Source organism: Diadema setosum, chromosome 16 (assembly GCF_964275005.1).
Source record: "Diadema setosum chromosome 16, eeDiaSeto1, whole genome shotgun sequence".
NCBI lineage: Eukaryota > Metazoa > Echinodermata > Echinoidea > Diadematoida > Diadematidae > Diadema > Diadema setosum.
Window position 1 is genome coordinate 11753549 of NC_092700.1, and position 244878 is coordinate 11998426.

General features: G+C 38.5%; 4 protein-coding genes across 5 annotated transcripts; 3 read left to right on the top strand and 1 right to left on the bottom strand.

Annotated features, from left to right (window-relative positions):
• The first annotated feature begins 36710 nt into the window (after positions 1-36710).
• Positions 36711-53994, top strand: LOC140239499 (androgen-induced gene 1 protein-like). The gene is made up of 6 exons (XM_072319331.1): positions 36711-36882; positions 40105-40242; positions 42010-42111; positions 45341-45456; positions 50247-50398; positions 51307-53994. Exons 1-6 carry the CDS (start codon positions 36730-36732, stop codon positions 51348-51350), a joined length of 705 nt encoding a protein of 234 aa, XP_072175432.1. The 5' UTR covers positions 36711-36729; the 3' UTR covers positions 51351-53994.
• Positions 53995-88364: 34370 nt separating this feature from the next.
• Positions 88365-151601, top strand: LOC140239563 (intermembrane lipid transfer protein VPS13B-like). Its single transcript, XM_072319395.1, has 50 exons — positions 88365-89310; positions 90291-90499; positions 91174-91392; positions 92090-92324; positions 93132-93326; positions 93866-94023; positions 94406-94582; positions 96389-96516; positions 97978-98156; positions 98508-98624; positions 98864-99034; positions 100026-100214; positions 101116-101282; positions 102057-102294; positions 103228-103451; positions 103931-104348; positions 105206-105317; positions 105750-106547; positions 107230-107439; positions 107998-108112; positions 108637-109084; positions 109815-109994; positions 112667-112801; positions 114164-114358; positions 115203-115427; positions 116602-116912; positions 117258-117462; positions 118470-118651; positions 118947-119128; positions 119624-119808; positions 120519-120655; positions 121972-122175; positions 123077-123241; positions 124565-124726; positions 126875-127135; positions 127671-127751; positions 129267-129442; positions 130379-130543; positions 131506-131755; positions 132140-132325; positions 133139-133273; positions 135691-135918; positions 136456-136645; positions 137655-138842; positions 139731-139907; positions 140849-141019; positions 141935-142117; positions 143077-143179; positions 150271-150520; positions 151050-151601. The coding sequence occupies exons 1-50, from the start codon at positions 88365-88367 to the stop codon at positions 151356-151358; spliced, it is 12174 nt and encodes a 4057-aa protein (XP_072175496.1). The 3' UTR covers positions 151359-151601.
• Positions 151602-157720: 6119 nt separating this feature from the next.
• LOC140239530 (ras-related protein Ral-A-like) lies at positions 157721-208452 on the top strand. 2 transcript variants are annotated; one of them, XM_072319365.1, is made up of 5 exons: positions 157721-157846; positions 176227-176407; positions 200405-200613; positions 205267-205450; positions 206905-208452. In XM_072319365.1, exons 2-5 carry the CDS (start codon positions 176303-176305, stop codon positions 207028-207030), a joined length of 624 nt encoding a protein of 207 aa, XP_072175466.1. In that variant the 5' UTR covers positions 157721-157846; positions 176227-176302; the 3' UTR covers positions 207031-208452. The 2 variants fall into 2 exon arrangements, with proteins under 2 accessions (XP_072175466.1, XP_072175465.1); XM_072319364.1 differs by lacking the exon at positions 157721-157846 and adding an exon at positions 170432-170475.
• An 11224-nt stretch (positions 208453-219676) lies between these two features.
• LOC140240057 (uncharacterized) lies at positions 219677-239407 on the bottom strand. The gene is made up of 5 exons (XM_072319866.1): positions 239310-239407; positions 224188-224415; positions 223200-223324; positions 220934-221001; positions 219677-220225 (listed from the first exon to the last, which is right to left on the bottom strand). The coding sequence occupies exons 1-5, from the start codon at positions 239380-239382 to the stop codon at positions 220039-220041; spliced, it is 681 nt and encodes a 226-aa protein (XP_072175967.1). The 5' UTR covers positions 239383-239407; the 3' UTR covers positions 219677-220038.
• Between the last annotated feature and the right edge of the window lie 5471 nt (positions 239408-244878).

Consider the following 244878-nt stretch of genomic DNA (forward strand, 5'->3'; position numbering starts at 1 on the left):
TACACAGAATTTTGACCTTTGACTTCTTTGACCTTTGACCTTGATTTTTTTTACCTATATTGTACATTGGCTACAAAATGCTACTCCTTCGCCATTTCTAACCCAATTTCGATTCCGTTTGCTTTATGTGATGGCACTAGGTGAGGGCTTCAAAACTTCTACATAGAATTTTGACCTTTGACTTCTTTGACCTTTGACCTTCATCTTTTTACCTATATTGTACATTTTGCTACTAAATGCTACTTCCGGCGGGGACATATATTACGCACCGCGTAATTTCTACTTTTCCTTGTTATTTCTGTTATGGTTGGGATTTTTTGTGTGTGTGTTTGTTTTTTAATAGATTTAAAGAATTTTGATATGGTACAGATCAAGTCATAAAATGACCCATAAAATTGAATGAAACCCAAATATATATATATATATATATTCATAAATGTGTACGCATCAGTGAAGTTTGAAGAAAATAGGACAATCCCCTCAAAAGTTATGAATTTTTAAAAGTTTCGGTGATGCCATGGCTGGATGAGATAAGACTACAACACTTCCTGACTTCACACATAAACAATGATATAAAGAAAATGTTAAGAGAATTCAACATACGTTTCATTTTCAATTTTGTAGTACAATGAAAAAGCACTTGACTTGCCTCTTTCAGAGAAAAACGGGGGAATTATAGTACATTTACTAAATGTCAGTATCAAGAGGAGGGATTGTGTACCTTTCATAAAAATATAAATTTTGTAGGATTCTTATATTTTCTCTATATCGTCAATGCGTGGCGTCACAAACTGTTGTTGTCTTCTTATCACACTGATGTGTCGTCCCCTTTAAGCAGTGAAAAATAATGCGCCTCGAAAATGTTACCGTGATCTTATCCATTTAAAGCAGTAGTCCCACTTACCAGAATATAGATTGAATGGCAATTATCTAATGTTAACATTATAAAGTCATCTTCACATAACGTGTTATGATGTTATATGGAGACATAGGGGTGAGTCATGGTCGTCCAGACATGCAGTTTGAAGGAAGTTTGTGTTGCTGATCTGGTAGTTGTCTAACTCTATAGAACACAATGTTACAACATGTCCAAATTGACTGTAATTCGTACATTTAGACCAGATGAAATCAAAGTCTAAAATGATACAAGTATAAGGAACATATGGACCTTTAAAGTTTAGCATGACTTCATCTTATAGTAATATCATTCTCAAACAACTTATATGAAAATTAAAAGAGACCATGAAGATGTCACCTCACAACTTTTGTTTGTGTCCAAAAACATATCGTAAATGTGCTGTTTTGGTCGACAATGTCACAACTATGCACCCCTTTGTGTGTGTAGTCAGGTTGTTCCGTGAATAGCTACTCCTGAGACTATTGTTTGACGCAAAGTAAACAACATCATCTTGACTGCATGTAAAAAAAAAAAAAAAAAAAAAAAAAAAATGAATGTAGCCCTACATGTAGGCCTACAGTTCAGTGGTAGACAACATGGAGTGTTGACGACGTCATCACCTCCGATTTGCATCATATGATATCGGAACTGATATCATTCTTCCATGAAAACATGTGAAACTTCAAAACAACTTTAGCTTCATTGGAATTGCTGTCAAATGCAGTGAGACCTCTATACCATCCTCTTGTGACTCTTTATTAAAGTCAGCTTGAACAGGTGCACGTCACGAGACCGACACCCACGAGTCATACAGCCCACGAGTCATACAGCCCAAGAGTCATACAGCCCATGAGTCATACAGCCCATGAGTCATACAGCCCATGAGTCATACAGCCCACGAGTCATACAGCCCACGAGTCATACAGCCCACGAGTCATACAGCCCACGAGTCATACAGCCCATGAGTCATACAGCCCACGAGTCATACAGCCCAAGAGTTATACAGCCCAAGAGTTATACAACCCAAGAGTCATACAGCCCACAAGTTATACAGCCCTAGAGTCATACAGCCCACAAGTTATACAGCCCATTGGTTCAACACTAAGCAAACAAGGCCCACTAGACCGACGCATTAAGCCCCGTGTTGTAATGTCGAACTCGTCGGCTGCTTTTACCTACCGTCGAACCTCATGGGCCTTATTTATTTAGTGTCTAACTAATGGGTTGTATGACTCATGGACCTTTTTTTCCAACGTCGAACTCGTGGGCTGTGTGACTCGTGGGTGGTGGTCTCGTGGGATGACCCCGCTTGAACCTGGTGTGGGATAGCACTTCAAGTATATACTGAGACGTAGCACTCCTTTGCTTCGTTTGCCTCGAATGGCTTTCCTGTCATTGCTGCCTTATGTGTCATATCTCCGTGTATTATTATGTCCTTTGATACTGAGTCTTGTTTTAAGAGTTGGTGAGGGGTGTGCATAATACTTGATCATATTACGCCCATGATACACTGTATATTGATTGGAGTACAAATGTAGATAATGTTCCTGACATCCATCTAAGATAATGTTTACGTGGGAGAGAGGGATGGGAAAGGGAGAAGAGTAGAGGGAGTGGGAAAGAGGGAGGGAGAGAGAGAAGGAGAGAATTAGTGTATCGTATTTTTTTTCAGAATACAAGCTGACCGAATCACCCATTTGACAAAATAAGTATTTCTCATCCACTGAAGGGAATGAACAGCAATCTCTCCGACATATGTCCGACTCAATGATCCGTGACGCCCCACCCTTGTCCTATACTGAGTAGCTCAATGTCATTGCTCAGACGACAATTGGCCACGAGTCTAAGACCAGACAAAAGAGGAAGAAGAATAATCAAACATTTCGCCATATTTCACCCTACAGGTGGGTGAAAAGATTTTTTTCCTGTGAAGATACAATAGCAGGCATATCGAGCGCTGTGCTGAGCGGCCCAATGCCTTTCCCCAGTGGTCTACGCTGTATAATATAGCGCAACAACTCTCCTCAAAAGTTACAGCACTGACATAGGGTTCACTCGCAAGTCATTTGATTTAATTCGTTCGTCTGGTGTGTTTTCAAAGTGTGTACTTCAACAAAATTCCATGTTTATCATCCTATATGAGATATTTAATGTGCCACTTGGTATTGCGCGGGGAAAAATCTTCGAGCTTTGGATTCGTAGCTGAGGAGTATTAAAAGTTATGGCGTTCATCGGATACCACAGCCCGTCTGGATTGGTATTATATTGGCTGCCATACGTCATCCTGATGGCATTCTTGTGTGGGGTCGACGGTCAAAGTAAGTGAAATTCTCTCTTTTTTATCTCTTCATCCTTTCTTTGTGCATGCGACTTCATGACATTGGCTACAGTGATATTTTTAATGCGACATAGGCATTAAATAATAGAATAGAAATAATTGAAAGAAAACAGCAATTTTTAGGATAGTTTTTATCATAATCATCCTATTTTGTGTTATTTTGAATTTTCTCACACAAGTTTTGTCTGTAGTATCATATCATCAGTTTGTAAACTCAAAATTCCGGGGCTTGGGAAGGGTCAAAGTAGCAAGTAGGCTATAGGGGTTAAAGAAATGATAGTGTATGACTGTGTAATAGATTTGTAGGGTGCTGTTTGTGTTCGTTGTATTTTTCACCGAGATATGTAATTGTTATGGGTGATTATTGTCATGATTATTCTGGTACAATTTAATGTCAATGAAAACAAAATTTCATGTCTGACATAGACCAATAAAAAAATGAATGAATGATGATCAATATTTATATGATTGTAGATGATTAGCGAAAATCGAAATTTAAGAACATGATCATCTGTTTAATCTGGCAACCACTGTTGAAACACTGAACATGTCTTCTGTCAAGTTGAGTAACTGAGAGAAGATAACTTGAAAATATAATATCTAAAGTGTAACATGCCACGTAGTTTCCCAAAGTTTCATAATTTCGACTTCCTTCTTGATGCCTTGTCAAGCAAAAGGGGAGTGAAAACACCCATTAATGTAATATTCCTTGAAAGTATACACAAGTATAACGTGCGAGCGAAGATAGTTTGACCCAAACTTGTTGGCTGAAACGTGATCAAAGGTGTCTGTTATATGACATCTTGATGGGGTGGTAATCCAAGTGATTTTGCATCTACTCCAAGACTACCAATCCCGTCTAAGTTGACGTGAAGATACAAATTGATTATATAGAACAAACAAACAAACATACAAACGCGCATGTCATTTTAAGTTGTAATTACGTATGTAACTAGTTTTTGATGTAAAATTGTATTTTGAAAGAGAGATGTATTTGTAAATGTAAGAAGGCTGACTTTTTTTGTTTAACACGAAGATTTACTGTATTATATTGTATCGTATTATTGTATTGTATTGTATTGTATTGTATTGTATTATATTATATTGTATTGTATTGTATTGTATTGTATTGTATTGTATTGTATAGTTTGTACATTTACACCAAGGACACGCAATTCAGCCTCTGTGCTGCTATGTAGGGCCTACCTTTCTTTTGCTGAAATAAACCAGTATCTATCTGTCTATATCTATCTGTCTATAAAAATGTCTCAGATTTAAACAAAAACTACAGAAATATATTTCGCTGAAATCTGAATGGTCACGATGGTCCCATGATTTCTTTTTTTTTTTTTTCTTCAATGTTTTTATCTTGGGGGGAAAAGGATGACACGTGCATGACACGCTTAAATACAATTAGAATGCAGGTACTGATTTAATACAATTGCCTGGATGAGTATCAACAGCGCGTGAAATACTAATATGCCTCAGAACAGTGCATGATGATGACGTCACGTTTTTGAATACTTAACAAAAGAATAGAATTCACTTTTGTTCAAAACCACGGGAGACTAGTCATGGATCTATTGTGCTCAAAGGAAACACACCGCTGTCTGAGTTTATTTACCTTTAAAATGTTCTCTCATGACTTCTGTCCTGATCATTGATAGCATGTTTCTGAGGCGGATCTAGCTTTTTGCTAAGGGGTTGGGTTCAATTCAATTCAATAATTAATTGTTTATTTAGTTAAAAGAATGCATGATACAAAACGATACATTGTGTCAATTTGACTTTCATCCAGTTGAGAAGGATAGATAATTGAAGACAATATAAAATGATATATGCACAAATTGTATTATAACGAAACAAAGGAACAACGCACACTTTGGCATTGTAAACAAAAAAAAAAAAAGAAGAAGAAGACCAGTAATCACAATGATGGAAAAGAGTGTTCCATTAAAAACCTGACGCCACACCTCTTGGTACTAGAGTCATCCTGAGAATGCTTGTCCATTTCAGACGTGTAATCCGAAGGGTGTTTGAGATCGCCTTGTTTGGATCCAAGCGCGGCATTGTCTCCTTAAGCATAAAAGTCAATGAGAGTGAATAGATGTAACATGCAGGATTGGAAATCATTTACTCGAAGATCGAGGGGGTTCAAAAGAAGAATAAACACATGCGAGAGATTAAAGACAGCGTACAAATTTTCCTTCAATTCAACGAAGTCGCAAACACGATCAGTTTGAAATTCGAACAAGTCAAAGGTTTTCTCACCAAACAATTAGCCACGTCTTTTCTGTGTCATCAAATAGGCCTATCTAAACTACAGACTGTGTGGGTGTTAAAAAGACCAATTGATTCTACTATTATTTGTAGCTTGGTGAAATAGCTAGTCATTTCCAAATATGAAATCAAAATGTTAATCAATTTATGGATTGTACATATGATTTGTTCTAGATAAGCCGTTAGCGTATGAAGTTTTGGTTTTGATATATCACGCCAGTTTGTATTATTCATAGAGAGTAAATTACTCTTGTATACGTAGTCATGCTCTCAATAATTCGGGCAGTTTGATTAAGAAACTCATTGGTTCAATTTTTATATAAACTGAGGCAGATTTTCATTTCAAAGCGACTGTGTAACAGAAGAGTTTGTTACGGCTGTCAGATATTGTATCCGTGTTTGAAAAATGTGATTATATTCTGCTCACTTTCAATTTTATTTCTTCCAATGTTGTATTCACACAACATATATTATAGGAAAATATAAGAGGAGAAATCTTATCCTGTAATAGGATTCTGACAGTACTAAGTGTGTGTGTGTGTGTGTGTGTGTGTGTGTGCCTCTGTGTGTGTGTGTGTCTGTGTGCATACAATGTGTGTGTGTGTGGGTGTCTGTGTGTGTGTGTGTGTGTGTGTGTGTGTGTTTACATTAGATGTGCACGCAATGCAATTATATTTCTCTCTTTTAATGAACACATCCACTACTGATTATATGAATTGATGACACATTTAGCATTGTAATATCTTATGAAGTAAATCTGTGGTTCTCTTGTGCAAACCATCATGAGGAATGGTGTGTGTAGTTTCGAACAGGAGAGCAGAAAGCGCGGCTACAAACATTGACGGTGTAATTAAGAGAGCAAACATCTCATTACAAATTCCTGATAGATGTTATGTGATAATTACTATACAGTGGTTTTGGCTTGACCTCGAACTTGTTGGGTGTATGGGGGGGGGGGAGTGTTTGGTGTGTTTATATATGAAATTATGCATCCATCTTCTTCAAATAGAGATTTGTAAGACCAACCATTGTTAGTGCGTTCAAGGTAACATTGCCAATATTGCAATGTATCATTGGTTTGTAAATTCTTTATCATAGGCACGTGTTATATAACATTCTCTATTGCTTCATTTTTTTCCTTGCAAGGTATGATTTTAAGAATAAAACGGAAACAAACTGACAAACAAAATTTGACTAAGGTTGTGGACAATAACATTCTAAGGAAATACACTCCAGGATATTATAATTTTGACGAATTTCATTCTTCAGAGGGATGTAAGACTAAATGCACTTACAGCATATCGATGTGTGTCCTTGAAAATTCTGATAAAACATATTGTTTTGTTCTTTTTTGATGTGTAAGTCCTTCACGAATTGCAAGATAACATGTGTGGAGATAACAATCAGAGGGAGATATTGGTTTTGAAGAAGAAATTAACTTTAAAAAAAATCATATTTTCTACCCTGATATTATATTCAAATTCAAATTAAATATTATTTCCAGTATTAAATTCATCAGTTGATACAATGATATATATATACATACATGTGGGCCTTATATACTCTATAATGACTCGTACATTTTGTGCCATCGTGTCGTTCCTATATTCGATCGTTTACATTCTTGGGTTGTTGGCCAGTTCGGCCTTTGCCAAGAAATGGTTTTATGTGCCTTGATTATGTCATGTTCCGATGGTGTGTATTCTGTATCTATCTATACGAAGAGTTTGTTTGCAAAAACCGATAAGTCCATATTTGTCAAATGGAGATATTTGCGATTAAAGGTCAAGAAAAATAAAGAGAATAATAAGAAAATTGTTGCTTCTTTTGACCATAACTTCAAAAATATACCTTTATATGTAGTGACCAATATATCACTTAAAAGGCATTATTTTGTACTTTTATGACAGAGACCGTACTTCAAAATCTTCAAAAACAGACTTATCGGTTTTTGCAAACAAATTCTTCATATGTATACATGATACTGATTAAATGTCGTCGGTTCTGATAACGGAAGTAAAAAAAAAAAAAAAAGTGAATTAACAGTGTGCCGTGTGTATACTTATAATAGCATGTCTCTATTATGACAGTCAAAACAAAAATGAAAAAAAAAAACACCAGAAGAAAAGGAATTCATATTCCTGATCGGATCATGAGGTCTTTATTCTGAAAAAGCACAAAATGCTCGTTAGTTTCTTTTCAATTACAAATTTCGAAACACACACACACACACACACACACACATATATATATATATATATATATATATACATTGTATATATATATATATATATATATATATATATATAACAACAACAACAACAACAAATATATCGGCTACATACACTGATAGATAGATACGTATTATGTTAAGGCAGAACCACGAAGGAATGCCTTCACTTCATAGCTATGATATTGCTTCTTTATTGAGACCAAGATCTAGTGACACCACACCACTGGGGCGCTGCAGCAAATACTCCATCTTCATTGCCAGCCAAACATTATTATCCACGGCTAGAACGAAACGGCAAATATTTAATTTCTCAAATTCTCTCGCGGGTTGTTGGCCAAAGAATCATCTCTATTGTCAGCCATTTATACCGCCAGGGAAAAAAATATATATATAATGATTATAAAGTGTCTAGCTTCACTGTACAGGACTCTTTTCCTGGTAACTTTGATGGGAAAACGGAAGAATGAAAATGAAAGAACGAAAGAAGGGAGAGAGAGAGAACAGGGGAATAAAAAAAGAGGACTAAGGGAGGGGTTGAGGTCAAGGGCTTGTGACAAACTCACACAATACCGTGCATAAACACGCACACACATACCGAATAATTCTCTTTCGCTTGTATCTCTTGACATACCTCTCACCCTTTAAAATATATATATATATATATATATAAACGTACAATTTACGTGTCAAATTTTGCTTTAGCTTCAAAGTATCAAAATGCATTGCAGTTTTTTTGACGTGCAGCGTGATTTTTGTTTCTGTTCTGCTGGTCTTTTTTAACAGCGTTAACTTGCGAGTCGACGCAGTCTGAAACAACCAACACTTTCTCAAACTACTCGGTGAACGTTATGGGATCAGACAATTACACCTTGAGTTATTATCCTGAAAGCTTCGCTCCCGGAGAGAGATTGCCAGTTGGAACCAGCGAAATCAACGTCACAGCCACTTATGCTTCCGGGTCGTCACCAATGACGCAAAGCTGCGTTTTTAATGTGACAGTAAATAGTAAGTAATACAAATCATTCATCGAATATGCTCTCAGCTGTATGTTTTTTAGCACTAATCCTGGTGAGCGTTGGTAATAGGTTTTTAAAGGGCTCGTATAGTTTTGGTTGAGACCTAACTTCAGGTTTTTAACATTTTTGGGTGAGATAATGAGAAACCTCTTATGAAATATGAAAGAGCATGTAATTACAAGAGGAATTCAACATTTATTTGATAGAAATTGCTAAACTAGCTACGGCATAGCAGTTATAGCTTGAAGGGATGGTACAGTATTGGTGGAGCTGAGGATTTGGCTTTTAACTTTTTGCAAGATACCAAGAAACCACTTAAAATGGTACAGAGCATGCCATTCTAAGAGGAATTCAAAGTTTATTTAATGAAAATCGGTTTTGGAATGGCTGAGACACCAAAAAACAAAGTAAAACAAAGCAATCGTAATAAAATGTGGGTCCCACATTTTGTTATCAAAAAATGGCTGAGATACCCAAAGCAGTGCAATGCTAACAAAATGTGGGACCCACATTTTATTACGATTGCTTTGTTTTACTTTGTTTTTTGATGTCTCAGCCATTCCAAAACCGATTTTCATTAAATAAACTTTGAATTCCTCTTAGAATGGCATGCTCTGTCTGTACCATTTTAAGTGGTTTCTTGGTATCTTGCAAAAAGTTAAAAGCCAAATCCTCAGCTCCACCAATACTGTACCATCCCTTCAAGCTATAACTGCTATGCCGTAGCTAGTTTAGCAATTTCTAAAAGGAAGTAGTTGCACTGGTAAAAAGAAAATTAACGCTTTGCAATAATTAATGAATGTAATTCTTGCACTCTTTAAACTAGTGTATACTACATTGCTTTTAATGTAAAACATGCGCACATTTTTTATGCTTTGGCAAGGCGCTTTTTAATCATTCTTAAACCATGGATCGAGTAGTTCTGGTATCGTTTCAATTGTGCATGACTGGGTGTGTGTTACTTCCTGGATCAGTATTTGTCGGGAAGGGTCGGTAAATACAATGTCACAGTATGAGTGTTTGTAAAGCATTTATGAAAATGCATCGTGGCACAATTTTCACAGTTTCGAGCAATAGTATTTCATCGTTGTCTCATTAAAAAAATAATAAAAAAATACACACACAGTGAAAAATGTAGCAGCATGCACATGCTATTGCACTATTCCTGAGTTGCCCAGAAGTTTCACAAACATGATAAAATAGCGAGGAGGTGAAAACTTGTAAGAATAATGTGACTTTTCAAAAGCAAATTTCCATCATCTTAGCTTGAAGCGCATCTACGATTTAACCCTCTGCATGCCACAGTAATTTCTTGTCCAAATTAATTCAATTGTGAATTCATTTCTATTCAAATCAACTTATTTTCATATTTCTCAATGAAATAATGTACATCAAATATAATAAAATGAAGTGAATCATAACATTCGGCTTTGATGCACAGTAAATTAATGTAAACATAATTATAAAACATGGCCGTCAATCTTTGTAGGTTTGGCTCTACGTGTAAACGCTAAAGAAATGTGATGGAACTTAAACACAAGCTTGTTAAGCGTAGGTCCCAAATTCTGAATAGAGTGTAAAAAACAGATGAGGATCGAGCACGGGTGCAACGTAGAGGACCAAAATAAAGAGAACAAAAAAGAAAGGCAAGGATACCCGGGGCAATAAAAGAATCTTCTCAATACAGATAATCATAAACAGACAACCACATTCTGCAGACGTAAGATCGGTCGGTATGTGACATTTTGTGCACACTGGTTGACTCATTGGCACTCGAAAGGTTCAGCAACCATTATTGTCTCTATATTACGAATAATCCACCTTATCGAATAATTGTTACTCTCAAAGAAACAACAGATGAAAGTATCATGCAGTCCGCTCTATGATTACTGTAAATTACTAGAACATCATCAAACAAACTCGAATATTGACGTTCCGTCATAATTAGGACTTGAAGTTAGAGGTGCCATTAAATCCTTAAAATTTCTACTCACACACACAAGAATGGCGACCTCAGTGATCAATCACATGGAACAATGCACGATAAGGACAACGTCCTGTCATGGGCCTCATGGCTTCACATGTCTAGTCGCTCGTTCCTTCCTTCATGCGAATGTTGTTACTACAAGTGTATTTGTTTGCAATGATGCAATGGTATGTCCTTCCGTGTCTTACCTAGGCAGGGGCGGATCCAGGAATTCCGTAAAGAGGGGCGCCTTTACAAAATAAAACGGGCGCACGTACCCCCTTTTTTCTTTTTATGTCTTTTGTTTTAAAAAGAATGAAGGGCGGCGCCCGGTGCGTTCCCCTGGTTCCGCCACTTTTAGATGTTGTATTGTTGTTATACCAAGTGTTCTATTAACGGTGTTGCTTGAGAAGTAGAGCGTTCATTTGGTATAGTAGGGGAAGATCAATGAATTTGTCGTCATTGTAGTCACCGAACTACCGATCGAGTGTCCGGCAAACAACGACGTCGAGTCCACGACACCCGGAGAGTCCACATTTCATTACCAGCCTGTGGCCATCACCGTTCTACCCGGCTACGACTACCAAAACGGGTTTCTCACATACGTTATCACTAGCAACACTTCGGAAGAGACGGGCAACTTCTTTCCGGTCGGTACCCACGCCCTCAGCGTTCGCTACAGCGACAACCAGCTCGAGAAAACGTGCAACTTTACTCTTATCGTGGTTGGTAAGGGCATTTTCACACAGAAAGATATTAATCTACGTCTGTGTCACGTAGAAGAGTTGATGCATGTCATTAGACAGGGCTCTGGGTGGATGTCTGATACATAATTTTACAAATCATTAAACGTCATGTAATCAACATCAAAGCAATAAATATGATGATAATGGTGATGATAATTGATGCTGATGATAACAGATAATGATGCCAACCTGCCTCTGCTGACAACACTCTTCCACCTATCATGTTATTGATCCAAAATCACTCTGCATTTACAATAGTTTGGTCCTAGGAAAGAGCACCGTAATATTATAAACCTGTATATCATTGTACATAATTATGATAATCTGTAATTGCATTAAGATGCAGTGTGATGCATATGGATCGCACTGAGTACTGCCTTTGAAGGAGAAAAGAAGTTTCACCACGTTAAAGGACAGCTCCTTTCTAAGTCATGGCGGTTAATTCTTCTTCTTTTCTTTTTTTTTTTTTTTTGATAGAAAGAAGTGGAATCAACTGAAGAGCAAGCGTTTGCATTGACATTTCATTCCCTTTTGTAGATACTGAAGCACCGATCATAACATGCCCTGAAGACATTGAGAGCAACTTTACAAACGTCGTTCAGTATATGTTTTCCTTCACGGACAACATTCCCGATCCCGCCATAGCGAACCTAATATCCTATAGTCCCGCCTCCTTGGTGTCTGGTGCCCGATTCCCGACGGGACTCTCCACTATAACACTGTCCCTTCGCGACCTTGCCGGAAACGAAGGGTCGTGCAGTTTTAATGTGACTATTTCGTGTAAGTATGCACGTGTCGGCGTGAACGGCTATAGTGGGCCTTTCACTTAACGAAGATCATCAAAAGCGAATCAAAGTAGGCCTATTTCAGGCGATCAGAGTTACTCTACATTCCATATTGTTTCTATCTTTTAAATCATTCCCTCTCATTTCGTATGTGTTGTTATCGAGATGATGTTCCTATTATTGGCTATCTTCCGTGAACCCAAACACGCCGCGCCTGGTCTTGTTCAGCTCATTTACTCATTATATTTCTTTACATGATAAGGAGAACCTATAAGAGGGATGAAAATCCAAACATACATGTGGACTGAATGTTTGCAGCACTATTAGTAGAATACATCAGTGAAAGTTTTGAGGAAAATCGGACAAACCGTTCGAAAGTTATGAATTTGTAAAGTTGTGATGACGAGACGCTGAATCAAAAGACCGCTTCATAGATCATGACATCCATTAGCATGCAATATAAAAAAATAAAGAAAATTCCACAAAATATTATTTCATATGACAAGTACATATTCCCTGGACTTGTTATGTAAAGGCAATATTGTTCCCCCTGCTGTCTGAAAGAGGTAAGTCTAGCGCTCTTTCACCGTGCTAGAAAAGTAAAAATATGTTGATTTCTCTTTACATCGTGATAGTGCATTGTGATGCTATGATCTATGGTCTATAACAGTCTTCTGATCCAGCGGTCTAGTCACCAAAATTTCAAAATTTTATAACTTACATGGCAGAGACTCCAACTCTCCCGTTATCGACGGGAGATCTCCCGCCGAAAACCCATCTTTGCAAAATATCCAGTTCTCCCGCTTGAAATTTAATTTCTCCCTCCCTGGCTCTCTGTCTCCCGTTGGATAGGATTTCTTTCTTATTTCTATCGTATGTTGAAAAAAAAAAATAAGCCTTAGATAGCACCACAGAGCATCTAGAACCCTGGGAATTTCGCGCTTCGCACACATCAACTTTGAGTCTCCCGTTTGCTAGGGGTTTCAGGTGGTAGAATCTCCAGATCAGAAGGTGCTTTGGGTTGGAGTCTCTGACATGGTGTATGTGTGTGTGTGTGTGTGTGTGTGTGTGTGTGTGTGTGTGTGTGTGTGTGTGTGTGTATGTATGTATGTATGTGTTCCCTGTAATAGTGGTGTAAAATACTTTTGACGAGCATGCTCAGAAATTTAAAAAAAAAACATATTTTCATATGATATTTATTCACTTCCACATGCACGAACCACAGATTTGCTATTAAGCTGACATGCGCTTTGTTTTTTGGTATTAGGCAATAAATCCCTGCGATATAACGTCACACTCGCACATTATTGCTGCACTTACATATATACATAGCAAAGAAAACGATTTTCGATGTCGAACCAGTGCAGAGAAACAAATGAAAATCACCTTTGCCCTTGACCATGTTGGCGTATTATGTGTGGATGCATGTGTACTTTTCTTAATCATTTCTCATCCACAGCTTTTCTTTTCTTTTCTTTTCTTTTCAATCAATATGATCCCTCTTTCTTCATTACCCACCCCCCTTTTCATGAAATCATATAACTTGCCTTCATCGTAGAAAAATCGCAATCCAGAAATTTCACTGACATCATTTAACTTGCTTTCATTGCTAGAACTCTATGATTTTTTTATTCATTATAATTTTTTTTCTTCTGCATTGCTCTTTTCAGTCACTCTATATACCTGCCGTAGCTCGCTTCCATTTGCATCTCCTTGAAAGGTATAGCTCTTATATCCCGTAGATTAAAGGGGGAATCCAGTCCAAAAATAAGTTACTGTAGTCTGATAAAAAAGAATAAAATCCCAAGAGTTCAACGGTAAAAATTTGACTGAAATCGGATGAAAAAATAAGGAAGGTATGAAATTTTGAAGTTTTTGCTAACTTCTGCAAAACAGTTCTTGTACAGTGGATATGAATATGCAAATGAGTGAGCTGACCATGTCATAACCTTGCAATCTTCCATTGATCGTGTACAAAAACATGACGAAAATTCAATGTTTCTGTCATTGAAATCTGAAACATGGTGTCATTCCTGATTGAATAACTTCACAATAGTGATCAGTTAGATATATCAGGATTTGAGTCTCGGACATAATTGCGTTTAAATAGAAAGCTGGAAATTTCAAAATTTTATGTTCAAACTGTATGGCAAGTTGTGAGGGAATGACATGCTCACTTTGCCGTTTGCATATTCATATTGACTGTTCAAGAACTGTTTCCCCCAGAAAACAGCGAAACTTCAAAATGTCGTAACTTTCTTATTTTTCATCCGATTTCGATCAAAATTTTACTGTTGAACTCGGAATATTTTACTCTTTCGTATCAGACTAACTTATATTTATTTTGGACTGGCCTTTTTCCCTTTAATCGGGTAATAAAAAATAATGTACCCCGTAGAAAGATGAAAGCGTACTGCGTTAATCAAATGCCTCAGTATAATCGTTACCCCTTGTTTGATTTCCAAGGTGCTACAATTTTTAATTGCTAATTATGTTGCACAGCAAGCGGACTGACGTAGCGTTTTACGATCTAAGTATGATACTCAGCCTCTTTTGTTCTTTTCGAGTCTTTTTAATGTAGTATATATTTCCAGTGAACAGCGTGTGAGTATATGAAGTGTTTGTGACTCAGTGCAATAATTTGGAACTTTGGACCAAAGTTCAGTTTAATATCTTCGGAATATTTTTAGGGGAATGTCGACTTAAAACCGTGAGTGTCCACGCACGAGATGTGTTAAAGTGTTACATGCTAATCTCGAAAGCAAGATTAGTTCAGCAACTGACTTACAACTTCGACGTATTTAGAGAAACAAAACTTGTCGGGAACTAAGTGCTAAACTTTTAAATTTACACTAACTTCGATTGGAGCCATGTGTGATATATACATAAATGATGATGTAGTAAGATAAAACGAGGCTCTTGGACCATTGAGAATGGACCTTTCCGCAAGGGTCAAATTCTGTCTGGCATTTACTTTCTTTAATTGTGGACAATATCTAGATGTCTCCTCTATATGTTCGTGTTGGTCAAGGTGTACAAACCGGGACTTATAGCAATGCTCAGGGGTAGGCCTAATGTAATGGCATTGAAGATCGTGCCCGACAGAAGATTGTTGTTTGAACTGAAGACATTGTATTGGCTATAAAAACGTTGATTTCATTCGAAGTATAGACAGCAATTACGATATCAATGATAGCTGTACGTCAATTACTGCAAGTGGAGATCACAGCTGCATCAATTTACTCTGCCTACCCCCCCCCCCCCCCCCATCTTTCTCTATCCCTATCTCTGTGTGTATAAATATCTAGTACAAGAACTCCCTATAGTGTGTCCACCACCGTCTGGTATGGAAGAGACTACCGACCCAGGGCAGGCGACATACACGTACCAGCCGTTTGCCATCGAATTTGAAACAGAGTCATCAACGTACCAAACTTACTCCAACATTACGAGGACGACGACTTTTAACGGAGGCCAAGGGGATGCCAAACTATCAGTGGGAATCAACACCATTCGGTCCATGGTGACAGATTCAGTTCTTTCAAGAGAGTGTCCCTTCCAGGTGGACGTCATAGGTATTTTGCATCCATTTATCTTTATTTAATTTTGCACAGTCGATAAGTGCACTCAACTGATATCCCATTGGTCTGAAGAATATACAGTACTGTAGGTGGCAGACTCCGCAACGTCCCCATCAGTTAGGCCACGTTGCGGAGGCTAATTTTGTCCCCAACATCTCCGAGACGCCGCTGCAGCCATGCGGAGACCCATGGCGACTTACGGGCAAACGATGTGGAGACGTCGCGGAGGCATTTCCGCAACTGAGAAGACGTCTTGGAGAAGTCCAAGCGACTGCCAGAGAGGTAGTGAGACGCTGCGGGGACGTCCCCGCGACTTTCGAGTCGCACGAGTCACCGCGACTAACCAGTTGCGGCAGTGACGCGGGGATGTCTCTTCCAGTGAGATAAGCCCTAATTAATTACAGCTACTTACAAATGTTATGAGTGTCCTTTGTTTGTTTGCTTGTTGTCGTCTGTAATTGTTCCATTTTACCTATATTTATTGACTAACTCAAATAAAGGTAATTAAGAAAGTGTTATCGAAATCTAACGCCAAATATGAAAATTACGAAATTTTTAAATTTAACTTGTTTTACGAAACTTTGCTATTTTCTGCAACAGCATACGCAATTAAAAATAAAGAATAATCAGTGTTGATCATTGGTTTGTACTCTGAAATGCTATAAAATCACGTTTTAGTCGATGATTTTGTATAACAAAGGTTACTTCAAGTCCTATACCCTTGCACAAACTACTTCAAATTACAATGAAATACTTTAATAAACCTGGCATAAATAGAAAGAAAATATAAGGCACACCCACTAAGTAGGTGGGGTTGAAAAGGGTGTACATCCCCTTTCAAATACACCTTATTTGGAGACTGGGCATGTTTTCTTTCACAACAAGGGGGAATACAGTGAACATTATTTTGTTTTGGCGTAGATTCATGTAACACGTGAAAGTTTTTAGTGAAGAAACCGTCAATAGTTACATATATTTTTCATGTTACACATTTCTAATTATATTCTATTCATTGTTACTCTGTTTGTAAACACACGCTTTGTACAAAATGTTTCACGGCCTTGCTGAAAACCACCTAACAGCTGAAAGCAGGCTTTAATCCGTGATGAAATAAAGTCAATCAATCAATAATTAATATCGGTCTTGAAGGACCTCTCAGAGGAGAGTGGAGTTTTAGCACACAAAAGGGAAGCCCCCTTTGCAAATTGGTCTAACTTATATATTAGACAAAAGATACAGAAATTTCTGTGTATATTATATAAATAAATATGTTGAGATTTCACGTATTGGCTCCACCAAGAAATGAAGAAACAAACTGGTAATGCATTTTTGGCCAATAAAAAATGAGTTTATTCGACTCGAATTTTCGGCGTCCTGTTTTGTTTGGCTTTGTTTTGATACCATCATTTTCAAGACTCCGGAAGAAGGCGAAGGATGCCGAAAATTCGAGTCGAATAAACTCATTCTTTATTTGGCCAAAAATGCATTACCAGTTTGTTTCTTCGTATAAATAAATAGATAGAGAAATAGCAGTGCACATCATGGACACCGTCACTTTTGCCCTTATATATATATGTATATATATATATATATATATTTAAATATATATATATACATTATATGCAAAGTGTATCTGTAGGTTTTTTCTCCTTTTACTTTTATCTATAAGACATGGAGCCTCCAGTTATTGTGTGCCCAGACGACATCTTCGAAAACACCACCAACATCGTCACTTTTGCCGTGAGCGCCGCCGATAACGCGCACGTAAACGGAAGTGGTGTGAGCATTCAAGCATCGAGCTTGCCAGGTTCCCCTTTTCCACAGGGAACCACGGTTGTTGTCGCGGTAGCCACGGATGACAGCGATAACATTGCGTCGTGTTCCTTTAATGTCACCATAGATTTCCAACCAGGTAGTAGACATATTCTTATGTCCAAGTTTTCTTTAAGAATGTGTCTATCATCATGACTATAGCACATTTTACACATAGTTATATGTATGTATATAATATGTATACCATACACATCAAATAATATTATGCATAATAATTCATTCATAAGCCTATAGCCTAAATTACTGAAATTTCACCCGCACCCAAATCATAATTACTTGTCTTCATCCCTAAGGGTAACATAATCCATAAGTGAGAGGCAAAAGGTTTTGCGCACACAAAAAAAAAGAAAAAAAAGGAAAACCCCCGAAACAAAAACCAACAGAACAAAACAAACCAAAAACAAAAACAAACGAAACAAACAAACGAAACAAGGTTAAATTATAAGGAAATTTCGATTGATGTTGTTATTACCCAATTTACTTTCCACATAGGCTTCATGCAGTTGTTATCATTATTTTTTGCGCATCGACACATTCCATGCACAAGGATTATAAAATTGACATTGAGTTCCACATTATTACTGGAATCTAATGCTTTCATCGTCATATGAAGGGCTGTTTTCACTGAGCAAGCGAATGTCAAGAAAATGACAATGTGTAATATTCGGAAAAGTTTTCTCCAGATGTGTCCCGACAATCGGAGCTGAAAACCATTCTTGCGCAGTTTGTGCGTATAGTTCTCATGACGAATGTCGTGCTGAACAACGACCAGTCACATACACGAAGAACACCTGACTTCTAAATGAATGCGAACTTACGCAGATGTTCGCTAATCACTGGCAAACTGTTTCCAAGGAGAGTTGAAAGCTGTTTTGAGTTGAAGTCAAATTTGTTCTGTTCTCTTTCTTTCTCTTTCATTTCTCTCTGTTTATTGGTTTGTACACACACGCTTGTTGTGTGTGTGTTTTTTCTTTTCTTTTTTTATCAACATTGTTGATTGTATATTGTGTTTATACATTCAAGATGAACGTTTTTGTCATTTAAAATTATAGAAATCAAATAAAGACTATTGAAAAACAAAAAAAAAGTGTGTGTGTGTGTGTGTCTGTCTGTCTGTCTGTCTGTCTGTCTGTCTGTGTGTGTGTACTTCTTCCCTGAGGACCTACCCTAGAAGCATTTGCTTTTCAAACATACTCCAAACGTTGCTGAGAATGTCTCAGGAAGTAAGCGAATAGTTCGCAGATAATCATGTCGAGAAACAATCGGACGAACTTCGCTGCTTTCGCGGGACAAACGCGAGGTATTCTCGAAAATGTCGGGATCTCTTTATGATCTCACGAAGACTGTACGAACATCGTGCACGTCTTGAGTAGGTTTTGTGTATATGACGAAGCTAGAACAAATCACGAGAAAGTCACCACCCGAGATTCAGAAAACGTTCGCGAGAAATTGATTAAAAAAAAGAAAATAAGATTGTCAAACTAAAAACGACACCCGCAAACGTTTGACGACGTTTCCGAACCCCCGCGCCAGTTTGGCGATCTTTTGCAGACTAAAATACGAATGTTGGACGTTGCCAATTTTGTTTTTCTTTTGACATTCGCATCCTTCACAAAAAATTCGCGTGCTTCGTAAAAAATGCCCGTACAACAGTACAACATCAAACTCCCTTAGCCATCTCTGTAGCAGAGCTTGTGATCACAACAGATTACAGTGTACTACAATATACAAGGCAGCCTATTTTAAAAAAAAATCGTTGAAGGTGAGAAGAAGTTGATTTTCGAAGATATACAATGTTGGGTGTGTAAAAAAAAAGACCAAGAGGAAGTCATAATGCTCTATAATGCACGCTTACATTTTCTACCCCGCATATCATTTTCGTATTCCGATCAGGTGTCAACAATTGCAGGCAATTTCAGAGAACTTGCCACAAAATATAACTCAAGATCAATACTCTTGTTTGAGAAGACTGGTAACTTGGACGAAACTATCCTTGTTCAAAATAAACTTTGGGAATATTTATGATAGTGTGAAGAATTATAAAAAAAAAAACCCGTCACATTATGACAATGTTTACATTCTCTCGTTACAGTCGCAGTCAAGTTGGTAGCGATGTCATCTCATCAGCATCTTTTCAAAAAATTACTTTAATTACTTCATATATGAATTTGATTCCTGTCCTTGCATGTCTGTCGGACTGATTTTATGATGTCCTTTGTTCCAACTGATATGTCAACAGTCAACTCGTCAACGGAGACAGCGACCACGATCTCATCGACAGAGAGCGCGACCACGATTTCGACAACAGAAGGTGCATCTACAATTTCGACAACACAACGCGCGTCTACGATTTCGACAACACAAGGCGCGTCTACGATTTCGACAACAGAAGACGCGAGCACAATGAATCCTGTCACAACAAGACAAGGAGAACCTACACAGATTTCCACCAGTGGTATGCCAGAAAAAATAAAGTCTTTTTTTCCGCGGGCTGTTTACTATCCTCCAAAATGACATCACAGTCAAGATTTTGATCATGAGTCGATTGTTGAAAACGAAACTTAGAAAAGAGTTTTCAGACGCATTATGTTCTAAAATGTAATGTATAGTTTCCATTACGGATTCTTATAGTTAGACATGTACTCCACTTTTATTCCTATTCAGGGTTGTGCACTTTTTTGTATTCGTCTTCTTGTTTGCTTATTAACGCACATGCTTTCCTCTTACATAATGCAATGTAATCATTATAGTGTGAAATAGTTTGCCCAAGACTCTGAGTACACAATACATGTTAGCTTTGACGAAATAGTAAATCCTAGCCTCTTGACGACGCCCCTGGCGCTGTTGGGAGTACTCCCAACAGCGCAAGGACCGTCGAAGTAAATCATGTCCGGTATCGGAGATGGGGCACACATGTGACAAAAATTACTAGTACTATGGTCAATGGTTTGTCTTGACAATGACATTGTAAGCAAGGGGGCGGGCATTGATATCCCAATTTCACAGCTGTTACGTTGATATATTCAGTGCAATGTTCGTAACAAGTTTCTTTTCTTTGTCAATCAGTTGAGACCACCATGCCTTTGGTCACAGCTACGGACAGAAATAATCCTCAAAATACACCAACCGTTTCCTCAGGTATCGAGTGATGACGTCATTTGGGGAAACTAGTCAAATCGTTTCTGTGGAGTGAAAACATTAACGTAAAAGAAATTGCAGTTATAAATTCGTGCAGGTTTTGCGTCTAGCTTGCTTCTCTATTTTCCAGTGCAGTAATTCGTTAATATGTTTGATTTTACATTGGAGCTCCATGATTTCATATTCGCAAGAATGACAAAACATAAGTCTTCTGTATATAAACGGACTTGATGAGGGATTGAATGTGACGGTCAAAAGATATTATATTTCAGGCATTTCGGGTTTTTTCGGCATTTTCGGCATTTCGAAAGCAAGGATTTAGTATATAATATTTAGGGGCCGTATTACACTGGAAGCTGATTATCCAATAATTGGCCTCATTCAGGCAGTAACAGTTCTCAACCACTTTTCCTCTCTAAAACTAATGGGGTGTACCAGTTCATGTCATGGAAGTTATAGGAAAAACTTAGTGACTATAATTTTGAAGTGACCTCTTTCAAATTTTCTTGATTCACCGGATTCATGTTTTGTTGCAGATAAAACGACGAGACCCGAACCCATTGTAACATCCCAGGAAGCGACCGTCTCTGTTACAAAGGGTAAGTCGCTAATGGTTACTTAATAGAACATGAGATACGACCGTTATGAAATAACTGCAATAAAACTAAAACGCCTCCTTGTTATGACATGAGACCCCTGCAGTTACTGTACTATACAGATACGCGGCTCTTTAATCGATATGACATATTATTCATATTACAAAAATACAAATGTTCTTTTCACTTTTATCGTTTGTGAACATGCATGAGAATGTTAGCCAAAATGTACAGCCGGTATTGTGTGACAAAATGAAATGAACTGAAAATTGAAAAGTTTAAATAGCCTTCATTATAACGTGCAGACAAAAGTGAACTAAAAAACAAAAACATTAGAAACAAATCATACACAAGATACAAATCTCTCCTAACACACTGACACACGCACATACAATTTGATCATGAAGCTTACCGAGGAGAGGGCGTGATATTGACCACCTAGTAATCTCATACATTACCATTCAATTTTACAATAGTCGTGTCGAAAAAGGAGCGTACGCCTGGGACTTTGTCGGTATTGTCAATTACATCCTATTATGACTTCAAATAAAAATGGGTTTCTTCAAGACGAGACTGAAAACGCTTATTAGTCTAGTGTTACAGTGAGATACTCAGATTTTCTGATAAGAACAAAGACAAAAACCCCCTATACTGACGAATGGTCGAAATGGGGAAAAAGAAAGAAAAGGAAAATAGTTCTGAGGATCGGAGTCATGTAGTCCTACAAGGTATAATCGGTTCACAATTGGATCGTAGAAGTTTTTTTGAATTAGTATTATTATCACATGTAAAATGTTACACTGTTTGTATGTAAATCTCGATAATTAATAAGATTATAGATAAAAAAAAAGAAAATGTATCTTAAAGAAGTATTTATTTTAACCGTACTTAACATACACTGATCATGATATATCCCATGTAACTTTTCCTAAACTGTCCAGCGCCCGTCACCGGAAGCAACAACCTACCGCTCATTCTTGGTGTGACGATACCAGTCGTCCTCATCATCCTCATAATCATCATCGTGATCATCTGCTGTAATCCACGTAGTCGAAGTATCTTTGGCATTGGTCCCAAGGAGCCAGTAAAACGAAGAGTTGTAGGAGCAAGTCGTCACGTGAGTATCAGGCTCGTGATCACGTGAGATTCATGAGACAAGGTCTGTGGAGAAAGCTCATAATTCTTTTTTTCTTAAAGGTTTTATGACATACAAATGCATAGTCGATTTGTGTTGATTATGATAACCTCAACATCACTTTTGCGGTGAAACGAATATCTAGAAACATTCCATATATTTTTTAAATCATTTTCTTCTATTTTTCTTCAGATTACTTGGATACACCTACAAAAAAAAAAAAAAACGACAACAAAAAACTTTCAAACCAAGATTCTGGTTGTTACCTCATCTGTCAATCATTGCTAAAGTACAAATATGATTAACAAAAGACATTGGAATGCACCCTCCCCGAGACCGAGCATCGCTCTCGCCATGTCTTTTGTTAGTCACACCCAGAAATATGCAAGTTATGCTGAGTCGAGGGGAATGTTCATTCCACAAAATTCCAATTTTGTGGGCGTATCCAAGTAATCTGAAGAAAAATAGAAGAAAAATTATTTTAAAATGTATGGATTGTTTGTAGATATTCGTTTCACCGCAAAAGTGATGTTGAGGGTACCATGAATCAACACAAATCTACATGCATTTGTATGTCATAAAATCTTTAAAGGCGGATATGAGCTACAATCAGTGAGTTCGTAATGGTGATTTCAAGAATAAGTCACCTTCTACTTTATATTAGCGAGTCTTAGATCTGCAACGCTAATCGTACAGCGCAGCTATCAAACAAATAGTGAAGATAAAGTCTAAATTAAATTGAATTGAACTGAATTGAAAGTGGAGACGTACAGCTCAATGGCTAAGGTCTCGGTCTCTGGCGCCAGAGACGTAAGCTTGGACGCGTGCAGGTTCGAACCCCACAGGATGCAGAACATAAACTTGGGCGAGATATGTTCCCATTGTACAACCCGTCATAACCATTACCGTTGCCGATCAATAATTCATTTCAATTCACTTCGATTCAATTCAATTCAATAGTTTATTTATTTCCATTAAAGAAAAAAATAACCTCTTAAGGTATTATACAAATAATACACATCAGTGAGGGCATTAGTATGAGAATCACCAACACATCACCTTTGGAATATTATACGGTCGCGGAGATAGCCGAGGGTGCTTGGACTGTGTCGAAGGTGCCGATCGGAGTGTGGGCCATTATGTGTCGTGATATTTGATTTATAAATGATGAAGCAGATCCTTGTAGTTTTGAAAAATCATCCTTATCAAGATTGAATGAAATATAAAATCTCTAAAGTGGTCACCATCGCTACTTGAAAGTACTTATGATCGGCCATTTAGGCCTACTTTACTGAGTGATTGGTCATAAGCATAATTACGTGTCAGCAATTATTATGATAGGCTATTATGCCTGGTCAGGTGTACGCTCTCAAGTAATCATTTTGATTAGGATATGCTCTATCATTTTATATGACTAAATTAACGATGAAACTTCAGAAACAACTTATCTATAGTAGGTGATATTTAGCAGAATTCCGTTTGCAGCAGATACGAAGACAATGCAGCATTCTCTTTGCTTGTTGGCGTATCTTATTTGACTCTTTTATGTATGCTTGTATATAGATTCCTAATGATAATCATTTAAAGCTTTTGGCAGCAATGATGGCCGTGATTTCATGCTGTTCTTCCTCCAGGGTGTAGCGACAGATGCCATCAAGTTAAGTGAGAAGCAGGAGCGACACGCCAGCCTTTACTACGGTGCATCACCCACGGATATGGTTGAGAACCCCTACTACGCTGAAAACCCGGGTTACGATCCAGACGACCCAATTTCGGCTCCTCTTTAAACCATTTACAGAAGACCTATACAGATGACTTGCAAACTTTTGAATTTAAACATCTATATAGATTGGTTATTCTGGGTACAGAGTTTCGGAATTTATAGTGATTGTCATGATGAATAAGAATGTTTTGAAAATCCATCACAAATGTCAATGAACGAGGATGGTGACATAATTAGGAGCTTCACATAAAATAAGAATGTATGATGGGTGCTCAAGGAAAGGAGGCAAAACGAAAGGAGAAAGGTGAAGGTATTATAATGGAAAGACAATATCAGTACTGGAATATGTGAGCCTCCTTTATGCCATCAAGCTTGTTCAGTGTATTATGTTTTGAATTTTTCAAAGTATTGGTTTATCTGCTTAAGACCACAATAAATTCCGCAAAATCTTTACATGGTACTATAATATCGATATATGAATTACATATAAATCGTCTGGAATGCTCTTTTTAAAGGAGATGCAATGTCTATGTACAGATGCGGACGTTATCTAGACGTATCAAGCCAAGAAATAGAGAGAGAGTTTAACATATTGTTTGACACAGATTTAAATACATCGATGATTAATCTTCCAGTAACCTCACTTTTATATCCTTGTTTCTTATACGTCGTAACATCGTGCCATAATGATATCTGTCAATGTCTGTATAATCTCCTTCTTTCGTATGAGACGACCATACAGTATCCCCAAGCCGCTGCAGCCAGCACGGTGTGTCAGGGTTTGGGTTTTCGAAATCTGGGTTGATGGGTGGGGCAAAGGTGGGGCACTCGTTGATGATGTGGTGGGCTGTCTCTTGTGCGGCACCACACGGCCAAGCTGCGGAAGGGCGCAGGCCCCAACGGTGCATGTTGTATAATGATTGAACCATCTTTTAGAATGAACATGAAGTTATAACGGAATGTCAAGAAGGATTTCATAATCAAAGATTGATCAGAAAATGTGTATTGCACCTTCGGGGAAGGCCGATCCTTGCTTCTGGTTGAAAATGGAAATAAGCGACGAAGAAAGTTCTATAGAAAAGAACAGATGGCAGAAGTGGTTTAAGTATCATGTACAGCTGTGCTATAATGTATGTGACGAAGTTGATAAAGAGACTTTGATAATGGGGTCGTTAGCCTGCCCAATGGGCTTTAGAGCCACCAGGAGTAGAATTAAAAAGCCATGTTCTATACTGACATGATCGCCATCCCTATCATACAAGGAACTGCAAACCCCGTGAAAAGAGACGAGACTACACAACGCGTCGCTGGAACTAGCGGGCACGCCGCGGACACCGATTGTAAATCTTGCAGGTTCGAATCACCGCCGAATTCAGTTTCGTGGCCAACATACTGTGGATCACATGACAAAGACAGTTGCAAATTTCAATTAATTTCAGGGAATCCGTTTGACAACAGCCAATCAGTTACATTTTGTTACTAAGAAAAATACTATGATATTGCTCATTTTCTGTATGAACTGGACCCCACGTATTATACCAGACTCTGCTCTTCCCCATCTACTATCCTCTCTCGTGATAGGCCATGCTATGTGCTTTGTTTAAACCTTGTATACACTTTTCCCGAATATCTCAACACCAGACTCGAAAATACAAATATGCTCTTTGACTTTGTATGATCTAGGCCTATATCAAGGTAGTTGTAGAAGAAGTGTTCACGAAGACAGTGATATGAAGTGTTGAAAGATCGTCATCATCTTGGAGTTATATACTGGAAAGAGAATTAAAACATTGCGTTCTCATGTAGTGCCATGGTTTTTGCATTTATTTGTTGTATTTCACAAAATGATTCAGACTTCCATTATGACGCTAAGCCACTGTCTTTATTTTCTCGGCTGACTACGTATCTTCTGATGTTCTTCAGACAACCGTTAGGGACTGCATTTACTTCGAAGGCGTGTTTCATCTTAAAGATAATGTGTTTGACGGAGAGCGAAGATAGAAATTAAGGGAAGGAAGAAAACAAAGAAGTATTATTGAAATAGGAAAGGGAATCTTGTCATGTATTATCATTTAGATTCATTAATATCGCTGCCTATATGCGTCCTTAAATTTTTCACATATATACTGTATGATTGTGTCGTTGAGTATACATTGACACTTTTTAGTGCTTTACGAAAATAAACACAATCCATTATCATTTCTGCTTTGTTTCAATGATATATGTGACTGTTAGTGTTTCTAAATTAACAGCTGTATTTACTGTTAATTTGAAATTATTGACTTTTCACAAAATGGCTCCTATTATTTTTTTTTTTTTGATCAGATAATCATGGAGGATAAATATCTCCTTTATTTCCACTCATTCGATATTTCCACCAAGAAATTGTCTCCAGACTACTCTTCAAACTCAAACACTCTTCATACTCAGTGCTCGAGTTTGGCATTCTCCAATCAAACTACTTCCGATCAGTGGCGTATCTGGGGGGGGGGGGCAAGGGGGGCACGTGCCCCGGGCGCCACTCCTTGGGGGCGCAAAAAAAAACGAAAAAAAAAAACGAAGAAAAAAAAGAAAAAAAAGAAAAGAAGAAGAAGAAGGAAAAAACAAACAAACAAACAAACAAACCTCGCCCGGAAGGGGGGAGGGAGAAAGGTGGGGGGGGGGCAGAAAACCAAATCAAACGAGATAAAAACAAAACATAATGATGACGCGGACAAAATGACAATGTTTATTGTGTTCACACAAAAATTCCATGTTCTGTGAGCTGAAAATTTTTCGGCTCGCTCGCTGCGCTCGCTCGCCAAAATTTATATAAAAAAGAAGGTAAGAACAAAACGTGATGATGACAAAATGACAGCGTCTATTGTGTTCACACATGTCATTTCATATTTAGCAGGTAAAATGTTATACGGAGCAGCGGCTGCAATTTCTTTCGTTCTGAAGCGATCGCCAATTGGATCAAAAAAAAAAAAAAGGCGCCAACGGTTTCGAACATACGGGGGGGGGGGGGGGGGTTGCGCAAAAAACCCCGAATCAAACAAGATAATAACAAAACGTAATGATGACGCGGAAATATACAAATTTTGGCTCACTCGCTCGTACTAATTTAGAGTATTTTTTCAAGTCCTCAGTTTGTTGGTATAAATCGTTATCTATAAGGCCGTCACTATATCTTGATTAGAATTGTAAGATTTAGTAAGCAAAAAATGACAAGAGTTTCATGATTTGTAAGCTGAAATACAAAAATTTTCTGCTCGCTCGCTGCGCTCGCTCGCCAAAATTTGCGTAAAAAAAAGAGAAGATAAGAACAAAACGTGACGATGACGCGGACAAAATGATAATGTCTATTGTGTTCACTCATGGCATTTTATATTTAGCAGGAAAAATGTTACACGGAGCAGCGACTGCAATTTCATTCGTTCTGCAGCGATCGCCGATTGGATCAAAAGAGGACGCCAACGGTTTCGAACATACGGGGGGGGGGGGGGGGTGCGCAAAAAACCCCGAATCAAACAAGATAATAACAAAACGTAATGATGACGCGGAAATATACAAATTTTGGCTCACTCGCTCGTACTAATTTAGAGTATTTTTTCAAGTCCTCAGTTTGTTAGTATAAATCGTTATCTATAAGGCCGTCACTATATCTTGATTAGAATTGTAAGATTTAATAAGCAAAAAATGACAAGAGTTTCATGATTTGTAAGCTGAAATACAAAAATTTTCTGCTCGCTCGCTGCGCTCGCTCGCCAAAAAAAAAAAAATGTGTAAAAAAAAAGAGAAGAAGATAAGAACAAAACGTGACGATGACGCGGACAAAATGATAATGTCTATTGTGTTCACTCATGTCATTTTATATTTAGCAGGAAAAATGTTACACGGAGCAGCGACTGCAATTTCATTCGTTCTGAAGCGATCGCCGATTGGATCAAAAGAGGACGCCAACGGTTTCGAACATAGGGGGGAGGGGGCGCAAAAAAAAATCAAAAAAGATAAGAAAAAAACGTAATGATGACACAGAAATATACAAATTTCGGCTCACTCGCTCGTACTAATTTAGAGTATTTTTTCAAGTCCTCAGTTTGTTGGTATAAATCGTTATCTATAAGGTCATCACTATAATTGTGAGATTTAATTAGCAAAAAATGACAAGAATTCCATGTTTTGTAAGCTGAAATACAAAAATTTTCGGCTCGCTCGCTGCGCTCGCTCGCCAAAATTTATATATAAAACTAGAAATGTCGCTAAGGCGACTGGTATGCCTCCGCCATAATGCACGATTCTCCTAATAGGTCTAAAGTACATGTAGACAATGTGTGATTACATTTTCACAAAACTGGCAAAATATTAAAATGACAAGTTTGTCACAAATGTGTTGAATGTTCACCTTCCTTGACCTAGGTTTAATTGGATGAATAGGAGAGCATGTACTGAGGGATTTAAGGACTTTAACTTGACTTTGACCCATTCATAAGTTTATGCATTGAGTAATGTTCAAGGTATGGAGAAAAAGTGCAATTTCTATAATGAAAAGTTCATTGTTACCATTTTCATCTGGCCTTTGACCCTAAAATTCATCGGATAATCACTGTCAGGCACAACATGCATAAATACGTAGTAAGTTTCAAGATAACTTGAGCCACTTCTGAGATATGGAGGAAAAAGTTAGTTCAGCACGTTCCCTTGATCTTTGACCTTTTGACCTTTGAGGCAAACAAAAAAAAAAAGAAAAAAGAAAGCTTCCAGAGAATCTCTATTAGGTTATACATGCATACACCAAGTGTAAAAAAAAAAGATAATCCTGCTGGCATTGCATAAATATGAGGGAAATAGTAAAATTTTGAAGTGTTGCCCTTGACCTTTGACCCCTGACCTTTGAACCATAAACCCTAAATTCTCTAGATATTCACTGCCAGTCAGTACATGTATATATACTATGTTCCATGAAGATACCTTGAACAATTTCCAAGATACAGAGAAAAAAAGTTGTTTTAATTTTTTTACTTGACCTTTTGACCTTTGACCTTTGACCTCATGACCCCAAACTATCACCAAAGAATCTTAATTGGGTAATACATGTATACACTAAGTTTCAAGAAAATATCTTCAGGCATTGCATAGATATGGTGGAAATAGTGAAATTTTACGTATTTGACCTTGACCTTTTGACCTTTGACCTTGAGCATGTGCACCCAAAAGTTGATAGGCACAATTTCACCCCCTAATACACATACATGCCAAGTTTCATTAGGATACCTCAAAAGGTTTTTTAGTTACGCCTACCGGGATGGTGTTGGGGTTGAACACTTTTTCAGAAATTAGGGGCGCAATTTTCGTGCTTGCCCAGGGCGCCGTTTTCCCTAGATACGCCACTGCTTCCGATGAATATTATTTGATTTCGTGCATTGCATAAAGCATTTTGTAGTATTCAATTTGCTCTTTAGGTATGTGTGCATGTGTATATAGGTCTACATAATAGATGGTTTCCTCGTGTAATACTTATATAACAATGTCAGCGGCATTGGTGATCTATTATGGATAAGCTGCAGTAAATCTCTCGGGTATTAGAGAAGATCACATCAGGCGACAGGTTGCTACTGCGATGTACAGGAGAGAGCTCACCGAAATGAATGTAAACGATCAATGGAAGCTGAGCAGGAATTAGACCGCAACTTTTTTTTTTTTTAAATATCAGCATTTAGTTTGTAGTTCATTTATCCAATGCAAATGCTTCCTTTCGAATTCTTATAAAAAGGACCGCAAATGATCAAGATGGCTCTAAGGTCAGTTTGACATTTTTTTTTTAATGTTTTATGTTCTGCTGACACACTGTAAGTTTAGGTGGTTTATTTTCATTTATATTATATGCATAATTATATATATATACAAATATATATATATATATATACATATAAAATAATAAAAGCTGGTGAAAGACAAATCAGTTTTGTATGTGTTCATTCACTTTTAGTAAAGCAACTAGCTTTTATACGTTTATGATTTTATTATGTATCTTGGCCAGAGATCCAAGTTATGTTTCGCCGAAGTGATGTTCGTTATTCCGAGGGTTTGTTAATCCGAAAATGAAATAAGTTTTGTTATTCCGAAACACACAAATTTCTTGTCCTTAATGGTTCATTCATCCGAAAATGAAAAAGGATTAGTTAATCCGAACATTAAAAACGGCGTCATTTCGAAGGTTTCTTATTCCGAAGGTTTGTTAATTAAAAAATGAAAGAAGATTCGTTACTCCGAAAATGAAAAGAAGGTGCGTACTATAAAGAACCTTTTAGTATTCAAGAACCTTATTCCGTTTTCGGATTATCGAACCTTCGAAATGACAAACCTTCATTTTCGGAATTATACGAAACTTCAGCATAACGAACCTCATTCATTTTCGGACTAACGAAACCTCGGAATAGCGAATTGTAACCGTTTCGCTGAACACACTTGGTTCAAATATAGAACACGAGTGTTTTGATTCGTCCAGAAGGACATGGTGCTAAGTGAAGCGAATTTGTGATAAATTTGCATAGAAGATATAATTGTGCCAGAGAAGGGGTTTATGTTGCAAGTTACTTGGATCCAGCTATAATGACTTAAATATGAGTGCGAATACAAGTCATTGCTAATAATGCATGGGAGATGGTATATGGTGATGAAATCATAACTTCGCCCTTTCTGAACTTCATTTCATGAAGAAAAAAAAAAATGGTATGGAAGCAACTCTTGTTACAAAGGTGAGTGCAGTGAAGAGAATCCTGCTTCATGATTAGCTCTTGCTAGTAGAAGTTGCCATTCTAGCAGAAACTGCTAGAATGTCCGTAAAAAGAGACTCGGCTGATTTACTATCGATGTTCCGTGATACACTATGAGATTTTAAAACTTCGTGAGATTCATAAAAGCATGCTCGTCTATTCAAGAAACCTTTACCATTTTCTTTGTCTGGTTATTGATTATAAATGGAGTGGTATTAAACTCTAAATGGTCTATGAAATGCAAATGCACGTTGACTTGTGTTGATTCATGATGCCCTCAACATTATACGGATGTAAGACATTGTATGGAATCCTTGCAAGTTGTGCTCAATCTGTGGGGAGGTACATTGCAATGACTTTGCTCATCATTAGTACTTCAGGATGAGGTCATAGTCTTGAGAGAAGAGGATTAGGAGGCGTATCCAAGTAATCTAAAAAGAAGTAGTAGCAAATTATTAGAAAATATACGACACGTATTTAGATGTTCATTTGGCCATACATAAAAGATTAAAATTGATGATCAGGGTATTGAAGTCACATAAGACTTGTAAACTTTTAATTTCATAGGTCTTTCAAGGAAGAATTCACTTCAAGAGAATGTTGCCTGCCGAATATCATAATTCTGATGAGTACTAAAGGTGTCCTATACAAAAATCTAAAGTTGCAAGAGAGGAATGTATGTCACATCGCAGGGTTTGAACCACTGGGTCTGTTAAAGAAGTTACATACAGTAGTTTGATTTTAGAGATCAGTATACATCGTCATAAATACAGTATTCGTCGTGAAATTTATTATGGCTGACTTTGTTCAAAACCGCAGAGAGTAGATCGCCAGAAGAGACACGTTGGTTATCGTTCAGTAACAGCTTGTAGAAATATATGTTTGCAATATTTTCTGTAAAATTGATTACATTATCTTTCATAATATCATAGTCTATTATCTTTCATTCATTATTGTCTGTTCATGAAAGCTTTCGCTGTCATTATACTATAAATGAAAGATTTATATCATTCTCATGTCGATGCGTACTTTATACGTTTCCTTTTCAACGGCGTGTTAGCATGTCATTTCTAATAAACAGACGGTACAAAATTGAAACAAACCACGAATTTTTCATTTCATTTTTGTTTCATTTAATTCATTTTTCATTTCCAGCAAATATGCAATCGCAAGCACAGTATAATTTCATGAATACAAAATATATTCTCAAATATTTACACCTTTTAGTGAATTACCACGTGATAAAGAAAGCGAATGAAAGTTTAATGTAACGGAATTTATTGGGGAAAGGATATAAGCTGTGGAAATGGAGGGAACTACTCAAAAGCTTAGATAGCTCGTACGTGGCAGTCCCCTATAGAGGAAATAAACAAGTATACAAATCTAAGCAACTGTTGCTATTGATACTCTTGAAAAAATTTCCTGCATAAGCATCATACAAAATAAATCACTTAACGGGAGTAAAGTGCTGATTACATACTTTCATTAAGTAAAAGACTATACGTTTGCACTGCGTCCGAACCTCTAAAATACGAAAACTGGAACATTATACACACGCATGCACGCATCTTAATTCTTACCGCGATAGGCCTATATATGGGCACATCACACAGTAAAAGGATACTTTTCAGGGATGTCACTTAATTTTCTGTTTCCAGTGTGTATTACCCCCATACAATAAGATCTTCTATATTTGCCCCAAATTTGCTTCAAACAAGCAATCTATATTGGAATTTATGCCCAGATGAAAAGTTTGTTTTGAAATAGTATGATTTCATTAAGTATACCTCAAGATAATTAATTCTGTAATTTGCTTTTTCATGTTATGTTCTGTCGAAGAAGAAATGAAAATAAATTGAATTGAACTGAATTGGGTTTGAACAAAAGAATCAACTGCATTCTTCGAGTTCTAAACCGAATGTAAACAAGAAGCGTGCAGGATGACTCAGTCTGAAAGCGACTCTCCACTGTCCAAAAGCTCTTCTTATCATAATAGCAACGGTAATTTGGTAAACTATGTAGATTTGCAAGCATTATTTCAAATCATGAATTAAAAACAATAAATGGACGACTTTGCGATGGTCTTTCTTTTCCACGCCGACCGATGCAGTGCATGATAAGTAACTATGTTTGTGTGTGTCTGTGAGAGGGGGCTGGAGGGTCAGGGTCCCCGTCTCCCCCTCCCCCACCCCTTCTCCCTCTCCCACCCCTTTCTACGGGAAGAATCTCCTGACGACACCTTCGCAGGGGCGGATCCAGGAATTCTGTAAAGGGGGGGGGGGGGTGGCGTGACTAATATTTCTGGTGCCACTTCCGGGTTTCATTTCATTTTTTTCTTTTTATTTCTTTTGTTTTTAACGAAAAATAAAGGAGGGCGTGCGCCGGTTGCGCCCCCCTCTGGATCCGCCACTGCCTTCGGAATGTTTGAACGGAGGGTTTTGTTGACATTTCATTCAGGTTTTCTTTTCTCATTTTTTATTTTATTTATTTATTTTATTCATTTATTTATTCATTTATTTATTCATTCATTTTTTACATAAGGGCCAAAAGTGTTGGGCTGCAGCCGTTTCCCCGGGCCCCACCCCGGTTCCATGCACCACATTACATAACCTGTTGTCTCTTAAAAAAGTGTCTTCACCGTGCAGGATGAAGTCTATGCAGGTGGATAGAGCCCAGTCGTTTTACTAAGTGAATGGGAGAGGAAACAGAGTTAGGCCTAGTATGTTATCTGTTTATTCTCATACTATAGGATAAAAAGAAGTCTAATTATCAAACACAAAAACTAAACGAAATGCAAACGAAATCCTTGAATTGTTCCACGTTTTTCTTATTTACTGATGAAATGATTAAAAATGTTGATGTTCGAGTAGGAAGTAAGCTTTTTTTCCGGAAGGAGGGGGGGGGGGGGGATCTCGACGGGGGCACATTATGTGACGCTGTAAAATCCTCGGCGAGGAAGCGAAGCGACCGAGCAGGGGTACCACGGTAGGGACTTTTTGTAAAAACAGAGTGCAAAAGTCGCATTTATAGAGCATTTAAAAGCAAATTTCTAGCGGAAATTGCACACAATGGAAAAATTCAGTGCGAAGGACTATGATTATAACATATACTGGGGTACATAATTATGTGACGGTGTAAGATCCTCGGCGAGGGAGCGAAGCGACCGAGCAGGGGGAGGATGTGGGAGGGGGAATACCCCCCCCCCCCCCCCACACACCCACAGTAGGAACTTTTTGTAAAAAAAAAAAAAAAAAAAAAAAAAAAAATACCAGAGTACAAAAGACGCGTTTATAGAGCATTTACAAGTAAATTTCTAGGAAATTAAACTTAGGTAAAAAAAAAGTGCGAAGGACTATGATTATAACATGGGGGGAGGGGGTACATTTTGATTTGACGGTGTGAGATCCTCGCCGAGGGAGCGAAGCGACCGAGCAGGGGGAGGATGTGGGAGGGGGATATACCCCCCTCCCACAGTAGGGACTTTTTGTAAAAACAGCGGGAGTACAAAAGTCGCGCTTATAGAGCATTTAAAAGCAAATTTCTAGGAAATATTAAACATAGTGGAAAAAATAGTGCGAAGGACTATGATTATAACATACGGGGGTACATTTATGTGAACGTGTGAGATCCTCTGCGAGGGAGCGAAGCGACCCAGCGGGGGGAGGGTGTGGGAGGGGGATACCCACGGTAGGGATTTTTGTAAAAACAGAGTAGGGCCTACAAAAGTCGCGTTTATAGAGCATTTAAAAGCAAATTTCAAGGGAATTAAACATGAAAAAAAATATGAAGGACTACGATTATAACATACAGGGGTACATTATGTGACGGTGTGAGATTCTTGGCGAGGGTGTAGGAGGGGGGTAAAACAAACATCACTGCGAAGGACTATCATCATAACTATATGAAAACTGTTCATTTTTACTATAGATGTACGGGCAAAGCCAGCGAGTCACTTTCACTTTGCCATTCGTCTGAAATGTATTCATTAAAAGTTTAAACGTGATCGCATTGTTCGAGCAAGACTATTCTCTCATTGCTAAAAGGCATAGAAGAAAAGGACCTAAGGTTTACTAAATGACAATGTTTCAGGGGGGCACACTCGAGGACGCGAGGCTACCATCTATACACTAAATTTACTCATAAGTAAATATTAGTGTCTATAGATATCATATAAGTGTATATTGATAATGAATTATGAGAAAATTTTGCATTTTCGGTTATGAAATTGACACCTTTTAGACAAGAAAAGTGAATTTATTGTTCATATTGGTCTTCAGATAATTGATTTGTTACAGGGGGCGCGCTTGTTCTTTATCATCTATAACAATACCAAGTTCAGCATCATCCTTCTTGGATTTGTGTTGCTGAAGATATCAACCATAGCATACCTCTTCCTGGTTGATCACTTCGTGGTAGTGAATATGGAGAAGCGCAAGAGACGTTAGTCGAGTTTGGGTCTTGCTGGCTTTTTGTTTTTGTTTTTGTTTTATTTTGGTTGTTATGTTGTTGTTGTTGTTGTTTTATCTTTAAAAATTATTCTTCTGTCGTAATTGGAGCTTTAGGAAGAAGTTTATATCTTTTCATTTATTATTATTTTTCATTCAAGCGGACCCTGTTCGCTAGCGGGGGTCGTTCGAACTCCCTGAACACCCCCCCCCCCCCCCTAGTTACGGGCCTGCAGTTCTAAAGAAAAAAGTCAGGGGCGCTGTACAATTTGTATGTATTACCAGGGAGGTGCCCAGTTATCACAGCATCCCTACCATAGAGCTGTAGAGCTCTGTGATCCCTACTGTAATGTATATTTAGGATATTTTGGGGATAACTTCCTGTTCATTAACAACTCAACTTAAATTCCCTTGTTTTTGTAAACTCACCTCAGAATATAACACCAAGATTATTTATTATTAATTTCCTGTCGTTAATTACCCTTGTTTGATGTTTACATCAAGAAGTCATTTAATCACCCTTGTAACAACCCTTCTTTGTCCCTGGTTTAATTACCCAAAGATTATATACACACACCTTGTGAACCACCAGACTCTTTGTCTTCCCCTTATCTTATAATACTTCCTCCTCCACAAAAGAATCCCACTCCTTTAATTGGTCAAACATCACCCCTTAGGACAACCCCTTTGGTCACTCTTTTAGTTATCCCTTTTTGATTGGTTGTCTTGCCAAAATTCTCACCCATCACCCATTGAACATTTCCAAGTTTGGTGTTCTTTCCAGGGCCCCAAGAGAGATCATGATTTCGACATCAGAGAGTCAACCTCTACTTGATATTGCTCTCTCTCTCCTGCATCTTGATACTTCTATATTTTACTCTGATGTACATACTCGTCGTTTAACTTGTCATTGAACTTCATCATGATATTTCTGAACGATTGTGAATAAACACTTTGCATCGATGAAATGTACCAAAACTGTACCTGAGCTCCTTCATTTCTGCTTCATAATAACATTCCAAATGTAACACCACCCGTTACATTACACTACACAGCTCCCAGGGGCGCGACTCGACTGCATGCTTCGGCGGCGGCGCGGCGCCAGGCGACACTACCCACTAGCCGAGGTGAGAACTGACCACAGAATTCTGTGGAACTGACCGGCGCGCTGCGCTTCTGATCCGATCCTCTGATCCTTGATCCTAGTGTCACTCACCAAGTCAGTCCATTACCGTTCAAGAAACGCGGAAAGAGGAAGATGGCCTCGCAAGTACTTGCCACGATATTCCATTTTGTAATATTTTCGTATTACTCATACGTGTACGCCTACTTCAAAATGGAGGTAGACGAAAAGCTGCCCAACCACACAAATTATGGGAAAGATCTGAAGTTTCTGACGATTTGGTCAATGGTAAGTGAACTTGCAGTTGTAACAGTAGGCTCTGCATCTCCACGACTGCCCCGAGCATTGCATTCGGTGTAGGCACTGGAGTGGCGCCCGGGCCCGGGCGGCGACCGGTGCCCAGTTCGTTCCTCTTCTCCTCCGGTACGGCAATACGTTGACCCACATATCCATTTATATGTTATTTATAATCTTCTTACGATTTTTTCAAAAATCATTCTCCTCTTTCTTCCTTTCTTGTTCTTTCTCATTCTGTCTTTCTTTCTCGCTTACAAATGACAGATAAACATTATCGATTCTCCATAATTTACTTGAATTGTAGAACCTTAACGTGTTTTAAGTCACAGAAAGTGTCAATCTTGTTCTAATACTAAGATCAATCTTAGAATTTTTGAAACTTTGACGTCTTTCTTGAAACGGTATAAGAAATTGCTCGGCGAATGGTGAAGGCAAGCAAAGGGGGTTTGAGCAGGGACAAAAGATATACATACAGATTTCTAAAAAGAAATTGCTCGAACTTGATCGTTTGCTTGACATGCTTTGCATGAGTTGTGCTTGTTGGAGCAATTGAGTATCTGAATATAAGAACGACCCAAGTCCATGGAAGACCATTTCGAGTAAATTAAAAAAAAAATTCATATCTTCTTTATATGTCCAATAATATGCTATTATTAACTGTGATGGGAAGGCAATATTGTATACAAATCAGAACATATAATTATTATTATGACAATTAACATTTACATTAATTGTGGAGAGGCCATTTTGTGTGATGCCTGATGGACTTGGGTCGTTCTTTCAATCGTTTGGACTTCGGTCGTTCTTTGATTCATATACATGAATAGCATGATATTCTGCTATAGAGATGAGAGAAGGATGAGAGAGGGCGCTATGATATGAATGTAAAAATGACCCAAGTCCTTCATTCTTTCATTCATATAATATTTAACTCATTCATTTCAGGCACATCCGGGGGGTAATTAGGATTTATCATTTATACACAAGATGAGTCCATGCATAAGCTACAATATCCCTAACCCTGTCGCGGGGCGCGGTACGTATTTGTCCGTATGGGGTCGCTGTTGCGGTTACAATATCCCATGTCCAACTGAATTTGGCGAAAAATTCGACTTGCGTCGTTCTTATATTCAGGTCTTCAATTGCAAAGGGCTGCTTTTTATTTTATGCCATATAGGGCCTATGTCATCATGTGTGCATGGCCCATTGCTTGTTGAAACAAAATAGTTTCAATATGTCTTCTTTCTACTCCTATTCAACTTTGGCTTTTCTCTGAATACGAACATGAAGATGATGCTTAAGTTAGATGTGTGCATCCTATCAAGCAAAAGCTGTTCCACTTCACGCTAAGTAATTGCGTACATTTTTAAGCAAAGGCTCCATCTCTTTAAAGCAATTACCACACTTGTGTTTGCTTGCATTAGCAATTGCTTTTGCTTGCAAACGATAGCTACTTTTCATGCAAACAGATTCAAGCTAAAGGACATGGGATAACACAAGCATTCAGTTTCTTCTATTTACGCATACAACTCATTCTATCTGCAGCTTCACTCCTGTTGATAAAGGCAATTCACCCCATAATAGTTAAGTCCTGAGAAGACTTTTTAAAAACAGTTGGTCCCATAGAAGGCTTGCTGCCATTGTAAGCATGTAAATCCTTCTGCAATGGCTATTTAAATCAGTAAAATAAATCTAAACAAACAAACAAACAAACAAACTTACCTCTACAGTATGTCCCCCCCCCCCCAAAAAAAAAAAAAAAAAAAATATACAATTGAATTTTCACATTGATAACACCCATGATTAAACTGTCTAAATGCTACTTCAGGGTCTTAGAATATTTACTCCTCAAAAAAAAGTTCTGCAAGTCCAATTTGACATATCATATTTCTCTCAAAACTATATCATTTCATTCAAATGTGACATCATAAGAAAGCCTGATTACTTATCTTTAAAATGACACCTCACTTGCTATGATTGGGTGTTCTTGGAATGGGCAAGACAGCCGAGTATGGGGACAGATCAAAAGTGAAAAGTCGCGACAATTCTGCTATTGATAATGTACAGTTTTGATGAAAAAAAGGCCACTGGAATAAGCAATGCTGAAATGACAGCACTTTCAAAAACTCCCATTTCCTAGACATTATAGGTGACTGTTTGGTCAATCTTTGTGTTTGATTTTAATCTGCAGATACTACTTCATTTTTTAATTCATGGATGAAGCCTGGAATCTAATGATGATCTCACAATGCATTCTTGTCATCCACGTTCCTTCCCTGAAACGACAAAGCAAATGGGAATGACACTGTTTGACATAACTTGTTTGCTCTATTTTGCAACATTTCACATTTGGCCTTTCCTCATACTCAGTCATACTGCGCATTCCAAGAATATCCAATCATAGCAAGTGAGGTGTCATTTTAAAGATAAGTAATCAGGCTTTCTTATGATGTCACATTTGAATGAAATGATATTTTGAGAGAAATGTGATACGTCAAATTGCACTTGCAGAACTTTTTTTTGAGAAGTTTATATCATCTTAGCTCTATTTTGCAGAAAACCCCATTCAATTTGGTTTTAGCTGTCACAGAGAAATGTGAAAAGTTGTTAAGCGTATCATGAGTCTGATTCTTCCAAGTTTAGCACTTCAAGTTCAATGCTTTTTTGTGTGAATACAATAGACAGAACTTGGAGGGAAGAGATTCTTGACATCCTCTACAAAATTCCTCATTTCTCTCTGACCACTGAAGCAAATCGAATGGGGTTTTCTGTAAGATGTGGGCAATGAGTTATAGTTTCATACCCTGAATTTGTATTTGGATTGATTCACTATTTTTAAAGATATCATTGCAGAGGGTCCCGTTGTAATTTTTATTTATTTATTTATTTATTTATTTATTTATTTATTTATTTTTTTTTTTTTGGGGGGGGGGGGGGGGGACATACGGTACATTGGCCATTGCCATGGTAGTATATTGTGCTTTTGTTACCTTCATAAAACCATATTATATTTGCATATTAATACTGTACATGTATACAGTGTGACATGTATATTGACTGATCATGAGGACATAAGCGTCTTGAGGATGTTGATTACCCAGTAAGACAAAGGCAAGATAAAGTGACCTTTAATATCAATATGAAGTCTTCATGCTTGTCTTCATTTTTCTTGATTCTAAAGTATGATTTAATTATGACTTGGTTTGTTTGCAGCTTTTTCAGATATTCTACTTCTTCATATGTTGTGTGACTGATCTGATCATGACATCCGGAAGTAGGAGTCCGATTGGTCGACGTCTCCTGGCTTTCAGAGACTGGTTTCTCTGCTCTTTGGCGTTCCCCATAGGAGCTGTAAGTTTTGTTGCTTCCTTCTTTGTTGTGGGTTTGCAAAATATAATCACTGAAAATTCATAAGCACTTTCATCTCTGGTGAAGATGGAGGCCCCCCCCCCCCCCCCCAAAAAAAAAAGAAAAGAAAAGAAAAGAAAATAATAATAATAATAAAAATTGGATTTTGAATAAATACCAATTGACTGCTTTCTTCTATTATCTTCTATTATGACTTTACTATTCATTATGTGTCCATAATCTATGTATTGTATAAATTACATATTATTTTGTTATTATATTTTGCAATGTGCAAAAATACATATCATCAAATTGCTAATGAAGAAAGCTAGTGAGGTGATATGAAGTTTTTATGTTTTGATATTTTAGATCACAGCAATATGAAAGAGGTTAATCAAGTACTATTTACTACAAAGTGTGAAAGAAATCTCTCAAAGAGGATTGGGCATTTGAAAGATTTCTGGCAATCCTGATATATCCACCTGAATAAATTGTGATAATTTTTTTTTATTCACTCTCGCAAAAGATTAGGCATTTCTTACATTTCTTCTTCAGTCTACTAATTGGTCTGGTTTTTCTTGGAGGTGTTGTTATGCCTCCTCCATGAAGTGTCGCCGGAGGCATAATGCTTCCATGTTGTCCGTCCGTCCTTCTGTCTGTCTGTAAGCAACTTTGTGGACAATGTAACTTAAAAACTGTTTGAGGTATCCTAATGAAACTTGGCATAAGTATGTATGAGTGCTCAAGGTCAAAGGTCAAGGTCAAATTGCCGAAATTTTGGTATTTCTCCCTTATCTTTGCAATGCCCATAGGTTTCCTAGTTAGTGATTTTTTTTTTTTTTTTGGAAGAATTGTTTGCCATGGGCTCAAAGGGCAAGGTTCAAAGGTAAAAAATACCTGAATACCTACTCCCTTAAACAATTGAGCCATCCATCCAAATGGAAGCCTAGTTCAAGGAAAGTAAACTCTGCCTCAGCACATTTTTGACAAATGTGTCATAATGCAAATTTTTGCCAATTATGTGAAACTGTTCCACATTGTCAAGACATACTCTAGACCTAGTGGGAGAACCATGCATTGTGGCACCAGTCGCCATAACAACATTACTACTAGTGTAAATGATGGATTAATGTGAAGTGTGGATCCATTAAAGCCACGATTTTTGCCTCTCTTAGATTGTTTACATTTTAAGTGTGACATCTTCCCCATTCCTCCTCTCAATCATGAATGTTTTTGTCTTATAACCCATAGATAATGGCATGCCAGAAATTCAAGATTTTGAATTCATTCATATTCAAGATAAGCATTTGAGGAATGTATTCAAAATTGATGTAAAGATTAAAACTCTACACTACAAATTTTCTGTTGCTGTTCAAAAACTTATGATTTGATCGTTTGATACAATACGGGTAGTTGTATTCTTCTTTGTAATATCTGCATTTTATTTTGTTACCATCCCATTTTTGTGTGCAATGGCAGATTTTGCATCTTTCCCTGAAATCATGCTTTGATCCATTGCAGAACTTTGTATTTGATCTTTAGTAGGTTTATTACGTTGTTTTAAAAATTTGGCTTTGCATAGGAATCATTCTGAAATAGTGGTATAACAAATAGTGGTGAATCACAATGTAGGAAGAATTTTAAAAATGTACATATTTCCATTGAAAGTGTAAATGTGAACAACATAAACGCATTGAATGGTCACATCATAAGATTTACTATTGATTCTAATTCTCCGTAATGCGTCATTGCTTCTGTTATTTTGACCAGCTGGTAGTGGTGATGTTCTGGGCAATCTTCGCTGTCGATAGAGAACTCATCTTTCCCAAGAAACAGGAAGCTGTGTACCCTTCTTGGATCAACCACGCCATGGTATGTACATGTAGTCACAGTGCTCAAATTACACTAAGACTGCTGTAAGAGTGGATATTTTCATGTGACTATTTTTTTTTTTTGCGCTTGGCCAGGTAAGAAGAGGCTCGCATGTTTTTAATTCCGTGGAATCAACACATTAAGTATAGAAACATTATATGGTAAGCAAAAATATTTGTCTATTGTTTTCACGCTAGTTTCTGGTTGTGCGAAATGTGTGAAAATTTCAACACCGCAAAAGTTTCCACTTTTACAGTATGAGGCCAATGGATGAGATGCCCCTCCAAAATTCAAAGGGTTTAAAGCCACTATTGGCCATGCCCCTTTTTCGTGTGAAAGTAATTAGAATATCTAATAAGTAAAAGGACAAAAACATTCATTTCTCCATTTCGTAGATCTGCATTGATGCACACACAGTACACTTCCTAAAACAACAGTGGTAACTTTTGTTCCCAGGCAAAGAAACACTTGTCATATAGATATTGTGAAAGTCGAAGCATTTTTAGGTAAATCAATATTAGCCTTCATGCCCCACAAAATGTTTGAGAGTCATACCCCAAAGTGGCCAAGACTATAAAAATCAAATGGCATTCAAGGCCTGACATATTAGTTTTCAGCCATGACAGAAATATAAAGACTGTATGGTTTAGGAATATTTGCATAACCTTATTGAATTTGACTTTCAGAGACAACTGGCGGCCAGAAAAACTGTCAGGAAAGCAATGTGTATCAATTATCAATCACATGAACATTAACTCCCAGGGCCATGTGGAACGTGTTGGCTGAAGTCACTTTAGAATGCAGTTACGTGCAATCAAAAATATGAAGTGAAAGACAGGATGTGGATTAACAGGATGTGTAAAAGGATGCTGTAGTCCACTTACAGAGATGTATAGATGACACATTCAAATGCATAAAACAGACGGTGGGATAGGAAACATATCAGAATGAAAGGAGGAAGTAATACCGCAAGGACAAGATTTGATGATCAGGGGCAAAAAATTGAGCAACTGCCAATTTGCAATTTATCACAGCCATTTGAATATACATGTATTGCATTAATGTGAAATGTGCAAATTCTACATTAATTTTGTGCACACATAGTATTAAAAGAAATTGTAGTCAGGTTTATAGTAGTATATGCCAAATGAAAAGGTCCCCATTTTCAAGTGGATGTGAATTAATGTAAATGAATTGTTCATCAAAATCAGTTGGAGTGTAAGAAATATATGACATGATTAAATGTCATGAAAAAGTTCTGTAAAAAAGACATTTTTGTACGATATCTACTGAGTCAAAAGGGTGTATATTCAAAGGCAAACCCATGGAGGTGCCAAAGTCTCCCCCCCCCCCCAAGCTCAGTAGAAAACATGCAATAAACGCAGACAGCCATTCTGATGTGTACAGGGCTTTTATAAGTTGTTCAAGCCATATAGCAAAGAAACTTAAATTTTCATGAAATGTCATGAGAAAAATAGAGGAGACATTCCTTCTACAATATCTAAACTGTCAACAAAATGACAAAGTAATTTCTGTACATATTTGATAATCCAATACCTCATTCATCTAAACCCTAAAAGGGTTGGGGGGGGGGGGGGAGTGGAAATCCGCCCCCTCAACATTTTGCACAATAATTCTGCAACACGAGAAGGCCTCATTACAAGACTTCTTGACTTTTTTTATTCAAGTCTCGCGCAACTTTTGAGACCAAATTTGCAACATCTATGCGTACTGTTACGAAGCTATGCCCATTTCTGTAACTGCATGTCATGCCCAAATGGGCGTAATTTTGGGATTTTGTATACATTTCCTATGGAAACAGTGCTATGTCATAAAATTCATGAAAACCTTACTATTTGTACTATTTGTCACTTTGATTGATTTTAAGCTGATTATGGTAAAAAAAGTGGTCAGTGTCACTTTGCAATGAAGAAAACACTGAAAAAAAAAACAAAAGTAAAGAACAAGGAATTACACAAGAAACTAAAAAAACAATAAAATACATAAGGAATTGAAATAAATTACTTTGGGGAGTTTTTATAATGTATATGTATATGTAATTGTTGAATTTGTTTAAACAGATATATGTATACAAATCAAAAAGTAGACTCTCAATGCTTTTAGTTAGGCTAAATTATGATCGTGGGCTTAATTTGCATAATTAATTAATTGAAATTAGAAATTCGTAATTTCAAAAAAATCCAAGATACAATCATGTGCTAAATTTCATTGTGATCATGCCCAGATGGCTGAGATTTTTTTTTTTTTTTTTTTTTGGGGGGGGGGGTGTCTGATTTTCCTCAAACTTTCACTGAAGTGTTCTTCTAATATTGAGCACTGCATTCACTAAACCCACATGTATATGAAGGTGAACTTGTCCTTTTAAGGGATGATATAGATTTGGTTGAGATCGGGCTTCAGGTTTCCACTTTTTTTTTTCGTGGCGTAATGAGAAACCTCGTATGAAATATAAAAGTGCATATAATTCTAAGAAGAATTTCACAGTTTATTCGATGAAAATTGGTTTTGAAATGGCTGAGATTCTATGCAAAACAAAGCAATCCTAATAAAAGGCACAACCCACCTTTTACCAGGATTGCTTTGTTTTACTTTGTTTTTGGATACCTCAGCCATTTCTCAACAGATTTCAGTGAATAAACCTGGAATTTCTTTTAGAATTGTATGCTCTTTATCATTTCATAAGTGGTTTCTAAGTACAATTGTATCTCACAAAAAGTTAAAAGCTGAATCCTCTTCCCAATCCATACTATACCAATGATGGAGACTTTTTGTTGGGTTTTGTGATGCAAGGTCATTTATGATGAAAATGGTTAGAGCTTTAATGCTACTCTTTGAATGTGATGGCACAAAATCAAGTGTGCCTAATTCTGTGAATTCAATCAATGGAGATGATGAAACGCTTTATGTCAACTTGAGGTAGAGAAAAACTTTGCTCTTTTGTTGGCATTTTTGTGTATTTCCTTTGGAGAGGAGCGTGGCAGTTATGAGAAGCAGAGGTATTTTACAAAAATATGCTCATACTTGTACTTTGTGCATGTATACTGGAAAAAAAAAAAGTTGTTTGGAACAAGATCATGCATGTGTTCTGCCAATACCATACCATTTTAAAAGTCAAATAAGTGGTCTGTTTAATATTTTCAGTTGTGTTCATATGATGTTCATCATCTTTGCTCCTGCAATACCATTTCCACATTGTTTGTTTTCCCAGCATACAAATTTGCTGTTCATCCTCTTGATAGAGATGTATCTTGTGAAGCATAACCAGCCAAGGAGAAAGACCGGAATACTCAGCAGTTTATTTGTTGGGCTGGTGTACATCATTTGGTAATTATGTCCATTTTCTTTCTCTCATTTTCCTTTTACATGTGTGAAATCCTTCCTTACCTGTGTCATTTACTGATTCTTGAAAACAGCATGTCTCCCCACGCACTTCTCAAAAAGCAGGATTGAAAATGGAACAAATTTATAAATTTCTTAACATTTACAATCATCACATACGATGCATAAACAGATGATATGACAACTTGGACACTTTCGCTCTCAATCACTTTTGTGGTTTTGTAAGAAATCTGAAAGCCAGCACTATGTATCAGAGGGAAACCAGTTAATGGAGCAAGCCAGACCTGCTTGGGCGAAACCAGCCTGAGCAGAACCGGTATGAACAGACAGGAGACGACTTCTTTTTCAAGCAAGCCCTCAAACCTCCTCATGGAGGCTCTGAAACGTGCCGGCATTATAAACAGGGTAGTACACTGTAGTCTCCTCTCTTTTCATTGCTCTTCATATTTAAGCTCCTTGCTCAGGCCAGGTTCAGTTCTCAGTCATGTTTTATCTCCTCAGCCTGGTGCTCCTTTTTGGTCATGCAAACAAGTTGCTTCCTTTTCACATCTTTAACCAACATTCTAGTCTGCCTTACAGCAAGGGATGACTCGTTAGGGGCGCTAAAGTCTTTGAATTAAAAATTTTGGTGACTCAAAAAAAAACACCCAGAAATGAAGTGGCTTGAAATAAAACAAAATGTACAAATTTATTTTGAATTTAGGCTGCCCAGTAGGGCCACCAAAATATTGTGACTTTTTTTTTTCCAAATTTGGTTGCCTGACAAATTTTAAGTGGCCCGGGCCACCGGGCCATCGCTATCGTTGAACCCTGCATACAGTATCTTGCCTAGTCCTTTTCTGGCAGGCTCATGTTCATTCTGTACTGCCAGTCTCACTGTCCTCCTTGTTGTGTGAGTTTGATATTATGCATGTTCAGAGTAGTGATACAATGACACAAAATTGCTGCAAAATCTTCCGTATACTGAATATTACCTGAAACTGTAAATTGAAATTTGATGTTCTCACACAGCCTGCACAAAAACATTTTGACTTGTTGACTCTTGTAGGTTAAAACAAAACTAAAGTATACCCCACCTATACTTGAATAATATTATTCCCACATACTTTTCAAGATAATCATATGTTCTGGACTTTCCTAATAAATCAATTCAATATGTTTTATAAAAAATATTAGGATAACACTTTTTATTTAATTCAACTTTACATTTATAACTGATTGCTAGCAGCTGTACGAAGCTTACAGAAACTTTGATGTGCACTTCCTTCATTGTAAAGTCCCAGAAGCTAAACTTACTGGCCCAAATTCACGAAGGTGGTACAATTGAAACCATGGTTTAAAGCATGGACAAAGACCGTAGTTTTGTATGGGGCGCCAAGTGTCACATGGCCTATTTCGTTATGAAATCAGTCATTTTTCATTTCGTCAACTACGAAATGTTAGCATTTCGTCGACGAAATGACTGATTTCGTAATGAAATAGGCCATGCAACACTTGGTGCCCCAAACAAAAGTACAGTCTTTGTCCACGGTTTAAACCATGGTTTCAATTGTGCCACCTTCGTGAATTCGGGCCATAATGTGTGGTGCTGTATCTTTACCTCCGCCAAGGGAGGAGGTTATGTTTTTGTTACCGTATGGTTTGTTTGTTTGTTCGTCCCTGTGCAAAATAACTCAAAAAGTGGTTAACGGATTGGGATGAAACTTGCAGGAAAAGTTGAGAATCACACAAGTAGCAAACAATTAACTTTGGTAGTGATCCGAGAATTTTGGGGGAATTTATAAAGGATTTTTGATATTTTGGCAGGTAGGGTCAATGAACTTGGGAGTTCAGGCTGTGCATATTTGAGGTTTGCATGCGCGCACTAAAGTGCATGCTCTAGTTTCTGCTGGGGTGAGGCGCGCCGTGCAGCTGAGGGTTTATGACGTAACAAAGGCTTCTGTATTAGGAAATTTTTCAGCATGTATACCTATGGGTAGAAATCACTGATCTCTATGGAAGAGCCCAAAGAGCTTTTCCCCAGTGGTGGAGAGGAGAAAAATCTCTTGGGGAAGATTAAGATCATCGGTGGAAAGTAGCTGCTTGGCGGAGGTCTGCGCTCTCAAGAGTGCTTTTCTAGTTTTATTATAGGTTTTGTTTTGTTTTGTTTTGTTTTGTTTTTAATCAAGATAGAGGGATAAAAACCCTGATCATTTTCATTCAAGCCCTTTGCTTTCATAAGGGTGTTGATATGGCTTAGTCGGTAGCGCGTCTACTTTCATATCCAAGGGCACCGGGTTCAATTCCCCAGTCTCACTGAGCAATGTTATGTGTAAGCATTCTGTCCCCTCTAGTAAGAGGCAAAACACACTGTCCCTCGGATAGGACATAAAATAGAGGGCCCATGTGTGTGTTAGCCATGACTCACGCTCGTAAAAAATCTCACTTCATTCATTCATCACAAAGAGCAGGATGCTAACCCAGTGAAGTGGTCCCCCCACCAACCCGCACAAGAAAACGGGCGAATGATGCCGACCCCTCATGCTTCGCCCCAGGTGGCCAGCAATAGTCAGCAAACGGTCCTTAACCAGGCACATTGTGCCATACGCTTGAATGAATGAATGCCTTTCATAAGTTTGGCTTTGGTTGCAGAATTTTCAAAAGCATTCATAACTGATTCTTACTTTGACAGCAAACTTTAGACGATAAAACTTCCTGTTTCTCTTTCAGAATTGGCAAATATTTTCTAATTTCTCTCTCGTTTCCACTACTTTGTGAAAATTTACTGAATATGACCAGATCCATGAAGTTTATCCAATATATATGAGATATGTGAAATAAAAATGCAGAGTAGCTAATTCAGTGACAAGATCATAATTTCTTTTACATAAGTTTCTTTTTCTCTCTCAATTTGGCAATCTTTGTGATCAGTTTCTTTTTGATTTCATGCAGATTCACTAAAATTGAACCAGTTTCATGTCTTTCTCAACAAACAAACCAACAGCAGCAAACAACACACAAACAAAGATATGAATTAAAATCAGACGTGTCAATTTAAAGGACAAGTTCACCTTTAATATACATGTGAATTGAGTGAATGTAGCAATATTAGTAGAACACATCAGTGAAAGTTGGAGGAAAATCAGAAAATCTGTTTGAAAGTTATGAATTTTTGAAAATTCAGTGCTGTCATAGCTGGATGAGAAGACTACCACAGCTTGTGATATCACATTCATTGAATGATATAAGGAAAATATGAAGAGAATTCGACATATTTTTGTTTTTCTCGCATGATAAAAGAGTACTTGACTTGCCTCTTTTAGAAAGCTGGGAGAATGATATTGCATCAGTGACAAGCAGAGGTAATGTGTGCTCTTTAAACAAAAAAATTGTGGAATTCTGTTTATATTTTCCTCATATTCTACATAATAATATGGCATCACAAGCTTTAGTACTCTTCTCATCCAGCAGTCACTGTGCAGAAATTTGAAAATGGATTGACTGATTGTCCTCAAACTTTCACTGTGTTTAACTGATAGTGCAGCTGCACTCACGCAATCCACATGAACTTGTCCTTTATGGTGCAATGATTTCAACTGAAGAAGGTGAACCATATTTAGTGTCAACTGCTAAAACAAAGAAAAAAACAAAGGTTGAAGAACAGGATCATATTTTTTGTATCAACATCTACAAACAAGCAAATAGGTCAGAGTTTTCATTAAATCAGAGTCTGCTCAAAGAACTTCAAAAGTGCCATATTTTGTTCCTGCATTGTGTCCAGATGTCCACTGCATTCTTTTTGAGCAGATCATAAAAAGTTTGTGCAATATCCTGTGAATATGTTCTATGTAATCACATTCTAACTTTGCAAAGTGAAAAAAGAAGTGTCATTTAGACCTATCCTTTTACAAAACTGTTTTTATCTAAGGTGTCAAAGACAATATATTATGTTCATTCTTTCAAAATAGATGTTTTTTACATAGCTGCATTTGAAGGTTGTAGATTTAATAGTTTTCCTTTGATTATGATGATAGACATGGTATATTAGCCTAATGAAACTATAATGATTATTCATGAAGCAGTGATTATATGCATGTCACATTGAGTCTGTTGATAAAAAAGTTGTAATTTGTTGACTTATTATGATGCATACTCCAGGTTATTCCAAAATATCCTTTCTTGTCTATCAAAAGAAATCCTTTGCATATAAAAAAAACCCAGCAACAAGGATAGAAAGAGTCAGTACACACTCTTTGTTTGATTGTCTATGTTGCTCTAAAACATGGGAGGATATTGTGTACAGAAATCTCCTCATCTTTGTCAATATGACTACTACTCGAGACTAGCTTCCCAGAAGTTGTTCTCAACTGTATGTGTTTTGACAGTTTTATCAGTTCAGAGATTGCTTGTTGAAACTTTTTTTAATGATGCTGAGGCAAAGCTCAGTCTGTTACTTCTGATAAGGCGGTTGGTTGATTAAATCTGGTGTACCGGTAATCAAATAGCATCAAATATAGCATCGATACAGTTGACATTCCATCATCCTACTTACGTGCCAAGGAGTTTTTATATAGAGTTGATTAATATGTTTATTGGTATCCAAGATGGTGATCAATTATTTGTGTTCAGTCTCGACACATTGCAAACTGATACTGAATGGGTGAAGGTCGCAAGCAGGTCGAAATAAATCGGTCACGCCAGATGGCAGAGAGCCAAGACATGGCTGTCGATGTTCATCAAAATGTTTATGCCAGCGTGTTGCGGTTTACTCTCCTCTTGTTACTTTTCATCTGCAGGTTGATGTTTCTTGGGTTCAACAAGGGTATCTGGGTCTATCCTGTCCTCGAGGTTCTCAACGGGGTCCAATTTGTGCTGTTTTTCGTCGTAGCATTTGCCCTGTTTGTCGCAGCCTACTTTGTGGGGGAAAGATGCAACCTGGCACTTGGCCGTAAGTACTCTATACGCCATATTATATTTAGCGAGTCTAATTTTTCACAAATCAGGACTTCCCGACAATTTCCAAGTAGTTGAATTTGCGATTGTGGAGTACAGCACTGAACGGAGAAATGTATGCGTGCACGTCACATTTATGTCCGGATGAGAGTTGATATTTTCATGTGTTTCTAAATTCGCGAATAGCATCCGACTAGCAAACTGTGCGAAAAAAATGAAAACCTTGCAAAATATTCCTCATTTACAGTACTTGAAGAGAAAGGAAACCCCCAAGTATGAATATGGATTGAGTGAATGTGGCAGTATGAGTAGAGTGCATAAGTAAAAGTTTGGGAAAAATCAAACAATTGATCCAAAAGTTATGAATTCTAAAATTTTGGTGCAGCCATTGCTGGATGAAAAGACGACTGCAGTTGTGATGCCACATATGGAAAATGATCTAAAGAAAATGTAAGAATTACACAAAATTCCTATTTTTGATGTATGAAAAGTACACACACCCTGCACTTGTCACTGACATATGCTAAGGGCAATACTATTCTGGAATCCCTGCTTTCTAAAAGAGAAATTCAAGTGCTCTTTCATTACATGCACTAAAAGTGAAAAGATGCTGAATTTCCTAATCATGTAGATGATAATTCTGACAGTCACTGCTTGTGGATAAAGCAATTTAAACCTTGAGATGTCTTGTGGTTCTAATCATTGATTTATTGCTAACTTCTGAGTGCGTCTGCCTGGGGCTAAACTACAAGCTAATTACTGCGGTAGTGAAGATTGAAACTTTGGGTTCTAGGTTGTCTTTAAGGTTAGGAACATAAGTCCTCACGAACGTTAGTCCTCAGGACTTCCCTTTGTCCAGCTCTCAGTTCTTATTGTTTTTAAAACTTTTGTCTATTTCTATAGGTAACCTTCCAGATCCAGATCTGATGTATGCCAAGATAGACTGACTGACAGGAAGACTTTCTGCTGCATCAAACTCTGAAATGTGGAAGACTTACCAGTGGCATTGTTTCACTATGAAATTGTGCACTATGGTGTTAGGCAAAATAAGATAATAAATACTTTGGAAAGAAAAGCTATGCATTTTCCAACAACAACAAAAAAGAAAAGAAAAGAGAAAATTGGAAGACGTTATATGATTTGTTATAAACTATGACAATCTGGTGGATTATTAGATGTTACATATTTAGTAGACAATGCTCTTCTTTCTTTAAATTTTTTATATATTTGTGGTGCAAAATATGTGTACAGTGTTGATAATGAACCGGATGATATGCCCCATAATTGCTATTGGAGTACACGTCATGAAAATGTAATATATGCATGTACTGAGATGTAGAGCCATTTGTAGTCATTCTTAGATGTATTCATTATGAAATAATGAGAATCTGACAGATCATAACTGTGAGGGGGATGCCAATAGTGCTGCGTTTACACCATGTTCACGGCGGCCATGGCAGTCCCGTTTCAGGCCACTGGACAAAAGGGGATGGACGTGAGACAATGCGGGGGAACGTGGTGAGCAAATATGACAGGCCGTGATTGCCGTGGATGCCATGTCAGATTTTTAAACTGTCAAAGAATTTACCACAGCAGTCACCATGCTGATGGGAAACCTAGTAGGCTATAATAAAATGGGGTGACTTGAGCAAAGCAAAAAGTGACAGCTCGTCATAGGCCGTAAAAAAATGTGGAGGCGATCCGTGGTGGGATGTGATACGAAATGTGTGTAGTCTGGCCTGATCAGATGCCGTGGGAACGGTGTCTGATAGCTAAAACGTTCACTGGAGCAAGGACTGAAATGAGTAAGACTATATTATGAAGGGGAAAAAAGAAAATCTCTCCTACCCATGGTGCACTATGATTCAGGCAAACGGGACTGCCATGGCCGCTGGGATCATGGTATGAAAACAAAGCATTAAGCAAATATAGTCTTTCTCTCACCAAAAAATATGGTTCAGATGTGCAATTGCAACTGGTTGTCCAGGTGGCATCTGTTCTCTGATATGACTAGTGCATACACTGTACAGGGATTAATTTTCCAACTCGAAGTTGATTAGCAATTTCAGCTAATGAATAATATTTCAAGTGGTGTCCTGTACACTTCTATGGAAGAAGGCTGCTACAGAAGAGATTCTGTATAAGCTGTTATTTTTGCGAGGGTTTAATTTTCACAAATTTCGTGAATCTCAGTACTGCAAATTTCGTGAATCTCAGTTGGACCGCGAATTTAACAACACGCGAAAATGTCACTATACGCTATAAGGTAGTACAGTAGTGCGCTTATGTAGGCCTCTGTGTCAATTCGCGAAAACAAATATCGCAAAAATATCCGTGACCTCCTCATTCGCGAAAATAACAGCGTATACAGTAATTTGTGTGGCAGTGGTATGAAAACTTATTGTGATGCGATACCAGGAAGATCATTCCCTGATGTATAACCTGAAATTTTCACGTGCTTGAAACTTTTGCAAATTTCGCGCAAGTAAAATGCATGTGAAAGGTTTTGTCTGCACAATGTTTTGAATGCCAGCGGCAATTCACAAAAGTTTCATGCAGCGAAAGAGGCTGCCAGCTCCAGTTCGTGAAATTTTCATATACGTGTATATACATTACCCATGTAAAGGGAGGGATAAAGACTAAGAAATAGCACATATTCATCTTCAAACCCATCTTTGTTACCTAAATATGAAAGTGCCTTTGTGAATAAAAGATACTCATTAGTCCTTGTGTGATCCTACTTATTCCAACAGGCAGTTGCTCAGTAGCAAATATTTAGCTTTCAGATACTGGTACTTTACTTTTTCTTTGCTTTTCTGAAACAGCGGTGTTGGTCAGAGCCTGTTCATCGATCAGGATTGTATCCTCCTCGGCCGCTCTTGAATTCTTCCAATGTATATCTTGGGCTATTATCATTCATCTTAAAGTGATATTATAATATCTACATGTATGTGACATACACATGGCAGGGAGGGGTGAAAACTGCTTTAGAGCAAGGACCCAATGTAGTAGTTACTCATAGTCAAATACACAATTTGTATGCTTGTCCAGCTTATTCCAAAAGGCATTCACAGAGCATGCCGAGAAAGTTGATATATATGGCAACATAAATGTTATAACCTATGATGCTCTTTTTCCATTGACAAAATGACTTATCACTGGTGAAAGTCTAAATATTGTTCCCAGACTTTTCATGTTAAGACTCAGAAATTAGTTGTGATGCGAAAGACAACATTCCACATGTGTAATTCAGCAGTGTGTGCATTCCTTGTTTCAGTATAAATGGTCGTGTATTACGTGTACATTGTTTTTATAAAGTATATTATGATTTGTACTATAACGTCTTGCTAAAAGTATCTTCATCAGCAATTGTGGAAGGAAATTTATGTTATCAGATTTGCCAAGTCTCCCTTTTTCTGCTTGCCGTTCAAATGATTGCTGTCGTACAACAAAGGCAGATGATTCCAGTTTTTCATAACAAAGGTGTTATGAACAAAGTCACAACTGCAGTCACTATGATGATCATGTTGAGTACTTCCAGATGTTGAAACCTATGTTGTTTAATAAAATTTTTATACAGCTGTACACAAATTTCATGATTGCTTAATCTGGTGATTTCTACAATTTGTTCACTTTATCCAGAGTGAAACAATTTTGATTTTGATCCTTTCTTTGTCTTCCGATGCCTCATATTGCCACTGCGTGGCATTTTGTTAGTACAAATTTGTATAGGGCCTATTGGCACTCCATCTGGGGAGGGGGGGGGGGGGGGTCAGTCCTTACAGTGCTTGTTGAATAATAATGATGATGCAATAGTAATACTGGTAATTTGCACCTGTTTAGTGCACAATACTGTAGTAGTCTAGAAACAACGTGCTTTACAAAGCTTCCTAAACATCATAGAAAAAGATGATAAAAAAAAAAAAGATTTTGCATTGTTCAGGGTTATGAATGGATCATAATTTTCATGGATGTTGAAGCATAATCTCAGTTAAGCAGTTGTTTTTGCTTCTATATGACATGCAATATTTTTTTTTTCCTTGAATGATATAATTATGGATGCCATAATTGTGTCTTACCCTTGAAATTTTTGTGAATGTGTGCTGAGTATATCACATGCACAAATACAGTATATTAAAGGGTGTATACAGTTCTGGTCGAGGTGAGGATTTAGCTTTTAACGTTTTGCAAGATATTCAGAAACCACTCATTGAGATGTCAAAGAGCATGCAATTCTAAGGGGTATCAAAAGTTTATTTGATGAAAATCGGTTTTGAAGTGGCCGAGATATCCAAAAACAAGGTGAAACCAAGAGATCCTAATAAAGTTGTGGCCTGTAGTCTTTTATTATTATCACTTTTTTTGATATCTCAGCCATTTGAAAACCAATTTTCATCAAATAAATGTTGAATCCTTCTTAAAATTACAGTACATGCTCTTTCATATTTCATAAGAGGTTTCTCATTATCTCACTTAGGAATGTAAAAAAAATTAATCCCTACCTCAACCAGTACTGTACAGCCCCTTTAAACTAGTATAGCATGTATTAACATACAATGTATATACACTGTATGTTACTTGTGCATTATGTAGGGCCTATTAGATGTGTGTGAACATACAGCATCATATTAAAGACCCAGAAGTGTGGGGAAACATGGGTAGTTTGATTTAAAGGACAAGTTCACCTTCATAGACATGTGGGTTGAGTGAATGCAGCAATAATAGTAGAGCACACCAGTGAGTTTGAGGAAAATCTGACAATCCGTTCAAAAGTTATGAATTTTTGAAGTTTCTGCTCAGTCACGGCTGGATGAGAAGACTACTATAGCTTGTGATGTCACATGAGTACAACGATATAGAGAAAGTATAAAGAAAATTCAACATATTTTCACTTTTCTCGCATAACAAAAGAACACTCGACTTCTCTCTTTCAGAAGGCAAGGGGAATAATATTTCCCTTAAAGGGCGGGTCTTTTAATTTTATAATGCATGATCATATGAAAATACTGTGTCAATACTATTAGAAATCGCATATACTTTTCTTCAAAGAGATCTGTGAACTTCAAAAAACTCAGTTGAAATCGCCTAAATCGCTCATTTTTCGGGTAGTCGGGAACGCCCCCAGAAAAAGCAAGGACCGGTCACGTGCCTTGTCAGGTGACACTGTGACGCACCAACAGGAACTCATAGTGCGACTGTCTCGCCTAAACTGTACTTCACAGTGCAGGGATCTTGTGTACCGGGGTATTTGTAGGAAAGTTGGAGAAAGTATTTCAAGAAAATGCCGAGGAAGTGTGCCGTCATCACCGCAGCAAAGACACAAAAGATGGGGTGTAAGTCTGCACAACTTCCCTAAAGATGACGCTACTCGAAAAAATTGGGTTCGTTGAGAATCATTTGCTGACGCGAGCCCAGAGGGATAGATGGTCCCTTCTACTACGATGTACATTACTACGCACTAGGTTGTACAGCCTCGTATGGAGTGATCGCTTGTAGTGGAGCTAAGTAGTGCTGTATACTCGGCTAGGATTTGCGCCCAAAAAGAGGATCCTGCAGCCCATCCAAGCTGGGAAATGGAAGCCAAACTCATCGTCAGAGAGCTGAAAAACAAAGCGGATCAGCAGTTCTGAAGCTGGATCAGAGAAAGCGGGTATGTTTTGCCACTGTGTAGACGACTCTTATTATACAGTAGCTATCGTACATGTACCGTAACTATACACAGCCCAGTCGCTGCAATAATCGCGACAGGGTTCGCACGGCGTCTGGTCGGCCTATAATTGTTGTATCACTACTAACAGTTTCACGGTTTCGATAGGTTGATAAGCTTCGTCTGTAGCGTTTTGAGTGGAACATCACTCAATGTCAGTAAAATTAAGATCATGGAGGGATTTTAATGTACTAGTAGTCAAGTTGTGTGCTCATTAAATCGTAAAATACTATGAAGTGAACACCTCTAACGTTCAATACTAGACCTAAAATTTATCGAAGATTAGTAAGACATTCACTACAACACAGTTACATCGGTACCTGCGTGTAGCTATCGATTCTAGATACCACGTAGTACTTGTATGGGCATATGGGGTCAACAGTCACCAACTGAGACCGCGTACCAGCCAGCCAGCCGGGCTGGCTGGCTCTGTATATTTTCATCGCTGCTACATTAGAAGGCTTATCAATCATACATATTCAGTAACAGTTAATTCTATGACTCTGACTTCTGCTATGACAGCCTTGCTTCCCCATTGAGCTCTAAAACTTGTAGCCGAATGGTTGGATGGTGTGTTCCAAAACATTTTAGATTGAATTGATCCAGGACTGGCCATTATTGTTTGTCTTCACTTGCCCATGAGGCAAGTGAAATCTTCAATGTCCATTTTTTTTTCTTGCCCCAAAATGTTGCTTATATTAGTTGACTAATGTAATGCGATTTCATATTTTACATGTGGAAAAAAAAGTCACTTTCCTATCAGACAAGGAACTGTCTGCAGTCAGTTATTTTCAGTTGTCATCATTACAATTTCACTTGCCCTGGTTATGTGGGGAAGTACCGGTACTAATGGCAGTCATTATTTGTGATTAGCGGTATTTGTTTTTCCCAAGAGTTCCTACATGCATCTAGTTAACCACATTCTTGCAGGCCTACATAGACAATTGAAAAAAATTCAATTCCTCTCTGTGCCATTATTACATGTACTTACAGGGTTCATCTGGCAGCATTACACTACAGTGTACTACACAAATTCTGACAGGCAGTGAGCTCGATAAGAGGTGCAACAGGAGATCTGCTCTACCGGATTGTGAAGACGAACAATCCTGGCTCTTCTAGCGTGAAGGTTCGTAAAGAACAGCGTAGATATTTTATGCAATATTGGAAGAAAATGAATTCACATTACTCAGAGGAAAATATTAGAATGGCACAATTTGTCAACTACACATTTTATTATTTGTTTGTCTCTGTAGAAGCATGGCTTTCTTGACCACTGAGTACACATAAAATGATCAATTTTAAAAGGTCTAGATATACATTTTCTCTTTTTGGGGGGTGGGGGGGGGGGGCAGGTCTTATGCCTGTTCCACTAATCAGAAGTCATAGAAGGGAGGCAGTCAGTTGTCCATTCTGAAGACCAACACTCCACCTGCCATGACCAATGGCTACTTATGGGTAATTCCATGAAGTTGGGGCACAAAGTGTTACATTTTAGCATAACTCAATACTGATTATGCTATACATATATTGTTTATAGGCTTTACATTTGTATTGAGACCATACATTTTCCTGGAAATTTTGTGCCATTCAGACTCAATTTTGATGAAGTTATTTTAAAAAAATGTAACGGTGTCCTGTAGCATCGTGACGTGTCCATGTAGCATCGTGATAGTTAAAATCTGGTCCTAAAAGACAAATTAATGCAATTAGCTTTACCAAAATTTGATATAATATGCATAATTACTCAATTAGTCAGATAGCTAAATATCTTTACTCTCCTTTCCACAGTCTTGCTTTTACAAGAAAATTACAAAATGTGTCACTATGCTACGCGGTGTCCACCAAATGTAACAAAAAAGGACACCGCGTAGCATCGTGATACATTTTGTAATTTTCTTTTAGAATTAAAACTGTGTACAGGAAATTTGAGATATTTAGCTATCTGACTAATCTAGTAAATATGCATATTGCATCAAATTTTGGTCAAGCTAATTGCCATAATTTGTCTCTTAAGACCAAATTTTAAAATATCACGATGCTACATGGACACGTCACGATGCTACAGGACACCGTTACATATTGTTTAATAACTTCAAAATTGAGTCTGAATGGCACAAAGTTTCCAAGAAAATGTGTGGCCTCAATGCAAATGTAAAGCCTACAAACAATAAATGTATAGCATAATTAATATTGAGTTATGCTGAAATGTATTTTTCAAATATCACGATGCTACATGGACACTGCCCCAACTTCATGGAATTACCCTTATGCATTCTCAAGTCAAGTCTTTGCATTGAGGAGGGCAAACCCCAATTTTTATATGAATTTGCAAAGATTTTTGATGTCATTATCAAAGTGGTGGTGTCTGTTCATGACACCTCAAGAAATGTGTTGCTAAAAACCAGTGCAAACAACTTAATTCCATATCTATTTTGTGTGTCCCTTTGTTTCTTTCTGTTGAATTATCTACAGCACAGGTTGATGATGTCCTTTCTGCTGTTGTGGAGTACAATGACAAAACTCCTGCACCCTGCCAGCCTTCAACGCCTCCCCTTGTGAATGCCTTTGAGTATCATCCAAGGGAGGAAGTTATTGAACATCAAAGGAGACAATTTGCACCGTCTGGCAAATGATCTGATGGGTTCAGGAATCCTTGCAATTGAGATTGAAGTTCATACAATGTATTCAATACATGATACTGTGCAAATAGTGTTTAATTGTTGCAGAATGATGTTTCAGAAGACTATTTTCATCTGTTCTTCTGTCAGATGGTAGATACAAACACTCAAAATTTTGTTACACATACCCTGCATTCTTATACCTTCTATTCATGAGTGATCATTTAAAGACAAGATAAGATCACTGTTGTATTGTGTCTGTATAACGTGTATGTTGCATTTCATCACAAACAATATGATGCCAACTTGATATAGTGTTTCAAAGATCATTTATTTGCCAGTTGAATATTGTCCTTTTAATAGCAAAATCACAATTCATTTACAATACAACAGTCATGTGGATACAAAAGGAAAACTGTATTTTTTTTTTATGTTTGAAGCGTACATGGCCATTTTTATGGACAGATGAGCTTGCATGCTAACACAATTCTCTAGAGATATTCAGTGTAGTAATGGCAAGTTTAGAAGATTTCTACATGAATGCTGTCCCACACTATGATTTTACCATTGAATGTTTGCTGTTAAGATTAGAGCTCACTCTTATGATCAAATATTAATATCTCTGACAAGGTAATTTAGAATAAAATGTGTATGCATTATAGAACACAACACACTCAAAAAGAGATGGAGAAAAAAATTGTAGTTTTGGGAAGGAATGCAATAATTTACTCTTGGTATATGATTCACAAATTTATGAAAAAGGAGCACAAGATGTGTGTCTGTAAGGCATTAGCATTTTATATAGGCCCTAATCTTCATCTGACATGTTGAAGCAGACTGGGGCCCTGTTACTCAAGTTCTGAGACTTGGAATGCCTCCACGGGGGGGGGGACCAAATTCATAATGCAATGCTAAGTCTAGTTGGGGAATTATTCTGTTGATTTCTATAATGGTTCTCCATACATAATCATTGAAGTCAAGCATTAAAAGTTAAATAAGCATTGTTTTTTTTATGAATATGGTGTAAGGTCTCTTTATGAAAGAACAGTTGCAAGGTCACTCAGTTTAAGAAAATTTGGTATGAATTGATCTTGCTATGACTGGGACTCAGACATTCATAATCATTCATATCACATCTGCATGCAGAGGTACTTTTGAAAACGTGCACACAAGCAAACACCCACATGCACATAGATTATGCTCACATACATTCACACATTTTTACACATTTTAAAATATTGTGTGAAAGATTGAATAACATCACTCACCTGTACTGTTTTGTATATTTACATGTGCAATACATGTATTATGTTATCCTGAATATGAGTTCTGTAATTTCACTGATAGATTTATGTATGAGGAATAAAATCACAAAGCTTTTGATTTAATGTTACATGAGAATGTCTCATAGTATTGATATGAAATATACAGTATGTACATATATGTGCAAAAGATAACTCTTCTGGGCTGATTTGATTTCAAATGTGGATGTCACTCATGCATGCTTGACTGACCAGCTGCCATTGTTCCAGTGGAATAAATCCCATTTTGTTCCAACATTAGGATATGGAGATAACACACTGGTAGGGTTTTACAATCTCATTCCTGTAAGTACACTCCCCCATCTTTTCCTCATTCCCTGTGACTAATTTTCTTTAGTCTCCTATCTATACACACATCAACACACACACACACACACACCCACCCTTTGCCATACTACATACATACCCACAAATACTTTCAATCGGGCATCATTGGAACACTCCCACCAATATGCAAATTACATACAGCCAGATGTACAATTTCAGAGAAATCTTATGCAAATACATTGTATGTGCATATCTATGAGGGGATATCCATTCCATGAAGGGGGCATCAGACAAACATAGGGCAAATATATCAATGATATATTAGTCCTATGTGTGTCTGATGTTGGTGTGTGCTTGTGCATGTTTGTATCTGATATGCCAGGCCTGGATATGCATGAGTGTACTGAGGGTGTGTGTATATGTGTATGTTTTTGCATTTTCATGGGTCTGTATGAAGCTAATCTATTTCTTTTTGTATATAAGGATAAATTTACACTACCGGTACATGTACTGTATTACTACAACTACAAATGTATGTATAGAAAACACAACACACTTTTTTTTTCCATTTGCTCACAAAATATAATTAGTGTAATCAGCTGGAAGGAATGTTTGACAAATTATATGTATACTGGTTCATGACAGAACATTACTATATGAGCCAGTTACATTCCAGTTCAATGAGTTTGTAACTAGACTTGGTCCTGTTCTCTAAATAGAGGCTGTGAAGCTATTGCCGGAAAGGCCACAGCATCTTAATTGTATCAGATCATTATCTATTTCTTCTGACCATGACTGACAACATAGCTGTTCAACGTGTCAATTCTAAACAATCAAAATTATCTTCACTTGTATCAATGTATGGTTGTGAAAGTGTGATTTTCCAATTGCTAAAACATGCAGTCGGTCTACATTACAAAAGAGAGAGGGAGAGCATAGCAAGAGTAAGAATTGAGACAAGAGTGCATTTGACATGCAGTCGAACCTTGTTATAATGAGGTCAATGGGACCAGAGATATCACCCCCATATATATTAAGATCTTGTTATTACTACAGTTTGTCATATCAGTGCTTATAATATTGAGGTTCCACTGAACATGCATCAATAAATTACAACAAAATAATACATGATCATTTGTACAGAGAGGCTGAAGTCCAACAGCATGTTTCCCAGTTGTGTGCCTTGATGAGTGGGTGTTGGAAGCTACATATCATCAGTATGATGACATAATGGACAAGGTGTCTGACAAAGTATGCATGTGACTTTCGCAATGTACAAACTTATCTGATGCATTTCTACAACCACGTTCCCGTTAAGCAGATCGCAATGTGACAAGTCACATTCTACACCCAATATCAGTGCTGCATATACAGTCTTATTACAGCCTATGCAAAATGAAAACATGTCACTCTTTCTGATAGATAAGTTTATCACATTTTCCTCACAGCAGACGATGGCAGTAGGACTCTCACATTTTGGCCCACAAATTTCCAGCATCATCTCACCAGTTGCCGGTGTATGCAACATGTCTTGATCACCTGATATAGAAACAAAAGTGAAACGAAATGGAATGCAAAAGGAGTAAAATTTGATAATCCTTTTATATGACATCATGTGTTCATCTAGAAATTTATCTTGAGAATAGGATTTAAATTAGACAATGTGAATGGGACCCATGGAGTATGGTAGTCATTATTTTGGGTACCTGGTACAACTGTATAATGGCAGCATGAAATAATAATAATAATAATAATAATAATAATAATAATAATAATAATAATAGTGTAATAATTGACAGTGCTTATACAGCGCATAACACAAAGTGATAATGTCCCTATGCACTCAAGAAATAAAAAATGAAAAGATTATACAAATATATCCTACAAGGCTACATGTACTTTTGCATTATCTACGAAGACAGGTCCAATATATTTGAATAAATTACTGGAGTGCAGGACTGAAATCACACATGGTGAATTAGATATTGCATTCTTTTGATGGGTGCAAATGCAAATTGGCAGTATAAACAGCATATTGTCAAGGGAATATATATAAAATGTCAAATTTGCATTATTTCAGAAGAAAAATTGAAAAATTTGACAAACAAACTCACTCATTATCTGTGGCATCCGTTCTGGCACCTTCTCCATACTGTTGAGCATATTGGTGATAAGCAGCTTCCAACACCCATTCACCAAGGCAAATGGTGGAAAATCCTGGGTGTGCTGTTATACAGTTTATTTGAGCATCTGCATGTCGGCCGGTCGTTGGACTGCTCGACCTCCTCTAAGACCGGGTCAGCCTTGTGACAGCACAATGACTCCCGTGTTGTAGGCATTGGCACACAGTTCCCACATTGGCACCTGAAGAAAGAAATACAGGTAAATTCAGGTTTACTTGTTGTGTAACTTAATTAGTTTTAGTCATGTACACGTAGTACTGAGCTGCCACACAATGATAAATTGAGACCAATCCTTCAAGTTCAACATGCCAACTATTGCCACAGAGATTTACATCTACATGATCTACACCAGCCTCTTCAGTACTTTAGTCTTTAGTGACTTTACTGTCTTGTCCACACATTCCAAATACGTAGCAGTAAGTCAATAAGCAGTCACTAACTGTGGCATTGGTAAAAACTTGTACGTTGTAGAGAGTCTAGAGTATTATTACAACTTACAAGCAGCAGTTTTGTACTTCCAACATTTGTGACTTATACTTTTTTTTTTCTGGCCTATAGATATACTACTAAAATAAGTGAGTTACTAAGGTTATATAGAATAATATAGACTCTCAAGTAGATAATTACCAATTGTTATTCCCCAATCTTGCGGGCTCGTTGTCATCACCCCGTCCCCTGAGCTTCCTCACCGCCGACTACTCCGGGGGCGGGAGATGCAGCGTCTGGTTCATGCTATACGGGAGTAAACCCAATCGCTGTTGAGGCCGACCAACGCCAACAGCTGCTTCTCCTGCTTGATCGGGGATCTTCGTCCTCACCATCTCGCTCGACATCCGACTCTGACTCCCTCCCTGACTCACTCGAAACGGTAGCGGGGCATGAAATGGGCGACTCGATCTCGTCGTCTGAATCCATCATTTATTCACACGTATCTTAGAACTAGTAAGCTACACAGGTCAGCGACAGAGCTGCTAGCTAGAGCTAGCTCAGCTGAGGCGAGCGCTAGCGCTATAAGATACTCACGATCGATATAACATTCTAACATCTACCTACCTTTTGGATAGAGATATCGATATAAATTTAGACTGTTAACCAGTCTATCGTAACAATATGCCGTTACGACCTGCACACGCACTCACCAGTTGCAATGTACATTCAGCAGTTAAGAGGCTGTCACACACGCCTACTTGTCTTGTTTCTTGAAGGAAATGTTTAGTTTTTCCCAAAATGTAAACATGATCCGAAATGACAAATTATTATAGGTAAAATACTCGAAAAATGTCCGAGTCGCCATTAAGTCGCTTCTGGAATATATAAACAGCAAATTTAAATCCTTTCTTGGGATGTGCTACTTGCAAAAATTGTGTATTTTGTGATTCAAAAGTAGAAAATCTATCTATCATTGACACGCTAGGGCAATGGTGAGAACTTCTTGCCTTCGCGGGGGGCTTCCTGTTGGTACGTCAAATCGCACTAGCCAATCAGCGGACAATTTTAGGGGGCGTTCCCACATTTGGGTGGTTTTAGAGCGATTTCTGACTACTGGTTACTTTTTAAAATCTAAAAATGTCGAAATCGTGTTAGTGGACCTGTATAGAGTCTTTGTAGCCCCAATGTTCAGCCTAAAAGACCCGCCCTTTAACATACGTCAGTAACGAGTCGAAGAAATGTGCACTTTATTAAAAAAACAAAGTTTTGTGAAATTCTCTTTTCATTTTCCTTATACCGTTGTATGCATGTGACATCATACACTGTATTAGTCTCCTCATTCAGCAGTGATTGCGCAGATGCTTTAAAACTTCATAACTTCTGAACGGATTGTCAGATTTTCCCCAAACTTTCACTGATGTGTTCTACTAATATTGTTGCATTCACTCAATCCTTATGTACACCTGTATATGAAGGTGGACTTGTCCTTTAATTGATCTTCATTTGCTGCTCACAGGAGTACTAGCCCCTCTTTATTCTTTGTTAAAACAAAAGAAATTTAAAAAAAAAAAAATGGGGGGGGGGGGGCTCTTGCGTCCCCCTTTAATTTTGTAAAGGCGCCTCCCTTTACGGGAATCCGAGATTCGCCCCTCTGTTTGGCTCCTGCCAGCCACGCATCAGCAAATAGCAGTGATGATCATCTCCTGTTGAGATTTTTTTAGGTGTGTATGCTATAACATAGAGATGAGTGACAAAGCTGTACACAATATGTTGCAGGGTTTTTGTAATGTATGTGATTCAGGCCAGCTTTCCCTGGCTTCATGGTATCCCCACACTACCAGGGCCCCGTTTTATCAAAAGATAAAATAGATTTTAAAATCCTTACCACACAGGCTGGCATAGACTAACAGTTGAAATCAACTATACAGTGGACTCCCGTAATAACGAAGTCCTCGGGACTGGTAGTTTTCTTTCGTTATAACCGAACAAATAAACAATAGAAATACATAGAATGGATAATGTTGCGGCCTGATTTTTTACTTCGTTGTAACAGGAATTTCGTTATAACCATGTTCGTTATAACGGGAGTGTACAGTATAATCAATTATAACTCTTCATAAAACAGGGCCCTGGGTTTTGTAATTTGTAGTGAATTGAGGCATGCGCGACTCCTGTGGGACCTTTAAAAACATGGATATACGAAATGCATACTAAGATTCAAACGCAATAAAATACACAACAGCTTTGAACTCTGGGGAAAGAAAATCATTTTGCGGCAAGAAGAGTTTGTGATGTAAGTGTTATATTTCATAACAAGGGTTCCACAGCATATGTGTGTGTGTGTGTGTGTGTGTGTGTGTTTGTGTGTCGAATGAAATCTCTGAGGCTTATTGGAGATCTAAGAAAATTTCAATTCAAATTACTTTATAGGCAGTTTATACTTGTACTGAGGGGTTTATTTGGTTTTGTTTCTTATACATGTAATTATATCTACTAGTCAATGTACCCGTGGAGTGCCAGAAATCCTCTATGGGGATTCCCCCAGAAATGGTCAAGGTCACTGGGTCAACGGAGGTCAAATATTTGTTTTGCGCTACTCCTTGGTCCGATCTTGGCCAAACTTGCTGGAAGCATAAGTAGGCCTACACCTGGGAAATCCCCATTCAGGATATTTCTGGGGGAATCCCATTTAAGTAGGCCTACATAGCGCCCTCTATCGGGTGTCTGATTATTGCAGTTGACGAAGATTAGAAGTTATTTGACCTTTGACCCCAGTGACCTTGACCTTTCCAAAAATGAACCCCTCAAGGGCAATTTTGCGGTCAACCTGCATCCACCCACTAAGTTTGGTGGAGATCGAACCAAGGACCTTGGAGAAGTAGAGGAACAAACAGACAGACAAACGTTGCTCGAATTATAGTATGATGATGAGCTTTTTGTAGTCAAAGGGATGACAGCCTATCTATGAATGGTGCATGAAAGACCATGTAGGCCTATACCATTTCTTACAGTAAGACGACCACATGTCGACTCATTTGTGGCAAAAAGTTCCCCGTGTAAGAAGTTACAAGTAGGGCTATACTTTTTATCAAAAGTTCGATTGAAAGAGCTTCATGCCCGACCTCACGCCGCGTGATTCATTATGAGTATCCGTATGGACGTTTGACACTCCATTATCATTCAAATTTTCACTTTGATCATCTGTCCTATAGTTCTATATACCTCGTATATATGCTTATATTTCCTCCGTCCCATAATTTTCGATCGGTGCGAGATTGTTTCTTTTCATCCACAATTTCGACTTCTTTTACAGTCTATTTTACTCACGACTCCTTCCTCCCCCATCCACCTTGTGAGACATTTCACAACAATACAATCGCTTGACCGAAAGATCGGTCTGGAGTGTCTTTTTTTTTTTTTTTTTTTTTTTTTTTTTTTGTCGTCGGGGATACTATCACAGTAGGCCTATGTTCCGCGGAGAGTACGTCTGGCTTCATGGAATCCCCTCCCAATACGGAGGAGAGCCGTAAAAGTATTAAAAACCAAAACAAAAAACAAGAATGATAAAAACTCCTCCGGAAAAGCTGATTTTTAATGTATGCCCTTGGAATGAAATATCTATCATACAAAATCATTTTGGATTTTTGTTTTCGAAATGGATATTGAAAGGGGATGATCACCTTCCCATTATGAGTGAACTTTTGTGTTTTGCAAATGACAGATCTGGTGCACACTTTTTGATGAAATATTCGGAAATTTGACAATCTCAAAGTACAAAGTCTGTATGGAATTAGGGGACCGCGCACGCGAGGATGGTGTTTGGGGCCGGTATATTCCCCTATTCCTCGTGCGAGCTAGGTTTATCGGAACTTCTGCATTATGCCCTATGGACCCAGGTTACCTTTATGACAACAATTCAACGCGAGCTGGCGAACACTTTTCGGGTTGAATGAATGTAAACAATTTTCCATCAGAAAATGAAAAAATTTTCCCGATCTCGGGAACCATTAGTATTGGGGGATGTTTGCCCCCCTTGTTCTCCCCTACATTTCAAACTTACATTTCAAATTCCTGGTTTACAAACAAAGTTAATGAGTTCTTGCAAATAATTGCAATTTGATGTATTTGACTGATGAAAGAAAAAGTTGAGGGAGCGCGTGCACCACTCGTAAATGCTCTTATTAGACCACTGTACCTCCAATATTAGACCTATAGGCCTATACACCTTTTGGGAGTGGTAATTTGGTTTTAACACCTGAATTTGTTTCGTTGTGAGCGAGCAGCTCTGTTTATGGGCCATTCTCCCTAAAAGTGTGCAAAACTGCGATTTTCGTGTCGCCAGCATGTTTATACAGTTTAAATCGATATTTTGTCCCTCAGAAATTTTTTTAGTTCAATTCATCCGAGAGGTTAGACCTGTAAAATATAAGTCAATAAAGCTACTGGGACCCCCAGGAAAATATTAGAAATACAATCCGAAGTTTGATGTATGTATACAACCCTAAAAACCCCATGTCGCCAGAAGAGGCCGTGCTCATATCTATCATGAACAAGTTCTTACTCATAAATAACGTATCATTTAAATCAAATCTTTTGTGCTTCATTCCATTGCCCCCAAGTGCCTGAATGAAAAATAATATCACATAACAATTAGAGATGTTTTGCTATTTCTCTATAGGAGATCATTAATATCATGTCGCCAAATCGCAGTCAGATAGTTAGCTTTTTTAGACCCAGTGATAAGAGAAGATCAAGGTAATGGCGCATATAGCACTGTAATTTAATGTGTTAAGCAAAGTCAACCTCACGCATACATGGAACCATAATCTATTCATGGAATCTCTTGTTACAATATATATATATATATATATATATATATATATATATATATATATATATACATATATCCGTCGGGAATATGTAGTTTGTTGAGGATTGAAAAGTGCTCAATGCTGTAAAGCAGAGCATATTCTGTCTGCCTGAGGATCGCGACAGCGTGAAACCGCCGGTAGCAGACAAGGCACCAAAACACAGGTACGCGTATATATATATGTATATATATATGTATATATATATATATATATATATATATATATATATATATATATATATATAATATATATATATAAATATATATATATATATATATATATATTTATATATATATATATATATATATATATATATATATATGCTGCATCGCTTCGGCGATCCCTCACATTTATTCCAAAGTTGATTTACATCATTTGGGTTTATGTCAGGTTAATGTGTGTGAGTGTGGCACACATACACACACTATAGCTTCTGACCACACTAGCAAAGAGAGTTAAGGGTTTGGGACGAACACCGATCTAGGGCTTTCAATAGCTCAGTCGGTAGAGCACCGGTCTAGTAATCCGGAGGTATCGGGTTCGAATCCCGATGAAAACCCATTTTCTTTGCTCAAAGTTTTCGCTATATATATATATATATATATATATATATATATATATATGTGTGTGTGTGTGTGTGTGTGTGTGTGTGTGTGTGTGTGTGTATTATATAATATAATATAATATGCTCTGCTTTACAGCATCGAGCACTTTTCAATCCTCAACAAACTATATTCCCGACGGATAAACCCAACGGTCATCCGAAGCCGTGGAAACCTAATGTCAGGGCCGGCGCACTGTTTTCAAAAGTGTGGGGGCCCACTTCCGGGTTTCATGAGCTAACAAGCAAAAAAAAAAAAAGGTCCTCAGCTCATTCTCTCCCCTCACATTGTAGTGCCTCTTACGTACTTCCGGGTTGAAAAAAGTGTGGGGGCCCAAAGTGATGACACCTTATGTATTCCTTTGTATGGTGCATGCACAAAAAGTAATCACGGCCCCCACGGGTGCGCCGCCCCTGAATGTTACGATGAGCTGATAGCAGATACGTTTTTTAATATACTCACTTAATGGCTTCATTTAGAAAAAAAAAAGTATGCTGTTATATGAAAGCAAAGCTCCGGTACTTATGAATACTTAAGTTTTAAGGTAATGATTAATCACACAACACAAATTGCTCAAGAAAATTAATATTTTGTAAGTAGTAGTGAGAGAACGGTAACGGCACATCAGATCCATTATACCATCAAACATTTTCATGTCAGATACATTACCAATAAAATGTTATATCGTGCAGCAAAGTTAATTGCGAAGCGCTTTTGTGTGCGGATTTAACCGGTTGAAATCGTGCTCTATTATACGACTTGCTAAGAAAACATGCAGTTCTAAAAGGAATTAAAGATTTTTAAAATGAAAAATCGGTTTTGAAGTGGCCGAGATATTCAAAATGAAGTAAAAGAAATAGGTCATAACAAAATGTGATGGCTGATGTGCTTTCATTTGAACATCTTCCTTTTATTTTATAATGGACATCTCAGCCATTTCTAAACCGATTTTCATCAAATAAAATGTTCTTAAGTATAAGTAGATTTCGACTATCTTGCAAAAGGTTAGAAACCGAATCCTCATCTAAACCAGAACTATATTATCCCTAAGAATTATGGCATTTACAAAAAGTGCCATCAGGTATACGTCACAAATCCATTTTATTTCTGCTTTGTAGAGGGTTTTTATTTTGTGAGTGTGTGTGCAGTGAGCGTTTTGTACCACAATAAAATTTTGTCTGTAAAAATCAACTTATAGGACTTTTAAAGAAGAAATTCGGGACTATACATAAAGTCAGGCTCAAATGAAAGACAAAAATATGAAACGCTCAGAATGGCTATGCTCTTGATTTCACAAATATTTGACGGAAAATGTTTTTAATCATTTTGTTTATCATTTTGCGAGACGCACTAAAAGTGAGCGAGACTGTCTGGTACCCAGCACCTTATGTTGTCAACTTCACAGCAAACGAGGCTACATGAATCATAATGACCTTTGCTCATTATGATTTCAACATCATAAAATGCGCTCAGTATTATCAAGAGCACTTTCTAGTTGCATGTTTATGCTCTGAAAATAACTATAGGATTTGACGTCTAACGTTTTGCATCAGTTTTTTTTTTAATCACAGCATGATTGAGTGATCTGGGTTTCATGTAAATCGGTATACAAACATAAATGCTTTATCAGATATAAGTTACCATCGTTTCTCGATTTGTTCGACCTAATTTATTACAGATAGGAAGAAAGGAAAATTGAATCTACGCGCGTATCATGTGCATAGAAATCTTTTCAAAGTTAATTTTTACAGTCTTCCTTGTAATTACAAAATTTCGGAACTATCCTCAGGAAAAAAAAAAAGTATATTGTGGATTTGTGTTTGTGATGGGTTCTCGCATTTCACGTAATATATCGAAGAGTTATCTAATCTTCTACCTATATGACGAAATCATTCTTTACGTTTAGAAGTGCGGTGTTTTAACGAAAATAGTCACATTGTGATGTTCTTACAAGTTAAAATGAATTTATTGGCATGCATTATGATGGTTGTTATGGTAACGAGACTTTTGATGCGTCCAAGTACGTTACCACACACCGTTCTTGAATGTATTTAATCTGGCAGCCTATATACCTGGCATTTGGTATTTATGAAAAGTGTATAGTACTTATTCATAATGTTTGATACATAATCAATGAGATTGTATATATAACTCAAATGCATGCAGGTATAGGCCTACAAAGTTAAACAAGGGTAACATATTTTAAGTCGAAATATATATATTTTCTTGCTTTTTATTTAGCTTTCACTTTATAAATCAGGATCATTTTCATTACACAATTAGATCACGGCTGACTCCAAAATGTTTCCATGTTTGAATATGTTTAAGCTTGTAGTTTTACATAAGCATTGTCATTTTAAAGCGAGAAATAAGCAGACAATCAACGACTTTCTAAGATGTTACATCTGGTAATATAGCTGATTGTGGTATTAAAAACATGTAAAAAAAAAAGGACTCTGCGTTTGGAAATGTTTCTAGAAAAAATTATGAGCTTTCAAAAATCACCCATTCATTGTTTTGTATTCCTAAGGGATCAAAGTTTCTGAATTGATTAAACATGAATGAAATCTTTGATGTCGAATTTTTGCCATTACATTGTAGTAGTACAACAGTAATTGCACACTTTTTCGGAGAATGCAGATCGAGCTACTAAGTCTCACGCATATAGGGTCCGTCTCACGATCTCACGCATGGCACCCATTTTTTCTCACTCATTGGGTGAAATCTGCAACTTGGGCCTATTAACAATGAGCATACATACTTGTAGTTGCAATTGAAGGTATATTTCCCTTTTGTCTTTCAAATTAAGTAAAAATATATAGTCATTTAACGGGTAAGTATGCACCTGATCGCACCATTACGAGCTAAAATTTGAAAAAGCTCCGTACTAACCCCTCCCACACCCTCGCTCGCGCGCACATGCGCACGCCGAGACGTTGAGTCATGAAAATCTCACTCATAAAAATGTTTACGGAACTTGGCATCCCTGAGAATGGCCCTTATAACTCTCACTAGGCCGGCGTGCAAACGTCACGCATTATAACATTAGGCCTATGCTGAACATTTCTCTGTTTCTTCTTTTCCCATTTTTTTTTTTTTTTGTGTGTGTGTGTTTTTTTTTATCTGAGGATCCCCCACCCCCATCTTTAATAATTAAAAAAAAAAAGCTTCTCAATTTTCAGTATTGTTGAAATAATGGGAAAATATTCTCAACGGACATCATGAGCAGTGAGATGTGTAGTATCACAACGGCTTTACGCGTTCGTTTTCGAACAATAACATCAGACGGGCCAATGAACTGCTCCGAACGCCGATGACGAAGCTGTTCAGTCATCGTAGCACGTGGAGTTCACGTACTTGTTTTTATCGTACCACCGCGACGTGCTGGAAAATAACAACAAACCAAATTACGATTCTACGCCTCTGCTGACTACGCGACAATTCATATAGTTCTTGTTTACATCTAGCAGTTAACTTCATAAAGAGATATAACTTGTACCATCATGATAATTGCTCACATGCAGTGGTGATTTGAGGATATATGCCCTATTTTTACGGAAAACGGCTGAATAAATTAAATTTGGTGGTTTGTGCACTGCGCAGACTGTTTGCTAGCGGAATGATATGGACTGTTATTCACTGTGACTGTTTTTCTTTTATCACAACAATAACAGGGAGAGGCCACACTTAGCACGGTCGTTTGTTTGTGGATCCCATGCAGATATAAACTGCACCCATGCACGGCGTATCCGCGTACGATAACTACGTTGCATGCACCGTACCGTACACGTACGCGCAAGCACTCATGTTATGTTGTGCATGCACTTGCCTGCGTTCGGTGTAGACTGCTGGTTCAATCTACCGACACTCAACGATCAGTACTAATTTTTGGCAAATTATTGTCCAATCTAACCAAATATTGGATCGCCAAAATGCCGTCGGTGAGTAGTTCTACTTCGGAATGTCCAGTGCAGGGCCGAGAAAGCAGTTTTGGAGGCGGAGAGATGGACGATTTGATGAGGAGAATATCGGACTCGTTGCGACTGAAAGCGACTGGTAAACAAAGCAGAGTTTCTGCTCACAGCAGGGGCTTGCACCGTTCGATGCCTTACACCTTGCCGACGCCAAAGAAATGCTTGAATGTGCTGAAATGCCAGGAGCAGTGCAAATACAAACAGAAACGTTCTTGTGAGAAATCATGTTGCGATGATCCTCGAGAACTTCTACAGGAATTACTCAGGGACCGATCTCTGATCGCGGAAGCTGTGAAACGGTTGCATTACAAATTAGAGACATTGACAGACCGACTAGCACCCAGTCCCAGCCACGCCACTTGAGTCATTTCTTTCTTGAGTTGAGACGTAGCCATCGCCATAATCAGGAATGAATATGCAGATATGGGGTTTATCTGTGTGTATCACTATCAAGAACTGTAACGTTAGACAGATCCATCTCATATAGGCCTAGGGGAAAGCGGGAAAAAACCTGACCACATCGCGAACATTGGAAAGCTGAATGTGATCCCGGGTGGCCTCTCAGAATCCCTCACATATTCTAACAAATGTTTTGGAGAAGAACTGTCAAAGTAAAAAATTGATCAAAAGATCCATCAGTAGGATCTACAAAGTAGAACCTTTTTTATTGTCAGGGTACAGGGATGTGTTCCGCGAAGACTACGTCCAGCTTCACGGAATCCCCTCCTATTAAGTCCTAGATCTAGAATCTATGATTATCTCCAGAATACTCCTGTATTGGACAGATGGATTTTTTGTTTAAGTCAAAAATATATTGCAAAACTCCTCTGAATAGACGGATTTTTCTGACCTATCCCGAGCCTGTCATGATGCCATTCCACTGCCACTACACCGGCACTACCAGTGACGGTTTCTACAAAGTTTTGCAATGACACTGGGGCCTGATGCAAGTAGACCGAAAAATTAGTCTGTATTCATCATCGGGGATATGTTCCACAGAGGCCACATCTGGGACTGGGTTCATGGAATCGATCCCTTTTGTAGGAGAACCCTCGAGTCAGGAAATGTCTGAAAACAGATTTTCCATCTAGATCTGGGCCTGATGATGCAACTCTCAAAGGAAGCAGCCGCATAGCCTTCCTTCAGTTTTGTTCTGCTGATCTGTGACTGAGGAACATCAACCATCTGATAAACTCTGACAGACATATTTGCATTCTCTTGTAACAATATGAATGATATTGCCCTCATGAGTCGTGTTACTTTGATTTAAGGGCCAATGCAGTTTGTACGTAGTTGCGATGTACGTATTTACTACTCTGAATGTACTCGGTATTTTACACCTCCCTCTACATTTCTGTAGTAATGTGATCAAAACTGTGGTATGAAATGGTCTGCATAGCTTCCCTCTGCTGCTCGTCTGAAGTTGGATGAAAAACATACAAGTGTATCAAAGGGGAATATACAATTTATTGTACCTGTGTGCTGTACGTGTATGTATCACAGCACATGCACTACCACCCTGTATTTTTTTTTTTTTTTTTTTGTTCTGACTAGAAACGGAAGTAACAGCCAGCATTTGTGTTCTTCAGACAGAGTACAATTTGTAATTGTATGATGATAGGCTAAGCTGATTATGTTTAACAGTTGGGATTTGGGGACTGGCAGGCTTGCCACATGCATTGTACACTCCCTCTATCAAATTATATGCATTTATATAAAGTTCAGTGTCTCAACAATGAACCTGCAACCAATATACTATGTGCATACATACAACCTGTAACTGTAGGTTGCGGACTCACTTGAACAGCTGTATGACTTGTATTGATGTGTGATATACTAAGGAACACAGTGTCAATGTTTGATTGTTGTTTTGTACAGTATTGTATCAAGATCAAGTGAGAGTGTGGCCAAGTGCCATTATAGAAAGTGTACAATGTGTGTATATAGGGCAAGATATGGTTTCTTGTTGAAATGCCAGAAAAAGACTGAAGAGAGATTGATTCTTATGATACATTTACAGTCGTTGCAATAGTATGAAAAGTTGATAAAGGGAGGGTCAACAACCAACAGCAAAATTGTCTGGGGGGGGGGGGGGGGGGGTCTGCAGGTGAATGGCATTTGTGGGGAATAAAGTCTTTCAGTGAACAAAGTGTACTGGTTAATTAAATGTATGTGGAACATCTTGCTAGACCCTCTTCGATGATAATGTCTTACCAGTTACAACAAAGGAGATATTTCGGCAGATGAGGATGATTGTTTGTAATTTTCCTAACCAAATTTCAGGTTTATTATGTACACTTAGTTAGTGTTATCCTTGATGGCAAGTGTACCTCTAGGCTTGTTTTCTCAGTGTCCCTTTGATGAGCAGTGTATTATATGTGCCAGAAGAAAATATGTGCCAACATGTGAATGGGCAAAATAAGTTTGAAGGATGATGGGGAAACTCTGTCAAGATTCTAGTTCTGTGTAAAATGTACAGAGTGGTCAACAATATGCACATCTAGATGTACACAAGTTCCACTTTTATTCATTGGCAGCTAATTTGTTTTCTCTTTTGTTTTGTTTTTGTTTTGTTTTTTTTTTAGGGTCCAATATAATGGTCATCAAAATCTATGCAGGGATAGTGATGTGCTGTACAGCAATTTGTTTGTTCAACATCTTGTCTTACGAGTGTAATACATTGTATGTAGGGTACATGTAGGGTTTTGTCAATTTTGTTTGTACATGTGCAATTACGGCATTGAATTGACATGCCATAAGTCATGATGTACAGTACTCAGATATCACAACTTGGAAGTAGGGTTGCTATGAAATACAAAAATAATTATACTGGAATATATTGTACATGTATGTGTACATGTCATCTCTTACGCAGGCATTCTATGTCTTTGCCTTGTTTTGTCTCTAGAGGCTTTGTGTCAGAAGTGCATTGTGTCAAAGTTCAGCTCAGGCTACCTCTGGGTGTTTACAGCAATGCATTTTCTCAAGATGCTTTGTTTTCCACGTTTACTGGTTGCTCTCACATGTGACAGTATGTATTGTGTCTGTGACTACTTCTTCTTCTTCTGTGGAAGTGTGTCCTTCATAGTTGAAGATCAGCACACTGCAGCATAACATTATTGACTAAATGTCTGTCATATTTGTACCCCTTTGAAACCTCCCAGCAATTCAAGGTGTATTTTAAGCCCATATGATACATTTACATACAGTTGCATAAGAAAATGTGTACATGGTGTACATATTTGTACACACTGTAGGTGTACCTCCATCAAGTGAAACTGTTGATTGTGAATAACTACGGTATTAAAATGGGAAGTACAGATTGTATTGTATGAAAGTCTATAGATGCTGTACATCTGTACGTATGGTTATTATACTCTGATACATGTATTTGCGTGTACAAAACATAATGTTTGCCCTGAGTGGAGGAGCTTCATCTCCTCTATATGTGAGGTGCATTACAAAGGTATATTGCGTAACTTGTGCCCAGAATATGGCATTGAGATATATCGACCATACTGTGCAAGAGAGTGTCTCACCTGCATGCTGGGTGGTGGGGTTAAGGTCATAAATTTGTCTGAACACTTTATTTCAGGTTTGTTTGTTTGATGGTCGTACAATGTATTTATAGAAGTTAGGATTCCTGCCAACAGTTTAACGTTTACAAAACTTGTGCAAACATGTGTACATGGGCAAAGGGCTGTTTTCATTTGGCTGGCTCGACTTGTTATTGACTACACAGTATTTGTAATCAAGTGTTCCAAGGGACAGGAAGCTCTAATCTTGCTTTGAAGCCTGTTTTTGCCAGACAGGATTGTAAACACATGCACTGTACATGTACAGTATGTCCCTGACCTTGGGGGTAATGTTCCATTTCCAGGGTACACATCAATAACAGGATGTTTTGGTGTACATTCCTTTTCTTACCAGTCAAGTTTATGTCATTGCACAATCTGAGAAGTCGTACTTACAGTGCATTTGGATGTTGCTCCATGGACATGTGTCACATCATTTGCCTAACAAAAGTTGTGTCAGCAATTTTTTTCTCAAGTTCTAACACTTGATTCAAATTTTTTGAAACCTCAGTCATACATACTCTTCTTTAGATGCACATGTAGACAACTTTCTTCAAAATTTCAGAATTGCTTTGCCCAGTGTTATACAGGTTGTACATTGTACAGTATTGTACATACAGTGTAGTAAAGCAAATAGACTGTACACTATTCCTGACACTGGCTTCGGTGGGCAATTATAGGTGGCACTTTGATGCACATCATGGGTACATACAAATTGTACATCTGTACACTTTAAAAATATTTGTATGTACAATCAACGTACACAATATCCTACGATGCCATACTTACTTGTATAACTGTACAACTGTATGCAACGACAGTTTGGCCTGTTAGTGTAATGTACAGATTTGTACAAGTATATTATGTTGCCTTCAAAATAGAGGTTGGTGATTGTGCTCTGCAGTGTACATTTACGTGTACGTATTCAGAAATATTGGCAGTGATAGTGCTGGAAACCACATACCGGTACATTTGTACGTGCTTGATGAGAATGTGATAGTGAATTCAGTTGCACCTTGATTAGTGGAACATTATGTTATAAATACCAATACAGTTTACCTGTTTGTATACATTATACAGTAAGTATCGAGTTTTCTTTTCTACTGTTGAGATCATGCTAATGTGTTTTGTATGCTCCCTTTTATTGATGATATTTGTCAAGTGGGAGTTTAATTGTAACTGGGAGTGAGACTACAGTTGAGGTTGCAAGATATTCAAGGCATTGCCAAGATTTGGTATGATTTGTTTGTGGACTCACCTTCCATTTGATCAATGTGATTACATGTATGTGAAGCATGAATTAAACACTGGAGAAGCTGTAGTACAGTATACTGTAAATTCCATGGTAAAATGGTCATCTTTGGTGAGAAAACCATCTCACTGTTAGCCACATTCACACATAGGAAAATAATGTTTTTTGTTTTTGTTTTTGTTTTGTTTTTCTGCATTGCGATGCAAAACTTGAGTTTACATTTGTCATTGTTCACACACACATCTCTCAGGGCAAATTTTTGCATGTTTCCAAAGGAAAACAAAAATCAAGTGAGATGAATTTCTGAGTTTACGAAGTGGATCACAATAATTCACAGGTATTTTGTGTCCATACACACAAGTTTAAAGGTTTTTGCATTGTGATGCAGAACTAGAGTTTCAAAAAGCATTAATCCAGGTACAGTTTCATGTTTGTGTGTGTGTGTGAATGACACCATAGTGTGAAGTCAATACCTGGTAAAATTGTGGAAAGTCGGCCACAATACATTACTCAGAAAGCTACATCTCCTGTTTGGTTTTGTATCAATGTTTTTTACAGTTACCGTGATGCAAGATACAATGTACATCTGTTACAGTGTATATCGCACAATGTACTGTGTCTCCTATTCTGTTCATCACGACTTTGGGATAAAATGTAGGTCCATCAGCTGAGAAAAGTAGCTTTTGGTAGTCATTACTCAAGTACTTGTGTAAGATCAAAAGCAAATCATGCTCATATTTTGATTCATACAAACTGTATTGTACGATTTGTAGTTACTGAACTTGTGAAAGCTAATCTCTGAAAGGAAATGGATTCATTCTGCTTACCCTGTGTTATACAGTTGTATTGCATGTAAAGCTGCAGTATACACATACAGTGTACAAAGTATAAAAACGACAATGTAGAAATGCTGTACACTGTACATGTGAATTTAAGCCATATACATTACAGTGTACAGTTCTGCACAGTTTGGCAAAGAGCCAATGTGGGTAGTTTGCGAATGGATTTTGTCTGAGTAGTTTTCTTGTTCAGAGATGTAAACAACATATCACATGGCAGATACGTGCTGGACTTTGTCAGGAGTCTAGACACAGGCCATTGTGCCCCACATTGTACAGTCTGTATTGTACATGAGAACATGTTTTGTTTTTGTTGTTAAATGTTGCTGTTTTTCCAGGCTCTTGTGTCCAGAGCACTCTGTGAGACATGTGACAGGTGAACACTTGTTATGGTTACATGCAGACTGTATCAGCCAAGAACAGGAATGTTAGAACTTGGAAGAAATCTAATTGGGCACATCACTTGGCCAAGTACATTATGTTAAGCTTACTACATGTACATGTACATGTGCTTCTGCTGTTTTACAAAATGACAACAAGCAGGGGGTGTTCACCTGTCCTCGAGAGTCTGGCAACAAGCCAAACTTATGTGGGTTATGGGAAGCTGGGTATTTTGTTTTTGACATGGCGTACTTCACAATTCACGAATGTGTTTACTTTTTTGCATGTGTCTATTGGAAGTTTCAAGGGGGTGGACTGAGTAATCAAAAGGCCTTTGGTGGTGCATATTTATGGAACGCTTTCAACAAAGTCCGGAAGTCTTGGTAGTCAGCCAAGTTCTAATTCTTGTTTTTGTACACTTTGTACTTTTGCCCTCAATCTGGAAGCCTTTTAGTGTTTTTTTTTTCTAATTTGTTTTACGAGTATTTGTACAGTCTTGTATATGGGATATGTGCAGTGCAGCTGAATACATGTACAATGGGGGAGTGTCTGAAAACAAATTCCACTTTTCTATTACATTTCTTCATTTCTGGAAGATGGATTGTTTTAGCAACATCATGTACAATATTTATTTGTTTGCCAACTTGACTGGTACAGTGTACATTTATACATACACACTGTATGTACATGATAATAGGCAACGTGGTCCACAGCATGGACGTCATTTACAATGTACATGAAGTCCAATTGTACTATGTACACCTTACTTGCATCTTGCTACAGCTAATGCTAAAAGAGCAGGTCGAATTTTCCTTTGTTTTCCTGTCTCAAAGGGTAAGCTAAGGGTTAAAGAAAGAAGTTTTACTGCGTGATGTGGCAATGTACATGTATAATTTTGTACGTTACAGTCGTACATTGTAGGAGGAAACAATTTAAGGATGTGCTTTGAGTAGAAGTTAAACATACAACATGTACATGTAGCAAGTCTCTGAAGTAATGTTTCATACAACGTACTGTATCTATGCATGTAATTCTGTCAACATGTGGCAGAAATGTCTCATTGTTCCATAATGCATGTTTACTGTTTGTGCACCTTGTGATGTAGAGAAATTTCTCACTCTATACAGAACATGCAAGAAGAATTTTATACCAGGTACATTCATTTTAACTCACTACAGTATAAAGTGGTTTGTATGCATATCAGTATTGTTTGAAGAAAAAAAAAGTGTAATTTGAGACAACTACAGATTCAGATGTATGTTTTGTACTTCATGTTTGAAGTAGACGTAAAGTAAAGCATACATGTCAGGACTCAAAGAAGAGTCAAATAAAGACTGAACTCTGAATTTGGACCTGTTCTGCCTATTCTTGATTGGTTGTCATCATTGATAAAGGAGAGTAAAGCTTACATGTACAATACACATCACTCACTCTCTCTCCCTGCCCCCCCCCCCCAATACACACACATCCACACACATACAACTGTACACTGTACTCATGCATTACTATCCTGAGTAAGGAAGCAGTGTTCTTCTGTTACATACAATACCCAAACTAACCAAAGTACACTTGAAGAGTTTGTTTGCAAAAACCGATAAGTCCATATTTGCCAAATGAAGATATTTGCGATTAAAGGTCAAGAAAAATAAAGAGAATAATAAGAATTTTTTTGCCTTTTTTGACCATAACTTTGAAAATATACCTTTATATGTAGTGACCAATATATCATTTAAAAGGTATTATTTTGTACTTTATGACAGAGATCGTACTTCAAAATCTTCAAAAATGGACTTATCGGCTTTTGCAAACAAACCCTTCACTTGCATAGTTTTTAACCATTATATGAATTTAAGGTGTTTTTTTTTTTTTCTTCTGTGAAATGGACAACAAACTATAAATTGTTATTTTTTGCAACTTTTCGACAAATTGCACCTTATTATAGGCCTATATATGTGCGTGTGTGTGTGTGTGAGTGTATATATATATATACGTACTGTATATATATATATATATATATATATATATATATATATATATATATATATATATACATATATATACATATATGTATTGAGTAAATTGTCAACGTGTTGGCATGATAATATACTTGGTAATCAAAAACAAAACTAAAAGTTCATGCTGTATTCACCAACAATTTATTATTTCAGCACACAAATTTTCGATTCGCTCCTACAAGTGTTGTATCCAACACTTGAGAAAGAAACAATCACACAAAAATTTGTGTGGCAAAATAAAATGTTACTGTTATTGAATACAGCATGAACTTTGTTTCAGTTTTGTTTTTGAGGATAGATATACATGTATATATAGTCCTATATACAATGTATAAACTGTGTGCATACGCGAGATGAAAGGGAAGAGAACGTGGTGCGTAGCTTTGAGTAATTTGTATTACCGTCAATCTTGCCAAAGTTGAATCTACACTTTTGACTAACAGAAAATGCAACTTATGAGGGATTAAAATCAGTAGAATATAAAAGAGAAGAGGACAAGAGAAGATCTTTGAATTTATTTGACCTATGCTAGGTTGATTGTATTCCTCTTGCTGTTTGAAAAAGCACACACACACACACACACACACACACACCTCTTCCCCCAGATTAACCCTATAAAGCCCAAGCTATTTTGACCCTTCCCATATACGCCCAAGGGGGCACATTGTGCCCCCAATACAACTTTGTTATTGTTTGATGTTTCATCGTCATAGTTGGCACATGGGTAGAGCAACTCATACTCTACATGACCGTACATTTGATTTTTCTCAAGGTCACCCATAGAGGGTGCTATTCACCAAAATATAAAGAAAAACGTAGGAAATATGCTAAAAACATGATTTTTCTGCATAACTTCTTTATCCCAAGTATGTTTACTAGTAATTACAGATCAATCATCTTCATATTTGCCATAAATGATGCGCAAGTTGAAGCTCATTATTTTGTTATGGTTGAAATTTCTCAAGGTCACCACATGGGGGCGCTATTCATAACAACGTAAAGAAATACATTATGAGACCTGTGATGTATTGTTTTGGATAAGTACATGCATAGTTATCACATTTCATATTTCCATGATATTGGAATTTTAAGTTTGCAGATTGATAATGTGATAAACAAATGATATTAGAGTTATAACTTGGGTGAAGGAATCAAAATGACATAAAATAAAACGGCAATCTTTGGAAAATACTGAATCTATTGTTAAATCTATTGTTTTATGCCATTGTCACATAAAAACAAAGGAAATAATAGGAAAAACATTTCAGGGCCATAATAACTTCACATTTTGCTTCTTCAGCAATTTTCAGCCAAATTTCAACCAGCAATAGGCCTATCGAATACAGCTAAATTATGTATCAAAATGTTGAGAATAAGATTTTAGGAAAAGTCACCAAATTTGGTTGAAACTGGATTAACGAAGGAGTGGCGAATGAAAGTCTGGTAAGGTGGGCACTGTGTGTGCCCCCCCCCCCCCCAACCCTTGGGCTTTATAGGGAAAAAGATGTGACATAATAGGCTACAGGAACAATGCATTTATAAGCTTGCCCGACTTACGAATTTATAGAATTCATTTTCAAACAAAGAATGAACTTATATGCAGACCAGCTAGGTGACCGGTATATAGAGCACAATAATAGGTTTATTTTGCATTGCATGCTTTAACCCTAACCAGGCCGGGCTTTTTGGCCTGTGTAGCCGGGGGAAGGGTTGATTCAACGCCTACCCCCCTCCCCCCCGGCCCCGAGATCTCGGCCGTCGAGCGCGCAATCGCCCTGAAAATTGGCACATACTAATACCTGTCGCGTAATCTACCTTAATGCTTAATATAAAAGAAAACAAATGGAATTTTTTTCATTTCTTATATTTTATATTAATTAATATGCGTAAAATCATAATTTTTTTCACTAATTCAGAAAATAAAGGTAATGGCATCCTAATTTGGGATGACATTATTCCTTGTAGCATTCCTAACAATGTACTTGAAAAACATCTGGTATCAAAATTAATTTCTTATGTACTAGTATTCTATTGTTTTATGAATTTCTTATCTATTTCTTTGTTTTTCGACCTTTTGTTTTTTCGTCTTTTTTTCCACAAAATTTATTACACAACCTATTTCAAGCATAATCACGCTAAAATTAATTGATTTCAGCCACTAAAAATGAAAATAATCATATCTTTTTGAATAATGTGAGAAAACTGTGACAGACTTTGGAGACAAAATCACGTTTTTGAGCTATTTTCGGTCTGACAAGCATGTATAAAAGGTCATGCAGCGTCGTAACGGCAACAATGTCCGATTTTCGCAAAAATGGTGTCATAAGATGTGCGAGACTTGAAAGTAAAAAGTCAGCGAGCGGCGCGGTCAAAAAAAAAAAAAAAAATCGCGCGGCAGAATGGTCGCGGAAAATGTCGGGGGAGGATGGAATAGTGTTGGTGAAGATGAGGATTGGGCTTTTAACTTTTTGCGAGATACCAAGAAACCACTTATGAAATGATACAGAACATGCCATTCTAAGATGAATCCAAAGTTTATTTGATGAAAATCGATTTTTGAATGACTGAGACATCCAAAAACAAAGTAAAACAACGTGATTGTAATAAGAGTTGGGCCCATGACGATCGCTCTGTTTTGGAAATCTCGACCAATTTTCATCAAATAAAATAATGTTGGATTCCTCTTAGAATTACATGCTCTTCCATATTTCATAAGAAGTTTTTCATTATCTCACAAAAAGAAGTTGTTAGAAAAGAGAAGTTTGGTCTGAACCAAAACATATCCCTTTAACAATTTTTTTTTTTTTTTCTGTTTAATCTTACCAAAATAACAGGCCTGCCACAGGTGGATGAGCTGGCAAGAAACATATAAACATGAATAATCATTGCATCATATTAGATGCGATATAGTGAATCAATTTAAAAACCATCATGCATGCCTGTTGGTATACAAATGGCCTTTTTCGGGTTACTCGTGCATGTGCAAAGTGGAACTACAAACTGGCGTATATATTACATGTATATTATCATAATACACACTGTAATCAAAGATCCTATGTACAGTCAAACCTCATTTTAACGAGTTCGGTTAACGAGGAACCGCTTTTACGAGGTGATCGCGTCGGTCCCGCATATTTTTCAAGAACGGATGTCCAAAGCGAGAAGAGATTTTCGGAAGAAAAGAACGCGCCATCTTTAATTCCTTCGGGCGCAAACATCATGCATGAGATGTAAGATTACAGCCGAAATGATTCATGAAATCACAGCATTCCCGCTGGCCACCAACAGGGTAAAACAACGCATGTATTATGTTACTCTATTTGCGCTGGTGTTGAGAAAAACTTAAGAAACGCATTTTATACAATCTGACTTTGTTCATTGTCACACTGTATTTCACACAAAAAAAAATCTTTCAGAATGGTTCAATGCAAGAGGAAGAGATAGGTGTAGAAAGAATCACGAATATGATCCTGCCGAGCAGGTCTACTTCTCAGCGCAACTACTGGAGTATCATGCGAAGAGATTTTCCTCCTATAACTTCTCTGATATTTAGAATGGGGCTCTCATGTCCCCGGACCCGAAGACTACTGATGTTAGGCCACATGATAGCTAGTTACTTCATATTCCTAAAAGTCTCATATTTGTGGTCATCAATTAAAAAAAAAAAAGGCTTCTGATCGGGGTGAAGTGGACCACCCCCTGGCATTAGTGGGACATTGGTTGGGGTGAAGTGGGACAAACATAAGCTAGACAATATTAGCATATCATAATCATATAATAATGTGATGTGTGTGTGTGTGTGTGTGCGCGTGCGTATATAGGCCCTGTGTGTGTGTTTAAGAGTTCCATCACAAAACGTGATATACCCATTATGGTCCATCAGAGACGGTTGCATTAAAAGCATCCAGAATTTAAAGAAAATAATAAGAAAATCTTTGATTCTTTTTTTATCATAACTGTGAATACATGAAGAAGAATATCCTACGAGACAAATGATTCTTTTCATCTTTCTCCTACGGATTGCATCTGCTCTAAAAACAATAACTGCTATACAGGACCTATACATTTTGGAATGATTTGGATAGAGAAATTTTCTGAATTCATACTTACAGTTATTTTTCGCTACTCTCTAGAAGTTTTGTACCGCGGACATTTGTTTTCTTTGTCTTCTCTTTTTTCTTTCTTTTTTATTCGTTGACGTTTATATTTCCCCAATTCATAAATTGTAATTCCTTTCAATTGTAAATATCAAGTAAAAATTAATCTCATATCAGCATCTGTTAATCTACACCCTTCAAACGGTGTTTTTATATAGATTCCCGGCAGATTTCACACGTTGATTGTCTAAATGCTGTAGCTGACAATTTACCCATGCATTTTTTTTTTTTTTTTGTGATGTATAAGGACCTATATGGTTTATTTGTTGAAACGTGGAATATGGAACAATAAAGACAAACAAAGTGGGACAGTGAGTGATGCTGTCCCAGTTCACCCCAACACCCCAAAAATTCAGAATGGTGACTGACATCACAATATAGCTACTCAGTAATTTTTGCAAAACCTTTTAATGCACTTTTTATTGGAACTCATGATATAGCGTACAAATAAGTGCCTGCTAAAGCAGTACGATGCATTCAGAAAGGACTTCACACTGAATGCAAAAAAAAGGCAAATACTCAAAAAAGTGTCAAAAACTTTAAAATTCAACATTAAACTTTCCCGCAGAGTTGTTGCAGAGCAGTAGTACTATATTATGCTTGCACTTTGATGCCAAATGCTAACAGGTGATCAGACTTGAAAGCTGATTAGTTCAAAACTTTTTGAGTTATGAGAAGTGTCCCACTTCTTCTCGCGTCCCAGTTTACCCCACTCTCCCCTAAAGAACTCATTTCAACCCCTAGATTTTTTTTCGTCTTTTTTGTGTCAATTCACAAATAATTCCCCGTTATTCTCTCAATAATAATGATCCATACTTGCAGTACTTGTGTAATCCGTATACAACGCAAAGACTGAATGATGGGTACATTATGACTTCGTGCATGCTTATGTTTTGATCGGGCTGTCAATTTTTAGCCTCTAGTCAAAGCGCTATATTCAAAGTACTGGTACGGTGTAAGCGCTGATTCTGAGGTAAATCAATGAGAACAGTGTCTACATGTACACAGAGCACGCCGATAGTTTTGTCAAAAACGACTTCACTACAGCCTAGATTCATACGTGTTTACACTGTATGAGTGTACGTGGACTACCACCGGTGTGATCATGTTCCTGTTTGTGAGTTTGAAAACGTTTTGCTCAACTTTCTGTTTTGCAAGTAAAATGCACCCTGTCGGTAGTGAGACTCTGCTTCGACCTAGACCTCTTCAAATGATATGAGGAGCTTAGATAAACCAGGCTAGAGGCAAGCAAGCGCAAGACAGGTTCACCTCGTCTGCTAGCCTGACCAGACACTGTGAACAGGGTCTGACATGTGTTAGTGTTTCAACGTTGTAACCGACCGTCACTATTGACGGCAAAATCACATAAAATACCTTTTATTTTGTATGATTTTAAGAGTAATATAATTGCAACACTTACCTACAGCATATTTTCCTGATTGTTGAGTTGAATTCGGCGTTTTGTTGGTATCCAGACCTTATTGTTGAATTTTTCGGAGTATAGATCGTGCGGTGGCATCTTTTCCTTCGAGAGCTTCAAAAAATCAACAAACTACCACGCATGCGCATTCAGAAGTGGTTGCTTTTTACCTACGCCCGTGCGCCCGTGCGTTTCATGTGTTACGTAAAACTTGTAGTAGATCCGCGCGTGCTGCACCGGCAATGATTTGACCTTTTTGAGTCGGGGTCATCCGACTATCTCCGACTACCTACGTTGTAGTATACGAGAGTGAATGCTATTCATATAACACGCAGATGAGGAGTGAAGCAGTAAGGACGTTTACAGACCTGATTTCAGCCATAGATTTCGGTAAGTCTTAGACGTAATTAAACAAAAAATCGCATACCGGTTATTGAATGATGATCATAGATTACGATAGTTCCTTATATTTCAGTTTTCCACGATTAATAAAGATATTCATGAAGGAAACAGTGAACGATATAAGCGCGATAACAACGTCCGCGAAGGAAAAGGGGTGCAGCGCTGTCGCGATTCGCGACAGCGCTGCGTGTAGTTACTCGTCTGCATGCATTTTGTGCAATTGTCAGTGCGGTATGATGTGGGAATCGAAGGTCCGTGGCACCGTATGAGTACTGTACTGTAGCGCGTAGAACTTTACTAGTGTTGTCTATGCGTAGGTAGGCCTACAGTAAAGAGCCACGTAGGAACCCTACTATCAGCTGACTATAGTACTACTTGCCAATAGATAATCAATACATTCAATTTCCATTTGCCTAAGATCTGTACCAATAATATATTATGTATCATGCAGAATCCAAACTTCAGTAAATATACTCTTTACTGTGTACTGTAGCTGTAATTATGCTAGAGCCAAGTACAACATTTGTAGGTTGCTTTATTTTAGTTTAATTTTAGGCTAACAGTAAAACACACACAAAGTTCAATTTCAATACATGACATGTGCAATGTCAGTGCCAGTTAGACAACTAGTAGGCCCTAATAGTAATACAACTTTTTAATGAAAATTTGAGGTACTGCAAGTTACTGGGAAAATCTTTTCCATTTGCAAGATCCTTCCAGAAATTCCAGTTCCATTTAAAGGGACTGTACAGTACTGCTCCTGGTTTAGGTGGGGATTAATGTTTTGAATATTCCTAAGTGAGATAATGAAAAGTCTCTTATGAAATATGAAAGAGCATGTAATTTTAAGAAGGATTCAATGTTTATTTGATGAAAATTGGTTGTCAAATGGCTGAGATATCCAAAAAAAGTGGCAAGTGCTAATAATAAAAGGCGACATGCCACAACTTTCTTAGGATCTCTTTGTTTCACCTTGTTTTTGGATATCTCAGCCATTTCAAAACTAATTTTCATCGAATAAACTTTTGATACCCCTTAGAACTGCATGCCCTTTGACATCTCATAGAGTGGTTTCTGGATATCTCGCAAAACGTTAAAAGCTAAATCCTCACCTCGACCAGAACTGTACACACCATTTAAGCATGAAGCGTAATAACTATACACAGCCCAGTCACTGTATAAATAGCGACAGGGCTGTACCGCCATGACCCACAACACAAAGAGAGCTCAGCAATCGCATTGCAATTGCTTCAAGTTTTGATACTTTAGATCATTTTTTGTCACTTCAAACTCATCTAATGTAAATCTTCATTAATGAGACTTCATATCTATGCTATCAATATTGACAAACACATTTTACAACTTACCGAAAATGATGATTATATGCAGCATGTGCGAACGGTACATCGTCTTTCACGCCAGGCCAATTTGAATCCAAGCGTGTATTGGGAGTTCACGCTATCTGAATGCACTTTTAAAAGGTCACGCTGTCGACCATGCTGCTACCAAAGAGCGCACGCACGCAATAGATGGCTGCACTTCCAGCCACGCACGCGCATGCATAATTTGCTGAGTGTGGTCAATGCGCCATTTTGAATTCTGCAACGATGAACCCCGACGGTCGGGGATTGCGCTAGAAAGTGCCATTTTTTTGTTCAATGGATTATCGTGAGGGCTCTCTATGGACTTATGTACCTTCTGTAATATAAGCATGCACTTTACGTGAGTAACGTACAAATATCTATAAGTAATGTATAAATTGATATAAGTTTTGTAGTTGTGTTGTGGTTCCCCACCTTGATGCGAGGCTTTAACTGTCTGATGCTGTGCTTTGCACAGTGTCTGGTTGGGCTAGAAGCGTAAAGGAAAAACTGAATTATTGTTTGATTTTCTTTTTCTTTCACACAGATTAATAGTTCATAGTATACAGCGACAGTAGAGGTCACCATGTTGGAGTCATACATCTCTCCCTTCCTTCTTGGGTATGTGGACAAGTACATCAAGAATCTGAAACCGGAAGACTTGCAGCTGTCGCTATGGGGAGGGGACCTGGTGCTGAACAATCTGGAGCTCAGGTTGGATGCCTTGGAGCGGGACCTGAACCTTCCTCTTACGTTTGTCAGTGGTATCATTCATGAGCTGCGAATTCACGTCCCCTGGACAAAGATTGGCTCCGAGCCAGTTGAAATCAGCATCAACACCATTGAATGCACCTTGAAGCTCAAGGATGCGGGAATGGACGACGGTGAGAGCGTTAGATCCAAGTCGAGTGTAGGCACCAGCAAGAGCAAAGGGGAATCCAAGCCTAAACCCAAAGAAGCCGTCCAGGATGCGAGCCTCTCTCCCGGCTACGTGACATCTCTTATGAACCGAATGCTACACAATGTCAGGGTGTCCGTCAAGAACCTTATCCTCAAATATGTGGAGGACGATATCGTGCTGTCCATCAACGTGCAGTCCATTGAAACCTTTGCTACGAATAGCAACTGGGAGACAGCTTTCCTGGAGCTATCTCTGCCTGAGCTGGTTCTGCGACGCGTCTGCAACTTCTCTGACATCACTGTCTGTCTGGACAAGCGCAGTGCCAGCGGAAAGATCGAGGTCTACCAGGAGCCAGTCGTCTTTCGCTGTGCAGTGAGCACGCGCGTGCACCTGACATACAACAGCTTGAATGCCAAGCGCGTCGGTATCGTCAAAGTCAGCACGCACTGCGAGGAGCTCGAGATGTCGCTGTCGGACACACAACTTCCCATGTTCCTCAGGGTTCTTGAGCTAGTCCTGGCCCTGTACTATGGGACCATACAACAGTCTGATGATGAGAAGCAGGATCAAGGAGAAGCTAACCAGGAACAGGACCAGATGTCAGGTGGAACGGCACCGGCTCCTACTGATGGTTTGTAGAATGTAGCAAACATTAGGCAGTCTACCACAGTTAATATTTTTCTCCTTTTTTTATTCCTTCATCTTGTTACTGATGTGCTGTGCTACTTTGATGTGCACATTGCAATTGCCAGTTACCTTGTATCTAGCGTTTGGTCAAAATTTGTTGACTGTGGTAATGTTCCCTGGGAATACAGTAAACGTGTAAATCTTGGAAACTGTACACAAGGCCAAGAGTCACAATATAAGGTCAAACTATAAAATGACACAGGTGTTATGGCAGTCATGTGAAATACATTGTATTCTGCTAATTGTCAGCAAGATTGCTGTGTTTGAGTGGTGTAATACGGTGCATATAGTGAGAGATCATGTGCCAGGATGTCAAAATGGGGTAAACATACAAAGTTTGTATACTGGTAGTACACACGTGGGCTACAGTAAGTTGTACATGAATGTGAGGAGAGCCCGGTCAGTTACTGGTAACACTGAATGTTGAGTGTGCAGTTCAACATTTGATGCATCTCACGATTAGTATGTAATTCCATATTTGTACATTGTAATAGAGTTCGAAACTGTAATCTATGGTCTTAATCTTATTGACACACCACAATAAGTATGTAGTGGTGTAAATTCACATTTTGTGTGTGTGTGTGTGTGTGTGATTGTGTGTACAACTCGTATTACTCATCACTGCGTTTGGATTGCAACTCATACTGACATGCATTTATATTCATTCAGAGGGATAGGATTAAAATCAAGTCAACAGTAAGATGAATATTAAGCTACCTCTGCTCCTTCTGAAGCCCCTTTTGGTTTTCTTACCCCTGCAGGGAAAAATTGATTTTTACATGATTCTTTAACCCGTTGAAGATGAGGCCCAAGAATACTTGGGCAGGTGTCTATGGGAAATGCATATTATAGCGAAATCAGTTCATCCTCAAGGGGTTAATGTTATTGTTGCTCCTTGAATAATCCAAACAAACATACCAGCAGATTCTGAGGAAGCACCTGCCAATCTTGACCCGTCCAACGGCTGGATGACCTGGGCGTGGTCCCTGGTACCCGAGATCCTGACGTATGAGGATGAGGAGGAGAACGTGGCACGCCCAGCCAATTTGTACGGGGGCGGGAGACTCCAGAAACGTAGGGACCCGATCCTGTCAGTGGGGTTCTACTGTAACAGAGCTTCACTTGAATTCAAGGTAATCAACTTATACTTGCAGTATTTATTTGAAATACATATACTCTCCTTTGGGCATGGCCTGAACATCAAGCCATGCAGAGCTTTGAAGTGATTGACTCAAGACAGGTAGAGACAAACACTCCAACCATAAAATCTGACTCATTTTTCTGCCAAAACATTTTCTGCTGTGTTCTCATGGACATAAATTGTCATGAATATTGTGCACATTCTCAGTAAGCTAACAGACTTCATTGGTAGTCAGATTTATTAAATATTTTAGTATGTATGTTGTACATACAACTACCATATCTCAATTGATTGCCAAGAATACATCAGTTTTTATCTTGTACATAACACTAAGGGATAAGATTTGGTTATATGGAAGTATTCTTAGTATTAACCCATTGTTTACAAGAGCTGGTTGTACAATATGTCACATCTCTTGTAAATTTTGTTATTATAGAGGTCAGAATATCATCTCATTTAATTTGCATTTATGACTGTGACCAATTCACTTTTCTGGAAAGACAACTTTATCATCTACTTTGATTACAATGAAGCTTTTGTTGGTCTGTTTGCTAGATTGTAGTAGATTCATTCATGTCATCTTTAACATACTGTAGAGAAGATTTTCACCTCAATACCTTTACATTTCCCAACTGACGATAGTCTCCTCACCATTTCCCCATGTAGACAACAAACGCGAGTGGTGAACAGAGTCTGTACACTCGACCCAAGCTGAGCTTCCAGCGCACCTTGCTCCTGGAATTGGGAGGCGTCGCCATCGACGTCTTGATGAAAGGGGAACCGTTCTTTGCAGCGCAGCTGGGAATAAGTCAGGTCAGCCTATCCGGCATTGGATCTTGCCCCTGTGGAGTTGATGATCATGGCTCTGATACAAGAATCCCAGAGGTACAGTAGTTACTGTTAAAGTTAGATTCAAGGGCCTTTTGAAATTTCATAATGATTAATCAAGATAGGGCACAGTGATATTTACACATGTCTTTCGAAAATTCTTTCCAGAAATGTATTAGTTATTTCTAAATCGTCACTTACATTATTAACATAAAATGAACAACAACTAGTTTATGTATTGATTAATTTTTACCAATATTGGAAACTGGAATTGCTCAGTGAACAATATTTTTTATGACAGTAATTTTCTTTTCCAGAAAAATCTGTTAATTGTATTGAACTTGAATTCCTTCCATCGTAAATGCTTTATTGCTTCCCTTTCCTCCACATTAAATTTGTGTCTGTCTTTTCCAGAAAAATATGCAAAAGTTCTTGAGGTCTCTTCATTTACATGGCTTTCTTAATCAAGATTTTTTTTTTCTATTTTAAATGAATGATTAAAGATGAGGTTGAGGGCTGAACTTCCATGCAGATGTAATGCAATAACTTCTCTCTAGTCCAATTCATTAGAAATTTTACATGACTTATCTGATTGGATGATAAAAACAGTACAAATGAGCAAAATATGTCAAAGGATACATATGATGCCTTTGCTGAAACTGAATATGAATCGATGGCACATTGTTATTGCACCTGTGAAATGCAAAGTGTTGCCTTGTAATTATAAAATTCTTGTGTCTCTCTGGCAATGTAGGATCGAGATCGTTACATTACGTGTGGTGATAGGGACTACCGGAACAAGCGGGAAAACTACATGTCCCAGTCGCTGTTTGACGGGAGCAGTCCGGAAAACAACCACCAGAAGACCATCTACATCCTGGATGGGGAACACCATCAGAATGTGTACACTGAGACGGGAGCTGTTGCCAGGTTTGGTGCTCTGTGGATGGACTACCTCTTTACATATGAGAAGCTGAAAGGACCAGATGGTGAGGAGAAAAAAAAAAAAAATAAGTTCCTTGAAGTCGCTCTAACCTCCACTCTGTAGAGGAAGTTAAACACAGTAGCATGGGAAAGGAATGGTTGACATGATCAAATCAATCTTCATTGGCTGCTGACCTAGGTACATTTAAAAACCAAGATTGGCGCAGATCTGCTATGAATAGAATTGCCCGTCAGCGAATATGTTTATTGAAGTGTACGCTCCCCACAACATTCATCTTCAGTCAAGATTCGTTGGCTGTGTCTGTGCTTACAAAGATAGTGCTGTGCACAATTTGTGACGGAGATTCCTGAATATATCTGGGTCTGACAGGCATTTCCATTCCGTGGTATTCCTGTGCTACCAGGTCTTAATGAGACAGTTCTCTGAGTGAGACAGCTACTGTCGGTATAGATATTGTGATGGGAGATCAGTTGCAGTTGTTACAAACTTAAAGGAATCAATGAGAGAGCTCCGACTTTGTGATATCAAATTATATTATAACCCAGCATCAATGTGAGCCACTACAGTACTCCAGTAAGTAGACTACACATTATTAAAAAACTAACAAAGTGAAACCTCTCTCTCTTGCTTTGTGCATGCATGTTTTCAATCTGAGGATTACTGCATTTTCCAAGGTTGAAAGAACACCAATACTGATTATTTAACATCAGCTAGAGAACATTTCATGTTCCAAGTACATTGTAAGTCTACAGTTACCAATGCTTGCAAGTTTGAAGTGATATGTCATTGGATGCAGTTGTTGATTTGACTGTCCAAGTGTATTTGGTATATCATGCCTCATTCATTGCAGGTAACGACAGCTCGAGTCGATCCTCCCATCACAGTGACACTGATCCCATTTTCAATGCCAAGGAAACGTCATGGAAACGGTTCGTCATCGCTCCAGCCTCCATTACGCTGAACAGCTCTCTTGTGCATCGCATTCAGCAAGTAACATACTATGGCGGTAACCATGACTATGAGCCGTACAGCACTCCAAAGCCAGGTTGGTTTGTAGAGTGACCCATTGCCATTCAACTTTACTTTTGTTAGCATTCCATGCATCTTGTCTGTTTGTGTCCAAATGTGGGGAATGGAAGTCCTCGGCTCAATAGACCTCTCTGTGGTTTAGTCAGGTGTGTGCCAAGGTTGTCTGAAATGTTTTGGGGTAGGCAATGGAGTGAGGCAGTGTTTTGCTTTGATGCAGTAATGATTAGGACATTGGAGTTATGTGAGAAACTGTGAGATTCTAAGTATAATGCCTCTATTTGAATTTCTTTGACGGACTGATTTTGAATCAAGAGTTTACTTGTGACAACAATGAATGATAAATGATGTCTGCAGAGCAAGTTTACATAGTTCACTTCCAAGTCTCCAATAGCCAGGGTACCAAATAATATTCTTTGTCATACTTGTTTTTTTGGCATTACTTTGTTGTTGTGTGTTGTGTGCATTTTGCTGTTTTTGTCATTTAACTTTGTGCATTGGTAATTTAACAGATCAGGGGCCCTAGTAATATATGTAGTGATTTTCTTGCCATTACAGAAATAATTGATGAGACCCGGCCTGTCCCAACCCAGGAGCAAGTATCTGGATTGGAGGAGTTTGTTCCACTGAGACACACCCACTTAGCAGTACTAGGGTTAGAGGTCAGAGTACACATCGCCGAGCATGGTCCGTATGACCCTACTAGGACTTCTGAGGTATGCAATTGATTTACCCAATTTGCATTTCTAGTTTGATGACATTTTTAACACGTTTGAGTTGCTGATCTAAAAAATTTTCCCCATAACCTACCCTCTTTTGACAGCACAGAGAGTTGCGAAGACAGTAAAATTTTTCAAGGCAGTAAGATTTTGGAAAGCCATGTATGTGTGTAAACATGGATCACTGTCAAGGATTATGAGAGCTGAGAACTGTGCTTGTTCTTGTTAATCCACTGTTTTTATCTTTTCTCTAATTCATTACTTCTCTGTATAATGTAGATTGCATAATTACCTGTACTGCCAGTTAAACATGCAAGTGTGATTTCTTATCACAAATTACTTTATTCCATGTACCCTGTTGTTCCATCTGATTCTGTAGGAGAGTTTTCCTGTAGTCCCACCTACTGATACCCCTGTTGTAAAAGTCACATGCCAGAGGTCAGACTTTCAAGTGACCGTGCCAATGTATGCCAGAGTCCTGGTGAAAGCAGCAAGCAAGGTCCTGCATCCCAGCAGTGCTCTTATGCACTACTGCTACTCTCACACCAGTCTCAAGGTATTCTATTCTGAAATGTTCTGAATCATTGAATGAATGAAATGCTGTAAACTACCAAAGTGTATCCCAAATTGTGTGCTTTGCAGTAGTTTGAAAACATGCAGGGTCTAATTCTGTTTTTTTTTTTTTTTTTTTTCAAAATCTCTGGAGATGCATTGTCGAGAATATCTTTCTTTATCTGCAAAATTCAATGGGCCGGATGCATAAACGCTAGCAATTGCTTGTGCTAGCCTTTTACTCGAATCCGTATGCATAAAAACAAGCAATTGCTTGCGAGCAGAAGCTTTTGCTAGCAAGCACAAGCAATTGCTTGCTGCCCGCAAGCAATTGCTTAGAGGCCAAGCATTTGCTTAAAAACGTATGCATAAAACATACCTTTTGCTAGTTCTTGCTAGCAATTGCTTACGATTTTCCAAGCTCTGTAAAATGAGCTTGAGCTTTTGCTTAACTGGGACGTTCTCTTTTAAGTAGCATTTTCATATTCATGAAAGAAAAACCACACTTGTGAAGAAGTGGTATAAATCTACAAGAAATTACTCATAAGTAGAGTAAGAAACTTTTTCATTTCAACAACGGGAATGTCCAGTGATTAGCACGCAAAATATGATGAAAAACAGGTAGGACGTCTGACTTCGGTGGAGAGCAAAGAGACCTCTCTCCACGTGCGATCTGGAAGATCCGGGCTACTGTAAGCAGTGGTGGAATCAGCCAGTAATACATGTGTGTGTGTGTAGTTGTGTGTATGCGTCTGTGTGTGCATTTATGAGTGTCATTTCATAGCTCTTCTGCTATGTCAGGAAATGTTTCCGCACACACATGCCCCTTCAAATACATGCAGCCACACTCCTTTGTTCTTGTGTTCGCACAGGCGTGACGTCCCTTTTGTTGAAAACGCAAGCAATGGCTTGTGCGGGACAAGCAAAAGGTATAAGCACAAGTAAAAGGTTATGCATATGGATTTAAGCTATTGCTTGAGCTAGACCTTTTGCTAGACGAGCTTGTGCTTTTGCTTAAAGCAATTGCTTACAAGCAATTGCTTGTTTTATGCATTCGGCCCAATCCCTGTTCCAATTTGAAAGCAGTCGATGATTTAGATATCAAAATGGCCTTTGAAACACCTTGAAAATAGTTACTGTATTGTGCAATTTTTTATTTTTTATTTTTTTTTTGGGGGGGGGGGTTGGAGGGAGGGGGGAATTACAGGATGTTATTACTATGGTATATAAATGCATAGTGAGATATGTTGAATCAAGAAATAATATTTCGAAAAATTTCACTTTAAAGCTTAATTACCCACTATCATGATTGCTTAAATTGATTGGTTTTGGAATTCAGTAATGCTGACAGTGACACCTTTAAAATTCCATTGTATTGTTATTGACTCTTTAGTTTATGAAGATCTTGGTAAGGTTTTCATGTGAGAGAAATATAGAGCACTATCCACATGATACACTTGCAATTTAGCGATATGTGGAGAGTACTCAGTAGTAAAGTCAAGATGCCATGAACTATGTGCGTGTAGGCTGTGTCTCAGTTGTAGTTGCAATTTGAGTCAAAAGATGTACTATGTATACATGCCAACTAAATGGACATCCTCAAACAAGGGTAATTGAAACTTGTTATCAAAGGAAATTCATTGCGGAAAGACATTGTATGCAATATTCTCTTGTCAGAAAGCAAGCCATTCATAGAAGACATTGAATGAGCATGACAGTAGCAACGCTGTGATTGTGACATGCAAGCGAATTTGGCTGGCTCATTCATGATTTGACACAAAGTCTTCTTTTTGCCCCCCCCCCCCCCCAGGTGTTTGGTCTACAGGTTGGTCTGACCACAGACCCTACCCCTACTGGCCCCACACCTCCCTACCATTCCCTGCTCCAGCCCTTCAGCTTTGCCGGTCTCTCCAAGTCTCTATGTATGCAGATGTACTGGTAAGTAGTCTTTTCTTCAAGTTTTAAATCTCACCAACACCTACCATGATGAACCCTTTCTGTTCTAATGAGTGAAATGTTTACAAATTTGACATACTAGTCAATGTACCCGTGGAGTGTCAGAAATCCTCCATGGGGATTCCCCCAGAAATGGTCAAGGTCACTGGGTCAACAGACGTCAAATATCTGTTTTGCGCTACTCCTTGGTCCGATCTTGACCAAACTTGCTGGAAGCATAAGTAGGCGTACACCAAAGAGATTTTGAGGAGAAAAATCTCTGTGGCGTACACCTGGGAATCCCCATATAAGTAGGCCTACATAGCACCCTCTATCGGGTGTCTGATTATATTTCTGGGGGAATTCCCATATAAGGAGGCCTACATAGCACCCTCTATCGAGTGTCTGAAGTTATTTGACCTTGGACCCCAGTGACCTTGACCTTTCCAAGAATAAACCCCTCAACGGCAATTTCGCGGTCAACCTGCATCCACCCACTAAGTTTGATGGAGATCGGACCAAGGACCTTGGAGGAGTAGAGGAACAAACAGACAAACAGACAGACAAACGTTGCTCAAATTATAGTATGATATGTGTATGGATGGGAAATAACAGTGGCACACAGAGGGTTAATGAAAATGAATCCTTTGTGTTCATCATTAGGGTTTTTAATTAGGTATAGAAACTGGCTTTTGGGGTTTACCAAAGTTGCATCTTCTGCACCAAAGTTTCAGAAATAACACACACTGTGCTCTACATGTGTTTGGTATTATAAGAGAGAAAGTGCATGCTATTCAAGGCATCAATGCTAAATGGTTGTTTTGCGGAAAATGGCGTGAATGGCAGAAAAGTTGCAGAAAACCATAGTGACATTGCGGAAAAGGGATATAATTGTAAAGCAATGCTGTACAGTGAATAAATCAAATCAAGTAAATCAAAACAGTTTTGGAAAAAATTGGCATCTCTTTCACAGTACAATGTAAGCATGTATAAATAAATTGCATACATGTCATGTTTTGACAACAAAAACCTTTATACCATAAGTTTTGAAGGCATAGTATCGTCTCGTTTGTTTGTTTGTTTGGTTTTTTTTTTTTTAACTAAAGCAATAGAAAGTCATTTGAAATGTCTTGATCCATGCCTGACACAACCTTCATTTATTTTGTGTGATCGTGTGTCAATTGTATTAGACTACATGGCCATGAACATACATAGTATACATTTATTCAACCATTTAGATCAAACCTAAAGTCTGTTAACCCTCAAATAGATATCCATAACCTGTTATGTTCATATTGTGACCGTCAAATGAACATATATGCTAATCAGTGAAACCTTTAGCTGTGTTTATGCAGAAGCTTCCGCAGTGCAAAGTTTGAAATTTTCGTATAATAATAATGTTGCACGTTTATGTGTGCTTCTGTCTTTTTAATGCTTGTTCTTGACTTGACTGACTATTCACAGGACTGATCCAAGTTTAGTGAAGTCAGAAATGATGCTTGAAGTTCCTGCTGTGCGGCTAGACTTGACCAAGGCTCAACTGCTGCTTCTGTTAGCTGTACACAGAAGCTGGATGGGTAGAAATTGCACAAATGCCTGGCTGCAGGAGACTAGCTTGATGGAGGATGTGTATTCAAACCCAGGTAAGAGAGATCTATGGAAACAGGCCTGCAGAGCAATAGGTGTTAAATGTCCACTTCTACCTCACCTCCTTCCCTAGGACTTTTGTGTTCATTCATTGGCATGAACTGCTCATTTCAATATAATTTGCGACGTCAGAAATTTTAAAACTTTAAATGTTCCTTCTGCTTTGATAAGGAATATGAATGAAATTCTTGATGAAAAAAAATAATAGTTCACCTTTTTCATGAAAGGAAGGCAAACAAATGATGGAGAATATTTCATTTTGTAGTCATCAAGGATGATTATGCTCTTGATCCCTGGCTCTAGGACCTTGTATTCCTCGGTTCCTTCCATTTTTTCTGTTCCTCCAGGACAAGCTGGTGTCTTAGTCTCCTTGTCCAGTCTGGAGATGAGATATGCCACTAATGATGATGTCAAAGCTGTGACAGGTAGCACTGGCCAGTTCCAAGTTGCCCTGAGAACTCCTGGTGAGTAGCCTATGAATTCTGATGCTTTTAGATTATGTGTATATTGCATGAAAACTGTATGCAAGAAATAAATACTGACCCCCCCCCCATAAAAAAAAAGCTTTTATATGATCTGTTCCTTATTTTGCTATGACTAGTTTTCTCATTGCACTTTTGAATTGTGATGTACAGGGTTTTTATTATGCATTCTTGACATGCGGTATTTTTGTTGTTTTCACTGCGTACGTTGTGTACACCAGGTGATGCTGTACCAACTCCAGTATTCCAGGGACCACTGCAAACAGACAAGCTACACCTGACAACCAGTATGACACACCCGCCAACCAACACCAGGGGCATGAGCTCTAGGAGCAGTGATGCGAGTCTTTTAACGTTCACAGTTCAGCTCCCACAGAAAGATAACAAGACAGGTGGGTGCCTAAATACATACAACAGATCTCTTCGACCAGTGCTAGAACGTTGTATGTGCACATAGCATAGTTTTTACGCCATAAATTGAGCAAATCTGATTTTTCATGTATCTTGAATTTCCAACAATTTGCAAGTGGTGAGATTTGCAATTGGGAAGTAAAGTTATAAACAGAGAAATGTATGTGTGCACATCGCTTTCATGTCAAAATCAGAGGTAATATTTTCAAATGTTCAATTCGCAAATAGCTCCTGACTGGTTAAGTTCACGTAAATAAAATCCTCACGAAATATATGATGTATACACTACTTGTACAGTGATCGAAGTGTGCACTCATGGAAATGTTTTGGTAATTGCTTGGTGTGTGATGTGACAATTTAGGTCATCATGAGGTGTTAATGCCTGTGTGTGCTGTTAGAGGGGCTCGTTTGTGTGTAATTGATTAAAACATTGAACTTTATGTAGTCAAACGTGCCTACAATGACCACGTGGGGGAAAACATAAGATGTGGTCTTTACAGACAGGTTTGATGCTGTAGCCAATGTGATAAGGATAGATTCTATCTGTAGTGACTGCTCAAGGGAAACATAAGATGCGGTCATTATTAACAGGTAGTTGTTGTAGACAGGTTTGATGCAGTAATCATTTTTACAAATATTGTCATTGTCCTGTATGAGTATATATATGTACACCATGATACAAAGTATGTATACACCAAAATGAAATGAAGTCATGTGTGTAAGCTAATTGTCTTTCCACTTACCTTAAGTGTAAAAATGTTTGAGGAGAATTTGTTTGATGCAATGTCTATGATGAATAATTGGATAGATTGTTCTTACCATGAAACACATCTATTTCAAATAAAGTCATTCTCATTCTCTTATCACATAATGTATGAGTCACGTGTTTATGCAAGCTGTTTCAAGTGACTATAGTTCCAAGAAAATAATTTTCTCTCTCCCCACTCCCCATCCTTACCTATTCCCATCCAGGTTCTCTAGGATGTGTGTTAGTGAAATTGGAAGGGACGGCATTGTGCCTCGACCCAGCCCTCTACACATGGCTGCTCTACCAGCCAGCCAGGAAGGTGTTGACCAGTCCCCCAAAGAATGCCACTCGTAGCACACAGAGGAACGAACCAACAGGAATCAAGGCGCCATACAAGCGGTCTTCATCTCAAGGCAAGTTCATCAAAAATTATATGCAAGCTAAATCCACGAAGTGGCTATCAGTCTGTCAATTTGTGTGTTATAATTTTTTTTGTATTTTAATACATTTAAAATCAGCTTGAAGTGTTGAACTGAATATAGATGCATGTGTGTACAACCACAGAAAGATGTACTTTGACGTAACTAAGATATGAATAGACATCAAGACACTGTATGTTCAGTTGCCTCTGGTTAATAAAAGAGATTTTGCAATGACCTGATGCACGCAATTGACCTGAATTTACCACATTTATTCTCCAGGGCAAGAAGGGTTCATACCGTATGTCCCCAAAAAAATTTACAACAGTACCCTCCGCAACGATAGCTTTGAAAATAGTAAATCAATCCAAATACAATTTCGGGGTATGAAACTATAACTCATTACCCACATCTTACACACAACCCCATTTGATTTGCTTTAGTGGTCAAAGAGAAAGGAGGAATTTTGTGGAGCATGTCAGAAATCTCTTCCCTCCAAGTTCTATCTAGTGTGTTCACACACTAATTTGCATTTCCAAGACATCCAAGTGCTAAACTTGAAAGAATCAGACTCTTGACATGCTTTACAATAATCCACATTTCCCTATGACCGCTTAACCAAATTGAATGGGGTTTTCTGCTAAATAGAGCTAAAATGTTATATTTTAAGACCCTGAAGTAGCATTTAGACGGTTTAATCATATTGGGTGTAATCAGTGCGAAAAGTGGATTGTAATTTTTTTGGGGGACATACTGTACAGGAGTTTTCTAACCTGTTTATGGCATTGACTCCTTGGAAAAAGATAAAATCCCCAAACTCAGTGCCATTGGTGTCATTTTCACGAAGTTTGTCTGCATCGTTCTGTTTCATTTGGTTCTTTCTTAACGTCTATAGGCTCGGGGATACCTAAGGGACCAAAGAATGGTTCTAGATTCAGCAGGCAAAAGTCTGTGACAGCAACTCCACTGAATGAGGACACTGAAGCCGAGGCAACTGAAGCTAGCAGCCAAGCTTTCCCAGTCATTGACCTCATCACCAGACTCAGAGATCTTGTGTTTCAGGTATGGCAGAAACCTCTCAGCTCTGTTGTATGATAAGATGTCATTATGTGTGGGATTGAAACTGACTTTAAAGGCAACTTAATCTTTAATGTATTCTGATATCCATGAACAATATACATCACAAATACATTGATGACATTTTTTTTTTTTTAAATCCACTTTACAGTTCTTTTTACAACAGTCGGGTTGTTCATAATGCTGAAGAGTTTGAAAAGTGTTCATTTATTTCAATATTACATATGTAGGCTGACAACTCTTCTTTGTCTCAGCAAAGGGATTGACTGAACAGTGACATCTACATTTGTATTTGTGCAACACTGGTGAATATTTTGCCACATTTTGAAAATTAGCTGAAGCAGAACCAAGATCAGTAGACATCACAAACTAATAGAAGACGCGTGTCTGTGTGAAATGTGCTGTAGGGTGTTATTGCCTTCAACAGCACACCCACAGACGCACACATATAAACATAAACAAACACCTTTTCAATACTGAGTACTATTACCTTCTTACGCTCTGAGGATACTTGGGCTGACCTAGAATAACTAAGCGTTTAGGACAGAGAATCATGGTTTGGTTGTAAAGCATGTAATGTGGTGCTTATGAGAAGTGAAGCATTCAGGAGGTGTAAGGAATGATTATTACTAAATCTATTTTTGACATCCCCCACTTATTTTGTAAAACCCAGGGGCAAAAACAAACAAACAAACAAACAATAAAAAACACTGCATTTATTCCAGTTTGTTACTTCTATTCTTTTTTTTTTAAATCTAGGTTGATGTCGAGCCCTGTATCATTGCCTGCCCCACCGAGCACATGGACAGTATTCAGTCACCTACCACTACCATCCCACAATGCATCATTGATTTAGCCAATCCAGGTCAAAGGTCAGATGGCCAGTCCATTTTAGTGGTCTGTGTGCCGTGCCTGTCTGTCCACAGCTCTGGTCACAAAGCGGTCGACCCGGCCAAAGACATTCCTCTCACCAGAATGGATCTCCCACAGGAACTAGGTACCTGTTACAAAGTACTTTGGTGGAGCAAGATATAATGATTAGATTTTAGTTTTTCCCTTGTGTCAAGTCCTGTAGGAGTAAGAATTATCATTGATGCATTGTAAACTTCAGGGGGGCATTTCATGAAGGAACTTGTCGGATAAAATGTCCGACAAGTCAATTGTATCCGACAAGTTCAGAGAAATCAGCCAATCAGACTAAAGAATTTCTCAAAACTTGTCGCATATAATTGACTTGTCAGATATTTTATCCGACAAGTTCCTTCATGAAATGCCCCCCAGACGTTATAATATGTTTCATGCCAGTTCTTATTCTGGAGATATAGGTAGCATATAAAAAAGAAAACATCAAATCATTATATTTGTAAAGCATTTCACCATACTGCAGAAAATGAGGCAGTGAGATGGTGTATAACCCATTCCTTTTGTTCATTTGTTTGTTTCTTAATCTGTTTGTTTGTGTGTGTGTGTGGTTTTTTTTCTGTTTTTTTTTTTTTTTGGGGGGGGGGGGGTACAGATAACGAGGCAAGCCCATGTGATTTTGGGAAGTTACAATTATGCCCCTTGAATTTTTGGTCATTGGAATATCATAAAGATGTATGGTGCTCTTCTTCATCCGGTGCAAAATACTCGTAACAAAGGCACAGTGTTTTCACCGTCCCTTTTAAAAGCAGGATGATATTTGTACAAACATTTGTGTGAGAGAGATTTTCTTGGGGGGGGGGATGATTTCAAAAGAAAAAACAAGATTGTCTTCCAACAGATACTTCTTTTCTTCCTGTTTTATTGATTTGTTTTCTAGAAAAGCACCAAGGTATTATACCAGTGACACAATGTCTTCTACCAAAATATTCAAAGTATCTCAACTGCTGCTCGTAACATTTTGTTTTGATATAAAAGTTTCATTTCCCAACATGTTCTTGTCTTTCAGGTGAAAAGTTTCCATGGACCATCAAGGCAGCCAACCTGTCAATCTTCACCGTCCACTCTGGTCACCACGTCCACTACATGCTAAAGCCCATGGCGGTCTCCACAACTCTGGCCCTGACCGTCGGCCAGCAGCCTCCCTCGGGTGCAGCTGACCACCAGCCCACCCTGGGACTGGGCATCCACACCGACATGCCCTCGGTGGTCATCAAGTGCTCCCGCAGCCAGGTATCCTAGACCATATGCACCCATTCCCAACCCCTCGCCCTGAATATTTTATTACAATAATGTATTCTCTTTTACTCATATGGTTGACATCATCATACCTTTTTTTTTTTTTTGTTCAAGAGTGCAATTTGATCTATCTATTTTTATTTGTGTAGGTCAGACTAAAGTCATTTAGAATCTGCACAATTGTATATTGATATCCAGCTCACTATCTATGTACATTGTATGTATCCATCTATCTGTACATATATCTATCTAACCATATATCCATTTCTATTTATCCATCCATCTACAATATGTCTACCTATTTTCTGTGTTCCTATCTTCTTCTCTTCATGCATATAAACATATATTTGAAATGTAATGTCAAAGCCATATGTATTTATAGCACTTGATCATCTGTAGATTTTCTTGTTTTTGACAGTGTTTAATCAGTGTGATCTATACTCTCCCATTCCTTTGAACTTTTCATTCTTCAGGTCACTCTCCTGTCTGCTCTCCTCCACTCCTTCACATCGAGGCAGACCAAACTTCTCGAAGCCTTCTGGTTGGAGGAGCTGCAAACACCAGCCCACCCTCCCTCGCAGCCCTCCAGCCCCAAGCAGGGCGGGGACTTCGCACTGACCCCACCGTCCCCATCCAAATCCGTGCCCCACCCCCCAGCAGCCAGCAGCCAGGCTTCCTCGGGGCAGCCGGACAGCACCATAGAGGTGGAGAGTGAGTCGGTCCAGAGTGCCACCCTACACTCCAGCCGCCAGGGTGGGGACGGACCGGCGGGCAGGGAGAGAGAGGGGGGCGGGGTCAAGACGTCCGTCTGGGTACAGTGGACGCTGCACAAACTCTCACTGGTCCTGTATGGGAAGAAGCAGAAGACTGGAATGGCTCAGGAAGAACTTGGTAAGGTATCAAAGGGAAAGCAAGATATGATAGTAAGAACTGTGACTGACGAAAATTGGAATCTGGCTATCTGTTTCTTCAGTATTCCATTTGGAAGTTTGACTCTACATGAAAAAGGAGCCTCTTTGACCTCTGTCTTAGGCTGAAAGTTGTCAATCTTTATGTATATGCCACTCAGTAGCCCTGTGTCATGTACTAGATAATCCGTATGAGCCCTTGAAGCTCACAATACTGTAAAAGTGGAAATTTATACCATTTGGAAATTGTCAGTGTAGTGCAATATGAAGCTAGTTGGAACATAAAAACACATGCATTTTATGCTACAGTACATGCTGTACATGTATGTTATATTATTTTGTTCCTTTGATTTCAAGATTGGTGTATAACTGTTATGTTACATCTGTAGTTTTCTATATGTTCGCAGTCATGTAGCATGAGTGAATATGCTGTTGTAATGCGGACCAGTTACATTTTTACCGTAGTATGTGCTGACAAAGCCCTTATCCGCTGTGGCAGCTGTGAGCTTTTTGAAGTGCTCGCTCAATTGTCATGACTGTCTGTGAGATTTAAAACATGAATTCATCTCACCTGGCCAATTCTGCAAAATTAGCAGTCCTTGTGTGAAAATTTCCACTATCACAGTAGATTTATTTCTGCTTTAGCCCTAATGGGATCTCCTACACATGCCCCATATCTTCATCATTTCAGCAAAACCAGTGCACATGATAAATACAAGAACCCCAGCCTGACATCAGAAACGAATGCATAGCAATGCTTTGAATATTGCTTTCTGAAAAGTTATAATCAATCTATCGTTGATGATAAGGAACAAATCATCTGTGATTTTCTGTTGATAGTGAAAGTGTGCGCTGACATGGAGGATCTGGCGACAAGCATCGACATCCAAGACGTGTACTCCAAGGTCACTTGCAAAGTTGGAGTTCTTAATATCTTTCATTTCATCAAGAGGTATGAAGTCACAGATTTTTAGTCATGTTTCATTGTTTTGTTAATGAAATAAGGCTTTGCTCTAGGGCAAATAGAGAGTCTTTGAAACTTGTGAAATTTGTGAAATAGAGCAGGAATAATAATCTACTTTAGTTGAATGTATGAAGCATTTAACCCCTGGAAGCTAGTGTGGTGTTTAATATGAGGCTTGTACCGTATAGGCTGTTATTTTCACTAGGATTTAATTTTTGCAAAATTGGTGAATTGCTGTTGGGCACAACGCATGAAAATATCACCACATGCCAGGACATGTACAACAACAATGGATTTTTTTTAAGTCGATGTACTAAGTACATACGGTTAAGTGGTGGAGTGAATTGATCTGTATGTGAAAATAACAGTTTTAACAATAAAGTGTATTTGTGCTGTAACCAGGTGATACTTTTTCCACAGAAATGAGGCGTGGGACCCTGGTCCATTCCAAGGCATCGTTCTCTCCTGCACAGATACCGTGGCGCAGAACGTGGAGCTGGCCCCGCCCTTCAAGCGTCCCCGCACCAACTCGCAGCCTTCCAACCCATTCTCCCTCCACTCCAGCAAGGCGGCCGAGTCCAAGCAGACCTATGCCTTTCTGTCGCTGACGTGGACCAGGGCTCTGGGGATGTCCATCGCGCAGAAGATGTTCGGGGGCAAATTCGACAAGCAGGGGCACGGGGTGACCCCCAGCGATGAGTACGCCAAGCAGAAGCGCTACGTGAGCGAGGTCATTCTCTCGTCCCGATCGTTTGACCTGATTGCGTGGTGCCCGGTTCTGGCAACGGCTCTGGAAGTCTTCTCTGCATCTCCCTTGGAGAGGAGGAACAAACAAAGGCTGGAGGATGGTTCCAGCGGCAGAACGGCTGTCCACATGGAAACCATTTCAGAACAGAAGGAGACCCTAGCACCGGGTGCAGCGTCGGACGCCATGTCTTGGCGGAGTGTGTCCCAGCGGTCAGCCAGATCCCTGAAGTCTGTCAAGTCCATCAAAGCAGCAGGGTCATCCCGAGTGTCCACCTGGCTGACCAGTGCCTCTCTGCCCCTCCTCTATCTGGACTGCAAGAGGATCAGGACATTCATGCCAGCTGGACCCTCGGCCAGCGTAGAATCCAGACTAGACCAGGACCTCTTCTTGTTCCAGGTCTCCCAAATCTCCCTTGTACCGTATGCCGACAACCCTCTTCAGAGACTGGTGGTCAAACAAGATATCTTCAGGTATTCAGTCACATTTCCTTGACATTGAGACTTTTTGTCCAGGACATTGAACCTTCTTTTCAAAGAGTCTAGCCTCGTATAGTGATCACTAAAATTATTTGTCAGTAAGTTATTATATTGGACTTGGACAATAAAGCACATTATATGATTTATTTATATGAAAATTTATATTTATTTATTTGAAAATGTATTTATATGAAAATTCCTGATGTGTATGATAACCTAAGATGAGCTTTATTTGTGCATACAGGCTCAAGGAAAGCAGAAGCAAAATTTATGGAAGCTACAGGTCTGTAGATCTAGGATTGAGTTTCTATACATTTTGACCATTTTGTCACATTGATGCTGCATAAGAGTTACCGAACACCCCCCCCCCCAAAAAAAAAAAAAAAAAAAAAAAAAAATCATTTGGAAGTCCCTTGCACCAAAGTAAGCCTGGTCCAATTGTTCTCTGTGGCTGTCACAGCTCCAGCATGAAGCACCACCAGTATGTCATGTCAGAGCTCACATTATTTCATTTACAATCTGTGACTTGAAACACTGCTCCATTCTTTCAGCGAGGCTTTTGAAATGTTGATTTGAAGTGTGAATGATAATTATTTCTGTAAGGTGAAGAAGTATTGAAGAAAACATGAATTTAAGTTGATGGAGGTACCATTCTTTACTCCCAAAAATTGGCCAGGAAAGCCGTCCATGCTGGCATCACCCAACACCCTGGGTCGGAGGTTGAGGACAGACAGTACCAACTGGACATTCATGGCATTGGTGTTAGTGTGACCTCATTGGAGCAGGTCATACGTGCCTCAGAGCAGGACAAGGTCAAGGCGAGGTCAGGGGTCACACTGTCCAAGACTCAGAACCCAGCCCTGGAGTGGAACTTGTCGCTGCCAAAGTAAATAGTTCCATCCCATTTGGGTAGTCCTATTCCCTTCTGAAGTATATCAAGTTAAACATGTATTGAAGGTTTTTACATGTAGTGCCTTTCATGTACACTACAAGTGAAACAACTTGACTCACTGACAATGTGCAGCTATGGCTAGTACCACCTCTATGGTATCAAGTAACCAAGCATTTTAAACTGCTTTGCATTGGAGCTTCAAAACATGCATTATGTGTCTTTTGTAAGATTGTTTCAAGTTTGATAGTTTTCATTCTTTAAAGATCATGAGACTAACATTACTTTGGTACTGTAGATGCTTTCATGAGACTGGCCATTGTGTCTCTGCTGGCAGATGTTGTCTTTTAGGACAACTACATGTATATTTCTTGTCATTTTCTCTCAGCCCAAGTGGTTTGTTCACATTATGAAGCATGGTATAAACCACTTCAACCACTTTGCAGTCGGTTAAGTGTTTTGGGGAAGGCTTTAGAAGAATTTAGACTTGAAACATGTTGCTCAACAATGTTTTGTTGTACATTTAATGTACCCATTTCCATGACAACCCCACAGACAAGACCCAGAAGAGGTGCAGCTGACCCCGGTGGTCCAGGAGTTTGACCTCCGACTGGTTATGGCACCAGCCATTGTCATGGAGAAACAGAGGCCAGACAGGAACAAACAGATGGTAGGAATATCTTCTGCTCATATTTCTCTCCAGGATGAATTAATGTAAAATACATGCATATACTTTGTTTATTTGAATACATATCTTATTGGGATAATTTGTGTCAATCAATCAATCAATTGGTAATCAATCAATTGGTCAATCAATCAATCAATTGATGAATCGATAAATCTCTAAAATTGTCAGTCAGTCAATCAATCAATCAATTCTATTCTGTTGTCCACTTATGAAAATGTCTTATTGTTTTGCATGCATGCATATTACATGGCTATATACACTTACAAAATTGTACATATATAGAATGCTACATACATAGAATCGCTGCATAGAAATATACAGCAATATAACATCAATATTGCTGTATATTTCTAGTATGTCTACCATATCCATGTACATGTATGTATGTTTATGCTTATGTATGTATGCATATATGTATATGTCTTTGTTGACCCGCAAGAATGATATTTATCATATTCGCACCTATCTGTGTAGCAAGTACAGGATTTCTCTTTGTGTATACCCAGGTTGTGATCTGTGGTCACTCTGTAGAGTTCCATGTGACCACCGACATGACGTTCTACCTGGCCACCGAACAGCTGCACCTGGCACAGAGGGTCCTGGATTCAAACCTGCTCAGCCTGATCCCTGACAAGCCCTCCCCCGCTGACCCGGCCCATCACAACAGCGCCTCCAGCTCGACGAAATCCACCCTCTTGGAGGACAGTGGGTTAGGGAGTGAGGGTTACCTCCAGTCTCCTGTGGTAGAAAAGATGGAACTACCACACCAGACTGCCACAAGCCCCCCGTCCTCCCTCAGACCTGCCAAGCTGGTTGCCGCGGAAACGGGAAGCAAGCAGTCTAAGAACAAGTCGAGACTGAAAGGAGTCACACCCTGTGACTTCCTCATCACAGGGAGGAAACTGACTCTCTTCCTGTACTCCAGGGATATCCCGGGTGGGACACCTGACAGTGGTGAGTCTCTAGAACTGGTAGAATGGACCTTGATTGAGATGTCAAGATGAGATTAATGTAATGAAATGAAATGAAAATGAACAACTGCAACCTGAAAATTAGATTCATTTCGTATGCTGATATATTGAAGAAGTAGATAATTCAGACCTTTCCTCAGAATGATAAAACTGGAAACTTCTTTCTGATGGAGGGGGAGGGGCACAATACTGTAGATTTCCATTGAATTTATTGGGACCGTAGATGTTGTTGTTGTTGTTTTGGTCTTAATGGCGTGTAGAAAAATTCTGACCATTATTCTCAGTTCAATAGGTTAGCATATTCTTGAGTGACATAAGGTTACTTTTTCATTGCTTTTTAAAAATCTCTTTGGCGTATTACCCTAGGATCTCATACATGGTGTTTGGAGACATTATTTTTCAACCGTGCAAATTTTGTGACCGTCACAAAAGGGATATATGACATTTAAAAGTAAATGAATCGGTATTTCACTCTTGAAGAGAGAATAGACATATTACATGGAGCTGATGGCTTTTTTCGCAGCATGAAATATTTGCTAGTTGCCTCTAACATTCATTGCGTATAGTGTAGACAAGAACTTTCATGTGCATTTTAATTTCGCAAATCTTGGCTCTCGCGAAATTCGGGAAATGAAAATGCACGCAAACATTCCTCATTTTACAGGACAGCTGTGAAATGAGAAATCTTGTGCTATATCTTCTCTCATGCATAGCATCTCCAGGAAAAGATGACGTTTCAAGCAAACCTCAGCCATCGTCCATCAGACCATTCCTCCAGCTTCTTCTCTCACAGCCATCCTTGGTTGTATCCGTGGAGAAGGAGAAGCAGAAATTTGAGCTCTCCATTTACGACTTCACGGTGGATGGCGCTTCGATGAATAGAGAAGTTCAAGGTAAGATATTCTCTTGTTGGGCTCGGTTTTGCAGACATTTGCGTACCTGAATGTAAGAAAGACCCAAGTCCATTAGAGAGAATTTTGAGAAAATTTAGAAAATCAACAAATAACACTCTAATGTTTTTAAGATTTCATTAATGAGAATGATACTTATACAATTTGAAATGTCAAATAGTCATTTGAATGATTATCAATATTTGCATTGCCAGTACTATGCAGGGGGTCTCCTGAAATGATAGCCAAATTTGGACTTGAGCGGTTACATAATACAAACATCAAGCAAGGTCAAAATGGAGGTATGAACAGGCGCGGTGGAGCACCCCAATTATCTCGCAGAAATCCATCGGCAGCCGAGCCTCATTTGCATAAAGTAAACAACATGTACTTGCGTAGTTGAGAAAAAGTAAACAACTTCTCAAGCTAATAACAATTTCAGGAAACCTATTTTCGGATTAAAATTGAGTTAGTTTGAATTTGAAAACATGTCCGAATATGCACATATAACATATTAAAGGATTTGACAATGATAAAATGTGAAATTTTAGCGAAAACCTGGCGAGCAAAATTACCAAAAATATGCCTCGAAAATCATCCTAAAATTCACGAAGTGTGATTGCGGAACAAAAGCGCCATTCAAACAAAGTACACCGAAATTTATTTATCTGCTTGCATTTTAAATTTCATACCATAATATTCCCGGCCATGGTTGTGTCGGAAAAAAACAGAAGGTGATGTCAAAAATGACACGAACGCAAAGCGTACAGGTCGGTCCCATGTATAATTAATCGCGTCACTGTGGCGTTGCATGTCACAGCACACACAACGCATTGCTGCATGCAGCGTGCGCGGCAGCAGCTCAGCAATCACCGCCGTGCGACACTCAGCAAAATTGACTGCGTCACATGCAAACCAACAATGAGCACGAAATCTTGAATCTCACGTACCACGCATGCCCAATATTACGGGAAAAGAAATGACGTCATTTTCAATTGTTTCGCCGACTACAATTTTCTATTCCAAACCCTGTAGAAACAAGTTGATTTCTCAAAAAGTACAGGTGGTACAAAGTGAAAACTTTCACCATATATGGATTGAGGCCTGATGAACTTATGTTGCCAGTTTCGGACACATTGGAGCCCGGCCATAGTCCAGTCGGAAAAAAACAGAGAGCATGTTTTGCGAGAGGTGATTTTCAAAACGCTTTAATATCTCAAGTTCTAGTGCAGCAAATTTCATAATTTTTTCATCAAAAGGAAGGTTTTTAAAAACTTAGATAGTGTGGGAAGTTTGAGTTTACTAGCGGCACGCATAGCGGCACAAGGAGAAGGTAAAGATTTGACTTTTTCATGCACACAGTTTCGGGCAGCCGTGGATGCCCGTTGGAAATTCAAATAGAACGGGGTGATAATGAGATGCAAATTGGGGTGCTCCACCGCGCCTGTGAAGACTGAAAGTGGGTTGCCATGTCATAGTCCCCTGCAAGTCCAATCAAAACCTCCCCTGCACGTCAGACATTGGTGGAACAGCATCAGAACAGCAAACATCAAATTTTAGATCAGCTTTCTGCTTGCCTGTGTTATTTGAAGTGGAAATGGATACTTTCTTCAGTGGTCTCACAGTCATCTTAACAATGGAAACATTGATCTCTTCCTGTGAGTGTGTGTTCTTGCCCTCGATTTAAAGGGATGGTATAGTATTGGTGGAGATGAGGATTTGGCTTTTACCGGTAACTTTTTGCGAGATAAAAAAAAAACCCAAAAAACACACTTATGAAATAATACAGAATATACCATTCCAAGAGGAATTCAAGTTTATTAGTTGAAAATTGGGTTTTGAGTGGGTGAGACATCTAAAAAACAGAGTAAAACAAAGCGATCTTAATAAAAGGTGGGTCCCACCTTTTATTAGGATTGCTCTGTTTTGGATAACTCTGCCATTTCAAAACCATTTTCCATCAAATAAATGTTGAATCCTTCGTGAAATTACATGCTCTTTCATATTTCACAAGGGGTTTCTTATTATTTCACCAAAAATGTTAAAAACTAAAACTAAAAGTAAAACTATACATTCCCTTTAAATGATATTTTTACCACAACAGTCAACATGTTATGCCATGAGAGAGTGTTCTCTTGAAGACCCTCACAATGAAGTGCGAGTTAATGTTCACACTAGTGTTGTAATCATGATTTGTTGTCAACAACACATGCACACACACACACACACACACACACACACACACACACACACATACACTCACATACTCACTCACACTTCCTCATGCATGTGTACAATCGCAGAGTAGCAAGTATTGTAAGAAAGTATTCCGAAAACTGATTGTGACATCTGAAACGCACGCACACATATACAATGTATAAACATGCCAATTCATTTTCAGCATCACACTTCTCATCTGATCTGCATATTCTTTGTAGATAAGGTTGTGTTGTTCGCAGTTTTACTTTATAATGTTTGTCTACCATATTTTGTTTATGATCCTGTTTTTATTCTGTGATATTGCTACAGTGTTATTAAATGCTCTGAACTGCGGCTTCAGTTCAGTTTTATCTTTTCACCGTTGAACCGATAATATGTTGGAACAAGTGCAAGGATATGAAAAGAATGATTTAGATAAATACACATGTCACTCCTTCCGTGCTTTTGTATGTCAGCTGGCAGTCTGCCACAGCCGGGAGACTTTCCTGTACCCTGGTTTGAGACGTGTCCGGGCATGCCGGACCCAAAGACTGGTGTCAGACCATCTCTTCTCACTTTCAGCGTCACAGACTTCATGATGCAGAATGGAGGTAAATATGGTCACAAGCAACAGTAGAGTTTTAAGCTCAAGATCATTACCAGTTGCAGGATGCATGCATCCCAAATTGCTTACCTTCAACAACAACATAAGATGTCATTTTGCTTTCAGATAATCTTAGATTAAAAATATAAACACACAAATGTCTATGAAAATGTGCTATCTGTGAGGTCAGCCTACATTCTGTTGAATCTTTGGTCCAAGAAAAAATTAATGTCACTTGATGTGAATGCAATTAGCTTTTACTGCTGTTGTATACGGCATTTGATACTGATAGATCATATTGCTGAATTTGTTATTATCGGTGCATTTTTCTGACGAGATCAAACTAATGGAGTCAAAAGGGGCCTGAGCTTTTGATCCTAGCAGAATCTTTGTCAGAGGCAAAATGACAAACATGCAGGGACAGCAATCACATATAAGGACTACACACAACAAGGACATTCAGGGAGGGCGAGGGACACAGAACAAAGAAAACAAAAGGTATGGGTTGGAACTCATGGGCAAGGAGCCCAACAAGTAAGGAAGGAGGATTAAAGCAGGAGGGTGGACAGACAAAAGGCAGGGGTGGGTGAGTGATGATCCCAAGGATCATAAGGGGCAACGTGTATAGGATAAAGATGAAGAGGGAGGCAACATCAAACAAGATAAGGAACAACAGAGGGATAAATGATAGGAAAACTGTGGAATAGCAACCACATCAGTAAAGGGGTGAGGCCTGAACAACCAGTGAGTAAACCTGGAGTACAAAGAAGAGACAGCAAAATGAAAGTGAACCCATCCCTTTTGTTTTCTTTGTGATGTGTCCTTAGGCCTCCTCTAACTGTTCTTGTTGTATGTAGTCCTTCTGTGATTGCTTTCCCTGTCTGTTTGTCATTTTGCCTGTGATGAAGATTCTGCTAGGAATCGAAAGCTCAGGCCCCTTTTGACTCCATTTTACTCCATTGGCTTGCCACTGTTGGATAAGCAGTTTTCAGCAGCTTTTTTTTTTTTCTTTTTTTGTTGTAGCTACGTTTAGACCAACTAATCACATCTTTTCATTGCCCAGTGCTTAATCTCGGCTTCCCTTAAAATAACCCTTTCTGCAGAGGGTTGATGGTGTACGAGCTTATATCTTATGAACTTCAGTTCAATTACCACATACCTAATTTTTCTTTACCTTTCATACATTTAGGCTATTTCTGCACCATTTATCCATGCTTTTAATCTGTCTTTGGTGAGGTAATGCTGTTAAAGATGGATTAAAAAAATAAATAAATCTGATGTTGTTTTTGTTGTTGTTGTTGTCTGGCAGTGATGGTTGGTAATTTCGTATTAAACATGGAGTGGATTACTTTTATATACTTGTGTACAGCTGCAGTGAGGGTGCTTGTGAAACGTCCAATCAAGGTTAACTTTAGCCTGACCAAGGTTGACCAGGCGAGGGCGTTCTTGAAACGGCTTCAACCAGTCAAGAGTCAGAGGACGGAGGCACCGCGGGAAGTGGAAGAAATTCAGCTGCTCACTACCCCTAGGGATGGCACCAAGGCTGTTGGGATCAGTCTGCCAGGTTTGAGAACTCCTGCAACTTCTTTTTTTCTTCTAAGGACCCTTCAGAAACATCAGAAATTGTTTTGATTTATTGATAATGCAAGCATGTTGTCATCGGTATCTACCCAACTATCAGAAATGAGAGTCAATATGCCTGTGGAATGTTACCAAAAATTTTGAATTTTGTAGCCACCATTCTTTGTGATAGCGCTGCATGTATGCACAGAAGGCTTTATAGACAATAATCACAAACTGATGCTAGCACATTTCAGTTTGAAGATGTGCTGTGAGGACAAACAAAGGTAAGGCTGCACTCATACATGACATGATTCAATTTCTGCTTTCAATTCAACCATATCAATATTCTTTATTGTTCATGCAAAGTGGTATGGATGAGGCCATTCCAAAGATCGAGATAACGGCTTCAGGCCAAAGTCGCTGTTGTAGCTATTCCTACTATGGTTCAAGAAGCAGAAATCCTTCAGTTCAGTACAGTAACAAGTAACATTGCTAACAGCTGAACAGACAAATGATATCAAAAACATATCCTCCTTGGCAGAGCTGATAAACCAGCACAACACAATGCACTGGTTTGATCTGGGATGATATTGGAGGAAGGTAGAAATGCTTCAGTCATATTCATACCTCAAAATATTTCAATCATGGTTAATCTCTCGACCTCTACCATTCCAATGTGTCTGCCTGTTGGTCTCAATGTGATTCTGCAGTGTCTTTCATCTTTATTTCTTTCTTGAAATCTATCAAATTTGCTTTCAAACCTTCTGGCCAAATTCTTCATGTGTTCTGCAATTTACATACACTGTACATACATTTTCATTTTTTTTTTTTCCTGTATGTCTCAGGTCTTCAAGGCAGCCAAAAGGAGAGACGAAAGCCTGTAGATCGCTCACCTCCAGAGGGCGTCCTTGAAAACTTGATGATGCTGTCCCATGTTCAGGATGTCCTGTTCACCACCAGCCAAGTGGTGGTTGTCATGGCAACTCTTCCTGACCCAGATTACCCCCACATCGTGGCATCTGTTGGAGCAACAATGATAGAATCAGCTGTAGTTTTCAACCAAAAAACGGGTACGATATAGTTTGTGTGTCTATAGTTCACTCTCGTTTTGAATATTTTTGACTTAGTGGCAAAAGAGCATTTAAAATTTGAGATGGTGCTATGTTTATATTTTGTGATTCATTACTTTCTGACTATATTAGCAGGAGATTAAAGAATTTATCCTGTCATTAATGAAAGTGTATGTCACATGAAACAAGAAAAAGCAAGCATTTGATGGTTGACAAAATAGAGCAAAAGAGTTTCTGATCTGAGGTTGTAATGTACTCTTAGAGAGGAAATAGTTCAGAGAATTTGCCTGAAATTGAGTTTGTCCAAAATTATATCATCACATTGTTTTTGCTGGTTTTCCTTCATTATTAGCTAAACTGTTAGAAATAGGAGCAAAAAACAAAAACAAAAAAAAAACCCTGAAATTATTATGTCATAGAAGACAAAATATGATTGATCTCAGGAATCATTGTACATGTATGCACATATAGTTACCAAAGAACCAGTGGAAGTGATTAAACTTCATTTTTGCTCACCATAACACATGTGCAAGGTGTGACATGATTTTCATCATGTGGGAAACAAAGTATCTGCACTGACCTACAAAAATATCCTCCAGCGGCTTCAGATGATGAGATATAGTTTCTACATCATCTTTGAATGAGATATAATTAATTTTGACAATTCATATTTAAAGGTAGTTGCCTTATATACTTGCTATTTTCATATCTTCTAGTATAAAGCTCTGACTAGCCATGTGGGTTGCTCTCTGTAGATTTTGAATATCAATAGTCAATGACAAGAGGATTAGTCTTAAAGTTTGATTCTTGTTGATCATCAGCTGGAATGCCAGCAGTAATCAGAAATGTATTTTATGTGAATTGTTGCCCATCTACTGTAGACCTGTGTCATAAAACAAATAATGCACAGTTGTTGGTTCAAGCAATAATTCAATGCATTAAAATGTGAGTCACGCAAGACAGCTGTAACCACCAGTGTATGATGTGTGTTCCCTCACAGCTGAGTTGTTTCATGCAGACAGCAGCATACAGCTCTATATATAGTAGACCTGTGTCATAAAACAAATAATGCACAGTTGTTGGTTCAAGCAACTTTACAATGCATTGAGATGTGAGTCACACAATGATGCAAGACAGCTGTAACCACCAGTGTATGATGTGTGTTCCCTCACAGCTGAGTTGTTTCATGCAGACAGCAGCGTACAGCTCTGTGACCTCGCCCTCAAGACGTCACTTCAACACCGGACGAGACCACTCGTGGGACCTTTCAACTTTGACCTGCACCTGAGAACCAATCACGAGCCTCACAGTGCCAGCGAGATCAGCCCTTTGCTTCCCAGAATCTTTGCTGACCTGGACATCAAGCACATTCCTCTCTATATTGGTCAAGAGCATCTGAACTGTTTGAAAGTTGTCTCCAGCAGGCTGTCACAAGCTTTCTCCCAGGATGGGGCTGGTGTTCAGAAGAAGCAACTACCTGCTAAGGTAAATTCTAAGGATGACAACATTGAGTATCCATGCTATTCCTACCTTGGCAGGGTGGTTAGTGCAAGTGCAGTGCAATACTATACAAAGCCTAATTATTGGTCAAAATAGAATATAGAATATAGCAAATATTGAATCAAAGAGAAACAAAGCCAAGAAAGTATGACAAGAAGAAACAAATATATAATCTGATTGTATGTTCGTTTCAACAGAAGTCATGTCAAATGGGGGATGTTGTTTTTCTTTTGGCCACAGACTACTTTAGCACAGTGTTTCTTCTGTAGATGCTTAGATGACTTGCAGACTGAAATTAAATCTTTCCTCCTTTCTTGTTGTAATCACCAGAAGTTCAAGATGAAGCCAGGTCCCTCGATAGCTGGGAAGCCATCTGACTACTCTGATTTGGGTGAAGATGATACAGGCGATGAGAACAGAGATGAAGATTGGGAGTTAGTTGGGATGGCTGTTGAGTACGAGGTTCCTGAAGGGGTGATCCAGATAGAGCACAAAGATGACCTCCGTACAGGTGCATTCGAGTACTTCACAGAAGGTGAGTCTTGAGATGAGGCTATTGAACCAGTACGGCTGCTAGCTTCTTGTTTCAATGATAATAATGATACATTCTAAGTATGTAGTGCATGTTTCATAGTAGTCTATATTTACTCTTCAATTAAAGGCATATTTGCTAATCAAAAAATCACAAAAACAAAACAAAACAATGAGTATGAAATACAAATATGCAGTACTACAAATAATATAAAGTAGAAATCAACACTACAAATAACTACAAAAAATATTGTTGAAAAAGATACGTTTTGAGTCTTGTCTTGAAGCTTTCTGGAGTTGGTGCAGTACAGACAGAGATAGGTAAAAAGTGTTTCAAAGGCTGGGTATCATGACAGAGAATGAACTTGAGCCATAGTACTGAATGTTGAAGCGGGGGACTTTGAGAAGTTGATAGTGTCAGTATTGATTACTACTCCACCCCATCAACCTTTGCAAAAGTATTCCCTGCTGTTCTCACCCCAATTACTTCTTCCCATTTGCTTCACATAATTGATGAATGATAATGATATGATATGATAACGTCTGTTGAGAATGATAAGGGCGTTAAGTTGCCACAAAACCCATAGTGTTCAAGACAACTTAACGCCCTTCTCATTCTCAACAGACGATAAGGTCTTATTTACCCAGGGTAGCCTCTTCAGTGTTGCCACTGCTCTACCAGAGGGCCCTGCTATTATTATTATTACCCTAGCATTGCCAGGTACCCATTTATACACCTGGGTCAAGAGGGACATAGTGGGTAAAGACATTTTGTCCAAGGACATTAAGCAATGGGCAGGATTCGAACTCGGTCCTCCGATTGGGAGTCGGGAGTCGTATCCACTATGCCACAGTGCCCCCATGAACGGTAGAACATGTATCAAATGTGCAGTGATTTTGGTCTTAGTTCATTCAGACTCTTATTACCACCATATTTGACCCCTGACCCCAGCAGCGAAGTTCCTGGTAACAATATTGATGTCTCCTTGCATGCTCCCCTTTTATTTCCAGGTCACACAGATGAAGACATACCCCTCCCTAATGAGATCTACTTCACCCCACCCTCCCAAGAGGCTGGTCACTGGGGCACAATGACATGGACATACCCAGAACCCAGGATGGACGTTGGTTTGACCATCACTCCAGTACCCATTTCCAATCCGGACAAACAGCCTTTTGCTAGGACAAAGAAGGTACTTGTACTGTGTAGAAAATTGTGAGAGTCACAATGCTACAAATTGTGCTATTTTTTTTTTCAGGGCAATGTATTAAGAGCTTTATTTTCACTGACACTTCGCCACTTCTGCAATTTTTTGTTGTCTTCTGTGCAACTATTCACTTTATTGAATGAAATTGCCTGATGCAAAAGATGTAAATGTTGCATTTATAATTTGTCCATTTCCAAGGAAACTTTCCTTAGAAAGTTCCTATTTCTTCAGGCCTCCAGTATATTTCAGTCAAATCCACACCTTATCTCTCATTACCCAGATTCCCTGTGTGCTTCTGAGCTATGAGGAGTGCAGCCAGAAGTTCCGGCCAGTGAGGGAGTTCTTCGTGTCGGAGACACAGCGCTACCATGCCGTGCAGACGATTGAGGAGAGCAGAGACTTGGTGGAAGACATGGCGGCCTATAGCACCTGGAGAGTCATGCTCAACTGCAGTTTTCAGTCGTGAGTAGCTTCTTCCCTCCCCTCCCAGAGGGTGTGGTTCTGTGGGTGTGGCCTTGTAGGTGTGGCCCTGTGGGTGTGGCCTTGTGGGTGTGGCCTTGTGGGTGTGGCCTTGTAGGTGTGGTCCTGTGGATGTGGCCTTGTAGATGTGGTCCTGTGGGTGCGGCCTTGTAGGTGTGGCCCTGTGGGTGTGAAAGGTATCATATTACCCCTTCAAGAAGATTTTCATCTGAATAAATGCCATTTCATTGCAAAATTATTCTTGACAATTTTTCAGACATTTTCTGGCAACAAGCAGGGAATTGACCTTTAGCTGTTTGTGACATTTTGATGAGGTGAGGCTGTAAATAAAGAAAGCACCTCTATTCATTTCTTCACAATTTGATACTCACCATTCGACCTTGTCTTTCACACTTTACTTTGTGTGAAAATTTCATTTTTTTTTTTTATTACTTTATCCATCTTAAGTGGCTCCCTTGTTGTTTCCGTAACCCCCAGGGTGGCCCAGAGTGTGCCCATGGATCCACCAGGCCCAGACGTCATCCTCACACCAATGGCCCTGGCTGCCTCCATGCAGTTTGACACCATCTTCGCCCCTCGCTTCATCCAGTTCTGCCGACTGAACATCACGATGAGTCTGCTGGAGATCAGACTTGCCAACCACCTCAGTCAGCTAGGGAAAGGTGGGTAATCTACCTCCTGCCCCTCCCCTGCCCCTCCTTGTATGGTATACCCTAAAGGCTAAAGAAAACTAGAACCAAAAATTGATGCAGATAAAAAGAGGAAGATGAAATCTTGCATATTTGTTTTCAATGTGGAGACAAATCAGCTCGGGCTTTGGTTCCTGTAAAAGCTGTTATTTATGCATATACTGTAAAAGTGGATATTTTCGCGCAAGTAATTTTTTTGGCTCTGCCGAGTAAGATCAGTTTTTCGCATTTTTAATTCCACAGAATCAAGGCATTACATAGTTGTACGCTGTACATACAACAAGCAAAAAATATGTGTATGCTTTTCTTTTGGGCTAGTCTCAGGTCACGTGAAATGCGCAAAAATTGCCACATTGCAAAAATTCCTGCTTTTACAGTAGATATTTTCACGATTGAGGTCTTAGACATTTTTTGCGAGGTGTTGTTTTCATGATTTGACACCGAGGCTATCATAAAAGCAGTAACACCTGTCCTTTTACACCGCCACTTTATGCTAAATTTGAATCTTGAATCTTGAATCATGCTATCAAGATCAGATGGCGATGATTTGATGTGTTGTTAAATTTGCGGTCCAACAGTTACTGGAAAAATTAATGAAAATTAAACCCTCACTATATTAACAGCTTTTACAGTATTTCTTATCAATTTTTTTTGTTTTGTCTTTATCATGATTTATCTTGCAGCCACTCCAGAGTATTTAGCTCCCTTTACTCCTGATGATGCCACACCCAATGACCACGAGTTCTTGGTTATCAGGATACCTGGCAGCCATCTTGTTGTGGAGAGCTACGGTGGAGTGCATGCTCGCACACGAGTCATCGTGAGTCCAGATTTATATCATTTTTCTTGGATGAGAACCCAATATCTGCAGGCACATGCACTTTATTTAGATATGTTACAAGACTGTATTTGTAAATCTATTTTACATTCATATTTTTTGCCTTTTTTATATTTGTAAGCAATAGTGCATTTAGGCTGTTATGTGGTTGAAAAAAGATTTCACATTGATAATGTTGCATCCTCAAATATTTGTATATTATAATGATTTGAATATTAATCTTTCTGCCTATCTGTAGCTGTCATTTTATCTATCCACCCATCTATCATTGCCTCTGTCTGATTTTCATTGTCTGTTGTCTTGCATTACCTTCGAAGTCAAATGAGCTTCAAATGCACCAAGCAGTCATTAGCCCAGGCAAGAATATACTTAGTGTCTTTTGCCACTCACCAGAGGGTAACCATGATTTTATGTGTACCTGCTTTGTAGATTTGCTTGAAGTAGAATGTTTCGTCTTTTGTTTTCTGTCCATTAGAACTCATTTCTTGGCTTGATACTGATATGAGGTATCTTGACAATATAGACTTAATCACTAACATTGGCTGAGATTATTGAAATAATATGAAAGGCCACAGGGGTATAGTGTGTCAATGTTGTGATGTCAAAATCCATTGGTGTAGCTGAATAAGTAGATGTTGGATATAGTTGACAGGGGTGTTCCTTGGAATGTTTTGTAGAGTATTTTTTTCTCAGTCTGTAGTTAAAGGACAAGTTTACCTTCGTAGACATGTGGGTTGAGTGAATGCAGCAATATTAGTAGAACACATCAGTGAGAGTTTGAGCAAAATCGGACAATCCGTTAAAAAGTTATGAATTTTTGAAGTTTCTGCTCAGTCACGGCTGGATGAAAAGACTACTATAGCTTGTGATGTCACATGAGTACAACGATATAAAGAAAGAATAAAGAAAATTCAACAAATTTCCGTTTTTCTCGCATAACAAAAGAACACTCGACTTCTCTCTTTCAGAAGGCAGGGGGAATGATATTACCCTAAATATACGTCAGTAGCAAGTCGAAGAAATGTGCACTTTATTCAAAAAGTAAAGTTTTGTGAAATTCTCTTTTTATTTTCCTTATATAGTTGTACGCATGTGACATCATACACTGTAGTAGTCTTCTCTTCCAGCAGTGACTGCGCAGATACTTTAAATATTCGTAACTTTTGAACGGATTGTCCAATTTTCCTCAAACTTTCACTGATGTGTTCTACTAATATTGCTGCATTCTCTCAATCCTTATGTATATGAAGGTGGACTTGTCCTTTAAACATGATACTGTTGTATTATGCGCCTCACAGGGCGATACAGAAATTGCGGCCGACCTCTTGAACTATGGTGACCTGACAATGACCCCATTGTTGGAGCCTACCAGCATCAGCATTGGCTACAGCTTCCGTGGCCTGCGAGACATAGAGGGCACCCTAAACTTTGGGGACATGACTGTCATGGTCGGTCAGGGCACCGTCCACACACTTTCCAAAGCAGCTGAGGCTTGGGCGCAGGTTGGTAGCTGTAGAGAGCAAATTACAAAGACCAATGTGATGTTGTAGTATACAAATAATGCACAGGTGAGAGTGTGTCAGTCAAGATACCGTAAACCAGATTATTTACAATCACATGGTGTAACATGCATGACATTGTGAATACCTGGGAGTGAGCTACATCTCCACTAATGTGAAGACCTTAAACTCATGCATCATTTGTTTCATAAAAATGGTTCAATGCACTATTTTTCATTTACCTTTATGGGTAACTGTTCCCCAGTAAGCTGCATGTAGAGCTTGCTCCAAAAACAGAATCTCCAAAGAAATGTTTTAACCACTTAAAATTGTGTACAGGAAATAAGTAATTGAGTGCACACTACTAAAGTATGAATGGTGATGTTAGTGAGTGTGATTATGGCAAGCCATAACTGAATGAACAAAGTCATATATTTGAGCAATCTCAGAGCAGTCATTAGTACCAGTCATTAATAAAAACGTATGCCTGCTGGGCATGTCATGGGCAAGCTGAAAGTCTGGTCACTTGATTACTCTCAGCAAATTATTTGATTAGGATCCATATCACCACTTTATATTCTCAAACAACTCATTCTCTAAAGTGTGTAAATGATTAGCATAGGAACTTTGCATGAATTCTGTGTTTGTTTGTTTGTTGTTGATTTTTTGTAATGACATTCAGTTTGATCTACTTTGCCCCATAACTGACCAGTTATTTCAAGATTCAGGGAGGCATTACTATTATTGTATCAACCTGTTTTTTGAAATCCATATGTCTAGAACTTCTATTTCCCTGTAGCACGATGTTATGTATTGAGGTGTCATGCTTGTGATAAGTTGTTAGCACATCACTTACAGCACATACAAATGATATCTTCAATGAATTTAATACTTGAATTTTCAGAACATGAAACCGGAGGTAGACCGCCTCTTTTACGGCTACTACCTGATCTGCAATGCCACCAGTCAGAAGCTGCGGTTTGGCCAGGTACACACAGACGAGTCAATTATACTCAAGAGTAACGAGGTGCACGAGTACAGCTGGCGGTCACACAAACAAGAGAAACAGGCAAGTGCTACCACAAAGCCAGAAATTTGTGCATGCATGAAACTTTCACAAATTTCTCGAGGAGCCAAGATTCGCAAAAGTAAAATGCACGCAATACTGTTTGTCCCCACAGTGCATTGAATGGTAGTGGCGATTCGCAAAAATTTCATGCTGCAAATGTTTCTGATTTTACAGTATTCTTCTCAAAGCATAGAGTAACTAGAAAAGCACTCTGAGAGCGCAGACCTCCGCCAAGCAGCTACTTTCCACCGATGATCTTGCTGTTCCCAGAGAGATTTTTCTCCTCTCCACCACTGCCATGACTGTGGAAAAGTTCTTAGGGCTCTTCCATAGAGATCAGTGATTTTCCACCCATAGGTGTACATGCTGAAAAATCGTCTGATTTCCCAATATAGAAGCCTTTGTTACGTCATAAACCCTCAGCTGCACGGCGCGCCTCGCCCTAGCAGAAACCAGAGCACGCACTTTAGTGCACGCATGCAAACCTCAAATACGCGCAGCCTGAACTCCCAAGTTCATTGACCCTACCTGCCAAAATATCAAAAATCCTTCATAAATTCCCCCAAAATTCTCAGATCACCACCAAAAGTTAATCGTTTGTTACTTGTGTCATTCTCAACCTTTCCTGCAAGTTTCATCCCAATCCATTAACTACTTTTTGAGTTATTTTGCACACGGACAAACGAACGAACACACAAACCAACGATAACAAAAACATAACCTCCTCCCTTTGCGGAGGTAACAAATCACATAACAGGTGGGCCAGGGTGAAGCTGTTGGACCTCTTGTAATTTTATACATTTGGTCTAGTCTTTTGTTTTGACTCATGTGTGACTATTTTGAAGCAAATTTACCAATGTCATTATATAAGCCTAAACTTACAAAACTTAATTCAGTATCATGTTGGACAAACACTTTATTTTTATAGCATAATGAAAGAGAACTTGACTTACTCTTTCAGAAAACAGGGGAGTGATATTACCCTTAACCTGTTGAGGACGAGTCCCGAGTATACTCGGGCAGTTGTCTACGAGAAATGCATGTGTTAGCAAAATCAGCCCGTCCTCAACGGGTCAAAACATGTCAGTAACAAGTTGAAGGATTGTATTCTTTCCATTAAGGAATGAAACTATGTGGCATTCTTTTATTATTTTTTCATATCGTTGTCCTGTAGTGATGTCACAAACTGTTCTAGTCCTCTCATGCAGTGTCTTAACTGTTTAAATTATATTATTCCTGTGTTCACTATATCCACACATATATTTGAGTATCATTCCCTTTTACATGGTCTTTTATACGAAACTCGCCCAAAACTTACTGCAGGAGCTGCACGTTTGCATGGAGGGTTGGAGAAACTTTCGCTGGTCGGAACCGTTTGGTATTGACATGGAGGAAGAGGAGACGTTGGTACGGATCCTGCATAACAAGAATGAGACAGCCACACTCTTTATCCAGGTCAGGAAGACATCAGCCATGCAGAGACAGGTGAGTCACTCACTGTGCAAAACTCAGCTTCAGCACAGGAGAGAGGATCATGTCAGGACGACATCAAAGGCAACCAATGTCTGTCTGTATGTGAATGGTCACCAAGTGTGCTGGCTGGGTTATAGGTTGTAGAGTTCCACACTGAATAACAAAAATATGATGACCTCTTTGGGAGGGGGTTACCACTAAACTGGTATATGCTAGTAGCTCAGTATTTGGAAGGCTCCTATGTCTGCTCAGAATCTAACAGGCTGTGTTGATATGTGTCAATGCTGACCATATATGTGTCAATGCTATGGAAAGAAGTAATAATGCCTTTTAAGTTCACAGCGTTAGGCCTTGGAAGAATAATAGAAATATTCAATGTACAATGTACATGCAATACTTTCCCAATTTATGTACTGTTGCAGAATGTCTTTTTTGGTATGATAATGTCTCCGCCATCAAAATGAATCAATACCCTAGAGCAATATCATATCACTTTGAGATCTTGCATCACAGTTGTTTTTTTGTTTTTATGCCTCCGCCACGAAGTGGTGCCGGAGGCATTATGTTTTCGGGTTGTCCGTCCGTCCGTCCGTCCGTCCTTCCGTCCGTCCGTAATGAATTTTGTGGACAAGGTAACTATCAAAACCTGTTGAGGTATCCTAATGAAACTTGGCATGTATGTGTATTAGGGGGTGAAGTTGTGCCTATCAACTTTTGGGTGCACATGCTCAAGGTCAAAGGTCAAAAGGTCAAGGTCAAATACATAAAAATTCACTATTTCCACCATATCTATTGAATGCCTGAAGATATTTTCTTGAAACTTAGTGTATACATGTATTACCCAATTAAGATTCTCTGGTGAAAGTTTGCGTCATGAGGTCAAAGGTCAAAGGTCAAAAGGTCAGGGTCAAATACATGAAATTTCACTATTTTCGCCATATCTATTGAATGCCTGAAGATATTTTCTTGAAACTTAGTGTATACATGTATTACCCAATTAAGATTTTCTGGTGAAAGTTTGGGTCATGAGGTCAAAGGTCAAAGGTCAAAAGGTCAAGTAAAAATATCAAAACTTCTTTTTTTTTCTCCGTGCCTTGGAAAATTGTTCAAGGTATCTTCATGGAACATAGTATATACATGTACTGAATGGAAGTGATTATCTAGAGAATGTAGGGTTCATGGGGTCAAAGGTCAAGTGCAACACTTCAAAATTTTACTATTTCCCTCATATTTATGCATTGCCAGCAGGGTTATTATTTTTTTACACTTGGTGTATGCATGTGTAACCTAATAGAAATTCTCTGGAAAGTTTTTTTTTTCTTCTTTTTTTGCCTCAAAGGTCAAAAGGTCAAAGATTAAGTGAAAGTGCTGAACTAACTTTTTCCTCCATATCTCGAAGTGGCTCAAGTTATCTTGAAACTTAGTACATATTATGCATGTTCTACCTAAAAGTGATTATCTTATGAATTTTAGGGTCAAGGGCCAGATGAAAATGGTAACAATTTACTATTCAATTCAGAAATTGCACTTTTTCTCCACACCTGTACCTTGAAAATTACTCAATGCCTAAATGTATGAATGGGTTAAAGTCAAGTTAAAGTCCTTAAATCCCTAGATACATGCTTTCCTATTCATCCAATTAAACCTAGGTCAAGGAAGGTGAACATTCAACACATTTGTGACAAACTTGTCATTTCAATATTTTGCCAATTTTGTGAAAATGTAATCACTCATTGTCCACATGTACTATCTAGACCTATTGGGAAAATCATGCATTATGGCGGAGTCATACCAGTCGCCAAAGCGACATTTCTAGTTTTTAATGTTCTAAGTGATGAGCTCTTCCAACTACAGTGTATGTTTAATCATTTGACACACATTGTGTTGGGGATTTCTTATGCCCTGTTTATTACTCTTAACCCATTGAGGACGAGTCCCGAGTATATTTGGGCAGGTGTCTATGGGAAATGCCTGTTGTAGCAAAATCAGTCCGTCCTCATCAGGTTAATGCACAACATTCCTTTTAAAAAAAGAAAAAATGTCATGCAACACACATGATTTTCCTCAGATAAATGCATACTCAATGTCTTACCTTCATGTTTGAATTTAATTGAATTGAATTAACTCGACTTGAATCATAACCTCTGCCATCCAATTCAGGTCATCTTGTCAGGACCACAGAAGTTTGCCAGCCAGCTGGCCATACCTCTAGATATCCAGATTACCAGAGCCTCTCATTCTGCACCCCGGACGGACTCCACAGAGACTTCCATCATCGCCCCCTTCTCCTCCTTACCCACTCTCACCTGTAGTGATGAGGACATCACCGGGGTCAGGGTCAAAGTTCAGGGGTCGGCCTGCGAGTGGTCCGAGCAGTTCGCCGTGAGCGGAGAGATGAGTACCAGTGAGATGGTGATCAAGGTATGTCCATGTTATTATGGGCATGGCCAACTTGGGGGTAATACAGCTACTGACCAGGACTGGCAGACAGGATGATGATGATGATGGTGATGATGATGATGATGATGATGATGATGATGATGATGATGATGATGATGATGATGATGATGATGATGAGTATGGTGATGGTGATGATGCTGATGATGATGATGGTGATGATGATGAGGATGAAGATGATGATGATAGTGATAGTGATGGTGATGATGGTGATGGTGATGATGAGGGTGATAAGGATGAGGAGGATGAATGATATGGTGATGATGAAGAGGAGGATGGTGAGGATTATGAGGATGATGAGAAGGATTAAAAAATTATAAAGAAAATCAATTCTGAAAGGGAAATCTCACATCTATATCTTGTGTGCAACCTCTCAACAATGTACTTAGTTGCAGAACAAATTTGTATCATAATATTTCTGTCTGTCTGTCTGACTGACATCGTAGCCAGGTACTCTCATGTTTGAAAACATTTTTTTTTTTTTGTTACCCCCATGCAGGTGCCATTTGAAGATGGCAGGAAGTTTTACTTCTGGTGCCAGATTTCTGCTTTTGTACATGGAGAATCTGTGCAGAGACTGGTAAGTGCACACAACATTTATTTTACTTCTGTATCTTATTGGGTAGATATTCTGAATTCTTTACTCATCATCTCCCAATTTCAGCCAATATGCATCTCGTAGTGATTGTACAAGTGTGACAGTACATAGCATATAATGTAAGCTTTGGAAGGACCATTGCCATTAACAGTTTACCTAGGTAGGACCAAATGCTCAAATTTACATATATGCCAGCTTGACATCGCATTTCTCTTGCAAAACTTCTGGCAAGTATCTTTGCACAGAACAACTGATTACTATTGTATACGTGTTTTTTTTTTTCATCTCACAACAATCAATAAGATCTTTTTTTTTTTTTTTTTTTCAAGGCTAACAGCCAAGAAGCCAGCGTTACTTTTTTTGCAGTATTTAATACTGTTTTCTGCCAAATATACCTCAGGTTTCCAGGAAAATATTGTTTTTCCCAAATTGTACAATGTATGTATATGCATGTCTATTGCAGGAAAGGTAGAAATACTTTTATTTTTTCCCCCACTAAAGATTTGCCTTGTCAGCCCTCACAAGAGTGCAATATAAAATAGTGTTAACAAGGTTGGAATCCCTGTAACAGGGCAGAGATATCTCCTTTAGTCACCTGTCATGAATTATGGAACAGAGGTTTGATTTGCAACTACCAGAGAAACTTATGACTCCCTAGGCGTGTTTTCATCAGCCCGAAGTTCAAACTAGCGGGACATTTTGCGGTCTTAGTAAATAGCCCGATACAGCGAATGTGCGTCTTCATCAGCTCGAACAGCCTGCTTCGGGAAATTAGTCCGAAAATTAACGCATGCGCACTTTGCAATATTACTCTGCCTAGCTCGCGGTTCGAAAGTGGATTTCCCCGCTCAAAATCTCCTATATCACTGTATGTACGATACTACAACCAGGGAGGTGAGCGGTACAGCATATTCTCTCCAAAGGGATATTAATAACGCTACTCTTTTGTCCAGTGAGGCATCTTATATGAAGTTAACAAATTGCAATGTTTAAATAAATCAAAAATACACACAATCTGCAAGAATCTTCAGCTAAGGAAGAAGTTTACAAAAAACAGCTAGCATGCACGGCACTGAGTTTTATTAGGGAGGTGAGAGGAATCACCTACCTGGTTTTAATGATGTCAACAACAGTAGGCCTATGATCCTGGATGAATACACCGTGCGTGGGGGTAATATACTATACACAATTGCTAGCTTGTACATGCGTTTTCCATTGCCAGCTGGCTAACCAGAAGCATGGAGGGATCGAGAAAATTTCGGGCTGATGGAGACACACCCAAAATAGCGCGCTATTTCACGAATTAGCGCTCTAGTTGACGAACTAGACCAAGATTTTGGGAGAAATTTTCCCAATCAAATAGCAAATAATCTTGACATCGGACTAGTTTGGTAACCGCAAGATAGCACGCTATTTTGAAACTTCGGGCTGATGAAGACACGCCTCCTGTGTCATGTCTTGTTCCTTTCTTTACCCCCCCCCCCCACCCTTTCCCAGGTTCTCTTCAGTCCACTGTTTACCATCCAAAGCCACCTTCCCTTCCCTCTCACCATCCACTGCCTTGCTGCCAGGGGCAACCACAGCCAGACTGTGCAGGTCAAAGGTCAAGGGTCGTATGAGCAGCTCTATCAGATTCCTCCCATGGCGTGGTACAACCTCCGGTTTGCGTCAGGGTGAGAAAGATTATGTGGTAGTTCTGACAAAAATGTTTATGTATCTGTTCTCACAAACCATAACAAAAAAGACAGTGCTCTTATACATGATGGGGAATTAATACTTTTTAAAAACATTCATCATAATTATGTTAATATCATGAGATAGAGAGTTTATTTGTGATCAAAAGTTGGTTTTCAGTGCCAAGACTTAATAATAATGACATATATTGGAATCTTCCAATACAGACAAACCTGTCTATAGCGACCACAGGAGCTCCTACAGACAGGGTCCTTGACATGACTTTTCTCGAGGATGTGGGGGGGGGGGGGGCGAAGGATTTGTTTAGTGGCTGCATATAGCAGGTGGTCATTTTAACAGGCAGGCAGGTTTGACTGTATATTTCATGGAATTACCTCTTCCATGATCCCCGAAACCATTTCATGAAATTTATAAAACTATTGCAACTGCCATTCACAAACTTTAAAAGCATAATTACTTTTAAATACCAATTTTGACAAGCTGCTTCCAGCTACCGTAAATTTGTGTGCTCAAAATTGCATTGTTCCATTGTGAATTCTGTGAACAACAATCTCCACCAAATGGTATTCTTCCAGCAATGCCAGGTTATACATACTTTGAATTTAGTTCTTTCATTTACAGTATTTGTGTCATATTTTCATGTGCATGCCTAAATGTAACTAAAGTGAAAAATTTGTTGTCATTGTGTGGAGTCTGCACTTGTGAGAATGAGTACAAAAAAGCTATGTAGGTTAGCATACATGTACACAAATATTTATACAATTGTTGGCTGTTCCAACTTCCATGGTAATTTTGATCATTATCGTACACTTCAATGTGAGACTTGTCAGGAGCATACCATTATATATGTGTTTGTGATAGCAATCAAGTCTTCCAAGTTTGTTAGTAGATATGATTTTGAATTCTCTGACCAGGATGGAATCCACTAGCACCCAACCAGCTGTGTGTGTCTCCACAGAGATGTTCCCCAGCATCACCCAACAGAAAGAGGAAAGTGTGGGACTAAGGGCTGTTTCCTTTTCTGATGATGATGATGACCTGTCGTCCTTTTGGCCGTACAATCACCCTGATTACACTTGGTGTGTATTTTTCATTCCTTTTCAAAATCTGCACTCAAAGAATGGTGCTAATTGCTAATATTTTGAATTTTCAGAAAGTAAAGTTTATAATGACATGATTGTAATGAGGGACATGTCTTATTTTATCATATTAGTAACATAACATAATCAAGGGTAAACCCTAACTGCGACCAGCCCCAACGCGTAGCGTAATGGGGCTGCGCACTGTAGCATTCAGGATTATGACAGGGGTAGTATTGCGGATAAATGTCAACTTAAAATCGAAAAATTTCTTCAATTTGAAGACTTACAGGTGAAGTTGAAGTGTTGACAACAGGTAACGTGCAACGTTTGGTTTTGCCAATAGTCCCTTTCTGTTCGAATTGATGACTTAATGTGACTTGGTCGAGAGGAACCTGGGAGAACGACATCTTATCCTGAGAGAGCTACACTGAATTGACGGCCAGCGCATGCGCACAAATTTCAAATTCATTGACTAGATAGGATGTTCTCCCAGGTTCCTCTCGACCGAGTCACATTAAGTCATCAATTCGAACAGAAAAGGACTATTGGCAGGACTAAACGTTGCACGTTACCTGTTGTCAACACTTCAACTTCACCTGTAAGTCTTCAGCTTGAAGAAATTTTTCGATTTTAAGTTGATATTTATCCGCAATACTACCCCTGTCATGATCCTGAATGCTACAGTGCGCAGCCCCATTACGCTACGCGTTGGGGCTGGTCGCAGTTAGGGTAAACCCAGTCAGTGTAATGCTGTGTTGAGATTGTTCGTTGTCATTCTATTTATTTATAACAACAGCTTTGTAGCATCGATAAATGTGTTAACAGTGCCATATTCGTAGATATATCATTGTTAAGTTATATGAATGTTGTGATTCTGTAGTAAATTTTGTGATAGGAATTGACATATTTTTAGAATCAAGAGTAGTGGATGAATGACATGCCTTGCACTTTTTTTGCAGCTCCAAGCACCACTCTACAACTCTCCACCACATGGATTTTATACCTTGTGCTGAAACACCTGGACTCCCCCAAACCAGTCTTCAAGTGGGGATGGTCCAGCACAGACCCAGCGTCAATACCATACGCATAGAGGTTATGCCCTGGTGTCTGTTTGTGAATGAGTGTCAGATGGACGTCACCATTCTAGAGGAGGGGGGAGAAACTGTCAGGGTGGAAGGAGGGACCACAGTGGCACCACCAAAATACACAGTGAGTAAGCCCTTGACCATTGATATATCTGAACAAGTCATTGGTTTGATTGGTCAAATGTAAGAGCTGGTTAGCACTTGAAAAGAGTAGATACATTATTAGTACAATTGTGGTTCAGATGGCACTCTAAATTTATGTAATTGAATGAATGTAATGAATCACAAAAAGTTACAACGGAAAACTGTAATTTGTTGGAAATGATGCTTAACAGATTTGCATCTGCCAAACAGTATACAAATTACTAAAACTACACAAAATCTGTAAGATTACATAGTGAAGATGCTTAGTGTTGTGCTTAGATGTTAATTTTGACAGTATTCCGTGTGCACTTGTAGAATGACTTCATTTTGATTGCGTTCTGCTTCACTTAAATGTATCTGCCAGGGAAAGATTTCTTTGACATTGTCATCCAAGAATGAGGAATATGTCAGCAGTGATCTTATGCAGCTTGTTGAGGAGATGGACACCCCTCCTAAAAAGAATGAATCAGCCCAAAGCATGCAGCTGAAGCCTGAAGACTATAGGACCATGGAACTTGTCAGCAGGGGGTCACAGCATGGCATGCGGAAGGTGAATTGATTTGTATTAGTGATAAATCATTAATGTCAAGCCAATATGCTGCACCCCCATTGTAATGAAGTCCACAGGACGGGCAGTTTTTTTTTTTTGTATCGAAGTTTTGTCACAGCCGAACAGTAAAGTACATGAAGATACTTATATAGGTAATAATTTTTGGACCTGAATTCTAACTTTTTTGTACAAAAATTTCATTATAACCTCATTCATTATAATTGTAGTGCACTGTATTCCCACGCAATATACCATCAATGTGAACAATGTTTTCCCTGACTTTCATTTTCATGATAGTATCAAAGCTACTTGTTAACCTTCTACTTTACTGTTGAACATAGATGTTTTGAAATCAGTGCATGTCATGATTATTCATTTAAACAGCATACATTATGCATGAGAAAGACTAAATAAGCAAACCTTGTAATACATTGTATAGTGACATGTAGAAAGATGGGGGGGGGGGGAGGGATAAGAAAATTTGCATGATTTATGGGAATATCTGTGTTGTTTTTTTTTTTGTCAAATTATGATGCTGAATGTGAAAAGAATAATGATATCACTTTGTTTGATGAATCTTCATGTACAATATTTTCTTCATGGACAGAAATAATTGTTTCTTATATCACAAGAACCTATTACTAGTAACTTTTAAAAACTGTGCTTCACATACAAAAATCCAGCAAAAATGTACATTTCTAATACTTGCTTACATTTTTGCTGGGTTAAATAGAGTTTATAAGATAATCAGGTATAATCAGTAGTTGTAAAACGAGTTTCCGAGATTTTCATCTCTTGTTTTCTCTTTTTCAGACTGTCCATGTCACCATCTGTTCTACAGTGAAACACAACACCAGGATCATCACTGTTAAACCACGATTCGTCTTCACCAACAAGTCCAATCAAGATGTGCTTGTGAGGGCAGTGAACCTGAAATCCAAAGAGAAGGTGGCTGTAATGATATCGTGACATCTCATTTCTCCCCGACCTGTGTAGACAGAAGACTGTATTTTAGTTAGCAAGTCGAGTTAGTGGTATTTTACTTGTATTGCAAATTTGTAATTGCTTCTTCACATATGCATAGATTAGTAAAGTGATATTTTACCTAATGCAAAGATTAACCTTGCATGGAAATGGTGAAACAAAATTATCAAGTGGTCTAAGTGTAAGTAAATTTTGACAATGTTTAAAAAGCCACAACCATTTAATTGTGCATAGTTTGTTTTGTTTGTTTGTTCATTTCCATCTGAGAAGATGGCTGGATAGCCCATATTCAGCTACGTTACGCTGGTCTTCCATGGGGTCCAGTTGGATGTGAGGTGGGTCCACTTCACCGGGTTAGACACCCTGCTCTTTGTGATGAATGAATGAAGCGGGATCATTTACGTGCATGAGCTGTGACTCTCTCATACACTTGACCTCCATTTTATGTCCTATCCGAGGGACAGAGTGTTTTGCCTCTTGCTAGAAGGGACGGTATGTTTACACACAACATTGCTCAGTCCAGACTCGGGTTCGAACCCGGGTCCTTAGGATCGTGAGGCAGACGCGCTACCGACTGAGCCAACTCACCTAGATCATTTGATATAGCTTTTAATCCTCCATTTTAAAGTAGTCCTTTCAGTCACATGCTTTTAATTTTGCTTACCAAGTATCTAATCCTTCCCGACTGTTATGTGTAAGCAGTATCCAGCCAGTAGGTTGCTACTAGATTTATCCATACCCAAAGGACAAACTTCTTAACCCTAATCAGGCTGGGCTTTTTTGGCTATGCTAAAACCGGAGGGGGGCAGATTCTGCCGCCCCCCCCCCCCTCGAGATCTCGGCCATCGGTGGTGCGATCACTACGAAATTTGGCATGCGTGACACCCACGTCATGATCTACAAGATTGTGTCAGAAGATGTTTTTGAAACAATGAAATTTCTAATTTTTATTAATTAATTATGCAAATTAAGCTCAAGATCATATTTTAGCCTAATTAAAAACATTGAGAGTCTACTTTTTGGTCTGTAAATCTGTTTTAGCATATTCAACAATTGTACATCACAAAAACTTCCAAAAGTCATTTCAATTCTTATGTATTTTATTGTTTTCAGAATTTCTTATGTATTTCTTTGCCTTTCAACTTGTGTTTTTTCTTTGTTTTTTATTGGAAATTGTCACTGACCACTTTTCTACCATAATTAGCATAAAATTAATTAATGAAAGTGATTAATTGTAAGAATCAGGTTTTTATGACTTTCATAACAGAGCACTGTTTTCCATAGGAAATGTACACAAAATCACAAAATTGTGCCGTTTTGGGGCGACATGCCATTACAAAAATGGGCGTGGCTTCGAAAAAGTATGCGCGGATGTTTCAAATTTGGTCTCAAAAGTTGCGCGAGACTTAACCCTAAAAGGGCCGTTTCGCGCTATAATTCTGTTACGCGAGAAGGCCTCGTCGCGAGGCTTCTTGACTTTGTTTGTTCAAGTCTCGCGCAACTTTTGAGACCAAATTTGCGACGTCCGCGCGTACTTTTGCGAAGCCACGCCCATTTTTGTAACGGAATGTCGCCCCAAAACGGGCACAATTTTGTGATTTTGTGTACATTTCCTATGGAAAACAGTGCTCTGTCGTGAAAGTCATAAAAACCTGATTATTTTTACAATTAATCACTTTCATTGATTAGTTTTGTGCTAATTATGGTAGAAAAGTGGTCAGTGACAATTTCCAATGAAAAACAAAGAAAAAACAAAAGTTGAAAAACAAGGAAATACATAAGAAATTCTGAAAACAATACAATACATAAGAATTGAAATGAATTTTGGAAGTTTTTGTGATGTACAATCGTTGAATATGCTGCAACAGATTTACAGACCAAAAATTAGACTCTCAATGCTTTTAATTAGGCTAAAATATGATCTTGAGCTTAATTTGCATAATTAATTAATTAGAATTAGAAATTGATTGTTTCAAAAAATCTTATGACACAATCTTGTAGATTATGACGCAGGTCTCACGCATGCAAAATTTCATCGCGATCGCGCCACCGATGGCCGAGATCTCAGGGGGGGGGGCGGAATCCATCCCCCCCCCCCCGGCCTGAGCATAGCCAAAAAAGCCCGGCCCCTTTAGGGTTAAAGGAAGAAAGTCAAGAAGCCTCGTGACGAGGCCTTCTCGCGTTACAGAATTATAGCACGAAACGTCGAGGGGGGCGTATTCTGCCCCCCGGCCCTGTTAGGGTTAAGATACAGATCCAAAACAATGCACGGTACCTGTATTTTGAGGTAACGTTGTAATCTTTACCTTGTTCTCTAATAGGTTTGATAGTTTGACCTGCATGTTTATTTCACACTCTCTTCTCTTTTTTTTTCCCTTTAGACATCAATCCAAGTGAAGTCACTGGAGACCATAGCCCTTGGAGCTAAATCAAGTCACAGCTCAGAACACACCCCTCTTCTCCAGTGGGACAGTCCAATGTGTAATCAACCAATGGGATCCTTCCATTATATGGCAGTGGCACTCTCTGACCAATCAGCAATGGGCAATGAATGGAGTGCCTGGGCAGAGATCAATGATGGTCTTCCCAGAACCCCTCTTCCAATACCAGTAAGTTTCGTCTCTTTGATATTGTCATCTTTCAAGTGAGCATGTTTCAAAGAAATCCATGTTTAATTTCTTGCTGAAGGGCCATAAAGAACTAACAGACATTCACAACATGTACATGTAAGATAGGATTCATTTGGAGAACTTTGAGGAGAAGTCTATCTTTACAGTGAAATTAATTTGAAATATGAATGGGTTTTAAAAAAAGCTACAACTTCAACTTTCACATATTTACATGTAACGAGTAGTGGCGATCATTTTTTTTTTTTTTATCATTCCTAAAAATCATTGTTTCAAACATTCTTCAGTAGTCCATCATCAGATAGAACAAGATAAAACCTTTCCAGTGATTCCCCCATCATAACATAGCAAGGAATGTTTGTGCAGTTATGATTAAAAGTATCCCATATTTTTTTTCTCTTTTTTTTTTCCAGCAGTTTTAGTGGCAAATATCTCAACTTACCAAAAATGGAGTTAACTCGTTTTGCAGTCAAACTCTTCATATGTATGTTCAATTGTTTTCATCGGAAATGTGTGTAGGTTAGTAGGCCTACAAAGACATTCCAGTCCAGAGACATCGTGACCGTCCCCATGGTTGTCATGGTCTATCAATATGAGGGCGTGACCTATGTCACCGTTGACGATGACCCTTCACCCAAGATGCTAGTCATCAACAAGTGTGCCTTTCCCGTCCATGTTGCTCAGTCACCAGAAAGTGCCTTGCCAGAAAGTAAGTCAGAGTTTCGTTTGCCATAAGCAAGATGTGAATTGATCCATGTGAACCTTACACCCTCATGTCCACCTCTCTTTCTCCAAAGCCATCTGCAGTTGTCCATACATTCTTTGTGTGTGTTAAATTAAAATGTCTGTGCTTGAAGATGTACACGTCCATGTGAGCGATAAATTATATAAAAATGTTTCTTTACCTTGCTGATATCACCCCTGTGGTACCTTACAATACCCAATCATAGCATAAAATTTTCTACTCCCATCGGTGATTAGAGGTTATAATTGCAGAAAGTATCTAGGTGTCAGAGGGCTGATAGATGCCGTGCCATGTATCCCAGAAATAAGACATCAGGCAAATTTCGCTGATGTCTCGTGATAAGTACCATGATGTCTGTCTTGTTAAAAGGTTGTAAAAAAAAACTTGCCTGTCATATGAAGTAATAAGCCAGTTCGGGGTTAGCTCATGGGCACATCGGTACAAATGACCTTTCTTCTTTCTCAGTTAATTAGGCACTCCACGAGTTTTCAAGCGAGAGAAGGTATTTCAGCTTACCCGACGTAACAATTTATGGAATTCATCAGTCAAGTTCAAACAAAGAATGAACTTGCGTAGACCAGGTGACCAGAATGATCCATCAATTAGCACTTTGGAAAGCATCCATTTCATTATTTTACATTGAATGTATGAACAATCTTTTTCTGTTGATATTGTCAAATACCACTTTTGCTGTCAGGTGGATGTGCTGGCAAGCACCACTCATAATGATCACTTGAATAATCATTACATCACAGATGCTTATCTCAGTGAATAAAAAACCAACATGCTCTGCAGATACAGATGACCTTTTTCTGCTCATGCTCAAAGTGGAACCCCGAACTGGCTTATTGTTATCTCCTTACAAATCATGATATTTCATGTTGATATAATACTCTCTTATCACAGAATAGGTATTGTCATAGATTTAATTGAGACAAAATACATGTTTGATATTTCATGTAACAATTTCCAGATGCTCTGGAGATTGAGGAAGAGAGAGGGCCCCTCCCCAAAGTGCCTGTCGTTCCTCCTGGAGAAGTGGTTCACTTCGTTACCAACCCGAGTGGCCAAACAAAGCAGACCAATGTCTACAAGTTCCACTTTGCTTTGGCGGCACCTCCCGGGTCCGTCTCCATTCCGTTGCCCCAGAACCTCTCAGATGGTACGCAGATGGAGGGCCACCAGTGGAGCGAGGCCATAGACATCATAGACTCGTGTAACCCCACCCGGTCGGAAATCGTTGCCATGCCAACGGGAGGATACCTCCTGGTTGCCAGTGAGTGTGTGGGAACGTTGATCCATGTCTTCTTGGATTCCCTCAACTCCAAAGATGACGAGGAGGAGGGCTGCAAGGACGACACGCCGCAGATCAGTCAGTCCATCAGCACCACCAACCTGGTCGTCATAGTGATGAATGACCTCTCCCACGGAAAAGAGGTTCAGGAGATACTGCGGGTGACAGCTGATGGTGTCAGCTTCATCGTTGTTGCCAGGGAAGACTTAAGGCGGAGGAAGGCCTTGCACTCAGTTCACCTTGTCCAGCTTACTGTCAACAGTTTGCAGATTGACAACCAGAGTCACGGGAGTGGTGGCTACGACTTCCCCGTCATCTTCAGAGGTCTGGAGAGGACTGAAGATAATGGCCTGCCAGAAATCAATCCCAACCATCACCTGACACTGGAGCGTTGGTACAACTTCGTCTACTGCGAGGCCCAGGAGAACCGTGAGACCAGCTTCCTCTCCCTGCACGTGTTCGTCGAGAGCAGTGAGGGCTTCGGGGACCAGCTGCGGAATGCGGAGATTGCCCTCAATGACATGGAGGTCTTCATCGAGGATCAGCTCCTGCTCAACGTGAAGGACCTCCTGAAGACATACAGCCCTGGACTGGTGGTGACCAGACCCCCATCAGCCAGGACAGGGGTACCATCCATGGTGGATGCTGCCATGTGCGCACTAAGAAGCCCCATTGGCCTCCAGCAGCTTGCCATACTCCCCATCACTCTCACAGCTAGTGTCCATGCCTCTGTCAAGATGTTCATCTCCCTGGACCAAACTAAGCTGCGGTTCCAGTGCTACGAGACTGGTCCCATTTATGCCACCCATCGGCAGCTTGGGCAGGCCCTCACCGTACACTACACATCAGGGGCGCTATTCAAAGCAGGTAATTGTAGTGCATCATGTAATGCAGACATAATATGTTCCTTTCATCAGGGTTTATATGATTAGGTGGACTTGTATGTGATGTTTAACTAGTTTTCTCATGCATCACCCAAGCAGGAGTAAGTATTTTGCTGCAATGTGATACATGCAGGGGGTATCCTTCTTTTGATTATGATACAGTGGTTACTGCAGTTGCTGTGGTAATAGCTGAAAAGCCACCAATCAGCTGTGAACATATTTATGTTGTTGCTGCCAACAACAGACAACATCTGATCATCAGATGAACTAGTGAGTGTTCTTTCCTGTGAATGAAATATTCTCATAAACTTCACATATCTGCCAAGTCTTGACAGTGTGAGAAGATGTGTAGATATGTGCAGATGTCATTACCGATACTCAACAATATAGATCAGGACAAGTTGCATTTAGCACTGATGTGTAGATTCAGTATGATGTATTTGGTATTGATATGTGATGTTTCTGAACAACATTCAGTTAAGGTTACAATACGGTATGCATCAGTCTGTCACATTGGGTAGGGGAGATAGCACCAAGTGGGTTTTGGAGAAGTTGTCCACACTTTGCCAATGAGAATGTTCAGATGTGTGTGGTGAGAAAAAATGCCCAAACCGCTTTTTGGTAACAGTCCTTATATCATAAGTTGCATTCAGTTTTGTATAGAAATAGTAGTGGGCCACTGGTACTTCCTGAAGGATCCCTACAAATAATGATGTTCATTTCTGTGTGCATGTTGTAATGTCATAATGCGTGAACAATGTTGAAAATAAATGACTGATTTCAGGGTGATCCTCTGGTATATGAGGTTCTCATTTTGTGGACTGTTGCCTTTACACTCATCTGCCTTTTGTCATTCTGTCCCATCAAACAGGTTGGGCCATTGGCTCCCTGGACCTCATCGGCAATCCTGCGGGTTTTCTTCGCAGCGTGCGTACCGGTCTCTTTGACACGGTCTATCTGCCATACGAGGGCCTGACCAGAGGCCCAGCAGCATTCGTCTCGGGTGTGGCATCTGGGATGTCTTCTCTCGTCCGCCACTTATCAGCAGGTGTGGATGGTTGCCTAGAAACGATACCGTGAACTCACCCACACGAAAATGTGTGGATCTAGGTGTAGCCGGCAAGAAAGACATTTTGTGCTTCTGATGTTTTTGTGTTTTGTTATGTTCTTTCAAGCTGTCACAGAAATATCCTGGCGTACTTTCTTTCTTGAAGTTATTGTTGCCAGTTAGCTGATTACTCAACAGCATGAATGTATCATGCAATGTTCTTGAAATATTTCTTTAAGGAAGGGAAATTCTACCACCTTATGACATTGAATTTGCAATAAAACTAGGATCTTTATCAGTGACATCTGATGATGATTCAAAGTCCTATGAAATTACAGCAGATCACAATCACCATCAGTGACTTGATTGCCCTTTTATCTCCATATATCAAGTACATGAGTCTTCAAGTCTAGTACCCTTGTGACACACAGATTAATATGCTTGTGTTCACTTTTTTTTTGTCTTGATTGTTTCTTCCCTGAAGCATGACATATACAGATTTTACCTCAGCTTTGAAATGTATCTTGTGTCTTTAGACACAACCAGTTTGATCTGTCTGCACCATGACAAAGGTATCTGGTATGATACCAATAGATCTCAAAGTGATACACACAGAGTCTTCTGTTGATAAACTACAGACAGGCAACACTTCCCAGGAAGTGTATTAATTGCAGCTTGCTTGCACTGAGAGAAGTTTATAGCATGACTCTTCAGAACATTGTATCTTGTGATCAGTTCAGACATCGCACATGGTATCATTGTGCAAACAATTGAGTTGCGAGGAGTGTCTTGTGTGACAGTTCTGCACAGTTAGGTGACCTGAATACTCATTCACCATTGGCTACATTCTGGTGAAAAGTTATCAAATGATTTACAAATGTCTGCACTCTTGGAGTATTTCAAGTGTCATTTCTGGTTCACGTTTCACCATTTCCAACTAGGCACGCTGACTTCCATCACCAAGTTTGCATCCAGCGTTTCCCGAAATTTGGACCGGCTGTCGCTGGACGCAGACCACGTGGCGCGGCGGGAGGAAGAGAGGAGACACATCCCAGATCGAATGTCGTCAGGAATCGTCCAAGGATTGAGCAGCTTTGGGATCAGTCTTCTTGGTATGCCATGCAGGCCCTTCTATTTGCCTCCCCCCCCCCTCAAACTGCCATCCTATGCCAACTTACTCTGATGCATTATTTGCATAGGACTTGACCCTTTCTGAGCCAGAGACGTTTGTCAGTGTATACAACACTAAAGGCGCGGTCAGACTGGCAAAAGATTGAGAAGTTTAGGATCGCGATCTTTAAGATCTCGAAGTTTTGCCAGTGTGACTGCAATTTCCTGCGAAACTTCCCGCGAAACTTCTCGATCTGTTTGCGGGCGGTGTCTCCAAAGAGCAAGGCCTCTGTCATGTACAGATGTGCATTGTTACATCACAATCACTAGCCATCGGACGGCACACTCTTGCGCGTGTGCCAATGGCCCAAACTTCGCGATCTTAAACTTCTCGATCTTTTGCCAGTCTGACCGCGCCTTAAGAGGTTTTCTGTGCCAGTTTGCACTCTAAGCACACAAATTTCAGCACTACGTTCTCCTTCCTCACATGCAAGTGAGGAATGAAGGTGATTACATTCGATAGATAATTAAGAGTTAATATGAAATTATCATCAATTCAACACTCCCATTCTCAGGGCCATTACAATCCCTAAAATTGTCACGTCTTTAAATCTCCCCTTCCATTGATAAAGTTCTTGAAATCGTTCAATTTCTGAGAGCCGCTTTGTTTAACCCTTCTTTCTTAGAGCCTTTATTTGAACTATGTCATGGAGATACTCATTTTTTATGCCTTATATTAGGATTGTTACAATTTGTACAAATCAACATGAGCTAAGTTTCATCAGGTTGAATTTGATTACTTGTATTTAGTGTCAGATTTGTGAGCTCAATCACATTTTGCCACCTGACATCCATCAATCACCTGACACCAATCACATGACATCAATCACCTAACTTGCATCTCTTTTCTCTCCTAGGTGCCATTGCTGGCATCGCTGACCAGCCACTGAGAAGCCTTCAGGACATGTCTGACCACGCAACGACGAGCTCCCCGGGCCAGAGGGCGCGGGGAATCATCTCGGGCGTGGGCAAGGGGCTGGTAGGGGCGGTGGTCAAGCCCCTTGGAGGGGCAGCCGAACTGGTAGCCCAGACGGGACAAGGTAGGTAACCCATTCATTGCTCCAGGGGTGCGTGGGTAGGACATCACTGTGGTCTTATATACAGAGCATGATGGTAAAGGAGTTCTTGGTATTGCCAATACCTAGGTGCCGTGCACAGAGCAGCATTTAGATGCATTATGGGATTGCTCAGGGGACAAACTTGGACCGGTTTTGGCTGCATATGCACTCAGGTCATGTTCTGTCTTTATCCAGGGGTATTTTTCGTTGAAGATTTCTTCACTTTCCATCATGTGACCAGCACATTGAAGCCTTGCAGTAGTGAACCATGACTCTAGTGCTCGCAAATCAGTAGAATTTAGAAACTTTCAACTCTATTAAAGCTGAATTATAACCAAGAAAAAAGGAGCAACAATAGAAAAGCAGACAAATAACTCCGTTGAATTGTATGGGAACTGGGACTCACGGGATATAATCGGAAAGCGACAGTGGCACCGAGGAATCCCACAGTGCATCTGTGACAGGGCTCTTCAGCGTGCGCAGAAGTTTTCTGCGCATTGGCGATACCGAAAATTCCATGCTCATGTCCTTGATTTATGGAGATAAAAAGCAATCAAGTCACTGATGGCAATCAACATGCTGAAGCTGCAATGTATTTAGTATGTGTAATGATTAGTCAGGGAGATTATAAGCTTCCATTATCGTTGTATTGTTGGTAGTGTTCTTTCCAAATGTATGGTAGCCATATGTTTTGAATATGTGAAGAAGTATACACAAATCCTCAGTGTCACATATATGCATAATCATCTGTTTTTATGTGAGAATAAGTGTGACATTTGTTGTTTACAGTCAGGATCATCCTGTTCTAGATGTCGGAGAATTTCAAAAGATTCACACCTTTGATTCGAACAGTTCCTCTGAAGATGTGTGTTTGTAACTACAACTTCTGATGTGGATGCTAACAATTTATGATCTGGACTATTTTGTGTCTTTGCACCCAGGAATCCTGCATGGGACAGGCCTTGCTGAGAAGCTGAGCCCACTCGGAGACCCCCGCAGTCATACAAAGAGTGATGCAGCCAACGCGAGGCTCAAATACGCATGGTGAGATCATCTTGGGCTCCAAATTGCATAGAACATCATATGTCTTTTAAACTACATGTACCTTCAGTGAATCACAATTCTCTCGTAACTCTTTATGTGCCACTGTGCAAACCCCCATTATGCCATACTGTTCTAAGATTGCAACCCATGAGAGCTTTTGGAACATGTAATTTTTTTCTCAAAGTGTTTCTGCTAGGAATGCAGTACAGCAAAGTTGTAGAAAAAATGTGATGCGCTCCGTCGGAATGAGTCAAAAGTCGCAAAAAATGAAATCGTAGTTATGCCTATATGTGAATTCTACAGACTCTAAGCTTTACACTGATATATAATACAACTCATTTCGACATCCCTGTAGATCATAAAAACGAATATTAACTACGCTTATGATGTCAGTCCATTTTCTAAATAGCGGAGAAAATCGCTCTCAAAGTTCAGGCTATGATCAAGCTCACGACCTGTTTCTTTCACGGGACGAAACAATACAACAGTCCTGCTTAGCGACGGCGTTTACGCTCCATCGCACGCACTACCATATAAGGCGATAGCTTGGGTGTGTAAGATAATTAACCAATCGCAGGACAGGTCTATCATTAACGATTCTGACCAATACGGCAGCCCGAATGTAAACTTCGGTGCGTCTGTGTCCGTGCCGCTGCTGCCGCATGAATGAGTCGGTACGCGTTGTGTTTCGGCTGCGGTGTTAGTTTGCCGCAAGTTTTGAACTCACAAACAATAGGAAACAGTACAAAGAAAAAAAAGGCACGCAATGCGTATTACGAGAAGCGTCTTTTAGTGAGGGCGTTGATCGCTTCCATTCTCCTCCCATGTTGTTGTCAATGGAAACGTTTAGCAAGTACCAATAGCTAAATAGAACCTGTGAACCGATTGTAGGCGGGAGTTCAAAAGACAGCATCGGTAGAGAAAATCAATGAAGTTAATTAACGATAGTCGTCTTTTGAGATTGTGTTCTTTGCATGTATTAAAAACCTTCAAATTATGCACATGGTCGTAATGTTGCAGAGCATCAAAGACTGCTTTCGCGTCTGTTCTGCTGCAGCTGTATACAGTCGTAACATTCTGAATTCCCGCCATATTAGGCACATTCCTTTAGAGACGTTGCGTCCACAGTAATTATCGCTTATCACACTTGCCAATGCTGCACATACTATACGTATCAGAAGCAAAGATTGATGTAGGCCTGACAGCTTCACGTTGGGTATATATGATTGTATCATAAATGTACTTCTTATTCTCGGTCACTTTTGTAATACCATAGCATATAAAGAACCATTATATTAACTTGTGGCTTAAAGCTTAATGTTTTTACATCACATTTACAATTACAATCTTTCTGCATTTGAGATAGATAATTATACTGACAAATATTCGGAATTAATACTTAGGCCTTCTTCATTTTGTTTTGTATTCACAAACCTTACTAAAATAAAAAAAGATTGCTTGATTACTTTCGGGTAAAGGAACCACCGGAAAAGGAACCGCATTTGATTTTGTTGTTAACGAACCTAAGCTAATAGCGAACCATATTTCATTGTGTGATTAACGAACCTTCAGAACAATCAATTGCATTACCCCCCCCCCCAAAAAAAAAAGGAACATTTTAATGTCATGCGTTGTCCATAGTGATAAAAGGCCCGTTTTTATTTCGTAGTGTGTCTCAGTACTCCTGTGTTTATTTTTAAGGATGTGTCTCTCTTTATGATTGCGATTGATGTTCAACTATTTCTTTCCCGCAAGCTTGAAAAGGAAGAAGCTAAAATTGAGGCAAGGAGACGAGTTTTCTTCCATGAGATACAATCATTAAGACATACATGTATTCCCGAAAGTTGTGTGATTGCTTATGCGCTAAAGAATTGTGTCCATTACATGTATCAGGCACTATACAAAACGGTTGAAATGTGCTGAAAGTCGAACTTCGTTTTTTTTTTTCTATTTCCATTTCAAGCGGGGATAGACTAGAAATTAGTTTGTCTATACTGGCAGGAGACATTAGTTTTCCAGTACATACTCCGCATTTAAACAGTCGCCATATTTTCGTGGTCAGAATCAGATAATGGACACGTGATATATTATAAAAATGAAAATACAAAACAACGAACATGTCATATGTACAAACATTATGAATTTATACTTACCTGTAATATTCTGCATAAAAAACAAGCACGCCAATTAAATAATTTAATAGAATTAATAGAACACACTGTACACAGCGATATCATGCATGGCAGATCAAATCAAGTTCAATTGGTGAGAAAGCTAAATGCAGTTAAAAAGTTGACTTCTTTACGTTTCTCTTTCAATTTATGAAACAGAATTACTTTGTATATCTATTGAAGCGGATTGTCTCTGTTGCGAACGATTGTCATACATGTATATAGCATTGTTAGTCTTCTGAGCAAATCCGAAACCCTAAATACTTTAATTTTTGCTTGATAATGTAATAACCCTTATAACTTTATAAAGGACTCGCAAATTCAAAGTTTCAAACCGTATACTAAAACATTACATTGTACACGATGTATTTTCATGCGTTGTGCGTTAGCATGTTAACAGCATCATTCTGCCTTTTATTTTCCGTACGTAAAGCGCACAGAAACGTAACCAAACGTTACCAAATACAGTGGAATGCATTTTACGGCGTGGTATTATCATTAGAAGTATATCCCATTCCTTTTTACTTTTATTTGCTTGAAGCAGTAGTCAAACCATGTGTAATTTTCGTAGCGACATCACTTAGGAATTAGAATGTATGAAGATAATCGTTACTTAATTATTTTGCGCTATCATTATAGCATTTACATTTTCCAACTATTAGTGACAGGATTATGTTACTGTGATGGTTACGATTACGAATGTTGGTTATGAATTCAAAAGACTGGTTCATTAATCGAACTATAAAGGTAATAGCCGTTTTGAAAGTTGTTCGGTACAAGTTCAAAACGCAATCGAAGTCATCGTCATAGGGGGAACTGATAGCTCTAGAAAACTTGTTTAGGCCAGTAAAGATTGCCGTATGCAATCTTTGTAGAAAGTTTTGACTTAGGCCATCTTTTGAGTATTTTGAGAAATTATATAAAGAACTATTTGTTTTGATTATGTCAAGAATTAGTTTGAACTATGAGAATAAAAAGGCGCGGTTACCTCAACAATGTCGTAGTGCGATTAGACATGATGGGTAAAGTGAATTCATGACTTGTTGACTTATCCTTACTGAATTGATGATCACTTCTGTAAACCATCAGTTAAGTCTTGTAGATGATACCTCTGTAATCGTAGTCAAAATTCTTTTGAGCGATGAGACGAAAACCAACAAACAAAATGCCATGTATCATCTTTCGAGTTTCCAACATTTGGCGTCACCCGACTAACAACAAGTGCCGAATCAAATGGAACATTATATTGTGGGATAGCAGACTGTGTTACGATTTTTAAATATTGCGAGCAATTGTTAAAAAAAAAAAAGAAGAGGAAATGAGGCAAAGTTCAAGAAATTCGAAAAAGCATGTAAATGCAGGCGATCATGTTTAATAGTCAAAGTAAGAGATTACAATCGGCCATGCGGATGTATAATATGATTGCCTTATTTACATGTCTGATTTTTGTAAACTATGTTATATTCAAATTTAAGTTCCCTTCCCTCCTTGATAAAAGTTGTGTTGGGTTTTCGCTAAAGGCATTTATTAGGAAATGCTATAAAAAAACGACAACAAATGCCTACTATACATCAAGAGATGACCTATACATACATGAAACACAAAAATTCTGTACGTTTTGATATAATGCAACTGCTTGTTTGTTTGTTTGTTTGTTTGTTTTGAATTACCATGGTCTTTGTCGGGGTAAAGATCAAGAAAAATATTAGAGTGTATCACTCTCAAATCCGGATTATTGCGATAAGTGTGTATTCCCGCCATTTCTATACAGGTAAACGATTTAAGCTTGGTATGCTTTTATAAAAGCCTATGGTGTCACGCAGAAGAACTGATTCCGCGATCGCTTTTAACCTTTCATAAAATTCACGTTTTGAGATAGTAACGATAGCTTGTAAGAGATAAAGTAAGTTATCGTCCCTGACTGTGGTTCTGAACACAAAAGGGGACTGAAAAATTCTTTTACAAATTAGCATACATAATGCCGATCCTCCAACACTGTTGCTCCATTACAGTATGTCACTGATTCTGCTATCAATGGCGAAGAAAGAATACTGGTTGTGTGATTATCCACCCCTTGATAGCAGGAAGTTTACCTTTCATTGTTCAAGGCTTCGTTGATTCGAGGTTTACTCGGATAAAAGGCGTGAACAGTGTCGCCCGAGTTCTTTCATTCTTTCAATTCCTCACAATACACAATTCAATAGGCAATTAGCGCTGCTACTTCGCGAAGCTGTTAGCCAAATTCTTTGCAGACTTGACCTCTCACATGTCAGCTACACGTAATACACGACAAACAGCTATCATCACAAACATTCTGATAAAAACAAAAAAAAAGCAAAATGAAGAAGCACACTTTTGAGTAGCGACACAGCTTTCTGTCACTTTCTCAAATAGGTCTTACTTCTGAAAAATACACAGATGACAAGAGTCAGAATATCAAGGGAATATTAAGGGAACACGAGCTATTTGGGCATAATAATAATGTTTGTCTTCCGATTTCTCTCCGTGCCTCACGGCCCAAACCATCATAAGTAAATAGGGCAGTTATTTTTATTAACCAGGGAAATAATATTACGCATTACATACGTTTGGCTAATTATCACACGAATTGTCGACTTTATAAAAACGAGAATAATTGACAACTTAGGCCCTACTATATCTCCAAACATGAACTTTAAACAGCAAGTCACATACCAGGGAACGAAAGTTATAATCATTTGTATGAATTCATTAATGAGGCCAATAACCGTTGTAAAAGTACACACACGCATCACTAGAGAGGTTTCAAGTTCGATATGTGATCATTTTAGCTCATTGATAAAGTATCATAAATTTTGCGTGAACGTCGTTGGAATATATTTTTTTTTTCAGCGCCATTTGTGCGTCACATCAATCACCACTTCATGAAATGTGGTGTATGTATCAAACGCAACTCGCTGGTCATGCAATTGATAGCCTTGGTCAGCTCACTGTTATTGCGTAATTCTAAAGCCCTCGCCGCTGCCGCCGCACGCACCATGCTTTGTTTTGTCTTCAATGGGGTCAAGAGCAATGCTTCATTAGCATACGTCCTAGCAACGGAGGCGGAGTCTCGATCGGGCGAGAACAATAGGTGCGAAACGCAACGCAAAGGCGAGCGTTCGAAAAAAATGTAACCGAAAAAAATGGTCTCAGAAAAACTGTGATTTGGGACACTTGCACTCATTTTTACACGCTGAAATTTTCTGTACAAATAGATAAAACATCAAGGAATCAAAATCCGTCATAAAAAAATTTCGACCCGAGCAGTGCTTCCCCTTCATTTTCGGCTCATTACGGGAAAACTCCCCGTGCGACTTATGACTCATTTTGTTGGAGCGTCACACAAATTGCAAACTTTGATGTGATGTAAATTTTATGACAGAGCTACCTCCATTTTCCTTGCATATGGCTGGTATTCAAAATAGCAATTGCATTGAGCACAGTTGGGAGTTTAAGCAAAATATGCAAAGTTGGCAAGCCATCAAGCCATCGACTGAATTGGGCATGCAAACCTGGCACACAAAGTGTTAAGTTATATGTTTGCACTTTGCTGCTGGTTTACAGAAATTGTTGCATCACTTGAAACAGCTTTTGAGTTACTCTAGTATCTTCAGAAGAATCAAAATTCACTGTCTGATCTTTGACACTTGTTCACAGTAAATTCCGCATGACTTTTACTGCTTTTAGGTAACACCATATCTATGGAGGAATCAGACTTCCATTAAATGCCACTGGTTACAATAAACTATTTGCGCTAAGCAGGCCCTTTCATGCTTGCACTTGATTTCCAATATACTCAACAAGAGATGAACTGCCTAGGACTATACAAGTATCTAAATAAAGTTGATGATTCCACATTGACATCATTGATGGTTACCTGTTCAATGACAACATTTCAACAAACCATCACAGTGTAGCCCAAGGTAATGCCTGAGATCGTCACAAATCTTGTCTAAACCGTATGCACTAGTGATGACCATCACTGACGTTATAGTGTTGAGTCTCCCATCTACTTTAAGGGGGCAAGAAAGCAGGAAGGCTATTCTTTTGTTACTTGGCATAACCTTCCATTGGGTGTTCAATATTAAGCAACTCTATATGTATGTGCATTTATATCCCTCACTTATATCTTGTCCTCTGATTGGTTGAGGGCATTGAAAGTAACAAAGCATATTTCCAACATGAAAATCCTTATCCTGTTTGAGTCCAACTATTTCCCTAGTGAAATGATACTGGGTAGTTTAAAAAAAAAAAAAATTATCCCGCTGGCGATTTGCAAAACATACCACTAATACATCAGAGGTGCATATTGTAGTATGGTATATAAGACGATATCGTATCCCCCTCATTGCATTGACACGAATACAGTATGGTTTTTCCTCCAATACGGTGTCTTTGCTTCACAAGAAGATGGGTTAGGTTTTCATGTACAAATGGATGAGTATATTGCGCATCGCATACCATGCATACACTTATACGTGTAATTTTGTGCATAGAAGTAATGAACTTGGATTATCGGTCAACCACAAACAGTAAACTGAGTAAATCCCACTTACTTTGCTGTTACTCTTGAGATACATGTAATTTGTGAGGGATATAAAACAAATATACTAGGCCATTGTTCGAGGCACCGGTTAAACTTTGTGTCTTCAATGACTTCAACAGTACTATTTTTTTTTTTTTTTGGGGGGGGGGGGGGCTGCGTCCATCAGAAAATAGTGCTATTCAAGTCACCTCATGCAAATAGTTTTAGTCTAAACCTCTCAGGCCTGGTATATTTGTATAATGAATGAAGTATTAATTTTTTTCAGATAATGTGCAGTTATGAATAAATGTCAGACATCCAAAGAGCTACAGCAAAAACATCTATTAGTAATGTATATTAATATACTCCTACAGGAAGATGCTGTGTACACTGCCAAACTCAGACATCCTGTTCCATGTGGAAGTGACCTCCGTGACTGTCAACGGTCTGCAGCGTGAGGGCGCTCTCCTCCTGACGCCAGAAGTCCTCTACGTGGTCAGTGTGAGCGAGGATACGCAGCAGTTGACTCTGCCACTGTGCGACATCGTTTGCCGACCGATCAGGTTCAACGAGAAAGGGATAAAAGTAGTGATCAAGAGACAAAAGTCGCCCCTGTCAGAAAAGGTGAAATATGCTCTCTTTGTTTTTTCCAATCATAAAATGATTTGTACCCACTTATGATAACACTGTGCTATGGCATTTTATGTCATTTCAATATGTTGTATGATGATGAAAATTTACTTATTATTCTTTATCTCTCATTGAGAGATTTTGAGCATTTTTGTTTTTTGTTTTTTGTTTTATGTTGTTATAATGAATGACACTTTCAATTACCATTTCCTTGCACTTATTTCCTTTTAAAGGTCATTTTCACTATACTTACAATGTACAAACGGTTATCACTTGCAATATGTTCCCACACCAAAGGTGTAGCTGGCATTAGGTGTGTCAGCTGGTAGTAGCAAAGAGGTTGAAGCAGAATTATTGAAATGACACCAATTTTGAAATAATTTACATTATTCTGCTAGTGGATACATTTTTTGTGCTTCTTTTACCTTTTTGTTGGAATTCCTACTCTGCCATAAGATCCTCCAAGTCTCTGGGCCTTTAGACAAGGGTACAGAGCTAAATGTTTTCCCTCATCTCTCAACAGACCACTCCTGCTGCTGATAGGGTCGCCGATTATGTTGCTGCCACCTCCGACACGTCGGCCAAGGAAGACGAGCTGACCGTGAGCTCCGACTCCCCGTCGGAGACATCGGGTCAGAGTTCACAGGAAGTGGAGCGCACGTACGACTACAACATGCCGCCTTCCCTGCGGGAGTCGTTCCTGGCGCATTACTCCTGCGCCAAGGACCGTCTGGCCGGCGTCGGCTTTTGCTACGACGAGTCCGACAATGCTGAGTTCAGCCGCTTCAAGACTTGGCACTTTGCCAGCAAGCCTAAAGAGGATACTCCCTAGAGGATCACAAACATACCTTTTTATGTGCTCAGGTACACGTAAGACTTTACAAGGTGGGTCACAGTCCAACTTAGGATTTTTGTACCCAAAAATCTCACCATTCTAAAAACCAAACCTAACATGCCATAATTGACATTAATCCTTTAAATGTGTGTTGGCAGCAGGGTTCAGATATTTTTGTCAAATTGTGCAATATAAGTTTCAGCATCCACCCCATTTTGGGGGGATTTTTGTTGTTGTTGTTGTTGTTGTTGTTGTTGTGATTTGGTGCTCCAAAATACCTAAAGAGTGACTTCATTGTGCAGCTTGCCTTGTATTTTACCACACACCATCAACATCATTTTATAATGATCAGAGCCTGACACTGAAATAGGTTTACATTGGCTGTTACAAGCTTAACAGTATTTTATTGTTTAAAGTCATTCCCAGTGCTGGACCTTTAAACCTTTAACTCAACATTCTCTGTAACTTAGTGTATGTGTTGCAGCTGTCTACAGCTTAGCTCTAATGATTTGAACAATGGAGGAGAAACCACAAGACTGTGTTTAAGGGATGGTATAGTTTTGGTTGTGATGGAGGATTTAGATTTAAACTTTTTGTTAGATAACTAGAAACCACTTATGAAATGATAAAGAGTATACAATTCTAAAAATTGATATTGAATTCTTCTTAGAATTGTGTGCTCTTTCATATTTCATAAGAGGTTTCTCATTAAAAAGTTGGAAATGTGAAGCCCATCTCAACCAAAGCAATACCATCCTTTAAACCTCTTGAGCATCATGAGGCAATGTGATGTGCTTATGAGTCATTTCTCCTGACTCCTTGGAAGAGGCAGCCACCAATTCTTTCTGGTCAAAATAGAACTCCGTACTGGAGGCTATGTTCTTACAATTTTTTTTATTTTATTTTTTTTAATGGGGGGTAATTTTCATGGGCTCAACGCCATCCCCTCCGTAAAAAAAAAAAAAAAAAAGAGTTTCCAAATATTTTGCAACAATCATATTGTACACTGTAAAACGAGGAATGTTCATATGCTCATATGCTTTCTCTTTACCCTGACAATCTTGCATTTTAGGCAAGCTAATGTTGAAACCAAACATAAAGAGCGTGACCAACACCCTCTTCCTTCCCGACACATTTCCATTCTCTTGTCCCTTTCCCCTTTTCACAATCCATCATGATGCTATCCATTGCTAGTCAAATCCTAGATCATCTGATCCCAAGTCAGTCTTGTCAGAATCCTCCTTGGGAGGACCTGACGTTTCCATCGTCCCCCAGGGTTTACCACTCACTGTTACCCCAATAGACTGCACCACTTCCTGGAGAGTCTTAAGTGAGAAGACTTCCTTGGTATCTGCAGAAGAGCTTCTTGTAGCCTGTTCCTTCTCTGGGCCCTGTTTTATGAAGAGTTAAAATTGATTATAAAGTTGATTTCTATCATAAGTCTATGGGAGCCTGTGTGTTGAGGAAATTTAAAATCGATTATATCTTTTGATAAAACAGGGCCCTGGTCTCATAATTTAGCTCCTCATTCAACTAGGAGCTGGAGAACTGTTCACTGTCTTTCCACAGGCCATCTTTTATTTGCCTATCTAAGCTAGCAAAGCTGATTTCCCCCCCCCCCCCCCTCCCTCCTGGGATTACATGTGTCTTGAATTCCTTCCTTCCCAGGGCCTGGCTCAGTTGATTAGTGTCCATCATCACTGGGCCACTGTTGCTGCTAGTTTTCCCAGACTTGGTCAAGAAGTACTCTTCATCAGCACTCTCCGTGTTTCCTTTGCTTTCAGTCCTCTGCTTAGGACACGCTGACCCACTACCCATTGTTCCTGACTTGCTGCATGTTCTGCTAAACAGGAACTTCAATATCCAGCTCCATTGAGAGTCCTTTTGTTACAGGGATCTAAGCTTTGCTCTGATAATTGGCAGAAGGGTGGAGAAACAACAAGACATTGTTAGCACCATGAAACAAAGTGATGCTGGCACTGCCTTATGAGTAATTTCTCCTGATTTCTTGAAAGAAACAAACTTCCAAAGATAGGAAATCATTATGGAAGCTTCCTTCTAAAAAAAAAAAAAAAAAAAAAAAAAAAAAGGGGGGGGGGGGAGGCAATTTTCTCAGGCTCACCATATGTGGTGACAGAGATTTTATATCAACTCTTGAGCTGTTGGCATCAGTTTTCTATGGTAAGATCATTGGCTGTTCAAGTAAAAATGTGGTGCTTTGTGCATGAAAGGATTATTGTACTCAAAAACTTCTTGTTAAGTTCCATGACAATTGACAACAATTGCTCCCATGAAATATCTACATGATATTAAGCCAAACATAATATTCTACCCACGTTCCACAAAAAAAAAAAAAACAGTAAGTTGACCTTTTTTGGATGCAGAAAAAAAAACCCAACAAAACATTTGACAAGTAGTTTATAATCAAGCTGCATTACCAATAAACTTATACAGCTCTTAGATGCAAACAAAAATGATAATAATTCCTGTATTTAAGGATTATTTGGGAAAATGCTGCCTTTAAAATCATGCATAATCATTTGTTGTGGTTCCTCTTTGTACTCATACTAGTGGGTACCAGAATACTGAATTTTCTTCTTCTTTTTTTAGGTCTTTAGTAATTGAGGTTTTTGCCAGATGGAAGATTTCATGTATCTAATTGTTGATGAGTGTATAAATGTGTATTATTGCCAACTGTACAAGAAAATAGAAAATATGACTATCAAACTTAATTCTAACTTATTTGATAATTTCATCAGTTGGTATATTGAACTCTCAGAGTAAATGTAAATAATTAAAGAGATTATTTATTTATGAAAGCACTTATTGGTTTTGTCTTCCAAAGAATTGGTTATCACATGTAAGAATGTTTCAAGCTGTCGTATCTTAAAAAAGTATTTATATACTTGGAAGAAGACATATAGGATAACCATGTCATTTATTAGATCACAATGTGAAAGAAAAATAAAAAGATGTGCCAGCAGAATATTGTACTAAGATGCGGCAAATAGCAGACTGATAATGATAGCTTTTCACATCTCATTTCTTTAGGTCAACACGGCTTCTTATTATGCTAAAAATGTCACAAGGGTTACCATTCCATTCTTAAGATAGCAAAGGTACACTGAAAGTGATAGATTTATGTAACTTGAGATGAAGTGCATGTAGTTGGAATACACATTGTAAAAGACGTTACCATATTGTGGGTAGTGCAATACATTTTCCCTTTCTTATCGCCACACCAAAAAGTGCTTGAGACGTTATCATTTTCAGAAGCAAAATAATGTGGAGAAAGTCAAGAATCAAAAGTCTAATTTTGTGAACCAGTATTTTGCCATTGTTGATTTTCTGTGATGAAGACATGTAACGCAACCTCCTCATAGCCAAATTTGCAAATAAGTTGATGCCAGTGCAAATTTTTTGTTGCACTCAACAATGATGAGATGCTATAGATTTGTTTCATTCTTGAAAATGGAAAGAAATCCATTGTCATACATCTCACATATCTAATTTACAAATATTGATATACAACTGTCCCATGTTGTATAATCAATACCAGAAGGAACCTGTACACTTTAAAGTTTATGTAGTGTTTTGCAGTTTTGTGATTTACCATCAGAACAAAATTGACCAGTCATTCTAAAGAACTGAGTTGTGAAAGTGAAACGTAGAAAAGTACTGTTGACAAAATTGTTATACAAACTGATTTAGTGGTACAGTGGACTGTCTTCCTTTATTTTGTCATTAAGTTTAACAGATGAGCTGCCAAACAGAGAAGTTTATGTCGAAGAAGCTTAGTAAGTTTGGAAGAGAAATGAAATTTCTCAACACTGTACAGTATTACTCTCAAGCTAGTGCTCAGAAATGGTGTCACAATCAGTGAGTTTTAAGTATGAAATTGTATGTGTAATTTTTATTTCTCTCTTGGCTTAAGTGTGAAATATTGTAGCAGTGCCTTGCATCGTACAGAACTGTATTTGTTTCCAAATCCAGATGGCAATATACTTTGTAAACTTTATACTGTTGTATAAGGTAAAATGATAACATTGATTCTGTTTGGTACCGTACATGTCCTGAACTTTGACCTGTAATACATTGTGAAGTTGTTACAACCTGCAATGTTTGCTGCGAATTCTGAATTTAGTTTGTTGCCATGCTACCCTCATCAAATTTCTGTGTTAAAGCGGAAGCTAAGAAATTTTATATATGTTGAATCTCAAAAAATTGACCTCAAATCTTCCCTGCATTTTGAATTTCAAAGTTTTTGAAGTTCAGCATTTTTTAAATTCAATATGTTCCGTTTTCATGAAGCATGTTCTAATGATGTCTTGAACCATCCTTGTGTTCGTTATAAATTCCTAATTTCATTAAACCTAATGGCATCTATCCTTTGAGCTAATTTTCTCGAAAATATGTATATCTGGTGGTTTGCTTTTTTCTCCTTTTTTAAATCAACTTTTGGAAGTAGCACAAATTACAGTGTATATGTCACAGGAAAACTTAAAGTCAGATGTCAAATTCTGACATGTGAAATTAAGTCCAGAGACTTTATCAGGCTTCACAATTTGTCATCCTGTAGTGTTTTTTTCCTAGTTGTATTTATATGATATAATTTGTATTCATTTCTTGATAGATACACTACAGAAGAACAGTAATAAAACATACAAACCTTATGAAAGTATGTGATCTTCATCCTTACATTTTGTTTTCAGAGTCTGTCCATTTAGTACAATGGTAATAGTAGCAGGAAAACCATTTGCAGTGTAGTTAAATACATACTCACAAGCCAAGCCATATTAAGACCATTATTTATCATTGGGAGCAGTGATTTGAGTTATCACATTTGAGGCATATGTGTAGGTCAGTTGTACGTATCACAAAACATCCTACCATATAAAAATTTTGCAATAAAGGCTAAAATATATATAGGAGATATTACTATTTTCTCAATAAACCGTAACTGTAGATGATTTATTCTAGAAACAGTTTTAATAAAACTATTCGTCACATTTTGTATATTTAACAATACCTAACAATGATTACACTAATTAGCATTTTACATTGTTTGTTTCTATCCCTAACTCACATTTAAGAACTATTTTGAAGCACTAAGGCTGGGTTTTTATTTCATCTGCAATGGTAAACAATGCCTTTAACAGTCAGACTATCTTTCTATCTTTTCTAAAATTTCTTCTAGCCTTGCCCGTCAAAAATTCATTAAAAAGTGAAGTTGAACAAGTTTGGGCAGTCCTCTTTGCTGGTCTCTGTCAGCCAATCAAGAATCCTAGCCTGACAGGTGTACTGATGAATGCCACTAAAAATTGATGTCAGGCAACCAAATTTCATACAGAGGTTACCTTTTGGTAGCCTGATCGGGCAGCAAAGATTCACAATTTGATTGTTACATGTGCTTTTATTTTGAACCACTTCATATCTTTTTCAGGCCGCTAAAGAAAAAAGTATCAAGCTGATATATATATATATATAATATAATATATGTGTGACGGAAGGAAAACTTGCAGTATAGACGTTGCAGTGATGTTCAGTCTTGCCTTTATTCCCCGAGCTTTTGGCTGTTTCACCAGCCTTTTTCAAGGGCTTGATGAGACATAACATAAAAGCAAAATAGCAACCAATTATGTTTATGTCTCATCAAGCCCTTGAGAAAGGCTGGTGAAACAGCCGAAAGCTTGGGGAATAAAGGCAAGACTGAACATCACTGCAACGTCTATACTGCAAGAATTTTTTAACTGTTCATTCTTAAGCTGTGATTCGTACCATCTGGAATATACTAAATGTAATATTTTGACTTATTACTCTAATTTAAAAAAAAAATGCCTCCCCCCCATACCCCCAAAATATGTATAAATGTTCCGTGCAATGTTTGACAATTGTAATGAGGCAGAGTTTGAGTCTGTACAGAATATAGCATGTCACATGCATGTTGAAAAGGAAATGCTTCTGTTACATTTTTGAGTGATCTTTTTACTACATTGTATCATTTTGGTGGGGGTGCACAATGAAAATAAACTGTATACATTTAGACACTGAACATTAAATCTCACTACACTTCTCAAGGAATCTTTTGTGGAGCATGAATGGAATTGAAATGAAAAGGGACGATTATCCTTAAAACTTACCGTCAGAGATAAAATGAAACAAGCTGTATTTTGCTGGAAACCAAAACTTGCATTCAGAATGCACACACAGTGTTTTGTTGTGGGTGGTTTTCTTTGTGATTCTGTGGTCAGCTCGAGATTGTCAGAAGTCATTCCTACCTCTTGACGGTGAGGGCTCACGCCGTTTTTGAGATCGCAGATACCGGAAGCTGCCATTTTGGGCGAAGTACACTAGCTCAACGCTAAACTACACGAGCTTCAGGATCTCCACGTCCCGCTTGTAAGTTGACGACAACTACTAAACTTCCTCAACCGGGGTCAGAGATCGTATCACTGTGACAAATCTTCAGGATATTTCCTTGTTAGGTGAGTTTCTAGGGGCATTTCAAATGTTTCTCGAAATAGCTGATATATACCCAGAATTCATCACGCATTGTCTTTCTCGTAATGTGTGGAAAAGAGCGGCTGCCTTGTGGACGACCGAAACATGGTCCACACTAAACGGGAAGGGTCGGCGGATTTATCCGTGACCTCTCCGCTTGCGCTTGCTCGCTTGCTTCTTGTCATTGAACCGCGGATGCCAAATGAAGTGCATGTAACACTGGCCACGTTTGACAGGAATTAATAAATCTTCCAAAATGTCAAACTAATCCAAACAAAAATATAGTATGATGAATGGATACTACTCGACCGTTTAGCATAGCAGGGACAATAATAATTGGGGTCTTTTGTAGACGAAGGGGAGCTACAATTGTCATTGTAGGCAAGGGAGTGAGAGTGAGAGTTTTGTGTAGACAAGAGACAGTGTTGATACTGCTTGGATTGGAATAATATGCTACAGCAGCTCGCAGCTACAATGTAGCTGTACACAACTTGTTGGCATCGGAGTCAGTTATCATCCAGCAGTAGGATGTTAATACCAAAGTAGAAATGACTAGCTAGAACCTACTACATTGTATGGTAGCCCTACTACATATCGACCACCTTCTTAAATTAAACCGACCGCGTATAATTCGCGCACTGAACACTTAGTACGCACTTCTCTGGGTGCAAAGCACATAAAAATGGATTGGCTTTGAATGTAGATGAGGATTGTGTGGGAAAACGCGATAATTCACTGTTCATTAATGGTTTTAATCAAGGACAACATTTCGAATGAATATCTTCACCGAATCGTAATGACAGCACAATGTAATGTCTGTGGAAGTTTCTAAAAGGCTTCTTAAAAGCTTCGTACAACACGGTGTTCAATACAACTCGGTTTGCGTTCATTGTCAATGCAAAAACAGCGGTCGATCCTAATAACGCGATTTACCGCGGGGAGCTGAAACGAGGCCACACAAGTTCGTCGGCGATATTTTTGCACTGAAACTTCGAATCGAAAAGGGAACAATGGCATTTGATAGAGCTGGATTTTCTCAATCACGTAGGTCAAGTTTTTTACGTGAATTTCAGTGTTAGATATTCTTATCAAGCAAATAAACATTAGGCGGTGGATGAGTAGTAGGTCCAACCCTATATAGAAACTCTAAGCTATTATTTTTGCGAGGGTTTGATTTTCGCAAATCACAGCTGGATCGCGAATTTAAGAACACGCAAAAACATCTGACGTGCTTGGGTGATACTGATGGTGCATTTACATTAGCGTCGGCATCAGTTTGCGAAAACAGCATCTCATGAAAATGTCTGTGACCTCATTCGCGAAGATATCTTATGCAAAACTAACAGCGCATACGTATCCTGAGTGTCTGGCTTCCATATGACCAAGTGATGAAGAACAGAAGTTGTGATGTGAGAGACAGAAAAATTCATCTGTCCGGAGAAGTTTTTTTTATAATTTTTTGACATTTATTTTATGTAGACAGACGTATTAAAGCCTGTCATACAGATTTCGCTGTAGGAGTACTCTTAACCACTGTCCCTATGCCAGGCTATGGAGAATTGGGTGAGGTGATTCACCCTTCTCAATTGCATTTAATTCGCACTTAGTATTAAAATCAGCATCTCATAAATACAGTGCGCTCACCAGCTGTTTGAAATATCCGAAGATTTTGGTGAAATTTTCATGGATAAAAAACGCACACACAGCTACCAGCCTGTCAATACTAGTACGATCGTAACAGCTCTTCAACATTTGAATCCGTTAGCCAATCACATGGAGTGTACGTGCAACGGAAATGGTCCCTTCGGCCAATTAGAACACGGCTTATGACATGTACGTATTACTGTATACGCCGTTATTTTCGCGTACAGATATTTTCACGAATGACGAGGTCATAGACATTTTCGCGAGATGTTGTTTTCGCGAATCGACGCAGACGCTTACGTTAATGCTGTATTAACAAAGCCCATGGAGACAATTGCGCGCGTTGTTAAATTCGCGATCCAACTGCAATTCGCAAAATTCGCGAAAATTAAACCCTCGCGAAAATAACAGCTTATAAATACAGTAAATGGTGACTAATGGCTAGCGGCCAGCGATGTTGTGATTGTTCATCCAATAAGTACTATATCTACCAATTTTTAACTGGTATTTGATAAATACACATAATTGATACATAATTGCATGCCATGCACAAAACCAACAAAAAAAATCACACACACTAACTTTGTGTTAGGACTGAATGTAGGTGAAATGGGTCAACCTAGCCAGTCTTCAGTTTTTCATATTGTCTGAAAGAGCAAGACTTCTACATCATGCTGGAGTTTGAGACTATGAAATGAACAGGAAATTGTGTTTTTAGCAGTTTTTCTTGAACACTTTTTTTTTTTTGGGGGGGGGGTAGAATATTGTGATTAGATCTTATAGAGTCCCATTTCAATTTTTTTTTTTAACCCTGTACACACTCTTCACTTTCATCTTATTAACTTCAGAAAGAATGATGCTTCTCCTTTGAAAGTTGGCATTAATCATGGACAAAATGTGTGAATAAAGCATGCTTAATTTCCACTTAATCTGACAATCCCTTCATTGTTGTTGCTGCAGTGGTTTACATCCTGTTTTTGTCCCATCCATCCCACAGCTACATGTAGCACAGCTTGGTGAAGATTTTAAGCGCTTGAATAGACTCTGTACTTCAGAGCCTCTCTTCTCAGTGTGTGCTTTCTTTCCAATATTCACAGAAGGTTATGAGAGTCCATTTGAATTGAGTTATTAAATACATCATTTTTAAGCTCTTTCAGTATCTGCTCTTAACTACCCGGTAAGAATCCATGTCTGGTGACTTTTTGTTGGTTTAGTGATGCAGGGTCACATAATTTGTACCTTGATTTAAATAGACAATATTTCATTGTTCACGGAATATGAGAGCATTATACACAATACTACACATCATTGCAGATATTATCAGAACAGATTACAATACATTTGCAACTTTGGATGCGTGGATGATCCCAAAAAATAGTTTAATGCTCAGATAGGCATAATGTCACAAATTACACTGTTTTCTAGGAGGAAAATGCTTTATTTGCGTTCAAATTCTCGGCTGTCATTTGTAGCTTCTAATGTAAATGTGCATTGTATTCATACAATGCACATTGTACATCATACAAGTATACAAGTGCACAATGTACATCATACAAGTTATTGGTATATGATGGTGTACATCCCATTGTAGTTGAAGGGCATAGTGCTTATTATGGCTGTACTCTATAAGTTTAAAGTGCAAATCTGCCATGTTGAATGTGGTGTGGGAGTGAAATAAAACTACAATGTGTAACAGTGTTTTTATTAGAAGTTTTATCAAACTTGGACAAAAAGCAGTACCGGTACTGATAGTTTTGGAATTTGATCATTTTACATGTTATGAAACTGATCAGAGATATTAAACATCCAAGTTGCAGTCACATGTAAATTAGATGAGATGATCATGTCATTTCTGTACAGATTGCTTATTGACCCAATAATAGGATATGTATGATCTTTAAATTGCCTCTTTCTAAATGAAATCAAGGAAATCATACCATTTTCCATGTGAAATCTTCCTACACGTTGAACTGACCGAATGTACAACCCTGTACTTCTTTACATGCCTGTAGTAAAATTACTTGTTCTTGCTTTTCTGTGTGTGCGCGTGTGGATGGGGGATGTTGCTACAAATTGTAATAAACCGTTTCATGTACAGTTGAACCTCTATTATCCGGCCTCCCTTTATCCGGATCTCTCTATTATCCGGACGCAATCTCGCCGTGATTTTTTTTAAAATAATTACGGGAAGAAAGGGGAATTCCCAACTCCTTGAGAACTCCTACCCAAACACACATGAATTACATATTACTTCCAATATGATTAACATACATTGCATCAAATTTCCTTCCAAATTGCTTACCTTCAGACATTTCAACATCCCGAAACATCCCCAAATGTAACAATGAAAAGGTTGCAGTATACACATTACTACATGTGGTACTACAATGAGCTACATCAGTACATGTGTATGTATATGTACATTTATAAAGCATTGAGTCTCCCGTATCCGGCCAAATCCCTTATCCGGATGAGCCCCGGTCCCGACTTGTCCGGATACGAGAGGTTCAACTGTACAAACGTACAAATTTATGAATATTTCTTTTCCTGTGGCCTTGTAATGAAGCATTTTTACCTACTCCCTCCCATCAAGTTCCATAGGCTGGAATTCCCTGAAATTTGTAGTTGTTGCTAGGTAGAGCAAGCCTCTCGCAAGCTACATGTATGTGGTTGTTTGGGCAACTTGTAAACAAAACTTTCATAAAATCTAACATACATTACAGAACCGGTCTATTATCAACCAACAATAAAGATAATATACTACAATAGCTGTATGTGTACAAGTCAACATCAGGAGAGATTTTGAATTACAGTAAATGTTCTCTTGTGTGATATATTTGTATAATTGACAAAACTTGAACCAGTGTCTTTGAGCTGATTAGGTTGTCTTTAAAATCACCTTGAACGTTGAGTGTAGCAATAGCACTTTAATATTGTGGCTGTGTGTCAATCATTCTGGTTTGTGTCATTTCCTGCAATTGGAAGTGCATGCAGAGGTCTACTAGGTATCCACCCATTCACTCAATATGCTGTCAGATATTACTACATGTACAATTGTAGTACCATAGTAGCAGTGTCCTGCGATGCTGATTTACAGATGCAGTAAACATGGGAACATACAAGAAAGGCTTGAACATGAGGTGTGCATACAGTGTAGGTATGTATTGTTTAATGGGTGTGTCCTTTGCACTGTGTAAGCCATGAAACACTATCTTTAGATGTTCTCAGTCATGAAGAGAATACAGGCCACATCATATTTTCTTGACATATGATATCACTGCACATATTAGCTAGCTGTTATAGTGTTAAATGGTTTTGGGTATGAACTGATGAATTCATTCAAAGTGTACTTTGATGTGTTTTAATGTGTGCAGTAATTGGATCTCACTTTCATGCGTCCATCTCGTTAGCTTGTCCACTCAGGGAAAGCCTCTCAAAATATCCATCCATGTTTACACTACCAGGTCCACACACAGAGATATAACTGTTCAACATGTCTTTCCATTAATATCACTCATGCACAAGTAAGTACTTTATTTGGGTTTTTATTTTAATGAAGACATAAGCAAGATATTGTCATATATGCTTGTGCAGTTGTCCTGATTTGTATATACATGCACTAAAGTGTGACATCTTACTCAGGCCTACAAGACTTGGCGTGTGTAATACTGAAAATGGTTGTGGCCCAGTGAAATTTGAAATCAGGTCAGCAGAATTACTGGTACAGTGTACATGACATACATGCTCCAGTACAATGTGCACTTTGATGACATGAGTTGAGTTTGATCATGACAATGTAAGGACCTCAGACATATTTTCTTTAGTACACCTACTGTTATCCTTGAAGCCAGACTATACATGTAGGACTGTCTAAAATTTGTAAAGAAAACTGCTTTGATCAGTGTGTTATGAATGAATTTACCAACAGGCTCTTTTGTGTTTTCTGGTGTTTCCATTTGATTTGCAACTATTAAACATGAGATGTAAAGATGCCGGCAGAATTACACCAGTGAAGGTATACATACAATGGTATATCCTGTCATTTCTGTTCATTCTGCAGTTACTTATTCACCAGTAAACACTGTTAATTGTCAAATATGCATAATAATTGTCTTTTGCTGAAAAGTTGGAAAGCCTGGCATCCATTCTTGAAAGCAAAGAGGATGGTACAGTACTGGTGCTGAGATGCTTTTGGGGATGTGAAGTCACATTCCGACAGTTGTCATGGAGCAGTCAAGCAGACAACATGGATGACTGGTAACATGCAGCTGAATCGGCTCTGTATACCACAATCCTTATTGAGCAGCAGTTTTTTACATGCCATACCAGCAATTAAATGATGTGTATTGACGTCGCAGAGGGACAATTAGCTTCAAATGCTTCAGGTTGACCTACTGTATCTTGACATGACCCAACAACATATCATGTCTACAATGTACTTCTTTGGAGGTGATATTTTTCTGTTTTGTATAACAACATTGTTGAGTGCTGTTAGTTGCTGAAAATTGTCATAAAGTCTGATACAGTTAAGAAAATAATGCCAGGAATACAGAACTTGTGATTAGCAGTGCTGATGAGTGATTTAGAATACCTGTACGTTATGTGTTCGATTTTTCTTCTTCTTCTTTTTTTTTTTTTTTTTGGTTACATATATCTTGTATGTTTTCCAGAAAGATAAACCTCAAATGAAACCATTTTCAAAGAAAGTACTAGAATAGATATGAACAAAACGTAGAGAGTTAATCATGCGATTGGACAAGTAAAATCTTACATACAAATTAGAATAAAGATGAAGATTTCTAGACTGGCAAAATTCAGAGAGATGAGGGAAATGAAGGAAGAAGAGAAAGTGCCATTTTTGATCAGTGCATCCATGCTTTACTTTTGTTTTCTTACTCTTTGGGAATGGGCTACTTTGACATCAATGGTGCATGTAATGAATGTGGTTATTGGTATGTTTGATGTTTGGTATTCTCTCATACAGGAGAACATGTACCTGGTATTGTACATGGTAAAGAGGTATACAACTCGCACACAAACACACCAGTTTATTCAGAGGTGATGATTATATCATTGGTTCAAGATTGTATGTTTTAACCCATTGACACCTAGATAGACATCCAGATGCACTTGATGCACTTTCTGGAAGAATCTCTGTAAGGCACATCAGGGAATAATTTTCTAACTCAAATTCAATAGCAATTTCAGCTGATGAACAATATTTCAAATGGTATCCTGTACACTTCTATGGAAGAAAACTGCTACACAAAAGATTGTGTAGCAGTGGTGTAAAAATGCATGGCAAATTGCAATGTACCATTGGTAATACCAGGAAAATTATTCCCTGCACATTGGTTCCTGGGTAGTTATTTGCTCACTATCTCTAGTCAGCTGTGATAAGGCACTTAGGGTCAGACCCATTCACCCCTGAATCAGAACCCATGTGTGAAAGAGACCACTTCATCTGGTTTTCACTTTACTCTTCATGGGAAATGAGGTTGGGATCTTTCACGTGCGTGATCAATAACTTTGTATGTTGCACATGGGACATGGGGTTGGGATCTTTCACATGCGTGATCAATATAACTTTGTTGTACGTGGGACGTCCATTTCATATTCCATCTGAAGGACAATTTCCTGTAGTTTCTAAACCCTCTGTGTGCTGTGTTTATTTGTCTGTGGCATGCATTCACCGTCTATGCAAATTGGGCTCAGGCAGACAGACATGCAAAGCGGTCAATTTTTGCTCCCAAATTCGGGGAGCAAAAATCGGTAATTCAAAGGGGTAACATAAAGGATGCGAATCAGAGCTCAAAAGGACCTCGCGCTGTCCAACTCAGCTGAGCTCACTTTGTTCGCCCCCATTCGCTCGCCACCATACAGCGAGAGGGCCTTGGCAAAAGGCTAGTCTACTAGGCACATTCACATTGGAGCTAGTGTACTATCAAATACTACAATAATTATTTGGCATGATTCTCATTGGCAAAATACCATGGTAATTCACTTGGTACTATTCTCATTCATGAAATACCATTGTATTTGTGGTTTTAAAATAGCTGTGCATGTGCATATTTCCAATGGGAAAAGACACAAAGTGTGTAAGCTCACGTGGGAAATACACAGCTACATAGTCAATGGTATTTTATGACACAGTTCACACTCAAATCTTGCATGCGTATCATAATGTGAAGTTTAAATGACCAACCTACATACCGCAGTATTTCGCGATGTATTTTATAGTGTATTTTGCAGTCCCTGTATTTGCGTTCACACTGTAAAATACTCCAGTATTTCACTGTCAATGTGAATGCACCTATTGTTAGTCCCTCCTTGCCCTGACCCATTGGTGAGTGAAAGTGAACATTCATAACCAGTCTGTGGCAATGTATGGGAGCTAGAGTAGTAATATAGTGTGGTTATGATTGATTGTATTAATTAATGGATGAAGTGGGTCTAGGGCAATTACATGTACCCCCTGGACAATTATCCCAGACCCTTACCCTGACCCTAACCCTAATCCTAATCCTAATCCTGAACCTAATCTTAACCCTAATCCAAATTCTAATCCTAAGCCCAATCCTAACCCTAATCTTTATTCTAACCTGATCACTTACCAGTATTTAGTTTGGAGGTGGGGGGGGGGGGGGGGGGGTAATTGCCCTGATAAGGATGAAATGTTCAAATATTTAGCCATACTGAACTTAACATTATCATCTGGAAGTGGACACAGGAATGTTTTTAATTGAATTCCATGAAGACACTAGTTTTATAGGGTATTTAGCTAAGTTTGGAGTGTCAGCATGTCAGAGTGTCAGCAAACAAACTTACAATGTAACATGGTATACAATGTGTAACAGCTTTTTTGTGAGTTGAATGTTATGTATGGACATTTAGAAAGTTTATATGGTAAGTACATGTACCAATATACACACCATACACTGAACAAGGAATGAGCTGCCATCGGTTACATAAAGACTTCTATGTCAGGAATAATTTCACTTTCTCTTAAAGTGTGTCCTTGTGTTTTTATTCCGGCAATGAGCATGACACTTCTGGTTTGCGTGTTTCCAGTTTTCATTGTGTATCAGTTTAAGTCGGTCAGGATCATAACATGAAATACCATTTAACAAAGCGTATACCTATTGACTACGTTGTAGTAGTATCAGCAGACTTTACAGGGTCTATAAGAATGTGAGACCACATTGTCTCAGATCTATAGAAGGATACAAGATGATAAGTAGTGAACTTAATAACACTCCCATGACTTGTCTGAAATATCTAAATGGCTCTCCTTTATATTCTTAATGTGGTTCATATTCACAATCCATGGATTCCAAAGGAAAACTGTGTGTTCAGATTGATTTAGAGCAGAAGAGAAAATACTTTGAAACAGTGATAGAAGTATCTTTATGCATTACTCAAAAATATGAAAGTTATGGATCTTAAACTAGGGTGATACAAATATAGTGATATTGGTTTGCACAGGCTAGTTTAGTAAATAGCAAGCTTTAGATACGCTGTTCAAACACTTTGAAGGTGCTATTACAGTAGGCAATAAATGGATGGACGTTCTGCGTGATGCATGAGATGGCCGTTTCCATTGTCCAGTCTGGGAAGAGGCTTTGTATTAGCGTTGGTGTCGCAGATCTGAAGCTCGCTAACGAGGCTGTGATGACAACATCATCCCACAGCTTTCCCATTCATTTGTCGTAAAAAATGGCAAATGACTTTAAGTATGATTTTTATTCTTTTTGTTACCAGTCTCTCAAAGCAAAATGCCATAATCAAAAAGTCATTGTTTGCCAAAAAAACCCCCAAAACATTGTGTGTGAATGACTCAATACAAAGGAAAATGTTTTCTACTTGAATTTACAATAAACCATAGATTTGTTGGATATTTTGTAGATCCAGGACAGGACAAGTAAATCAGTTGCATAATTTCCATATATCATGGTATGCAGTACAAAGCTCACAAGCACATTGCACAAATCTTGACTTTCCAATTAATGATTCTTGCATTGAGGTGTTCTTATTTATGTAAATAAACTTCCATTATTCAGTGTTTTAAAGAAGCAAAGTAAATGATTTTCTCTTTCAGGACAACTGACATTGCATTTTTGTTCTTGGGGGCAATATTTTAGGGTGTTGTATAATTTCATAAACTCTCAGTCAACTTATGAAATTTGGAAAATATGTGGCATATGAATAACATCAACCACTTATTGAAATGTGAACTTGAATCACACTCTGTCTGATTTTACTTATTTTTTATGCGTTGTGTTGATTATTTGATGTGGCTCTATCAATATAATTAAACATGGGGTAAAGGTTCCCTTTAAGGGCATCATCAGATGGGTGTGGTACAATGGCAGTATTCCTCCAGACTAGTCTGACACACAGACTTGACTCTCAAGTGTGCATTTCCAGGGCTGCACTGCATGACCTGTTATAAATTTTGCTGTAAGGCAAAGTGGGAAAAGGCTGTAATACAAAGTAGTCTTTGACCAGACCTGTTATTCATTCAGACTATGGAAAATCTCTGCTAAGGATAACACATTTTGATATCTTGAAGCCAATTTTTCCTTGAACAATAATCATGTCTTTTACATATAGATCCATAGAAAGTATTAGATCCCATGGAGATTAGTTAGTGTCAAAGTAAAAGACAGTGTTCAAGTTTTTGTAGATTTCTGTCCATTGAGGAAAAACAAATCAGTGATGATGTCAAAGCTCTGTATACACTTTATTTTCAAAATGTCAAGTACATTGCACACGCACATGTAGTTGTGTATGTTTACTTCGTGCACATAATGTTATAAATACAAGTAGTGTGCTTAATGCAATCCATCAATCATGGAGTTGGTATGGTGGGTGCGTGATAATGGCTGTTGACTGTTTGTATTTTGTAAAATGTACTTGAGGCAGTTAATATACCGTACTTGGTATTATGACACACAGACAGCTGAGGATGATGCATGGTTAATATTAGGATTGGTTATTAGTGAGATAGAATGATATCCTGGAGTAGACTCCTTCTAGACCTTAAAGGAACACTTCTAAACCTTAAAGGAACACTATCGACAATAAAGGGATCTCCATCTCTCTCTCTCTCTCTCTCTCTCTTACTGTATGTGTTTGCATTTATTTTCTCTTTGTTGATATAAAAACAATAGCATTTCAGAAGAAAAACAAATCCTGTACTTTCTTTCTGTCATGTACTTGTTTGTTTAGTTGGTTTTTCTGGGATGGGGGTGGGGGAGGCAGTTTCTTTTAAACATTGGGTATCTCAAAGTGTGACGATGATGTGAACATGTTTGCATAAGACAGATTCAGGCATACAAATTACATGTGGTATTATATGCAAATCAGACCTTTGCAGACAATTTTGTAAGGATTTATTAGTGGAAAAATGAGCAAAGAAAATTGGATTCCAACAGGATTTGCAGTGCAAATAGAGAAGTAAGAGAACCATGATGATAGAGTAAGAAACATGAAGACAGATACTGTAGATGATGAAGAAGATGAAAGAGTAAGACACAAGTATTTACAATATTGTACTCTTTCAACAAGCGAAGACAATGGCTGCATTTGAATTTACAGGAGGCAATAATTTTGCGCATTGTTGTTTTGCGATAATTACTCAATAATGAAATTGGCAAAACTAAAGCCACTGCAAAGTAAATGTCATGTCTAAAACAAGCTTGTAATAGACAGTTATTTCGAAAAGTAGATCCCATTTGTCATGCTGTAGGCCTGAGATTGGCATCTAAAGTCATGTTGTATTTTAATTTTTGGTGCTAGAATGTGGCATAAAATATTCTCTCTGTAATGAATCCAACATCTGACTACCCAAGAAGCTTGTGGAAAGCTGATAGTTATTATGCAGAACAATGTAATTTCCTGCTGTTCTATTTCAGTACAATCAATGTCCCATTAAATCAGTTAAATCGATTTAGCCCTGGGCTGAAATGTATTTACTGTGCAGGTTTAGGGTTTCACCTGCAATGATGTAGCGACAAGAGATGGAGAAAAAAAAATGATATTCCGCTCAGGGTATCTACCCTGGTAACCACGGTAATGTTGATAAAGATGTAATCCAGCACTGGTGGTGTATGGATACCCCGCAGGCTTGGAAGTGTATTATGACTTCATCAATGCAAATTTGCAGGTAATGAAATTCAGAATTTCTCTGTGCTGATGTGTGGACGTTCTTGGCGAGGTTTTTTTTTTTTTTTTCTGTGTGTATGTCTCTGCCTCTATCTCCCTGTCGTTATATGTGTGTGTGTGTGTATTTGTGTATGTGTCCTGTATCATGAGTCATACAAGGTCTTTTCTGCATGTGTAGCTTCTCCAATGTGCTATGCCAAACATTCATTCTCACGGAAGGAGAAAATTGCCAAATTGTGGACGGGGCCCTTAAAAAATCGGCTCGTGGGGCATTCATTGATGATTTAGGCTTGCATAATCTTGTTTCCTCGCTGGAGCTTCAAGTAGCATTAATGAGGCGGTGAGGAGCCGTTGGGGAGATCAATGGGAGAGGGAGAGCGCCGCAAGATTCCAGAGTTGTCCCCCGATCATGTGTCTTTTCGTTTGCAATCCCAAGTGTGACACGCCTTCCCCCATCATCTGTGCTGTGGTGTGACGCAGTCTGTGGTTCAGAGGACATCGTCACTTCGAGCATCGCCGGAAGATAAATTCAAGATTTTGGGGTGGCACATAAAGATTGGCTAGTCGTTTTGGATATCCCGTACTTAAAATTTGTGGAAGTCGATAGATGTTGCCTTGGAGAAGTGGCTGTGTTTTGAGTCGAGTGTGCTGAGGCATCCATGAATCGCCGGCCTCGCATCTGATCAGCGGGCAAGGAGTGAGCTTGTTCCATCATGGCGGAGATTCAGGGTGTGGATGACAGAGTGAGCTGCTTGGAGATGTTTCAGTGTATTGGTGACGATGAAACGTCCACGGAGACCAGGTAATACTTCATTATAAAGCAGCTCTTGAAATCTCTCTTATAGCATGCAGTGCGCTTGAAAGTCCAGGCTTGAATGAGATGGTTGGTACATTGTAAATATGTAAATGCGGCAAGGCAGAACAGGTGGGACGAAACTGCACATAGCATTCACTTACAGTACATGTACAACATGTACTGTCTGTTTAAAGTACAGTTGAACCTCTATTATCCGGCCTCCCTTTATCCGGATCTCTCTATTATACGGACGCAATCTCGCCGTGATCTTTTTTTTTTTTTATATTATAATTACGGGAGGAAAGGGGGATTCCCAACTCCATGAGAACTCCTACACAAACACACATGAATTACATATACTTGATACATTTCTTAATAATTATTTAGGTAAATCATCCCAAGAATTTATAAAAGAAAATGATTTCATTCTTGCAAACACAAACCTCTATTTTGGGGTCTGTTATACTGAGTGTAACAATGAAAAGGTTGCAGTATACACATTACTACATGTGGTACTACAATGGGCTACATCAGTACATGTGTATGTATATGTACATGTATAAAGCATTGAGTCTCCCATATCCGGCCGAATCCCTTATCCGGATGAGCCCCGGTCCCGACTTGTCCGGATACGAGAGGTTCAACTGTATTTGCATATTTTGTTGACCTTCCCTTGGGGATATCCTGTGGCTGAATGAGCTACATGCCCATACAAAAGTATGTGGATGGCAGCATCATTTTTAGTGAGGATATTAGTGATGATAAATTTTTGATTACATTCATAGTGTCATGGATAGTAGCAGCATTCATACAGTGTGGCATACATACCGAAGGTAGAATAGGTATGATAAGCTTCCATCATGCTTGCATGTTAGATTGTATGCATACAAGTATTTATATTGTAGTAGCATTCCCATTGTCTTTAGGCCATTTGTGCTGGATATGTCCTGTAAGACTGAGCCTGTATAGTTGCTACAATTGTAGATTATTGTTAATTGAAATGTAAAGAGTTGTATAGGTACTACATTAAGTTGAATAGGTAATTATCAAGAAATCAAGATATCATTTATATTTATATATTGACTAGTCCCTCTTATATGCATTGCTTGCTGGTGTAATGTGATTGCACAACTTTATCTTCTGGGAGAAATCCTGTACCTTTACTGATTACATTCATATCAAATCTATTCATTTTCCTTTCCCGTGGCAGTTTCAATGTGATGAATTCATTCCAATGAGGAAATTGGCAGAATGGCTGAATGTTTATAGGTTGACATGTTTTCTGAGTGTTCTGAAAGGACATACTTGCCAACTAGTAAGATTTTATCAGATTCAGTAAGATTTTTTACGTTAAAAATAGCAAAATCAGATTTTCTGTCGGAGAAATCAGATTTTTACAAAATATTTAGATATACCTTTCATGTGTATTTTCTGAAGATTTGACCGAAAGTAAGATTTTTAACTTCAGTTTGCATAGAAAATAAGATTTTTGCAATCCATGAGTAAGATATTTCATCTTGAAATGTTGGCAGGTATGAAAGGAGAGTCACCCTGAATCAGATGTACAATGGTATTGACTTCATAGGGTTTGTATCAAATGCACATAGTTATTTTGTCAATTGTAGTCTTGGGGGGTGGCTGGGACTTGCATCAAATATGGCCAGGGATTTTAGCATTTTTGGGGCCCATGTCGGTCAGGAATATCCCGGGGTTTGTCGGGGGGGGGGGGGGGGGGGAGGGGGATATTGTTACCTGTATTTTGTCCGGGTGGATCAGGAATATACTTGGTTTGTTTTTGGAAATTTCTCCGGCCGCGTCCCTGACAAGGGCAAGGTAAACATGCATTTATCTTGTCCAGGTGGGTTGGGAATATACCAGAGTTTAAGGACAAACAGGAAGAATTACATTTTAGTGTTTCAAGTACTGCCCAGCCTGTTTGGGTCTTAGTCGGAGATTTCTACACAAATATGCCTTAAAAAAGATAATTGAGGATATGAGCATAAAATTGATTCTTGCTTCATTGTGTGGATGGTATTCATTGTGATATTACTGAGCACTTTTTTAAATTACAGTTCTCATGCCATTTCTTGGAGAAAAGGAGAAAGATACAAAACATTTTCAGTGTGGTTTCCATGTAACATCGGTATTTACAATCAATCTCATTCTTGGCCAAGAAAATTATATGGGATTTTCAAGCAAATCCTATATGGAATATATTATAGTATGGCTAGATGTAACTGTAAATGTCAGTCATTTTCATTAATTTGATGTTTAACTTTGGACCTACAGTATGTCAAACTTTGGGTCCCAACTTTTTGAACAAACCCATATACAGATAATGCATGTTATCTGGTCAAGTTTGTTTTGTTGCAATGTTTATATGATATTTGAATGCCATGCAAAAAAAAAAAAAAAATAAATAAATAAATAAGTACATGTAAGTGAGAAGTTTGAATGTACAAACAGTAGCGAAAAATTAGCAATGAGCTTCATGTTCTAGTGAACATTTTGACAATTTTATTTTTACATTCTGTTCCCTGTACTTGGGTGCATGATGCCACTGGTAAGTGTATGACTGCATGCATTGTGTGCATCAAATATGTGGCCAAGACTAGAAAGGTGACTGCAGCAGAGTTTGTCGGAAAATATTTGCAGAAACTTGGTAACTATCATGGGACTGGCTGACTGAAGTCGCTGAGCATTGTGAGAAGTGCCCCTGTAAAAACCCCAGAGAACATAGGCAACTTTCAGAGGGGGGGGGGGGGGGGGGGTGGTGGTGGTGGGGGCTAGAGCTATAGAATTTTTCTTTACACAGCATTGATTGACCCATGTATGGAGACTGGAGTTGCCTGGTATGTAGGGACAACCCCAGTACTCATTTTTTTTTTTTTTTTTTTTTTTCACAAAGAGGAAAATGCAGTGCTGTATTTTCGTAGTGTCAGAGGCATATCCTAGAAATAATTAGATTGTCAAACTTCACCTTGATATTGTCAAGAGAAATATTATCATTCCTGGTTTATTACAATCGTTACTAGTAGCAGCTGCTGAATTGCACACAATTTAACATCAGAATACTAGAACATACATACAATGGATATTCAAAACAGAGTTAACATAGAAATCAATTTCATAAACATACAATCACAAAGAATTACAGTTGCACATGTATATTAAAGTACCCCCCGTTACTTTCACAAGTTTGCTTTAAGAGTGGATTTTGTTTGAAAGCACATTTTTTTTTCATTTTAGATAATTTCATTGAATTGATGTTAAGTATTATTAAATATACAAAATATGAACAATAGTTACAATAAAAATATTTTCAGACTAAACCATCTACAGTTATGGTTTATTGAGAAAAATACTGATATCTCCTTATATTTCAGGCTTTATTCCAAAAATTTAATGCGGTACAGATGTTTTGTGATACAACTGACCTGCATGTATATCTAATATAAATGTGATATATTGAACAATTTTTAAATCTCTGCTCTCAAAGGTAAACAGGACCTTTAAGGTATACTGGAACACTATATTATGTCATGTCAGTGTTCTGGATCACTGTATGAGGATGGGTGGCAATCAGTAATGGTATTTGTTGCCAAACATTGCACTTTGCAGTGGACACTGTGCAGGGGCAGTGTGTTCAGAGAAACTGTTTGTCAGGGACACAGCTGAGGAAAACTGAGGGAGCCCTGTAAGCTGCTTACAGTAACATGGGTCGTTTTCACACGTACTGAGCGTGTGTAATAAATTTTTTGTATGAATCACAATTCTAGTGATCAATGCATTCGCTCATTAGAATCATAATTCAAATGACGCATTTTGGCCGTGTGTATGCAAATTGGAATCAGAGATAGTGATCTGAATCGTAATTAAAATCATACTTCGAATGATGGTCCACAGGTATTTTCCAGCAACGATCAAAAATTACCGAATGAATCAGTTGTTTGTGCAGATTGACCTTCTATTTGTGTTTTGGGGACAGAGCTTACCTTTCAACCAGTTCCACAGAGAAAAAAAGTGCTAGCTCCTTACTGCTCAAGAGGGATTGATGGGAATTCAGAAAGAAGCCCCACCTTCTCTCCTTGCTCTGAAATTTGAAAACACCAGAATCTGTGAAGCCTTCCTAGGTCTTGTGCATGGACAATGATTCTAACAGTAATTGTGATCATTATTGTAGTTCAGCAGTGCAATTACGTTTCCTAACCCGTGTGAAAACGGTCATGGCAGAATGTCTGCTCTGTAATGATATGCAATGTAGCACATGGTGATTAGCCTGGGAGGAATCACAAAGAACGTTTCATCCCACAGGGTTTGAAATGCTGTGGAGAATGAGTAAAAGTCGTGACAAGATTTTGAGGGTCTTTTACCCTTCCATAAATGATGTTACAATCCCAGAGATTAGAACATTCCCAACAACAACACAACAAAGGTTAATGGGCCAATCAGAGCACTCAGAGTGTAACTTGGATACAATAAAGATGTTTGTACCTGAACGTTGCATATTCTATGTAAAATACATCTACACCTTGAATTTGCCATGATAGCAATTTTTGCAGCATCACCAACATGTACATAAGCCCACAGCTACATGTACAGTTACATACAGCTAGCTAGCAAAGCACAACTACAAAGTATAAAATTTCTGTTTGAACCATGCACAGTATATACAGTGTATACCCAAACTAAATGCCTTGCCTTTCTTGTGTTCTGTTTTCTTGTATGCCATTTTTTCTTTAAAAGAAAAAAAAAATCGCACTTGGGATAGCCCTACAAATAATGCACTATCATGTGATCATATTTATCCAGTCGCCGCTACATGTAGGTGTTTGACTACCCGTAAACCTACATGTATTTTATATTCATTAATGATACTGTCAGTTCAAGGCCGATTTGAGACCAGCTGAGCAAAGTGTGCAATCATGCCACACCTCTGTCAGAGGCAAAAAGACCCTTGTCACTTGGATGAGCTCATGAAATGGAGGTCCCATGTGTGAGTCACAACTCATGCATCTGAATTATCCCACTTTACTTATTTCCGAAGTACAGAGTACAGCCCGACGACATGGTCCATCACCCACACACATACAGTCTGTATATATACAAACACACATAATAAACTCCTATGAGGTTGCCCCACATACTGTAGCTACTGAAGCAATATTCAACAAACCATATTGTATCAGCCAAGCGAATCGTGCCACGCCAGTGAAGAAATTAGTAAAAAGTTTACAGGAGCAGCGATGCTGTTATATGAGAAATGGTGTTTAGCTCACCTGAGCCAAGTAGGTCTGGTGAATATTTCACGCCATGTCTGGCATCTGCCGTCTTTCATGCAATGTATGTTGTGCATTAAACCTTTGCACATTTTCATCTTCATGATGCTGTAAAACCGGAAATTTTTGCGTTCATGAAACTTGTGCAAATTTTGTGAGTTGCCAGGATTCGGGAAAATGAAATGCATGTGAAAGGTTTTGTCTATGCAATGTATTGAATGCCAGTGATAATTTGTGAAAGTTTTATGGCACTGTGAAAAAGGCTGTCGTCTCCTATTCATGAAAGTTTTATTGCACCAATATTTCTGGTTTTACAGTAATAGGGATCTGAATTTTGACAAAACTTGGCATGAATCATCAATGAGGGAGGGGATCATAGATTGTACCCGTGGGAATGTGTTGGATGCGGTCCAAAAATGGCAAATGTTCATAATTTTCCATATATTTTGTAAATCTTTTTGATTTGTTTCACTTGAAGGAAGGGGTGGAATAATACCCAGGACGAGAGCGACAGCGTGCCTCAGTCGACGCAGCCACAGCGCAGGGACCACAAGATGTCGAAGCCGAAGAATCAGCAGCTTCCACTCCACAAAGTGATCATGGTGGGGAGTGGAGGGGTGGGGAAGTCTGCCCTCACACTCCAGTTCATGTACGACGAGGTATGTACAAGGATTCCTCGCTACTTTCTGTAATCTTCTACCATATTAAAGTGACTTATTAGTGTTTATTGTAGGGTTTTCATGGTTCACAGTATATTCTGTCTTGAGTGTGAATGTGGTCCAGAAAAGTGTACATGATGTACTATGAAATCACCTACATTGTACCACCAATTATTCTACCATCATGGTAACCTTTGAAGAATGCTAGACTTATTAGTGCATGTAACTGTAGAGCCTGTAAAAACCTGCTGATTGCCTGAAATGGAGTAAGTACAGTAAAAAAAAAATATATATATATATATTCTGTTATACTGTTGAAATCAATGGCAATGAAGCCATGGAAGTTATGTTAAACCCTCTCCAATATATTGGTAATGTATGATATAATCTTTATGCAACTGTGAGGCTCTTTTCTGTATGAATATTTCAGGAGTCGTACATATTGCCTTGCAAAGTGACAAATGGCAGATGGATCTTGTAAACTCTGCCTCTTCCTCAACCCTCCCCCCCCCAACACACTCGGATGAATGAATAAAAGAATGGGGATACATTATTTGAAGACATTGTCATAATTTTGCCTGTCATCTGTTCAGATTAATTTCCTTTTCAGTCTGTAATCGAGGAGGACTGTCATTTTTACACCTTGGAGTTGGTTTGATAGAATGTGTAATGCATACTTATAGTTATCTGTAGTTTTTAAAGTGACCAGTGACCAAGAGGCCGAAACCTGAGGCAGGTTTGCAGAAAAGCTCTGTCAGTATTGAACATTTTCTCAAAATTTTGTGAAATCCCAAACCTGGCATGGGTGTGTCACATGGGTCATATTTTGTTTTTGTTTTTCCATGCAGTACTTATGTTTAGTATTGCTCTAGCAGAATTTACAACAGGTCAGGGTACTTGTGGAAGAAAATGATTGATTTTTGACTGTGAGTGATGTGAATTCCATGCCATAATTCACAAGCGATGATTATTGCTTGGTAGTTGGGCATGTGGGTTGACCTTTTGTGCAATAGCCTGGTCTTTAGGGTATGAAATATAAGAACTCTTGAGCCATTGAAAAAAAAAGGAATAGTAATAAGATGGCGATGAAATACTCTAGGTGAAGTATACATGTATTGGGTTCTGTTTATGAAATTTGGTGAAAAAGTGGTTCCCTGTATGCCTGCAATGTGTGAGAAGTTATGATTTGCAATGTAGCCATTTTACGGGCATTGGATAAGACATGGAGTACTGAAGTAGTCAAATTATTCATGATTTAATGCTGAAATGTAGTGTGGTCCAGCATTATTGACCGCATGCATTTGTAAATGGAGATTTGTTCCACCTCTAGTGGCTGTGGTAGGTACAAGTGTGCAGATTTAAATTTTGCATCGATCTCGTAGGTGGCCTTTAAAGTGTGGTGAGGCGTGGCACACCGAAGACGTCAGGAATTGCTAATTATGTGTGTAGGAGGTGAGACACTTTTAGCTGTCTTAGGCTGAAAGGAGTTCAGCATCTCACCCATTTCTGTTGGCTTGCTTGCCAGTAAACAGTGACGAACTAGACATTTGAAGATATCCCAGTGCACTTTGTGGTATCAGCAGATTATTACTAATAGAGGTATAGCATTCCTGGCTTAGAAATGGAGGCAACGGGGCCTTACTTTGGCACAAAAGAAAAAAAGGAAGTTATAAAAACAAAGAGAAATTTATACAAAGATGAAAAGGGTAAAAAATGAAAGCTACAAAGAGTCCCAATTAGATTTTATGAACAACAACAATATTCTACATAATGCCAAATAAGATTAGTGAAATGAAGAAAACAAAGAAATCTTTATACAATGTAGTTGAAGTTTCATAAAACATTTGACTGACAATAGAAATGTTACATATTTTGAAGCTGAATAATATCACCGAACATTGAGGTGAAGCAGTACATGATATAATCACCTTGCAAATTTCCCATTGGCTTATACATACAAAGCAATTCAAAAATTTATTTTTTTGTATCCTATTTTTTTCACTGAAAATTCTGCAATTCTCACCCATATATTTATTAATGAGTTAAGAAAAGGGAAGCAGTAACATGTCATAATGTACAATCAACTCATTTGCCTTTGTGAATCTCTGTGCTGTAAAATGTAGTACAGAAACAAGTCATAGTCTTTCTTTATTAGCAAAGTATTTTTGCTTTCTTAGTGTTCTGGTAAATGGCAAAGCTCTCTTGCACATTTAACAGATGAACATATCGTCGCTGGGGTGACGAAACCTCGTATCTCAAAATTGTCAAATGTTCAGGAGAGCGAAAAAACATGGCGGCCAAAGCACTATAGTGAATGGGAAAGCCTTCTCTTTGACATGTCATGGTGGCTTCATTTTTGGAGTAAGACATTTAGGATTTGGCCAAGACATCACTTGACCCATTATTTGACCATTAAGCTAAAAAAAAAAAAATTTTGACATTTTTGAGATACGAGGTCTTGTCACCCCAGCGACGATATATAGATTATTTTATAACTTCAATGCAGAATGGGGTATGTACGCCCTTTTTACTTTTGACAGCAGTACAGACAGTTCTGGCTGATACATTGTATATGATGACACTTATGGCAGGTATTCATGCCTTATTATACCAGACAGCTATGTAAGGCCAAGTTATGCTTCATATAATAAGATAAGATAGTGTCACCTTCACATACCAGGTTAAACATGACAAACATACTGATTGATTATTAATGTTTCAAAGAGTAGTTGCATATCACTTAGCCATACTTGTTTATTAGTTGCCATTTCTATACCGCTCTGTATCCATCACATAGCCTGCAAGCCGACTGCTGTTCAACTAGTGAATGTGATCTTTATTTCTGTTGTACTGTAGGATGACTGGACAGTCCAGGGATATCAGAGTATAAGATTGCGTTTTTTGTTTGTTTGTTTTTTGTGGGGGGGGGGTATATTTTGTTTTATTTTTAGAGGGGAGTCCATTCATTGGGCAAAATGAATCACTGGGACAAAAGCAGCAGAGAAGACAAAAATCAGCCCCACCTAAACTAAAGTTAAATCAATCTCATGACATAAATAAACTTTTCTTTCTGAAATCATACACAAGTTAAGCTCCCTCAGATTTGCCCACATCAAAAAAATAATGGCATAAACATTGTCACTTGTGCAGTACAATGTTTACTGTTTACTACAAATGTGTGAGCAGTCTAGATTGTAGGCTATGCAGCTCTAAGTCAGTCTCGTGTACTGACTGGATGAGTCATCCTCTGCTCCCACGGCTCATCCTCCCTCCCCCGTATCCCTCGCCATGACAACCCAGCTGCTCTCTCTCTCTATCCACGCTAGCTGATGAACTGAACCGTATTCTGCAGCCTGCATAACTGCAAACTTTAAGTGTGTTGTTTGTTTGTTTGTTTGTTTGTTTGTCCGTTTGTTTGATTTTTACTTAGTATGAATCTTGCAAAATTGACATTATACTGTTTAAGATGACCTGACGCTGAGAATAACATCAAATGGATGATGCTCTCAATTGTTCATCATGTACAGTTTGGACATTGAAAGCAAATCACTTGATGTGGATGCCGTCACTGGAATATAAATGACATAACAAATCAATAAATTTGATTTAGATTTAAATTTAAAATGATTTGATTATATTTGTGATTCTGGCATTTCTTCAACAGAAACAGAAAAATGTTTTTTTTTTTTCAAATTGAAAGTATGTGTCTCTTTGAATTTGTTTAAACACTTATTCTCAAATGAAATATGCTTTGTTTTTGTGAACAGTGCTGTGATGTGTTAGTTGATCTGTTTAGGGTGGTACATTGTTGTAGCCATATGCAAGCCTCTGGCTGCCTTTTGTGTGCACTGGCAACATGTACTGCAAAACAGCAGTGAAGTACAATTAGAATGTCAAAATACCACAATCTAAGACATTACTCGAAAGGATGATAACAATTAAGGAAAATAAGTTGCCATTGCCTTATAAACAATCAAAATCAAACAAGGAAGCAAATGTTTGGGTTCAAAAATTAGCTGTTGAATGAAAATCATGTGGCAGGTTTTATGTATTTTAACCTGGAATGCAGTGTACCGTACTTGTTTGTACTTTTGTACTTGATTGTACATTTGTACTTGATTGTACATTTGTATACAGTACTTGATTGTACTTTTGTACTTGATTGTACTTTTGTACTTGATTGTACATTTGTATACAGTGCATTTGATAAATCGTACAAGTGTATGGCATTATTTGCATCGAGGAAATCAGATGTTAGTACAGACCAAGAAGGCAAACACTTGATATACTTTTGTTGTTTCGAAGGCTTCATGGACTTTTTGTGAGGAATGTGCAGTGTACTTCTGACTCTTTCACTTTCGTGTGTTATTACATGTATTTTGAAATAAGATACTTGAGAGTGTTTGTGGCTGTTATTATCAGAATGAGTGTAACAGAAGTATGCGAAACTGACTCATGAATGAAAATATGAAAATGAAATTGCCACCACTGATTGTGAGGCAATGACATCGTTGCCACATCTAATTTCAGCACACAATTTGCAATGGATATCACTAGAATCTATGCAGAACTTTCTGAAATGTCTTAACTTCCTTATTTTGTGTTGTCTGTTTCCATGACAACACAATGTTCTCCGTCAAAGTTGACATCAGTATGGATAGACATTGCACTTCAATAATTTCCATCATGAGCTGCATTGTATGTACACATTATGTACTTGAATTTACCATTTTTTTAAATGAGCCTCGCCATGTGTACTACCTTTGATGCTGTAGTATGAAAGGCATCAGTTGAACTCACAAGACATGTTGTACACTTACATTGTATGGTGTTATAGTGTGAAAGACATTGCAGTTGAACTCACGTATGATGCTGAAGTGTAAAAGGCATAGCAGTTGAACTCACACACTTGTACATGTATGTATGATGCTGTAGTGTAAAAGGCATCTCATTTGAACTCCAGGATGACACTGTAGTGTGAAAGGCAACGTTGGTGTTGAACTCCCTGATGACACTGTACTATGAAAGGCATCGCAGTTGAACTCACATACACTTGTACATGTATGACGCTGTAGTGTGAAAGGCATTTATACAGTAGCGTTGAACTTACATATGATGCTGTAGTGTGAAAGGCATCTCATTTGAACTCCCGAATGATGCTGTAGTGTGAAAGGCATCTCATTTAAGGGCAAGTCCAAGATATCGCGCACCTTACGTATGGGACATTCAGAGATTTCAAACCTCTGAAAAGTAATGAAGGAGCACTTGGATTTTATTGTTTATCATCAGGAGGACTGGTATCCCTGAGAAGAATATTGTGTTTAAGTTTGATGTCATTTGACCTTGGGTTAATGGTTTTATTAAGAAAAATATGCCAACTTACGTATGGGACCAGAGAAAAACTGGATTTTTCAAAATAAAGTTTGAACTGAAAATTCTCTGAAAGTACCTTACTGATCAAGTTCTGTTTGGAAGTGAAGAAAGGTACAATACTGAAGTATCTTCCAGCAAAGTTTCACTGCAAAAGAATAAAGCATATTTTCATGAAGTTGGTTTAATTAACGAAAGTACACCTTACGTATGGGACATGGCTCAACTTACGTATGGGACATTTGTCTTTAGTGCACAAATGCATTCATGGGAATGACTTTAAATTTCCCCATAGTGTCATATTCAGTTCCACAAATCATGCTACAACATGTAACAAAGGAAATAGACTTCTAAGTGGGAACTTTCCTGGTTCAGGTACCTAGCAAAAGCTAAAATAAAACAAATAAAAGTAATTACCAATTTACAATTAAATGTCTTAGTTTGGATTCCGTCATGCATTAACACTGTCCTCATGATGTCTGCACATACAGATATAGTGTACTGACACTCTATTTCTAGCCCATTTGTAATTACTCTAGTCAATATTTTTTCATCAAATGAAAAAAAAAATGAGCGAATTCTAGCTTGTGACCTTGATATAGCATACATGTACATGTACAATAACTAATTTGTAGTCTTGATAATTTCAACTTTAGAATCAAATGTCATGTACAGTGTAATTTGCAAATACAGTTTGAAGTGGGTACTTTCAGTAGCTCTAGGCTTACCTTGCAAGTTGTCTGAGTTTTTATAAAGCTTTTATAATTGTTTGAAATGCAGCACAAAACACAACAACAACAAGAGTACTTCATTTTGCTCTGTAATCATCATGTTTTGCCATGTGAATTTTAGCTGAACTGCAAAATCAATCAAATTTTAATGAAAGTTTTAGATTTCAAGGAGATAGAAGAATGTATGTACCAATGCTGTTTTTTTTTTTTTTTCAAATTGCTTGGCTTCGTGTCTATGAAACCAAAGACGACAAAATTTGTGTTACTTTGTACATACATACATGCTTGTGTAGCGATACAGGAAAGATTATCATTTGCACATTCAAATCTAGATTTGAAACACTTAAGTTACTCACTGATCTGCAAATTACAATTTTGAATAAATTCTAATAACCTCATTTGATCATACACTACCAGATTGCAATGTATGTTGATAATTGTGTAGATGTGGGGTACAAAGTAAGTATGAGTTGATGAAGGTGTCTCAGAGCACATCTGTCTCTTCAAACACAAAATAGAAAAGAATATTGAATTCCCTATTTGTTTGTGTAATTTGTGTTTTTAGCACTCCAACCACAGAACCAGTATTGATATTGTGGTTTATAGCAAATGTAAACTATAGTCTTCATTTTACAGGATTTTCAGAAATCATGTTCATGACCTTGATGTTAAAGTCATGACATATTCTGAGGGTGAGCAGTTGAAATATTAACAATCATATCAAAATAAAAAGTATTCTCATAGGGTTTTTCCTTTGCTATCAACTCTAGTAATGACAAAGTTACCTGCTCACACCTTAAGTGATTTTTCTTTTCAGTAAGACCTATAATGTTGTCATTGATGAGCGCCATAAGCACAATTGTTTTGATTTCGCTTTTGAGGCTGTACAACCTGTGGTACATGCTGAACAGTGTACTGCACCTAAAATGACACTCAGAGAATCCCATTCTTGGACAAAGTCATTTTGTAGAGAGGTAAAGTTGAAAATGATAACTGAATTAAGAAAATGTCCAATATCAAAATGTTAACGGGGAATGTTAATTTAAGACCAGCTGCACAGCCTGTAATGAAAATAAGAAAATACAAGTATAAATGAATATTCTTTATTTTCCTTTCTTAATCATAGAATGACTCAATAATGCTGTTCTTACACTCTCCCTGAGGTCAACTGAGTAGGAGAGGCAGATATATAGACATTTCCTTCAGAGTAGGTGCAAAGATAACCATTAACCAAACAAATGTAAGGACATATAGCATTCATGTCAAAAGGCGGTTTTCCCATTCACTTTGCATGTAATGTCCCATACGTAAGGCATTTGTCCCATACGTAAGCAAACTTTAATTAGTTATAAGATGAAGGACTAATTAAATTTCCTCATTTAGTTTTGCTAATCTGGAGTTGACATGAATAAATTAGAACTTCCTAAAGTATGATTGGTCAATGTTACAAATCTTCAGAAAAAACTTAAAAAAACATACTCAAATCCTTACGTATGGGACACTATGTTCTGGGAAAGTGCATAATTTGCATAATTAATGTGCTGACCTTGTCTTACCAATTGCAGATTATACTAACTCATACAGGGGTCATGTCCATAAAGGAACTAGGTCAAGGACAAATTCAACTGATTTTAGATGAATATTTATAATTTGTCCCATACGTAAGGTTTGTTTTTGATTTATGCAAATCAAGGCCATATTTCTTGCATAAATTTGCATAATTCAATATTTTCTTTGCTGGAAATATATGATTTAACTCTTTGGCTACAACATGATATCAATAACTTTTTGATAAAATCAAGATGAATTTTGAGCATCTGAGGGGACATTATCTTGGACTTGCCCTTGAACTCCCGAATGATGCTGTAGTGTGAAAGGCATTGGAGTTGAACTCTCACATAAAAAGCAAAGGCCAGTATGGCAACAACTTCTTGTGGGGTGTTTCGTGCATGAGCTGTATAAGACGCCGGTTACAGTGCGGGGCTGGCGCCGAGCCACGGCCGAGCCGCGTCCAAGCCCGGCCTCGATTGCGGGGCCGAGCCCTGCAATTCTGTCCGTTTACAGTGCCGGGCTCGGCCCGGGCTTTTAATTCAAACCTTTCAATATTTTGTCGTAGTGGCGCTCTGCTTGTAAACAAACACTGGCCACCGGTATAGTCAATCGTGAAAGGGGTTTTAGGGAATAGTGCCATCATCATAGTCTTTATAGATGACACATCTTTGCATCTGACCAATCCATGAGTTCACTTGTAAAGATCATAACTCAACCTTTATCATGTTGGACTGTTTCAGCATAGCTTTAGTGTCAACACAATGGTTTGAAAGCACTTAATTTTCAATTTCCAAAACTAATAAAATCTTACCCTGCCTCCAGAAATTATGAAATTTTTATCCATGAAAAGGTCAACATGTCTGTACGCTGTAATACTAAATGGGTTTGAAATCGTGTACCAGATGCCTTCCATGGCTGAAGTATGCAGTTTTCAATCTGTATGTTTGAAAGAAACATGTTCCATAGTGACAGCTTATATACATACTATTTACAATTACACAGATAATGTCTGATATTTTCACCAACAAAGCATCAGAAATACCAGTAGATTCTCACTAAAAAGACGAGTACACTTGATATGCATGTGAATATCAATATACATAGTGTACTCATTTACCCCAGGGTAGCCTCTTCAGAGTAGGCATTGGTCTTTCTAAAGGCATTGCCTATGTACAAGCATCCCCAGTATTATTACCAGGTACCCACTTTTCCCCTTGGGTCAACACTATAGGTGCATTCACACCTACAGTAAAGTACCGTGGTATTTTGTGCACTACAGTAGTACTAAGTAGTTTGTAATGTACACTGTAAATGCCCAAAACACCATGAAATACGTAATGTACATGACGAAATACCAAGGTGTAATTTAGGTGGTGATTGAAATTTGTGCAAGAAATACACTTAAAATATGTGAGATTTGAGTGTGAATTGTGTCTACATGAAACACTGTTGAGCATACAGCACTGGTGTACATTTTTCATGTGTCCTGTCACACTTCCTGTATTCTCCCATTGCTATTTGCAAAGGATTGCATTATGTGAAGGTGTATTACGTACTGTAGTGTTATGTGTACAATTTACTTGCACATGATGACTGTGATGTCCTGAACTGTATGATGGACTGGAATATATGCAAGATGGACCAACAAGAATTGAAATTTGATCACTGGAGCAACGGTGAAATGAAGTCCCTAATTGATACGGCGTAGGAGGATGCGCAGCACTTACCTCGGAGAGATCTATGTACATACAGCTGTAGATACAGTGTACTTTCTGACCAGAAATATGATATTTTTTTAATGAGAATGGTACAATAGGAAGTGAGTTTCTGACGTTTCTATTACTATATTTTTAATTTATTTCACCAGTGAGAATGTAGTGTACAAATCACCATGGTATAAATAATGTGATAATTCAGGTGTGAATGCTCCTAATATGGGTATTACTCTATCTGATGTGCAATGGTACCAGGCAGAACTCAAGTGTGTAATATCTCCTATGTGTATCCAATGGTGCCCTGTACTAGAGCCCACAGCCTGTTCACCTTACCACCGCTCTTCCCACAAAGTAACTGTAGAAGATACAGTATGCCTTCATCATACATTATGTACTCTCACATCCATCTTGTTAATTCTGCTTTCGGGATGAAGGAAAGATGAAGTACCAACTATCTCAGCTACGTACTGCAGGAGCTTCCATACCCAACTCCTTTGAGTCCTGCAGTTATACACAGCAAATTTCTAAATCATCTTTTTTTTTTTCATGCTAGTTTCTGGTTGCACGAAATGCTTGAAAATTTCAACACCATGAAAATTTCCACTTTTACAGTAGTGGCTGACAGGAAAAAAAAAATAGACATTTGATTATGGAATGTAACATCGTCTGTATTAAAGGGGATGGCTAGTAACGGAGCAGTGGGAATCAGTGGGAATGCTGGGGGATGATTGTTCTAATCCTTGTGGGAATCATTCAAGAATACATTATATATCTATTGTTGTGTGAAAATTATTTGCTTCAGAATGGTCTCATATTCAAGTAATGTGCAGTTTAATGTTTCCAGGTTAGCATGCCGGTATAGTGACGGGGCGATCATTAACGGCCCATTAATGATTGCCCTGACACTGTGCAGGCATGCTAACCTGGAAACATTGAACTGCACGTTACTTGAATTTTCGCGAATCAGGTATTCCCGACGATTTCACAAGTGGTTAAATTCGCAATCGTGGTGTCCTGTACTGAACGGAGAAGAGTACATGCGTACGTCACATTCACATCGAGATCAGAGTTAATATTTTTGCGTGTCTTTAATTTCGCGAATAAGCATCTGACTCGCGAAATTTGCGAAAATAAAAACCTCCTGAAATATTTGGTGTAAACAGTTATCTGTGTGTGTGTGTGTGTGTGTGTGTATTTTGTAGTCATTGCCTCATCAGAATGACAATAGCAACTACAAAGCAATAAATTTAGGTATTTCCACATTGAAAGGTTATTTTTCAGGGATGTCCAGTAATTTTATGAATCCAGTGTACTATGTACATAGCCCCCAATGCAGTATTTCCTTTTAGAACAAAAATGAGAGATACATAGTGCGTAACTTAGCCTCAAAATCGCTTGAAACAAGCAATTTTTTCAAATTTTTGCCAAGATGAAAATTTAAGGGGGAATGTACATGCTGTACATGTATGTCATGCTAGACAGCAGGTACTAACATACAATGTATGAGGGTCAAATTATCATTTAAAATTTGTACTTTTTAAACTGAATGGGCTAATATTGATTGGAAAAGATAACAGCCCTTAAATTCTTTTGTGTTTTATGACATTCCTAGAGTTATGGGAAATGTAATGGACAGACCAAAATGCGACAGTTTGGTCTGTCCATGTTACATACATTGTATACATGTTCCCAACTGTGGAAAGTAGCAACCCATTTGCAACATGATGCAGGATGACATATACTGTATATGGCATGAATTTAGCGAGTCTAAATTTTCGCGAATCGGGACTTCCCGACGATTTCACGAGTGGTTAAATTCGCGATCGTGGAGTACTGTACCGAACGGAGAAATGTATACCTGTGTGTCACGTCACGTTCATATCGCAATCAGAGTCATTATTTTTGCATGTCTTTAATTTTGTGAATAGCACCCGATTCACAAAATTTGCAAAAATAAAAACCTCTCGAAATATTTGGCGTACATACAGTATACAGACAGAGTGATGTGTCATCACAGACGTACTGACTAATAAATTCCTTAATATTTAGTTTTGACCCCAGTGAATGCATGTCTATGCATCCGGTGCTTTTTGTGAAGATTATTACATGTACTTTAATGCAATTTAGGTAATTTGGCCAATCATTTCATATTATTGTTTACCTTGTGAGATTTGCCCTATACCCGTACATTTCCCAAGGCCATAGATAAAGTACACACACTATGTATGCAGAAATTAATTATAGCCAGGTTTTATATTGATGGCATTATGTCAAACATTGTTCTTTTTTCTGTCTGTTTACAATTCCTTCTCAACCTTTCATCTCACAGTGACTTTTACTGACAGGAACTTCCTGAAATGGTATGATGACGTACATGTATGTAGTAGTGAACTTTCATCTTGAGTAGTTGACACAATACTCATTCAGTCACACTCACAGTGCCATCATGAGCAGAAGTTTAGGGTAATACTTCTCCCAGCATACTGCACATGCTGCCGCAGTGTTTGGTGAATTCCCCTGATAACAGATTGACTGTGGCTAAAGTACAATTTAATCAGCCTCCAGACTATTAATGTCTGTTTTGATGCAATGCCAAGGACATATTATACAGTGTATTTATGTGATTAGCAACATTTAGGGTGCCAGGGGCATTGAGAATACATCCATCCCAGGGGAGAGGTTTTGCATGCATTTATGCAATGGAACACTGAAATCAATGGGTTTTGTGAAAGCTTAGAACTGCAAAATCAAACAAATAAGTTATGCAACAGAGAACTAGGAAATATTTACCAAAATTGCAGTAAATCATCCACTAGGTGTTTGGCAGTGATGTTATCATCAAAATAAAATTCTGTCAGTAAAGATCTGTAGTTTGGGATTACTGTAGAGTTGGATGGCTGGCCTGGCTGAGACCCCGTTTACAGTGCGAGGCGAGGCCGCGGCTTGTAAACTAGCAAAAGGCCAAATGTGGGGCCAAAATTGACCGCGCATTTGGCCACACTCTGGAGGTGGTCGCGGCCGCGGCCGAGCCCGGCCTTTTCTCAGTGTAAACACAAACTGGGCCAAATACGCGGCCAATTTTAGTCTGGCTTCCAAACCCTCTGCCTGTACTATTTCGTTATTCAGGATATTAACCCCCTCAACGTCGAAAACTAGTATAGTTTAAGGTGGTTTTGTCCTGCAAAGGATTTTTCCTTTGGCAAAGGCCTTTGCCCGAACGGCGACTTCGTCGCCACGGAATCCAGTTGGCAAAGGGTCTGAAAACCAGACTATACCAAATTGCGTTTGTTTACAAGCAGAGTGCCTCTACGACAAAATATTGAAAGGTTTGAATTTAAAAGCGCGGCCGAGCCCGGCAGTGTAAACGGACAAATTTGCGGGGCTTGGCCGCGGCTTGGCCCAGCCCCGCACTGTAAACGGGGTCTATGATACATTTAGAGAATCTCTGTAACAAATTGTTTACAGCTACTGATCTCTGTGTAAGTACACACACAGCCGAAAAATCTTGACTGGTATAGACTGTTACCGATGAGCATACGCTTTGATGCACTTATTGATATTTGCTGAGTGGTGGTATTCTGGATTTTTGAATGTACCATACCATGGTAGACGGTGAATGAAGAGTAATTCCACTGGGACACTCATAAATCTCCACATTACAGGGTCTTCCATGCTTACAGTATTACTAATTACTGATGATTGATATCGGGGGAAAAAATAACTTTGGTCATGTTTCATTGCAAGATTATTAAAGATCTATAAAGGTAGAAGTCAAAGGTCATGCAAACCCCCATGGAGAGAGAACAAGTTGAGTCACTTGTTATTGTATGTATGTTTGTTTTTGTTGAAGCAAATGAGGATATCTACATGCATTAAATGCATAATGAAATAGTATTTCTGTGCTACAATGACCATGTTTTAAATACCAGTAGGCCCCCTATATACAAAATACATGATGCTATTTCATCCACAGTAGCTGAACCTCCAGTGAATTTTACCATTTATAGTTTCTTCATACACTTTATGTACCCATGTAAACAAGGGATGATTCGGGTGGGATGTACAGCGAGGTAACGTGTATCAACTGCATACACCTAATCAGTATGAGTCTACTGTACATTGGAAGTACTGTGCTGTATACATCTGGGTGTGTGCCAATGAATGAATGAACTTGTGTATGTGTTCCGAAGGCATGACTGAGGGCGGTATAACCGCCAGCAGTTTGTGTGTGTGTGTGTGGCTTTTTGTGCATACTCCTGATGAGACCTAGTACACTTGCCTGTGATGTTGGAGGTGGTTTGAATTGGAATCTCTAAACAGTGGCTTGCTTGTATTATGATAAATAGTAATTAATCTAGAACAGTGCTCCAGAGATAAATTTCAAATAGAACACTAAATCGGTGAGTTGGTGAACACATACAACGCCATCTACATGTAGTATAGTTAATAGGCTTGTTCATGTCATGCCATACAATGTACACCTAACACGAATGTGTGCCTTCCGCCTCAGCTGTTGTGGGAAACTTGCTCACCTCTGATGATGCTGAGAAGTTTATGTTACTTGGATGTTTGTTCATGCTTCAATAACTATTTCTTTTTACCATAATCAGCATTTTTAAAATTGATTAGTACCAGGTACAAAACATGGTTGCATCCTGACTCATTTTGATATTAATGCCATTTGAAAATGCCATTCAAAAGGCACATAAAGGTGCATTTATGATTAGCAATTTCTTTCAAATCATGTCTACTTGGGAAGCATGAATGCAAAATCACATACTTTGTACAGCTTGCTGCAGTCAGATTTAAAGTTTTTAAAAATTGGGCCTAAACTAAAACAGTACCCTTGTTTTGGGTGAGCGTTTCAAAACGCTAATTCTGCCTTTGCAAATTGAGCATAAATTCACCCTTTATGCATATTATAAGATGAATTTTCTTTGTAGCCAAAGCAGAGTGTTGCACAGGTTGTAAGCATGTTATTGACCTATTCCTATTATAAATATCAATGATGATTTTAGATGTATGCATATATGAAATCTCACGAAGCCCCTTTTTGGATGTTCTGATATTCATCCCTGGATTAAATACATTTTTAGATTTATTTGAGTGATGTTCCCATCTGTGATCGCTTGAAACAACTGTATATTGCTCTCGTCTATTTCATCAACAAGGACTTTGGCCCTCAAATTATATTTAAAACATCTTTTTTTATTTATTTTGATATTGTGATTTATAATTTCAAGTATAATCAAGCAGATCACTGATGTTTTGTACTTTTATACATGTAGCTGTTGTAGAATCTCAAATATACTTGATTATAAATATATAAATACTTATTATTCAAAAAGAATTTTTTAATGACTAAATGATTTTGCAGCATTAGGAAAAAAAAGTTATCTTGCAAAAATAGAAAATAAGATATATTTTAAAGATTAATGCTTGTTGAAAATTTGGTGAAATTTTATGATATCTTACTAGTTTAAGATGTAGAAATAGGAAAGGGACTAAATGACTAATTAAGTTTGCAGAGACTGCAACTCTCCCGCTTTCCACGGGAGATCTCCCGCCGAAAGCCCATTTTTGCAAAATCTCCCGTTCTCCCGCTTGAGATTTAATTTCTCCCGCCCTGGCTCCGTGTCTCCCACATGAAATGATTTCTTACTTAGTGTCATCGTATGTTGAAAAATAGCATCAAGAACCCTAGAGCTTCCAGGGCCTGCGGACCCCGGCCGCAAGGAACTTCGTACTTTGCGCACATCAAGTTGAAGTCTCCCGTTTGCTATAGGGGTTTCAGGTGGGAGAATCTTTAGATCAGAAGGTGCTTGGGGTTGGAGTCTCTGGGTTTGTAAAGATAAATCCAAACAGTAATGATACAAAAAACAACTAAAAAAAACAAAAAAAAACAAAAAAAACAACAACAACAACAACAACAACGACAGGTGGAAATGATCATACAATGGGAGGCCAAGGCTTCTACCAACCTTTAGTAATTTTGCTGGGGAGCTTTCATCCACTCCTGTGGACTTCCTCAGGCCAAGTGGTCGCAAAGTTTCTTGTATGCTGCCTGCTTGTTTCCTGATCATTGGACCAGAGATCGGTGATAGAGTGTACCCCAATTCCCAATTTTTTTTTCAGTAATCACAATGCTTTCTAATTTTTCTTCTCTTAGGAAGTTGATGCCACATTTATATTATGAGGACTGTCGTTACTATACGTGTTTGGATGATTTGTTGTAACGTTTTGCAAATGTTTTATTGCAATTACATTTTTGCAGGAAATGAAATAAATGAACTGAATGAAGTGACTGATGTTTTTTTTTTCATAATCAGTTATGAAAAAAATATAGAAGAGAGTGGAGATTTAAGGAAGCCATGTTAGAGGATTTGGAGGCATTGTAGCAGTCATAACAACCATAATCTTCCTACTCAAATGTGGGTCTTGACTATCTCTGATTTGTCTCCTTCATTCTCCTGCTTCAATTTAAAGGACAAGTTCACTTTCATAAACATAAGGATTGAGAGAATGCAGCAACATAAGTAGAACACATCAGTGAAAGTTTGAGGAAAATTGGACAATCAATGCAAAAGTTATGAATTTTTCAAATTTTTGTGTTTGAACCGCTGGATGAGGAGACTACTGAGGCTCGTGATGTCATATGAGTACAACAGTATAAAGAAAATTTAAAGAAAATTCAGCATATTTTCACTTTTTTCGCATGATAAAAGAGCACTTGACTTGCCTCTTTCTAAAGGCAATGGGAATAATATTACCCATAACATATGTCAGTAACGAGTCAAGGGAATGTGTACTTTTTTCAAAAGATGAAATTTTGTGAAATTCTCTTTATATTTTCCTTATATTGTTGTATGCATGTGACATCATACACTGCAGTAGTCTTCTCATCCAGCGGTGACTGCACAAAAACTTCAAAAATTCATAACTTTTGAACGGATTGTCCGATTTTCCTCAAACTCTCATCGATGTGTTCCACTAATATTGCTGCATTCACTCAATCCACATGTCTATGAAGGTGAACTTGTCCTTTAAATTAAAAAAAGTGTTTTACCCTTTGCGTGAAGAGTATGCAGGCAGTTGAGTTCTCTAGAGTTTTCTAAGTGATTGCGAGACAACATGAATGTGAAAGGTTCATGATGTCACAGACTGTCCCAATTTTGACTGCTGTGGTGCTGATGTATGGCTGTGGTTCACGCATTGCACATAAAATTGCACTTGATCTGCTTTGAATGAGGGCCCCCGAGCCACGGCCGTATCCTCGATAGACGCTAGTCATGGTTGATTTGGGTCGTTCTTTGTCACACACATCTCCCCGTCATCCCAGCACCCGTCTGTCCCTCGCCTCCCGACTGGTTTGGTCTGTAGGGTTTTCGGCAGCTAACGCTGGTAGAATTTGACAGTGGAGTGCAAACAGGGGGGAAAAAAGGGGTGCAATCCAGGAGACGTCCAGTGACAGAACGGAGGCAAACAATTTGAATGGCTGCATTCCTGGCTGATCTTCGGGAATCCCTCTCTGTAAGGATTTCGAGCCTCTCACATTCCATGCGAGTCATCCTATCTTGTAGAGGGAGGGGAAAAAAGTCCCATCTCCTGTAGCAACCCTGGTATCCTGCAGACCAGCCCTCAACAGATCAGACTAGTCTCACTTCCAGGCATTTGCAACAAAAATAATACTTTAAAAAGAGGAATGTTCGCATGCATTTTTATTTCGCGAATTTCGCAAGAGCCAAGATTAGCAAAATTAAAATGCACATGACAGTTCTTGTCTACACTATACGCATTGAATGTTAGAGGCAACTCACGAAAATTTCGTGCCGCAAAAAAAGGTTGTTCCCTCCAATGCATGAAAATTTCATGCCACAAAAATTTTGCATTTTACAGTAGCTAAATTTTATTTCACTGTTCTCATTTTGTTTTATTTTGTTTATCTTATCAATTCCTCCAGCATTGAATTTTAGTGGTACTAGGAAAAATTTGTAATGTGGCCTTTCCCCCGTTATGGCCTTTGCATCAGTCCATTAAAACCTGCAACATTTTATGTGTGACCATGATGCAAAATGACCAGTGTACAATGTAGATTCCTTATACAGTGTCATGACTTCAAATATCACAGTCAAGGTCAAAGCAGCAACAAAACATACAATGGAACTTTACAATAGAACCTTCCACATGAATTATCTACATCAGAAATTTCCTCCCTTCAAATGTAAGGTCAATTCAGTCAAGGTCAGAAATTGTCATAAAAGTCAGATATTGAACTTTGAACACAATCAGTGGTCAATATGAGATGGTGAAATCTAATGTGTGTGGCTGTACCTTGTTGAAAGCTTTTATATTACAAAATTTATGATAGATAGTGGTTGTTATTTCTGTAATTTCCTGATGTGTAATGTTTCTGTTCACACTGTAAATCAAAATTGCAAAGTTCCAAACATTATATTAGTTAATGGCACCATACATGTAATTGTTATGTGGCATTAGCTCGGCAATGTATACATAAGCACATTTACTATGCAGCAGTGTTTTTTAGCAATATGCTGGGTGGCTTGCTGCATGTTTTGTGTGTGGCACAAGGAAAAAAAAACTAACATACAATGGAAGTTGCTTGACATGATCTTGATTTTTTCTTCTTTTTTTTTTGTGATGATTTTTCACATTGTAAAATGTCACATCCAACTTCTCCCAAAAGTGGTATTATCCTATTTAGATTGTCTGATGATGTTTCATATGACTGTTAGTGTGCTGTTTCCTGGCAATTTCCTCTGAAATGTCACAATTTTTGAAGGTGTGAGTTGTAGTTGGCTGCAAAATATTCCTCACATATTCCTCACATATCTCTCTATCTTATCATGCTCAAGAGAGAACACTATACAACAAATACACCTCTGGTATTAAAGGGATTGTACAGTTTTGGTTAAGATGGGGTTTTTAAGTTTCCAACATTTTATGATGGTGACTCTTTGAGATACTACAGTAAGTGTATTGAGAAACCTCTTATGAAATATGAAAGAGCATATGATTCTATCAGGAATTCAAAGCTTACTTGATGAAAATTGGTTTTAAAATGGCAGAGAAGCCAAAACAAAGCAATCCTAATAAAAGGTGAGAACCACCTTTTATTGAGATCTTTTTGTTTTACTTTGTTTTTGGATATCTCAACCATTTCAAAACCGATTTTCAGCAAATAAACTGTGAATTCCTGTTAGAATTGTGTGCTCCTCAGCATTTCATGAAGTGGTTTCTAAGTATCTCATAGAAAGTTCCAAGCTGAATTCTCACCTCAACCAATTGTCATCCCTTTAAACCAGTAAAGTCAATCTGCAGTAAAACAGAGGATGGCATCCTGCCATTGGCAGTTCTCTTGCTGAGCCAGGACTTTCTCCACAGCGGTGACTCAGTACCGATAGTTGGTCTAGATCCAACACTGGGGCCAAACAAATCCGGATCGTATGTCAGAGCTCTTGTATGTCATTGCATTGGGATAACTGAATTTAAGGGGAATTTTGGACCAGTTTAAAGTTAGTCTGAAAAGAAAGAATTAAATTTTATGAGCTCAACAGTGTGAATTTGAAGAGATCACATAAAGATAGGGAATGTATATATGATATTTTGGAGCTTTGCTGGTTTTTTTTTTTTTTTTTTTTTTGGGGGGGGGGGGGTTGGTAGTCATCAGTTCTTGAACAGTTGATTGATTAACCTGCTTTAGTCTAATGCAATTTAAACTGTTTCCCCCCTTGTTTTATACATACAGGAGCTAGTATAGTGTTGTGATAACAGTTAAAAGCATAATCTGCACAGTTAAATCTGTATAGTCATCTTTATCCAGTTATGTGCAACTGTGTAATCATTTTGTTGGCCAATATTTCAATAGTTACGTTCAGACGGGAGCCCTTAACCTCGAAGTTAGGAAACTTCGAGGTTAGAGCTTGTAGTTAGGGACCATGAAGACGCACTCGTAGTTAGCAAACCTCGAGGTTTGCTTGATGTTTCGAGCCACGAGAAATCTTATGGTTAGCGCTCTAACCACGAGCCGCGGAGGGTCCCCACTCATAGTTAAGCACCGTGTGGACACAAAAAACAACGAACTCGAAGTTGAGAGTGACCTCGCCGTAAACTCCAGCCCCCACAATTTCCCTCTGCTTCCGGGTCAACCTCCCAAACGTACACCACAAATACACTACATGTGAAAAACCTATGACGCACGACACAACAACATCATCTTTTCTTCCCATGCGCTTGATCTCTGAAACTGAACACGTCGAACTCGCTACTGTATTGTGTATTTTTCTCCGACGCAAAAAAAAAATGTTTTCGACGAATATCTTCATAAAGGCATAAAGTCATCAGTGCAGTGCTATCTCTGCATACCATGACAGAGAAAAAGAGTACCTGTAAGCGATTCCGACAGGGTTGGACTAAAGAATAAATAGACGCCTTGTTAGCAGTGTGGGCTGAAACTTCCGGTTTTGTGGTTTTAACATCGAGTGGGAACCTCGAGGTTTCGTAACCTCGAGGTTAAGATTCGTTGTGTGGACACACGTCGTAGTTAGGGGGCAAGAGCTAAACCTCGAGGTTTCCTAACCTCGAGGTTAGGGCCTGCCGTCTGAACGTAACTAATTTTATAAAGTGTTGAACTTTCAGGAGGGGGTGACAACAATGTCTTGTCCACATAAACAGCATGGTTTTTTTAATCCCAAATGGCAAACATCCAAAACAGTCAAAACTGTTTTTTTTTTTCTCATGTGACACAGTTTACATTGTCACAAGGCACAAGATTTCTACTAATACTGATTCTAGCTTTACCTTTAATGCTATGAGGGGGGAAAGTCTATAAATTTACCCTACATCATGAAAATCTCAATTTGTTCAAACGTCTGATAAACGTCATTGTGATATAGCATATCAATTCCTACTTTGCTTTTTTTAAAAGTAGTTTCCATATTGTTGGAGGTAAATAATGCAGAGTTTGCAGTGATTTAAACAATTACCACATCATTGAAAAAACTTCCTGGTATTCAGCGTGCTCTGAGCAAGAGTGAATCATTTTATCTTTTAAGTAAAATTGTTTGAGCAAATATCAAGGTTATTAGCTTCTTTTTTCTTTTCTTTTTTGTGGAAATGCTGCTTTTGCTCCTTGAAAACACCCTTTCTCAACCCATGATTGGGCATTGAATGAGCGTTCAGTATATGGTTGATTTAAGCTGATAGATAACATAACAACATTTTGTTGATATACAAACTGTAACACTCTTTCACATACATGTATTTGACTCCACAGCAGTTACACTGTAATTACTGCAACTGGGGAAACTAATTACATGCAGTCAAAATAGTCTTCAGGTACCAGTAGTTTTAATTTATAAGCTGTTAGTAAGAGTGCAGTATGTACATGTTTGATGGCGCTTTATTTCAGAAATGAAGTGCACAATATTGCAAATCATGTGATGTTGGTTTCATGGAATATGATAAAAAGTGCTGTCTGCTAACGAACAAAGACTACTGGTAGGCAATGCTGCAAGCATGATGATGTACAAAGAGAAAAATATGAAGATAAGATGAGGCTTGACTCTGAAGATGCTTTTATAGTTCTCGAGATTTTGAATCGTAGACATTGTTTCATTATGAGCTGAAATCTGGCTCCTGTAGTTTTGAAACCAGATGCCACCCAAAGACACAATTTGATGGAAAACAGGGAGAACTTCGGGGAGTCAGTAAATTCTCCCCGATGAGAAAGTTCTTCAATCTTTGTACATGTGTACTGCAATCCTGGTCTCTTTACCAATTTCCAGGGCTGAGAGTGCATCAGTGGACTCAGCTATCAGTTGCTCATCCGTTCTGAGTGATTTGGCAGAGTGGCATCGCACACATACCAGTAGCTAAGATGCTGCAATTTTCATCAGACTGGAGCGCTGAGAACATTAAATGCACTTTGCAGGTGTGCTCTGATACTGCTAAGACATCTGCGTGCAGTCTTGGAAAGGACGGGGAGTAATTTGTGGCGCATCTCCCACCACACTGCTTCAGCTCTGCTTCTCAAAATCGTGACTGGAAGAACATTCTTGGCTGGATATAAGGAAAGGCATGCAATTTGTGAATGAGAGAACGGGAAACATCTTGGTCTGCGAGCGTGCGCTTGCATTTTTGCAGCATCTAGATTTGGGGGTTTTATGTCTGAACTCAGACTGCTGAAATGGGACCTTTTTTCTTCTTTTTTTTTCTCCAGCATGAGAGATTGTGGACACCTGTGTAGCTCATCCCACTAAAGATCACAGTATGCACCAGTCTTTGAAATAGACTTCAAGATAACCCAGCAATTGTGCTGATTGCTTCCCAAGCTGATGCAATATTTGTGCTCATGTTTACTCTCATGGTTGACATCTTTCCAACATGTGTTGGGAAATTTCTGAAAAAAATTATAATCTACACAAATCAGCTACCAGAGATATAGTTGTCTAAAGAAGAAGTGAAAAGAATTTGAGCGTATGATTCAGAGTTTTATGTTTCATTTTAGTATCTAATAGAGGCCGGAATTGTAAGCAATGTAAAATGAATGCATATAACTGTGCAAGTCTTTTTAATATCATGTAGATCTACATGGCCATCACTCTGTTGTAACTGCTATTGAGATGGCTCATGGCAGTTTATGGGTTAATGGATGATAATTTGTATGACTGGAAAAGGTACCACTCCCTGTCACTTTGCAATCCACTTGCTGTGATTGTAAAATTTTCCTTATCGTTTATGAATGTAAACATTTCTGAACTAGCTGTCAGGTCCATATACCGGCTTTTACTGTATGTGCAAATGAATAGAGTGATCTTGTGCACTTTCGGTTTTGTGCAGTTATCGTGCAGCACACACGGACAGAGGTATAATTGCAATAGTCGCATATAATGTTTCCCTTTTTATCATGATTACAACACTGTCACTTCACACATAGTTACGTCACACATTTTCAGAGCTTACTTTTAATATTTCTTTACCCCACTGCTAAACAATTGCTATGAAAATCTACAAAAACTATGGCAGTTTGGAAATAGAGACTACATTTGTAGTGCCCAGTGCTTTTCTTGTGCCACTGACTAGCACAGCATTGTCAACACATTGGAAGAATTAAATAGTGCCGCCGCCACCATTTGAATATATGCAATTGTGAGAATTGTGAACATCTTTTCTGTGAAACAGTGTATTGATGTTGTGTCCATGGTGTGTAATTTTGATACACCCAGTGGAGTTCCTCAGAACTCTCACATCTGGGGGTCTCCTTCATGTACCTTCCATTCAAGTAAATAAGTCAGTTCAGGGTTCAATTTGCATGTGAGCAGAATAAGATCATATGTACCAACAGTAACAGGGCATGTTGGTTTTTAAATTTATTGAGGTAAGCATCTGTAGTGTAATGATTATTCAAGTAATCCTTATAAATGCTGCTTGCAAGCACATCCACCTGACAGTAAATGTGGTATTCGACAACATCAACAGAATATGGTTGTTAATACATTCAGTGCATAATAATGAGATGGATGCTTTCCCAATTGTTAATTGACAGACCCTTCTGGTCATCTGGTCTATGCAAGTGGATCTGTGGTTGAATATGATTGATGAATTCCATATATTGTTATGTCAGGCAAGCCTATGCATTATGTCATTTTGTAAAGAATTGAAGTGCCTTTAGAACCAACTGAGAAAAAAGAAAGGTCATTTTTACCCATGTGCACATGAGCTACATTGTAACTCCGAACTGGCTTATTGCCCAGTATCATATAGCAATACTTGCCAACATCTTATGCCGTTGTCATGCCAATAATGATTACACATATTGTGTCGCAAAATGACCAGACAGATCAATAGCTTTTTTATGCAGCCTAATCCTTTTTTTCCTATATTTCTCACTGTACAGTTGTGAAGGCTCTAGTGTACAATGTAGATGCTCATCAGAATGCCTTTATTTGTTTGTTTTTGTAAATAAAAAAAAAAAAGCAGATTGTAATCTCAAATATTATGAATGTGAAATCAAAATCAACTTTGTATTCATTTTTCTCTGTTTGAAATCTAGGAAGGTAATTCCAAGTGAAACATCTGAGTTTGATAAAGAGCAGATTCTTGTGCAGTATTTCTAACTCAAACTCTTTTTGATTTTCATTTTTTATAAGAATCTCTTTTCTCCAGGATGAATATGACATATACAACCCTTTAAATTCCGTGAAGATGTCTCATGCTGATGATTTTTTTTCTGAACGATGAGTCCACGGCATAAAAACTGCTGCATACTGTCAATGCAGAAATTTTGGGGGTACATCAATTTTCTCGTATTTTGTGCTACTTCTGGCTAGCGCGATTTTTAAACGCGTGAAAATATCTACAAAATTTTCTCTGCACATTTTGAATGGGTTGACAATTGCGCAGCGTGAATTCAAGTACCCGCGAATATGTTTTTGAGCCACTCAGCGCGAAAAATTTGATCACATGAAAATATTGACATTTAGAGTAGATAGAAGACAATCAGGAGTTTGAACGGAGCCATCGCAGAGTCCGATATTGGTATTTCTCTTCATTCTCATGAGAGTTTGATATTAATCTCCAATTTGTCTTTTTGTTCTCATCTTCCTCGTCAGTTTGTGGAAGACTACGAGCCGACCAAGGCAGACAGTTACCGGAAGAAAGTCACTGTTGACGGTGAGGAGGTACAGATCGACATTCTGGATACGGCGGGGCAGGAGGACTACGCTGCAATAAGAGATAATTACTTCAGGTCGGGCGAGGGCTTCTTGTGTGTCTTCAGTATAACAGAGCAGGAGTCCTTTGCCACCACAAATGAATTCAGGTTGGTATTCCTCATGCCACTACAGTCCGACCTTGATTATCTGGCCTCTCTTGTGCGGACCTCTCTATTCAGGCATGATATTTTGTAGATTTAAATCTGATTTCAGATTTTTTTTTTCTCAAGTCTATACACGTTTTACTTTTTCCATGTATCAAAATCACCTGAAAATTTTGATTTCCAATTTTTTTCGACAAACCTCAATATCATCCCTGTCTATTATCTGGATGCCTCCAAGCAGTAAAGACACAGACACACACACTCACAAAAAAAAATTTCAAACACAGTTGAAACTTCTACAAAACCCATGCAATTCACTTACGATATTCCCTACAGACACATGTTAGAAATTAATTTTACAGTAAAATATTTAAATTTCATGACTGTGATTTCAAGTAGGCTAGCATACAGTAAATTACTCTACTGTTGCGGTGTACACTACCTACCTACATAGCTTTCTCTGTGTCAGCAGCCGACATGTTTCCCCCCATATCTGGCCATATCGCTTATTTGGACGGGCGCCCGTCCCAATGTGGCTTGATAAAAGATTTCTGACTGTATCTGCACAATGACACTCCGTGTCCTGTGCTCAAATACTGCAGCAGGGCTCACATACTGCAGGAGGGCTCTCGTTCAGAAATCCTAGCATTTTTTTTTTTTTTTTTTTTTGCAATGCCTCAATGAAGTTGGTAGTGGTATATTTGTCGGTCGCAAATATTAATGCAGAGAAGGATGGAGCAGGGCTTAACATTAGCACCTGCCCGCTTGTCTGGAGGCAATTCAAATTGTATGTCAGGCAACTGAAAATAAGCAACTTGCCCAGTTGGGCGAATGAATATTTTTGATATGAAAATCAGTTCAAGCTCATCATGCCGATTAATACAATGTACATTTGTGCTTTTTATGGAGGGAAAGGGGCGATACATTTACATTTTCAGAATACATTATTTCAAAACCAATTTATGAAGATAATGTGTGCATTCTGTATTCATTCAGCTTGGAAAGAGTGTAGTCTCCAAAGATGGCTGTGTTCTCTTTATTGCCCAGTAGTAGTCAAACATGTCCATATGATGTTTGAGACTGTAAATGAGACTAGCTTGTCATCAGGCTATAATGTGAGGTTACTTTCAATTGCAGCGGACCACTGGGTGTCCTTAGCGGTTTTTGTCAGGCGCTGGCTTTGCCTGTATGATGGCTATAAAGCGGTCGAAAACGCAATGATGTGGCACATTTTATGACGGGATGAGATTTTAGCATGTTGTTGCGTCTTTTCACCCATGTCAGTTGGTATGATGGTTTTAAGGGAGGAACAGAAAGCAATGCCAAAGTGCTTTGCCAACAACAGATGTGTCTACTTCTATCGTATAAGGCATTATGTGACAATTTAACCATTCTTTCTTTACACACACACACAACAACCCCATTTCATCAGCCATACATATTCCGTGGGTGAGACTTCACAAATTGAAACTTGTGTGACAACTTCACATGTGGTTGAAGTATCATCCTTATTCAAGAGAAAAAGAAACAGACGTGGCTTTTCTGCTACAAGAGACAATATGTGACCCTGCATAAAAAAAAACAACAACAAAAAGTCGCCAGACATGGATTTTTGATTAAGGGAAGATTCTGAAAGAGCAGACTCTAAGCTTTAAAGGGACTGTACAGTGCTGGTTGAGGTGGGGATTCATGTTTTGAACATTCCTAAGTGAGATAATGAAAAACCTCTTATGAAATATGAAAGAGCATGTAATTTCAAGAAGGATTCAACATTTATTTGATAAAAATTGGTTTTCAAATGGCTGAGATATCCAAAAAAGTGCTAATAATAAAAGGCGACATGCTACAACTTTATTAGGATCTCTTTGTTTCACCTTGTGTTTGGATATCTCAGCCATTTCAAAACCGATTTTCATCGAATAAACTTTTGATACCCCTTAGAACTGCATGCTCTTTGACATCTCATAGAGTGGTTTCTGAATATCTCGCAAAACGTTAAAAGCTAAATCCTCACCTCGACCAGAACTGTACACACCCTTTAAAATGATGTATAACTCAACACAAATGGATTTATCTAAATAATTGGAAAAAAAGTACACACTCTGGAAAAGTGTTCGCTGAGAAAAGAGGCGTTGAAGTTTGAGGTTTACTCATGTGCTGTTTAAATCTCACACAGCATGCTGTGCCATGAATGGGACAAAAAAACAGGATGTAAAACTCTGCAGCAACCACAATGAAGCTATTATCAGATTAAGCTGAAATTTTGCATACGTCATTAGCACATCCTATTCATGACAAATACTAATTTTGAAAGCAGTAACAACATCCTTTCTGTAGTTAATCAGAGTTATTATTCTAGGGGGAATAAAAGTGTCGTAAAAATGCAAAAATCACAGTTCCCCATTCGTCTTATAATCCCAAAATTTAGAATTTTGTACATGAAGAATTGCTCTTTCAGAAAACATAAAAAACTAAAAATTTACTAGGTTAACCTACGTGTATTTCACCTATTTTGAGTCCTCATGTTAAATCAGGGTGTGCGACTTGTTGGTTTTGTGATGCACGGTCACATGAATTGTGACTTTTAAGAATACAGATCTGATAAATTTGCGCCCCCCCCCCAAAAAAAAAAAGAAAAAAAAAATATGGTGCATGCAGATAACATATCATACCTTGCAATATTGTAGGCAATTATGCAGGAAATATTCATGATTTGAAGCCATTGTACCTATTCTTAGGCTTCTGCTATCGTACTCTGATAAGAAAAGTTCACCAGGGGGGAGGCTATGTTTTGTGTCGTGGATTGCTCTGCTACCCAGTTCTGTTTGTCCTGGACTTCTGTAGTGGTTGGGCTCTGTTATGTTTAAGAGGTTAGTTATATGTATGCAATTTGTAAAATAATGGAAAATTAGTGATGTTAGTGATCTTTCGATGAATTCATTCCGTCTCGGAGTTTCGCACATGATTGATATTTGTTGTACATTTTAAATATCTGCCACTGTATGTATCTATTCTGTGTATGTGACTTTATGGTTATTGTTTATTATTTTTATGTTTCATGATCTTGTTAATTTTGAGAATCACTTGTAAATATTGTGATTTCCTTTGAAGTAATAAAAACAAAATTACAAAAAAAAAAGAAAAGTTCACCAGAACTAAAAGCCTTTATATTGTCAGTTTTTCCTTTAAAGCTTGGCAGCAATGCATTGATTGAGCCATATGCTTGGCTTTGCTGACGTGTGAATTAGTATACTCAATAGCGTGTGTACTTGCCAATAGAACTTGTAAATTAAACCACCACTGCCCAAGTGAGGATGCAGTTAGCTATCGTAGTCTGAGAAAGTTAAAGTCTTCTCAGTGTGTTTATGCCTCTGACATGTTATGCTGTATTTTAACAGTTTCATCTTGTAGGAATATGCAATGAGGAGATTGTATGCTACTTGTAAAGCTTGTCAGCATTGTGTACGTAAAAAAAAAAAAATTACTGTAAAAGTGGAAATTTTTGCACATTTCGCGCTAACTGAAGCTGGCTTGAAAATAAAAGCAGGCGAGGATTTGTGCATGCCATACAAATGTATGTTCCTGTAAGTATGTCCTGCTGATTCCGCGAAATTAAAAACAGGCAAAATTAATTGTACCCGGTCCAGCCTGAAAAATTACTCACTTGAAAATATCCACTTTCACAGTACTGGGACATTAATTTTGATTAAAATAGACAACTGAAGTCGTGATTGTATTACCCATGGAAATGGATGGAAGACATGTGAGATATCAAGTCAATAGTTAGACACATTCCATGTTTGTACTCCGACACGTACCAGCTGTTACACATTATATCAGCAGTGATACGGCACTGGGACAAAACTTGTGTTAGCCAGAGCTCACCAAAACAGGAAGGACATCCTAATCAACAGTGTATGAATGTTAAGAGCTCCCCTTTTAAGATGGCGAGGGAGTTTCCATTGTAGAAAGGAAGCAGCCCTTAAATGAGAGGCCTTTCTAACATCCACAGTAAATCATCTTAAGACTGCAGTTGGCTACATGATAAATGCTTTCCCCTATTTATTGACTTCCTCCAGAATAAACCACCATATCATATCGGTCCCCAATGGCTTTTGAAACAGCAGCTCGTGAGGTGTTATTGTAAATACATATGTCACATAAATGTGTTAGTGAAATAATGTAAAAAGCTTATGACATTTAAAGCCTCCTTTGCACCCTGAGACAGTATTTTCGTGGTAAGCAAAATGTGTCATAGGAAATGTGTTGATGTCATTATACACATGTTGTTGTATTCATTTCTTATGAAGTCAGTTTAGTTTAGTTCAGTTTATTCAAACCAAATCAAACATAACAAAAGTACAAGACATAATTTGTAAAAATTCAGAATGAACAAGAACAATGTAATTATATTATCATTACTGTCATTACCTTTGTGAATATCATGATTAGGTCTCATACTAGTAAGTGTTTATCAAATTCATTTCTATTCAGTTCAATTCATTGTATCGTGATTGCAGTGATCAGCATCATATTTTAAGAAAACATTTTTATTAATGGTACAAATTGGATTGATGCTAAACTTTAACCCATGGACCCTGTCTGTATGCTTTCTCCTCCCCACCCACCCCTCCCCTCACCTCCCCCGACCCTCAGGGAGCAGATTCTGAGAGTAAAGCATGACAAAACAGAGGACCAGATCCCATTTGTGCTGGTGGGGAACAAGTCTGATCTGGCTGACAGGCGGCAAGTCAGTGAGGAAGAAGCATCAGAGAGAGCCACCAAGTGGAGTGTACCCTACATTGAGACCTCAGCCAAAACCAGAGAAAATGTCGATAAGGTAGGTCAATATAAGGTGGGCAATATTTTCATGTATTTATTCATTATATAATTATTCATGTTTTTTCTTGTTTTTCTTTTTACTCCTGATTAATGTTACCATCATTACCAACTGACAAAGGTGTCGAAAAGAGCTACATAATAGAATATACTCTTCACAGAGACTCCATCTGCAACCAGAAGAAGTGGAATATGGTAGGTCAATATAAGCAGGGTAATATGAGCGGGGCAATATTTTCCACTACTTATCAATGTTAGTATACACGTAGCTTCCGGGTGACAATGGTGTCAGAAAGAGTTTGCCATACATAATTGTTCTAGCCAAACACGAGAAAATGTTGACTAGGCCCTGCCAGCATCAGCCAGGCAGTAGTCTTTGTTTATGATTTCTGCAGACTCTGTCACATGGCAAAGGCTTTGGAGACGGCCTGCGTGCAAGGTGTGCCCAATCTAAAAAATGTCAGCCAAACGAAAGTCTGAATAAAGCCCACTGAAATGATATCAGCAGGGCATTATTTTTTCCTCTCTCTCGCCTCATCAATGTTGTTATAGTTGCCAAGTGACAAACACACTGTAGGGTTTGGTTCCAAGACTGTCATGGAGAGGAGTGAGTTTTGGCCAGGATTGCTGTAAAAACATAATGATGTGCAAAAAGGTCAAACATTCAGCTTGCATGTACTATGCAATTTGGAATATTATTATCTATATAAAGCATTTTAGCTGTGCAGTAAAAACTCATATTTTTGTCTACTTTTTTTTTATTTTTTTTTTAGTGTGAAGTCTACTTTGAATACTTAGTAACTACACTATAGTTGTCCTACTTTTACAGTTTTTGCCTTCTGTAGATCATAATTATAGATGATAATAATTGTATTGGATGGCTTTATTTCACGAAATACCAGAGAATATTGCGCTCTGTAGTTCCAGTAGTGCACTCATCTTTGATTCATGCAATATTGGTCCTAACTTGTGCAATATTCCATGGTAACCCATTCATTGCCATGCAATATAATATCAATGAAGGATGAGGTGCTGATCAGTGATTCTGTTCAAAGGACAATGCAAGCTGCTCAGTGAACAAAGTCGCCATTTTATTCATTTGAGTGTAATGTGAACTCTCCTTGGGACCAGCGAAATCCCTTTGTTATGAGGGAATATTGTGAAGTCAGGACTTACGAAAAAAGTTATAACAAAACTTGCATTACATCAAAGCAAAAATTCAGGTCCCCAAATTATCATCTTTATATCTTTGTATACTTCATTGTTTTGCTAAATATTACAAAGTGATATTCGATATAACAAAAGAAAATTGCTGGTCCTGAGGACTTCGTTTTTAAAGGAGTTGCCTGTGTCAGAGTTTCTAACAAGAAGATTGCACAATATTTTCATCTCCATACTATGTCTTACTGCTATATTTTCCCCCCATTCTCTACTGTTTTGCTACTAATTTTGCAGGTGTTCTACGACCTGATGAGGAAAATCCGGGACCAGAAGGCGCTCGAGACGCAAAAGCAGAACGGCAAGAAGGGCAAGACGAAGACATCCGATGGGAGGAGAAAGAGAAAATGTATCATATTGTGAGGTGTCGAGCTCACTAGTTATTATTCATTATAATGCGGGACTGGGTAGTTTGTATCTCTCCCTTGTTTTTTATACAATGAAAATGTCATGCAAAATCTCACGGGGATAAACTCACACAACGGGACTGCACGAGTCTCTCTCACCGGGGATCAGCGTGCTGGTGTACAATACATCTCAGATTAAGGGATGACATATTATGTTAGCACTGAGCTGCTGTAGCTGGTTAAAAAATTACCGGTACTGGAAGTAAAAAACTTTTTTTTTTCCCGAGACAAAAACCTAGCTGTTTGAGGTGAAAGTAGTTGTGTAAGAAAGGTACAGTTTAAGGAATTTGATATTATTTTTTCCCAGAACAAAAACTTAGCTGTTTGAGGTGACAGTAGTTATGTTAGAAAGGTACAGTTTGAGGGATTGGATATTATTTTCCAAGACAAGAAACCTAGCTGTTTTAAGTGAAAATAGTTGTGAAAGAAAGGTACAATTTTGGAGATTGGATCAGTGCAATTGGATCTGACCACTTTACCAGCAGAAGACTGGTCACACTTTTTCCCCATGAGATATTCTTTTTGCTGTTGTTTTGCAGACTAATTGTACACTCTTACATGGTTTATGCCTGCATTTGGTTCAACCCTATCATTCATTTCTTATATCGAGGAATTTCGGTCATTTCCAAAGAGTCCCCTGTCTAGCATTCCAGCTCAAGTATGATATCTTTGAGTAAGAAGAATGAAGAGAGAACAGAAAATAGTGGGGTTTATTTATATGGGTTTTTCCAAAGTTATTCATCATTATGATGAAAAGTCGGCCGTGTCTAGACATCTGCTGCTAACTAAAAAACAAAGCAAAATGTAATAAGCTGTCTTCAGGCGTTTTCCCTTCTTTGTAGTTTTCATATCCATTCCTGGCCGTTAAAAGGTAGATGTTGAGGTGAATTTGCTTGATGACAAATGCAGTGTGTAATGATGACTATGAGACAGGTTATCCTGTGTCTAAGCCACAGTATGCCAAGAATCCTGCGGAGAGTTGCCAGTGCAATCCTTGTGTGAGTTTACCCCTGTGCATTTATATACCTTATTCATATATCAAGTAATGAGACTCAATATATATGATCGATATCATCGTCTGTAAATATACAAACTATGAAAGGCAAGGTAGTGCAGAGATGAAGCTTGTGTAGTAGACAAGATAGTCGTTAACCACCTCCCCCTTTGCGTAAAACTTGCTCAGAGGCAGGCGTATCGTAGCTGAGATCTGTTTTCAATGCCGGCAGCATGGAGAGAAACATTAAATGTCGTGGCATGGTCCTATCTACGGCAGAATACGCCATACTTACCTATACCATATCGCTATTCCTTTCCTAACCTGCTTTACTCCTTTCTAGGATAGTAGAACACTTGCGATATGTCACAGGTTGGCTGATAATGTTGAGTCATATGCTGACACGTCACACTAAACGTGCGACACAAACCATTGCAGCCCAGATTTGTTTCCCAGTTTCGACTTGTTTTTTGATAGCGGGGATATCCACCACCAGTTCACTACCAGTGGCTACAGTGTGGCACCACCTACTCAATTCCCTGCGGTGGATGAGAAAGGAAGAGCTATATTGATACACAGCACTGGTGGCAAGTTATACGCAAGCGGGGTTTAGTGGTAGTAAGACGCGTGTGTGTGTGGACAAGCATTGTACGATAATAACGGAGCGCGACCAGGCGCCCACTGGACTTGATGCAATATGAGAGTCGGTGGGAAAGATCTGTACTTAATTTTCATGCAGTGAGATTGCAAAGCATCTCTCTCCCTCTGAGATGTTTGCGTAACGAGCACATTCTCAAGCATGCGCTCGTGGGGTTTTTTTCTTTCTCATCAAAAGCAGCAGCATATGAAATATTTTCAAATGCGGTTGCAAATATCTTCATATTGGTTTATGGCCCTTTTACCAGCACCCATTAACACTTTCATTACCAATCCATTTATGTTTCATTATGCATGACTGGCTGGAATTGGACAACCTAAAGGAGAGTCCTAGTACCTGTTTAGTGACGTATTTTATTACTTTATTTACTCATGTCAGTGAAATACAGCTTTCAACGACATGTCTTTATGACATTTTGTTTTGATCTCGGTGTAAGGAGAATCAAATGTGTAGTCTCCCAGTTACTATCAAAATTTGTCGTAGAATATTTGGTTCTGCCTGGACCCTATGAATATGTATTGAAATTGGATTGCACGCACTTGAGGCAAAGTTTGTTGCGTCATCATTGAATCACCACTTGTTGATGACAAGATGTGATTTCTCCTTTTTTGCAAAGTCATTCCTCGTATTTAAGATAAGTTTGACATAATCTTTGAATGTGACCCAATTGTCTCGTGGCAAAGGTGAAGTGTCTCATTTCAATTTATCAGCTGTGCTCGTGTTATAGTTCAGCACATCACATGATCAGAGCAATAAATTTGATCATAATCTAAATCTAGTCTAAGCATTTGGCATGTCATGCATTTCATAGCCAGCAAAGTGACTCTTTTCACCAGCACAAATTCTGGACAAGATTGTAGAGAAAGTTTCTGTTCATCTCAAAATTCCAGGAAAATAGCACTAAAGGGTACTAACCTGATTTGAACGAGAACTTACACATGGTGCATTCTGGCTGCAGTGTCATTACAGCAATTCAAAAAGCCTGTTTATCCTTTTCGAGGCCATTACCTTAAAATGCTATTAACATAGCATACAAGGAGGTTGTCATAGTTACTAACGGAGGTGAATATAATATGGCTGAGTGGATTTATGAGCTGGATACCAGCCCAATCTTGCTCGTCATGAAAACTGCAAGATACATGCTCTGTAGCCGTCAAGTTAAAGGCATAATTTACCATTTGCAGATGAAAGCATTAGTGCTTTAAAATAGTTCTAAAATGTGAGTTAGGGATAGAAACAACCACTGTCGAAATTTGAATCCGTATAATCGATGTTAAGTGTTGTTAAATACACAAAATGTGAACAATAGTTATAATAAAAATGTTTCCAGACTAAACCGTATGCAGTTACGGTTTATTGAGAAAAACCCTGATATCTCCTTATATTTTAGGTTTTATTGCAAATATTTCATATGGTAGGATGTTTTATGATACAACAGACCTACATATATGCATCACATGTGATATCTGGAACATTTTTGAAATCACTGCTCCCAAAGGTAAACTGGACCTTTAACATCTTCATAAATTGAAGACATGTTCCAAGATTTTGCATTTTTCATCTTTTTTTTTCTTTTTTTTTAATGACATAGTCGCCAGAGTGCATGTTGATTGGTACAGCATAGTAAAGCATTGGTTTGATTTTCAAGCCAAAAACTCACCAATGTCTTAATTCAGCCATGCAGGTTTGTTGTCATGAAGTCATCTATCCACAAAGATTCAATCAACAATGTGTCAACATTGCAGACCTTTCCAGGAGAGTCTTGCATGCTTTGATCACAGATTGGCACAGAAAACCCAATTGCACTGTACACACTGTCAGAAGTCCCTGGCATGTATAAGGGTAAGAGGTAACATCCCTGCATCTCATTTTTTACAGTGTTGTGAAAGGGTAGAATCTTTGACTGAAATGAACATCACAAGTGTACACTGAGATTAACAAGTGGTCTCAATTGCCTGTGTACATTGCAATAAAGTGATGTCTTGAGAATGTGATACTGGAAGTTAAAGAGGTTGTATGACTAGTGAGATGGGTATTTTGCCTATATTGCTCACCCCCCCCCCCCCCCCGACACACATGCAAACACACACACACAAATAAACGTATGGACGGATGAAAAAGAACAAAAACTGCAAGCAGAATAGGCAAATTTGTGTAGACTGAGTGACATTGTGTAGGTACAAGTATTTGGAAATAAAGAGCAATGTAGATCATTTCTTGAGGCCTTTTCCGTCTTGTTTGACCTCAGTGTACCTATATAGCAAATGTAAGTCTGCGAGCATGCACTGTATCATAATTAATTGTTTATAATATCATTCATTACTTCTTCCATCAACTGTCATGTTGAAAGATGCTTTTGAATTCTAGCAATGATTTCGAAAACAAGGTTATATATATTAGCACCTGTAAAGTATCATGTTGTGGCAACTAAGGCAGCCATTGATATATTATTAGTTCATCTTCTAGTGCAGGTACATTTGTAAATAGAATTCCAGCCTTATCTTGCATTGTATGTTTTCTCCGTATTTCTGTTCTCTCTACTTTATGTATGTATAGGTGTCTACAATCTTTTAATTGATGCGCATGCCCATAGTATTTCAGTTCATGAAAAGTATGCTTTGGGTGCCATATCATAGGTGGCCCCCACTTTTAAAGTTATAAGTTTGCCTTCTCATCTCATCATTGTTCAGATTTTGCAATGTTTCAACTATGTCAGGAATATTATTTATCTCTCGCAAATTTTAGATTAAAAAGAAATGAATACTTGATTTCAGGGGTTCTCTGATAAATGTGATATGTATGCTATTGAATGATAGTGGGGGAGGGCAGACTTAGAAGGGAAGTTTGTCCAATGTCTTTTGTACTGTTATGTGATTGCTATTCTTATACTCAACTGGAAGTATATTGTGTATCATTTTTGGCTTTCTTGGCAGAGGTCTAGCAGAATGATGCCCGTCCATAGAGTGGTCTCAAATTTTGCAGGAGAGTATCCCTGGATGTGTGTTGATACTGCAGAATAATGGGCCACTTCACACAAACCATGTGCAATGCACAGTCTGTGAATGTGAAATGCTGTTGCGGTGTAGAAATTTTGGTGAATTTTGCTCTCATCTTAGCTATCACAAAAGTAATCACACACACACACACACACAAAATACATGATAGAGTTGATAGATTTTGTACAAAAATACTTTCATGCTCAAAATCGTAAATAAGCAAAATTCACCAAAAAAATGGCTCAGTGTTAAAAAAAAAAAACACACAAAAAAAATAGTAATAGAAATAATTTTGTTTTAGATTCCACTCTGACTGTGTATCAAACTGTGGTGTTTTAGATAATGTGTATTTGAATATGAGTTTCCCTTCATGGAGAACTCTTACAAAATATTCCTCACTCCGGAAGTCATATCGCCTCTTTATGATTGGTGATTGTGTTCTGCTTGAGCCTAAAATGTTTTGAAACTTGTTACAATACTAAGTAATAGAGTATTATTTGTAAGTTGCTTGCAGAATGTGGATATATACTAGAAAGATTCCAAAAAAGTTGACATTTTTGGTTTTTATTTGTGCGAGTCCCTTTCGAAAAGAGGACTCTGTACAATTCAACAGCCAGGCAAAAGTCCACTATAGAGTAGAATTGTCTGTGTGTCCTGTCACATGCATGTTTAGAAAAGGAAATGATGAATGCAAACATGTGAAAGGTAGATAGCCTCAATTGTGTATTTACACTGTAATTCTCTTCTTATGCATATTTTCTCCATTTCTGTGCCTGTAATATATTTTATATTAGCTGCAGATAGTTGTATAGTATTAACAATTATATCTTTAAATGTATTGATTTTTTCATCAAACTCACCATGGATTTGCAAGTAGTCTTCTTTGTATCTTTATATGTGTGTTCCAACTGAATACCTGGAGGTGGTTGAACATTTGTGATTTTTCACATGACGAGTATGCAGCCAAGAGAATTAGAACCCGGGCATTAAATTCCTTCTATACGTCCACCTCGTGGGGAATTTTTTTTTTTGTGAGTGACCTGACTCTTCATGAAGTTTTTATACAGCATGTAAAATCTTATTCAAACATGCACATCCCTGAATAGTTTGAAGCATTCACAGAGCTTAGAGTATAATGACGAACAAAGCTGCTTGAAACAACCATTATGTGACCCCTCGTGGTGATACCCCTGGCAAAGTCAGACATTTAGGTTTAAGAAAAAAAAAGCAATATAATGCAGTTTTACCAAAAACAAGAAATCTGAACTTTCTCCTGCCCCCTCCCCCCCCCCAAAAAAAAGTATATCTTATCACCTGTTTAGAGTCCCCCTTTCTAAGAGGATGTCAGGAGGACATGACAGAATAAAACAATTTTTTTTTTTTTTTGGGGGGGGGGGGGGATGTGAGAGAGACCCCTGTATACAGTCTCCTGGTAATCTAGTGCAAGGTAGGCCTACTTTTCTATGGAAACCAGTGGCCGGGTGTTTCTCCTTAAAGGGATCGTATAGTTGTGGTTGTGACCTAACCTCGGGTTTCTAACGTTTTTTTGGTGAGATAATGAGAAACCTCATATGAAATACGAAAGATAATGTAATTCCAAGAGGGACTCAATGTTCATTTGATGAAAATTGGTTTTGAAATGGCTGAGATATCCAAAACTTTGAAATCCTCTTAGAATGGTATGCTCTGTATTATTTCATAAGTATATATATATTTTTTTTTTTGTATCTCACAAAAAGTTATAACCTTAATCCTCATTTCCACCAATACTATATCATGCCTTTAAGTTTCTAGTGCACACATCATGTGCACTCTGCTGCTAACAGCGCAGGTCACTGGACGTGTGTACTGTTCCAGTAAGTGCTAACACACTAAAAACTGTATCAACACACAGTGAAAAGTGCAAAAACATTGATGACGTTACGAGATGATATGTTCTCATAACCGACAGTAATTTATGCACATCGGTTGTTTGATTTAAAATGTTAGCCATCTCGCAGTTTCACAACACGTTACTTGGACTTTTAACTTTAGATATCAATAGTCTTCATCTTTCTAGTGGCAGAAATCTGTTCACTTTTATTCTTTTTGTGAATAGCAATATTTCTTATCTCTATAATCATTTCAAAAAGCCAATGTCAACATCAACATTACAAAAAGTTTATACATTTACCTGCAGATGATGAAAGTTTGTTCTTTTTCTTATCCTCTCTCTGACTCATTCTTTCTCAATCTATCATTCTCTTTCTTGCATGCATTTATCATGACTTCATCACAGGATGTTCCATTAGACTAGTAACCATGGCAACTGTCTCTTTCTTGAGCATCAATGAAATGTCATTGGTCATGAATTTCCTGACAAAAACCCTGAGTCAGACTCCAGACTGCTCCAGACTTTGATTTTATTGTTTCGTGTTTTTTGTTGTTGTTTTTTTTCCAGAGATATGTATACTTTCGACTTTATGCACATTTGTAATCGACACTGTAATTAACGATGATCATGCTATTATACTTTCAGATAACATATGGAAGATAATTAAGTGATATTTCCTTTGTATTCTAATGTGATAAGCTGATGAGTTGGAAGGTGAAGAAGAAAAAGAAGAAATGGATCAAAACAAGATGTGCAATACTGTGTATTTGTGTTTTTTTTGTGTGTGATTTCAGCATTGCTATGATACCAAGTACATCTGTATTAGACAAATGAGGCTTTGCTAGACACATTTTGCTTTAATGCCTTGCAACTTTTGCATTGACATGATCACTAAACACATATTTTTAGCCTGTAAAGTTAAATATTTTTACAGAATTGTCAGTTTGCTGAGGGTTTTATTTTTTATGATATGGGTACTGCCGTAACAGAGACTCCAACCCAAAGCACCTTCTGATCTGGATATTCTCCCGCCTGAAACCCCTAGCAAACGGGAGACTCCAAGTTGATGTGTGCGAAGTTCCTAGGGTTCTAGGGCTCTCTGGTGCTATCTAAGGCTTATTTTTTTCAACATACAATAGCAATAAGTAACAAATCCTTTCCAACGGGAGACACAGAGCCAGGGCGGGAGAAATTAAATCTCAAACGGGAGAACGGGAGATTTTGCAAAAATGGGTTTTCGGCGGGAGATCTCCCGTCGATAACGGGAGAGTTGGAGTCTCTGCCATAATATACTTATACCAATATACCTCATCCATTGGTATGCTAATTCATTGTCTGTTAGAAACTAATTAAACCTGTACAAATTATGCAGAGTTCTCAAAATCAAGAAGGAAAATAGCTAATGCAGTGAAAATGCTGTCCCTTTCTAAAACTTCAGCAGATTGACATTAATTGTTTTCCAGTTTGTGTGTGTGTGTGTGTGTGTGTCTGTCTGTCTGTCTGTATAACATGTGTGCATCCATATATATTAATTTTGTGTGTGTATGATTGTGTTTGTGTTTTGTTGCTATATTACAACCCTGAAGGACAATTTTCCCAAACAAAAGGCTGAACAATAATTATAAAATCTGGACTACAGGGAAAATCAGTAAACCCTACAGACTTTCACATTGCTGAGTTCGGTTCTGACCATTCTAATCTCAGTAAGTACACGGTAAAGCCTCGTCATAAGTCTTGTTCACACTTCCAAAATTCAGTAGCTGTGTAGTAAACACTGAGTTTCAAAAAGCTTCTTGATCCTATCACTGGAACATCGCTGCTCTCCATACTAACTATAATTCCGTTATCCCTCGTCTGTAGTGTTGATTTGTAACATTGTGTGAATTTGGATCGCCTGCTCATGTGGATTCATCTCTTAACTCTTAACCTTCTTTCATCTTGAAGATTCTTGGGAGCTCTAGGGGTTACTAGAAGTCCATGATATGTTTTCTTTCTTCACATGTGGGATTCATGCACATTTCGCACACATTAAGCACGCATGGTCATTATTTCTTTTTTTATTTCTCTATGCGATCTATTTTCGAAACTCCCTTTCTCTTTTTTTCTCCTTGATGGGATGGGGGCATGATTGTTGTAGGGTCCTATTTACATCACACTTATTTATCTATATTTGACTTGATTTTGATTTTATTTCTGAATTTCTTTTTCATACGTACATAAATGAAATATAAAGTCTACTGAATGAACTAATTGAGCACAGTATAATTTGAATCTGAGGTTAAAACAGATAAATTATTAATTCAAATATCCAACATCATACTTGCCAACTAATAAGATTTTATCAGATTCAGTAAGATTTTTTACATTAAAAATAACAAAATAAGATTTTCTGTCAGAGAAATAAGATTTTAAAAAAATATTTAGATATACCTTTCATGTGTATTTTCTGAAGATTTGACTGAAAGTAAGATTTTGAACTTCAGTTTGCATATAAAATAAGATTTTTGCAATCCACGAGTAAGATATTTCATCTTGAAATGTTGGCAGGTATGCAACATTTGTAAAATGAAAACAAACAGACATTATTTCATGCATATATTTATGCAAACGTAGGTTTCCGTATATATGTAGTTCAAAGACAAATTAAGCAACTCTTGATGTAACAGAAACACAGCAGGACATCATCATCATAAGCAATTAAGTGTTTGATGAGGACAATGGCCTCAGAAATTATTGTCTAAACAATACAACATTGTAAGAATATGATACTAGTATACAAATCACCACTCACTCAGTGTCGATAAAGAGAGAGGGAGGGAAGATTGAAGGGAAAAAAAGAAAAAAGTGTATGTGGTGCATTGCGCAAAATGTGGAATGAGTTGTGAATCTAATGTTCATGTTTGTTGTGTACGTTCAGTTCGGAGCCCTTGCTTTCACTATAGAAGTGAAAAAAAAAACCAAATAGCAACATGCTCTAATATTTGGACAAGTATTGAGTAAACATCATAATATCTGTCTTTTGAATAGATTAATAGATCTACATTGTTTAAGGTTACCAGGTAAAAAATTCCAAACATCAAGACCATGATGTGTAAGGATTTTTGTGCTAAAACAAGAGGGGAAAGTGCGAGAAAATTTGAGAGAAATTGGACAAACCTAGTCGTCGGGTTCCTAACGACGCGTCGTTAGGACCATTATATAATAATCCTCAATCTGCGGCTCGCAGAGACGAGCAGGGCGGAAAAGAGGTCGAGCGCCCTCACTAGTCGCGAGCATGGCGAAACGCTTGGTGGAGGAGCGAACACTCACTCTTTGTCTCTCGTATAGCTATATGTAGCTGGTCAATTGCGACGGTCGAGGAGCTCGACGTCGAGATACAGACCAGATTCAAGCATAACTTCTACCCAGAACATGCGGCCAACCAATCCAGATAATAAGAATTCATTGTCTTGTAGTGATGTTCACTTATTGTTTTCGAAGATATCGCCATGACGTTTGATTGTTTGGTTCCGCTACCTTCCTTTGGAAAGGTTGCATCGCCAGGCAAGGCAACGTTATAATTTTAATCTCCAATTTCCTTATTTATGTAGGAAACCAAAGCCTCTCATGCGGTGTTATTTGATCATGAAAATGAACTTCAAAATGAACTTCAAAAAAGGAATCAGGAGGTTATAACTAATTGAAATATAGCAGTCAGATTTAATGGGCAGAATTACAAATACACTGTAGTGGACAACTCGCCCTAGGCCTGTTGTGTTTTACACAAAATCTTAATATGTGTTTTACGACTTTCCTATTGAGTGGGATAATCTCTTGGGTAAAGTGACAGCATGCAGAAATGTATGTGCAGGTTTTCTGAATTTGGACAATGAGAAAATTGAGTGGGTAGAGTTGTCAAATTTGACCAGCGCCCTCTTTAAAAAATGAAACAACTCGTTACAGGAGGGCAGATATTTCATCATTGTCCTATTTTGTAAATGATTTCACCGATACCTATAAACTTTCCAAACCCTATCATGAAAGTAACTCTAATTCCAACAGTTCTTGGTTTCTTGTAACACTGTAGCCATTTCCCGAATTCTTTATTCTGAGTCGTTTGTTGCGTATTTGTTTAACTGCGATAACAGTTCGTTGTTAGTGTAATTGTATGACACAGTGCGTTGAAATAAACAGGCCAATAACTAACGGGGGGGGGGGGTGTTTAGGGGGTTCGAAAAAATCCCTGACCCCCACCTCAGCTGGCGACCAAGTTCTGCTTGAACGAAATAAAGAAAAGAAAGAAGTGAAAAATAAAGGTGAAAGCGTTTTTCCAAACTCCAAATAATGCAACGTCAAAGTGTGCTTTCTTTTTTAAATTCAAATCTGAAAGTAATAATCAAATTGATACAAGTAACCCTGATTTGTGGAGCCTCATCCACTCCGCTTCGTTGCTATTTATGGTTGAGAGTCTTAAATCGGAGTGAATGGCTAAGCTACATAATACATGAGAGCCAGTATGACCCAAACTCAACCATGGTCGTACGCAATTGGGACTCGGGTTTTCAACCTCCCTTTCTTTACACTTCGATGTTGGGTTTTCAAGTAATATGATCAGTAAGTAATATTTCTTAATTACATTTCTCGTTATCCTGTTGTAAGAATACTCATGATAAAGTCATTATCGTCATCTACATAATCTGTCACCACTCTATTCGCTATCCACATCCATAGACTAAATGCTTACGCAGTGAAAACGCACAAGCGGAACAAGAGGTGCCAGATAAACGGTGCACTCCCGTTAAAACCTGTATACGATTTACGATTTTATTTTCATATTTACTTTTTTTTCTGTTTTTATTGAAAATTTCCTAAATGTGTCACTAAAAGTGTGCACCAGATCGTTGAATTTCAATTTTTAAAATGCAGAGCTCTCCCATGTGAGAGGGGGTATCCTTATGAGGAATTTAATGAAATACGGTTAGCTCGTTATTCCGAGGGCTCGTTATTCGAAGTTTGGTTCCTAGCAACCCGATCACGAAATTAAGTTCGTAATTCCGAAGGTTCATGAGAACGCACCTTCTCATGTTCAGATTAATGAACCCTCGGAATAACGAACCTTATTTCATTTCATTTTTGGATTAACGTACCCTCGGAATAACGAGCCTTTATTTCAGTTTCGAAATGACGAACCTTCGAAACAGCGAACCTTCGGAATAACGCCACGAATGTTTGGATAAACGAACCCTATTTCATCTTCGGATTAGCGAACATCTAGGAATATAGGAAGTTTTGTGTTTCGGAATAACGAACCTTCGGGATGATGGACATCACCCGACCGGGCATCGAAGACAGCGAATGTAAAATATGCGAGAAATCGTAAATATTTCACAACGTAATAAACATCCGGTGATTTTACAACAATCTTGTTTCACAGCATTCAGACTCATTTAGGATACACTTAACTCGAACATTATTGTTGATAATAACAATTGCATTCCCATTTTGTTTATTACATACCTATTTCCACCGTATATCAACGTGAAATTGTCTTGCTTTATTCGAGTCGAATTGAAATGTAATAACTTAACCATGCAACACAACAGACAAAAACACTGCAATTTGACTTCCTTGCAAGAATTAAAGCTTACCGTCTATTTATTCTGGAAAATGTCAGGAACACATTCATGATTATTATATACAATACTGTTCGCAATTCACTACGTCAACTTTATCGCAGTAGTAATCAGGACTTGTCATTCATTAACCCGTTGAGGACGGACTGATTTTGCCGTAACACACATTTCCCATAGACACCTGCCCGAGTATACTCAGGACTAGTCTTCAGTGGGCTGAGGCATCATTTCGCATTGGAACATCAACAAGTTATAGTGACTATCAATGATACGCATTGTGTATCATTCATCTCGACAAGATGACAATTATTTTCTTAAGAAATTAAAATGTCAAATTAGTGAAGGCGTGCAATAACATCATGCAATGCACCTCTTGTGTCTAATGTCAATCAAATGATACGTTGATATCTTATATGGTTCTTAGTAAACCACAAAATATCTCAGTTAATCCCCACCCCTTCCCCCCCCCCAAAAAAAAACAACAACAAACAAACAAACAAACAAACAAACAAATAAAAACAAAAATGTCATCATGGTGTGGAGCTGTCTTCATTCTACATCAAGTACTTCAGCAATTTTCATAGTTTACCATCAATATTTCTGTTGCAATGAGCTTCAACATTATCTTTAACATAATGCCATTATCATTGTTTCTGCAGCGATAGAATACTATAGTAGAAGTCAATGTTTGTGGTGGTACCTGACAACAGAACCGTTTATCAGTTAATGCGACTACTGCACTAAATAGATGTTTTAATCGTGAGTATATTTTGTTTGAACATGTGCTCAATTTCTTGATTTCATAATTTGAAACCGAATTATTGTCTATCACTAATTATTTTGATGGCTAGTTCGAATGACGAGTTGAGCGTCGATGATGCCAAATCTACTGTTGCCAATCCGGTAACGGGAAGTAACCTCACCGATGAGGGCGTCCTGCGCATCGGGCAATTCCTGGTCATTGTCTAACTGAGCCAATCGAATCTCGAAGAGAACTCGAACAAGCGATCGGAAGGATCTGAAATTTGGAAAATTAGACACACAGCAGTCAATATTCACATCAGCGTTGCGATTGAGGGACGATGTTCTAGTTTTCTATTTTGAGGTCCAATTTTCCGCTGCAGTCTTGGGTTCTGATGAAATGATTTGTTTGATCCATAATTTGCAGCCACAAAAGCAGCCCGTAAAATACCTGGAATACTTTGAAGATAACAAGCAAATCTACCACGTCGTGGTACTGTTCCCCTTTTAACAATTTTGAATGCTACTTCGACACACACACACACACACACACACACACACACACACAAATAAAACTGTTTCTAAATGCAGAGAAAAAAGATTGGCTTTCATTCTACAAAATCCGGTAGGTATCTATTTTTTTACTTAATTTGTCGTTCGAAAAAAAAAGACAAGACGAACAGACATTATTATCATAAACATGTTCAACTGTTGCCTACACATGATATTAACCTTAAATACTACTGTAAAACAAAAAATCAAATTGAATGTTACGTCGTTGTTGGATGTTGTATCTTATATAATCTAATCGTTACTTTTCTGCCATTATTTTAAGTAAGTATACACTGTACTCTCAAATTGGAACGTGTCCAATATTTTACGAGTGTAGCAAAGAAAAAAAAAGAGGGGGAGGGGGGGTTAAAGGAGGGTGGACAAACAAAAGGAAGAGGAGGGTCCCCTTTTGACTTCATATTTTATGACTTACCCGAACTCGTAAATGATTACGCGATCCAGGAGATCGAAGTAGGGCGTGGTCTGGTAGAAGTCTTCAATCTGAAAATAACATCACCACGGGGATCATATCAGTACGTGATCTCAAGCATAATTGCTTCCGTCTTTGTGGCATATTTCATAATTAAAAATCACAGTCATAGTGAAGCATAAGAATCAATGTGGAGAGTTATGGTCAAGTATATTTTCAGACCAATTAGTTTGTGCTGCGAGAAGAATGGTTGTTTTATTACCTAATTATCACGTAACTCTATTCCATTTCTGAAAACCATGAAAGTTTGTCATTTCATTTTCATTGCACTGAGAGAACTCCGAGATTAAATTCAAGTCTTCGTGATGCCTAACCGGTACTTTCGGTATTCATTCATGACTATTATTCCTTTGTATAACATAAACAACTGAAATACAGATCCATTGTTGCTTGGGTTATATGACGCGGTTGTAGCTTTCCACATGTTATTCATGATTGGGTTATTTTGCTGACCAGTTGGCAATAATTCTTCCTTATAGATCTTGGGTGATTATATAGTTAAAGGAATGGTATAGTATTTGTTGACGTGAGGATTCAGTTTTTAACTCTTTGCGAGACACTTAGAAACCAATGTATGAAAGGCAATAGAGCATACAATTCTAAGAGGAATTTAAAGTTTATTTGATGAAAATTTGTTGCTTAAACGGCTGAGATATCCAAAAACAAAGTCAAACAAAACAATTTTGATAAAAGGTATAAGGTCCTTCCTTTTATTAGGATCGTTTTGTTTAGGATATCTCAGCCATCTTAAAACCAATTTTCATCAAATAAACTTTGAATTCCTCTTAGAACTATATGCTCTTCCATTATTTTCACAAGAGGTTTCTCATTATCTTGAAAAAAAAAAATTTCGTCAAAAAACCTGAAAACCTGAAAACTTGGAAACCTTGGAAACCTGAAGCCCCATCTCAACCTAAACTGTCCATCCCTTTAACATATAAAACAGGAGTATAGCATGCAGGATATAGTAACAGCTGATCGATCGCCGAATCAGATCCCCCACGGATTTCGGGGTTAGTCGGGTCGTTTGTCAGTGCACGCTTCCCCTATAAAGGAATATGGGACTGCATGTATATATAGATTGAATAAAAGTGAGGAAACTGCATGGGGAAAAGTCTTTTTGGGGTACGGTTAGTCCTGAACTGAGGATAGAACGAAATGATTTTGATTATCGACTATCATAATGATTCCATGAATCATGGTTGATGATGGATGAATGAGGCTTGACACGAGCCAAACACGTCTCACGTCACCGACATACGCGTTACTATTCACTTTTAGTGGCCTGAAATAACATAGTCGCAAGATGGAGAACTGTAGTACTAAAGGCTACCTATAAATAAGAAAATGTGTGAATTACTAAGACGAAAATTTCCGTCCTTTTTATTTATGCTAGATCTAATTATGTCACTATGAATGTCAATACCGAATCTCTAAATTGAGAGACATTGTGATAGATCTTGCGTTTTTGCAAGATTCTTGGAGATTTTTGTCATGGATGCTGAATTTGGTGAGGTCCAGTATAGACTTATGGATCTGCCAGCTCCAGTTAAAAGCTCTATAATATTGGGCTGAGACTGTCACAAAACTTTATAGCGTTATACAAAGTATACGCAGTGACTTGGAACTTTTGTGTTATGGAGTATAAATGACACAGTGATAGAGCCGATATGTTATATATAATGCTGATGGTGTTACAGAGTTAAAAGGGATAGTTTAGTATTAGCGGAGACGAGAATTTGGCTGTTAACTTTTTTTTTTTTCGACATACCAGGAAACCACCTATGAAATAGTATAGAGGATACCATTCCAGGAGAAATTCCAAAGTTTATTTGATGGGAATCGGTTTTGGTATGGCTGAGGCACCTAAAACAAAGTAAAACGAAGCGATCGTAATAAAAGCTGGGTCCCAACTTTTATTCGGATCGCTCTTTTTTGGATATCTCAGCCATTTCAAAACCAATTTTCATCAAATTAATAAACGCTGAATTCCTCGTAAAATCACATGCTCTTTCATATTTCATAAAAAGTTTCTCATTATCTCACAGAAAATGTCTCAAAAGGTCTCAACCGAAACTGTACAATCCCTTTAACCGTGTTATGGAGCTAACAGAGTTATGGAGCTTATACGGAGTTATGAAACTATAAATGCAGAATTACGAAAATGTTATCACTAGTCTTAAAGAGCTGACAGTGTCATCAAGCTTACCGCCTTAACGAAACTTTGTTCCAAGGACTTGTATGACGCGGACGTCGGATTACTCAGTTCTGCGGTGAAATTCTTCGTTGTCAGGAAATCTCCAAACAAGATTACTCCAGGATATGGGGTTGTTGCTATTTTCAAATAAACAAATATACCATCGCAATGATAGCAAACTGTCAGTATAAAATATGTATTATCTGTATAGAGGAAGATAGAAAGAAATCCGGTGCACCAACAAATACTCACACATCCATACATAAAACCCTCCTAAAATGATTATCAGAAGGGGATTCCGAACTAGTTTATACTAGAGTTATATTCTGACAGGAAAGAGTAAAAATCTTACAAGCACAGGAGTGAAAATTTGATCAAAATGGAAAAAAAAATAGAGAAGTTATAATCTGTGAATTAATAGCTACGACGATTTTCACGAAACAGTCAGTCAATACAAAATGATATGCCAATAGTGAGTTGGTTATATCATCACCTAAAACTTGTAATTATAGTTCGTACATATTTTTTTTTAATTAATTATGCCATATTCTTAAATCCTAATCTTATCTGGCTGATTTATTTATTTATTTATTTATCTATTATTATTATTTTTTTTTTTAGTTATGTAGCCATTGCAGGAATAACATGTTTTACACTTTGGAATAACAGAAGAATTCAATTTTCGTCGCTTTTTATAACCTTATATCGTTTTCAGATTAAACATGTAACTTTCGGAATAAATAAAATGTAACCATGTGGTCGGAGAAAAACGATTCTTTCATGACTTACTTACATGGTGTACGTTTCTCGGCGGAATAGATAGAATAAATCAAGGAATTGATTAGTTATTATAATTTTCATGATAACGGCACAGTATATTATGGTACACTGTCATGATTTATCCTTGAAATATTCTTCTTCTTTTTTTTTTTCATTCGTACGCGGACCATTATCATCAATCTCGTTTAACCGAAAGAATACTGCATAGCTGAGTATTTACTTTGCAATACTGTAGGACCGGCAGTGGGCGATGAGTTTTCCCCGCTTGAGGTAAACCACGTCTTGAGAGAGTTAAACTTCTCTTTAGCAGAGTTGAACTTCTCTTGAACGAAAGAAGTGAAGTGATCCCACGACCAGTGCGCCTGCGCGTCTTTCGTCATGGCGGAGAGAAGCAGGACGATCAGGAGACCTCTGAGAGCAGACGACATGTTGGGATGCTGCAGAATATCTGGGACCAATCATACCGGTATATCATGTACACCTGTCAATAAAATGAATCTGGCCGAACCCCCTTTCACTTTGCCCTATTAAAGACACTTCAATGTCATATCGGGGAACTTATTTAACAGTATCTACTTTATTTGAGGCTACACTTCAATGACAAGTTCAGTTTCGATTCAGATACATAATTTAGTTATTCCATCAGATTAATCACAAAATCATCAAGTGCAGTATCCCTTGTCATATTGAACAAATTTCATGTATTTTTAGAAATGGAATAAAAATCTATGTCATTGACTGACTCTTGGATTTAATCTATGAGATCATAAGGTCACGGGGAGTGAGTAGGTCTACCTTTGCCCACACATTGAAATGGAACTTTTCAAGAAAAACAAAGGGGGGAGGGGGTGGCTGATCTTATTTTCATGTGTGGTGTGACAACATCACCAAGGCACTTCCGTGCATTGTCTATGTACCAGCACAATGTGCCAAGTCTTCCAGAGCTGTACAAGGTGATACCCTTGTATTGGATTTCATAATAACATGTCACATCCTATATAAAAGGGCGAGTTCTACACAGATTGATATCTTGCAATAAAACACTTAATACTATATATATAGATGAAAATGTTGTGGTAAGACAAATGTCACGTTCATCATATAGACAATGTTATGACTTTGCACAATCTAGAGTATACAGTGAAGAAGTTGGTGAACCCTCTCTGTACCTATGAGAGAGTTAAGAACCATCTCTCTGTACTAACCTATAGAGGATTAAGAAGCATCGTCGGTGTCCTAATTTTGGTGACTTTTTTATTCCAGATATACTTAACCTCAAACTATATTTTGACCACAAATAATAATAATGATAATAATAATAATAATAATAATAATAATAATAATAATAATAATAATAATAATAAAATGTATATAATATAGATATTTGATATAAATAATTAAGATTATTTTAGTACGAAAGAAGGAAAATGCCCAGGTTGTGAAGGAATCGGTAATTATCTACTAAAAAACGTAATTTCAACAAAATAGATCCCTTCGTACAAAGTAGAAATTTATCGCTCACAACTGGACATGTGCCAAATAATATGAAGATTGCAAAAGTTATTCCTCTCCACAAGAAAGGGGAGAAGAATAGCAATAATCACCGGTTACAGTTCGTTATTCCGAAGGTTCTTTACTCCGAAGGTTCGTTATTCCGAAGCTTCCTAATTCCGAAGGTTCGTTAATCCGAAAATGTGATACGGTTTGTTATTCCGAAGGCTCATTAATCCGAAAATAGAATCAGGTTCGTTATTCCGAACGTTAGTTGATCCGAAAATGAAACAAAGCTTGTTATTCCGAAGGTCCGTTATGGACCTTATTTCATTTCGGATCAACGAACCTTCGGAATAGCGAACCCTATTTCATTTTCGGATGAACGAACCTTCGGAATAACGAACCCGATTTCATTTTCGGAGAAACGAGCCTCCGGAATAGCGAACCCTATTTCATTTTCGGATGAACGAACCTTCGCAATAACGAACCTTCGGAATAACGCCACAAATGTTCGGATTAACGAACCCCTTTTCATTTTCGGATTAACGAACCTCTAGGTATAGGGAATTTGTGTGTTTCGGATTAACGAACCTTCAGAATAACGAACCTTCGGAATAACGAACCTTCGGAATAACGAACAGCACCCTAATCACAGACCCATATCTTTATCAACTTCAATTTTTCGAATGTTTACAGAATAATAAGTATATACCCGAACTGTAAAATTAGCGTAACTGTAAGATTAGTGCTATATTTTCAAATTTCCAAACTGGATGTAGAGAAAATTCACAACACTACACACGTTACTTTCCTTTGTTGAGAAGGTTACCCAATCTGTCATGCATTCGAAACATTTTCACATGATACAACATGCGTTTTCCTGAACAGGATTTAAAAGAAATGAAAAAAAAAAATAATTGAATTGAATTTACTTGAATTGAACTGCATTATTCTCTTCAATTATAGCAAATAACAAGTTAAACTCCATCACCCATCCTTACAGGAAGATTTTGATTCATAAAATAGACAGACACTACAGTAGAAGGAGAAGAAGTATATGGGACATGAGATCAGAAGATATACTAGTTGTGAAGTTCATGAAACGTTCACTTGTTTTTCACAGAACAGTGATTTAAAACAATTTAATTTCAAGTGAAGATTTGAATTTAGCCAAACTTATTGATCGCATTTTAAAATATGAGTTTAACAATGATTTGGGTGTGGTTTGATGGGAAACTGGCAAGATGATGACAACATTATGTAATTTGCATCCTGGGAATTTGCCATGTTTTATAATGCATTTAAAAAAAATCCTTGTGATATGTGTTACATGTGTATATTAGGCAAAGTAGTACCCAAGCAACACAAAAGTATGCATAATCATTTAAGGAAACTAGAACAGGATCTCGGGGCGGATTTTATGACCGGATTTCGCGGTCATTTTAAACCGGAACGGTCCGTTTTCTCCAGTGAAACGTGTTGTCTCTGTATAATTTAGAACGCGATCATAGATTTATGTCTTGAAAAAGGATTACTGTATAGCATAAAGCCAAACCGGAAGTCGGGCAGGAAGTCAAATTTTAGTGGAGAACTTTCCCTCTGAATTCTCACTTCGAGTGGCCGACAAACACTTAGGGTCCACAAAAGCAGGATGAATGACTCGTATAGAAATGGTATATAGTCCGGTGTGTATCAATGTAACTATAAAGGGAGGTGATGTAACACAGGTCACTGCTGCAAAATATCATTTTGTACATGCGGTATACACCGGGTACACAGCAGATACTTGTACATGGTTCACCCTCAGGGCTGAATCCTTCACTGATCACGTGAAATGTAATGATGACGTAATGGTTTCATGACTCTCCCACTGAATCGTACCAAAATTTACTTTAAAAAACAAACCTGCTTCAATCGATAAATTAGCGATTACTACCTTTTTATGACTCATAGTGCTCAGTTGTTGTTTTTTTTTTTTTGGCAATTCTTCAACAATTCGACGGGGATCATACATTGAGTTTTCTACACCTGTACTCCCTGCACGATTGTCGATTTGCTGTTAAAGAAATAATTTGGCATGTGAAAAGACAACGAGTAGATATTAGATTATTTTTTGTAATATACATGTAACGACAACAAATGGAGCCGGGACTCGCTATGTTGGTTACGGGTGTTCTTTATTATTCGCAGGTTCTGATCATCAACTGAACCCAAACCCTGAAAGATGTAAACATTATGTACAAGGGATAATGAGTACATTGTATTGTCAATGAATACATGAATGAATGAAGTTCATTAATATAGCATACACAGTCTTATAGCTCAGATGTGTTCATTCTTAATCGTGATGCTGGGTTGCATCGTTGCATCTTATATATTATGTATCGACATTCATTAGCATAATTTCTGCAACTTGTAATTGGCACATAGTCATTGATTGACATTTGAACAATGAATGGTTAATTCTGATAGTTCACGCTATGCTCATTGAGTATTTGTTTCAACTACGTAATTATAGCAATGCCATTATAAGTACATATTTTCAGTTGCAAATCTCTAATTCGCATTAGGTTTCTCTATACAGTCCAAAGAGTTAACTTTATGTCAGAAGTTCTGATACAAACTCCGATGTGAAAGCGTTTATATTGGCTTAACTATAGCTCTACTGTTCTCTAACAGGTGTTTCCATGTGAAAGCTCCTAGGTCGTAAATGTGTCAAGAATGCTCTCTCACTGACCAGAGAGGATTGAATGACCTTAGGTCCGAAGTCCGTTCACTGGGTTAAAGTGAATTTGCTCTGTTTACTAGAATTTTGACGTCAATGTGTTTCTTGCTAGAACAGACTACCTTTCTACAATGTTCTTCAATTCATATCTCGCTAACTAACTTGAACAAGTAATCACATGCTAAATCAGAGTAATGCATCTAAAGCAGAATTATTGGCAAATGTAATTAACAGATACCACATATAAAGAATTTACATGATTGCAACTCAATCAGCAATAACAGATATTGATATCTCAGTGATCTCTCAAACAACTCAACATAATAAAGCAAGATTCAATTTGTTCAAAGAACCAACAGTATACATTCAATACCGGGCCTTATACCGTTAAACACTCCTATCATCTTCAATAGGCAAGATATGGAAATAGGGAAAGGAATTAGGAGGAAGAATGAAGAAGAAGGAGAAGAAGGGAGAGAGAGAGAGAGAGAGAGAGAGGGGGGGGGGTTCCTAGCCAGTACATACTCCAATATGACTAGAACGTTACATTCACGAGTGTTTACTCCACAATGTCGTCACACACACATTGTCACCAATCAAGATGTTGTGAAAGCAGCAATGAACATTATCTCCAAATTGTCAAGTCTATCTTTTAACCAGCTTTCTAACAAGTTCTTCCTATTTGTCAACTCAACTTAACTCAACGTCCACTCACATAATGTAGGAGCTTGATAACCGATAAACAATGTCATATCAACCAATCTGAGTCTGAGGCAGGTTTGAGCCATACATTTCAGAAGTCAGATATATATGAACGACAATGAAACCTCATGATGTGCCCATGCACATTCGCATCACTCTGTTCAACATAACAGAGGATCCCTATTTCAACTCTATTTGAAATAGCAACAATGTTATCACTGATCTATAGCGCAAGTAGCAGCTCATAGATAATCCTAACACTATCTGGACAACATACTAGACTCGAACTAGACTTCACAGTTTAAGCTTGACAAAGAAGATAACTTACCCCTGCCGGAGACAAAGATAGCTGACTCCCGATCACTCGCTCTGCTTCACAATATCTTGCTGTTTCTTCGTTGTCAAAGATTCCAATATGAAGTGAGGAGAGGAAAACTTCGCTATTTATTGGGTTTAGGACCCTTCCCAAAGATATATTTTAACTTTAAATTCCAATCCACCGACGCACAGTCCTACGTCACTTTTACTGCCACTTTGTTTGGGTGGAGGGCTATGTCTGGCTATGAGGTCATAGCTTGACCCAAGGAGGGCAGAGAGTGGACATTATGCCCAAATTTGGCAAGTAAAAGTGGAGAATGTGACCGGAAGGATTGGACTTCCTGAATGACGCAGGGTGACTCATTTTCCAGAAAATGTATTTTTATGTTACTTTTTGTTTTAATTTTTGATTCTTAGAAATCTTTCTTTCTCTTTGTTTTGACAAAAACCACAATGTTACATTCTCCCCTGCTTCATGTTGGCATCCCTGACAACATACCAATAAACATAATTATTTAATATCAATTAACTCAAATACTTAATTTCTACCCGAAAGTAGAGTAAGGAGTAGCAAGTGCGACTTGCTAACATCTGCGAGAATCTCCTCAGTGACGGTTGGTGGCGGCTTTCCCTGCAGCCTAGCCGAACGCCTCAGTGGTGGAGCTGACTCCGGTCCATTCTCTGGGTGCTCCCCTGCTTTTTCCAAAGCAGGGAGGTCGTCCTCCCTCATGATGACTGCTTCGCCGTCATCCGCCACAGGCACACGGTCGCTGTCGCCTTGTTGATTGTCGTTCCTGTCGTCACTGGTGCCGTCACGATCGTTCTCGCCTCCTTCATGCTGCACCTGTGTAGCGTCGACTGTCGTTTCTGGTCCCGCTGTCAATTTCACATGGACTACCATCGGGGTGCTGCCGTCGCTCTCCTGTTGTGGCACATCTGGACTTTTAGCTGGAGATGCCTCCGCCTCCGTTGGGACGTCAGGTGCAATGTCGGGGACAAGTTGCCGACTGTCCAGGATGTTACGGCGGTGTATAGCCTTTCCTTCGTGTGCCTTATCACCATGTAGGGGAGCCACAATGTAGACATTGCCTGTCAGGTCTGGTCTAGCGACAACCTTGTAGGGGATGTCGCTCCAAACATCTTGGATCTTGTTTCTTCCCAACACTCGGTTCCTAAGGAAGACTCTGGCTCCTATACGCAGGCCCTCATCAGTCGCTTTGGCGTTCGCCCGTGCCTGTCGTCGTAGAGCTTGCTTCTCCGTCATCTTAGCAGCAGAATTGAAAGCAGTCTGCAAACGGTGGTGGTGTGATGACAACCAGTCGTCTGTATCCTCATCTTGCTGCGTGGCTGCTCCTAACACATGGTCAATTGGTAATGTCGGCTCCCGACCATAGAAAAGATAGAAGGGCGAATACCCTGTGCTAGAGTGCGGTGTACAGTTGTAAGAATACACGATCTCTGGCAGGAATTCAGTCCACTTCTTCTTCTGCTGTGGTTGGAGAGTGCGAAGACGATCGTGGAGCGTGCGATTGAATCGCTCACACTGACCATTACCTTCTGGGTGATATGGTGTTGTCCTGGTTTTCTGGATACCATAGAGGGCACAGAGTTCTCGAATGAGGTGACTTTCGAAGTTCCTTCCTTGATCACTGTGGATCCTCTTTGGCACCCCGAATCGGACAAACCAGTGGTTGACAAGGAGCTTGGCCACAGTTGAGGCTTTCTGGTCCCGAGATGGTACAGCCTGGGTGAATTTAGTGAAGACGTCTGTCATCACCAGGACGCTCTCGATCTTCCCACTCGGCTCTAACGTGGTGAAGTCAATCGCCAGGATCTCGAGTGGCTTCTTGGAAATGAGCGCTCCCATTGTAGTCTTCACTCTGGGGTTACTGGACTTTGACAGCAGGCACCTTTGACAGTTTTCACAGTATTTCTTGACGTCATCAGCCATGGAGGGCCAGTAGCATCTTTGACGGGCAAGAGCAGTTGTCTTCTCCGAGGCTGGATGTCCAACTTGGTCATGGACAGCCTGAAGCACCTGTCCTTTCAAGGTCTCTGGAACGAACAACTGGTAACATTCTGAATCAGCAATCAGGACTTTGCGATAAAGGATGTCGTCTCTGAAGGTAAGGCGATCCCACTCACGGAGAATCTTTCGGACAGCTTTTGATTCGGCCATCAACTGCCGCTGTGAAGGTTGAACTTCTTTGGATTTGTAAGCCAAGACCTTAGAGAGAGTTGCGTCGCCATGTTGCATCCTTACAAGATCTTCCTTGGGGATGGACGGTAGGGTGAATGTTGAACCCACCTCTTTGTCAGGAACTTGATCATGGCACTGCAACTCTGCCACCTCTTCGATTGTCGTTCTCAGTGCAGCCGGCAAAATGGTGCCTCTTTCCGGGATCGTGGTCTCAGGGCAGCATTCCATCTCTTCCAGTCTCCCACGTTGACGTCCATGGTCAGTCTTCCGGCTGAGAGAATCAGCATTGGTGTTGATCCTCCCTGGCCTGTACTTTATCTGGAACTGGAATTGAGCTAGTTCTGCCTGCCAGCGCATCTCTGTGGCCCCCAGCTTTGCAGTAGAGTTGAGGTAACTAAGTGGATTATTGTCCGTGTACACCGTAAAGCTAGCTCCAATCAGGTAGTCCCTAAACTTTTCGGTTACGGCCCACTTCAATGCCAGCAACTCCAGCTTCATTGAGCTGTAGTTCTGCATGTTCCTCTCATTCGGCCTCAATGCTCTACTTGCATATGCAATGACCACCTTCTTACCATCCTTCTGCTGGGACAGCACAGCTCCCAGTCCAAGATGGCTGGCATCTATCTCCAGGATGAACGGCTCCCTGAAGTCTGGATACCCCAGTATTGGTGCTGACGTCAAATGATGCTTCATGTCCTCCATCGCCTTAGAGCAGTCCGCATTCCACGCCTCAGACAGTGGAGTCCTAGCCTTGGCCTCTGCAGTCCTCTTTGACGTTTTCTTCCTTGATGTTGACCCCAGTAGGGCATGCAGGGGTGCCGCCACTTCAGCATACTTTGGTACAAAGCGCCGGTAGTAACTGCATAAACCAAGGAATCCACGAAGCTCAGTCTCAGTTTGAGGGGTGTTCCACTCCTGTACTGCTCTGACCTTCTCTGGATCGGGTGATATTCCTCCTGCAGAAACTACATGGCCCAGGTAACGCAGCTCCTTCTTGAAGAGGTTGCATTTCTCTGGCTTTACCTTGAGATTGAAGTCCGCCAGTCTCCCTAGCACCATGTCAAGACGTTGAAGGGTCTCCTCAAACGTTGATCCGAACACGAGGATGTCGTCCATGTAGATGAGGACAGACTGGAAGTTCTGATCGCCGAATGCCAGGTCCATCAGCCGCATGAAGGTTGCAGGAGCATTGCAGAGTCCAAACGGCATTCGTAAGAACTCATACAAACCTCCTGTCCCCACTCGGAATGCTGTCTTCTCCCTGTCTTCTTTTGCCATGGGAACTTGGTGGAAGCCATGTGCCAAGTCTAGACTGCAGAAGTACTTAGCACCCTTCAGAGCATCCAGGGCTTCCTCGACGCGGGGGAGGGGATAGGCATCTCTATGAGTCTTGGCATTCAGGGACCTGTAGTCAATACAAAGTCGTAGCTTACCATCATGTTTCCGAACAAGAACCACTGCAGATGCATATGGACTCGATGATTTTTTGATGATGCCTTGCTTTAGGGACTTTTCAAGGTACTCCCTCACCTCGTTCCATTGATGTGGGGGAATCCTCCTGTGTGGTAGGCGTACAGGACGGTCGTCATCGAGGATGATCTTGTGCTCCACCTTGTCGCAGTACCCAATGTCCATGTCATCTCTGCTAAACCTGTCAAAGTGCTTCTGGATTAGCTTTTCAACTGCCTGAAGCTGCTCTGGGGACGTCTTGATCTCCTCGTCTACCTCCATCCTCTCCATCATCTCCTTGATATCTCCAGTCGAGGAGGGCGAACTGTATGCTTCCTCCAGACCAACAGTATGCTCTTCAGATGATGACTCTAGATTGCCTGGTGACAGCTCCAGCAGACCAACTGGCGTCCTAGGATGAAGATAGATGTCGCTGTTGCTGAAGTTTACCATCTGGACAGGAACTCTTCCCGAGGAGGGCACCCTTACGAGAGTAGGTAGGAGAACGAGTCCATTTGGTAGTGTTGAGGTATCCCTCTCCTCAACAACTGCGACACAAGGTTGTCCAGGCATATGCGTAGTGCAGTCTACCGCAATACTACACCTTGCTGGTAGAAGAATGGGCTTCTTTCCACCAGACCGAACTTGATAACGTTTTTCCGTAGTCGTTTGGGGTTTCTGGGCCATCACCTCTTCATACAGGGCAAGGACATGGACCCACGCAGTTCCCTCACTGGACTCTGCTAGTATCTGCTGAAACCGGCTCTCTGACGTGGACTTCAGTGCCTTGTTGACATCACGAAGGACGTTAGATCCGATGACAGCAGGAACAAGCTTCTTACGCTCGGCCATGGGCGGGTGAACAGGATCACGCACGACGAGGAAACCCATCTCCGGAAACCTCTTTCCCATGACCTCCAGTGACAACTCAACATAGCCGCGATAAGGAACTGCCAGACCTTGTGCACCTGTAATAGAGATGAATTCTGAAACGTCAACAATTTCTTCATGAGCGAGGTGCTCATTGAAGAAGGACTCTGTAATCGTAGACACCTGTGCACCAGTGTCCAGCAAACATCTGACGTCCTTCACCCCTCCAAGATCCACCGACACCTCCGGACAGCTTCCCACCGCCTTCTCGAAAACTGCTGAGCCATGACATTCCTTACCCACCGTTTGGCTCTCAACGGTGGGCCTTACTCTTTTGGCGCCCCAGCTGGGGTTTGCGACGCCGGTTGCTTGGTGATAGCTTGACCCTCATTGGCCTGATTCAAGTCTGCCATCCTCTTCTTGCACTGACGTTGAATGTGGCCAGTCTTCCCGCAGTAGTAACAGGTGATCCTTGGTCGGCTGGAACGTTCAGCAGTCAATGCCTCAATCTGACGTTGCTGCTTTTCCAGAAGGTCGCCCTGCCTCTTCAGGATATCCAGGATGCTTGCCTTTTCGCTCGTCGAGGTCTCCTGCAAGGTGGCTGCCTTAGGTTTCCTCGACAGCCCAAACCAATTTAGGGCACGGTCTCGGAGTTCAAAGAAGTCGAGGTCGGGAGACTCGGTGTTCAGTCGTCTGAGCTCTCGCCGCAACCCCTCATCACAAACAGTCTCCGCCAGCCGTCCCTTTAGAGTTTCCATCTTGCTGCCCTTGTAGGAGCTGTCCAGGAAGCATATGCGGTCATAGAGGGTCACCAGTTGGAGTGAGCATTCCAGCAGTCCCTCTGCTGGAGCCTGCTGGTAGCTGAAGAACTTCTGGAGTAGAACCGGAAGAGAGTCCCCACTCCCGAAGACCTTTTCCAGAGTAGCGAAGATCTCCTTCACGTCCTCGGCTACAGCATCACCACGACCAAGGATCTCCCTCCGGGCGTTCCCTCCTAGGTGATCACGGACGAAGCAGCCTGCTCTGAAGTACCCAAGTTCCGGACAGCAAGCTGGCTTTTCATGTCTATGATCCAGTCCTGGACGGTTGGATCTCCTGGTTTCACCGGTTTCCCTTTGAAGACTTCCAGCCGCCTTCCTTGTGTCAAGAAGATGGGCTGGATGCCGGTAGTTGTGCTTGCTGAGGCTTGGTCCTTGGTGTCATCCCGTTCTCCCTCAAGCTTGGCTTCCAGCTCCGCCACCTTCTCCTTCAGGGCGTCAATCTCCGATTTCTCCATTTTCTCCAGCAAAGGGGCAGGTAGGTGAACAGTGATCTGCGAATCCTGTCCGTGACGCCAATTTTTTGTAACGACAACAAATGGAGCCGGGACTCGCTATGTTGGTTACGGGTGTTCTTTATTATTCGCAGGTTCTGATCATCAACTGAACCCAAACCCTGAAAGATGTAAACATTATGTACAAGGGATAATGAGTACATTGTATTGTCAATGAATACATGAATGAATGAAGTTCATTAATATAGCATACACAGTCTTATAGCTCAGATGTGTTCATTCTTAATCGTGATGCTGGGTTGCATCGTTGCATCTTATATATTATGTATCGACATTCATTAGCATAATTTCTGCAACTTGTAATTGGCACATAGTCATTGATTGACATTTGAACAATGAATGGTTAATTCTGATAGTTCACGCTATGCTCATTGAGTATTTGTTTCAACTACGTAATTATAGCAATGCCATTATAAGTACATATTTTCAGTTGCAAATCTCTAATTCGCATTAGGTTTCTCTATACAGTCCAAAGAGTTAACTTTATGTCAGAAGTTCTGATACAAACTCCGATGTGAAAGCGTTTATATTGGCTTAACTATAGCTCTACTGTTCTCTAACAGGTGTTTCCATGTGAAAGCTCCTAGGTCGTAAATGTGTCAAGAATGCTCTCTCACTGACCAGAGAGGATTGAATGACCTTAGGTCCGAAGTCCGTTCACTGGGTTAAAGTGAATTTGCTCTGTTTACTAGAATTTTGACGTCAATGTGTTTCTTGCTAGAACAGACTACCTTTCTACAATGTTCTTCAATTCATATCTCGCTAACTAACTTGAACAAGTAATCACATGCTAAATCAGAGTAATGCATCTAAAGCAGAATTATTGGCAAATGTAATTAACAGATACCACATATAAAGAATTTACATGATTGCAACTCAATCAGCAATAACAGATATTGATATCTCAGTGATCTCTCAAACAACTCAACATAATAAAGCAAGATTCAATTTGTTCAAAGAACCAACAGTATACATTCAATACCGGGCCTTATACCGTTAAACACTCCTATCATCTTCAATAGGCAAGATATGGAAATAGGGAAAGGAATTAGGAGGAAGAATGAAGAAGAAGGAGAAGAAGGGAGAGAGAGAGAGAGAGAGAGAGGGGGGGGGGGGGTTCCTAGCCAGTACATACTCCAATATGACTAGAACGTTACATTCACGAGTGTTTACTCCACAATGTCGTCACACACACATTGTCACCAATCAAGATGTTGTGAAAGCAGCAATGAACATTATCTCCAAATTGTCAAGTCTATCTTTTAACCAGCTTTCTAACAAGTTCTTCCTATTTGTCAACTCAACTTAACTCAACGTCCACTCACATAATGTAGGAGCTTGATAACCGATAAACAATGTCATATCAACCAATCTGAGTCTGAGGCAGGTTTGAGCCATACATTTCAGAAGTCAGATATATATGAACGACAATGAAACCTCATGATGTGCCCATGCACATTCGCATCACTCTGTTCAACATAACAGAGGATCCCTATTTCAACTCTATTTGAAATAGCAACAATGTTATCACTGATCTATAGCGCAAGTAGCAGCTCATAGATAATCCTAACACTATCTGGACAACATACTAGACTCGAACTAGACTTCACAGTTTAAGCTTGACAAAGAAGATAACTTACCCCTGCCGGAGACAAAGATAGCTGACTCCCGATCACTCGCTCTGCTTCACAATATCTTGCTGTTTCTTCGTTGTCAAAGATTCCAATATGAAGTGAGGAGAGGAAAACTTCGCTATTTATTGGGTTTAGGACCCTTCCCAAAGATATATTTTAACTTTAAATTCCAATCCACCGACGCACAGTCCTACGTCACTTTTACTGCCACTTTGTTTGGGTGGAGGGCTATGTCTGGCTATGAGGTCATAGCTTGACCCAAGGAGGGCAGAGAGTGGACATTATGCCCAAATTTGGCAAGTAAAAGTGGAGAATGTGACCGGAAGGATTGGACTTCCTGAATGACGCAGGGTGACTCATACCCCTTTCATAAACTCATACTCCTATTATCCGCATAAGAATAATGCGGACAATTCAATAAAAAATGCGTTCACAAACTCTGAAAATAATCCGCATTATTTTTACGAGCGCCCGTCCTGAAAAAGGCGGATAATCGTCATGGTGACTGCACACGTCCCTCCTGCGGGAAAGACAGGTGACGTTTGACCGCACCCCGGCAATTATCCGCATTATTTGGGTTTGCGTTCATAAACTCAAAATCTGGTCCCGACGCTGCTATTATGCGGATAATAGAAGGGTCGAAATAATGCGCATTATTCTATCCCCGCTCCGATTTTACGACCAAATGTTGCGGATATTATCCGCATTATTGAGTTTATGAAAGGGGTATCATTTTCCAGAAAATGTATTTTTATGTTACTTTTTGTTTTAATTTTTGATTCTTAGAAATCTTTCTTTCTCTTTGTTTTGACAAAAACCACAATGTTACATACAGTTACCTAATGAAGTCAGCTGAAGAATCCATAGTTCTTGCATTAATTGCTAACTGATGTCATTAAAATGTCTTATGGCCCCCATCTCACTAGACGGCGATTCCGCTACGATCATCAAAAATAGACAAAGCGCGGCGGATCGTGGCTTGACCACTTTAAATCTTCTCCATCGTATCTTGAGCGGTTCAGAAGCGCGGAGGATCGCCACCATCGCCATGGTCGACGACCTCGCTACGGAAGTTTTGAACATGTCCAAAACTTCCGTAGCGAGGTCGCGATCGATCGCCGTGGTTTTAGAGCGTATCACCTTCGCCTCACGAGCGCATTAAAAGCGCCACATTCGTAGCTTTGACGGGGTAGCATCGCGCAAAGCGTAACTCAAGCGCATCAAAAGCGGCTCCCATCGCCCATGAAAATTACCGCTTGTACAGTATTACGTAACAGGAACCATCCATAAACGATAGAAAGTGATGCACAGACCAGGAAGGTGGACATGGAGAAAAACGTATAAAATTCATTTTTCCACGTACTCTCGGTACGAATCAACTCTGTTTATGGTATTGTTTGTTTGTCATATACCATTGCAAGACAATGAAAGTAATTAAGTTGTAAACTTTTCAAATATATCTTCATAAAATTGTTCCATTGTAGGATACGATTTGTAGTTTGCTCGTAAGCCGGTTCTTTAATATTTTACACGTTTTACCTTTTTAATTGAATGGATGACTTAACTATTAGTGCAATTTCATATCAGGTTTTAACTGGTGTGTTGTAAAATGCTAAGATGTAAGGGTAGAACCATATTCTGCATATCCATGTTAATTTGACAATGACATCTGCCTGAAGAAATTCAATCATGAAACACATTTTATACCCCGATCGCTTGAGATCGTAGCATGAGCCCGGCGTAAACGTATCACTGTCGCTCCGATCGTGTCACTGTTGTAGTATAGCGAGGTCTTGATAAGCGTACGAATATCGCAACACAGTCGGTTCGATCGCAGAAGCAGCGCGTCTCGTCGGCCTGGAAACGCGGCAACAACGTGGCAGAGTCGTATCATCATCGTGGCGCTATCGCCTACAGCGCAGGTTGAGCGTGGAGAAACCGTAGTGTAATCTCCTCGGTGGCCAAAAAATGAAGACGGACGGCGATCGCGCCACGCTTTGTTAAATCGTAACAGATCGCCATGGTCGCCATGGTCGCCTTCCTAGTGAGATGGGGGCCTTATTAAGTTCTTCTCATGTATATCATGCCTGGAGACAGGCCAGTGCCCATATATTCAAACTAAACAATATCTTGATCATTACATAATTCAGTTTTACTTACAAGTTCACCGAGAGCTGTGCATCTATCAGTTGTTGAGTTTATTTGTTAATGAATACCATAATTGGTTTATACATCCTCATATAAATCTGTCCTGTCTACTATACATTGATTCGGCGGCCACTGCATGTTTCAGTGCTAGTTGATCAAACACGGTCGGTCCCATACCAGTTTATTACACAGACAATAAAATATTAATTATGATATAAGCTGCTTTCCGTGACTTAACGAAAACTTTCGAAGTGATAGACAATGAATAAATAGATGAAAATGATCACATGTAATTCTATTGAATACTCTCGCCATTCTCTAACTCTCATTTTACAACTCGTGCACAACTCGAACGTTTGGAAGACGCAAAATCAAACTCACTATTTTTGGAATAGAAGCACGAAACCTCAAGGATCAGCTCTTGGCCCACTTCTCTTTTCTATCTTTCCTTGATATCAAGTGCACTTACCTTTACTTATCGAAGATACTAGCAAAGCCACTATCATCAAAAGGCTAATTTGCGTCTCGGTACAACGAAGCATCGGTTGCGATACAAATGATGTCTTCTCGTGGTGAACACGTTGCGTTATTCGTTTACAGAAAAAAAAAAAAAAGGAAGAACAAACACGTTCTTCCTGTTATTTTCTACCAGCGGTGGAAGTGGGATGGGCCAACAATGAACTGCAGTGCATTCTGGGTGGACCGGGGAGAGAGCTGCAAATGGAATTTGTTCGGGTGGGACCAAAGATTATAATATGTAAATGTACACAATCCTTTGGGGTGAGAGGGTCCGTGTGCGGATACATATTTGGGGAGCCTCTCAACATTAAATAGTGAAATTGCATATATGCATTATTCTAATTAATATTTTTGTATATGAGGGATATATGAAATAGACGCATTCTCGCCATAAATACGATTCAGATTATACTAGGGACTGTCCACAATTCAAAGTAGGCCTATAATCCTTCAGGAGTTGTAAACATTAAAAGCTTCACATCAAATCAGGTGTAAAAACACTGTCTCCACGCACTTTCCTCTCACAAGCCTGAGATCTTCGAAGAGCAGCTTAAAAACATGAAAGAATGAAAGTCAAACATTTTATGATCTCTATACTTTAAAGGCATCATTCACAATTCGCAGATGAAACAAAAACACCGCATTAGTGCTATAAAATAGTTCTAAAATGTGAGTTAGGGATAGAAACAGCCACGGTAAAAAAATTGAATCCGTAGAATCGATGTTAAGCATTGTTAAAAACACAAAATGTGAAGAAAAGTTATAAAAATCTTGATATCTGGTGTCACCCTGACCAGTTGGTAATGTCGTCATTCATCCATCAAGTTCAGTTAGAAGCCTGGGTGTCGAAATTGACTCCTCCATGAAGCTGAATCACCACGTTTCTTCTCTAAGCAGTTCGCTTCATTTTCATCTCTCAAATATTGCACGTATCAGGCCTTTCCTCGATCAGAAAGCTTGTGAGCATGCTGTGAGAGCTCTCCTTACCTCAAGAATAGACTATGCAAACTCCATGCTGTCAGGTACATCTTCAAGTAATGTCCAGCGCCTTCAACATGCTCAAAACCGAGCTGCAAAGCTGGTTTTTCTAGCCAAGAAGCGTGACCATGCCTCTCCTCTTCTTCAGCAATTACACTGGCTCCCTGTGCAAAAGCGAATCGCCTACAAAATCCTGTCAATCACGTACAAATGCCTTCAGAATTGTGCTCCATCTTACCTCCTGACTCTACTTTCACGTCACCAATCTGAAAGACAAGGTTTGCGGTCAGGCCAACACCCAACCCGCCTATCTGTCCCTAGGACTCTCACTCGGACAGGAGACAGATCCTTCTCAGTAGCTGCCCGACGCCTACGGAATTAACTCCCTCAAAGTATCAGGGAATCACCATCTTTGCCAGTATTCCAGAAATCGTTGAAGACTTTCCTTTTCAATAACTGATTGATTCATTATGTACCTTTTTTTTTCTTTGTCTGTTGTACTTTTTTCCCTTTTCTCCTACCTCCCAAGTGTAAGATGGATTTGTGAAGCGCTGTGATACATTTGCATTTTTGTAAGAGCGCTATATATAAATACCAATATTGTATTGCATTGTATTGTAAAAATGTTTCCAGACTAAACCGTCTATAGTTATGGTTTATTGAGAAAAGTATTGATATCTCCTTATATTTCAGGCTTTATATAATTGCGAAAATTCTATATATGGTAGAATGTTTTATGATACAACAGAAAAAAAAAATAAATCACTGCTTCCAAAGATAAAACAGGACCTTTATTATGAACACTCAGCATTTTTTCTTTTTAAAGTGAGGATCATTATTCATGTTACGTGAAATGTACATAATTCCACTTGCAATATCGGAATTTTTTTTTTAAGCTGTAAGACTCTACATTATTATGAAAGACCCGCAGCTATTTCACTATTTTCTGCATTTAAGTATTGCTAAATTGTATTGTAAAAGAATTGTAGCACAGTCAAGCCAAATACAAAATATACAGTCAATACCGCTACCATAAAAACAGTCGAATGCGCACTGACACTCGGTGAACACCGTGATCGCAAACAAATTCTCCATTCTATCGCTCTATGCTGGCTAATTAATATTCTTGTTTTTGGAATGTGTCTACGATTTGCAGGTAAATAAGTTCCGTCCATTTTCTCTTTTATTCATTACAAATGTTCCAGTGTTCACAATTCACACTACTTTTTTTCCTCCGAAAGCTCAAGGTTATTTCTATTCTTGTTCCAAAGACTGACGGAGGCAAGGATCTGGTAGTTGTGTGCCTTTAACAGGATAGCTATGTTCCAACTCTAGTTGTTATATAGTTTGTCTTAAAACCTGGTGACTGATAATCAACGTGGCCTATCCCGACTACGGAAGATTTTTTTTTTTCTATTTCATTTTGGTACACACTTCATAGATATCAGAAGTCATGTATTACTTTGTGACTCTCTTTGCTATATTGTTCAAAATGGAAATGGCTATCTGCTTACATTTTATTTTTTCACTTCTTTCTCTTTTCATACATGTAGGCCTTTATACTCTCGCTGGCCCAGGGTACTTTCTGTTTAAGAAAGCTAATACGTTATCAAATTGACTTTTCCATGTCATATGTATCATACATTATACTTCATTTTGTTGTCATTTGCTGTTGTATCTAAAGATACATTAAACAATCACATTGAATAAACTCAGCATTAACCTCTATGTTTGTAGCACACACAAATTATACACAATTCATGTGTGTATTCCCTCATTCAGTGTGAGAAGATGAAGCATTCAATGCATATTATGAATAGTTTGTTTGCAAAAACCGATAAGTCCATTTTTGAAGATTTTGAAGTACGGTCTCTGTCATAAAGTACAAAATAATACCTTTTTAATGATATATTGGTCACTACATATAAAGGTATACTTTTGAAGTTATGGTCAAAAGAAGCAAAAATTTTCTTATTATTCTCTTTATTTTTCTTGACCTTCAATCGCAAATATCTCCATTTGACAAATATATCGGTTTTTGCAAACAAACTCTTCATATATATATATATATATACTGCACATGCAGAATAATCATTTCATAATATAGGTCTATAATGCATGACAGTAGTCATAAAGAGTAGTTTATGGTCATAAATTTAGTAATGATAAGTTATACATAACATAACAAATTCTATGAAATGAAAAGTCTACACACACACACAATATCTGACTTTTACATAGCTGCAACACAAATGCCGCACTTTTATTTTCAATGCAATTTCCAAGATGCCAATACACTGAATTTTCAAGGCTATCGATGGGTACAATGTGTAACCTGTTTATACAGTACCCCAATAAGTCGTAAACATGGAAACTTTGAAAACAGCAAAATAGGAAATGTGATGTTTGCAACACTGTACACAGTACAACAATGTTCAAGCCTGGTCTTGCATGCAAGTCAGCCATAATTTGAAACTAAAAACTTAGTTTTCAAGAAACATGCTACGATGGCATTGTAAATACTGTAGTGCTCACGTGTTAGACTTCCTATCTCAAACTCAAGTTACTGCAGCTACACTTTGCAGCCGATTTTCCCACAGGGGGAAAAATATGGTCATTGACTTTCTTGCTGTTGCTATGGTAACTTTTTAGTTGAAATGGGTCAAAATGTATATCACTTAGTGATGTGAGTAAGTCTAGAAAATGTAACTGTGTCAAACTTTGGAAATCAATGTCTAATGACTTTTGATTATAGATTTTCATGCCGTCCAGTTGTATAGCAAGTTGCATAAGACATTATACAATAAAGAAGAGAAAAGAAGGATATTCAGAAGACAGGTTTGGCACTACGTATATGTTTATTTATTACCACATAGCATGCTGATTACCAAGGCATATACACTGTACCAATGATAGAAAAAAAAAAGAATCACATAGCAATGAACCAATTTGTTCATGGATAGACAGACGGAATCATTTTTTTTTTTAACGCCAAATTAATACTTTACAAATAATAAAACTTATTTTAAAAATTCCTATAAATACTGAATATAAACAGACACATGAGTACACATAACAACAAATTGATTTTCAGTCAAATAATGAGTTGTGCAAAGTCTTCAGAAAGCAAGCTTGTGTTTGAAACAGCAAAGAACCAATGAAGAAAAAAAAAATGCAGTTGGGCCTTTCTTATTTCACCGACTCGAGTTTCAGCCAGATATCCATTTAGAACAGTTCTGACTTTTCTGGTGATTAGGACTGGTCTGATTTCAGATTATTGTGGGATCCAATGACATTATTTGCACTGAAAAGGAAAGTTGAAACTACTTTCAAATTGCAGGTTAGTCAAAGTATTGGAGAGAATAATGATAACTCAATGTATAATTATCAACAAATCATAATTTTATTTTCAATGGTGCATTCACTCCGATGGTTTTATTTCTGAGGTTAACTCTTTGTTTGCTATGTTTGCATGCCTGACTCAGTCAACAGCGTGCCAAGTTCACATATTTTGCTCAAATGCACAAACTTGCCCATAACGATTGATTTTTTTTTTTTCTTTTCTTTTGCCAAATGCCACAGTATAATGAAAGCTTGACTTGCAATTCCATTCTCTATCATGTTGTTTGCATTGTCTGGTGATTGCATTTCATGATGTGCTCCCTGTTGGATTTGCGGGTAAATTGTTAATTTCTGTCAGTTCTGTGTACAAAAGCCCTGCCAGGACAATCATGTAGCTAATGGTTGTCTGAAGAAAAATGACTATAGAAATTTGCTTTTATTGCATTTCCAGCATAACAAAATCTATAAAATGTAACGTGGATTTGAAATCCAGAGTGTATGACCAAAGCATGCCTGCATTGCAGTCTCAGAATAATGTGGCACACAAGGGTTTACACCATGGAGGAAAATGTTGCACTCTGAATAATACTTGACATCTGCTCCCTCCAGACATGGCTGGCATACACTGTAGGTATAAGATACACTGTAGGTATAAGATACACTGTAGGTATAAGATACACTGTAGGATCTTTGCCCAGTCAAGTACAATACAGAAAGATATTGTAAACTATCAATCTGTCATTTAAATGTAAAATTCTTCAGAGTGGAATGTCATAATCAAAAAGTAAAATCTTACTGATTAATTTGCCCTGATTTGTCAGAAATGTTGTTCTTCTTAAAAGATGCATTCTTTACATGCATAACACCTTTATTTCACATGCATTTGAGATGCACTTTAGGTTCACAAAATTTCTAATAGCTTATATATGTAATGGATTAGGTGGATTTAGTAGTTTTTTACCTTCATTTATATTAGGACACTCCGGTATGCCATCTGTAGAGTGGCATCTACCTTATTTATCCCTGGGTAACTTGACAATGACTTGCATGCAGTAGTCCACTATATTAGAAAAAATATATATACATGTACGTGTAGATGTACACAAAATCCTTAATACAAAGACACAGCAATCCCCTGTATCATGGGAAAGCTGAATGTCAAACATGAAAATGGCCTCCATTTTTAAGATGGCAAAACA

Bases quoted from the DNA above. Each gene is read 5' to 3' on its own strand.
- LOC140239499 (XM_072319331.1), top strand. From the start codon at position 36,730: ATGGCCTCGCAAGTACTTGCCACGATATTCCATTTTGTAATATTTTCG. The intron at 45,457-50,246 runs GTAATTATGTCC...TTTCATCTGCAG, and splicing joins GGGCTGGTGTACATCATTTG to GTTGATGTTTCTTGGGTTCA. The intron at 50,399-51,306 runs GTAAGTACTCTA...CTATTTCTATAG, and splicing joins ATGCAACCTGGCACTTGGCC to GTAACCTTCCAGATCCAGAT.
- LOC140239530 (XM_072319364.1), top strand. From the start codon at position 170,432: ATGTTTCAGTGTATTGGTGACGATGAAACGTCCACGGAGACCAG. The intron at 170,476-176,226 runs GTAATACTTCAT...TTTCACTTGAAG, and splicing joins GAAACGTCCACGGAGACCAG to GAAGGGGTGGAATAATACCC. The intron at 205,451-206,904 runs GTAGGTCAATAT...CTAATTTTGCAG, and splicing joins CCAGAGAAAATGTCGATAAG to GTGTTCTACGACCTGATGAG.
- LOC140240057 (XM_072319866.1), bottom strand. From the start codon at position 239,382: ATGCTTCGTTGTACCGAGACGCAAATTAGCCTTTTGATGATAGTGGCT. The intron at 224,416-239,309 runs GTAAGTGCACTT...GATTGGTCCCAG, and splicing joins AGTATCTTCGATAAGTAAAG to ATATTCTGCAGCATCCCAAC. The intron at 223,325-224,187 runs GTAAATACTCAG...ATTTGAAAATAG, and splicing joins CGGTCCTACAGTATTGCAAA to CAACAACCCCATATCCTGGA.
- LOC140239563 (XM_072319395.1), top strand. From the start codon at position 88,365: ATGTTGGAGTCATACATCTCTCCCTTCCTTCTTGGGTATGTGGACAAG. The intron at 105,318-105,749 runs GTATGAAGTCAC...CTTTTTCCACAG, and splicing joins ATCTTTCATTTCATCAAGAG to AAATGAGGCGTGGGACCCTG. The intron at 139,908-140,848 runs GTGTGGATGGTT...ATTTCCAACTAG, and splicing joins CGTCCGCCACTTATCAGCAG to GCACGCTGACTTCCATCACC.